This window comes from Myotis daubentonii, chromosome 5 (assembly GCF_963259705.1).
Source record: "Myotis daubentonii chromosome 5, mMyoDau2.1, whole genome shotgun sequence".
NCBI lineage: Eukaryota > Metazoa > Chordata > Mammalia > Chiroptera > Vespertilionidae > Myotis > Myotis daubentonii.
The window spans coordinates 6,621,524-6,849,936 of record NC_081844.1 but is presented as its reverse complement, the minus strand read 5'-3'; the positions used below and the strand labels follow the sequence as shown (position 1 = coordinate 6,849,936).

At 46.2% G+C, this 228,413-nt stretch overlaps 1 protein-coding gene across 4 annotated transcripts; it reads right to left on the bottom strand.

The window, feature by feature from the left end:
- Nucleotides 1-43,574: 43,574 nt before the first annotated feature.
- On the bottom strand, nucleotides 43,575-206,167 carry INSR (insulin receptor). Of its 4 annotated transcripts, none has more exons than XM_059695739.1 (22): nucleotides 205,609-206,167; nucleotides 191,997-192,548; nucleotides 107,004-107,388; nucleotides 102,477-102,625; nucleotides 101,281-101,425; nucleotides 98,316-98,530; nucleotides 97,257-97,383; nucleotides 90,838-91,088; nucleotides 90,350-90,517; nucleotides 85,857-86,058; nucleotides 84,352-84,387; nucleotides 77,711-77,982; nucleotides 76,697-76,836; nucleotides 70,007-70,166; nucleotides 66,511-66,613; nucleotides 64,695-64,762; nucleotides 62,906-63,150; nucleotides 61,540-61,650; nucleotides 61,296-61,455; nucleotides 59,318-59,447; nucleotides 50,948-51,082; nucleotides 43,575-48,367 (listed from the first exon to the last, which is right to left on the bottom strand). In XM_059695739.1, exons 1-22 carry the CDS (start codon nucleotides 205,706-205,708, stop codon nucleotides 48,025-48,027), a joined length of 4,197 nt encoding a protein of 1,398 aa, XP_059551722.1. In that variant the 5' UTR covers nucleotides 205,709-206,167; the 3' UTR covers nucleotides 43,575-48,024. The 4 variants fall into 4 exon arrangements, with proteins under 4 accessions (XP_059551722.1, XP_059551723.1, XP_059551725.1 ...); XM_059695740.1 differs by having other exon boundaries at nucleotides 107,004-107,325; nucleotides 205,609-206,166; XM_059695742.1 differs by lacking the exon at nucleotides 84,352-84,387 and having other exon boundaries at nucleotides 66,511-66,610; nucleotides 107,004-107,325; nucleotides 205,609-206,166.
- Between the last annotated feature and the right edge of the window lie 22,246 nt (nucleotides 206,168-228,413).

Below are 228,413 nucleotides of genomic sequence, written 5' to 3'. Positions count from 1 at the left end.
GTCGCCAAACTTTTGGACCTCATGGACCCCTAAATTCATAATTTTAAATCCTGCGGACCACTAATCTGATTTTTGTTAAAAAAGATAAATACATTTGTAAAATAATGATCAGAGAATTTCCATTTTATTAATACGAAATGAACCTGTTTAATATAGCATTATAAATACTTATTTAATCATAACAAAATCTTCAAAGGTTGTTTAATTGTAACAAATTTATTAAAGTAAGCTTAATTTTTACAAATAATTAAAACTTATTTAAGTATCACACATTTTTAGGGTGTGATATTTGTTGACGTTTGCTTGAAATAAGTTTATGGATTTTTGGCTCCAATGACCTTACCGCAAGACGGAGAGCTGTATTTAATTCAAGCCGAGACTGGTACTGAGTTGTAATTGCTGGGACAGATGAAAACGTTCTTTTGCACAAATATGTCGTTGAAAATTGAATCAAAGTGTTCATTGCTTTTTCACTCGGCAATGGGTAGTCACTTTTAATCGGGATCCCAAATGGGGCCTTGATAAGGATGACTGGAATTTCGCTTTGAGATTGTCGTCGGATGGTGGATCAACGAGGCCTTTTCCATTTGAGCCTAAATTGCTATCTTCAATGTTTGCTGCAAATGGATCTATTATCCACGTATTGCCAGGTCTGGGGTCTTCTTTCTTTGGGTAAAAAAGAGTCTGTGAGTGACTGTAGGTGCTGTTGAATAATGGTTACCACCTGCCGGCTGACACCCTTCTCTCTCACATATTCATCAAAGTTTGAAAACGTTTGCAGATCTTCGTCAGCCAACCGTGTTGCCACAATAATATTTTCTTTCGAAAAGCATCCATTTTACCTTGTAGTGTGAACACGTCCTTACGTTGTCCTTGCAAGGATATGTTTAGTTCGTTTATTTATTTTAAATATATTTTTATTGATTTCAGAGAGGAAAGAAGAGGGAGAGAGAGATGGAAACATCAATGATGAGAGAGAATCATTGATCGGCTGCCTCACGCACGACCCCTACTGGGTATCGAGCCCACAACCCAGGCATGTGCCCTTGACCAGAATCGAACCTCGGACCTCCCAGTCTGCAGACTGATGCTCTATTCACTGAACCAAACCGGCTAGGACTGTTTAGTTCATTTAATAGTGAAAAAAAAAAAATATTTGCCAGGTATGCAAGCTTGGCTACCCACTCATCGTCAGAGAAGAGTTCTTGTAATTTCGGATTACTTTGCCGCTGGAAAAATATTTTGACTTCTTTGCGCAGGGCGAACAGTCGGGTTAGAATCGTGCCCCTCGACAGCCGTCTCGCCTCAGCGTGAAGAAGGTGAGTAGACCGGGAAGCCATTTCTTTGCAAAGCGCCTCAAATATTCGAGAATCGAGCGCTTTGTGTCGAGTTTCACTTATAATTTTAATAGCATCTGATAATAGTTTGTGTAGTTCCGGGCCATTTTTTTTTTTTTGCCACAAGTTGCTCCGATGTATAATGGATGTATATGCGGCGTGTAGTCAAAATGTCTGGGTGACCAACACTTCTCACCTTTGCAGCATTTCCTGAAAGATGTCGGGCATGTCTGCGGCGCCGTCTGTACATGTCCCAGGACATTTCCCACTCAGTCCCGTGTTCCAGGACATGACTATGAAGTGCTTCAAAAGTCCCAGAGTAGCTGTTCCACCGGCAAGCTGAGCAGTTCTTCCCGCACACTCAGCCCTCACGGGGCAAAGCAGTGCCTTGTTACTTATGTCCGTTGATTCGTCAAGTTGAATGGAATAAAATGGTGGATTTTTCACCATTTTTATAACTTGATTTTCAATATCTTCAGCCATGTCTTCAATTCTGCATTGGACAGTGTTAGCGGGCATAGGAATTGCTTGCAGTTTCTGGACAGCCTGCCTTCCCCAAACCTCTTCCCAGACTTGTAACATGCAAGGCCGAATTAATTCTTCTCCAATCGTAGACGGCTTTTTATTTTTTGAGATCTGAAGTGCTATCAGGTAAGAAGCCTTTAATAAAGATTTATCTCCAACAGTCATTTTTGTTAGAGCAATTACTTGCTTTTGCATATTTTCACGCATTCTTTGAAAATATTCAAGTGGTTTTTTAGCTAAATCCAGGTGTTTTGATTGCCAGTGTCTTTCGAGTTTCAGAGGTTTCATGGCATCATTGGATAAACTCTCAGAACACACAACACACAGCAGCCGTGGATTCAGCGCACGACCAGGCTCCTGAACAAATCCAAACTTCAAGTAGTTCGAATCATATTTTCTTGATACTTTGAGTTTTTCCTCCTCCCCCGCGCCCCCCCCTCCCCGCCCCAGTTCGAATGTTCTTCCTAATGGTGCCTGATGAGGACTGTGGAGACTGATTCATTGATCAGCTCACGGTTAAGTGAAGTACACATATTATTGTTACTATTATCATTAGTTACATTATCTTTTGTATTACTAAAGAAATGCAAATTATTCCTTTGTTTTTTTCCCTACTCATTATGGGACTATTTCATTCAAATCTAAAACCAAACAAGAAATGGTAGTTATTAAAGGCAAACTATTTGATGCCATTAAATATAACAGTTAAAGAAAATACAGTTACATACAATACACAAATAAAATAAAGCAATCGGACGAGAATCGGTAATCGTGGAGCGGGTGGCTGCAACGGCCGAAACAATACTGAAGCCGCCTGCACCACTGGTTTCCCCCTCTCTAGTTACTAGAAAGGGAAGTTCATGAAATGTACTGGACTCTAGTACATTTCGTGAATTTAGTGCAATTAAAGGTGAAAATTGTCCTTCAGTCAGGATATAAGAATTTCTTAGAATATTTTTTGTTTTATTATTATTTACTAGGGGCCCGGTGCACGAAATTCGTGCACTGGGTGTGTGTGTGGGGGGGGGGGGGGAGTTTCCCTCAGCCCAGCCTGCCCCCTCTCACATACTGGGAGCCCTCAGGCGTTGACCCCCATCACCCTCCAATCGCAGGATCGGCCCCTTGCCCAGGCCTGACACCTCTGACAGAGGTGTCAGGCCTGGGCAGGGGACCCTCATTTCCCCCCATCACTGGTTCTGCCCCCAGCCCAGGCCTGATGCCTCTGGCCCAGGCATCAGGCCTGGGCAGGGGACCCCCAGACCCCTCCGATTGCTGGCTCTGCCCCTTGCCCAGGCCTGATGCCTCGGCCAGAGGCGTACACCCCCATCACCCTCTGATCACCTGATCGGCCCCTTGCCCAGGCATGACGCCTCCGCCAGAGGTGTCAGGCTTGGACAGGGGACCCCCATCTCCCCCCGATCACTGGTTCTGGCCCCCGCCCAGGCCTGAGGCCTCTGGTCCAGGAATCATGCCTGGGCAGGGGACCCCCATCTCCCTCTGATCGCTTGCTCCACCCCCCGCCCAAGCCTGACGCCTCTGACCCAGGCTTCAGGCCTGGGCAAGGGGACCATCATATCCCCCCAATCCCCGGCTCAGCCCCCCTCCCAGGCCTGATGCCTCGGCCAGAGGAGTTGACCCTCATCACCCTCCGATCACCAATCACCGGATTGGCCCCTTGACCAGGCCTGAGGCCTCCGGCAGAGGTGTCAGGCCTGGGCAGGGGACCCCCAGCTCCCCGTGGTTGCAGGCTCCGCCCCTGCCCAGGCCTAACGCCTCTGGCTGAGGCATCCGGCAGGGACCCGCAGCTGCAGCGGCCCCGTGATCGTGGGCTCCGCTTTAGGCCCAGGCAAGGGACCCCTAGCTCCCGGGACTGCCAGCTTCGACCGTGCTCAGCTCCCATCGCTGGCTCCACCCCTACTTCCTGCTATCACTGGCCAGGGCGGCAAAGGCGCCTGATTCTCCGATCATGGCTGGGGGGCAGGGCAAAGGCGGCCCCAGGGCCACCTTTGCCCTGCCCCCCAGCTCCTAGCTCCCCCCTGGGTTTCCAATCACTGTCAGTGGCAGGGGGCTTCTTCCTGCTTTCCCTTTTGCCTCCCTGCATTGTGCCTACATATGCAAATTAACTGCCATCTTGTTGGCAGTTAACTGCCAATCTTAGTTGGCAGTTAACTGCCAATCATAGTTGGCAGTTAATTTGCATATAGCCCTGATTAGCCAATGAAAAGGGTATCGTCGTACGCCAATTACCATTTTTCTCTTTTGTTAGTGTAGATTAGGATTAATAAAACATAAAAAATGCAAATAATGTCCAAATTTTTCTATGGGCCACCAAAATTTTCTCACAGACCACCAGTGGTCGGCGGACCACCGGTTGGCGACTGCTGATATATATCACATATTTCCATGTCTTTAAGTATGTTTTTTAGAGATTTTTCATTTTCTTTCTGTGCTGCCATACTGCCTTGTTTATTCATTATATTTGACGAATTCCTTCTCTGTCTAGACATCTATGTATCAGTTGCACTTGTCTTGCAGATGAATATGAAGAATTTTTTCTCTTATTTTCCAGTAGGTGGCACTTAATCACTACTTTTTTAGCCCTGTGATAGTCCAGTGCTGCCCCCCCTCCCCGTGCCCCCTCCCCCCAGCAGCCGGATGCTGCCATCAGTGTAGCCCCCGATGTGTGTGGGTGGGGTTGGCTCCGGTGGGCTTCTTTGTCTTTTTGCCCACCCAGTAATGGCGATGTCGGACCTCTATGGGGTCCTCTTTGCACCCCAATCCTGGTACCAATCACAGAGTGCACCCTTTGCTCAGGGAAGGGAGTGATTCTTTAGTAACAGTTCTCAGGTTTGCAGATAATGGGCTCTGCGACCCGACACCAAGGGCAAAGGGAGGCGAGCTCTGGGAGGCACTTGGCAGCAGGGCGCCCTGGCTTTGTTTCTCTGCCTGAAAGCGCACTGCCCGCAGCTGCACCCGCTTGCTGTGTGCTCCCCAGGTTCCTGGGCTCAGCTGCACCCCCTGGCTGTGTGCTCCCCGGGTCTCTGGGCTCAGCTGCGCCCCCTGGCTGTGTGCTCCCCGGGTCTCTGGGCTCAGCTGCGCCCCCTGGCTGTGTGCTCCCCGGGTCTCTGGGCTCAGCTGCGCCCCCTGGCTGTGTGCTCCCCGGGTCTCTGGGCTCAGCTGCGCCCCCTGGCTGTGTGCTCCCCGGGTCTCTGGGCTCAGCTGCGCCCCCTGGCTGTGTGCTCCCCGGGTCTCTGGGCTCAGCTGCGCCCCCTGGCTGTGTGCTCCCCAGGTCTCTGGGCTCAGCTGCACACCCTGGCTGTGTGCTCCCCAGGTCCCTGGGCTCAGCTGCGCCCCCTGGCTGTGTGCTCCCCAGGTCTCTGGGCTCAGCTGCAGCTGATATTACTTGCTTTTGTAGGAGTGACCACTGTTTGGACTGTAGGGCAGTACAGTCCTTAACGGCCATTTGTAAGCTTCCTGCCACAGGAGAACAAAAGACCAGGGAAAACTCGATGGACACCAGGAGTCAGACCACACAAGGAATGAAAACTGTCCTGAAGGCACCTGATCGCACACCTGCATTCCATTCACATTCCAAGCCCAGCTCAGCCCCCAGACCCACCCACAGCAAAAGTTTCCCGCCAGTGACTGCATGTAAGGATGGAACTCCAGGTCCTGGGGGCTGCCAGCATGGACGCCATGGCCCCTCGGCGCTGTGCTATGCAGCCCTTCCCTCCCCCATCCCCTTTCCCTAAACAAACTGAATTTTCTTTAATCTATTTAGCCTACCCTCATGCACCATCCACTGTGTTCACCTTTCACTTCTTTTACTATTATTATTATTATTATTATTATTAATTTTTAAATCCTCACCCGAGGATATTTTTCCATTGATTTTTAGAGAGCGTGGAAGAGAGAAGGAAAGACAGAGAGAATGTGAGACAGACACATTGGTTGGTTGCCTCCTGGGGCCTGAGCGGAATCAAACCTGGGACCCTTTGGTCCTCAGGTCAACACTCTATCCACCAAGCCAAACCGGCGAGGGCCACCTTCCACTTCTTAAACTTTTACTCCAAGCCTGTCAAACTCAAAGGCTAACGCGGGCGAAATAAACAAGGTTTAAGTTTATGTGGGCCACAAAGAAAGCTTCAATTTTCATAGAAACATAGGTTTATTTTGATAGAGTCATGCTGAAATAAATGAGTAATTGTTAACATAAAATAATAGAACATTTTAATAAAAATTCATATTTTTTTCTTGAACATTAACTTACTAGACACCGAATAACTGCACAAATTAATAAGCATAACGCAAATAAACCTATTTTTCTTGTTCTTCGAAAGCGAAATATTTCCTGTTGCACACACCAAACAAGTCAGTACTAGACTAATGTCGTGGCAATCACTGCTGAAATATTCGCTGCTAGTATTAGTGGAGAGAAATGGTGCGCCTGTGCGTAAGGCGCGTAAGGGAAATGAATGCAACACGATTATAGTCATCAGTCATTAGCAAAAGTTGGAGTTTGTTATTAATAATTATGTATAACAGGAAATTGTAAAAATTAAGTTATGAACTTTTTATTAAAACATTTCTTACATACCGTTATATTCGCTGGGCCGCAAGATATTCGTTGTGGGCCACATACAGCCCGTGGGCCGTGAGTTTGACATGCTTGTTTTACAGCGTCTCTTTGCCTGGTTCCTTCCGGCATGGATCTGACACCCACCATATCTCGTTGCTCCTTCTGGCCAGAGGGAGCACCAGCCAGAACTGGATTCCTTCTCTCTCTGGCCTGAGCTCCACCATGAACTTCAGGCTGCAGGGTTGTGTCTGTGGCTCCTGTAAGCCTTCTCCCTTCCGGCCTCCCCCTTTTGTTCCCACATGCCCACCTTTAGATGTTTGAATGCACAGCTCTCTCAGGCCTGCTTGTATGTTGAGTTATAGCTGTTCAAATTGTTGAAACTTTATGAGGAGAGACTAAGGGGATCTCTCACACCACCATTCCTCTGACATCACTAAGTCGTTGTGTTTTTATTTTCATTTGTTGTAAGATATCTTTGGATTTTTCCCTTTGATCTCATTGTTAACCCATTCATCCTATCCAATATAATAAAGAGCTAATATGCAAATGGTCATCACGCCCTCATGTCATCACATCCTCATGCCTTCACGCTATAACTGCTCAGACACTCAACATTGGGGAGAGGAAAATGGGGACCAGCCAGGCACAAATGAGCTCGCAAGAGAGGAATGGGGACCAGCGAGGCTGCGCCCAGGAGAAGGACAAGCTGCTGGCCCCGCGGTCCCAGGTGCCAGCATCTGCGCCTGCGCCTGCGCCTGCAGCCCCGGGAGAGAGAGGGACAAACCGCCTGTCCCATGGTCCTGGGCGCCTGCGGCTGTGGCCGGCCCGGGTCCTGGGTGCCTGCGTTTGGCCAGAGGGAGGGAGTCCTGGGTCCCGGGGTGCAGGGCAAGGCAGAGGAGTTAGGGGCGATCAGGCAGGCGAGCGGTTAGGAGCCAGCGGTCTCCGATTGCAAGAGGCAGTCTGACATCCCCTGAGGGCTCCCGATTGGAGAGGATGCAGGCTGGGCTGAGGGACGCATCAGGGCTCTAGTTATTTAATAAAACGTTATTTAGCCTCTATGTGTTTGTACGTTGTTTGTTTGTTTGTTTTTTCTTGTAAATGAATTCTAGTTTTATATCATTGTGCTCAGAGAAGACGCTTGATGTGATTTCAATCTTCATAAGTTAATTGAGACTTCTTTGTCTTTTAACATGTGGTCTATCCTAGAAAGTATTCCAAGTTCACTTGAAAAGACTGTATATTTGCTGCTTTGTGGTGAAATGCTCTGAAAATATCAAAACCTGCTGCTCTAGTGTGTTATTCGTGGCCTTGTTGATTTTCTCTTAGGAAGATCTATCCATTTATGTAAATGGTGAGTTAAAGTTTTTCGACTGTATTACTGTTGCTATTTCTCTTTATGTCCCTCAATATTTGTTTTATATACTTATCTGCTCTTATGTTGGGTGCAAAAAAGGGTGGTATCCTCTTTTGAGATTTATTTCTTTGTCTCTTATTCTAACCTTTGTTTCATTAGCCTCTGCTTTAAAATCTATTTTGTCTGATACAAGTATCACTTTCCCAGCTTGCTTTTTCATTTCCATTTGCATGAAATGTCTTTTTCCATCACTTTACTTTCAGTCTGCTTGTATCTTTCATCTCAGGTCAGTCTAGCATATATATCAGTCTTCTTTAAAAAAATCTATTGTGTTACCCATGTCTTTCGTTTGGAGCATTTAAAGTGATTATTGAAGGTACATATTGATTGTCATTTTGTTTATACCTATGCTTTTTCTGTCTTCCTCTTAAAGAAGCCCTGTTACCATTTCATATGACACTGGCTTGGTATCATATTGAACTCCTTTGGCTGTTTCTTTCTTGGGAAGCTCGTGATTTCTCCTTCAATTTTAAGTGATAGTTTGCTGGGTAGAGTAGTCGTGGTTGTAACTTATTGCTTTATGTCTACTTGAATATTTTTCATGCCTATCCCTTCTGGCCTAAAATGTTTGTGTTGAGAAATCAGCTGTCTCATGGGAACTTTCTTATAGGGTAACTAATTGTCTTTCTCTAGCTGCTTTAGCATTCTCTTTTTATGTTTTACCTTTGCCATTTTAATTATAACATGTTTTGGTGTGGGCCTCTTTGGGTTCCACTTGTTTGGGAACCTAGACTTGTGTGTCATTTTTCTTCAATAGGTTAGAGAAGTTTTCACTTTTTATTTCTTTTAAAATATATATTTTTATTGATTTCAGAGAGGAAGGAAGAGGGAGAGCTAGAAACCTCAATGATGAGAGAGAATCATTGATTGGCTGCCTCCTGCACACCCCCTACTGGGGATCGAGCCTGCAACCTGGGCATGTGCCCTTGATCAGAATCAAATCCGGTACCCTTCAGTCCACAGGTTGACGCTCTAACCACTGAGCAACCATCTAAGGCTTCACTCTTTATTTCTTTAAATAGGTCCTCAATTTCTTGCTGTCTGTCTTCTCTTCCAGGTATCTCTGTGAAGTGGGTGTTGTTAGCTTGATGTTGTCCCAAAGGTCCCTTAGACTAGACTCATTAAAATTTTTTTCTTTTTGTTACTCTGCTTGGGCGTTTTCTGGTACTTTGCCTTCCAAATCACTAATTTAATCCTCTGCCTCATCCAACCTGATGTTGATTTCTTGTAGGGTACTCTTCTTTTCAGATATTGTATTATTTATTTCTGACTGATTTTTTTGGTATGGTTTGTATATCCTTTTCTATGTCTAATATCTCTTTAATTTTTTTTTTTACTGAGTTCATATATTCTTTTCCTAAGTTTTTTGAGCATCTTTGTAACTATTGTTTTCAACTTGTGTCTGGTAGACTTGTTGCCTCCATTTCATGTAGTTCTTTTTTTTTTTTTTTGGCGATTTCTCTTGTTGTTTCATTTGTGGAATGTTTTCTCCTCCATTTTGACTGCTTCTCTGTAATTGTTATGTCTAGAAGGTATATCTTCCATTCGTCCTGGTCTTGGTATGGTGCCCTCATGTAATAGGTGTCTGTGGGACTCCGTGGTCCAGTCTCCCTGGTCACCAGCACTAGTTTCTCCAGGAATGTCCTTTTTGGGGGTTATGTGAACCCTCTTGTAGTTATGTCTTTTATATATATATATATATATATATATATATATATATATATATATATATATATATTTTATTGATTTTTTACAGAGAGGAAGGGAGAGAGATAGAGAGTCAGAAACATCGATGAGAGAGAAACATCGACCAGCCGCCTCCTGCACATCCCCCAACTGGGGATGTGCCCGCAACCCAGGTACATGCCCTTGACCGGAACCGAACCTGGGACCCTTCAGTCCGCAGGCCGATGCTCTATCCACTGAGCCAAACCGGTTTTGGCTTCTTGTAGTTATGTCTTGATTGCTGTTGGCTTGCCAGTGGATGGGATTGGCTCTTGGGCTAGCTGCCTATGTGAATAGACCCTGACCATAGCTGCTATGCGGATTTATGCCAGCAGGGTCTGGTGTCTTCTGAGATTTCTCTTTGGATGCGCTGCTTATGGAACCAACTGGGTCATGCTGTGCTGTGCTCTGAATTCTTCTACCAGATGTGTTGGCTTTGGGACCTCTTGGGAGGGACTCTGGTGCAGGTCAGTGTCAGGCGCTGCCTACGACCAGCTCTGGGCTACTGGCTTAGAACTACAAAGCAATCCGCAACGTTTGGCTGTCTCTGCAGTGCTTGGGTGTGCATGGGGCGGGCCAAGTTGTGCAGCAAGGTCGGCTTCCACCAGCACCGAGCCCGGGGACAGGTCAGCATAAGGCCCAAGGCACCTTGAGATCTGCCTCCACCTGCCGGCTGCTATTAGACTCAGTCACTAAAAGAGCCCCTGGTGGCGCGCAAGGTGTGTTAGTAGGTTCTCAGGGAGTCACCAGGTGTGTCACCAGGGCCAATAGTGTTCAACAGATTGGTACAGATTCAGACCTGGCGCCAGTGCTGGGACGAGCTGCCTCAGCAAATGTGCCATGGTGCCTCCAGACCTCTGCAGGGGGTGGGGTTTCAGGGAGTTAGCAGGGTGAGGGCAGCAGAGTTCATCAGGCCCCAACAACCCAAAATTTGTCCTTGTGAAGGGATGCCTCTGCACAGGGACAGCAGTGCCAGTCTGGCTTGTGAGGGGGAAATCGCCCCCGCCACAGGGCCACATGACAGCCTCTTCCTCCTTCAGCGCCTCCCAGGAGAGCCTGCGCTGAGGGCCCAGGCTGGCCACAGCCAGCTGACCCCTCCGTATGGTGTGAGCTCGGCAAGGCAGCGTGACCGGAGTTGGAGGGTGGGGTTAGTGGGTCTCCTGTGTGGGCCGGCGCCGGTGAATTTGCACTTGAGGTTGTGGGACCTCTAGGAAGTGTGAATTGACTTCATGAACCTTCATGGTTAGAAAACTCTCCCCTCCCTCCTCCTTCTGCTCCTGGGAAGGTCACACCAGCACGTGGACTTGCAGGCCCTTTCTGCACGGTGATGCCATTCGTTGTTACGCCGCGTGCAGACTCCGCAGGAGCTCCATGCAGTCCTTCTCATTAGCCCTTTACGCAGGCCTGTCCCCAGTGTCCTCTAGTCTTCACGTTCAACGTCATCTTTAACATTAAAGCTCAGTGTCACTAGACCTCACGAGAGCTCCTCATGGTGAATGCCCATGAGCACTTTTCCCCATTGTTTCGTAGGAATTCTTTATATACATTTTGATTATGTCGAGACAGCTATTGCTTTGACTTTTTTCTCCGTGTTTTGTTATATTAATTACCTTTTTACTGCATCATAAATGTTTATCATCTCCCAGTTTCTGCCAGTTAAGAATCTGGGTGTGACTTAGCTGAGTCCCACTGGCTCTCTGGCTCTTGATGTTGCAGTGAAACTGTCAGTAGGGACGGTGTTCTTCTGGGGGCTGGACAGGGAGGGATCTGTTCCATGAACTGGTTCAGTTCATGGTGGGCTGCTGGACGGAGGGCTCAGTGCCCTCTGGCTCCTGGCCAGGGACCTCCCTCGGTTCCTCGCCCCACGGGCTTTTCCCGTGGAGAGCTGAGAACATTACAGCTAGCCTCCTGCGGAATCAGTGAATGAGAGAACGGGAGGATAGCGTGCACAGGATGGAAGTCCCAGGCTACTTGTAGCCTAATCTCAGGGCGCGAATGCATGGAGGTAGGGATCAGTGGGGGCACCTTAGAGACTGTGCACCACAGATTGCTGGCAGTTTGCTGTTACTAAATTTACCCATCTTCAAGTTTTTGGGTTTTCTATAAGACCCCATTCTATGGTCATTAATATATTTAAAAATTTAACAGTTTTGCTTATTCACAATTAGTTCTTAATACATCTGTGGCTTTACTGTATAATACAATAGTCAACAGTTAGCCACATATGAGTATTTAAGTTAAAATTACATTAAATTAAAAATTCCGTTTCTCAGTCACACTAGCCATATATTAAATATCTGATTAATAACCAGGCATGGCTCATACTTCCATACTGGACAGCGTGGATGCTGAACACTGCCCCCCCCCCCCTTTTCTTTTTACTGTGAGTTGTATTGGTAGAGCTGAATTAGAGCAGTAGTTGTCAATCAGGGCATATTTTGCCCCCAGGGGGCACTTGGCAATGCCTGGGAATTTTTTTCATTTTCACAGTTAGAGGGGTGAATGTTCTACTGCTATTTAGTGGACAGAAGCCTAGGAAGCTGTTAAACATCCCATAATACACAGAACAGCCTCCCTCAACAAGGACTCATCTCGCCCAAACTTCCAACATCTCTGGTGGTGGGGACCATACCGTAGCGTGTGCTTTGTGGTGATGTGTGAGGTGAGGGAGGTTGTTCTTCTTCTTTCTGACCAACCAACTAGGCACCATGTCCTGTGTATTCTCAGTCCATTTCCCTCTGGCTGGCCATGAACTCTAAGCTAGAGATATTTTCCCCTTAAGTGGTAGAGATCTTAATACTTTGTCAATTAAGGTACATTTTTTTTATTAAATATATTTTTATTGATTTCAGAGAGGAAGGGAGAGGGAGAGAGAGATAGAAACATCAATGATGAAAGAGAATCATTGATCAGCTGCCTCCTGCACATCCCCTACTGGGGATTGAACCCGCAACTTGGGCACGTGCCCTGACTGGGAATAGAACCGTGACCTCCTGGTTCATAGGTCGATGCTCAACCACTGAGCCACTCTGGCTGGGCTCATTTTTAAATATCAACTCCTGTTGTCCTGCAGATTCTTAGACTCTGCACTTAAAGACAAGCCCGTGTTCCCAGTTCACCATGGCTTCAGCTTCCAGGCAGGAGTGCTGTTTGATGGAAGACTTTATACAAGTAATTACCCCTCTGTTTTTGAAAGGCCAGACCCATAATGTTTTAGCCTTTCATCCTGCTGGCCTCACTAAGCACTTGGTGTCTAGGAAGCAAAAAGTAGGAAAAGCAAGGAGAGAAGAGAGAAAGAAGATTAGAGCAAAGAGGCAGACAAGGGAGTGTGTGTGGTACAGGTGCGGCTGTGTTGTTCCAATGTCCACACCTGATTGAAAAACGTAATTTACTTTTAAGACAGAAGATGGTTGCTCCTGGGCCCACCTCAGTCCCTGAAGCCTTTCCCACACCAAGAGTTAGAACAAACATGGGCAGAAGCTGTTTGAAGGCCTTGGGGGTGAGCTGCAGCTCAGTTACCGAGACAGGCAGAGACCCTGGTTGGGTAGGCCGGAATCTGTTCCTACAGACGGAGTGAGGCTGGAGAAGGCATGAAGATGGCTTCTGGCCCCTGAGAACTTGGCCCATGCAGTTCTTGAAGAATACTTTACTGCCCTGGAGGTCAGACCTCGTCCCTGCCTCCATCATGGGGGTTGGCAGAGTCAGTGTCTGAGAAGTGAGGCTGAACTCCAGGTCTACAGTGGAATAGTCTCTGTGGTAAAACTTGCACCCTCCCTCTGGGGCAGGCTCTTTCATGTACATATGGAGCTCAGGAAGGGGCACTGGGCAGCGGCAGTGCCCACCCTCCCCATCCAGTCTGTCCTCACAGCCGGAGCGATGCATCTGAGCCCTTACTACCCTGCTTCACCTCCTGTGACAGCGGAACACAACCAGCAGTCCTGAGCAGAACTCCGGGCTCCCAGCCAGCTCTGCACTGCTCTTCCTGCTCCCCCCCCCCCCACCTGCATCTGTAGCCTCACTGGCCTTTTTGCAAGTCTTAAGGCTCAGGACCTTGAGCCTGCAGTCCCTTCTCTCTGCTTGGGCGCCCTGTCCCCAGGTGTCTGCAAGGTGCACTTCCTCACGTTCAGGCTACCCTCCTGTGAGCCTTCACAAACCATCTGCCTAAAGTAGCACCCCCAGTCCTGCTCCTTTGCTGTTCTCTGTCCTTATCCAGAATGGCCCTCATCACCACCTGATGCCACTCAGTAGGGCTGCTTGCTGGTTGATCTGTCGTCTGTCTCCTCAAATTAGAGCAAGTCCTGAGCAGGTCAGGAGTTCTGTGTGCCCATTGCCTCTGGGCAGTGCCTGCCCATTACAGAGTGGCTTCTGCCTGCCAAGGGGGAGTTGGAGAACAGTGTTTCCATGTGTTCTAAACGTGTTGGGCTCTGCACTGCAGTGAGTGTGTAGTGAGATGTCTGGTATTGAGTAGCCATATGAAGATCTGTCTGAGTCTGTCCAGGTCCTAAGCTTGGGTAGTGAGAGTCCAAGTAGTGAGATTTTGAGAATTTGGGAAGTGAGGAAACTTGTATTTGCCAAATGAATAAAAAAAAGGGAAAAGCCACATAAGACAAGAGGATGAAGCATAGCTGCTGGGGCTGCTGAGTCAAGGGCCATGAGTGGGTGTCACTTCAGCTGTCCAGTGACTACTATTATCTGGGTGATGACTGTGACACCCGGACTCACTACTAGAGGGCACCCTTTACTCTGGACACCTTATTTAAGAAGGAAAGGAAGTCTGGAATGCCTCTTTAGAATGATTTCCATTATTAAAATACTTTTAATCTGAGTTTATATGGAAAATTCACTTACCTGACACCGTGCCTGGGGTGTCCATTTGAGATGCTATTTAAGTCCAGGTGCTGTGCAGTGGGAGTGACTGTCTCGGAGGCAGTGCAGTCTCAGGGTTTTCTGCTGAAACTCTATTTCTACATGGCCTCTCCCATTGTTTCCTGTCATTGCAGCGGCCTCGCTGCTGGGCGAGGTGCCAGCCCAAAGCTGAAGTGCATGAAGCTGCTCGAAGTTCTGGAAGAGGAGTCTGGCTGCATCCGGGAGGAAATCTTCAACTCCCTACCCACCCGACAGTGCCACAGGGGACTTCGCCGATGAGGACTCGGTGATGAAAATGGCTGGCAAGGTGCCCAGCTGCCCAGCAGTGTTCTGCATGCCTCTGTTGTGCCTGAGGACAATAGCATGGGTAGGAGGGAGGGAAGAGCTGCAGCAGCTGGCCATGAAGAAGCAGAGGGCAGTAGTGGAACCTCAACGAATTTGGGCCCAAAGAGATATGCGACCAGACTTCAGCCATTAGGTGGGGTGAGATCTTCCTATGGAAGGGTCTTAAAGCCAGGAACTGAGTCCTGTAGGCCTCTTCCAGTTGTTCTTTGATGAAGGAATGATTACTTTATTGGAGCTTGTATATTTTTTTAAAATCTTTATTGTTGAGAGCATTACAGAAGTCCCTCTTTCCCTCCTCTTCACCTGGTTCCCGCCCTGCCTTAGGCCTTCACTACCCTACTGTCTGTGCCCATAGGTAATGAATGTATGCATGTACGATCTTTTTAAAATCCCTTCCCCCCGCTCCCAGCCCATTCCCTCTGAGAATCATCATTTGGTTCCATTTTCATGCCTCTGATTCTATTTTATTCACCAGTTTATTTTGTTCATTAGATTTCTTATTTATTTATTTTGATTTAGATTCAATTGTTGATATATACATATTTATTGCCTTTTTATTGTTCATATTTTTTCTCTTTCTTCTTCCTCAAGAACACCCTTCAACATTTCATGTAATACTGGTTTGGTGGTGATGAACTCCTTTAGCTTTTTCTTGTCTGTGAAGCTCTTTATCTGACCTTCAATTCTAAATGAGAGCTTTACTGGATAGACTAATCTTGGTTGTAGGTCCTTGCTATTCATCACTTTGAATATTTCTTGCCACTTCTGGCCTGCAAAGTTTCTGTTGAGAAATCAGCTGACAGTCATATGGGAGCTCCCTTGTAAGCAACTAACTACTTTCCTCTTGCTGCTTTTAAGATTCTCTCTTTGTCTTTAACCCTTGGCATTTTAATTATGATGCATCTTGTTGTGGGCCTCTTTGGGTTTCTCTTGTTTGGGACTCTCTGTGCTTCCTGGACTTGTAAGTCTATTTCTTTCTCTAGGTAGGGGAAGTTTTCTGTCATTTTTTTCAAGTAGGTTTTCAATATCTTGTTCTCTCTCTCCTCCTTCTGGCACCTCCATAATGCAAATGTTGGTATGCTTGAAGTTATACCAGAGAGAGGCTCCTTACACTATCTTAATATTTTGGATTCTTTTTTCTTTTTGCTCTTCTGATTGGGTGTTTTTTGCTTACTCATATTCCAAATCCTTGATTTGATTATCGGAATCCTCTACTCCACTGTTGAATCCCTATATATTCTTCTTCTTCTTCTTCTTCTTCTTCTTCTTCTTCTTCTTCTTCTTCTTCTTCTTCTTCTTCTTCTTCTTTTTTTTTTAAGTCAGTGTATGCTTAATTTCTGACTGGCCCTTTTCCATTTTTTTGTCATTCTCACTAAGATCCTTGAATGTCTCACTAAATCCCTTGAAGGTCTTAAAAAGATTCTTGAGTAACCTTTTAACTGTGGTTTTGAACTCTATATCCAGTAGTTTGCTTTCTTCCATTTGTGACATGTTTCTTAGTCTCCGCATTTTAGCTGCTTCTGTGTTTGTTTTTATGTTTTGGGTAGAGCTGCTACGTCTCCTTGAGTTGTTAGAGTGGACTTGTTTAGTAGGTGTCCTATAGGGCCCAGTAGTTTAGTCTTCCCAGTCACCTGAGCTGGACACTCTAAGGTGCGCCCCTTTGTGGGCTGTGTGCACAGTCTTGTTGTAGTTGAGCTTTGATTGCTGTTGGTGTCAGTAGGAAGAATTGACCTCCAGGCCAAGTGGCTGTGAGGACCAGCTGCGACTACAGTGGAAGAGCTGCTGTACAGGAAACATCCCTATGGGGCAGGACTTGCTTCAGTGGGGCTTTGGCACTCACTGAGTCTGCCCCTTGAGTGTGTAACTCATAGATGTGTAGAGATGTAATCTGGGATGGTTTGATGCTGACCACTGGGTGCACTGGCTCTTGGGTCTCTAAGGAGGTGCAAAGTCAGCCACTGCCTGGGGCCACCTGGCAGGAGCTACAGAGAGATCTGCAGATTCCTCCTATTTGTATCTGGTTTGGAAGTGCCCAGATGAGGCCCAGCTGTGAAGCAAGGCAGGCTAGTGCTAGTGTTGGGTCTTGGGCCTTTTAATGATAGTTTTGGGGCTTCCTGACCCAGCTGCAGCTTGTTTGAGAGATTTTAGCAAAGTCTGAAGCCTGAGCAAGGACAGGCTGTTCATATGCAAAAGTCACTGCACACAGGTTAGGTGGGACTGCAAATTGAATGGGGCAGGGTCTCAGGGAATTACCAGGGTGGAGCATACAGAAATTGCTGCCAGTCAGCCCTGTGACCAAGAAGGTCCCAGCATAGGAACAATGACCCTTGTGAGCACCTCCATCTGGGAGAAAGTGGCCCCAATTCCTGCCCTGATGCCAGACAATCCAGTTCCTCCTCATATGTGTCTATGACCTCCAGAGCCTCGCCCTGGCACTGGAGTTCAGAGAAAGCAGGACCTTGTAAGTTCAGTTTGTGTGCTGGCCCTTTAAGAGGAACAGCTGGGTCTCCAGTAGCCTTCCTGTCACTGAGCCCCAATCCTCACTGGTTTTTATAGCCCATAGTTATGGGGAGTTCTCTTCCCAAGTCTGAAACCCTGGGCTGAGGGTCTGATGTGGGGCTGGGATTCCTTGCTCCTCCCAGGGGGCCTTTGCGAGACAATCTCCCTCCCAATTAAAAAAGCAGCACACATGGGTGCTTGTCCAGCCCATTCTGCACCTCCGCCCCTCCTACCAGTCTCAATGTGCTTTATTCATTACTTCTCTAGTTGTAGGACTTCCATTCTGCCAGCTTTCAGGTGGTTCTGGATGATTGTTGTTATGTATTTTAATTGTAATTTTTTTAAAATTAAATCTTTATTGTTCAGATTATTACATTTGTTCCTCTCCTCCCTCCCCCATAACTCCCCTCCTCCCAGTTCCCACCCCACCCTCCGCCCTCACTCCCCACCCACTGTCCTCATCCATAGGTGCACGATTGCTGGGGTCCAACCCCAGCAGGTCCAGGGGTCCCCAAAGGTGTGGATGGAGTCGGCGAAAAGGAATGACACGGAGACAGTGTTCAGTTGATCAGCAGCCTAGCCAGGATCTCTAGCCAAGTTTTGGTCAGGATCTCCAGCAAAGTTCTGGTTAGGATCTCCAGCCAGGTTCTGTGTCCATGTTCTCTTGCTAGGTTCTCCAGGTTCTCCAGCCAGGTTCTGTAGCCATGTTCCCTCGCTAGGTAGGTTCTCCAGCCAGGTTCAGTCACCAGGTTCTGGTCAGGTTCTCTTGCCATGTTCTATCCAGGTTCTGTAGCCAGGTTCTGTCTCTAGGTTCTTCAGCCAGGTTCTGTCTCTAGGTTCTGTGGCCAGTTTCTGTCCAGGATCTTTTGCCATGTTCTCTCGCTAGGGTCTGTCTCTAGGTTCTGTCTCCAGTTTCTGTCCAGGATCTTTTGCCATGTTCTCTCCAGTGAAGTTCTTCTGTCTCTAGGTTCTGTGTAGGTTCTGTGTCTAGGTTCTGTGTCTAGGTTCTGTCTAATTGTAATTTTGATGTGGTTGTGGGAGACGGCGAGTACAGGCATTTACCTATGCCACCATCTTGGTTCCTGTCTAGTCTTCTGCCCATTTTTAAAAATTTTTAAATCTTTATTGTTGAAAATATTATATATGTCCCTCTTTTTCCCCCATTGACCCCTTCTAGTCTGCCCTGCCCCACCCCAGGCCATCACCACCGTATTGTCTGTGTCCATGAGTTATATATATATATATATATATATATATATATATATATATATATATATATATACACACACACACACACACACTAGAGGCCCCGTGCACAAAAATTTGTGCACTTGGGGAGGGTCCCTCAGCCCGGCCTGTGCCCTCTTGCAGTCTGGGACCCCTCAGGGAATGACCACCTGCTGGCTTAGGCCCGCTCCATGGGGGATTGGGCCTAAGCTGGCAGTCAGACATCCCTCTGGCAGCCTGGGAGCCCTCAGGGGATGTCCACTTGCCAGTGGGGAGCAGGCCTAGCTGCAGTCGGACATCATTAGCACTGCTGAGGAGGCGGGAGAGGTTCCCACCACCACCACCGCTGTACTGGCAGCCATCAGCCTGGCTTGTGGCTGAGCAGAGCTCCCCCTGTGGGAGCACACTGACCACCGGGGGAAGCTCCTGAATTAGGCATCTGCCCCCTGGTGGCCAGTGTGTGTCATAGTGACCAGTGATTCCCAGTCACTCTGCTGTTAGGGTCAATTTGCATATTACCCTTTTATTATATAGGATACAGGCCTGGTGCATGGGCTGGGGCTGGCTGGTTTGTGCTGAAGGGTGTCCCGGATCAGGGTGGGGGTCCCGCTGGGGTGCCTGGCCAGACTGGGTGAGGGGCTGAGGCCGTTTTCAGACTGGCCACAGCCCCTTCAGGGTGGGGGTCCCCACTGGGGTGCCTGGCCAGCCTGGGTGAGGGGCTCATGGCTGTTTGCAGGCTGGCCACAGCCCCTTTAAGGTAGGGGTCCCTGCTAGGGTGCCTGGCCAGCCTGGGTGAGGGGCTGAGGGCCATTTTCAGGCTGGCCAAGCACCCCAGCGGGGACCCTTACCCCATGAGTGTGTGGCCATCCTGGGTGAGAGGCTGATGGCTGTTTGCAGGCTGGTCACAGCCCCTTCAGGGTGGGGGTCCCCACTGGGGTGCCTGGCCAGCCTGGGTGAGAGGCTAATGGCTGTTTGCAGGCTGGCCACAGCCCCTTTAAGGTAGGGGTCCCCGCTGGGGTGCCTGGCCAGCCTGGGTGAGGGGCTGAGGGCCATTTTCAGGCTGGCCACACCCCCTTCATGGTGGAGGGTCCTGCTGGGGTGCCTGACCAGCCTGGGTGAGGGGCTGATGGCTGTTTGCAGGCTGGCCAAGCTCCCCAGCAGGGACCCTCACCCCATGAGGGTATGGTCATCCTGGGTGAGGGGCTGATGGCTGTTTGCAGACTGGCCACAGCTGGTAGCCACCCAAGCTCCCAGTGGAGGCTGGCTGGAAGCAGGTATCTGGGATTTATTTGTCTTCTATAATTGAAACTTTGTTGCCTTTTGCAGAGGCCACAGTCAGCCAGGGCAGGCGGAAAGCTTGGCTTCCTCCATCACCCGGGCAACCAAGCCTCCTGCTTGCTCCAGCTCCGTGGCTGCCGGCCGCCATCTTGGTTGGGTTAATTTGCATATAGTCGCTCTGATTGGCTGGTGGCAGTGGCTTGGGTGTAGCAAAGGTATGGTCAATTAGCATCTTTGTCTTTTATTAGTGTAGATACACACACACACACACACACACACACACACACACACACACAAAGTTTTTGGTTGATCACTTCCCACCCACCCACCCTTTCTCACCTGCCCTCTGAGGTTCCACACTTTGTTCTATGCTTCTATGTCTCTGGATCTATTTTGTTCATTAGATTCCACATATGAGTGAGATCATGTGATATTTGTCTTTCTCTGACTGGCTTATCTCACTTAGCATAATACTTTCCAAGTCACTCCCAGCTGTCTCAAAGGGTAAGAGATCCTTCTTTTTTACTGCTGCATAGTATTCCACGGTGTAAATGTACCACAGCTTTTTTTATCCACACGTCTACTAATGGGCACTTGGGCTGTTTTCAGATCTTAGTTATTGTAAATGTCCTAAGAACATAGGGGTGCATACGTTCTTTATGATTGGTGTTTCAAATTTCTTAGGGTATATTCCTAAACGTGGGGTCACTGGGTCAAATGGTAGTTCTGTATTTGATGTTTTTGAGGAAACTCCATACTGTTTTCCATAATGGGTGCACCAGTCTTTATTCCCACCCGCAGTGTACTAGGGTTCCCTTTTGTCCACATTCTCACCAGCACTTGTCATTTGTTGATTTGTTGATGGTAGCCATTCTGAAATGTCTGATGTGATACCTCATTGTCGTTTTAATTTGCATCTCTCTGGTAATCAGTAACTTTGAACATTTTTTCATCTGTCTCTTGGCGATTTGTATGTCCCCTTTGGAGAAGTATCTATTTAGGTCCTTTGCCCATATTTTAATTGGATTGTTTGTCTTCCTTTTGTTAAGTTGTATGAGTTCTTTATATATTTTGGATAACACTTTATCAGATGTATCATTGGCAAATATGTTCTCACATACAGTGGGCTCCCCTTTCATTTTGTTGATGGTTTCTTCTGTAGTGCAGAAGCTTTTTATTTTGATGTAGTCCCACTAGTTTATTTTCTGTTTAGTTTCCTTTGCCCTGGGAGATGTATCTGTAAACATATTGCTATGAGAGATTTCTGAGATTTTGCTGCCTATGTCTTTTTCTAGGATTTTTATGATTTTGTGACTTAAATTTAAATATTTTATCCAATTTGAGTTTATTCTTGTTTATGGTATAAGTTGGTGGTATAGTTTCATTTTTTTGCATGTACCTGTTCAATTTTCCCAACACTATTTATTGAAGAGACTATCTTTTTTTTTAAAAAAAATATATTTTATTGATTTTTCACAGAGAGGAAGGAGAGAGATAGAAAGTTAGAAACATTGATGAGAGAGAAACATCGATCACCTGCCTCCTGCACATCTCCCACTGGGGATGTGCCCGCAACCCAGGTACATGCCCTTGACCGGAATCGAACCTGGGACCTTTCAGTCCGCAAGCCGACACTCTATCCACTGAGCCAAACCGGTTTCGGCTGAAGAGACTATCTTGACTCCATTGTATGTTCTTGTCTGCTTTGTCAAATATTAATTGAGCATAATAGCATGGGCCAATTTCTGGGTCTCTGTTCTGTTCCATTGATCTATATGCCTGCTCTTGTGCCAGTACCATGCTGTTTTGACTACAGTGGCTTTGTAGTATAACTTGATATCTGATATTGTGATTCATTCAGTTTTGTTCTTCTTCCTCACGTTTGCTGTGGCTATTCAGAGTCTTATTTGGTTTCATATAAATTTTTGGAATATTTGTTCTAGATCTGTGAAATATGCTGTTGGTATTTTAATAGGAATTGGATTGAATCTGTAGATTGCTTTGGGTATTATGGACATCTTAATGATGTCAATTCTACCAATCCATGAACACGGTATAGTCTTCCACTTGTTTATATCTTCCTCTATATCTTTTTCCAAAATCTTGCAATTTTCTGAGTACATGTCTTTTACCTCCTTGGTTAAGTTTATTCCTAGGTATCTTAATTTTTTTTGTTGCAATAGCAAATAGGATTGTTTTTTAGTTTCTCTTTCTGATAATTCATTATTGGTGTATAAAAAAGCCATCAATTTTTGGGTGTTAACTTTGTATCCTACTAATTGCCAAATTCATTTATTAAGTCTAGTAATTTTTTGGTGGAGACTTTAGGGTTTTCTATGTACAATATCATGTCATATACAAATAGTGAGAGTTTTACTTCCTTCTTTCCAATTTGGATGCCTTTTATTTCTTTTTCTTATCTGATCACTGTGGCTAGGACTTCCACTACTATATTGAATAAGCATGATGAAAGCGGGCATCCATGTCTTATTGCTGTTCTTAGGGGAAATGGTTTTAGTTTTTGCCCATAGAGTATGATGGTCACTGTAAGTTTGTCATGTTGAGATATGATTATGTTGAGATATGATCCCTCTATTCCCACTTTGCTGAGAGTTTTTTATCAAAAATGGGTGTTGGATTTTGTTGAATGCTTTTTCTGCATCTATTGTTATGATCATGTGATTTTTGTCTTTCAATTTGTTTATGTGATGCATGAAGTTTATTGACTTGTGAATATGGTACCAGCCTTACATCCCTAGAAAAATCCTACTTAGACATGTTATATGATCTTTCTAATATATTGCTGGATCCGATTTGCTAATATTTTGTCAAGGATTTTAGCATCTATGTTCATCAGGGATATTGGCCTGTAATTCTCTTTCTTTCTAGTGTGTTCATCTGGTTTTGGAATTAGGATAATGCTGGCCTCATAAAAAGAGCTTGGAAGTGTTCTTTCCTCTTGGAATTTTTGGAATAGTTCTTCTTTGAATGTTTGGTAAAACTTCCCTGTAAAGCCATCTGGACCCAGGCTTTTTTATTTTATTACTGCTTCTATTTCCTCAGTTGTGATTGGCCAATTCAGGTTTTCTGAATCTTCCTGATCCATTTTGGGAGACTGTATTTTTCTAGGAACTTGTCCATTTCCTCCATATTATTCAGCTTGTTGACTTATAGTTGTTCATAATATTTTCTTACAATCCTTTGTATTTCTGCGGTGTCACTTGTTACTTTACTTTTGTTTCTGATTTTATTTATTTGTGTCCTCTCTTTTTGTTTCTTGATGAATTTGGCTAATGGTTTATCAATGTTATTTATCTTTTCAAAGAACCAGCTCTTGATTTCATTAATTTTTTGTATTATTTTTAGTCTCTATGTAATTTATTTCTGCTCTAATATTTATTATTAACTTCCTTCTACTTACTCTGGGCTTTTCTTGTTCTCTTTCTAATTCTTTAAGGTGTAAGGTTAAATAATTTATTATTAATTTTTATTGTTTTTTGAGATAGGACTGTAGTGCTATAAACTTCCCTCTCAGGAATGCTTTTGCTGTGTTCCTGAGCTTTTGAGTTGTTGTGTGTTCATTTTCATTTATTTCCAGGAAATTTTTTATTTCTTTCATGATCTCATTGGTAACGCATTCATTGTTTAATAACATGCTATTTAGCTTCCATGTGTTTGAGTGTTTTTGAGTGTTTTTACTGTAGTTCATTTCTAATTTCATTCCCTTGTGATCTGAGAAGATGCTTGATATGATTTCAATCTTCTTGAACTTGTAGACTTGTTTTGTGTCCTAACATATGGTCTATCATTGTGAATAACCCATGTGCACTTGAGAAGAATGCATATTCTGAAGTTTTGGGATAAAATGTTCTATAAATGTCAATTAAATCTATCTGTTACTGTGTCATTTATTTTTTTCTTTTAAATATGTTTTTAAATTATTGATAATATTCCAGATATCTCCCATTTCTACTTCTTTTACCCCCCTGTTTATCCCCCTCCAACCAGACCCTACCCATCCCTCCAGGTCTTCACCACCCTATTGCCCATTTCCATGGGCTATGCATACAAGTATATAAGTTCTTTGATTTATCTCTTCTCATCCCCTCCCAATTCCACATCATGGCATGTCAGTCTGTTCCATGCCTCCATGCTTTGGGTCTGATTTTCTTGGTCAATTCATTTTGCTCATTAAAGTCCACAAATAAGGGAGACCATGTGAAATTTGTCTTTCTCAGATTGGCTTATTCCACTTAGCATAATACCAGTATGTCATTTAGAGTCACTGCTTCCTTGTTAAATTTTTGTATGGAAGACCTATCCAGTGAAGTCAGCAGGGTGTTAAAGTCCCCTACTATGACTGTATTGTTGTCAATCTCCACCTTAAAATCCTCTAGAAGTTTTAAAAAATATTTTTAGGTGCTCCTATATTGGGTGCTACATGTTTTCCAGGGTTATATCATCTTCTTGGATCAATAAATTAAATATTATGTAGTGACCTTTGTTGTCTCTTGTGATAGCCTTCATTTTGAAGTCTATTTTGTCAGATATGAGTATTGCTACCCTAGCTTTTTTTCATTTTCATTTGCATGGAGAATTTTTTCTGACCCTTCATTCTCATCCTGTGTGAATCTTGCTCTGAAGTTGGTCTTTCACAGATGGCATATAATTGGGTCATGCTTTTGTATCCATTCAGCTACCCTATGTCTTTTGATTAGTGCATTTAATCCGTTTACATTTAAGGTTATTATTTATTGTCATTTTTAATTATATATGCCTAAGTTTCCCTCTCTCTCTCTCTCTCTCTCTCTCTCTCTCTCTCTCTCTCTCTCTCTCTCCAGCAGTCCCTTTAGCATTTCTTGCAGTGTCAGTTTGGTGGTGAATAACTCCTTTAGCTTTTTTTTTTGTCTGAAAACTCTTTATTTCATCATCTATTTTGAATGAAGGCCTTGATGGATATAGTAGTCTTGGTTTCAGATACTTGCTTTTCATTACCTTGAATACTTCATGCCATTCTCTTCTGGCCTGTAGAGTTTCTGATGAGAAATCAGATGACAACTTTATGGGAGCTCCTTTGTAGGTAACAGTTTGTTTTTCTCTTGCTGCCTTTAAGAGTCTCTCTTTGTCTTTAATTTTTGGCCTTTTGATTATGATGTATCTGATCATGGACCTCTTTGGGCTCTTCTTGGTTGGGACTCTGTGCCTCCTGTACTTGTGTGACTTTTTCCTTCACCAGGTTAAGGAATTTTTCTGCCATTATTTCTTCAAACACATTCTCTATCCCTTGATCACTTTCCTCTCCTTCTGGCACACTTATTATGCAAATATTGTTACATTTCATGTTGTCCCATAGCTCCCTTAAGCTGTCCTCCTATTTTTCAATTATTTTTTTCTTTTGTTGTGTTGTTCTCTGATTGAGTGACTTTTTTTCCTACCATCTTCTAATTCACTGTTCAGATCCCTTGGCTTCCCTTAATCTGCTGTGGATTTCTTCCACTGTGTTATTTATTAGTTCTATGTCATTCTTCATAGTTACTATATCTTTTCTCATCATTGAGCATCTTTGCCACCATTATTCTGAACCCCATGTCTGCAAAATTTCTTAGCTCCATTTCATTTAGCTCTTTTTCTGGAGAATTTTCTTGTGCTTTCACTTGTGGGTTGCTGTTTTTATCTCCTATTTTGGCTGCCTGTTTGGGTCTGTGACTATGTATTAGGTAGATCTGCTACGACTTCCAATCTCTAATGCTGGACACTGTCATACACCATTTCTGACTAATTAGATCAGACAAAGCCTCAAAGCTTCCAGAGACCCACCTCTTCCTGCAGACCGATTGGATTCAGTTCTGACTAGCCTCAGGCAATCAGCCACAGCTGGAGTGAGAAGTTTTCCAACAGGGTGGGCAATTTCTTCTGCCTGGAGGCTATTTATTATTGTCAGTCTCTAAATGGGCCTTAGAAACTCCACAGGGTTGGACAAGGGATTTTCCAATAGGGTGGGGAAACTGTCTTTCCCCAAGGTAAAAACTGCTTGGATAGCAAAGGTCTGCCTGAGAAAGATGTCCTCTGCACCATAAGGGAATGGCTCAGAACCAGAAACCAGGATATCTCTCTTCTGAGCTCTAACACCAGAGGCCCAACCCTGACTTCTGCTCACATAGCTCTAGTCCACTCTGCCTTCCTTCTGCTGGGCCACATATCAAATTTTGTGTGTTGGCCCTTTAAGAGGGTGCCTGACTTTCCAGCCATCTCTCCCTAACAGATAGCACCGCTGCTGCTTTTCACAGCCAGATGTTATATGGGCACCTTTTTCAGTTCTGGTGCTCTCTGCTGGGAGGCCCAGATTTGGGTTTAGACTTGAGAGTCTCAGTGGCAACCCCCTACAGCTGAGATATCTCTCTGGAATTTCAGTTGCTGTCTGTGGGAGCCTGGCCAGCCCTTTTGCACCTCTGCACTTCCTACGAGTCTCTATGCAGTCTCCACTTTCCATCCTTGGTTATCAAGGTTCTTTCCAGATAGTCTTCAGTTTATTATCCTGGATGATTTTTTTTTGTATTTTAGTTATAACTTCATTTTGGACCTGGGAGCATGTCTGTGTAGCATCCACTTACTCCACCACTTGGTGCACGAAATTTGTGCATGGGGGATTCCCCTCAGACAGCCTGCACCCTCTCACAATCCGGGACCACTGGCTCCTAACTGCTCACCTGCCTGCCCGCCTGATCAGCCCTAACTGTCTCACCTGCCAGCCTGATCACCCTTAACTGCCTCTGCCTGCTGGCCTGATCACCCCTAACTCCCCCTCCTGCCGGCCTGGTCACCCCCAACTGCCCCCTGCCAGTCTGGTTGTTCTCAACTGCCCCCCCACTGGCCTGGTCACCCATTACTGTCCCCCCTGTCGGCCTAGTCACCCCCAATGGTCCCCCCTGCTGGTCTGGGTTGCCCCCAACTGCCTCCCCCACATTGGCCTGGTCGCCCCATGCAGCCTGCTGTTCAGTTGTTTGGCCGTCCCTCACTAACCCCCCTGTCGGCCTGGTCACCCCATGCAGCTTGCTGTTTGGTCATATGTCTGTTGTTTCGGTCATGACGGCCCCTTGCTTTTTATATATTAGGATGCCATTCCTCCCTTCTCTCACACACACATACTTTCTCCTCCTCCTCCTCCTCCTCCTCCTCCTCCTCCTCCTCCTCCTCCTCTTCCTCCTCCTCCTTCTTCTTCTCCTTCTCCTTTCTTCTTCTTCTTCTCCTTCTCCCTTCTTCTTCTTCTTCTTCTTCTTCTTCTTCTTCTTCTTCTTCTTCTTCTTCTTCTTCTTCTTCTTCTTCTTCTTCTTCTTCTTCTTCCAATAGTTCCTTTAGCATTTCTTGCAGTGCTGATTTGGTGGTAACAAGCTTTTTTTAACATTTTTTGTTGTTGTCTGTGAAGCTTTTTATTTCACTTCAATTTTGGATGATATCCTTGCTGGATAGAGTAGTCTTGGATTCATTCCCTTGCTTTTCATTAGTTTGTTTACTTCATGCCACTCCTTTCTGGCCTGTTGAGAAATCAACTGAGAGTCTAATAGGAGCAGGTAACTTTCATCTCTCTCTTTCAGCCTTTAAGATTCTTTCTGTTCTCCCCCCCCCCATTGATTTCTAGAGAGAGTTAAAGGGAGTTAGGAGGGGGGGGGGAGAGAGAAACATTGATGTGAGAGAGACACATCAATTGATCACCTCTCTCGTGTGCCCCAACTGGGGCCAGGGAACCTGCAACCGAGGTACATGCCCTTGACTGGGATTCGAACCTGTAACCCTTCGTTCCACAGGCTGATGCTCTAACCACTGAGATAAACAAGCTAGGGCTCTTTATTTGCCTTTAATGTTTGCCATTTTAATTTTGGTGTGTCTAGGTGTGGGTCCTTTTGGATTCATCTTGATTGAGACTCCCCGTGTTTCCTGAAATTGAGTGATTTTTTTCCTTAACCTGGGTTGGGAAGTTTTCTGTCATTATTTCTTCAAATAGGTTCTCTATTCCTTGCTCATATTCTTCTCCTTCTCCTTCTGGGACTCCTATTGTGCGGATGTTGTTATGTTTTATGTTGTCCCAAAACTCCCTTAAACTCTCCTGCTTTTTAATTTTTTCCCCAATAGCTGCTGTAATGGGTGTTCTTTTCCTACCTTGTCTTTTAATTCCTGATTTGGTCCTCTGCTTCTCCTAATCAACTGTTGATTCATTCCAGGGTATTTTTATTTCAGCTATGTAATTGCTCATTTCCACTTGATTCTCATTCATGGTTTCTATCTCTTTTTTTATGTTGGTGTAGTTCTCATTAAGTTACATAAACTTCTCATTAAGATGCGTATAGTTCTAAGGTTTTTGAGCACCCTTATAACCATTACTCTGAATTCTTTCTCTGACATATTGCTTGCCTCGATTTCATTCAGTCCTTTTCTTGCGATTCCTCCTTTTCTCTCACTTGGGTTTTTTTTGGTCTCCCCATTTTTGCTACCCCTTTGTATTTGTTTCTTGTATTGGATCGAACTTCTATGCCTCCCAGACTTTGTGGGTGGCCTTATATAGTAGGTGTTTTGTGGGACCCAGTGGTACAGTCTCTTAAATCTCCTGAGCTGGGTGCTCTAGGAATGCCCCTTGTTTGTGTTATTGGGTTCTCCCATGGTAATTGCATCTTGAATGTTGTTGCCCTATTTGTGGATAGATTCTCCTCTCAGGCTGGCTGACTATGAGACTCCCCCCAGACAATATCATGTGAGCTATTGTGGAGCTGCTGACAGAACAGAATGCAAAAACAAAACCACAATAAAACAAAAACATACACAAGACTCCTACCACATCAAAAGCAACTACAAAAGAAGAGAGGATTATGAAAAAGAATGGAGAGCAAGAATGATAGAAGAAAAAAATACGAGAAAAAAAGGGGGAAGTAAAAGGAATATGAAGGGAAGGAGATGTAATATAAAAATAAGGATAAAGAATAGGGGAAGAAAAATGGTATAAAAGGAAAGAAGAAGAAAATAATTTGAAAAGGAAAGTAGAGAAAAATCAGATAGAACAAAATAAGAAAAAAAAAGATGATAAAGCAGGAGAAAAAGGAAAAAATAGAGTAGGAGAAAAATTATATATATATATATATATATATATGAAACAATAGAAACTAAAATAATAACAAATCAGTAAAGCATACAGATAAATAAAATTTTTAAAAAGAGAAAAAAGTGCCGTGGCATTCATCTCAGTGGAGTTTAGTGCCTCCTGGGAGCTCTCTTTGGATCTTGCTCCTCTGATAACTGTGGCTGACCTGTCTGCAAATTCTGGGCTTCCCGGGAGGTACGTAGGTGCTAACCACTGTCATAAACTCATCCTTTGGTGTTCAGCAATCTGTTTGAAGCTCCAGACATTCCACAGTTCATATCCATCTCCACAGGAGTTAGCTGTGCATGGGTGAGGCCAAACTGCCCTCTAAGGCTGGGTTGTTAGCAGCATGGGCCAACAGCTGGGTCAGAAAACTTCCCCACGTTCCCCAGGCTCCACCTCTGCTGGCCTTCACCTGCCAGCCAGTTGTCAATCTTAATTGCTCCAGTCTGTTTCTGAAGGGGCTTTAGGCAGGATTCCAGTTTAGACCTTTGGCATTCCTGTGAGGGGGAGGTGCTGTTTAGATTTCAGGGAAAGTGGTGGGTGTGTTTCCCCATCCTAGAGCTACTCCTCTGAGAGTGTTCGAGAATATTACCCTGCCCTTGGCTTGGCAGATCCTTGTATGCAATCCAGAGGGGTCAACTGGATACCAGTAGTTTCTATCAGCTCTCCCGTGGGGAGAAGCACCAGTCAGGTTCCTGCGATGGGGGTGGATGGCTTCACCACCAATCCAGTCACTGATGCTTCCTAAGACTGTTCAAACCTATAGGCTTGGCCTCTGCTGCTCTCTCCTCTGCAAAGGTCAAGACACAGGGTATGGCAGTGAGGTTCCTGAGGGTGTGGTGGGCTGTATCACCTAGGGAAGGGTTTTTCCCTTTTCCCGAGCCATGGCTTCTTTGAGAGGCTAACTAGTGCCTCTCAGGAAAAATGGCCCTTTTGGTTTGGGGGAGGGTGGTGTGACTGAATGCAGGACTCTGGGTTGCTGCTTTTCCCCATATCCACCCCCTCCCCCAATGCTTCCTACCCTAGCTGCTCCTTAGGACCTGGAGTTGGCACACCCCTCTCTGGATCAAAGCCTTGGGTGAGTACCTGCTGACATAACTCCTGTGCCCTGGATTAAAAAACCTGTCTCCAGTCTACAGCTCGTCTCCCACGTCGCCAGAAGCCCTGCTGCCCTTCATGGCTAATGTTATGTGGGTCGCTGGTCTTGGCTCTGGTGTTCTGGCCTGTGGAGCTCAGCCTGGGTTCTAGCCCTCAGTCTTCTCAGGGAAACAACCTTCCCATAGTTGAGAGATCCTTCCTCGCACTCGGCCTGCTGCCCATGGGAGCTGGGTCAGCCTCTCTAGGGACCTCGCCCTCCCGACCAGTCTCCAGGTGTTTTCTATCCCTTCTTGGTATGTCTCCTAGCTGGACCTCAGTTGGTAATTCCGGGTGACTGTTCCTCAGTTTAGTTTTATTTCCAGTTTGGCCCTGGGAGGAGGTAAAAGGTCTACTATTTGGCTGCCATCTCTCCTCTCCTTAACCCATTTTAAAAGCTCAAACCCTCACCTCAGAGTTAACTCTCACCATAACACTGAACCAAAGAATAATTCTAAACTCAGTAAAAAAATTGCTCTAACCATAACCTTAACCATCATGCTTAAGCTACTCATTATGCAAATTTAGTGAAGTTTGAACACAATTGTAAATAATATAGACCAAATGGAAATTTTGAAACTGTTTTTACATATTGTACATCCAGTGACCAAAACTCGTGCTCATTAGGTAATAATTATAGTTAAGTGTATACTCTCGGAGGTAATAAAAACCTATTAACTAAAAACGCACTTGCAATGTGTTCAACACCATGAGTTTCAATGAATGGAACTTAGTAACGAATGTAGTAAATTGTTTTCATTAATTGTTATAGTGATATCTCTAAGATGATATTAGTACTCGAGAACACTATGTTCAGCATAGGATTTCCTAGTAAATGCAACACCTCCATTCTGTAATATATGTAGTGTGTGACCTGTTACTTATGTAACTGCTCAACTGCCTGCCACCACGGAAACCAAACTTTTGAGACAGATGCTGGTGAGAAAGGAAAGAGCTTTATTTGAGTGCTGGCATCTCCAGAACACGGGGGACTCTTGTCCAAAGCCTGTCTTAGCATCTCAGCGCAGTCAGGGGTTTGTATAGGGAGGGAGAGGGGAAGCAGGACCAAGCCATCAGGAGGAGGACTGTGAGCAGCAGGCAGTGTCCTTGCTGGTCCCGATGTGGATGTGGATGTAGCGTCAGCATCTGTAGCTGGTCAGTGCGAGCCAGATCCCTGCCACTAGGCAGCTGCATCAACCAAAGTCATGGCCGAGGCCGTCTTTTGCACAAGCGGCAACTGGAACTGCTGATGCCTGCAATGTGCTTGTAAGGCAACTGTCAGTACGTGAGTTCCTTCTATCCGTTTTGGGGTGGTTTTTTGGTACATTTTATTCTACTTCCATTTCATAGTTAGAGTAGTATAAAGTTTTATTCCCTGTTACAGTTATAAATATATTTTTTGACCACCTATTGCCACACTGATCTCGATATTGTGTTCTCTCAGTAAAAGGAAAACACAGAACATTTAGTGCTGAAATGGGGGAACTATTGCAATCAGTGTGGTATGAGATGTAGTAATGAAACTACTAAAACAACACTGTGCTGAACAGTTTGTCCATAGTTTGTTTTTTAATCCTCACCCGAGGACAGTTTTCCATTGATTTTTAGAGAGAGTGGAAAAGAGAGGGAAAGACAGAGAGAAATATTGATGTGAAAGAAACACATTGATCAGTTGCCTCCTGCAGAAGCCCCGACCAGGGCACAGGCCAGAGAGGAACCTGCGACCAAGGTACATGCCCTTGACCGGAATCGAACCCAGGACCCTCCAGTCTGCAGGTGACTCTATGCACTGTGCAAAACCGGCCAGGGCATCCATAGTTTGTCTTTGAAATGCACTGATTGTGTCTTACCATGTAACTAGTGAGCAAGCATGCTGGTAGCTTCTTTTCAACACATTGCTACACTACAGTTCCATTTAATGAGTAAACACTGTGATATGTACAAGTCGCAAGTAGCTGTTTAGAAAGGATTCATTACAACTCAGACCATAGGTTAATACATGCACTCACTGAGCAAGCACAGTGCTTCATAACCTGTGCCAGTAACGGCTTAAAACAATTAATTACCAGTCACGTCAAACATTTTACAATGACCAATACAGACTGTGTAATAAGTATTCATTATAAATGTTTGATAACGAGTGTGTAGAAAGCTTTATCATTAAAATATTGGTTTGAGTTCAGTTTACTAAAAGAACACAATTAGAAGTGTGCTAGGAGCTTATTGAAAAACCATTTTACAAGTCTGTACAAACACATTACTACATATGTCCTGGAATGTGTATGACTTTCATTCATTGAAAGCACACATTGTGTGTTTTATTTACTAAAACATCACTGTCCTATGGAGTTTGCATGTAGCTTTTAAAAATCAAGTCTTGCAAAATGTTTTACTACATTTATTACAGGAAATGTAGTATTACTTGCAAGTAGCATGTGGTGGGCTGAATATCTTTCAGTATCTTGTTAAACACAGAAATTACAAATCATTTTGAAACACAATACTGCATGCATTTCAGGTTTGGTTTTAGTACAGTTCACTAAAATAAAGATAATGCTGAATGTAGTATGCCACTATGCTGCTAGGCAAGTATCAGTGATGGTTATGTTAAGAATTATTGATTTCAATTTTTAAACACATTTTACTACATGCTTTGAAATATGTGTTTTAATTCAATTACAAAGAAGACAACATGCTGAGATAAGATTTGCTAGGTTTTGTTGAAATGACATTTATTACAAGTTTTGTGTAACACTATATTACATACCTTTTTAAGGTTATTGCTAAAAACATTTTTTTACAATCTTTGCCAAACGTTTCAGAATATGCACTGAAGGAACACTACCTAGACAAGCCATTTTCAAGAATTTTGTAAAAACTCACTTTATGGGGTTGGTTCTACACTTCTGCACACGTATTTAAAAGTAGGTATTAAAATTTATTCTTTAAAATAACACTAATAATACCACGTTCAGCTATCCTGTTAGAAATATTTTTAGAAACCTTTAAAAAATATTTTTCTTCATTCATTACAGACCCTGTATGCATCCCATTCACAGAGAGAACAAACACTATGAGAATTTTTCGAGTGTCTTATTAAATTTACCTTCATTACAAGCCTTGTGAAACATTTCAGTGCATGTACTTTTAAATGGGTACACAAGTTCCATTCACTGAAAGGACACTGTGAAAAAAACCCGAAACACCTGCTTTAAAGTATTTTGTTTCAACTTTGTGTAGCACAAGCCTTGCATATGGGTTCAATTAATTTGAGAGTATACTGTGTTTTAACACAATTTTTAATTTCTTCTTATAACAGTTTTCTCATAAACTGTTCAACACGCTGTTCTTTTAGTGAACAAAATGCTATACATCTGTGATGCCCGTAGAAAAGTGTTTTAGGAGACTTTGGGTTCTACATACTAGCAGCAAGCTCTGTTCAGCACCGTGTTGTTCTATTAACTAGAACTCATCCGGTGTGCCATTAATGAGTGAAACATACACATTCGAAAATATGTGTGGAGGGGGATCCAAGATGACGGCAGAGTAGGTAGATGTTACACTCACCTCCTCACAGGATCAAAATGGAATTACAACTAATATATAGAGCAGTGATGGCTAACCTTTTGAGCTCGGCATGTCAAACTTTTGAAAAACCTTAACTAACTCTGGTGCCGTGCCACATATAGAAATATCCATAATTTTTTTTTATATTTGCAACCATAGTAAAAAAAAGATTTATATTTTTGATATTTATTTTATATATTTAAATGCCATTTAACAAAGAAATATCAACCAAAAAATATGCATAAAATGAACAAAAACAGAAAAACAATGTACATTTAGGAAAAAATAATAATAAAAACAGTGATAATCAAATGGTACGAAAACTAGAAATTAGTAACTTTTTTGGTGCTGAAGTTTGTCTGCTAATTCTTCGATTGCAGGTTCATACTTGGTGCACTTCAAGGCCAAGCAAGCGCCATTAACTTCATCTGTTAGCTGGTTTCTTTTGTTCGTTTTAATATTATTTAATGCTGAGAACAAAGTCTCACAAAAATATATTGATGAAAAAATTGTTAGCAAAGCCATCGCTAGATTTTTTATGTCGCTAAAAGTGTCAGGTACTCTGTTCCAAGCACTCAAAATTTCTTGTTCGTAGTTGCACTCTTCTTCATTATTCAAACGATTTCGTTCCAGATTTTCAAGTTTCGACCTTAAGTCGACAAACACAGGAGTCCAAATGCTACCTTGAAAATCTGCAAGTTGCATCTCTAAATCGTCAATTTGCATCCATTGGAAATCTTTTAATTCCAAAGTACTGTAAACAACTACATCCGGATACTTAATTATTTTAATGGTCTGTTCTAGGCTTCTAAATTGGTCGAATCTTTCACTGAACTGTTCAAATAACGAGTTTACTATATTCTAGTACATAAGTATGGACTCCATTACACTCGTTGTAGTGGCCTTCTCGAAATACTTTTTTTTAAAAAAATATATTTTATTGATTTTTTACAGAGAGGAAGGGAGAGAGATAGAGAGTTAGAAACATCGATGAGAGAGAAACATCGATCAGCTGCCTCCTGCACATCTCCCATTGGGGATGTGCCCGCAACCCAGGTACATGCCCTTGACCGGAATCGAACCTGGGACCTTTCGGTCTGCAGGCCGACGCTCTATCCACTGAGCCAAACCGGTTTCGGCTCGAAATACTTTTTTATCCGAGGAAAATACTTAGAAGTTTTAGTTTCAATATCTCGCTTGAAAATTTTAAGTTTACTTTCAAAAGATTTGATGTATCCAAACATAGCATCAATACTTTTGCCAAAACCTTGTAATTTTAAGTTCAGTTCATTCATATGAACAGAGAGATCTGTAAAAAACATCAAATTGCTGACCCACTTATGATCATTGACCTGAGGAAAGTTTGCCAGATCCTTATTCTCAATAAATACCGTAATTTTTTCAAAGCACTCCACAAATTGCTCAAGTACTTTACCTCGACTCAGCCATCTCACATTATTGAACATCAGTAGTTCACTGTAGGTTGAATCAACTTCCTGTAAAAGTGCAGAAAATTCTCGCTTGTGAAGGGGTCGAGAAGCTATAAAATTCACAATTTTTGTTACAACTGACATTAAATCATTCAATTCTGAGAATCCCGATTTGGCACACAACACCTCCTGATGGATAATGCAATGAAAAGGTACAAGTGGATGTCTAATAGCTTCCATAAACACTTTCAGGAATCCCACATTTTTCCCACCATATTTGGTGCCCCATCTGTCGTGACTGACACAATTTTAGAGATATCAATGTTTAGGTCACTGAATGTTTTTATAACAACCTTACATATTTCGTTTCCTGATGTACTTATTGGCACTGATTCTAACTTTATCAACTCTTCTCTCATTGTGAGACCATCAGAATATCTAGCAATAATGGTCAACCGAGCATTTGATGTGACATCAGTAGTTTCATCAAGAGAAATCGAAAAATATTTACAACTATTTAAGTCTTTTTTTGTTTGTTTGTTTAAATATATTTTATTGATTTTTTACAGAGAGGAAGGGGGAGGGATAGAGAGTTAGAAACATCGATGAGGGAGAAACATCGATCAGCTGCCTCCTGCACACCCCCTATTGGGGATGTGCCCACAACCAAGGTACATGCCCTTGACCGGAATCGAACCTGGGACCCCTGAGTCTGCAGGCCGGCGCTCTATCCACTGAGACAAACTGGTTAGGGCTTTAAGTCTTTTTTTAATTGCTATTGTACGTTTTTGTTAAGATCTATTATTCTGTCTTTGATAGCATTTCTACTGAGTGGTAACTCAGAAATTCTTTTAATAATATCATCTTTATTTTTCATATCATGAAATAGAGTTGGTGCACATCTTAGAAATGTTTCCTTAATAAATTCTCCATCACTGAGGGCTTTTCCATGCTGAGCTATGGAGTGAGCAATACAATAACTTGCTGATGTTAAATTTGTAGAGCATCTTACAAATTTAATGATGGAATTTGATTGACTGTTATAGAGGTGTAGCTGCCTAGAAATGTATTCCTTCCTTTCATCAATACTATTTTTTCAAGAGCTGACAATGATTAGTTTCAAAATGTCTCTTTACATTCCACGTTCTGCTTACTACCGTTTCATTACACAGTATGCACAATGATCTGTTGTTTCCGTCGACAATCCTGTACATCTCGGTCCATATGTCTTGAAAGGGTTGGCTACTGCTACTTCCACTTCCTTTATTATTCAATCTTGCTTTTTTATTTTTTTGATTCTCCATCACAAGGCTGCAAAAATAAATAAATATAAATCACGGCATTTTTTACAAAAGGTTGATAGGTTTCTTACCTATTAACTTTTTGCAGTGTTGTTGCACTGACTCCTGGTGCAAAACAATTCAAAGATAGTATGTATAACCAACAAATATATGGTGTGTCCAACACGCGGAATGTCTTGTCGAGCACTGTTGCCCTGTATATCTTTTTTCTTCTAACCCTCCCACTCCTGTCTCCTAACGAACATGGCGATCAAGTGCGTCCATTTGCCAAATGCACCCGAACACACAGGAAGCTTACCCAAGGCACATGTTGACAATAACGAGGCCATTTCCAGAATTGGGCATTTTGTCACTCGAGTAAAAATAAAATGTCATGAGTAAAGATTAATCTCTTTATAGTGTAATTCTTAACCTTTTTATATTAATGTCAATATTGGAACAATGTATCTTGGATGTTTTCACTATGTATCTTTGCTACGCAACACCGATGTACATGTTTACATCCGGTTTTAGAATTGCATTATTGATCATGAGTAATAATATTACTCGAGTGATGCCCAACTCTGGCCGAGAGACAAATATTTGAATTATGCAATTTTTTGTCTCTGTCGATGCGTGTCACCCAAAATGAGTTCGCATGTCCCCTCTGACACGCGTGTCATAGGTTCGCCATCACTGATATAGAACAATCAACCTGAATAAGCAATGGAAGACCAGCTGAACAGAAGTCTTATAACCAAGGATTTACAGAAGAAGCCACATCAAGCCTGGTAGGATGGGCAGAGACATGCGAAGAGTTGGCCCTGCTCCCTCAGGCAGCAGCTGAGATTCTGAAGAGCTATCTCAGCTGCAAAGCTTCCATCCTGAGAAGCATGGAGTTTCAGCCTCACACCAGGTTCCCCAGCTAAGAGCACCAGACCTGGTAAATACATCACATCCAGCTGTGAAAATTAGCGGGATTCCTGTCCATCAGGGAGAGACAGGAGACTGCTAGATATTCAAAGGCCCTCTTAAAGGGCCAATGCACAACACCTCATTTGTAGCCACTCACCTTGGGCTCTGGTGGAGGGAGGGCAGAGAAAACCAAGGGATGTGTGAAGAGAAACTAGGGTTTGTAGCTCTGGAAGAAAGCTGAATATGCAGCCACCAGGATTCCTATGCTTCATCTCCCACACTGCATACTCCATCTTTCTTGGGTAGAGCATGCCCCTCCATTTGGCAAAAGCCTGGGGAAAGTTGTCCCATCCTCTGGAGTCCCTCCCACCCAAGCAGAGCTTGGGCCCTGCTGAGGAGTTAGCTGCCTGGGTCAGGGTGTAGAGTTCCAAGCAGGCACAAGGGGTGTAAGTGATTGAATTATGGGGCTTTCAGGTACAGGCCACTCCTCCCACTTTTCAGTGAACCTGACCAGTGGCACCTCCCCTAAATGGGAGGTCCGCTAGGCCCACCCTCTCAACTCCTGGTGGCTCCACCCTGCTGAGGTCTGGGCAGGATCTGGGACAAACTGAGTTGTGTGGCTCTTGAGTGGGGGCCACTCTCCCAACCTTCCCTTAAGCCTGACTGACACCTCCCTCTCTCCTAATACCCAGCATCCTCATCCTGCTGAGATTGGCTCCTGGCAGAACCTGGAACAGACCGAGTTGTGTAGCTCTAGTACAGGGGCCATTTTTCCCTTGCACACCCAACCAGAGAAGAACTCTCCCTTCACATACCCAAATCTTGGTCTGTCTGGGCCCAATAAACTCTGCTGACCTCATCCCAATGACGTCCTGAGACCTCGCCCAGCCAAAAATGTGTGCAAGCACCCGGGGTAGAAGGTGCACTCGGTATCCCCTGGGATATTTGCTGAGTGGCCTCAGACTCAGCACTGCCACTGAGTTTTAACCTGTATAGATCTCATGAACACCATTCGCCTTTACCCGGTGACTAACTGAGAGCATACCTCATGCAATTTGAGTACTGCCAGAGGGTCTTTCACTGAATGAGCCTAACAGGCAGCCAGGAGGAGGATGCAGGCAAAAGTGGATCTTGTGGTTCCTTGGAAATTTTTGCTGATCTGTTCTGGGGCCCAGTGCTGGGATAAGCCAGTCCTGGTGTGCAGCTTGATCTCCTGCCACACACCCAGGTCCAGCAGAGGCAGCCACAAACTGTGGATCACGTTCCAGCTCCAAAACAGGTTGCAAAAGACCATGCACAGCAGCATATGACATTGGCCTTAAACAGAGTCCCTCTCAAGAGACCCCAGAATCAAAACACCCAGTCAGCGTAAGACCTCAGAGCAGAATCCAATCACTTTTACAAGTGGCATATCGAAAGAAAGATCTCAGCAGGTGCCAGACCCTGCTGAGGTGAATTACACTCCATGTGGTCAGTACCTGCACAGCAGGTCATACACTGTGGTCAGGATTGTACCTCAAATACAGGCAGCCTGAGTGTTGACCTCACACATGAACAAGCAAAGAAGACTCAATTAGAAGAGGGGGGCCCACATAACCCACACAAGGGGCATTGCTGGAGAACCAGCTCAGGTGATCAAGGGGATTGTGCCACTGGTTACCATAGGACACCTATTACATAAGGCCACCCTACCAAGACTGGGAGTCATAGCAGATCTACCTAATACATAGAAATAAACATAAATAGGCAGCCAAAATGGGGAGACAAAGAAACATGTCCCAAATGAAAGAGCAAGAGAAATCTACAGAAGAAGAGCTAAGTGAAATGGAGGCAAGCATTATACCAGATACAAAGTTCAAAAGGAAATTAGTGAGAACTATAGTAGTATAAAAAGAAAATAGGAAACATAAAAACAACCAGGCCTGACCGGTTTGGCTCAGTGGATGGAGCATCGGCCTGCGGACTGAAGGGTCCCGGGTTCGATTCCGGTCAAGGGCATGTACCTTGGTTGCAGGCACATCCCCAGTGGGGAGTGTGCAGGAGGCAGCTGATCGATGTTTCTCTCTCATCGATGTTTCTAACTTTCTATCTCTCTCCCTTCCTCTCTGTAAAAAAACAATTAAAATATATTTAATAATAATAAAAAAGAATGTAAGTCTCTGTTTTTGAAAAATGATTTTCAGTTCTCCTAGCAGTTCAGTGGGCCATTGTTCTTCCGGTGCTTTTTTTTATTGTGGTGTGATGATCCAAAGTTTTATTCTTGCCAATTTCATTGCAGTTGGAATAGTGAGGAGTACCTCCCAAAGTCTGGTCCACTTTTCTTCTAGTTGGCTTTCTGGGGATCCTGTCTTCTGCGGGGGTGGGGGGCTGGGGGGGGGGCAGGACCTTATCTCCATGCTCAGAGGAATTTACTGAGTGTGTGAAAGAGAGGTCTCTAATACAAGCAAGGTTATTAAGTACAGCTAAGGTCTTACTTAAAAGTTGTACATACTTTTTTACCTTCACTTTTGTTTTTGCTAATCCTCACCCAAGGATATTTTTGCCATTGATTTTTAGAGAGAGTGGAAGGGAGGGAGGGGGAAGGAGAGAGAGAGAGAGAGAGAGAGAGAGAGAGAGAGAGAGAGAGAGAGAGACAGAGAGAGAGACATCAGTGTGAGAGAGACACATTGATTGGTTGCGTCCCACCGCACCTCAAGTGGAGCCGAGGATTGAACTTGTAACCCAGGTATATGCCCTTGACTGGGAATTGAACCTGTGACCCTTCAGTGTGCTGGCACTCTAACCATTGAGCACACCAGCCAGGCTACCTTCACTTTTTGTAAAAAATATATTTTTATTGATTTCAGAGAGGAAGGAAGGATAGAGATAGAAACATCAATGATGAGAGAATCATTGATCAGCTGCCTCCTGCACATCCCACACTGGGGACTGAGCCTGTAACCTGGGCATGGGCCCTGACCTGGAATCGAACTGTGTCTTCCTGGTTCATAAGTCGATGCTCAACCATTGAGCCATGGGCTACCTACACTTCTTGATTTACATACATATCTCCCACCCCAATCATATCCTGAAATGGTTGCCTGTAGGCAATTTCATAAGGACTCAATTGAATCCCACTTCAAGGGTTCTGAGCAGGGCAAGAGGTAAAACTTGATTCCAATGGAGATGAGTTTCTTGACATAGTTTAGCTATATTTTTCTTCAAGGTGTGATTCATCTTCTCTATCTCCCCAGAAGCCTGCGGTCTCCATGCTGTGTGGAGTCTCCACTTGACTCCTGAAAACTTACTAACCTGTGTGATTCCTGAAACAAAAGCAGGCCACTCGGGATGCTCCTGGGTAGGCCAAAGCAATGAATTATTTCCTTCAGTAAGCCTTTCACTACCTCTGAGGATGTCTCAGCTCAAGCAGGATAGGTTTCTACCCATCCTGAAAAAGTATCAACAGAGACTAACAAAGATTTCCACCCTCAGACCCTTGGCATCTGGGTAAAATCTATTTGCCAGTCCTCAAACGGGCATTGTTCTTGGTATTGTTTCCTTCTTTCTTTCTTTTTTTTAAAAAATATATTTTTATTGACTTCAGAGAGGAAGGTGGAGGAAGAGAGAGATAGAAACATCAATGATGAGAGGGAATCATTGACTGGCTGCCTCCTGCACGCCCCTTATTAGGGACTGAGGTATGTGCAACCCAGGCATGTGCCCTTGACCGGAATCGAACCCGGGACCCTTGAGTCCACAGGCTGACGCTCTAAACACTGAGCCAAACCAGCTAGGGCTCCCTTCTTTCTTTTTATGGGGATCTGTGTTGGGGTTGATCTGGCACACAACACACCTAGGTATTATTTTTCATATGACTGTGAGCCACGGTTTAATATAAGTAGCTATTTCCTGGTAATGGGAATTTCCATTTGAATTATGGCTTCTTTTCTGTTTCCAGTAAGACTGCTTTTGCCATGTTCAAGCAGGAACCTAAGAAACCTGCTTGTTGGCAAATCCGAGACTTCTGTGCTGAAACTTTATAGCCACAAGATGCCAGATGGTGCAAGGTAGCTATAGGATTAAACACTGCTGAAATGATGTCCCGGCAATTAAGAGGTCATTGACATACTGTATTGTAAACAGTTCCTCCTTCTAAGTTTAGGTCCTTTAAGTCCTTGGCTCAGAGTCTCCTCAAAAATCATGGGGGAGTTCTTGAACCCTTGTGGTAAGACTGCACAGCAGCACTGAGTCTTGACCCGAGATTCCAGGTCCTGCCATTCAAAAGCAAACAATGGTGGAGAGTCTTGTTCAACTAGATGCAAAAGAAGGCAGCCTCTAAGTCTGGTACTGAACGCCAGGGGCTGTCCCTGGGTGTACTGTTCACCGAAGTATAAGGATTCAGGGTAGTGGGGTGAATGTCCTGTACAATGTCATTTATGGTCCTAAATCTTGTACAAATTGATACTCATTTGAGTGGGGTCTCTTAACAGGCAATATGGGTGTATTGTGCGGGGAGCGGCAGGGCCAAGTCAGTCCATATTCCTGAAACCTCTGAACTATTGGGCATATTCCTTCTAGGCTCTCTTCCTGCAAGGATTACTGCCTCTTACTGGGAGCCCCTGTCCTTGGCTTGAGGTCAATTGCAACAGGCCTGTGTGCAGGCCTTACACAAACAAACCGTTGTATTTCCCACAACAGCCCTAAGATCGTTAACAGACAAGGAATTGGGACATAGGGAAATCCTTATGGCTCCTCATGGCAGAGATTCCAAGGCAGGCAGAGGGCTTCTGGAGTGGATGCCCGAAACACTAAGACGAATTCAGGTGGCAGGCAGGCAGGCAGGCAACCGAAGCTGAGCCAGCCACGTCCCCTGGGGGAGGAGGGCGGTTATTAAAAGGTGGGCCCAGGCCTTGCCCCATAGGTGCTCTGGGGCCTGGGTGTAGCCCAGGAGGGTACCTGTCTTGTTAACAGGTTGGGATGCTGACAAGCAGTTCCTCTGAGATCCAAGGCCCAGGATGAAGCTTCAGGACCCCATGGACAGACAGACACCTGCCGCTCCAGGCCAGGGCCCCAGGGACCCTGCTAAGCTGCACCTACATCACTTGACCAGGAGTTTGAGGAGCCTGCACGGCCCCTCTGGTCAAACAGACCATTCACCCACCTCATCCTGAGATTCAAGAATCCCTTGAGACTCCTCCCTGGGGAGAAAAACATTTTCCTTTTCCAAGACACTGCTACTGAATTTCACCCACCCGGGGAGGCAGAGTTGAGGCTACCGACACTTCCAATTAGCAGTGGCATCAATTTCTTAGAGAACAGGAAACTTGGAAAGGTTTTGGGATGTGGGAAGGACGTCCTGGGAGGAGCATGAATAAGCCTTCCCTCAATTGAACTTCACTACTGTCATGTGAAGTAGGGTCTACCATCTTCAATCCTAGATGGATAAAGGTGACTGTTGCAGGATTGACTCCCAGTTGGTTCACACCTTCCTGTATCCAACCCTCCTATGGCCCCTCCCCATTCTCACTCCATGTTGACTCAACCCTTTGGCAATGGGACAGTAGCAAACACTACACAAGCAAAACTTTGGAAAGTGCTTGCATATTTGGGGCTTGCTCTCTCATCCAGGGATACATTGCAACCCCCGCCGTATGAACAAGCCCCGGCTAGCTTCCTGGAATGTGAGCCATCCCACCTGCCCCAGGAGAGGCCTCAGACATAGCAGTGAAACTGTGCTGAGGGCTGCCTAACTAGCACACAGAGCTAAAAAATAAATGTGGTGTTTAAGCCACTAAGTTCCGGGACTGTTTGTTACACGGCAACAACACGAGAAATAATGTGACTTGTTCAAAGTCACACAGGCTGGTGAAGGCAGGGAGTCTGTCTCCTTGCCCACAGCACTCTTCAGCTCAAGAAAGGGTGTTGAATCTGCAGTGCCACACTGGCCACCACCCTGGGGACAGGGCATGCTCCCAGAATGACACTGAAAATATTTAACATGTAAGTCTCTAGCCTGTTGAAATGGAGCAAGATCCCAGAGGCCCCCTGGTATTCTTGGAATGAGTCCTAGTGCTGGGACCATGGCAGGCCCAGGGTTCTTGTGGAGCAGTTATATACCAACTGGTGTGGAAACAGTTCATGATTTAAGCCACCAACTCAGCTGTGCAGGCAGGTACCCGTGCATCGCAGGCCTGCTGGTGACCACACTTAACCTCCTGCTTCATTGCTTTGAAGACCCTATGGCTTTGTCCCACAACTTCCCGGATTTCCCTCAACACAGCCCACCCCACAGTCACACCACACAGCTCATAGGTCCTTGCTTGGACACCACACGAAAACAAGACTATTCTCAGATAATTTATTCAGAATTTTCATATAAACAAGTAATTACCCCATGTCTTACATGCAGAGCGATTTCAATACCCCCACCCCCCAAAGGCATATTCTATACATGGCATTACTTGGCTCTTATAGAAAAACATTGAAAATAATGATAATTGAGCTATTTGGTGTGTTTTGTGTTTCCAAGTTTTTTCCACGTAAGCCGAGGCACATTTGATCCTGTGAGGCTGAGGGTGGACAGAGGTGTCCCCTGCTGACACACGGCTGAGGCCAACCTCCCCAGACACACGAAGTGGGAACACGAAAGCCATTTGTCACACACTCGTCTTGGGGGCTACTCCTTCCTTCTCAAATGGAACGAAGAGCCTCAGGTTCATGATCTGTTTTTAACAGGGACTTACAGGGCGCGTGCCCAAATGAAAGTCTGGCTGGAGGCTGGTTCTGGACCTTCTCTGGAATCAGGTGACAGAACAGTCATTGTTTCCCTCTGTGGGGTGACCGTAAGGAAACATTCGCCTTCAGTTGCAGCCCCTGCAGCTTTTTCATGTGTTTGAGACGAACACATGCCGATCTTCTTTCCATCTCCAACCTCCCCTCCAGCGCAAATGAGAATTCTGAAAAACACTCTGGAAGGTTTTCTCAAAGGACACCATTCTACATGCACCCTTTATATACAACCAGTCTTTCCTCGTCCCCCACCTCCAACAAAACCATCATTTCTGAATCGCCTGAGGTGTCAAGGACTCGCCAGAAAAGCATCCAAAAGGTTTTAACACCAAACGTCCACCAAAGCAAAATGATTGTCGCTGAGACTACAGCACAGCCACTCACCCCGACGGCTGGCAGGGCCAAGCCACTGGCCAATGTTACACGGCTGCACGCAAACACCCTCCCGCCGAGCAGGCACCCTCCCGGCAGCCTGTCCACTCCTGCGGGAGACGCGACAGCTCTGTCCGTGCTGGCAGCAGTCTGCGTGGTCCTGGGTGGCATGCCCAGACCCTTGTGTCGGTTCCCGAATTTTCTCTCAGCAGCTCACCGTCTCTCCAAGACAACACAGCCTTCCTCCCTTCCTCCCGGCTGGAAAGAACGGGAGAGCACCCAGGACGGCTCCCCGACGTGTTGGGCGTCACCGGTCCAGGGAGAGAGTGATAGGTATTCTCTTTCCAAAAGAAACAATGTGGATTTCACCACGTGACTGAAAAGTTTTCATAATAGGGAGACATCTTTAAAAACAAACCAAAGTGTCAACCCAAGCTGGCGTTGCTGCTTTGTAAGCCGTTGCTGCAACCCCAGGACACCATGACTTTCTAGGATCAAAGTTCTGTTGTCAGAGTCAACCGTTTCGAAAGGAGGTTTGTGACCCCACAGCTGCTCTCACTGCAGCAACAGCGGCAGAGGCAGCTAAATAGCCTGTCAAACCCATTTGCAAGGGCCGCCCAGCACTCTGCCTGCCTCTCCGGGGCAAGCGGACAGTGAACCCGCAGGGGCGGTGCCTAGAGGCACTGCCAGGGCAGCAAGGCTTGGTGAATATGACAGTAGCCCGACAGGCCCGTCCAGACATCCACACGGGTTCTCAAAGCCCCACAAGGTCAAACGGCATCGGTTTGAAATCAAACTACAACAGGGGGCGCAAGGTTTCGTTGCTAAAATGTGTTCCGTATGCTGGTGGGTTTGGGGTTGAGATTCCTCAAATACCTCCTGGGAGGCAGTCACTGCGTGTTTGCATGTGAGGTGCCCATGAGTGTGACTGGGTCCACCCTCAAGTGGCATCTCAGCCAGAAAGGATAAGTCAGGGAGCACGTTGGCGCTCACTCCAAGGGGCTGCCAGCTCGGCACAGGCCTGCTCTGCCCTGGGGGAGACAGGCAACAGCTCCCTCCGCAGGTGGGCAGCTCAGGTCTGGGCACCCCGCACATCAGATACGTAACCATGGCCTCACATTTGGTTCCTGTTTGGGAAGCATGGTGTCAATGGAGATTAAAAAAAAAAAAAGGAAAATTAAAATCAGAGAAGATGATTACCTATTAGAAAAAAGGATCTGTGCTCACAAAAGGCCACACTTTATCCCAAACCCCTCCCTCAAATTTCTGACTGGTCCCTGGCATTCGGAATCAGCCGATACAGATTTTCCCTGATTCAGACTGGATCCTGGCAGAAATCTGAAGCCTCGAAAATGTCCATTCTTGAACCTCATCCTGACAATGCTGAGGTAGACTGTGCTGGAAAAGAATCACTGCCCCACATTCACCTGTTTATTTTTCTTTGATAAAAATGTATGTGCCCTCCATTTTTTTTTTTTTTTAGGAAAGTGATTTTTACAGTGATTTTATATATTAAAATAAATTATTTTCCCCCTAATGTAAGAAAACCTTTCTGAATTAGAAAAACGTGAAAATTGCTGCAAGTATAGTCTACAGCCACTATTAATTTACTATGAAAAGAACTAAATACCTAGGCCTACGTATTTGTTTGTTTTTTAATGTACGTACAGAGACCCTCTTCTATGTACAGAGTAAATTTGGTGTAAAGAATTTCTGTACTCTTGCGCCTTGTACCCAATCATGGAGGCTCCCAGAAATATTTCACGTGCTCTGATTTCGCAAATCGTCTCGATAAGAGAGCAATAGACAATGGGGATTTGTGTCGCCCTGTGTTCTGACCAGGAGTTGAGAAGTCTGGAGTTGCCACTGCATCTCTATCTGTTGTTAAGCCCACAGCTCTTAAGAGGAGAAGGAAGCCAGCGAAACTTGTGAGAAAATGCACCCAGGGATGACCCGGGTGATGATTCTGATGAACCAAAGCGACAGGTTCACCGTGCTCTTTATTTGAGCGGCTGTGGTTCTCCTCCCCGAAGGGAAGAAGCTGGCTCCTCCCTGGGCTGGAAGTTCTGGGGAGTGTCACAGTCCTTAGCGGTTTCTCCCCTGGGCTCTCCTTCCTTAAGGGACCGCAACATCGAGGGCAGCTGGGAGTTCTGCTCAGGCCCCACAGCCGGCCCAGCCGAGTTCTCAGCACAGAGCAGCGCCTGGAGGTCAGTTCTGAGGACAGCTGGGTGCCCTGAGGATGGAGGGGGCGGCCTGACAGGTGCCTGTCGCGTCGTACTGCTTAGTGTTCTCTATGCCCGTTTGTGCCATCACACTTCGGGGCCCGACCCTGTGTGTCTGCAGAACAGCTGGAGGGCGTGCACACCAGTGGGAAGAGCACAGGTGCACACAGGGAAGCAGGAGAGCCAGGAGCCACAGTGTGTTCGAAGGCAGGGCTCAGCACCAGGTGGCTTCCAGCTTCCCCAGCAGAAACCTGGCCATTCATCAAACCCGACTGCCCACCCCCTCAGCGTGGCCTCACAACACCCCAAAGGGTTAGCAGCGAATGTGGCTTTATGCCTTGAAGACCAAGCAAGGAGGCTCCTGGTGCTTCGCTCCTCAGGCCCAACAGGCAGACCGACACCACCCTCCCCCAACCAAGGAAACAGTCAATAACTTATGAGGCTGACTGGAGATTGTTAAAAAATTAAATATGTTATAAATATATTCTCAAAACTCTTTGTCATCTCGGGAGTTTTTTTTTTTTCCTTTTCCTTTTCTTTGTTATGTCCTGGCTTTGTTTGGTCTTGAAAAGACCCATTATCACTCCAGACCACTCCTCTGCCCCTAGAGAAACCTTTTCACCAAAGTTAAGGGAGAGAAGACTCCTGAGGCTAGACCAGGGCACATGAGAACCTGCGGGGCACAGCCTGCCAGTGAGGGCGGAGAGCGGAGGGGAGCCAGGATGCTCACACACGGAAAAGTGGAACCTTCAGGAGCCAATCCCCAAACTTCATCTCGGCGTGCGTGCTTTGCACGCACGTGCACACACACACACCCCAGCTGTGTCTACTCTGAATACACATGCACACACACCTGGGACTGCAGAATCTTATCAAAAGTACAAAAGCAGCAGCTATTGGTCAATTTGAGAAACTACTTTTGTGAAGGAAAAAAAAATGTTCAGCCTGGATGAGAAAAACCTTCCTAAAATCCACTTCATAAAGCTTTGAATTCTACTAGAACAGGGTTTGTATGTTTTTTTTCTTTCTTTCAAACTTTTGTTCCACAAACAAGTTACACCAGCCCCTGTCCGCAAAAATAAAATAAAATGAAAATAAAAAAGAAAAGAAAAAGCCTTTGTAAAAACAGGTGCTTTCTTTCAATTGACTAGAAAAAGAAGTCACACCCTGGCTTGAGCCCGCAGTTGCTGGAAAGGACCCCTTCTCGCTATGTTCACGGTTACATTCTCTGATCACTAGTCAGACTGGCGATCAAACATGTGTTCTAACTTGTACCATAAGCAGAAATGGAGAGTAATGATCTCTTAGCTCCACTGGACACTGGCAGAGCTGTGGGAAAATCCTGAGTTTTCTGGAGACCGTCAAACCAGAGGAGAGTGAAGTTGGGATTCCCTCCCCAAAACAGGTGCCGTTAGGAAGGACTGGGCCGTGGCAGAGTCAAGACGCGTCCGTTTTTCTTGCCCCCATTCATGTGGCTGTAGGACATGTGATCCTCGTAATTCCGCTTTAGGGCCAGCGAACATCCCCCATCCTCCTCCCTCTGACAGTGTGAGGACCGATCCAGGGGTACACTCTCCATGTCCTCAAACTCCATCTCCAACTCATCGTTCTCAGGTGCCTTGTTCTCCTCGCTGTAGAAGAAGGAAACTTCCGGAAAGCTGGGGTGCAGGTTGTCCTTAAGCAGGTCAACGACCTCCAGGAAGGTCGGCCTCATCTTGGGATTGAAATGCCAGCACATGCTCATTAATTCACTGCTGTGGGACAGAGAGAGATGCTGGGGGTGAGTCCAGGAGTCCAGCCAAGCAGTCCCGCAACCCCCAGTGGCTCACACCACAGATGACCTGCTCATTTCAGGCAGTGGCTACATGTGCAGGTAACCATCAAGCGGAAGCAAGTAAGTCTATTGGTGCTGAAAGGGGGTTTTAAAAAGAGGGCCCAAGAGGCTGCCCTATTCCAGAACCATTTCAAGAAGGGCCTCTCCAGCATGGCCAGCGTGGCTCAGTGGTTGAGCCTCAACCTATGAACCAGGAGGTCAAGGTTTGATTCCCAGTCAGGGCACATGCCTGGGTGTTGGCTTGATCCCCAGTGGGGGCGGGGGGGGGGCATGCAGGAGGCAGCCGATCAATGATTCTCTCTCATTGCTGATGTTTTTGTTTCTCTCTCCTCCCTATCTCTCTGAAATCGGTAAAAAAATATATATATTTTTAAAAGAAGGGCCTCTCCTGATGTTGCCACATGTTGAAGACCACAGTTCCTCATTTGATCATTTGATGTATCCTCACACCTGGCAGCTGTAGCTCTGTGGACTGAAGCCAGAGGGCCGTCCTGCAGGCCCAGCTGTCACTCTTTTGAGGATGGCCAGAAAGCATCACAACTTTACTCAGCCAACAGAAAACAGGACAGGTGCTGAGGCTTAGGATTTCCATTTCACCTCTTCCTTTCCCCACTTCTTCTAGGGCAAGGTTGCCAAACTTTAACCCCTGAACCAAACCTGGCTCCCTGAGTGTTTTTGTATATAAACTTTCATTGGCACACAACCACACACTGTGGCTGCCTTCCAGCTACAGTGGCAGCGTTGAGGAGCTACAACTGAGAAAAGCATGGACCACAAAGCAAAGATACTTAGAAATGGCCCTTTACAAAAAGTCTGCAGACTCCTGCCCTAGGGCCTCCTGAATCTCCCTGGTCCTGGAACCACAGCTGGCTGCTAACTGGCCTGACTAGCAAAGGATCTTCATGAGGCAAAGTTTCAAAACACTTTGCTCAGAGACTCTAAATGACTCTGCATCATACTTTGTTCCATACAAGGTCTCTTCAAACTAGATTTTTAAGTTGATGTCTTATTCTATTGGGATGGAGCAAAGAAATGGCCTCTGCCCATAAATTTTCAGGTCAAATTTTTTTCTTAAGAAACAATGATAACAGATTTTATATGTAATAGATGCTCATTCTATAAAGTTAAAAAACACCTCAAAATATAGGGGAAATGCAGCTCACACACAACTCTCCTTCAGATATAAGCTCTTGACTTTTCTACCTGGACATATTTGGAAATATAATACACGCACGCTTTTTTCACTTAATGTATTAATAGGTTTATCCACTGAGTTATAAAACATTTTTTAAAAAATATATCTTTATTGATTTCAGAGAGAAAGGGAGAGAGAGATAGAAACATCAATGATGAGAGAGAATCATTGATCAGCTGCCTCCTGCATGCCCCCCACTGGGGATAGAGCCCACAACCTGGGCATGTGCCCTGACTGGTAATCAAACTGTGACCTCCTGGCTCAGGTTGACCGTCAACCACTGAGCCACTCCATCCTGGCTTTAAAACATTTTATAAGCATCATTTGAAATTTCAACTGCTATAACATTATATTAATGTACAATTTACTTGGCAATTTTCATTTTGTTGATCAATTTTTAGATCATTTCAATTTTTTGAGACTTTAAATTGCTCCGAGTAGCTCTTATAATGGGGCAATAAGAATGGTTATCTAGCCATGCCATTGCTAATACTGAGTGTTAAGACTCACCCTGCTTTCCTTCCTCTCCCTCCCTCTCTCCATTCCTTCCTTCCTTTTTTTATTTGCTAATTAAGGAAGAGAGTATTTTCTTTATTTTATTTTATACTCATTGAACTATTAGTGGGGCTGAATAATTTTGCAAGTGTTTAATGGTATGTGTTGTCCATTTGGTCCCATAAGAAATATTTAAAACAAAATATTTTTTAATGTTTATGCTTACTGACTTATTTTTTCCAGTATTATTGAGATATAGTTGAATATAACATTGTGTTACATTCATGACAGAACTTTAAGTGTATAAAGAACAGAGAGTTAAACATAAGTCTCCTATCCCAGCTCCCCAGTTCCCTTCCCTTCCAAAGATATGACATGCAAACACAGGGGTCATACAAAGATAAAATATGTAGCTCACACACAATTCTCCTTCACAAGCATACATGTAGACATATGATATAGAATCATAAGTATGCATGTGAAGACACGATATGCAAATACCAACATGCATGTACATATATGTGCAAACACAGGCATGGATGTATACATACAATTACAAACACCAGCACTCATCCATGTAGACACATGATATGTAAACACAAGCACACATGTAGACATAAGACACAAAAACAAGCACACATGTAGACATGATATGCAAACACAAGCACACAGGCAGACATGATATACAAACACAAGAATGCATGTAGAATATGATACAAAAACATAAACGTTTATGTAGACATGACATGCAAAACAAACATGTGTGCAAAATGCAATGCCTTTTAAATGAACACCCCTTTCTATACTTACAGTCTCTCTGGACAATTGTCAGGGATATCCAGATACCCTCCATCCATAACGAATTTCAACACCTGCTCATTAGAGAGGCCTTGGTAAGGCTGTTCTGCCAAGCTGGTGATTTCCCAAAGGACCACACCGAAGGACCTGCCAACAATAGTTGAGAGGAGTAACAAGAAGCCATTAAAACACACACACATAATTGTCTTGGTTTACTAGAAACTGGCTGGCCAGTTAATTAAATAATTCAGATTCACTTCCTATCAAGATGGAGGAGTAGGTAAACTCTGCTCGTTTCTCCCATGACCATATGAAAATTACAACTAAACTGTAGAACAATCAACCTGGAGAATCATCTGTAGAATAACTGAACAGGATTATAACTAAGGATATAAAGAAGAAGCCATGTCACGACTGGAAGGAGGGGCAGAGATAGGGAACAGGCTGATCCCACACCCCTGTGTGGTGGTTGAGAATCAGAGGGACATCTCAGCTACAGAGGTCTCCCCGAGAAGCCAGGAGTCCTAGGCCTACACTAGACTCCCAAGCCCGGAGCGTCAATGCTGGGAAGAAGAGCCCACAGAACATCCGGCTGTGAAAATCAGTAAGGAGTCCATCCATCTAGGTGAGATGAAAGGCTGCTGGAAAACCCAGGCATTCTCTTAAAAGGCCCACGCACAGACAGCACCTGGGGAGCTGTGTGTGGGGGTGGGCAACAGAGACATACAGGGAGAAGCAAGTTGTGTGGCCTCAGGGCTAGGGTAGGGAGGGATAGCCGCCATTGTCCCTGAGTTGAGCCCTCTTCCTCGGCCAAATCTTAAACTGCATGACTCTGATGAACTTCACTTGCCAGAGCCTGACAACTCCCTGCGATTTGGCCTCACCCGACTCACCTACCCGCTGAGAATCTTGCAGCAGCTGAGCCACATGGGCAGCTGGTAGGCAGCTATAGGCCTTAGGATACCCTGCGCCTTTCGCTGAGCAGCCCAAAGTTCGGAACTGGTGGCAGGAGGCCTCGGTTCACAGCATGGCCCATCCCCTGCACCTCTAGACCCAGAACAGGAAGCTACCAACCACAGAACACTTTGTAGTTCTTACCAGGTAACCCCATGCCAGTCACAGGCAGTGGCTAACACAGACCTGCAACAGAGTCCCTCTAAACAGACCCCCAAAACAACATACCCAATGGCCGGCTTCAGACCACAACACCCCACCAGATAAGCTAAACAAGTGGCTTGCATCAGAGTCCACTCAGGCAATTCCCAATCTATGAGGTCAGCACCCACACAGAAGCTCATTCGCTGTGGTTGTGGCCAATCCTCATAACCAGTCAGCCTGAGGGTCAATCCCACCCACTGACATGACAACAGCAATCAAGACTCAATTATCACAGGAGGGCACTCCTGGAGCACTCAGCTTAGGTAATCAGAGAGAATGCACCACTGGGTGCCACAGGTGACCTACCACATAAGGCTACCCTTTCAAGACTAGGAGATGTAGCAGATCTACCTCATACCTAAAAGCAAACACAGAAATGCAGCCAAAATGGGGACACAAAGAAACATGTCCCAAATGAAAGAACATGAAAAAACTCTAGAAAAAGAACTAAACAAAATGGAGGCAAACAATCTACCAGATACAGAGTTGAAAACACTGGTTATAAGGATGTACAAGGAACTTAGGGGAAGAATAGATAAACTCAGTGAAAACTACAACAGATAGTAAGCATAAAAAAGGACATGGAAACCATAAACAAGAACCAGTCAGAAATAAAGAATACATTGGAATGAAGAATACACTAGGTGGAATCACAGCAGATTAGATGAAGCTCAGGATCAATTCAGCAATTTGGAAGACAAGACAGTAGAGAACACCCAATCAAAACAGGAAAAAAAATGACAAACAAATTATTAAGAATGAGGACAGTTTAAGGGACCTCTGGGACAACATCAAGCCTAACAACATTCACACCACAGGGAGACCAGGAGAAGAGAAAGACCAAGGGATTGAGAACCTATTTGAAGAAATGGAAAACTTCCCTAATCTGGCAAAGAAAATAGCCACTGAAGTTGAGGAATCGCAGAGAGTCCCAAAAATAAACCCAAAGAGGCCCACACCAAACCACATCATAATTAAAATGGCAAAGGTTAATGACAAAAAGAAAAGCTTAAAAGCAGAAAAGGAAAGAAAAACCAGTTACTTACCTAGAAGCAATCCTAATACTGCCAGCTGATTTCTCAACAGAAACTTCACAGGCCAGGAAGGATTGGCACAATATATTCAAAGAGATAAAAAGTAAGGAACTACAACCAAGACAACTTTACTCAGTAAGGCTATCATTTAAAAATTAAAGGAGAGGTAAAGAGCTTCCTAGACAAGAAAAAAGTTAAAGGAGTTCATTGCCACCAAAACAGTACAACAAGAAAGGTTGAAGGGACTTCATTAAGAAGAAAAATATTTTTAAAGATCATAACTATAGGATTCCAAGACAACTGCAGAGTAGCTGGAAATTCCATCTGCTTGCTCCCAACACTAGACTGGACTTGCGGCCAAACTGCAGAGCAAGCAGCTTGAAAAGCCAGCTAAAGTGTAGCTGATCTGAAATACTGAAAGCAGGGAATGTGGGGAAAGACAAGAGAAGATGCAGAGAGGGTGAGTCAACTTGTGCAGATGCACAGCTAGAAAGCTGGAGGATATGGCAGCAAAGCCCCCACCCTCTGGAAGTGTGGTCTCAGACCGACACAGGGATCCTCAATCCAGAACAACAGAGAGAGAAGCCGAGCCCACAAGTATCAGGTAGTGGGGATCAGTGGGGATTTTGTCCACCTGGGAGAGACAGACCACACCCATCCTAGGCAAAGAGCAACTTCTTTGTTTCAACACCAGCCTGGGAAGTGAACTTCAATCTGTGCATGCTGGAGGGGCCATGCAGCAGAGCTGGGGGGCAAGTGGAGGGGTCTGATTAGTACACCCAGCAATGATTCTGAGGGACCCTCTTTTCTCGGGAAGACCTTTGAGCAGAGAGCCAGACAGGGTCTGGTCTGTGTGAATTGGGAAAGAGGACCCGTCTTGCTGACCTCAAGCACACCAGTGGTGCCCTGACCCCTCACCTGCAAAACTACTAGGTCTGCCCCATGCTGCTCTGATCCAAGGCAAAGGGGAACGGCGTTGGGCTGGAAATGCTGCTCAGTTTGATGGTGCCACGGACTTGGATATTTGGCCCGGAGGGGAGGCTGGGCTGAGGCCCCACTTAGCAGGGGCTAGCCATGTGAAAAGATTAAAGTGCCAAGTGAGGATGAATTTTTTTAATCCCCTCCTACTTGGTGTGGTGGTGAGGGGGTGCCAGAAAGCCAGGCAACGCTGAAGTACTGCAACTGTGTCTTCTGGGTGGGCTTCTGTCCAGGAGACAGACAAGCACGGGCTGGGCTTTTCGGATGCATTACGGGAAGTAGACAGAGTTCCCTAGTAAGTTCAGCCAGCACAGCCCTGGAAAGGAGAGGAAGTACCCGCCACCCCTCCTACACGTTACAGACAACACTCCCAACACTGTCTGTTTAAACCACCCTGGCCAGATCCCGGATTCCTCCATGGAACACAGTTTCATGGGGTAAGGGAGAGCATCTCAGAGCAAGGACATTCAAGGCACAACCGGAGACAGACCCAGACCTGGGCTCTGGAGGCATTGCCACCGAACTACTTGGGGCTCCACCCTGACAAGCTTCAGACAGGTTGCTGAGTGCCGGGCAGGGATAGTGACTGACACTGGCCTGCACCAGAGAACCTCCAGAAGACCTGGAATCAGCACACCAAGTGGCCAATTCGAACAACATCAGAGCAAAATCCAGCAAGCTCCACAAAGAGCAGATCCATTCTATTTTTTTCATTCTCTTTACTTTCTTCTTTTTTTCATGTTTTTCTTTTCCTATTCTATTTTTCATTTTACATTACTATTTATTATTTTTCATTATTATTAATACTTCATTTATTTTCTTATTTTCATCTTTTGTCTTTCTTTTCCTTCAGATTCTCTTTTTTGGTTTCTATTTTCTTTCCTAATTTTTTGGTCTCATGTCTTTTAGTATCTTTTTTTTTCTTTTTTTATTCTATTATTTTATTGTTGTTGTTTCTGTTCTGATTGTTGTTTTGTTTTTTCTTCATGTTGGTTTCAGTTTGGGCTTATTTTGTCTTGTTTTGTTCTGTAAGCACCTGTATAACGGTTGGCAGATATGGTTGGGATTGAGCCTCACAGGACAGCCAGAGGGTTGAGCCTTCCCATGAGTGAGAAAATAGCAATCGAGACCCAAATACAATAGGAGGGCCAACATAACCCACACAAGGGACATTCATAGAGCACCCAGTTCAAAAGATCAAGGAGACTACACCACTGGATCCCACAAGACAACAACTACAGAAGGCCACCCCACCAAGACAGGTAGAAATAGCAGTTCTATGCAATACATCAAAACAAACACAAAGAAACAGCAAACATGGGAAAACAAAGAAACAGGTTCCAAATGTAAGAACAGGAGGAATCTCCAGAAAAAGAGCTAAATGAAATGGAGGCAAGCAAATTATCAGAAAACAGAGTACAAAGTAATGATTTTAAGAATGCTCATAGAAACCATGAAAAACAACCAACTGAATAACATATCTTAAATAGAGGAATAAACAGTAGGTTAAAAGAAGCAGAGAACCAAGTCACCAAATTAGAAGACAAAGTAGGAAAAAAATCACTCAATCAGAGCAGCAAAAATAGTAACAATAATAATTAAAAAGCATGAAGATAGTTTAAGGGAACTTTGGGACAACATGAAACATAACAATATCAGCATCATAGGGGTATCGCAGGGAGAAGAAAGTGACCAAGGGATAGAGAACCTGTTTGAAGTAATAATGACAGAAAACTTCCCTAAACTGGTAAAGGAAAAAGTCACACAAGTTCAGGGCACACAGAGAGTCACAATCAAGATGAACTCAAAAAGAACCACACCAAGGCACATCATAATTAAAATGGCAAACATTAAAGACAAAGAGAGAATCTCACGGGCAACAAGAGAGAGACAGGTTACCTATAAGAGAGTTCCAATAAGGTTGTCAGTTGATTTCTCAAAACAAACACTACAGGCAGATGGGAATTGCGTAGGCATTCAAACTTATGAAACGCAAAGATCTGAAACCAAGACTATTCTATCCAACATGGCTGTCATTTTAAATTTAAAGTGAAATAAAGTGCTTTCCAGACCAGGGGGGAAAAAAAAAGACTAAAGGAGTTTATTACCACTAAATTAGCACTGCAAGAAATGGTAAAGTGAGTGCTGTAAGAATAAGAAGAAATAGAGAGAGGAACATAGGCATAAATAATAAGAATGGTGATAAGTACCTATCAATAACAACCTTACACATAAATGGATTAAATGCTCCCATCAACAGGCATAGGGTAGCCAAATGTATAAGAAAACATGACCCATATGTATGCTATCCACAAGAGACCCACCTCAGAACAAAGACTCATACAGGATGAAAGTGAAGGGGTGGAAAAAATTTTCCTTGCAAAAGGAAACAAAAAATAAGCTGGAATAGCAATGCTTATATCTGACAAAATAGGCTTCAAAACAAAGACCATAACAAGAGCCAGTGAAGGTCACTACATGATGCTAAAAGGATCGGTCCAACAAGAGGATATAACCTTGTTGTGTAAACAAATAGGCACACAATATAGGAGGACCTAAGTATAGCAAAAACAAACCTCTTGAAGGACTTTAAGGGAGAGATCAACAGCCATACAATCATAGTACACAATGTTAACACCCAATGACATCACTGGATAGATCTTCCAGAGAAAAGAGCAACAAGAAAACAGTGACCTCAAACAACACTGAATCAGATGGATTTAATTGACATTTACAGAACATTTCAAACCAAAGCCGCAGAATATACATTCTTCTCAAATGCCTATGGAACATTCTCAAAGACAGATGAAATGTTAGGAAACAAAATGAGTCTTAACAAATTCAAGAAGATTGAAATCATACCAAGCATCTTCTCAAGTCACAATGGCATGAAACTAGAAATTAACAATCCTGAATCTATGGTACACAGAGAAAGCAATCCTGAGAGGGAAGTTCATAGCATTACAGGCCAACCTCAAGAAACAAGAAAAAGCTCAAATAAACAATCTAACTGTACAGCTTAAAGAACTAGAAAAAGAACAACAAGAAAACTCCAGAGTGAGTAGAAGGAAAAAATAATAAAGATCAGAGCAGAAATAAATAATATAAAAACAAACAAAAAAACCCCCCAAAAATCAATGAAACCAAGAGCTGGTTCTTTGAAAAGATAAACAAGATTCAGGAATGTTTAGCCAGATTCATCAAGAAAAAAGAGACAGGGCCCAAATAAATAAAATCAGAAATGAAAGAGGTGAAGCAACAACTGACATCACAAAAATACAATGGATTGTAAGACATTACTAAGAAAAACTATATGCCAATAAATTGGACAAGCTGAGTGAAATGGACAAAATCCTAGAAACATACAGTCTTCAAAAACTCAATCAGCAAGAATCAGAAAACCCAAATAGACTGATTAAAAATAATGAAATTGAAGCAGCAATAAAAAAAAAAACTCCTAGCAAATAAAAGTCCTCGTCCACACTTCACAGGCAAATTTTACCAGACATTCAAAGAACTAACACCTACCATCCTCAAACTATTCAAAGAATTCAAAAAAAGGGAAGACTTTCAAGCTCTTTTTACAAGGCCAGCATTACCCTAATTCAACAACCAGATAAAGATACTACAAAGAAAGAAAATAATAGGCCAATATCCCTGATGAACATAGATTCTGAAATCCTCAACGAAATATTAGCAAATAGAATCCAGCAAGACATTAAAAAGATCATACACTAAGTGGGATTTATTCCAGGGATGCAAGGTTGTTGCAATATTTGCAAATCAATAAATGTGATACATCACATAAACAAAATCAAGGACAAAAATTACATCGTATCAATAGACACAGTAAAGAATTTGACAAAATCCAATACCAGTTTATAAACAATCTCTCATGAACCTCTCAGCAAAGTGGAAATAGAGGAATCATATATCAACATAATAAAGGCCATATATGAAACACCTACAGCCAACATCACAACGGGCAAAAACTCCAAGAGTTTTCTTAAAGATAAGGAGTAAGACAGCAATGCCCTTTCATCACTTTTATTCATCATGGTACTGGAAGTCCTAGCCACAGCAATCAGAAAAGATATTGAGTTGGAAAGAAGAAAATAAACTCTCATTATTTGCATGTGACATAATATTGTACACAGAAAACCCTAAAGCTCCACCAAAAAACCTACTAAATTTAATAAATTAATTCAGCAAAGTATCAGGACACAAAATTAACATCCAGAAATTGATGGCATTTTTATACACGAAAAATGAACTCTCAGAAAGAGAAAAAAATCCAATTTACCATTGCAACAAAAAAAGGTACCTAGAAATAAACTTAACCAAGGAGGTAAAAGACCAATAGCATATTGAAACTATAGCATTTTGAAAAAACTATAGCATATTGAACGATAAAAAACTATAGCATATTGAACTATAAAAAACTATAGCATATTGAAAAAAAGAAAGTGAGGAAGATAAAAGTGCCCATTAATAGACAATTGGATAAAGATGTGGTACATACATGCAACGGGATATTACTCAGCCATTAAAAAGAACAAAATCTTACCCTTTGCAACAACATGGATGGCCTTAGTGGGTATTATGCCAAGTGAAATAAGGCAGACAGAGAAAGACAAATATATTGTGATTTACTTACATGTGAAATCTAAAAAACAAAATAAGCTAACAATCAAAACAAAAACAAACTCTAGATACAGAGAATAAACTGAGAGTTAACATGGGAGGGGGAGTTGGGGGTTTTGGATGGAAAGGTAAAGGAATTCAGAGGTACAAATTGATAGTTACAAAACAGTCACAGGACAGCATAGGGAATATAGTTCATAATACTGTAATAAGTATGTATGATGCACTAGACTTATGGGGGGATTGCTTCGTAAATATTACAGATGTCTAACCACTATGCTGTATTCCTGAAACTAACATAATATTGAATGTGAACTGTAATCGAAAAACAAATACATAAGTAAATAAAAATGAAAAAAAAGATTTATGCTGCCTTCAGAAATGCCTATAAAATTAGTCTCCACTGGAATGTAGCAGTAGCTGTGCAAGGGTCCTCAGACATGACCTTCCCTTCATTTTGTTGATGACCAGGAGGAAGGCAGGTGGTAACTGCCCCTTTTACTCAAACTAGAGGCACATCCTGGAATTCAAGCCCAGCGCTCTATCAGCCGGCCCACGCACAACTCACCACATGTCGGAAGAAGCGGTAAAGACCCCGTCCTTCAAAGACTCAGGTGCCATCCACCTCACAGGAAGCAGACCTTTGCCACCTTTCCGGTAATAATCCGTTTCATAGATGTCTCTGGTCATTCCAAAGTCTGACAAGAAACAGTTCACAAACTCTTACCCTTCAGCCTGTGGCTCAGGTGTCCGCCATCATCACAGCCCCACCCCTGGCTGAGCCCTCAGACAGGCTCACCTGCGGCCACCAAATCCCAGGAGAATGGATTCTGAGGGTGTTCACGGGACGTGGAGGAAGAGAAGGGCCACCATTTAAAGTAGCACAAAAGCGATGTTCTGGCCGGAGCTTGGGAATCCCTTTCTCAGAAACACTTCCTTCTCACCCATGACTCACATGTAACCCAAATCGAACTATTAACTCTCTGAAGCCAACCTACTTCCCCCCATTGGATATGGCCCCACCTAACAGCCAGTTGCCCCACCAGAAACCCAGAGTTGGGTCCTCTTTCAACCACCCCCTTTCCTCACAATGAGAAACAGTGGGGAGTCCTACCCACTCTCATTCCACACCCCTCTCTAACTATCTATTTCTCTCCATTGTCCCAGAACCGACCAGGCCTGACACCCTCGCTCACCTACAGGACCCTCCCTCCATCCTGGCTCTGACAGCCACTGACCAAGAGAAGCTACATACATAGAATGACATCACTTTGCCATTTCCTGCTTCCCTTGCTGATACAGGATAAGATCTTTGGGGATTATAAAGAGAATAACATCATTCCTTGCTTCCCACTGACTGCTAACGTAGGGGAATGTCTTTTTTTGGTTCATAAAGAGAATCACATCACTTCCGCTTTGCTCGGATGGCCTAGGATAACGTCTAGGTGACTTGCCGTGACTTGCAAGACCCTTCTGGGTCTGGCTCCTGCCTCTCTCCCTAACCGCAGAGCTCCTGCTGCTCTGTACCCTCCACATTCAGCCATCGCCCGGCCTTGTGGCCTTTGCATGTGCTGTAACGACCCCTGGGATGCTGCCACTCAGGTCAACTTCTAATCCTCTCAGTCTTGAAATGGTGCCTCTTTTCAGAGAGGAAGTCCATTTCCTTCCCCACCGTCTTTAGCTTGTCTGAGTGTGAACTATTGTATTGTTCACCTAGAACAGCTCTGTCCAGACTGCCTGTGGTGATGAACATGGTCTATACCAGCCGTGGGCAAACTACAGCCCGTGGGCCGGATCCGGCCCGTTTGAAATGAATAAAACTAAAAAAAAAAAAAAGACCGTACCCTTTTATGTAATGATGTTTACTTCGAATTTATATTAGTTCACACAAACACTCCATCCATGCTTTTGTTCCGGCCCTCCGGTCCAGTTTAAGAACCCATTGTGGCCCTCGAGTCAAAAAGTTTGCCCACCCCTGGTCTATGCCCGTCCCTGGTCTATACCCACACCGTCCAATATGGCAACCACTGGGCTCAAGGTGGCTACTGGACACCTGAAATGGCCCAGGAACCAGCAAGCTAAATTTTTAACTTTACTTAATGCAAGTTAACGTAAACGCAGGTGGGCACATGCGGCCAGTGGCTACTGTGCTAGACGGTGTGGGTGAGGACTGCAAGCTCATGAGGCCAGAAAAGCCAGGGGACTTGCTCAGTGGCTTGCACATACAGGGTACACTAACGTTATTTAAAGAAGTGAGTGAGTGAGTTAGTAAACAAATGCAATTAAATCACAGGGTGGAACTTTGTAAAGTATACGATTGTCAAAACTAATATGAATGTAAAATGCAATTAAAAAATAAAAAAATTTAAAATTTAGAGTAAAGAAAAAGAACTTTTGGGAAAAAAAATTACAGTGTAGGGATCAGGGGCCCATCCCAAGCCTTGCCCCTTTGCACTGGAAAAGCTTTAACAACCCATGACAGACAATTACTTCTGAAACGGAACGTGACCTGGGCCATACATTCCCAAGCAGAAAGGCAGACAAACCTCCAATTTTGACAGTAAAATCGTGGGCGACCATGCAGTTTCGAGCTGCGAGGTCCCGGTGCACAAACTTCTTGGCGTTCAGGTATGCCATCCCGTCAGCAATCTCTGCTGCCATCTGAAACATCTCTTGCAGGGTCGGGGGAGGCCGGCCGGGGTTATTCTAAAGTCAAAACAGGAGGCTGTGCTTAGCGACACGGGGTCAGGGCCAGGAGGGAGCGCCCTGTGGAGCACCCGGGCAGCTCACCTCAGCGTCAGGCCGCAGGGAACGCAGGTGGCTCTTCAGGTCTCCGTGAGTCATGAGCTCCATCACCACCAGCGTAGGCTGGCCTTTGGACACCACCCCGAGGAGGCGGACCTGCAGGGCAAGCATGTGGGGGGTCAGGGAGGTCTCGGGTGAGGGTCTATGGGAAGATTTCAACTCGCAGGGGCCTCCCTGTCTGGTCACACACAGCATCCTGCTCCCGGGTAAACCCTAGCCTGTCCGATCAAATGCCAGGGTCAACACCTGGGGAGGGAGAACAAGGAGGGGGAATTCAGAACTCCCAGTCTGGTGGGTGGCGCATTCCCACCGTCAGACCTCTGCACAGCTGTTCCCTCTGCCTGAGGCTCTGTGCCCTCACATGTCCACAGGGCTGTCCCTGTATCTTTTATTTCTTTGCTCAAATACACCTTCCCCACTCCCGAATTCCCAACCCCGCCCCCGCCCGGCCCTCCTTTGTGCCACAGCGGCACCTCCTAACAAGGGACCCAGTGGGGTTGGAGCGCCCGCACGGGCAGAAGCTGACTCGTCACAGACATGGGAACGGGGCTTGGCACAGCGGGAGCTCTGCGAGGGCGTGTGGGGCGGAGACGAAGGGACTTGAGGTTCATGGAGAAACGAGGCAACGTGGAAGCAGAAGGCAGGCAGAGTGTGTGCCGACCTGTGGGGGCGGGGCCGCGGGAAGGTGCACCAGTGTGTGTTTAAGGGTTAAAGAGGTGCTGAGAGGACGATGAGATGGAAGATTCCAGAAAGCACTCGGGCAAAAAGAGTTTGGTTCCAGGTGAGGTGGGACTGGAGAAGGGCTGGGGCGGGACAGGGTCCACACCCGCTGTCCTCAAGCTCTGTGCACAGGGGGGAGAGCAGCAGAGCGGAGTGGGAGAGGGAACCCACAGGCAAGTGATGATGGAAAGAAGCAAAAGAAAGGCGCATCCCTGGAAGGGTCGCTTGAGAGGGCTGCGCGGCCGAGGGAAGTGGTGCTTCTGCATGTCTCAGGCCTCCGTTCTTGGAGCTGCTCCTCGCTTGCTAACCCGCTGCTAAACTCAGCGCCAGGCCAGGTCATAAACATCCTGGAACAACACGGGCCAGTTTCCACCCCCCATGGCATCTGCAACTAACCAGCCTGGTGACCTGCCTCTGCCCTTGCGGGGAGAATTACACCAGCACTTTCTGCTTTTATAAATCCTGCCCTTCTTCCTTCTCTCTGGAGCGCAGTGTAGCTGTCACCTGAGTTTGGGTCTCTTGGGTTACAACTCTGCTCAAATCCCTGCCTTTTGTTCTCCATTACTGCCAGGACCTCCTCTCTAAGGAACAGAGGTGCCTCTGTCTGCCCCCAGGGCACCTCGGGACTCACCACGTGATGGCAGGCGAAGCCTTTCATGACGGAGGCCTCGTTGAGAAACTCGATCCGCTCCCGCATGCTGGCCGACTCGTTGACTGTCTTCACCGCCACTCGAGTCTCCGCCTCGCCCTTGATGATGTCCTTGGCGTTGCCCTCGTACACCATGCCGAAGGAGCCCTGCCCCAGCTCTCGCAGGAGGGTGATCTTCTCCCGCGGCACCTCCCACTCGTCCGGCACATACACAGAACATGGGAACACTGCTCCTCACTTATCTACACCGTGTCTTCGGGGGACCCCGCCACCGCCCACTTCAGACCCCACAAATGTTCATTAAGTGACTTCTGTGATCCAGGACCTCTGCCAGGCACACAGCCAAGAATAGGACCCAGCCAAGCATGGGTCCCTGCCCTCATGGAGGGCATGGCCGACACTCAGAGAGAAGACCCCAGCCTAGGGTCTCTCCCGGTAAGTGCCGAGCTGAGCCTGCATCCCACCCCATCTGTCTGATCCAGAGACCCACTGTCCACGGAGGCCACCTCCCACCTAAGGCTGCTGTTTCTGCAAAGTGCCAAGGGGCTGGGGACCACCAGCCTGTGAAACCCAGACACGGAAGTGAGCCCATCCAGGACCGCCGAGCGTCAGCGGGTCCACAGGCAGGTGCGGCCACGTGGGTGAAACCAGAACTGCCAGCCGAGCACAGCCCTGGGAGCAGACCCACCAAACTGTGAACTAACTAATGGCGGGTTTAAGCCACTGTTTGGGGGGTTGTTATACAGCAAACGAATGCAGACAAATGCACGAAGGCCGGGTAAGAAAAGCCCAATGGTCCCTGCCTTCCCCTGTGCCATCGCGGTGACGGGCTAACTGCGTCCCTCCCCAAACTCATAGGCTGAACCCCTAACTCTGGGACTCAGAACATGCCTATATTTGGAAATAAGGTATTTAAAGAGAAAATCAACGTGACGTGAGGTCACAGGGTGGGTGGGCCTTAGTCCGACATGACTGGTGTCCTTACAAGAAGGAGATTAGGATGCAGACACTCAGGGAAGACCATGTGTGGACACGGGGAGAGACAGCCATCGACACACCGAGGAGAGCAGACTCGGGAGAGGATAAGCACCTCCCTTCATGAGAGTCACCCGAGTCTGTACGTCTCATCAGAAAGGATGGAAACGAACCTGGGCACCTAAAACACCGCCCCGTCTCCCACGCCCGTGTCCTGCTGGGCAATGGTGCTCCTGCCTTGAAAGTCACTTTTTTACTTTTGCTGCATGAAGTAGTTTAGAAACTTGTCATGCAACAGGTGCCTTCCGCTGGGAAGGAACGGCCAGGCCTGCCTACAGCGGCCACTCACTGCCTTTGGGACAATCAGGGAAAGTATGGGTGTCAGACCTATGCTCCCTCCACCAGCATCACATCCATTCTCAGCAGCCAACAGTAGGTGTGTCCCTGGCACTCACACCGCCTCCAACCCACCCTCATGTCCCTGCTTCTTGTCCTCCTCACCCCATCCACAATCTCCCATTTTGGCTCCCAATTCCCACCTCCCAGCTTGGGCACCAGGTTCAGACACTGCGTTCTCGTTCTGACCCTGAGCAAGCTCTGGCACAGTCCCCAAGCTCCACCCCCCACAGCTGGGCACCAGGTTCTCGCCTCCCAGCCCAGCCCACAGGCCCAGGTGGCCCCCAGGGCTCGTCTCAGTCCCTTGGGGTGTCAACCCTTGACTTTCACCTGACACTGATGGCAAAGGAGACCGGACAGTAGGACTCTGGCCACCCACAGGGAGCAGGATGGCACTCACCATCGCTGGCACTGAGGTACTCAGGGTTTGAAGAAGCATAGAGTGGTCCCACCGGCCCGTCTGACTGCCTGGACGAGAAAAAAGGGAGGCGTCCCAGTTTGAGATTCTCACGCGACTTCATGGGTCACTACGGCTACAGGCCTCCCCCGTGTAAACAGCACCTTTATCAGCAGCATCTACCCACTAGTGCGGCTCTGTAGCCATCTCATCCCAGGTCACAAGAAACAACTGTCAATAAGTGCTGGCGGGCTGCTCAGTGGTTAGAGTGCTGGCCTGCACACCGAAGGGTCATGGGTTCGATTCCCGATCAAGGGCATGTACCTGGGCTGCAGGTTTGATGCCCAGCCCTAGTTGGGGCTCATGCAGGAGGCAGCCAATCGATGTGTCTCTCTCACATCCACGTGTCTCTTATATCGATGTTTCTCTCTCTCCCCTTCTCCCTGCCTCCTTTGCACTCTCTCCAAAAAATTAATGGGAAAAATATCCACGAGTGAGGATTAACTAATTAACCAACTAACTAAACAAACAAATAAAACAGGCTTACAATTAAATAAATCCTATTAAAAGCAAAGGTAATAATATTCAAAATTCACCACATCCTCATTATTATACTACATCTTACTATGATCAGTGCTCTTTTTAAAAAATACATATTTTTATTGATTTCAGAGAGGAAGAGAGAGATAGAAACATCAATGATGAGAGAGAATCATTGACTGGCCACCTCCTGCACACCCCTTACTGGGCATGTGCCCTTGACTGGAATCGAACCTGGGACCCTTCAGTCTGCAGACCTACGCTCTATCCACTGAGCCAAATTGGCTAGGGCTGATCAGGGCTCTTAAGGCCATCTACATCACCTCATTTATTTACATTACTAGAGGCCCGGTGCATGAAATTCATGCAGGGGGGGCGGGGGGACTCAGCCCGGCCTGCACCCTCTCCAATCCAGGACCCCTCAGGAGGTGTCCGACTACCGGTTTAGACCCGATCGCTGTGGGCCTAAACCGGCAGTCAGATATCCCTCTCACAATCCGGGACTGCTGGCTCCTAATTGCTCACCTGCCTGCCTGCCTGATTGCCCCTAACCACTCTGCTTGACTGCCTGATTGCCCCTAACTGCCTCTGCCTCGGACCCTGCCACCATGGCTTTGTCCGGAAGGAGAACTGGAAGGAGGACTGGACGACCAAAGATGTCTGGTCAACCTGGCCTAATTAGCATATTACCCTTTTATTAGTATAGATTCTATATGTATGGCAGAGATACTATACAATAGTGAGCAACTGCACATCCGTTCCCAACTCTGCACTCAGTGACATCATGTCTGTAGCTTGAAATTGAGAAAGTGACAGAAAAAAATGTTAATAATGCAGATTAAACTTAAATGTGTCATCTGTAGCCATGATGCCATAAATGGCACAAAATAGTGAGAAAATATTATTTAAAAATTATTATCTGATTCTGCAAAGTCACTCCTATTAACATATGTGTCTTGTCTCAATTTTATCCTACTTTTTAACATAAACAAAATATCAATCAACATTCATGAACACTTGTTTATCAATTGCAACCATAGGCTGGCTATAGATCCAAAGGTTCAGAAAAAACAATCAACGAAAACATTTGGTGAGGAATTTACGATAAACCCGCATTGTATATTGTATTATAGCCATTATCTGTAAATTGCAAGCTACACATCCTTGAGATCAGCAAAATTTATAACAAACTCATATACAGCTGTATCTATATCTATATCTATCTATCAGCTTAATTTTTCTGGAAAGCCGACTGTTCAGCATCCCCCACTGCACTAACCTCTTCCTCAGGAATAGGTAAATACTTCCAATCACAACACTGAAGAGGAAGACAAAGATGAGGGGGCCGATGATGATTTTTGCAATATTGGAGGGGACGTCTACTGAAATAGAGTAAGAAAACACATGTTTTGTATCAAAACGTGTTCACATCACAAATCACAATCACAAATGTAACAGTGGCCACACACACTTGTCCCCCATCTCTCTGTGTCCCTGAGCCTCTCTCTGCTGGTGTCCTAGGCCCCGTTTCCCAGCAGTCCTGAAACACCGCTCGGCTCCTTGGGGCTGGGCAGGGGGCTCAGAGGGCCGCGATCAGGAAGCACACCCGGCCGCCCGCTTATCTTCCCCGCCCAGGGCCAGCTTCCTCACCATGCCAGCCAGGCACCACCCAGGCCCACGCTCCGGAGGGCCATGCTCTGGGTTGAATATTCCATGGTCATCATCTTGAAAGTTTTAATTCTTAAACAAGAGTACTGCATTTTCATTTTGCACTGAGCCTCGCAAATTAAACAGCCTGTCCTGATTCCAAAGAGCTGCTCTGGCGGATGAAAAATCCACCAGGAAGTGTTCTCTGTGTGCTAGAGGGTCCTGCCCCGTCTCACTCGATGGCTGGCCCACGGACCTTGGTGGGTGACCTTGTTGCCAGGAAGAGCACCAGGCAGGATCAAGTGCATTTTCCCCAAAGAACCTCTTTTAAACTAGCTGAAGAAATGCCATGTGGCCTTTATTTTTTAAATTTGCATATAAGGCCAAGTTGTCAGAACTTGTAAACAGGCGCATTTATTCAGTCTCTTCCAAGCCAAGGAAAAAATGGGTTGGGAGAAGTCAGAGAAGGAATCTGGTCATTTGGGTCCTTCAGTAATAGCAGTTCACTGAACAGGCACTGTTTGAAGTCTGCGTGGTGACCGTATTTAATCGTCCCATACGGCAAGGTGGGAGGTGCTCTGACCGCCAGCTAACAGGCTGGCAAACAGGCTCAGGGAGGAGAGGGGCCTTGCCCAAAGCCCCAGAATTGGCCCACCGGGCAGCATGAGTTTGGCCCAGGCCATCGGAGTAAGCTCTGACCAACGTCCCATCCTGCCTTCGGTGGCCAGCTCCATCCTGAGATATCTCGCCCTCCCGCACCTCGCACCTCCGTAGCTGACAGCAAACTCAGTGCTGTGTGCGGTGGCTTCTGGCAGGCTGAGAGTCTCCACAGATGTTTGGGGATTGAATGTGACATGAGAAACAGAAATGGCCTGGTTCTGTGCAGTTGCCGTGCAGTTAAATATCCCTCCTCCCCTCCCTTTTTCCTAAGGAGCAGGAAAGCTGGAGGCTGACGAGGGGCTAGGACTCAGCCTGTCTCAGAGCAGAATCTGAGTCTGAAAGGAACTCTTGCTCTGGGTCGTGCAAGAGCCGGTCATCCCCTGAGCGTGAGCACCTACTTACATTTTGCATCCTGGTGCCTTGCTCTCTCCGTTATAGGATGTGAATTTCTTTAAAAAGTATAGTTGACCTTTGAACACGCGTTTGAACTGTGTGGTCGCACTTATACATACTTTTTTTCAATAAATACACACAGTATTGTAAATGTATTTCTCTTCCTTATGATTTTCTTAACATTTTCTTTTCTCTAGCTCACTTTATTATAAGAATACAGTATGTAATATATATATGGTTCAGTTTTGGGGGAGTTGAAAGTTATACAAGGATTTTCAATGGCACAGGAGGGTCCATACCCCTCACCTCTGTGTTATTCAAGGGTCGCCTGTAATCTAAGTGTAGCATTTAACGGTCCAGATGTTTGGCTATTGTAAGCAACGCGGTACGGAATTTCTGTGAACACGTGTCTGTCTTAGACAGCTGTTTCCTTCCTGTACGTTTCTAGGGCCCAAGCTGTGGGCTCAGAGAGTGAGATCTCTGCTAAGACTTCTCATGCACGTTATTTAAACATGTTAGTACTCACCACCCATAGAACAATTCCATGTGCCTGAGCTCCTAGACAACACCAATTATTGTAATTATAAAATAAAGAAACCAATAACAACTTTGCCAATTTGATAACTTGAAAATTACAACTTGTTGTAATTTGCATTTTTTCTTTTTTAGTGTGATTTTGACAGAATATGGACTTTTTTCTTATGTTTTCTATTTATTTTTAAATGGGATATCTATGCTCTTTATTTTTATGTTAGGACATCTATCTTTTCCTCACCCTTGAACAACACAAGGGTGAGGGGTGCCGACACCCCCTCCCACAGTTGAAAATCTGCATTCATCTTTTGACTCCCCCAAAACTCAAATACTAATAGCCTCCTTGCGAATAACATAAACAGATGAGTAACACATATTTTGTCAGTTATTGGTATTATATACTGTATTCTCACAATAAAATAAGCTAGAGAAGAGAAAATGTCATTAAGAAAAACATAAAGGATAATACACTTATTTATTTTTTAAAATTTGCATATATATGGACCCACGCTGTTCAAACCCATGGAGTCAACCATACATTCATTTTATATTAAGGACATTAACTCTGTCAATGATGCGACAAACATTTTTGCCGCTCGGGTATTTTCCTTTGCATTTTATTCGCTGGTGTCCCTGGTTCTTAAGAGGCAGATCAGATTCCAAATCATTGGCATCCCAAGGAGGAGAGTGTCGGTTACTGATGAGCCTCTCGGAACACACGGGAGCTTATGCTAAGAGGTGGGATGACTCAGGACGGGGCTGGTCACCAGAAGAGCAAGCCTGTGATGGGAGGGGGAGACCTTCAGCCCGCCTGACCTCGAGAGAGGAGGGAGGCTCGCGATTCGGTGCTTCGATCAATCACACCTTGATAATGAAACCCCAAGGAAAACTCCGACGGCAAAGCTCAGAGGATGAATACGTGGGTGTCGGGAGGGTGACATGACGTTTCCTACTCAATGAAGAGGACACGGCAGCCCTGTGTCCAGGACCCTGCCGGCCCTGGTCCTGGCTGTCTCTTCGTTTGGGTGTTCCTGACTTATCCTTCACTGTGTTTGTACTTACAGCACTTTCCTGAGTTCTGTGAGCCACTCTAGCAAAGGATCTAATAGGAAAGGGTCGGGAACCCCGAATTTGTGGCCAGTTCGTCAGAATGCCAGGTGGCCTGGAGAATCCCCAAACTTGCATCTGCCATCTAGGTGAGAGCAGTCTTGTTGAAAACTGTGCTCTTAACCTTGTGGGTTCTGTGCTAACTCCAGTGGCAGCGTCAGAATCACAGTGCAAGACACCCAGTTGGTGTCAAAAATCTCATCCTAGTCCTGACCCTGACCACAACCATCCCAGCAAGAATCACCCCACTTTCCATACTCCCACCACGCCAGGTACGCGAAATTCCAGCCAGCCAGGCAGAGGCCACACCCCACCCCTGCCCATCCAGGTCCCGCTCCCCCTGGTCTAGAATCTCCCGACCATTCCCAGAAATGTTCTGCTGTTCCCAGCAGCAAGCACAGCCCCAACTAGTCTAAGTCACCATGCAGACTCACAGTAGTTTGTCACATAGAAATAGGTGGGTTCTGTCCAGGAACCATTGCCCGCCAGGGAGGTGGCCCGCACTCTCACGCTGTAATTCCCGGGTGACAGCCCGCGCAGCCGGCAGCCTCGCTCCAGGGCGAAGTGCTTGCGGGACACACAGAGGTGCAGCTCCTGGAAGGCAGGAGGAGACAGTGTCGGGGCCGAGCTCCGTGCGCGCGGGAGCGCCCGGCCTGGGTGGGAATGTCATGGACAAGATCTGCTCAGGAATGACACACAAGGAGTTAAGGCCCAATCAGTGCAACATGCAAGAAACTTAGAGACTTCTGGAATTTTAGAACCTTAGCTCTACTGAAACACAGGTTATTGTGGTTGATAACAGCCAGTCTTCCTAAACCACAGCCAAACATTTGACCTAGATTATTTCACTTAATTCTTACAACAACCCCATGGCTTAGCTCTCCTTAGAGACGAGGAAAGTGAGGCTTAGGGGAAAGTCGGAACTTTTGCTGTAAAGGGCCAGAGAGTAAATATTTTCAGCTTCAACGGGGAAGATGGTCACAGCAGCCAGACAAATCCCAACCCTGCAGCTTCTGTAATCCAACAGTGGAGGCACCACACAATACTATTCTTCTGTCCATTTTATTACAACCAATAAGATGTGGAAGCATTTCCTAGCCCACAAATTGTACAAAACCAGGCATATAAAAATAGTTTGCCCACCGTGACTGAGGATGTGAAATGATTAGTCAAAGATCTTATAGCTGGTGAGTGGCAGGGCTGGCCTTTCAACCCTAAACTTTTTGGCTCCAAAACTTCTTGCTCCCACTCTGGGATAGTTTTTTTTTGTTGTTGTTTGTTTGTTTTATTTTTTGAGAAAATGCAGAATATAAAACCTTTATTGCTTAACTGAAATGTTAATTCTTCGTTACAACTATTCATATAACTGCTCCATGTAGGAATCACAGTAGTCAACATTAAGTACAAATTTATTACCATACTAGAGGCCCAGGGCACAAAATTCGTGCACTGGGGTGGGGGTGGGGTGAGGGGGTTGAGGGCGGGGAGTCCCCCTCAGCCCGGCCTGCACCCTCTCGCAGTCCAGGACCCCTCGTTCCTTACTGCCCGCCTGCTCACTGCTCCTTAGCGCTGCCGCAGAGGCAGGAGAGGCTCCTGCCACCGCTGCTGCGCTCGCCAGTCGTGAGCCCGGCTTCTGGCTGAGCGGTGCTCCTGTGTTTAGCGTCTGCCCCCTGGTGGTCAGTGCATGTCATAGTGACTGGTCATCCCACCGATCGTTCCTCCATTCGGTCGATTTGCATATTAGTCTTTTATTATATAGGATATTTCTTAAGATCATTCATGGTACATTGCCCCTTAATCCCTAAATATGCAGTTAAAGTGTTTTCAGAAATGACTATGAAACTGATAAGAAAGCTAAAATAATTTCTGAAGTCAAATAGCTATGAATCTGGGCCAGAGAGCTTCTTAATTTCTCATTTTCTATAAACAGCTTCACAAATCATTCAGAAAATCAGCCTAGATATAAACATAATAAACCACATTTCCTGTCCATTCTTGAAGTTGATATTTCTTAAGAAATGATCGAACAGCACCTGTCTTTGAAGATGGCAGTGAGGCCTGACCCTGACACTCAAGCTCTGGCTCTGGATCAGTTTTCTGCGTTGGACTGGTCAGGAGTCACTTCCTTCCGCATCTTCATCAGGGAACATAAGTGAGTGTGAGTTAATATTATCTTCTCTTTTAGCATTCCATTTTGTCACCGGAAAGGCAGAAGTGACCTTTCAATGCAGCCAGGGCAGCATGGGTAGAAAACAGATGGAAACCAATGGGAATCCCCCAGGAACTACAGAATAAAAGGTTTAAGTGCTGCCCTTGAGTAAACCTTCAACGCCAACAAGGAAGGAAGCTTCCAAAACCACATTATTGGTAACCCTGGAGAAGACGACGCCCGAGGGACCGGGCGAGGGGCACCGAGCTGGAGCACAGAGCTCAGTGTGGCACCACGTGCACCGGACACCACGCACACGCGGCCGGATGGCGGCTCCTCTGTCCCAGCCCCTCGGAGCCCAGCGGCGAGGACCCCTTCACCACCTCCGTGTCTCACTCCATGGAAGTCGTAGCGGAGGATCCGTCAATTGTCTTCGTGCCATGCCCACTGTGGGATGTTTTCACCGGACCTCCAGACGTCCCAGAGGGCAGGAAAGAAGGAACCCCTGTCCCCTAAATCACATTTCAAGCTCCCCACTGTGCCTCCTGGCCTCTGCCTCACCAGAACCAAACGGAAACATGGCTTGATGTCTTAACAAGTTTAAATTCTCCTCCCTTCCTGATCTTTCTTCTACTTCATTTAGAAAGGCGGGGATCTACCTAAATGTCTGATAAAAGAGAGAAGGTAAGCATATACACCCCAGGAGTAAACAGTCAACTAGAGTCTAACCCAGAGCTTATTAGGAAAGGCAGGAGGCTCATAGGGCCAAGTTTTGAAAACTTTCCAAACAACTCCGAGCTCACAGTGCGTGCAGAGAACTGGCCAGGAAAAGTTAGGAGAGCAAGAACTGAGAGCTCCTGTGCCCATCGTGTGACAACAGCAACCGGCAAACAAACCGCTGTAGGCGAGGCTGGGAGCTCTAGTCCAAAGGTTCTTACAAGGATGAGTCACCAAGTAGAAAGCGACAAACAAGTAAACACAGAAGCCAAAGGTAGCCACTATCCAGGACAAGGGGACATGCAACCTCCAACCTCAGTCATTTGCCCCAGATGCTTCAGGGGTGGGGACTGAGAAGGGAGCATGATGGAAGGAACTAGAACTTGATAGTCTCCCCACAGACACCATAAAAAAAAAAAAAAAAAAAAAGAAGCCGGTGAGAGTTTTGTAAGACTGGCAAAGCCATAGTGGTGCAAAACATTTTTAACCTTTTTTTTTAAAAAAATATATTTTATTGATTTTTTACAGAGAGGAAGGGAGAGAGATAGAGAGTTAGAAACATCGATGAGAGAGAAACATCGATCAGCTGCCTCCTGCACATCTCCTACTGGGGATGTGCCCGCAGCCCAGGTACATGCCCTTGACCGGAATCGAACCTGGGACCTTTCAGTCCGCAAGCCGACACTCCATCCACTGAGCCAAACCGGTTTCGGCACATTTTTAACTTTTATCAAAGCGATGCTAGACAAAAACTAAGATAGATTGTTGGAGGCCATCGACCAGTCGTGGCTATGAATAGGCTTTTTAAGAAGTTCCAGTAACCTCTCACTCTCTCCTAACCCCCGCACCCCGCACCCCCCGCCGCGCCCCCATCCCTCTGTTCCCCTACATGTTGAAAAGGGCTGGTCTGTCTGGGATCAGGGCCAGAGCAAAGGAGGATGGGGATTCATGATGGGGATCCCACTGCTGACCCATGGGCTTCAGGAACAGCAGAGGCAGGCCAGCCCACGGCAGCTGGAGGACACAGGAGTGGGTCCAGTGCCAACAGGGCAACCAGGGACTGAGGGGTTCCTAGGATGTAGGACTTCGTCTCGAGCCTGAAAAATTCCAGGCAGGTGGGGTAGAGTTGGTCATAGCAGCAGGAATAAAATCAGGACGGTCTGCAGTGTAAACACACGTCACTCACTGCATAGAATCCATATCCTCCTCCTGCTTCCAACAACACCTCAAACTTCCTCTGGTAGCTGTACCTCCCCTTGAGTGTCTCCTGCCTCCTACCTTCAACCCCACCCAGGCTCCAGGGCTCGAAGAGTCCCATTGGTTAGGGAAGGGCACAGAACTAGACCCAAATGAGCCATCACCGAAATGCAAATCAAGACCACAGTGAGGCAGCGCCTCACACCGACTGGCACGGCTCTAATAAGACAGACCAGGACAGGCCGGCAAGGACGCACAGAAATCACAGCCGCATACGCTGCTGGTGGGCACAGAAAAGGGTGCAGCTGCTTTGGGAGAGCCTGGCATTTCCTTCAACGTTAAATGTCGAGTTACCATGTGACCCAGGAATTCCACTCCGAGGCATGCACCCAAGAGAACTGAAACATATGCCCACACAAAAACGTGTACATGCGTGTTCATAGCAGCATGATTCCTAAGAGCCGAAAGGTGGAAATAACCCAAATGTCCATCAACAGATGAACGGATAAACAAAATGTGGCCTCTTTATACAATGGAATAGTTTCTAGTCATAACAAGGAATGAATTACTGATATAAGCTACAATGTAGATGAACTTTGAAGACATGATGCTAATGGAAAAGTCAGAGACAAAAGGCTATATATGATATGATCCATTCATATGACATGTCCAGGTCAGTCAGACTCACAGAGGCAGAGAGTGGACAAGTGGTTGTCAGGAACTGGAGAGAGAGGAGGTGGAGAAGGTTGAGGGTGATGGCTGGGGGAGGTTATGAACATATCCTGAAATCGGCTGTGGTCAGTGTTGTACGAGTCTGTACATGTGCTGAAAACCATTACATTGCACATGTTAATGGGTGTGTTTCATGGTAGGTGAACGTATCTTAATAGGCTGTTATTAAAAACCCCCATGGCCCGGCCCAGCGGGGGCACAGTTGGTTGGAGCACTGTTCTGTCCACCAATTCCCTGTATGTGCACTGAGGCTGCAGGTTCCATTCCAAGTTGGGGAGCATACAGGAGGTAACCTCTCTCTCTTTCTCTCACTCCCTCACCTCCTTTCTCTCTCTCTAAAAAAAAATAAAAATAAATATCAATAAACAGCTCCTCAGGTGAGGATTAAAAAATAATCCTCATCCCCATCAGCACACAGCACTCCCCTGGCCATGTGATTGGTCACTGGGTGTCATGTGGCTCAGCCTGGATGGGCATGCTGGGACACCAATGGTCTCGCTTCTGGTAGGCTTGGCGCTGAGCGGATATGAGACTCGATACCACAGAACCAAAGAAGGGCAGCTAAGAGCTGCGGGGCTCACTGCAAGGACATTTACAATGCAGCTGGTACAAAGGAATTCTGGATCCAGCCATGTCTGAACTCCTTAAACTGCTCGGTTAGGGAACGAATTAGCTTCCCTTCTGCCATAAGCTAGTTTGATGGTGGGGGGTGGGGGTGGGAGGGGCTGGAGTGGGGGAGCTCTTAACGCTGGTGGAAGCTGAGGATCTAACACCCAGAGCCTGTAATCTCAGCCTCTACATTATACTGAACAAAGGTCGTCCCAAACACCCTTACAAAAGGCTGCACATCCACCCACTTTAAGGACATGCCCTGGTTTATGTGTCCATTTCCAACAGACATCCGCCTCGTGCCTTGCACTTTTTGATGGTGATGAAAACATCATGAATAAAGTGTTACACTCCCCTCCAATTCCCAATTATTTCCTTAGGACACATGGGATTAACATATACAGAATAAGATAGTAATACATCTTACAATAATGACCCTCAATGAGTCATGCCTCCCTTTATGCAACCCTGAGAGGTCCCCTCCTGTGCTGAGGCTGGGCTGGCCATTGTACTCGCAGACATAAATTCTTCTTTGTTTCTTTTTACAACTCACTGCAGCCATAAGAACAGGCTCGGGCCAGATTTGGACCACAGGCCATCGCTTGCTGATTGCAATTTTAAATCACGGTCAGAGCTGAGTATTTGGGACCACATAGGGAGGCCCAGCTCACCTTTCTGGCTCGGGAAGCCATGCTGTGCCCACCTGGTTACAGGATCGCCAACGTTCCAAGACACTGGGCAGTTTTGTTATAACCTCTGTAAGGTGCTGGCAAACGAGGCCCACAGGCTAAATCTGACCCACTGCTTGTTTTTCTAAGTAAAGTTTTATTGGCACACACTACGCCCACTCATTTACATATCATGTATATGGTGGCTTTCTAGCTACAATGGCAGAGTTGAATATTTGCAACAGAGACTGTCTGGCTACAAAGCCAGGCACATTGACTACCTGGCCCTTTACAGAAAAAAGCTGCCCACCCCTGGATTAGAACACCAGGTAGGCTTGGGTTTGAATCCTGACTCTGTTCTTACTAGAATGACGTTGGACACAACTGAGATTCTGGAGCCTCCGTATGAAGCTCATTTTGTTATTCTGAGGATTTATTGCCTTTCATCGAACCCAAGAGGCATTTCATCTTCACATCTGACATTTCTGAAACCGGGACGCACCCTGGAGACCACAGTTGGGGGTGGCAGTGTCTTTCTGCTTCTTAGCGGCACCTAAAAATAACGGGGCCTCCGTGGCATCTTAGACGCAATAAATGAGATGCAGGCAAAGAGCTCAGCATGCGCAGGGCACACAGTGAGCCCTCGGGTAGCTTAGCTGCTTTTCAGTTCTCAGATCCCATGTCTTGTGCATCTTGGCGCTCACCCACCACCCTGCCGAGCGTCTGGTAGTAAAGACAGGCACCCAGCAAACAGTCACTTGTTAAAGTTTTCAGTTATCTGTTCCCAGAATCAGGTAACTCTCGCTAAAGTGAGACGAGTCTCCTGTCATGTCAGGAGGGACACAATGCGGCAGCCATCGTCCAACTTGTAGGCAGAGCTAAAAGGCAACATGAGAAGCTGCTGAACGCAGTCTGTGGACAGGCATCTCTGACCGTCTCCTGGAAAGGTATGTAGCAAAGCATCTAATGAGAGAAGCATTTGGGCCGGAATTTAAGAACAGGAAGGCGGCACCGACAGCCTTGCAGGTTCATGCCCAGGGCCCGGGTCTTACCTCATCTCCGTATCGCCGATAGCTCACTTCATACAGCACAATCAGACCGTTCGGGTGCTTTGGCTCCTGCCACATCAAATGAACGACGTTGTTCTCGAAGATTTCATGGGTCACGGGGCCAACAATGTCATCTGCCTTGGCTGTGAGGGGCAGTGGTTAGAGGCAGGGACCTGATCCCTGGATTGAATCCCACCTCCACCACTTACCAGCTATTGATTTTGAGCTGGTTACCTAACTTCCTAGGTTCCATTTCCCTCGCTGCGGAATGAACATGTAAAACTCACCTCAAAGAGCTGTCCACATATCTATGCCTGTCTGTCTGTCATTGGTTCTGTTACTCTGGAGAACCCAGACTAATTCTAGAAGCCTCAATACCATATGTATTTCTTAATTTTTTTCTCATGGTTTGTATTTTCTAATGTTGATATAATGGCTCTGCATGACTAGTGTAACTGAAAATAAGAAAGGCAACATGGATGGACCTTGCAGGCAGTAGGCTAAGAAATAGGTCAGACGGAAAGACAAGTACTGTATGACTGAAAAAGCAGAGCTCCTAGAAACAGAGTAGATTGGTGGCTACCAGGGGCTGGGCGAGGCGAAGTGGGGATGTTGGTCAAAGGGTACAAACATCCAGTTGTAAGATGAGTAATTCCTAGGTAGCTCATGTACAGCACGGTGACTGTAGTTAAACATACTGTGCTGCGTGCTTGAAAGTTGCTAAGAGAGAACTTCAATGTTCACCACCAAGAAGAGCTGAGAATAATGTGACGTGATGGAGGTGTTAGCTGACGGTAGGGGGCAGGTGCAGTGTAATCACAGTGCATATAGGACGGGGTCAAACCACCACCTTGTAACTGTGTTACAGGAACTTATGCGATGTTATATGCCAATCGTTTCTCAATACAGCTGGGAAAAGCTAAAAATAAATAAAAAGTTCTAAGGGCAGATCAGCTAAGAGGTGGGGCCCCTCCTTGGTCAGCGTGTGTATCCTGGCCCCACAGGGTGCCTGCCCACCTTCGGGCATGGTCCTGGCGCTGATGTAGGCGGCCACGCTGCACCTCTCCTCGGGGAAATCCTGGTTGCAAGCCTGCAGCTCGATGCGATAGCCAGTGAAGTGGCGCAGGCCGGAGATGACCAGCGACTCCTTGTTCACCACTTTCTCGAAGGGCCGCGGCTCCTCCGAGCTTGTGGGCACGATGGTTGAAGTGTTGGGGAAACCCGGAGCTGTGGGCACAGCCGTTGTCACGTTCCCTTCGTCACCGAGGGCCCTGCGTTTTCTCGACGACCTGTCGCGACATCAGGACACAAAGGGTCATCAATCACCATCTGTAAACAAATGCTGCTGGCGAGTAAGGGGCTTAGAATAAAGGACTGGAGCAGGGGATGTGAGGGAGCAGGTGAATGGCCAGGAATTACAACAGAGCCACTTGCAAGATGCCCTTCGAAGCCTCAGGAGGGGGCAGGCCCACGGAGAGGACGCGGGGGCCGGGGCCATCGCTGCAGACGTACCACGATGTTGCCCTCAACCTGCACGATTTCAGGTTTTCATTTTGCAGAGTAACAGACCACCCAGGGTGAGTGTTCAAAATACGATGCCAAAAGCCTGTAAGAATCAAGCGGACTGAAGGGTCCCAGGTTTGATTCTGGTCAAGGGCACATGCCCGGGCTGTGGGCTTGATCCCCAGTAGGGAGCGTGCAGAGGCAGCCAATCAGTGATTCTCTCTCATCATCGATGTTTCAATCTCTCCCTCCCTCTCTGAAATCAATAAAAGTATATTTTAAAAAACAAAACAAAAAAAACCAAAAAGGACATACTAACTAGAACAGAATTTACGTTTTTTCTTTTTCAATGTGAAACGAGGTTTTTCCTCATTACAACAGTAGCACATGCTCGTTGCAGAAAAGTTGGAAAACTAAAATATTCCAATTTATGCATGAGCTATAATTTACTTAACCATCCTCCTATATTTTTAAAATGAGTGTTTTTCCAATGCTTTTTTGGTATTACAAATATGGCTTTGACCATTGTCCCACTGTCTGATTGGATCCTAAAAGCAGATTCCTCGAGGAGAAATCAGGTTATGCTTCATACATTGGGCTAAATTCTATCTGGACCTTAGACTGACTGTGGTCTCACCGCGGCCCCGGAGGCCGATGTCCGCGTGGTTACTGGCTGCATTAGGTAACACTGAGTGAGGTCAGCGGGGCTGAGGTATCTCTTTGGAGCATCCCTCTACTGCTTTATTTGTATCTCTTCGTACTGCTGAGTGAGAACTTTTCTTTCCTTTATTGCTTCTTTTGTGTTTCTCTAGGGAACTGTCCCCCTTACCCTATTTTTCCACATCCTCGCTCCTGTGTTGTTCATTCACTTAAGATATTAATCTTTACACATTGTGTTGCATGACTTCTTGTTTGCCAGCAAACTTTTTTTAAATGACCTGAAATAGTCTTTCCCATTTAACTGTAAAATTTTGTATCTCAGCCAGTTTTTAAATTTTTTCTTTACAGTAACTGTACATGGGGTTACTTAGGTTTTATGGCAATTATGAAAGAGATCTTTCTCCTTGTTTTATATACTAACTAGGGGCCCGGTGCACGAAATTCGTGCACTGGGTGTGTGTGTGTGGGGGGAGTGTCCCTCAGCCCAGCCTGCCCCTCTCACATACTGGGAGCCCTCAGGCATTGACCCCCATCACCCTCCAATCGCAGGATCGGCCCCTTGCCCAGGCCTGACGCCTCTGACAGAGGCGTCAGGCCTGGGCAGGGGACCCTCATTTCCCCCCATCACTGGTTCTGCCCCCAGCCCAGGCCTGAGGCCTCTGGCCCAGGCATCAGGCCTGGGCAGGGGACCCCCAGACCCCTCCGATTGCTGGTTCTGCCCCCAGCCCAGGCCTGATGCCTCGGCCAGAGGCGTAGACCCCCATCACCCTCCGATCGCCTGATCGGCCCCTTGCCCAGGCCTGACGCCTCCACCAGAGGTGTCAGGCTTGGACAGGGGACTCCCATCTTCCCCTGATCACTGGCTCTGGCCCCCGTCCAGGCCTGAGGCCTCTGGCCCAGGAATCATGCCTGGGCAGGGGACCCCCATCTCCCTCTGATCGCTTGCTCCACCCCCCGCCCAAGCCTGATGCCTCTGACCCAGGCTTCAGGCCTGGGCAAGGGGACCATCATATCCGCCCAATCCCCGGCTCCGCCCCCCACCCAGGCCTGATGCCTCGGCCAGAGGAGTTGACCCTCATCACCCTCCGATCACCAATCACCGGATCAGCCCCTTGACCAGGCCTGAGGCCTCTGGCAGAGGTGTCAGGCCTGGGCAGGGGACCGCCAGCTCCCTGTGGTTGCAGGCTCCGCCCCTGCCCAGGCCTAACACCTCTGGCCTAGGCCTCCGGCCCGGGCAGCGGGGACCCGCAGCTGCAGCGGCCCCGCGATCGTGGGCTCCGCTTTAGGCCCAGGCAAGGGACCCCTAGCTCCCGGGACTGCCAGCTTCGACCGTGCCCAGCTCCCATCGCTGGCTCCACCCCTACTTCCTGCTATCACTGGCCAGGGTGGCAAAGGCACCTGATTCTCCGATCCTGGCCGGGGGGCAGGGCAAAGGCGGCCCCAGGGCCGCCTTTGCCCTGCCCCCCAGCTCTTAGCCCCCCCCTGGGTTTCCGATCACTGTCAGTGGCAGGGGGCTTCTTCCTGCTTTCCCTTTCGCCTCCCTGCATTGTGCCTACATATGCAAATTAACCGCCATCTTGTTGGCAGTTAACTGCCATCTTAGTTGGCAGTTAACTGCCAATCATAGTTGGCAGTTAACTGCCAATCATAGTTGGCAGTTAACTGCCAATCATAGTTGGCAGTTAACTTGCATATAGCCCTGATTAGCCAATGAAAAGGGTATCGTCGTACGCCAATTACCATTTTTCTCTTTTATTAGATAGGATTATTGCTAGTATAGCCACAGGCTTTAGTTTCTTTATATTGTCCCTACCTTCCCATCCTCTCGTGCTAAGAGTTTCATAGTTGATTTCCTTGGGTTTTCAAGGAACACACCAGTAAACAGGTCAGCATACTTTTATCGTAAGTGCTAGAGAGTGAATATTTTGGGCTTTGTGGGACATATGGCTTTTATCGCAACTACTCAACTTTCCATGGCCTTCAAGCCACTGTGGCTTGAAAGCAGCCATGGACACAATGAAAACGAATGGTTGTGGCTACATTCCTAATAAAACTTCTTCAACACACAGGTAGCTGGGTCCTGGGCCAGCATTTGTCCAGCCTTACACTAGAATATCTGCAAATATCCATTCTTTTAAATTCTAATTTCTGTTTTGTGTCTATCTGCACTAGCTAGATACTCAGAGAAATGTTAATTAGTAATCATGGCATTGGACGCCTCCTAATTCTAACAGGAACAGTTTTAAGAATGATGTTAGCTTGGTTATTGGTTACATCTAGGTAATATTTACCTTGTTGCCTTCCCCGCCTAAATTAAAGTATTTTTAACATTATCTAATGAATTATATGATATTCCTTACTGGGCCTCTTGGAACTAGATTACATTGTTCATATCTCTGGATCTTAAATCATCCTTGCACTTCTGAGACAAACAATATTGCCAACAGTGTTTTATTTAGGACATTTGGACCTAAAGTCCCATATTAGCTGGTCCTGGGGTTTTCTTTCAATGTAGCATCTTTGTCAGGTTCTGCTAAGAGGTATTATGTTAGTTTCAGAAAGTAAGTGGGGTAGGTTTCCATAGATTTCTATGCTCGGGAAAAGCTTCCATATTATAGGAAGTTGTTGCTCTTTCAAAGTCTCAAAGATCTTCTCTGTAACACTCTCTGGGCCCAAGGCCTGTTTTCTGTTGTGTGTGTTTTTTTTTTTTTAAACTTAATTGACACCTTTTCTTAGTCTTTTTCAGAGTTATTAGAATATTTAATTTTTCTACTTCTTGAATCAATTCAGATGAGTTAAAATTTCCCACCTCACTGAAAGCTTCAAATTTCATAACACAGGATTGTCAATGGAATGCAACATATTAAAATCTTCCTTAGGTCCTAGTTTTATGGCACCTTCTTTACTTCTAATTATTTTTGTGTTTTTCCCTATGATTTTATTTACAAGCTTAGCCATATTGATTTCCCCTCCCTCCCTAATACATTTATATTTTTACATTTTTATTTTGTACTTAATCTCTGAAACAATGTATGTCTGCTGACTGGCATCAAAGCCCAGCTTTGCAATATCCTACAAGCTCAGGTATGTGTTTCGCATTTCTGTATTTTTCAAATAGACTTTAGTGAAAGTTTCTATTTCTGCTTTGACACAATAGTTATCTAAGTAACTGACCTTTTTTTTTTTTTTTTTTTTTTTGAGAGAGAGAGAGAAGAGAAGAGAAGAGAAGTGAAGAGAAGAGAAGAGAACGGAGAGGGAGAGAGAGAAACATTGATGTGAGAGAGTAACACCGATCCAGTACAGGCCCGACCGAGGGATCAAATCCGTAACCGGTTATGTGCCCTGCCAGGAATTGAGTCTGTGACCTTTCTGTGCATGGGACGATGCTCCAACCAACTGAGCCAAACCAACCAGAGCTAAATAGTTGGTTTTTAATTACCAGGAAGTAGACTTTTCTGCTCAAACTTTTAGATTTTGTTACTGCACTGTGGTCACAAGATGTGTGGTCAGGAAACGAAACCCTACTTTAGGTTTACTCACTGTGATTTTCATTGTGGTCTTTTTGTCGGAAAAGACCAGTGGTTTCCTCAGATAGAAACCAAGGATATATTCATCTTAGCAAGATTCAAACCTTTCTGTATAGCTACAAGTGGGCCTGGAAAATAGTGCCAAGACGCTGAGGCCTCATGAATAATTGAGGAATTGATATCTCAACAACTGAGACCATAAGATGATCTCCTCAAAGAGGCAAAATATGTATATGCCCAAAGAATTATATCCAAAAAGACCACAAATTGGTCATGAAGGACTTCCATGATCAAACATCAATGATCCTTCCACTTCCTACATACACAGCATTTCATTATCCCACAGGCTCACATTAGACCTGGTTCTCAACCAGGGTGATTCTGCCCAGTCCCAGAACCAGGGGACACTGGGCCCATCTGAAGGCATTTTTGGTTATCACTATTTGGGGGACGGGTTGCGCTACTGGCATTAGTGAATGGAGACCAGGGCAGTCCCTACAAATGAGAACAATCTGGTCCCAAGTGCCAACAGTGCTGCGATCCAGAAACCCTGGTCTGGCCCAAAGCCTCAAAATTCTAGACCTTTCTTTTCTATAAGATTATATTCCAAATTGCCACTAGAGGGAAGATTGGGGCCACACAGATGCCTGAACATAAACAAACAAACAAACAAATACACACACACTCCGCTTAAAGAATAAAATCACCAGCGTGAGTGAACAAAGTGGGTGAAGTGGGTCAAAAGGTACAAACTTCCGGTTATAAAATAAATGCTGCCTGGGGTGTAAAGGCACAAAACGGTGACCACAGTTGTTAATGCCGTATTGCATATTTGGAAGCTGAGAGAGTAGATCTTAAAAGTTCTCATCATAAGAACTTTTGTGACTGAACTTTTTGTGACTAAAGAAATGTGTGACTAAGTGAGATGTTCAATAGACTTACTGTGATTACCATTTGGTAATATATGTAAATAGCAAATCATTATGCTGTACACCTGAACTAATACAATGTTGTATGTCAGTTATATCTCAATAAAATTAAATTAAAAACCCCACGGCATGGCCCCACCCTGCCTTTTCCAGTCTCGCCTCCTATTCCTCACAAGAGCCCTTAATTCGTCCCACCAGCTCGCCTTCCCCTCAGGTTCCGTCTGCCCATCCTCACCTCCTGGACGACACTGTATCTAAAAGAACAAAGGAAGTTCATTCAAAGGGAAGCATGCCTTACTGTCTTCAGTGGAATGCAGTGACATGGCACACGTGGCTCTCACCTACTGTCTCACACTTGTCACCCCAATAAAAATGTTCTGTTTCCAGCTCTATCTGGTTTGTCTCAGTGGACAGAGCATCAGCCCGTGGGCTGAAGGGTCCAGGTTTGATTCCCATTAAGAGCACATGCCCCGGTTGCAGGCTGCATCCCCAGCCTTAGTTGGGGCTCACATGGGAGGCAACCAACTGACGTGTCTCTCTCACATCGATGTTTCTCTCTCTGCGTCTCTCCTCCTCCCTTCTACTCTCTCTAAAAATCAGTGGGAAAATATCTCTGGGTGAGGATTAAAGAAGTAATAAAAAAATGTTCTGTTTCCAGGCCAGTCCTCCCCACTACCAGCCGCACGTGGACACCAGGCTCCGCTCTGCATACAGAGGATACAAGTTCCGTGAGTGGATGCGGGGGGAACATGTGGCATCTAGGAGGTGCCCAGGAAGAAGCCCCTTGTCCTAGGTTTTAGTAAGTGTGTTAGTAAAGATTTCCCCCACATTCTTGCCCAGATCCCGCTTCAGGGTGAAGGCGTTTGAGGTGTGAACCGGTGAAGTGCCCAGTCTTGGCAGAGTGGCCCTTCGCATGCACCAAGCCACAGAAGCCCTGGGCCGTGGAGGCGGCACAGCACGCTCTCCTCTCTGCCTCCTCCATGGGCCCTGCGCTGAGCGGCCGCCAGGGCCACCTGGACGTCCCACGGGTGAGTCGTACCTACTGTCCTCAGCACCAGGGCCTGAAGAGATTGTTCTGTGAAAACAAAACCAACCACTTTGAGTACAGACAGAACTTCTTCAGACAGACCTCCTGCTTCTAACACCCTGGAAGCCACATTCTGCCCGGGCAGCCCCAAGGTGCGGCCCCTCGGCCACTTCCCCGTCAGCTGCACCACATCTTCCCCCACAGACGTGGAGAACTCAGCATAAGGGAGAAAAAAGTCGGAGAAAACCCCTCGGCCCTGGCCTTCTGAGGTTCCCCTTGGATGCCATTTCCCCGAGTCTGGCAGCGTTTCGTGCTCAGTGGGCAAGACAGTAGCTGCCTCAATGCTTCTGTGCCATTTAGTGCTCTTTTGGCCTCAGGGTCATGGGAGGAAAATGCAAGACAACAAAAAGGAAGAAGAGTTACGTGCGGATGGGTCTGAGGAAACATCTAGCCTACTGGATGAGGAGTGATGGTGGGGGTTCAAGAAGACACGTGTTAGAAGCTTGTTTTATCCCAATGTAAGCCTTTTGGGGTTCGATCCACTTTAAAAATGGCCAATGGTGTCAGACGTTCTGGGCAGCTGGCTGCTGAAGTCTTTAAGGGTGAAGAGGCGAGGTCAAGGGTAAAAAGGCAGGAGGTGCCTCGACATCTGCTGGGGGAACTTGGGGCAAGTCCTCGTCGGCTCAGAAACGCAGGCTTTGGACCCATGTCCGGGAGGGGCACCTGCTTCAGGGGGTGACTGTGAAGAATAATGAACTAATAGGATGCAGACGGCGCTACAGGCCGCACGGGGGAGAGGCAGGGAGGCTGCTCCCCATGCTACAGCGCACAGGACGGCCCCACCACAAAGAATGATCTGGTCCCAAATGCCGAGAGTGCCAAGATGGAGACTCCCTGTGTGCCTCAGGCGTCTCCTGACCCTCACCGGTGGGAGCCTGCTATCTCCATTCTAGAGATGAGTAAACTGAGGCACTGACAGAGGTCTGCTTGTAGAGAAGTGAAGATGAAGAAAAGCCTAGTCATTTTTACTGCAAGCCCTCTCGGTAGATCAAATGTACACCAGCAAGTCCCTCCGCGTTCTAACGGAAAACACAGCATATTTAAATAGAAGTCTCCGGGTCTGAAGATGCTGTGCAAAGCCCCAGAAGGATAAGAAGCTGCAGAGGATTTTAAGAGAGAATGCTCTGAGCTTGAGAGTTGGTGATAAGCCAGGCCTGGCTGGCAGGCATTTCTTAGGATTGGCATCTATAACCTTACAAAGTTTGTCTCAGAACTCGGATGGGCAGGGGAGGCTGGATAAACAGCTCTGGAGATGTGGGGAGGCAGAGGATGGGCTTTTTAAACTTCCCCCCGCTTTGATGAATACTTGCTCTTCTTAGCAAGTTCCTGTTGAAATCACAAGATCTCTCCCTGCATCCGGGGAAGAGGCCCAGCGCGGACTGCGCCCTCTCGGGGTCCCCCCTTCATCTTATCCCCTAGGCCACGACCCCCAACCCCGAGCCAGTGAAGCCCCTGACCTGGGGACGAAGACCACATTGTGCAGGTAATTCTCAAACGTCTTCCTGAACGAGGACTCCTCCAGTTCCTTCTGAATCTGAGAGTCAGTCTTCGGGCAGGAGCAGCACTCGCCGGCAGCCTCGTCGTACTCGCTCTGGTTGTGCTTCTGGGAACCCTCCAACTCAGATGGTGGGGACCAGGTCCGGGAGGGCAACTTCAACCCTACAAAAGGCAGAGCAGGTGGACTCAAATCTACACACACACACACACACACACACACACACACACACACACACACACCCCAAAGAGGACCTGCTCTGAGCGGCTGGGCACACAGAGCTCAGGGCTGGGGTCTCCGTTCAAGTCCTACCGTGAAGAGTAAGACCTTTCTCGGGGGCTCAGCCGGTGCCAGCTGTGGAGACGCATGTCAACTGTTCCAGACACTGCCTGGTACCACATCCCCACGGGACTGGAATTGTAAGATAACCAGCTTGTCCTGCCCCCATGAAACTTCTGGTGCACAGAGCCTTCAGAATACACAATAAACTGATAATAAACGTGCCATGGCTCAGATGGCAGGGCCAAAAGAGAGGTGTCTGGGGGTGGTCTCAGAGACAGTGACTGCTGAGCAGTCCTGAATGAAGTACAGGAATGAGCCATCCACATATCTCTGTGTAAAGCAGTTCTGACTGAGCACAAAGCACGTGCAAAGGCCCAAAGCAGGAATTTCCTTGGCATGTCAAAAGACACTAGGGACACCATGTTGCGAGAAATGAGGTACGGGAGAATGGTGGGAGGTAGGATGAGAAAAGAACAGGGGAGCCAATTCTCCACTGAATGAATGAATGAATGAATGAATGAATGAATGAATCAATCAATCAATCAATCAATCAATCAACTGCATAAGTAGATAGACCAGAGGGCAGAGCAGAATTCTACCAGGATTCTGAGGGGTCGAGCTTAGAGACCCGATGATTACACTAAGCCATCAAGTTGTACAGCACAAATAAAAGGATCTACAGCTCATTCAGGAACCCAGGAGTGGGTTGGAGCAGTGGCTCTCACCCAGGGGTGATGCTGCACAACTGGACACTGGGCAAGGTCAGGAGCCATTTCTGGTTGTCAGGGCTGGTGGTGGGGAGGGGGGGACTCCTGGCCTCTAGAGGGCAGGGGGAAGGGGCATCCTAGAAAGCACAGGACAGCCTCACCCTAGAGAATTAACCGGCCCTAAAAGTCAACATGGCTGAGGTAGAGAAACCCTGGACTACAGACATGGGGGGAGATTACGCCCTCAAGAGATGGCTGCCTATGACCAGGCCGGCAGGGGCGTTAGTGAACGATGACCAAACGACTGAACAGCAGGCTGCCTGGGGTGACCAGGCTGGCGGGGGGACCATGAGGGGCAACCAGGCCAGCGGGGGGTGGGGGGGAGTTGGGGGCGACTAGGCCAGCAGGGGTGGCAGTTAGGGGAGACCAGGCCGGCAGGAGGGGGCAGTTAGAGGTGACCAGGCCAGCAGAGGGGTGCGGTTGGGGGCGACCAGGCTGGCAGGGGGGGCAGTTGGGGGTGATTAGGCTGACGGGGGGCAGTGAGGGGCAACTAGGCCGGCGGGGGTGGGGGTGAGGGGGACAGTTGGGGGCTACCAGGCCAGCAGCGGGGGACAGTTAGGAGTGACCAGACAGGCAGGCAGGTGAGCGATTAGGAGCCAGTGGTCCAGAATTATGAGACATCCCCTGAGGGCCACTGGATTGGAGAGGGTGGTGCAGGCTGGGCTGAGGGGACCCCCCCACCCCGTGCCCCCGTGCACGAATTTCATGCACCGGGCCTCTAGTTTTAAAATAAGCTTAGAAAAGGGAATGAAAAAAACAAAACAACTTCTCATTGGAGCAGTGTTAATAATACAAAGCTGTTTTCTGTCTTGACCCCCGAGTCCAATCGCACAGCCACACTCTGGTACAACCTTGAGAACGCACACTATTCCTTACGGGCAAAATTCAGGACAGTCCCTTTGAGTCCCCTTTCCTGCCACCAGCCTTCCATGCTGCTGGTGTCTACGGAGCAAAGGAAGCTCCATCCTTCCTCTCCGCTTCAATGCATCTCATGGACAATGAGCTCTCAGTACCTTTCTGTGAATGGTGAGTAGCCCAAGTACTCACACAGCTTTAAAACCTGCAGGGACTCTTAAAAATGCTTCTTATGTTTATTAATAGGCATGGAATAACCTGGCTGGGTAACTGTTAGAGGGCCAGCCATGGCACTATGGGCAGAAAAAACTGGGTTTCCTTAGTGATGGAGGTGGGGTGGGTTCCTGACCATTCTCTGGAGGGGCAGGAACGTTTGGTCAGGTGCAGGCTGACACCTGTTCCCTTTCCAGCACGCACCCATGACACGTGGTGTCCCATGGTTTTCCGTGACTGTAAAGCATAATGACACACCTAGGACAGCCCAATGTATAGAGACCGAGAGGAGAATGGGGAGCCAGGGGCTGGGGGGGACCGAGGAGTTCGTGTCTAACGGAGACAGTGTCCGTTCGGGAAGGTGAGGAAGTTCTGGAGATCGAGGGTGGCGACGGCTGCTCAACAGTGTGAATGCAGTTAATGCTACTGAACTGACATTTAAATGGTGAAGAGAGTAAGTTTTATGTTACGTGTATTTTACCACAATAAAAAGCCACACAGTTGATAAGACTGTGTTGTATAATTTAAATATGCTAAGAGAGTCAACATATGTTCTAAATGTTCTCACCAAAAAGAAAAAAAGATCAATGTGTGAGGTGATGGATGTTAATTAAGCAGATGGGAGGAGTCCTTTCACAATGTGTGTGTGTGTGTGTGTGTGTGTGTATCAAATCAACACAATGTACACTTAAAATATCATACAATTTAATTGTCAATTATACCTCAAAAAGCTAAAAAAAAACACTAGTGGTACTAATAGGAAGCTACTACTGGTTATGGTTAGTATATTTATTTATATTGTGTTAGTAAGTTTATATATTTGTGCTTGCATTGGGTTTTTAAAATTATGGTAAAATACACATAACGTAAAACTTACCATCTTAATCGTTTTTAAGAGTAGAGTTCAGCGGCATGAGTACATTCACATTATCATGTAATCACCACCACCCTCCATCTCCAGAACTTTCTCACCTTCCCCAACTGAAACTCTGTTTCCATTAAACACGAAGCCCCTCCCCTCCGGCTCCCCTGGCCCCTGGCTCCTGCACCTACTCTGTCTCTGTGGATCTGACTCCTCTAGGGACGTCCTACGAGTGGAATCGTACACTATCTGTCCTTAGAAAGTTCCTTTTAATTATATAAACTTTGGGATCATTAGAAATCAAACCCCATTTAAATAGTCACAATTGTAATGATATAGTTAGACTTCCAGAATAAAAGTAAAATGAATTAAATAAAGTTGTTGCTCTTAAAAAAAAAAAAGGAGAGTTTTGACTCCCTGCTGCCGGGTTCATCTGCTCGAATGCAGGGCCAACAGCTCGCAGCTGAGCCCACGGCTGCTTGCTCTCGAGTTATATAAAGCAGTCGAGGAGATAAATAACGTTTGCAACCCGTGGCTCAGGCAGGGAATGAGGTCACAGGCATACATATAGCCCATGACCCTACCCCTGGGACAGCTCCCAGAGACCATCTGGCCTTTTGCCCCTTCTCCCGAAAACACGGCAGCCGGTGACAAGCTCAGTGACTGGCCCCAGCCCACAGCAGGTCGGACGTCCAGCTAAGAGCCTGCCCAGAGCTCCTGGCCTCAGCCACGCCTCACCGGCAGCCCAAGGTCAAAGACCGAGGATGTCACTATCCCCCCAAATCTAAAGAAAAATAAATACAAACAAAACCAATTAAAGAAAAACATGACCTGTTTCTCCAGTTTGATAGGGTCTTTTAAAACTTACTTTTAAAATAACCTTAAACTAATTTATACAAACTAGTTTGAAGCTTCAAATATTTTTTTGTAGATAGATGGAAGCCCATTAAATAAATAAGATTAAAAACTAAAAAAAATCATCATCAGTATAAATGTCTAACAGAAAGTACAGGAGGAAGTAGATGGTTGCTCCTGCTGTCGCGGGTCTTTCAAACTTAAGGGTCTAAAGTTAAGGGCCAAAATCCTTCCCTGACTTTGTCAACCACCTCGCAGCTCACTCAACTGCTGTGCCCCAGCAGGGAAGTCTCCTGTGGTAACAGCTGCTCCCCCATTGGGACAGGGTGTGGGAAGGGAGGGGAAGAGTGGAAGAAGACGGGGAGAAGGAGGAGAGAATTCCAGAGGGAAGTGGTGCCAAGACATGGGAAATACCCGGTTTCCACAGGAGACCTCGGAGTGTGTACTCATGTCGTGATGTTTAGAAATGTGTGTGTTTCCGTATGAGGAACAGAGTGTGTGTGCAAGTCTGCTCTTGTGCACACACTGGGAAAGGAAGAGGAGAGGTATTTCCCTGGGCGTGGGAGAGAGTGGATCAGATGCGTGTGGAACCTGCCGCTCCCACACTCGGCCTGCACTCACCTTTGAGGCAATAATCCAGCTCATACAGCTCACTGTCTTCTGCCTGCCTCTCCCAGAAAACCAGGTAGTGTGTGATGTTCCCGTTGGGGTCGGAGGGAGGCTTCCACTTCAAGATAATCTGGGATGAAGAGTTAGAAACCGAGATGGGATCCAAGGGGACGGAAGGATCTGGAAAGGTGAAAGGACACAGGTTCACCGTGAGGAGGGTGCGAGCTGCAGGCTGGGTGTGAGGGGATCCACAGGTTAGACGAACCGTGAAGGTGTTTGCTGCGGTGCTATTTAACATCAGAGAAAACTGGAGACACGTGGCATGCTCACCCAGGACAGGAGGTACATGATCAGAGTCCGTCGCTACCACAGACCATGCACATCACGTGAGCATTCATCCATCCATTCACGCAGCGAACATGAACTTCATACAATGTCCTCATATTCAAGGCAAGACGCCCGACGCCCCCACAGATTCCTAAGTCACACAGTACACTTACTGGTGGCATTTGTCTGGATATAGATGATGTCGCTCTTGGCCCCGTACGTGCGGCGTTCATCAGAAAAGGTGACCAAAGTCTTCACGAAGACGGCGTACTGAGTCCAGGGCTTGAGGCTCCGCATCAGCCACCCAGGGTGGCTCTGTAACTTGGGGTCAGTGGGCCTCGGAGGCGGGTCAATGTCCACCACCGTCCAGCTGTTGGATCCACACGCATCCTGCCCATCAAACTCCGTCACATTCCGGTAAGGGCTGTCACGGTGGAAGAGAAGACGGTTACCATTTTCAACTCTCACTCTGAGGACCACAGAGATGCGGCCAGACTATAGGGTTGCATCCTCTTGACCAACACCCTCATGCACAAGGAGAAATGACACAGAAATGGCCCAAGAGAAAGCAGCCACCTCCCCTGATTTCTCAATAGTAATAGTATTTAATAATAGTGATAAATAATATTTAATATTTTATTTAATATTATACAATTACATGATACTATATTTAACTTTATTATATAGTATTATATAGTATGTGTAATATTACATATGTAATTATAGTAGTAAATATTAAATAATCTTTGATAATATTTAATAAATAGTAATTAATAGTTTCCTGATAACAATAGTGATAATACTCTCAGCAGCTCCTTCTCAGCTCACAAGATTATGCCACATAATCTTGAGAAATGAAGCCAATATTGATATTAACACTATCACCACTTCCATTATCTTTTTAAAATTTCAGCACAGCTGTATACTCGAAATTAGGTGTTGTTTACTGCGGACAGAATTTCAGTTTGGGAAGACAGAAAATTCTTGAGATGGATGGTTGCACATCATTAATGTACACAACGCCACTGAGCTGGATGCTTCAAATTAGTTTAAATGGTCAATATTATGTTAGGTACTTTCCCCGCATTTCCCCCCCTCTCTTCAATGGTTTTAATAAAGGTCAAACGCTTACGATTCAACAAGACCATGTAAAGACTGTCCTTCATTACCGCCCCCCCACCCCCAGTCTGTTCTCCCACCATGACTCACTTTCCTCCTTTTTACATCTGTCACTTCTTCAAACGTGAACCCCGCCCCCCCGACCCCCCCCCCCCCAGCCCCCGTCGAGTTCTTGCAGTTGCTACTCCTCTGGCCCTTCCCTCATATTTCAGTCCATCCCCACTGCCCTGGGGAAGCCCTTTCTGACCTATGTGTCAAGTCAATTGTCCGTGATCCTGTCCTCTGAAGCACTGTGACATTTTCATTTTATTTTTTATTGAGTTTATTGGGGTGACACTGGTTAATAAAGTTACATAGGTTTCAGATGTACAGTTCTATAATACATTATCTATATATTCTACTGTGTATTGACCACCCCAAGTCAAGTCTCCTTCCATCACCACTTATTCCCCATTTTCCCTCTTCAACCTCTCCCCAACGCCTTTTCCTCTGGTAATCACAACGCTGATGACTGTGTCTCCGCGTCTGGGGGGTTTTGCTTAATCCCTTCACTGCTTTCACCCATTTCCCCAACCCTCTCCCCGCTGACAGCTGTCAATCTGTCCTCTGTATCTATGAGTCTATTCCTATTTTGCCTGTTTGTTTATTTGTTCTTTGGGTTCCATATACAAGTGAAATCAATCATACGGTAGTTGCTTTTCTCTGGGTTATTTCACTTAGCACAATATTCTCCAAGTCCATCCATGATGGACCATTCTGACAGGTCTGAGGGGTTATTCCTTGTGGTCTTAATTTGCATTTCTCTGATGAGCACTTTTTCTATATATCTATAGGCCATCTGTATGCCCTCTCTGGAGAGGTGTCTATTCAGGTCCTTTGCCATTCCTAACTGTTTTCTGGTGTAAGTTCCACGAATTCTTTATAAGTGTTGGCTATTAACCCCTTATTAGATATATCATTAATGAATATGTTCTCCCATTCATGGGCTTTCTTTTCCTTTTGTTGGCTTGCTTTTCTGTGATGTAGTACCTTTTGTTTATTTTTTCTTTTCTTTCCCTTATCTGAGGAAATATATCAGAAAAAAAGATTCCTACAAGAACAGTCGTAGCTTTTAAGACCTGTGTTTTCTTCTAGGATTTTTATGGTTTTGTGACTTACATGTAAGTCTTTATTCCATTTTGAGTTTATTCTCATGTATGGTGTAAGAAGATGATCTAGTTTCATTTTTTTTGCAAGTATCTAATTTTCCCAAAACCATTTTTAGACTATCTTTACCTCACCTCCTTTGCAAAATATTCACTGATCAAAAAGGTGTAAATTTTTATTTCTGAGCTCTCTATTCTATTCCACTGACCTAAATGTCTGTTGTTATGCCAGTACCATGATGTTTTGATTACTATAGCCTTGTAGTATAGTTTGATATAAGGTAATTTGATGCCTCCAAATTTGTTCTTCTTTCTGAAGATTGCTGTGGCTATTTGGGGTCTTTTGTGGTTCCATTTAATTTTTGGAATATTTGTTCTGGTTCTATGAAATACAACATTGGTATCTTGACAGGAATTGCTATACATTGCTTTGCAGAGTATGGACATTTTAATGATGTTTATCCTTCCTACCCGAGCATGAGATATGCTTGTTTATTTGTGCCTTCTTTGATTTTTCAGTACAGTGTCTTATAATTTTCCAAGTACAGATCTACAGATCTATATGTGGTTAAATTTATTCCTAGGTATCTTATTTTTCTTGATGCAGTTGTAAATGGGATTGTTTTCTTAGCTTCCATTTCTGATAGTTCAATATTGGTATATAAAAATTTAACTCATTTCTGGATATTTTGTACCATCTACTTTACTGAATTCATTTATCAGTTCTAGTAGTTTTTTGGTGGAATATTTAGAGTTCTCCACATACAGTATTATGTCATCTGAAAATAATGAGTTTTACTTCTTTCCAATTTAGATGCCTTTTAATTTCCTCTTCTTGTCTGCCATGGATAGGACTTTCAGTACCATTATCAAACAAGAGTGGTAAAAGTGGACATCCCTGTCTTGTGGCGTTGGCTATGGGCCTGCCATATATGGCCTTTATAATGTTGTGGTATGTTCCATCTATTCCTACTTTGCTGAGAGTTTTCATCATAAACGAATGCTAGATTTTATCAAATGCTTTACCTGCATCTACTGATATGATCATGTGATTTATCTTCCCTTTTTTTCTGTAGTCATCACATTTATTCATTGGTGCATATTGTAACAACCTTGTATCTCTGAAATAAATACCACTCAAGCACGGTGCATGATCTTTTTATGCCAGTACCATGATGTTTTGATCTTTTTAATGTATAGCTGGGTTTGGTTTGCTAATATTTTGTTGGTGATTTTAGAATCTATGTTCATCAGGTATATTGGCCTATACGTTTATTTCTTTGTAGAGTATCTGGTTTTAAAATTAAGATACTGTCAACCTCATAAAATGAGCTTGGGAGACTTTCTCTTGAAATTTTTCCAATAGTTTGAGAAGGATAGGTGTTAGTTCTTATTTGAATGATTGGTAAAATTCTGAAACAAGTATACAAGATGAGTGTGGATGGGAGAGTTGGAAGGGGTCGACCTTAGCGAACGTACCTCAATCAGACTGAGGACGTTTTTAGCAAAGGCCAGCTTAGGAGTACCTTAATTAAGTTAATAACAATGTATCTACCTATATAGCTTAAGTTTAAAAAATTTGGCTCTCAAAAGAAATTTCAATCGTACTGTTGATATTTGGTTTTGTTGACTAATGAGTTTGCCGACCACTGCCTTAAACTATTCCCACTTTTTAAAATTCTTTTTTCATTTTGCCACTCTGGATGTTTTCTGCTACCTTGTCTACCAAATCGCTGATTTGATCCCCTACTTCATCCAACCTAATGTTTATTCCTTCTAGTGTATTCTTCATTTTGGATATTATATTCTTCATTTCTGACCAGATCTTTTTAATGGTTTCTATATTCCTTTGCTCTTATAATTCTAAGTTCCTTGAGCATCCTTATAACCATTCTTTGGAACTCTCTATGTCAATTGTTCGTCTCCACTTCATTTAGCTCTTTTTCTGAAGATTTCTCCTGTTCTTTCATTTGGGGCTTATTCTGCTGTTTTCCCATTGTAGCTGCCGCTTACTGTTGTTTCTGTGTATCAGGTGGATCTGTTCTAACTCCCAGTCTGGGTAGGGTGGACTTATGCAGTATATGTCCTGCAGGACTGCAATGTGCAGTCTCCTTGATCATCTGATCTGGGTGTTGCAGGAATGACTCCTGTGAGGGTTATGTGGGCCCTTCTCTTAAAATTGAGTCTTGACTGCTATTGGCCCGTTCACAGGTGGGGTCAGTCCTGAGACTGGCTGACTGTGAGGATCACTCCCAACCACAGTGTAGGAGCTTTGTGCAGGTGCTGACTACACAGAGCTGAATTCTCCTCTGCAGGGTCTGGTGCCTGCCAAGATCTTCCTTTGGATATGCAACCTGTGAAGCTTACTAGACCTTGCTCTGATGTTGCCTAAAGCTGGCCCGTGGGAGTGTTGGTTCTGGGGCCTCTAAGGAGGAACTCCGGCACAGTCCAATGTCAGATGCTGCCTTTGACTATCCCTGGGCAACCTGTTTGAAGCTTCAAAGTGATCTACAGTTGTGGCTGCCTCTGCTGAACCTGGCTGTGCACAGGTAGAAACAAGCTGTGCACTATGGCTGGTTTTTACAAGTTCCAGGCCCAGGAAAAGGTCCACAAAAGTCCCAACACACCCTGAGATCCACCTCTGCCTGTCAGCTGCCGGTTAGGCTCCGTCACTGAAAGAGCCACTGGCAGTACTCCAATTGGACAAGGCAGGTTCAATTGCCAGGTAGGCGTGACTGGTTTTTGCCAGATTGACACAGGTTCAAACTCAGTGCCAATGCTGGGTCTGAGGCCACTCAGCAAATGTCCCGGTGTGTAGAAAGTCTACCTGCCAGCCACTGGGTGCTCACACACATTTGTGATGGGGCGTGGTCAAGGGAGTCACCAGAGTGAGGCCAGCAGAGTTTATCAGGTCCAAAGAGAGCAAGATTTGGCCCTGTGAAGGGAGGGCTTTGCACCAGTTGAGCATGTAAAGAAAAATGGTCTCTGTGCTAAAGCTACACAACTCAGTCTGTCCCAGAATCCATCCAATCACAGCAGGAGGATGGGTCTAGTGGCTCTCCCACGAGGAGGAGCTGTCAGTCAGGCTTGGGGGAAGGTGGTGGGAGTGGCCCACACTGCAAGGCCATGCAACTCAATCTGTCCTGGACTCTGCCCACCAGAGTCAGGAGGGTGGGGCTAGTGGATCTCCCCTGCAGGGGAAGTGCCTCCAGTCAGGTTCACCAGAAAGTGGGTAGAATGACCTCCACTCCAAAGCTACACAGCTCAGTCACAGAAAGCCACTGAGTTTGCCTGGACTTCTACACCCAAGCCCAGGCAGCTACTCCTCAGCAGGACCCACGCTACACAGGGTGGGACAACTGGGAGTCCAGAGAGTGGTCTCATTGCATTCCCCCAGGGTAATACCATATGGAAGGGAATGCTCTCCCCAAGAAAGATGGCATCTGTGGTATGGGAGATGGACTCAGCATAGGAATCCTGGCAGTTGTCCCTTCATCTCTCTCTCCAGAGCCACAAACCCGTCTCTCCTTAGGAGATTCTAATCTGCTCCACGCTCCTTCCACTAGAGCACAGGGTAAGTGGCTGAGAACAAGATTTGTGCATTGGGCTTTTAAGAAGGTGCCTGTGTCTCTAGCAGACTCCCATCTCTCCCTGGCAGACAGATTCACTAATTTTCACAGCCATAAGTTATTTGGGCACCTCTTCCCAGCTGTAACACTCTGGCCCGGAGAGCCCAGATTGGGGTTGAGACCCCATGCTTTTATGGGGGATGTTAGCAGCTGAGATGTCCCCCCAAAATTTCAGCCACTGCCTAGGGGAGCAGGACCAGCCCTTTTTGTGTCTCTGCCCTTCCTACCAGTCTTGATGTGGCTTTTTCTAAAAATCCTTGGTTATAAGACTTTTCTTCAGCTAGTCTTCAGTGGATTATTGAGGCTGATTGCTCTATATTTTAGTTGTAATTCTAGTTTTTAGTCCAGGAGGGGGTAAGTGGAACACCCACCTACTCCACTGCCATCTTGGATTTCCCTCCCCCAACGTTTTAAATGATGGAGAAATACAAAATAGGTAAAAAAATAAAATTTAAAAAAACTATTAAGTACACTGAGTGACCTTTCACTGAAGGAAACTGGTGAGATGTACATATAAAGGGCAAATTAAAATAATTTCTATTAGAGATTGGCCAATCTGGACCCCAAATGAAACCTATCTGTTTCAGTTTCTGGCTTTTCCACAAGTTTATCCCACAAGTGGGAAGACGACACAGAGCAGCCTCAGAGGGGAACAATGAGCACATATGCAATATCCACAAGTTTTTACTTTATACTTACGCCTCTTTGTAGAAGAGCATGAACCCCAGGAGGTCTCGGAAGTCAGGGGGCCAGTACGGCTCCCATTTCAGCATGATCTTGTCAGAAGATGTCCGGATGTAAGAAAATTTAAGTAATTCATTTTCACCTAGAAAAGTTTATTTTTTTTAAAAAAAAAACCAGTATCAGTATTTCATCATTTGTTTCAGCATAAAGCGGTGATCCTACACTCCCAAAACTGTCCATGAAAAGGAGATGTCAACCTGCTGTTCCATGGACAGGTCTTGCTCCTACATGTGTCTCTCAGTATGTGAGGGCAAGAACTGGTCATGGCAGTTGGCCCATACTGCCAGCCAATTACCTGGCCAGATGCTCAACTGAAAAATAGCAGCTGGCGCCAATGTGAGAAGGAAAATTGGACAATAGTTAAGAGTCCTGACACAATTTTGACATACACATGGACTTTTAAGCCTGACATGTCAGAAGATGTAACTCTAGTGCAAATGAGCACATGCCAAGTGAGTTTAGATCACTATACCTTGGACAATTTCTTGACTCTCCAATATCTCGGAGAGAGTAATTTCCTTTGCTTGGAATGCAAGTCTTCCCTTAAGCTCCACCCTAACCTCACTCTTCATCCTCAGAATTCCCACAGTGTGGACCACATTCTTCTGTAAAGAATCAACTCCGCGTGACAGTATTACGGAAACTTGGCAGCTCAATGCTCAGATACTCCTTCAAGAGAGAACCTATCACAGGAGTGCAGTCAGCTGACAGTCTCCAGCTGTAGCAACTGCAGGGCCTGTAGTAACATTTGATCCAAGGCCATATAGAAGGAGGTATTCATTCATTCATTCATTCATTCATTCAATATTTATGTAACATCTTCCAGTGTCAGGCACTGTATCTGCTACAGAGACAACACCTGTCCTCAGTATTTCAGAAAGCCTATCGCACACAGAGTTGTGTAAGCTCACAGGAGAGGCAGTGCTAATCCCTGGGGGCCAGTGTGGTAGGTGAAGGGAAGGAAGCCACACTATCTGGTCCACAGGCTGGAAGTACCGGGCCATCACCACTTACAGGACGCCTGGTCCCCATTAGTCTTCAGGGCAATGTCGGTCCTCTCCTGGCGTCCCTTGGTTCCTGAAATTTCTTCCATCTTGTGAATTTCCGACAAGCAGAGCTTGGGATTATAGTGGAAGAAGAGTTTCCCCTGAGTTATGGTGAGGTTGTGTTTGCTCCAGTCCCATAGCTGCCTTAGGTTCTGGTTGTCCAAGGCATAGAAAGAGTAGTTCCTATGGAAACACACACACCTAGTCATTCATCGGCTTGTAATCTCCAACTACAAGATGGTGGGGCCATGGCTGGAGTTGATCTTGCCCAGCAGTACATACCCAGCCCTAACCATTTGCTTGGCACGTACTTAGTAAGTATAAAATGGGGGGTAGGAGGGCCACGGGAATTTGAGGAAGTGTTCATGGCCAGGAAGGTACCCGAACTCCATCTTGTGGGGAGGAGAGTAAGACTACCATGGATTGAGATATGGGTTTCACAGACGGGAAAGACTAAAAAGACAAGGCACCTGAGCTGGGCCCACAGAAGGGCAAAATAGCCTGCTCTGTCACTGGAGAGCTGCAGCAGGTCAAACCCTCTAGTGTCCTGGATGCCAAATCCAGGCCAAGATCATGTGACCTTATTGGGTTGGCAGAGAGGAGCCACTGAAGGTTTCATAACAACTCAGTAACTTGATTAGACCTGTGCCCATGGGCCACCTGCACATAATGAATGAGAGAACGAAAGCATCCAGGTCTGTGTTGTACGATACAGAAGACATTAGCCACCTCTGGCTACTGAGCACCTGAAGTGTGGCCATTTTGAACTGCACTGGGAGTAAAACACACATCTTGAAGACTTAGCATGCAAAATAAGAGAGTATAAAAGATCTTCTTTATAATATTTTATATTGGTTCCGAGTTGAAATGGCATTTTAGATGTAATGGATTAAGTAACATGCATTGTTAAAATTCATTTTACCTATTTCTTTTAACGTTTTTAAAATGTGGCTTCTAGAACACCTGAAGTCACATGTGACTTGCATTATATTTCTGTTGGACAGCACTGGTCTAGTTCTAGGATGCCCAGCTTAGGGTCATTGGAATAATCCAAATAAAGTTCTGACTTCAACAAAAAAGCAGTTGTATGGCAGAAAAAATCAACAGGAGCTGGTGAGTGATTCCAGAATGTAGTCTAACCAATTCTATGGATTGGTTTCTTGAAACCATTCACATCCCCCTCTTCCTGTGCCTTCCTCTACTATACAGAATGGAAAAGGTAAATATTCGCTTTCCCACTCCCTTGCAGCTAGAAGCAGCCACATGACTCAGTTCTGGCCAAGGAGATATAAACAGAATTCAATGTTGGGGGTGAGAATGTGGGAGGTTCCAGACAATGTTTTGAAAGAGACATTCTCAACTGTCACGTATCTTTGTCCCTTTCCCTTTTCCCTGTCAGTTCTACAGATGTAAGGCAGCATTCTGTGACCATGATCCATAAAGACAGAAGAGGCCTGGGTCCTATCCTTGATGACATTGTTGGATGGCCTTCCTCAGACTTCTTGTTCACAAGTCTATCTCAATCCGCATGAAACGTGGCTAGTCTGGATTTCTATTATTTTATTAACTGAAGAGGGGTCAGCGCAAACTCAAGGGTAGGAAATCCAGGAAATAAGGAAGAAAATCCAGGAGGCCAGCAGAATATCTTGGGGAGGTAGAATCCTATTGGCCAGAGGAGATAAGATTTCATTAAGGAACAGGTGAAATCAGTAGGAATGGGACCCGGACATGAGAAGGCCCCGGAGGCAGCAATTGAAGGGTCCTGGTCAGGCTTGCACGCCAACTCGCAGTGAAGCCCAGATGGCCAGGCACCGTGTCGCTGCAGGTGGCGCCCTGGGAGGGCACAATGTTAGGCTGTGCCCCTGTGACTTCCAAGAATGACTGTAGAATGGGCACCACTTTCCTGGGCTGGGTCTTCAGGCATGTTCACACACACTGCTCTCTCTCAGGGTTCTCCAGGCACTTTCTCCTAGTAGTTGTTTTTCTGGCTTTAAAACCCCCTAAGTTACAGTAGAGTGACTGCGGTTAGCAACACTGCATTGAATATTTGAAAGCTGCCAAATGAACAGATCTTAAAGGTTTTCATCACAAAGAAAAACACTTTTTTGTAGTTATGTATGGTGATGGATGGATGTGAAACAGACTTACTGTGGTGATCATTTCAGAATATACACAAATATTGAATCATTATGGTGTATACCTGAAACTAAGATAATGTATACGTCATTAAGTGCTCCTATTCTTCCCCCAGTTTTACTGAGATATAATTGACATCTAACATCAGTTTTAGGTGTATTTTATAATAATGTGACATTTACATGTTGCAAAATGATTATCACACTAAGTTTAGTTAACATCCATCACCTCACATAGTTAAGAAATATTTTTTTCTTGTGATGAGAACTTTTAAAATCCACTCTCTTAGCATCTTTCAAATATATAATACAGTATTGTTAGCTGCAGTCACTATGCTGCACATTAGATACCCAGGACTTAATTTGTAACTGGAAGTTCGTACCTTTTGCCCATCCTTCATCCATTTTGCCCATCCTCCCCCCAATGCCTCTGGCAACCACCAATCTGTTCTCTATAGCTATGATCTTGGGTTGTTGTTTTTGGTTTTTTAAGGTTCTATATATAAGTGAGATCATCCAGGATTTATCTTTCTCTGTCTGACTTACTTCGCTTAGCATAATGCCCTCTAGGTCCATCCCTGTTGTCACAAATGGCGGCATCTCATTCTTTTTTATGAATAATAGGACTGACTAATACTCCCTGTGCATGTAAATGCACAGACCACATTTTCTTTATTATTCATCTGTAGATAGATACTCAGGTTGTTCCCATGTCTTGGCAAAAACCCCTAACTGTTTATAACTCACACACTTCCCAGTTAGTGCTCAGGCCATAGACACAGAATCAGGCCCACATACCCAACTTCCAAGGTATTCCCCTGAATCAGACGTAACTTCCGGAAGAAGGAAAGTGACACTAGAGCGTAGGAACGGCGGATTTTCAGATACCCTGAAATTTCCTCAATGAGGCCGAGGTTGGCCTCCAGCTCAGCTGCCAGGTTGTCTAAGGAAAAGAGAAAATACCCAGTGAGTTTTATAGAAATCTTTTAATCTTCCTATAATATCTCATAGGAAGGAGTTAAATTACAACCTGAAAATGACTTTGACATATCCTGCTCAAAATGAATCGTACTTAATTAAAATACACTCCAACGTCCTTACTGCGGGGTCAGCAAATCCCTAAGTAAGTGCCTGCTGCTTTCTGTCTCATCTACCTTGCTCCCACTACTTCAGGCACCTGGGCCCCGCACCCTCCCATCAGCAGACCATGCACACGCGGCCTGGGTCTTTGCCTGGCTGCCTCCTTTGCCCAGAATGTCACTCTCCCATCTATTAGCTTGGTTCACGCTATTACCAACTCAAAGCATGGCTCCTCTGACCAGAAACTCTTCTAAAATAGCAACCTCTCATTCCGCCTCAGAGGTTTGCAAACTCCAGTCCACTGGCCAAACCCAGTCTGCTTTGTAAATAAAGTTTTATTGGCACAGAGCCACATCCATTTGTTCACATGTTCTCTACAAGGGCAGAGTTGAGGACTTGTAATAGATACCCTCTGGCCTGCCAAGCTGAATAAATTCATTATATGGCGCTTTATAAGAAAAGGTACCATCCCACTCCCTCCATTGCCACACTTTGCTTCCCCGCATAGTGGGACCACTGCCTGAGTTTATATCATAAACTGGTCTGCTTATTTGCAAGCCCCATCATGCACAGACTTTGCCCTGTTCACTAAATATTCCACAAATGTTTGCTGAACACGTAAACAAAGGAATGCCTTTTTGCCTGTGACAGTATTTCTGGAAACACAGTCCTCAGACCTGCAATAGGGAATGTTGCCGTTTGTTAAAAATGCAAATTCCTGATGTCCCAGCTAAATGTGGAAAATCAGAATCTCAGCAGGGAGAGTGGGACCAGATGAGCTTTGAATTACAGGTCTGGTAACAACTGACTCAAGATAGTCTTCAAACCGCCGGGGAAGCAGGAAGCAAAGTCTAGGCCATTTCCCTTCGCCACCGCCAGGGACCGCGGACCCCAGCGGGACGCCCCGCACTCACTGCCCCCGCGGATGTTGATGGTGAGGCTCCCGTTGATGACGGTGCACCCTCGAAGCTCCTGGGCGGCTGTCACTGAGTCGATGGTCTTCTCACCTTCCAGGATGTGACAGACCTTGGGGCAGGGGCCCAGACACGGAGTGCACATCAAGCTGGGTAAAAAGCAAAGGAAGAGGGTCAGGGCACACAGGACGCCCTCCACACGCAGACGCAGTTGCACAGGGTCCCAAGGGACACCCACAGCACTGCGAACAGCTGGGGCCCGAGAACCTCCATTGGGAGGCTGTCCTGAGCATCGGGGTGCCGAGCAGCATCCCTCAGCTTCACCCACTGACGCCCAATAGCACGCAACCAGGGACTGAAAGCCCTCATGTCTCCAGACACTGGCCCCTGAGGGAGGCGGCCAAACGGTCCCGGTAAAGCCGCTACCTACAAGGCAGGCTCGCCCCCTCCCTGCAGCAGCAGGTCCCAGCATTCCCAGGGGACTAAGGCTTCTCCCCCAAACGCAGGGCTCCCGCTGTGCTCCAGCCCAGAGGACTCGCTGAACCGCATGGAGACAGGATTCACTCTACCCTGTAGGGACAGGGGACTCCTGGAGTCACCAGACCTCCCCCTACCGGCACCCTGATGACAACGCTGTAACCACAGGTACAGGTAGGTATGCGCACATTAAGCTTTGATTGCTGAGGCATCCACTTCAGGGGACATCCATCTTGAATAAACACAACGCCAGCCTATGATACACTGAGCAGGAAAACCACCAGTGAGGGAATCAGGCTCCTTCCACCCGTGAAGGCCCTTCTTGCAGAAAGCCCTGGGTCACCAGATACCTGACTACCTGGGTGACTGTGCTTCCCCCTTCCTGGACCCTACCTCCTGTTCTTATGCTTTAAATTCAACAATAAAGAGAGAACCAGGGCCCTAACTGGTTTGGCTCAGTGGATAGAGCGTCAGCCTGCGGACTCAAGGGTCCCAGGTTTGATTCCGGTCAAGGGCATGTACCTTGGGTACGGGCACATCCCCAGTAGGGAGTGTGCAGGAGGCAGCCTGATCGATGTTTCTCTCTCATCGATGTTTCTAACTCTCTATCCCTCTCCCTTCCTCTCTGTAAAAAATCAATAAAATATATTTTTAAAGAGAGAGAGAGAGAGAGAGAAAGAGAGAGGGAGAGAGAACCAGGAAACGGCAGATGCTTCACCCTCAGAGTTATTATAGGCAGAGCCCCAGGTCCCACCCCCCTCGCTCTCTCTGCCACGTACCCTCCAGGACCTGTGAGTAACAGATCTGTTCCTCAAAGTCCCCTGGTGGTTCATTTTGAAGTGTGTCCTGTGATTACAATAAGAACCATGAGAGCCAGTCAGGCCATAAGCAGGGGCCCTGGTGGGAGGATGTCTACGGAGCTCCCTACAGGGAATGTGTGTGCAGTGCGTGTTGCTAAATGAGGAGGTACCATCAGTAGGCTCGGGGCCCACAATGTATTACAGCCGTGTTTTAGTTCTGTGAGATGTTAGAGCAAATTATTGAACCCAAAGGGTTTGTGGGAACCCCCAGATTTATAGCCAGTCGATCAGAAGTGAGGGTGGCCTAAGGACCCCGAAGCGTGGCTGGTGTCAGAAGCGAGGGCCTTCCTGTGGAGAACAGTCTTCAATCTGTGGTTTGATACGGACTCCAGTGGCCTAGTGTCAAACTGCAGTGCAGTGCACCCTGTGGTGTCCGCACAGCTGCAGTGGATGTAGAATTGTGACCAAAAGTTTGGTTCTTTTGTTGGTCCTACAACTACTCACTGAGCACTATGTGACAGGCGACACTCTAAGCTAGAGATCCACAAACTACAGCTGCATGATAAGTCCAGGGCCACCTGTTTTTTAGAGAACGTTCTACACGACCACACCCACTGGTTTATGGGTCATGCGTGGCTATCCTTACGCCATCATGTCAGAGTAGCCGCAGCAGAGACCATATGGCCTTCAGACTAAAAATATTTACACTCTGGGCCCTGCCAATGCCTGCTCCACGGCACAGGCACACGAGGTGAACAAAACAACCGACTTCCCTGGGGACATTATTAATGGCCACATGTTCTTTTCGGCCTCCCATCAAGTGGGGTCTATGTCCTCTTCCAGTGAATCTGGGCTTGGCCAGATGAATTGCTTTGGCCGATGGAACATGAGCAAATGCGATGTCAGCAGAGGCTTGAAAAGTACTTGCACATTGGAGCATGCCCTTCCTGGCTGCCAGGACGAGAAACCACACGGAGAGGGGCCCCGGCTGCCCATCTAGGATATGAGCGGCTGGCTATCTTCCGCCATCAGTCAGGGCTGACCCTGCCCACACCAGACAAACCTTCCATCAGCCATCAGAAACCGTGAGTGAGTGTGAGGTACTGAGTGTCGGGCTGCTCTCCAGGCAGCAGGAGCTAACGGATACCCTGGCACAGCTGTTGGTGGAGTTGAGGAAAATGAATAAATTGACAATTACAGTATCAGCCTGTGGTATAAGCCATGAAAAGAGTTAAACCTGAGTGATGTGCCAAAAAGGAGCTGGACAACTAATTCAGACAAAGTGGGCACACGGGGAAGGACTTCAGAGGAAGTGACTTACAAGCTGTGACCTGGACAAGAAGGGGGCCGTGCAAAGATCAAGGGGCAGAGCATTCGATGGGGAGGGAACAGGGACACAACATTCACCCCAAATACCGAGCCCTCCCCATCTCCGTGAGCACACACTGCTCTCGGCAGGCGTCTCCCCACGACTCCGCATGTACCCCCAGGCCTCTGCTCTGAAAACACCAAGAACTATTTCTGGATAAGCCACAAGAATGGAAGAACGCATATCTGGTCCTATTTGATATCAAACCACATTAGAAAATGTGATAGGACTAACGTATTTCCTAAGAACATCTTTTATTTTTAAAAGCTTCAGAAGAAAAAAAATATTCATTTTTTTCAAAACCTTCGAAGTAGAATTGTGCCATAAAGAGTCGTAATTAGCACCGCCTGCTTTGCCCTGTCTCACTCAGCGAAGGTCACAAGCATCGCGACACAGCGCCCACTTCCTGAGGCGTGGGCTCCAGGGGCCACCACACCATCAGGAGAACATCAGTGAAGGTTGCTGGGCTTCTCAGAGATAATTCCTTCTATTTAAAGCCAATGTCTTTTAAATAAACATCTTACTAGAAGATTCATTTAAAAAACAAACAAAAAGGAGTTAAAAGGAATAGGGTCATTTCCCCAACCTTACTGATGAATTGGCCCAAAAAAGAAAAAGATAAGGGTCTTTCTGCCATGCAAAGTGATTTATAATTGCCTATTTTTGGTCAACAAAGCCACGGAACAGGTTTTTGTAAAAAAAAACACTAATAAAACAAAACATGTTGTACTTGTAGGTTTCACAAACATTTGAAGAGAGCCTCATAAGAACTGAAATAAAGGTGTTTGGTTTTTTTTCGGGAAATAAAACTTCCCACCAGAACTCTCATCTGCTAATTCTTGAGTCTGAAGGGGAGATTTTCTAGGTGAGCAGGTCAGCTCACCCTTGGCGTGCGCCTGTTTCTGATCTGTTTTTGTATTGTTTTGTGGAGGGTTTTTTCAAACCCGCAACACAAAAACCAGAAAACAGATTTTTTAAGCTTGATTACAGCCCCAAGAAACCAAAATAGCATCTAAGAAGCTAACAAGATGAACAAATGTCTGCAATGTGCATAGGCCATCTGACTCACAACGAAGAAAGAAAACCGCTTCCCAGTACGAGAAAGGCCTGGGAATGACCGAGAATCAAGTCTCTTCCTTCTCGTGCTCGGGCTCATCTCAACACGCTGTCCAGCTCCGGATCAGAAGAAACACAAAAACCTGAGCTCCGCTTTGGGTGTAAGAGCCAGGAAGTCACAGCACGGGGACAGTCCCGCGAATGTGAAGGATGCGACGGGAAGCCAGGGACTGCTGCCTGTGTGCTTTCTGCTCCCGACACTCAGCACAGAAAGCTTTAAAAACCACGTGCAAGACGCCAAGGCACTTCCTCTCAGGCCCTTTACAGAGACGGTTTGTCGCCTCTGCTGCGAAGGCCAGGACCAAAACAGGAGGCAGACGTGGACCCACGGTTCCTAAGTACATGCCCTGGTCATCACAGCGCCCTCACCCATAGCAACGGATGCTGGTTTTTCACACGGGTTTTCTGTTTTGTTTATTAAAATTGTTTAATGTTGAAATTATTGCAACTGTCCCCGTTTTCCGCCCCCTGGGCCAACCTCCACCCACTCCCACCTCCCCTCCCTCGGCCGTCACCACACTATTGTCCATGTCCAGGGGCTGTGCATGTATGTTCTTTAGCTAATCCCGTCACCTTCCTTATCCAGTCACCTCAGGCACCAGCCCGTCTGCTCCACGTGCCCATGCTTCCGGTTCCATTCTGTTCGTTAGTTTATTTTGTTCATTAGATTTTAACAGGTAGCACCACCTCACCAGCCCCACGTTCCTTACCCGCCCCTCCGCCCTCCCCCCCACCCCCCACCGAGAACCCACCCCCGGGACTCACTTGGTGGAATTCATCGTGTACCCAGAGGGACACTCAGGAATGCACTTGTTGTTGTGAATGACATACTGATGGCAGCCCTGCCTCCGCGAGTTCTTGCATTTGTTGTGCAGGTCCAGGCAGAAGCTGAAGTTCACACAGCGCCAGTCCCGGAAGTGGTAGTACGGGGCTGGGCAGGTCTCCACGCACCTGCCGTCCAGGTAGAAGTGGCGGCAGGCCACGCACTTGGTGGGGTCGTCGGGCTCAGAGCAGCTGCCCAGGCACTCGGGGTGGCAGCAGAGGCCTTCAGCAGTGCAGCCGTGCGACTTGCAGCTGGTCGGGCAGACTGGGGAGAGAAAAACCGGCTGGTCAGTGGGTTGCCCAGGTCCTGTCCGCACGAACAGCAGTGCTAGATTAGGGAAAGCAAGCGAAACAAAATAATAACAGCCTCACTTCGACAGCACATGCTGGGCCCCACGCACAAAGCCATTAACGGAAGCACGAACTCATTAAGCCCCCAAACCAGTGGTGTGCCGTAAATGTTAACAACCACTTCAGAGAGAGGGGATAAGAGAGGATCTGACCTGTAGCATCTGCCAATTTCCACGGTGTAAATACCACCAACCTCAAGTTACTGAACATGGAGCTGGTGAGAGGTACATGGCACCACGGCGTAAACAGTACTTCCACCATATAGGCTGAATAGCAGCAAATAACCTCAAAAGCATAAATACAGCCGCCCTCCTTCACCTATGGGGGATTCATTCCGAGACCGCCAGTGGATGCCTGAGTCTTGAACAGTACCCAACTCTATAGATATGTGTTTTCCTGAACATACATATGATAAAGCTTAATTTATAAATTAGGCCCAATAAGAGATTAACAACAATAACTAATAAAATAGAGTAATTATAACAACAGACTGTAAGAAAAGCTATGTGAATGTGGCATTATGAAGTAAAATAGGGTCACTTATCAGATACCACGACAGTCAATCTGATAGTCGAGCCGGTACTAAATGACCTACGAGCAGGGAGCATATAAATGGTGGAGACACTGGACAACAGGATGAGTCGCGTCTCAGGAGGGACTGAGTGGGATGGCAAGAGGCTTCATGCTATCCAGAATGGCGCACAATTTACAACTTATGAATTGCTTAATTCTGGAATTTTCCATAATATTTTCAGACCACAGGTCACTGAAAATATGGAAAGAGAAACCATGGATAAGAAGGGACTACTTATAGAAAACTATAGCGAGGTCATTAGGATGCAGTGAATTTTGAGTATTTATTACCTTTGATTTTAACATAATTTAATTATAAGTTTATATTATTTAAATTGTAATAACAGCTTAACAAACAGTTCGCAAATTTCCTGAAAACTGAACAGTTGACTCTAGCAAGCCAGCTTCAGCGCACAACTGGTATCAACAGACACATTACTGTCTTCATTTCACAAAGGGGGAAACTGAGGCTCAAGAAGGTTAAGCAAATTGCACAACAGTCACATACTGCTTCAACAGACACGGGCTTACACTAATCTAGATACTGCAGCCACTGCAGGGCCATAGGCCCTGCCTTAGGGGGCGCACAGTCTCATGAAGAAGGCATCGTAGTTACTCAAACACACAAGCGTGTAACTGGATATGCAGCACGCACTGTGCCAGAGGTGACGAGAGGTAACGTTCCTGCGGCCTGAGCGAGGTGACGGGTGGCAGGAAAGAGGAGGCCCTGGGGACGGGCAGACGCCGTGCGTGGATTTCGTGGCTGGAAATGTTCGTGTTCAATGCAACTGAACTTGTCCGTGCGGGCCGGGCCCCTTCCTGGCTTCCTCCAGCAGCTCGTTACACAGCCCCTTCCTCCCAGGGTCTCACCGCTCACTGCTTCCCAATCACCCCTGGACTTCGGCCCCCGCATGTGGCCTGGACCCTGATGGCCAGCCCTCCCTTCCCAGACTGTCATGGACAAACGGCCTCCCTGTGGCTGGACAGACCTCGGCAGCGAGAGCCTGTGGCAGAGGGGCTGGCTTCACTCCCTCCCTGCATGCGTGAAACATGCCTTGGACACCCAGAGTGTTCTCCACTCCAAACCCTCAGGCTTCTTGCTGCAGCCAACGGCCCGAGTGGACCCGGGAGCCAGGGAGCGGAAGTGACCTCTGAAGCCCCGGGTACACACGAGCGGCACGACCTGGTGGAACATCCTGTGACGACAGAAACGTTCTCCATCTGTGTGCTGTCTGACATGGCAGCCACTTCTCCCCCGTGGCTGGTGACTGTGGTTAATGCCACGAGAAACCACATTTTTAAGTTGCTTCCACCTTTTGGCCATTGTCAATAATGCTACTGTAAACATGGGTGTGCAAATATCTCTTCGAGACCACTTTCAATTCTTTTAAGTCTACCCAAAAGTAGAATTGCTGAATCTTATGGTAATTCAATTTTTAAATTCCTGAGGAACCACCATGCTGTTTTCCACAGTGGCTGTACCATTCTACATTCCTGCCAAGAGTACACACAGCTTCCAATTTCTACTGAGAAACCAAACTTTCCATTGTATTTCCATTTCAATTTTTATGACCATTGGCTCTTGCATTGGACAGCAGAGGCTTAGAGAATAAAAATAAACTCCTTGTCAAGGCCAAGAGGGCTCATGTGGTCTCAGTGCCTGCCGGCCTGAGCCCTCCCAGCCCCAGGCAGCAGCCACCCGGGTCTCCTTTCTGCCCTCACATACCCAGGCTCAGTCCAACCTCAGGACCTTTGCATGTGCTGGCTAGAGCACCCTACTTATTACCCCCCCACTAGGGGTCCAGTGCACAAATTCGTGCACCTTGAAAGGAACTGTGAGCCACAAGGCTGCAATGGGCACAGGGGCGGGTCTCAGCCCATCCTCTGCACCCCTGCTCAGCCCCTTCAGCTGTGGCACCCAGTCCCCTGTCTACCGGCAGCCCGCTCCCACCGTCACTGCTCCCACACTCTGACAGCGCCGGCCGTGCTCGCACCTGCTGATGGCGCGGAGCGATTGGGGCTGGCGCCAGGAGTGGGTGTGAGCAGCGGCTGCTGCCCCGATCGCCCCTCAGGAGCAGGCGGAGGTGGAGTAGCCCTCAGGGGTTACTGGGGCCGGCAGCTGCCGCTCGCACCTGCCAACAGCACTGAGCTATCAGGACTGGCACCGGGTGCGAGCAGTGGCTCTAGCACCAGCAGCAGGTGTGAGCAGGACCACCACCAGCAGTAGGTGCAAGCTCCGGGCAGGACTGTGGCACTCGGGAGCAAAGAATTTTCAGTAACCACCAGAGGCTCACCATGATGACAGCGACTGGCGCCCCACCTTGGTCTGGCCCTCGCTCACCTGCTCCACCATCCCACCACAGACAACGCCCACCATGTTCCATGCTCTGCCGCCTGCTGCCCACACCCGCCATGTTCTGTGCTCCCCTTGATGTTCAGCGCACAACATAGCGACTGGTTCGGTTGTTCCACCGTTTGTTCTATTTGCATATTAGTCTTTTATTATATACAGTGACTGGCTCTTCTCATCCATCAGGTCTCAACACCTTAGAAAGACCTTCCCTGACCTCCCCAGTGGAAGTCACTCCTTCCTTCTCAAACCACACTCTGGCATATTATCTTGTGATGCTTTTCTTAAAGCACTTACCACTTTTGAAATTACCTTGGGTGCTTGTTGAGTGACTAGAGAGGCTCAGGGGGCAGGGCCATGCATGGACCATTCACTGTACTGCCTCTCCCCGCACCCAGAAGGAGCTCGGTAGACACATGTTCAATTATGACAGAGGAGGCAAAAGGAAGGACTTGGAACAGTTACAAGTCCCCAATTTTTAGCTGATGGCTCAAGAATTCCCAGTTGCAGGAACTCCACAAACACATGCAAAAATATGGAAAACCTATGCGTATGTGCATATTCTGATTTTCTTCATGGATCCAGAAAGAATTAAGAAGCTGTAACAGGAGCAGGATGGGGGTTAACCCACCACCTGTGTAGTCTTTTTAGGGTTCACATACCACCCATAGTCTCTTTACTTAACTCTAACAGAGACCCCAGCAGGGAGGGGATAAATAATATTATGTCTATTTCACAGATACAGCAGGGCCCAAACTGGAGCCTCACTCTTTTGGCTCTGCCTCTGATTTCCCGGGTCTAAACAATGGCAAAGTCAGCCCCAGGGTCCACGCAGTCCAGGGGGAAGAGTGATGAGAATTCAGCTTTAGTGACGTAGCACCTGCTGCCACACAGGAACACCAGGAAGGTTTCTTTAAAGAACCAACAGTAGGAGAAACCAAGATGGCGGCATAGGTTAACGCCGGAGATTGCTGCCTCGAACAACCACTTCAGAGGTATAACTAAAGGACAGAACAGACATCATCCAGAACCACAGGAAGGCTGGCTGAGTGGAAATTCTACAACTAGGAGGAAAGAGAATATCATACCCAGACTCAGAGGAGGCGCAGTGCTGAAGTGAAATACTCAGGTGCGGAGTGCGCGTGCGGAGCGGGCTGGCGGCGGAGGGCGCGGTTGTTGTTTTCAATCGGGAGGGAGTTTCAGACTCTGAGCTCCAGATCCGGGCGAGTCTCTGGGGACCCAGACTCAAACGGGAGAAGCGGGACTGTCTGGCTTCGGTCAGAACTCGAAGGCAGCTTTCTCTCCGAGGTTTGCAGCAGTTGCCGGGACTCTGAGAGGCAGAGCCCCTAGGGACGGAACTGAGAGCAGCCGTAACTGCTCGCTCTGGCCTTCCCTGTAGATCCCCGGGGACCCGCCCCGCCCAAGCCCGGCGCAGAACCATTTGCCGGATAGCCTCAGGCAAAGGCTAGATTAGCACCGCCCTAGAGATCCAGCACAGAAGCTCTCCCACTGCAGACACAGCTGACTTTCATAGCCAGTTAGCCTGGAGGTCAAATCACCCCTGGTATTACCGACAACAATCAAGGCTTAACTACAAGACTGCGCACAAAGACCACTAGGGGGTGCACCAAGAAAAGATAAAAAAATGCGGAGACAAAGAAACAGGACACAAATGTCAGAAATGGAAGATATAGAGCTCAAAACCACACTTTTAAGGTCTCTCAAGAATTGTCTAGAAGCTGCCGATAAACTTAGTAAGGCCCTCGAAAAGACTGGTGAGACCGCCGATAAATATAGTGAGATCCTCAAGAAATCTAATGAGACCCTCGATGTTGTGATAAAGAACCAACTAGAAATTAAGCATACACTGACTGAAATAAAGAATATTATACAGACACCCAACAGCAGACCAGAGGAGCGCAAGAATCAAGTCAAAGATTCAAAACGCGAAGAAGCAAAAAACACCCAACTGGAAAAGCAAAATGAAAAAAGAATCCGAAAATACGAAGATAGTGTAAGGAGCCTCTGGGACAGCTTCAAGCGTAACAACATCAGAATTATAGGGGTGCCAGAAGAAGAGAGAGAGCAAGATATTGAAAACCTATTTGAAGAAATAATGACAGAAAACTTCCCCCACCTGGTGAAAGAAATAGACTTACAGGTCCAGGAAGCGCAGAGAACCCCAAACAAAAGGAATCCAAAGAGGACCACACCAAGACACATCATAATTAAAATGCCAAGAGCAAAAGATAAAGAGAGAATCTTAAAAACAGCAAGAGAAAGAAACCGAGTTACCTACAAGGGAGTACCCATATGATTGTCAGCTGATTTCTCAACAGAAACTTTGCAGGCCAGAAGGGAGTGGCAAGAAATATTCAAAGTGATGAATACCAAGAACCTACAACCAAGATTACTTTATCCAGCAAAGCTACCATTCAGAACGGAAGGTCAGATAAAGAGCTTCACAGATAAGGAAAAGCTAAAGGAGTTCATCACCACCAAACCAGTATTATATGAAATGCTGAAAGGTATCCTTTAAGAAGAGGAAGAAGAAGAAAAAGGTAAAGATACAAATTATGAACAACAAACATGCATCTATCAACAAGTGAATCTAAGAATCAAGTGAATAAATAATCTGGTGATCATAATAGAATCAGGGACATAGAAAGGGAGTGGACTGACTATTCTTGGGGGGAAAAGGGGTGTGGGAGATGTGGGAAGAGACTGGACAAAAATCGTGCACCTATGGATGAGGACAGTGGGTGGGGAGTGAGGGCGGAGGGTGGGGCGGGAACTGGGAGGAGGGGAGTTATGGGGGGAAAAAAGAGGAACAAATGTAATAATCTGAACAATAAAGATTTAATTAAAAAAAATAAAATAAAATCTGAAAAAAAAAAAAAAAAGAACCAACAGTAGCCTTGGTTTTGTCTAGAAAAGTCCCTTGACTCCTTGTGACTAAGTGCGATGATACGGGTAAAGCGCTGCATTCTCTGACAGACACGCTGTAGGTGTGATATCAGTCAGCTATTGTGGTTATTACTGTTATTATCATCATCATCTTTCTTAATGATCTGTCTTATCTGCCAGGACACAGGGCTGAAACACAATGGCAGGAAGCAATAAATAGAAGGCAGACAACAATGATCTAGGGCAGCGGTCGTCAACCTTTCGGACCTCGCGGACCACCGGTTGGCGACTGCTGATCTAGGGCCCACAGGGACCCCACCCTCTGGGAGGTCATATGTGAGAGCAGGAAGGGCCTATTTCCTGAGCCGGGGCTGCATCTGAGGGCCAGTCCTTAACTTCGGAGGAGGCATCAGCAAAGACCTAACAAGAGCCTTCCAAACACAAGGCCTTCCAGACCAGACAACGCTAAGAAAACGATGCAACACCAGCAAACAGGCTGAAGGCTGCCACAGGACTTTCCCAAGTCACGCTGCAGCCTGACCAGAAGGCCCGGCTGAGACTTCCTTCGCTCTCCAGCACGGCAGCTGGAGAGCTGTTTCTGCAGAGGACCACAAAGCAAACATGCAGGCCCTTTGGTCTTTGTCGCAACTAGTCCGTTCTGTGGCTGCAGCATGAATGCAGCCCCACACCCACTGCGTCCAAGAACACTTTACTTACAAAAGCAGTTGCCAGCCCTTTACCCAGTAAGACGTACCTGTGGTTGATTTACTGCTTCTATTAGGCCTAGCCTCCGGGAAGGCAGATGTCAACCTACAGATGGATCTGCTGTAAATCGTTTTACCCAGGAGAAGAGATAACCTCCCCCAATGGCAGTGTTACTGTTCATATGACATTAAGCAGCCTGTATCTAACTTGCAATCCCCTTTCAGGGATCTCAAAGCTTTGGCTTTGCCATCTTGCTGACCCTTCACTAAAGGGTTAAAGAAATGCCAGGTGTGCCCTAGCTGGTTTGGCTCAGTGGATAGAGCAGTGATGGCGAACCTATGACACGCGTGTCACCTGACATGCGAACTCATTTTTTTTATTGACTTTTCTTTGTTAAATGGCATTTAAATATATAAAATAAATATCAAAAATATAAGTCTTCGTTTTACTATGGTTGCAAATATCAAAAAATTTCTATATGTGACACGGCACCAGAGTTAAGTTAGGGTTTTTCAAAATGCTGACACGTCGAGCTCAAAAGGTTCGCCATCACTGGGAGAGAGTGTCGGCCTGCAGACCAAAGGTCCCGGGTTCGATTTCAGTCAAGGGCATGTACCTTGGTTGCAGGCTCCTCCCCGGCCCTGGCCCAGGCCCCAGCCCCGGTGGGGGCTTGTGCAGGAGGCAACCAATTGATGTGTTTCTCTCACATCGATGTTTCTCTCTGTCTTTCCCTCTCTCTTCTACTCTCCCTAAAAATCAATGGAAAAATATCCTCGGGTGAGGATTAACAACAAAATGACAGGTATTCTTCCCCACTTCGGGTGCTGTGTGTTTTTGCCTGAATTCTGTTTTTAACTTTTGAAGAAAGTTAAACGTTGAAAATGATAAGCTCTCCCACTCTGTTTCCAAGTACTTTATCTTATTTAATAGAAATGCCACTCAGGGCGGCCTCTCAGACTGAATCAAGAAAAACACGCGTGATGCAAGCTGAAGAAAAGTCCCCACGAAGAGAGGGCTGGTTTTCTCTCCCCACGCTCCGAGCCGGGCGGCCTGTTCCAGACACCAGGTGAGTCCCAGTCCCAGTTTCTGTGAAATAGGATAGCCGCCTTTTCAAGAAAATGCCCAGCAATCCAGGAGCTGTCACCCCCCCATGGCCAGTGTGTGCTGTGTGCGGAGGGGAGATGTACCCAGCCCTCCCCTATATGGCAGGCACCAGCCCTTCCCCCCCAAGCACACCGGTTCCCCGTCAGTCCAGCCAGCCCCCCACCTCCGCCACCCCCAAGCTATCTTGGGCTGCTGGACCTAATTTCTTCTCATTTCGCCCCTAAAGTTTCCCAAACCCCTGGCCTCCATTTCCACGAGCAGGTGCAGCCACTGCCTTCCTGAGACTTTCACCTCAAGTGGCTTTTCCACTGCACCTTGCTGAGAAGATGGGTAACTGACCTCCAAATGAAGTGGTGACATGGGCAGAGGCTGCCGTCAGCACACTCCGGCTGGACCCTCTGGATGAAGTGCAAGGACCCCGCCCAGAGATGCTGTCCCTAACGAGTGATCTACAGACATGCCAAACTCTCGGCAAAGCGGGAATAGAGGGAACATACCTCAACGTAACAAAGGCCACATATGACAAACCCACAGCCAACATCACACTCAATGGAAAAAACTAAAAGTGTTTCCCTTAAGAACAGGAACAAGTCAGGGATGTCTGCTTCCACCACTCTTATTCAACATAGTACTGGAAGTGCTAGCCACAGCAACCAGACAAGAAGAAATAAAAGGCATCCAAATTGGAAAGGAGGAAGTAAAACTGTCATTATTTGCAGATGACATGATATTATATATAGAAAATCCTGGAGACTCCACCAAATAACTACTAGATTTAATAAACGAATTCAGCAGTGTAGCAGGACAGAACAACAACATCTAGAAATTGATGGCATTTTTATACACCATTAATGAGCTCTCAGAAAGAGAAACTTATTTATATGGAACTAAAAAGGACCCCAAATAGCCGCAGCAATCTTGAGAAAGAAGAACAAAGTTGGAGGGATCACAATACCAGATATCAAGCTATACTACAAAGCCACTGTAATCAAAACAGCCTGGTACTGGCACAAGAACAGACACACAGATCAATGGAACAGAACAGATTCTTCAGAAATGACCCAACCCATTATGCTCAACTAATGTTTGACAAAGGAGGCAAGAACATACAATGGAGTAAAGACAGTCTCTTCAATAAACGGTGCTGGGAGAACTGGACAGGCACATGCAAAAAAATGAAACTAGACCACCAACTGACACCACACATAAGAATAAACTCAAGATGGATAAAGGACTTAAATGTAACTCATGAAACCATAAAAATCCTGGAAGAAAACATACGCAGCAAAATCTCATGTACAGATACAGCAGATACATTGCCTAGAGCCAGGGGAACAAAGGAAAAAGTAAACTATTGGAGCCACCTCAAACTAAAAAGCTTCTGCTCAGCAGAAGAAACCAGCCTCAAAACGAAAAGGGAACCCACTGTATGGGAGAACATATCTGCCAATGCTACATCTGATAAGGGATTAATTACCAAAATATATAAAGAACTCATACAATTTAACAAAAGACAAACAATACAATTTTAAAATAGGCAAAGAACCTGAATAGACACTTCTTTAAAGAGGATATACAAATGGCCAAGAAACACAGGAAAAAATGCTCAACGTTACTAATCATCAGAGAGATGCAAATTGAAACTATCATGAGCTCACACTTGCCAGAATGGTTACCATCAAATCAACAAACAAGTGCTGGCAAGGATGTGGAGAAAAGGAACCCTGGTGCACTGCTGGTGGGAATGCAGATTGGAAAACAGTATGGAGTTTCCTCAAAAATTAAAAATGGAACTGCCATTTGACCCAGTGATCCCACTTCTAGGAAGTACTCTAAGAATCCAAAAATACCAACCAGAAAGAATATATGCACCCCTGTGTTCATAGTAGTGCAATTTACAATAGCCAAGATCTGGAAACAGCCCAAGTGCCCATCGGTGGATGAGTGGATAAAAAAGCTGTGGTACATTTACACAATGTAGTATTATGTAGCTGTAAAAATAAAAAAGATCTCTTACCCTTTGAGACTGCATGGAGAGACCCGGAGAATATCATGCTGAGTGAAATAAGCCAGTCAAAGAAAGACAAATATCACATGATCTCTCTTATATGTAGAATCTAATGAATAAAATAAACGGACGAACAAATAGGTCCAGAGGCACAGAAGCCTGGAACAGACTGACAGGTCTCAGGGGGAGGGAGGTGGGAAGACATTAACCAAAGAGCTTATATACACAAATGCATAGCCCAAGACAGACAATAGTGTGGTGAAGGCCTGGGGTGGGGCAGGACTGGGTGGAGGGGGACAGAGGGGAGAGAGGGGAATGGGGGACACCCATAATACTGACAACAACAACAAATATTTTTTAAAAAGAGAGATGCTTCAAGAAAAAGAGAGCAGTACTTCAAAGCAAAGGAGGCAAGTGCAATGTGACCCGATATTTCTACTTTGAGGAATTAACCTGCAGACAAGACAGCATATCTGCACACAGACTACTGGACAAGGATATTCTTCACACAACAGGACATTAGTCAGTTGGGTTTATAACAGCAAAAGACTGGGAACATCTAAAGGTCCACAGCAGGAGACTTGTAATAAAGTATTGCAGGTCAAGGAGGTGGCAGAGCACACAGCTATAAGAAAAACGAGAAGGCTCTATGCATCCTAGTGCTGGAGTCATTTCCAAGATAGCATTAAGTAAAAAAAACAAGTTCAGAGCAGTGTCTAAAGAACAACATTAGGCCCTGGCCAGTTTGGCTCAGCAGATAGATTGTTGGCCTGCGGACCAAAGGGTCCTAGGTTCGATTCCAGTCAAGGGCACGGACACCTGCAGGAGGCAACCAATCGATGTGTTTCTCTCACATCAATATTTCTCTCTGTCTTTCCCTTTCTCTTCCACTCTCTCTAAAAATCAATGGAAAGATACCCTCAGGTGAGGATTAAAAAAAAAAGGAAGAACATTAGTAGAAAAAGGAGAGAGACATACATAGTGAGAATACAAAATGGGAAGCTAGTTTAAAAAAACACTTTGATAATCCTATCTAATAAAGAGGTAATATGCAAATTGACCATCACTTCAACACACAAGATGGCCGCTCCCATGTGGACACAAGATGGCCATCAGGGAAGGGCAGTTGGGGGGGACCAGGCCAACAGGGGAGGGAAGTTGCGGGGGATATTAGTCAGTTGGGTTTATAACAGCAAAAGACTGGGAACATCTAAAGGTCCACAGCAGGAGACTTGTAATAAAGTATTGCAGATCAAGGAGGTGGCAGAGCACACAGCTATAAGAAAAACGAGAAGGCTCTATGCATCCTAGTGCTGGAGTCATTTCCAAGATAGCATTAAGTAAAAAAAAGCAAGTTCAGAGCAGTGAACTCCAACACACAAGATGGCCAACAGGGGAGGGAAGTTGGGGGGGAACAGGCCAACAGGGGAGGGCAGTTAGGAGTGACCAAGCTGGCAGGGGAGGGCAGTTAGGGCAATTGGGCCAGCAGGGGAGCAGTTAGGCATCGATCAGGCTGGCAGGGGAGTAGTTAGGGGGTGATCAGGCTGGCAGGCAGAAGCAGTTAGGGGCAATCAGGCAGGAAGACAGGCAAGCGGTTGGGTGCCAGCAGTCTTGGATTGTGAGAGGGATGTCCGACTGCCTGTTTAGGCCCGTTTAGGATCAGGCCTAAATGGGCAGTTGGACATCCCTCGAGGGGTCCCAGATTGGAGAGGGTGCAGGCTGGGCTGAGGGACACACACACACACACACACACACACACCCAGTGCACAAATTTCGTGCACCAGGCCTCTAGTCTATATAATACAAGCCTAAGCAACCGTTATGATGCAATGACCAGAACAACTGGTCGCTATGATGCGCACTGACCACCAGGGAGCAGATGCTCAATGCAGGAGCTGCCCCCTGGGGGTCAGTGTGCTACCACAGGGGGAGCGCTGCTTAGCCAGAAGAGGGCTCAGGGCCTGGCGAGTGCAGCGGGGGAGCCTTTCCCACCTCGACGGCAGCACTAAGGAGCAGCAAGCTGAGTGATAAGGAGCAGCGAGCAGGCGGGCAGTAAGGAGCAAGGGGTCCCAGACTGCAAGAGGAATGTCCAACTGCCGGCTGGCTGAGGGACCCCCCCCCCCACCATTGCACGAATTTCATGCACCAGGCCTCTTATTTCTTATAAAGTCAAGGATATACGTCCTATCCTTACCACACAACCTACAGGTTTACCCAGGTGAAATGAAAAACAAAACATATGTTCACACATATGGGAATGTTTACAGTGGCTACATTCACATCATTGTAAACTGGAAACAACCCAAGCGTCCCTCACTGGGGGAAGGACAAACGCTGTACCTCCACAATGCGCCTACTGAGCAATAAAAAAGAGAAAAAAGAAAAATAGAATGAAGTGCCGACATCCACACAACAATGTGGATGAGTTTCAAATACATAATATTGGGGTATGAAGCTGGTCTCTAAAACTCCACACTGTATGAGTCCATTTATATAACATCCTGGAAAAGGCAAAACTATAGGGACAGTGGACACACCCGTGGTGACCAGGGGCTAGAACCCAGGAGGCGCTGAGTGCAAAGGATTCACAGGGAAATTTCGGAGGATGACGGAACCACCACATCTTGACTATGATGGTGGTTACATGACTATACCGTTAAAACTTGCAGAACTTTACACCGAAAAGGGTGAATTCTGCTGTATGTAAATTATATCTTAAAGTGGGGGTGAGGAGGGAGAAAAACAATGGGATCTATGCCCCTCTGGAAGGGCCACAGGCTGTGCCCAAGGACTGCCCATGGACAGTGCAGCTGACTTTGATTTTGATGATGTATGTGTAGTATCCTTTTAAAACTGGCATACATTTGAAAATACATGTTCTAAAAGCCTCTGCTAGACAATTAATAAATGTTATTGATCAACCGATCAACTGTATAATTCTATCCTTGAATATTCCAGCCGTGATTGTGTTAAGAATAGCTGACAGGCACCGATGAGAGCTTTCACACGGGATCTCTTCGGATCATTTCTGCTTTGTTACAAAGCCAACCGTCAAGGCAACTAAACACCAAGTGTGACCCTAGACTGGAACCCAGACCAGGAAAATACATTATTGGTGATGGACAACAGGAATAGCAGGAGAGACGAACTTAGCGCCTAAAAAATACAGCCCCCTTTTTTTTCCTATGCCTTCTAAAGCTCAATCCGTTTGGTTTTTCTTAAGCTGTATGGTAAAAAGCAAAACAAAACAAAAAAACAAACTACTATTAATATTTCCATAGCTTGACATATGTTAATAACATGTTGTTACATTCCTTTCCAAAGCCTGGAGTTTAAAAAAAAAACCTCAAGATATATTATTCCCAAAATGATGGCTTTCCAGAAATTTCCGAACAGAACAGTTGCATGTGGGTCTGCAGACGCGTTTGCCAGAGTGCCAGAGCTCTCCCTCCAAGAGTGAATTTTACAAACTCCTGAAGATAATTTCCTTTGTCCGCATTCAAAGGGTTTTCTCTCCCACAGCAGCCTGGACACGGGCTGGCACGGGCAGCCCCTGGCAGCCGGGACGGTAAGGTGGGCAGGGAGGGGATGGGTGCACCTGTGACAGCTGGGTCATCAGCAGACGCCCTTTCAAGCCTGGGTGTCCACGTGGAAGCGCAGGAGCCAGGAAACCCCGTCTCCCCTCCGCCCCGCCCCGGGGAGGGCAGGCTGGCTTCCGAGGGCGTTTTGAATCGCGCAGCAGAATTCTTCGAAACACCGGGAGCGAAGGCCAGGAGCGGGGGGAGGGGGGGGGGTGCCGGGGCCGCCCCACCGAGGCAGCCTCGGGATTGGTCAGCTCCCGCGACGCTGTGTGCGCGTCCGCGGGGCGGGGCGGGGACCGGGGCCCGCGAGGCCGCGCCCCCCCTCCCCCCAGCCCGCCACGTGGGCGCCGCAGAGCCCAGCGCGCGCTCCGCTCCGGGGCTCGGGACTCCGGGCCGGGCGGGCGGAGGGGCGGCCGCAGCACCGCCCTCGGCTCAGCCAATAGGCGGGCGCGGTGACAGTCTGACAGTCGCCGGGCACCCGAGCGGGGCCGACAGTGCGGGGACGGCGCTTTGGCGGAGGTGGAAGGAAAGGAGAGCCCAGCGCGCAGGCGGCCCCAGGCCCCACGCAGCCACGGGGCGGACTGGGCCGGCGCGCGGAGCGTGGCTCACAGGAGATCGGGCGCCGCCGGCCACTGCCGGCTGGCAGCTCCCGGGAGGGGCGCCCTGGTCCCCGGCCTCATTCTGGAGGGTCCAGAAAGGAGTCACATGGCATTATCACCCAAATTAGGGGTAGTGAAGGTCCGCACTCCGGTACCCCACACCCAGTTTCCACCCGCCACTCCCCAGAACACCAAGGGCCATACTCATGAATCATATTCCCAAGAAAACTTACAGGATACTTTTTTGGGCTGCCCTCCAGGCCAGCCGATGTTTCCTGTGCATGTGAAGATGGCAAACCTGTGTGCTGCACGTGTGTTTGCAATTCCAGTAAACCGAGGCAGCGAACGAACGGGCATTATCTCTAACCCCCACACGCCCAAGGAATACACTTTGAAATGTGGATCCATTTGCATAATACAATGTTCAACACATGTCGGTTAATATGCTCTTATGAACTGTTATTCAAGTAACCATCCCCATTACTGATGTGGAAACGGAGGCAGCGAAGGGCTGTTTTGCTAATGTCAGGTCAGCTAGCAAGCGCCCCCCCCCCCCAAACCTGGACTGGGCGTGGCATCACGGAGTCAGACTGTGGGTTGGATTCACAGCCCCCCCCCCCCCCCCCGCCCACCTGGATCTGGTCCCTTCTAGGCACTGGGGTATAGAAATGGCTCTGCCCTCCCAGGAGGCACGAAAGAGACAGGTAAGCCCTATGAAGGGGAGGGCCTTGCCTCTCTTATTACCGCATCCCAAAGCAAGGCACACAGTAGGTGCACAATAAAGCTCCTTCAAAAGAAGAAAGAAAAGATGGGGGAATGGTGACTGGCTTTATCCCAGCAGGAGAGGGGCAGTCCGTGCAAATACGTGTCACCAGGGAACTCTGAGCACTTCAGAGCTGAAGAAGGGACAAGCCCAGGGGAGGCGAGTGGAGTGAGGGACCAGGACAGGCAAAAGGGAGGGAGCAGAGGGACCTGGACATTGCCTGCAGGAGGAACCGGGCCAGAAAAGATACCAGATCCACCTCGGGGCGATTTTCTGGTTCTCGGTGGAGGGCTGAGGGAGGCCAGGGAACAGGAGGAAGGGAGACTGGCTTCGGAAGCCCACGGGGAGGTGAGGTCATGGAGGCTTATCACCTGGGTGGCGCCCAAGCTGCCACCTTGAAACTACAGACAGGGAAGCGAGGAGCAGGCCTCCAGCACCCAGTTCGCTCGGCAAACCACTTGCTAAGGTGCATGGGTCCGTTTGTTTGTTGTGGACATTTTTAAAGTTTTTCTTCATTTGTGTACACAATACACACAAATTGTAGGCAATTAACTATAGCAGTAGTTTTTTCAAAGTTGTGGAGTGCCAGTCTGCTCAGGTTTTCTGCTTCGTGAGCCAATTTAAATTTTACAGGCTATTTAGAAATTAATGACGGCTAAGAGTGCACCTTATGATATGGAGACAGCTGTTTGCGGGAGGGAGCAAATTCAGAGCCATAATTTCTTGCAAAAGGAAATAATTAAATAAAATAAGTACTTAAACCAGTAAATAAAATTATCTAAATAAAATTATTTTAATATTTCCAAATGACATCAGAGCTATCTTTATCAATTTTTTATGAATTTTAAGTTACATCTCCATTTTCATCCTTAATTTTACTTACACACAATATTTGTTCTCCCCCTCCCTTTTCTCCCTTTTTCTTAGTTACTATATAGATACTTCCTGCTAAAACAGCACAGTCAAATAAACTTTCTGAATTGACAGAAAAGTTTTCTGTGTTGTCCAATTCAGCAGTCTCTAACCACAAGTAGCCACCAAGTGCTAAAAATCTGGGTAATGTGACTGAGAGATTGAATTTTCCTGTGGCTAGTGGCTACCTTATTGGGCACTAAAGTTCTAAAAGATCCAGCTCTTGAATTTGTCAGTTCTGTTTGTTTTCTAATTAGTCCCTGTTAATTCATTATTTCCTTCTTCCTGTATAGATTTCATTACTCATTGTGTCATTTGTCTATATACTCATTTAACACTCTCATTTGTCTCTGCAACCACATTTGCAGTTTTGAGATCCTCCTTGACCAAAGTTAAGAGTTATGTTTTGTTTTTAATTATCACATGGTAGGAGTTTGTCTTCCATGGTTGTTTGGTTCAGTTTTTAAAAACTAGCCCTAACCGGTTTGGCTCAATGGATAGAGCGTCGGCCTGCGGACTCAAGGGTCCCAGGTTTGATTCTGGTCAAGGGCATGTACCTTGGTTGCGGGCACATACCCAATAGGGAATGTGCAGGAGGCAGCTGATCGATGTTTCTCTTTCATCGATGTTTCTAACTCTCTATCCCTCTCCCTTCCTCTCTGTAAGAAATAAAATATATTTTATAAAAAAAAGTTTTTAAAAACTAATTTTCAGTTACATTTACTTGCTTTTTGGAATGTATTGCATTGGGTTGGGGTGGTTGGGTTTGGGGTGGTTGTGTTTTTTTTAGATTTAACAGATGATTAATTTTTCTAAATATTCCAAGAGCACTTTAAGGTGTGTATTGTTTGCAGAGTACAAAGTTCCATCCATATCTGTTACTACGATCTTATTTAACAACCTTATTATTCAAACTCCTTGTTCCCTAATTGAGGTTTATCTACCTCATCAAGGTTGTGTTTGAGTCCCCACTACTACCACCACAACCACCCCAACCCCAAACCCGCTTTCTCAATTTTCCTTGTATTTCCTACAATTTTTCTCTAAAGTTTGGTTGTATACTAGAGCTGAGCTGCATTAAGGATTGCCTCTTCGCACACTGCAACTGCTCTTTTCTCCTTAATGATGCCTTTTGCCTTAAATTGTTGGCATTCTTTCTCTGTTCATGTTTAAGCACAGATTTAAGTTTTCTGTGTCATTTTTGGAATTAGGTATAACCATTTTCTAGGGGGGGGGGGGGAGAGAGAGAGAGAGAGAGAGAGAGAGAGAGAGAGAGAGAGAGAGAGAGGCGCCTCTATGGTAACCATGAAGTGGGGATGGGAAATGTTGAGTTTGAAATCTGTTGCTGTGGAAGACCTGATTGAAAGGAGAGTTTCCCTGGGGATGATCTCAACGATCAGAAGATCCACTCACATGACCCATGGCAATGGCTGTTTAATAACAAGTAGTGGTGGCCTTCAGTGTGCACAGGTTGACAGAAGTCGGTTTCCCAGGAACAGCTACACCCACAAACTAACAGAGTTTCCGCACAGTGCCAGGGGCGGAGAAAACCCCTCACCTCATAAAGGACAAGAGCAAACACCAGAATGTACCAACTTTCTGCGGAGACACCATGAAACAGAACTGCGCGTCAGTGAAACTACACCCATTTCAAATTCCATGTGACCAAAGGGAGAGACCTTTTGGCTTATTTCCTTATTGAGTTCGTTCCTAAAGCCAGTCTGGCTGCTTTGTTTTCCATCTAGAAAAGAGGAAAACTCCATGTGTCCTCTCCAGGGCAGCAGCCTCCTGGCCGTTCCAGGACACTGCTATTCTATTCTGAAAGGATGGGGTTCTCTGGTTGGGGGAAACCCAGTTCCTGCCCATGTTTATTTTGACTAGAGAAAAGAATGCGTTTGCCCCTTGGCGGCTGGGTCCTCGGACGTCACTGGCTCTTCAGACCCCCTTTGCAGCCCTCCATCCACCTGAGCAAACCGCCAGGGAGTGCCCCCTGGAACTCCAGCTCCACCTCTCTCGAAGCTGCCCAGCCCCTGCACACACCTGGGGGAAATGTGTGAAGGAAAATAAAACTGCAAATGTTTCCCATCAGACTGGATGCTGGGCAGCACCTTAAAAGACGGGTAGCATTTCAACACCAAAGACAGCCAGCTGATGGGGAGAACGCTTATTGGCAAAAAGCCTCTTTTGCATACAGACAGGACCACAGAGGAATTGTGCTTCCTCACCAGAATCAACAATGCCCACACCCTCTCTCTCTGGCCAATGTTTACTCACAGGTGGATTGCTTTCTGCACCATGGAGATGCCCTAGAAACCTCTTCGACCTTTTCAGACCCGCTCCCTGACTGCAAACTCCCCCTTTTATGAAAAAGTTTACTAGGTAGTGAAATACATCTTGTCACAGTCCCATCACCGTCTTCCTGCCACAGCCCTGCGATCCCACGGAGGAGCAGGCACCATTCTAAGCTCGGACAAGAGCTGCTAAGAAGCACATCCAGTTCTACCACCTCCTGGGGAGACAGACAGACATCCGCTCACCAGCACAGGGACATTCAGTACAAACTGCTGATACGCCGTGACAAGCCTAGGCTGTTCGTGTCCTCAGAAGCTGTTCTGTAAAAGCTAAAGTGTTTCTTTCTTGCACTGAATACCCAGAGCCAAGTGACATCTTCCGGCTGAGCCCTCGCCAGTCTTAGTCCCCAGCTTCCCTTTCCGTCTCTGCCATGCAGTGAGGCTCAGAGGCAGAGGGACAGTTGGCACACACCCCAGTCCTTCAGCCTCCAGGACTGAGATGGGGACCGCATGATGGGCTCAGAGAAACTGGACTGTCCAAATCTATTCTCTCAAGGCCCTCCCATCAGACCTGCCATACACAGTTCAAATCGCGCAAGTGTGCAGGGCAAAGAATTATGGCGTCAGGCAGATCACCTCCTGATTGCATTACTCTCTGTGCCTCAGTTTCCCCATGCGTGCAGGGGGACAGTAAGAGTACCTTGGTCTGTCCAGAGGAACAGGTGGAATGATGCCCAAACAAGCTCAGCACAGCACCTGGCCCCTAGCAGAACCCAAGAAGGATTTTTCAGGAGTGTCAACACCAGCAGCTATTTCAGGCACCTCATCCCTCTGCTTTGGACTCCATAAAACAGCAGTAACTAACTCCTGCATGCCATGGGGGTGGGGTGGGGGAGGGTTTAAACTACCAAATTTAAACCATGCCCCAAGAAATGTTCGTTTCTTCCCCCTTGAGGGGTTCTTGGGAAAACGGTTCATCCCACTTTTATGTGTGACTCCTCGAATCTGACAGGTTTTGGGGGGAGGATGAGTGAGTCTGTATCGCTGGTGACCAGGGACTGGTGGCTGGTCCTGGAGATCCAGCCCATTGCTTTGCTCCATTCAATCAACAAATGCAAGCCAGCGTCTGCTCTGCACCAGGCAGGCCAGGCACGGAGGCTGACGCAACTGGAGCTGTCCCTGCTCTCCAGGAGCCCCGGTCCGACACAGAAAGGTCCTAGCAGACACTTGTGCACGCCCATTTCTATCTGAATCCAAAATCTCTCTGTTCCCATCAACCCCACACTCACATCCTCCCCCAAAGGAAACAGCCGGCAAGAACTTTCCAGGGCACTGTTAAATAAAACTCATGATGTGCTCTAAAGCCCAACTACTTTGTAAAATAACCACACTTCCCAATGGCACCTTTGGAACCACTGGGACGTTTCTAGAAGCGCTGACCCACCAAAGCAGAACGCTGCAGGCTGAAAGGGAAAACACAAGATGCCCAATTTTCCTCTCAGAAATCCAGATTTAATAGGCTCCTCGGGAAACCATAATTGGAGGGCTATTGGGCGCATTCCTCCCTGAGGCCTGTGATTATGCAACTCCGAAAAAGGTTGGGATTTGGGGCCTTGAACAATGTTGGGCTCAAACTAAAATGAGTGAAAAAAGCAAGAGGTGTAGCTAAATCCCACCACACACACAGACATGGGAGGGAGCTGGATGGGGCACAAATAGGTTGGGGGGAAAATCTCCACGAACAGAAAGAAAGCTCTCAAGTAAAACATGATCCACCCTGTTACATCTCCCGCCCTGGCTGAGGAAGGGAGAGGTGCAAGGAGCGTGGCCTCGGACATGTAAAAGATTTATGATGAAGACCTGCCCCCCTCCCTCCATTCCGGCTCTTGTGCCCCAAAAACATCTCATGTTTGGCTCATAAACTTCTGCTTCTTGTTCCTGCTCTACAGCAAAGACAGCAAAGCCCTCTGAGCTGTCCCTGATCCTGTGCCATGTGACCCTGTGTGGCCTCCAAGAGCAACTGCAAGGTTGGCCTCCCTGGGTAGATTCCTAATTCCTGCTCCCACCTCACCTTAGGTTCCCCACTTTGAAATCTGAAGATCAAAGATACGTCTTGGTTCTCAAAAACTTCCCCCTGAACTTCCTTCCTGTGTCCTTGGCAATTCTCATTCCCAGCTGCCCGTTACTCACAGAGTTCCACAGGGTGCGAAGATAAAATGCAATGCATTTTCCTTAGCAACAACCACCACAAAAAAAGAAAACTTTTGGAAAATTAAACACTGGGTAGCTAAATAGAAACTTTGCGTTAGAAAAATGGGGTCTGACACACACTAGCGTCATAACCTTGACCAACTTCAGAGATCAAGTATCATGAATGTGAGAAACCAACAGCTGGAGCATGGAACCACGGAGATAGGGCTGGGTGAGCTGTGAAGATAAGCACAGGCCCACTGGTGCTGGAGCCAGCACCCCTCCAAGAGAGGTGAGGAGGAGGCTGCGGGAGGGGGCCTAACAGAGGGGTATGAGGCAGTGCTGTCCTGACACCCCACTTGGTTTCCTATTTAGCGAAGAGTGTGCCAGTGTTTAGAAACTAAGGCAGAGAATAATATCCAAGGTGGAACCTGCCACTCCCAGACTCTGAGCTCTTGGGCAGGTATCAGCTTCCCCAACCTTCCATTTCCCCTTCTGTAGAATGGAAGGTCATCAGGCCACCTACTTTGTAGAGATGCCGTGAGGTTCATTCCATGGCTCAGTAGCAGCAGCTCAGAACAGCCGGCACTAAAACCTGTTTCTGAAAAATCACTAGGTCCGCTCAGGGCTTTGCACGTACAGGTCTGGCCACCTAGAATTCACTCTGCCCCAAGCGCCTCCCACAGCGGCTTCTCCTTTAGTCCTCTGGTCTCGGTTCAAATGTCAGCCTCGGAGGGGCTCCCCCAATCTCCCTGTGTTTAAGGAGACCCCTCCATACTCCTCATCTTGTTACCCTGACTTAATTCCTTCATAGGACTTACACCACCTGAAATTATCCTTCCATCGGAACGCTGACCTGCTGACTGAGTGCCAGGAGATAAGGCCCCTTGTGATTTTCATTCCCCATCAGACCCCAGAGCCCAAGAGCTGTACAAACTGTAGCTACTACTTTTAAAAATGTCCTCACGTGGGCTAAACCTTCTGCCGGCTCCCAGTAAGCTTGGGAGAGGTCACCGAGGCTGAAGGTGACAAAACCGATGGGCTGGGTTGCAGGGCTGCGCCCGGTCTCAGCTCCCTGTTACTATCTGGGAAGTATAGCCCGTTCTGTTACGTAAGCATTCCTAAAAATCACCACATGTGTGGGGAAACAGGGTTAGGTCACAGCACTCAAACACGTCAACAGTGACACATAATGAAATAAAATGGGAATCTAATAAATAAGAGTAACACTGTTGTTCTGCACATGCCAAACGGTTACGCAACACACAGCCACAAATCGGAGGCCCATGACCCTGCAGAGGCCTGAAGCTTGCTTGTGTGGAAGTGGGTGTCGGAGGGTGGCCGCTGTGAGGGCTGGTGACAGGGCGCTCTAAAATGGATGTGAGTCCGGATGCCAGGTGCGGTGTTGGGCACTCATAACCCCTGCAGGGTCCGAGAGAGGGTGTATGTTTCAGATGTGAGCATGCTTTTCGCCTACAGGACTTGGTTCAGCGGTGGCAGCTTGCTGAGCTCAGTTCACCCACTTTTCTCTGAGACAAGACGGCCAGAAGCAAAGGTGAAATTTACAACATGTTTAAACTTGGCCTTAGCACCACCATCAAGTTGGAACAAACTCAAGTCTTCAAATCCAGCATTTGTACAAAATCGGAAACAGGTCAGAGCAAGTAGGAGCATTGAGGATCACGACCCACAACTGGAGTTTGGTCGCATCACCTTCCTGAGGCCCCTGTGGGTCTCAGCAGGAGCCCGGCCTCACCTTGATAATGAAGGCTTAATCCCTCCCAGCACACTTTGCAGAGAGCAACCCATGCATCACGCACACCTCGCCTCAGCAGCCTGCACCAGCCAGACATTTATTTGTGATCTCCAGCTTCTGCTCTCCATGTATGCAAATGTTGAGATCAACACTGTAAAAGTCGTGTGTTTTACTCCATAGAAGATCCATGTGGTTTGAGGATAAAAATACAGTAAGACCTTGATATAACAGACTAGTTAGGGCAAAGGTGTCCATTAAAACTGCAAATCTGTTATATAGTAGGTTTTCTGAATAGGTATGTTAAAAAAATTGACAAATTAGTTATCTGTTTTTACTTATGTAGATGCATTTGTGTAATTAAAATTAAATATGCATGAAAAGTTTAATCTCACAGAAAAGTCTTCTATATGTAGTGCAGTACTTTCAAATTTATACTGAATAGGTCTAGTAAATGCGGGCATTCACCAGTCACCACGAGTAAACAAATGCACATGCTGGGCATGGCTTCCCGCAGTCAGAACATCCGCCCCACTCGTTAAAACAGCTGCAGAAAGTCACACCACCCAACAACAGAACCAATCCCAAATGTGGTGTGGTGTGATCGCATGCTAATCATTCGCCAAACATCGTTACCAGCAGTGAGTCTTGGATTTAAATATGAAACTATAGTTGAAGATATGTAATATTTATTTTGTTGGTGAAATTATTAGTGTTTTTCCCCCCAACATATGGCCTATTCACTAAAATTTGTTAAAAATAATGAATTAATAATAAAAAATAACCTGTTAAATATAAGCAAATCTTGGTTAAAAGCATCTTAAAATTAACAGGGTGTTAATTTTCATATATCACATATGGACTGGAAATTTTGTCTATTAAATCGAAGTCTGTTAAATTGATGTCTGAAAAATTGAGGGTTTACTGTAATGTGTGAATAATTTACAGAGTAAAATGTAGAACGTCCTGACCTACCCCCATCTTTTAATACTACTTTCTCTACCTACTCTAGTTCAAGCGCAAAGTCTAGGGTGTTCTCAGCACTCAGGGAGAGAACCCCCACAAAAAATTCTGTGCGTGTCAAGTATAAGAACAGACAACTGCTTCACCATCCTATATAATAAAACCCTAATATGCAAATTGACCGAACAGAGGAACAACCAGTTGCTATGATGTGCATTGACCACCATGGGGCAGATGCTCAATGCAAGAGCTGCCGTGACACGCACTGGCCAGGTACAGAGAAATGGCACCGCGGACCTGGCGCCCACAAAGCAACACTGGGCTTCCTCCAAGTGGGACACAGGCCCCACCACCACCCCGGAGCGACAGCCCACCAAATCGCAGCTGACGCTGCTGAGACCCCCTGGTGCAAAATGCGGCCCCCAGCCCAGCCCAGCCCGGAAACGGTCGCTGTGGGCCCCGGGTAATGATGCCACACAGCAATGCCCGGCTTCCTCTCCCTAACAACAAATAGCCTCCTTGCAGTTTCTTCAGCCCAGGAACCCGATTTGCTTTATAGCAATGTGCAAACTTTTCACACTTTAACCAAATGTCTGTGAAGCGTTTTCCTGTGCCTCATCTCATTTGATCCTCACGTAAGTCCTGGTGTAGGTAGATAAGATACTTGGTGGAATCCTATTTTCTTTTCATTAGCTGGAAAATGGAGATTTAGAAAGCTTAGAAACTTGACCCGACTGAAAAGAAGTAAGAAATGCTGGACCTTGAAAATGACTTCAAATTTTCTCGCTGCGCAGAATATAGTCAAACACTGCTGCATATTTTACCCTTTGTTCTCCCTACGTGATCTACAATAATCTGCTTCGTGTTGATATTTACTGCTGTGTTGCTGACAATTACCTGAAAGAGAAGTTTGGGTGCTTCACTAGGCTGGAAAAAGTTTAGCTAAATCAGAAAGCAGGTCTAATTAAGCAAGTTTATCTATATACTAGAGGCCTGATGCATGAAATTCGTGCAAGAGTAGGCCTTCCTTCCCCCAGCTGCCGGCACTGGCTTCCCTCTGGCACCCGGGACCCAGGCTTCCCTCCAGCTGCCAGCAGGCACCCAGGACCCAGGTTTCCCTCGCTGCCCCAGCTTCGTCCAGAAACATATTACGCTTTTATTATTATAGATATAAAGCTCTCACTGGCGCCAATCACATGTGTGTGTTTCGATCTGTCACTGTCAATTGTGAATTTGGTTGACATTTGTATTTAGAGAAAGGGTGAATAGCAATATTAAAATATTTCTTCTAATTAATTTCCTTTCAATGTGCACAAATTCGTGCACTGGGCCACTAGTTATAATAAAGAGCTGGAGATGTCCACAGACTGAGGATTGGAGAAAGACATTACAAATGAATGTGGCCACAAGAGAAAAAGATCCAGACAGCTTCCAAGGAATGTTATTAAGGGAGAAAGCCAAGACGCAGGCAGCAAGGAAAATATTTGTGCTGAAGGGGGACAGGCAGGTGTGTGTGGCATCCACACACACATACATAGAATTCTCTCTGGGTGAACAGACATCTGGGGAGAGGGCAGACATGGAAAGGTCTTAAGCCTCTTTATAATGGTTTTAACCATTGTATGTATAATAACCTTTAAAAATAGGTTGAATGGATAAACAAAATGAGATAGGTAGATATACAGATAAATAAATGGATGGATAGAGACACACACACACATATCCAATCAATGTATTATTCATCAGCTTTAAACAAAAAGGACATTCTGACACCTACTACAGCATGAATGGAAGAAGCCAGACACAAAAAGGCAAATACTATGCGATTCCATTTATAAGAGGTCCCTAGAGGAGTCAGATCAATAGAGACGGAAAGTAGATGGTGGATGCCAGGGGCTGGGGAGTTAATGTTCAATGGAGACAGTTTCAGTTTGGGAAGATGAGAAAATTCTGGAGGTGGATGTTGGCGACAGTTGCACAGCAATCCGAATGTACTTGGTCCCAGTGAACTGTGCACTTAAAAATGGTGAAGATCGTAAATGTTATGCTATGTGTATTTTACCACAATAAACATCTTCATTAAAAGTGAAGAGTGGAGCGGGAGGCAAGATGGCTGCAGCCAGGGAAGTTCGGCCGCTTCCTCCCAGCGCCGTAATGGGGCTTGCGCTCCACTACAGAACATTTGACTTGAAAAACCAGCTGAAAAGTAGCTGGTCTGAAACACGGCGGGCGGGAGCAGGAGAGGAGACAGGAGATGTGGAGGGGGTGAGCCAACCTGAGCAGCTGCACAGCGAGGCTGGGGCCAGAGGGCACCCCCTGGAGCGCAGGGATCCCCAACTCAGAGCAACAGAGACGGGAAGAGGAGCCCCCGTACCACCAGGAAGTGGGAATCCGTGGCGACTGGGTCCATCGGGAGACTCGGGCGGCACCATCCCAGGCAAAAGGCAACTGCTTAGTTACACAGCCTGGGCCGTTCTCCCCATCCGTCCGCAGTCACGCGCAGCCTTCCCGGTGGGTGGAGGGTGGAGGGTGGAGGGTGGAGGCTGGGCCCGGTGCCGGCAGTAAATCTGAAGGTCCAGTTACTCTCTGAAGTCACTTTTGGGGGAGAGCGGGACGTGGGCTGGACAGAGTGCCCTGGGCAAGGGAAGCGACCCTCCCCGCCTCAAGCAAAGAGGAGTGGCCTCTGCCCCCACCTATGGAACAGCTCGGGGCGGACACCTGCGCCCCTGGGGCTGGCCTGGCAGCACCCTGTCCAGCGAGGGCCGGCCGTGCTGGAAGATTAGAGCGCCGAGCGGGGCTGGTTTGTTTGTTTTGTGTGTTTTTTTTTTGGGGGGGGGGGTGTTGTTGTTGTTGTTTTGTGTGCTGTGTTTTTTAACATCCCCTCCTGCTTGGGTGGCAACAAGGTGGTGACAGTAACCCCAGCTCAGGCCCCACCCCCATCAAATCTGTTTAAACCATCTGACCAGGACCCGCTACCCCACATGGCCCACTTCCACGGGGGGAAGGGAGAGCAGCTCAGAACAGGAATGTTCAAGGTGTAAGCCCCAGGCAGACCCAGCCTCTAGGCTACCGAGGCCCTACATGGGGATCTGCCCTGCCCAGGCCAGGCCAGGACAGTGACTCACGCCGGCTGGGCCAGGAGGCCGGACTGACAGACACACCAAGGGGCCAGACTCAATAACATCAGAGCAACACCCAGCAAGCTCCACACAAGCAAATCCAAAGGGTTTTTTTATTTGTTGGTTTTTGTTTTGCTTTGCTTTGCTTTCTCTTCCCTCTTTTTCTATCATATTCTGTTATTTCTATCTTAGTCTCTTCTTTTTTTTCTTTATATTTCAATTTTTTCTTTATTTTTCTTTAATCTTTTCTTTTTCTTTCTTTTCCTATTCTGTATTTTATATTATTCATTATTATTACTTTAAAAATTATATCATTTATTTCTTTTCTTTATTTTCTTTTTATACTTATTCTATTTTTTTGTCTCTTTCTACATTTCTTTCATAGTCTCTTTTTTCCTCCTCTACTTCTTTTTGGTGTGTCTTTTGCTATTTTTTTTAAAATCTTTAATTGTGGTGGTGGTTGTTTTTATTATTGTTTTTCATGCTGTTTTTGAGATGATCTGGTTTGTCTTGTTTTGTTCTGTCAGCACCTGTGTAACAGCACAACATGGTCAGGGTTGAAACTCACAGTCAGCAAGCCTGAGGGCCAACCCGAAATAATCTTTGGATTCAATACAATCCCTATTAAAATACCAATGGCATACTTCTACGATCTAGAACAAATATTCCAAAACTTTATATGGAACTAAAAAAGACCCTAAAAAGCTGCAGCAATCTTGAGAAGAACAAAGTTGGAGGGATCATAATACCAGATATCAAAATATACTACAAAGGCATTGTAATCATAACAGCCTGGTACTGGCACAAGAACAGGCATACAGATCAATGGAACAGAACTGAGACACCATATATCAACCCACACCATATGGTCAATTAATATTTGACAAAGGAAGCAGGAACATACAATGGAGAAAGACAGTCTCTTTAATAAATGGTGGTGGGAAATTTGGACACGTACACCCCCCCTTCCCCCCAAAATGAAGCTAGACCACCAACTTACACCATACACAAGAATAAACTCAAATTGTATAAAATACTTAAATGTAAGTCCCAAAACCATAAAAAATCCTAGAAGAAAACATAGGTAGCAAAATATCAGACATCTCACATAGCGGAATTTTACCCATGCATCACCTAGGGCAAGAAAAACAAACGAAAAAAATAAACAAATGGAACTCCATCAAACTAAAAACCCTCTGCACAGCAAAAGAAACCAACAAAATGAAAAGGGAAACCACTGTATTGGAGAACATATTTGCCAGTGATACATCTAATAAGGGGTTAATTTCCCAAATACACAAAGAACTCATACAGTTTAACAAAAGTAAGACAAACAATAGAATTAAAAAATGGGCAAATGACCTGAATAGACATTTCTTCAAAGAGCACATACATCCTGAAACATCAATCAGATAGAATGTATGCGCCCTTATGTTCACAGCAGCACTATTTACAATAGCTAAGATCTGGAAACAGCCCAAGTGCCCATCAGTAGATGAGTGGATAAAAAAGCTGTGGTACATTTACACCATGGAATACTATGCAGCAGTAAAAAAGAAGGATCTCTTATCCTTTGAGACAGCATGGAGGGACCTGGAGAGCATCATGCTAAGTGAAATCAATCAAAGACAAGTATCACATGATCGCACTCAGACGTGGAATCTAAGTAACAAAATAACCTGATGGACGGAGTGGATCCAGAGACATAGAAGCATGAACAGAGTAACAGATATCAGAGGGAAGAGAGTTGGGGGAAGGCGAGATTAACCAAAAAACTTATATGCATATAACAATAGTGCAGTGAAGGCCTGGGGTGGGGAGGAAGCTAGGTGAAGTGGGGCAAAGGAGGAAAAATGGGAGACATCTATAATACTCTCAACAATAAAAATAAATTTAAAAATAGAAAATAAAACGCAAGTAACACCATCAAGGGGTGACAGATAAAAACAATATGGTCCATCCACACAATGGACAGAATATTAAAAAAAGAAGGAAATCCTTGGAGACATTATGCTCAGTGAGAGCAGCCAGACACAGAAGGGCAAATACTGCGTGATTCCACTCACATGAGGCCCCAAGAAGAGTCCGATTCATAGAGACAGAAAGTAGATGGTGGGAGCCAGGGGCTGGGGATGAGTGTTCAATGGGAGTGAGTTTCAGTTTGGGAAGATGAGAAAGTTCTAGAGGTGGATGGTGGTGATGGTTGCATCACAATGTGAATGTACTTAATGCCACTGAATTGTGCAATTTTAAAAATTGTTAAAATTGATAAATGTCACGTTCTGTATATTTTGCCACAATAAAAAGAAATAATAAAAGACGCAACAATGGAAGCCAACCCCTCGCCAGTGGTGTACCAGGGGATCTCACCCCCTGCTAACCACAGCAGGTACAAAATCATCCTCTTTTTGTAAATGAGGAAACAGGAGGTCAGTAATTTGCTCAAGGTCACACACTGAGGATGTGGGGGATGGAGCCCAGATCTGAACCCAGGCTGTCTGCTCCAGAGTCAGAACTTTTAATCCCCACGTTGTAGAATACTCAAACTCAGGCTTCCTCGTGGCAGTCTCTGCCAATACCCCCTACCAGCCAGGAAATTCCTCCCCTTCCTGTGTGAATCTCCAGCCACGACTGCCTCTCTGTGTGTGACCTCTACTAGTAAGACACACATGGGAATTGTACAATTACAGGACACGCCCCCCTCACCCACCACCTCCAACCCACCACACACACTCCTCTAGCTCGCTGGCCCGAGCCAAGAGGCTCAAGGGGCTCCCAGCCCAGTGGGGAGCAGTACAGACCTGACACTCAGCTAGAGTTCAGCTCAGCTGAGTCAGGCAGACCCCGTTCAATGACCAACTCTGCCCTTACGTGAAATGGGCAAGTGAGTCAACATCCCTGGCCCTCAGTTTCCCGTCTGTAAGACAGGGGTGATGAACAACAATACGGTTTTTAAAGGAAACAATGCCTAATACATAGGATAAAGGCACTTGAGCTTCCTAAGACCCAGGGTGGACGATGAACAGCGAGGCCGAACACTGTCCGGATCAGCTCCTGATGAAGGTGTTTTCTGTCATTAAATTACATCTCATCCAAAGGGGAAGTTCAGGGTGAGAAGCAAACAAGGGCCCATGGCCCGGAGGCCTGGTCGGTTGGAGTGTCGTCCCATAACCCCAAGAGGTTGCGGATTCGATTCCAGCTCAGGGCACGTACCTAGGTTTGGGGTTCAATCCCCAATGGGGGTGCATACAGGAGGCAACCAACAGATCAATGTTTCTCACATCAATGTTTCTCCCTCTCTCTCTTCCCCTCCCTCCCTCCCTCCCTCTCCCTTTCTCTCCCTAAAATCAATTTTTAAAAGTATCTCGGGTGAGGATTTTTTTTTTTAAGCAAACCAGGTGTGAGAGGAAACATTTTCCATGGAGGGAGGCAGTGACCTCATTCCCTCCACCGGCCCTGAGCCTACTCCTTCCAATGCCTTTTCATTTCCTTGCATGTCCGTCAGTGCCTGAGAGAGCAGGCCTGGGTCCTATTTCCCGTGTCTGCTCTCCAAAAATGTGGACCGAACAAATAAACCAGAGGGTTTGGAGGCAACAGAAACCCCAAGATGCCCGAGTCGCCTGTCAGCCAAGGGAACCAGTTTTCAGCACTCTAAAAGCTAAAAGCTAAAAGCTGTGCCCTGGCCAGTGTGGCTCACTTGGTTGGAGTGTCATCCAGCACACCAAATCGCTCGCTGCAGGTTCGATTCCCAGTCAGGGCACATAACCCAGTCGCAGGTCAGGGTACATAAGGGAGACAACCAATCAATCTCTCTCTGTCTCTCTCTCTCTCTCAAAAAATAAAAAATTAAATTTAAATTAAATTTTTAAATAAATCAACAAATAAAATGGCACATTCTCTTAAAAAAAAAAAAAGTTAAAAGCTTTCCCAAGGCCATGGAGCCGGGTCTTTAACCTGGCCTGAGGGCTTTGTCCCTCTCTACTATGCTCACCCAGGGCAGAACTGACCTTGCAGATAGCCAAAAGTTTGGGGGTCTTAGGCCTCCTGTAGTGAGAGCCCATGGAGAAATAACGAAGGCCAGCTCCATGCAGGCACTGGGTTGCAAAATCCGTCTCATGTAAATCCACTCAAAGACAGTGTGGGGCGGATCAGATCATTTATTCCAATATTTATTTTTAAATAGAAGAGGAAACAGAGGTGTTAAGTATGGCCAAAGGTCAAACAGCAAGAAAGTGGGGAAATCAGCATTTGAACCCAGGACTACAGGCTCCCCTCTGCTTGTGTTAATGTGAACACTGGTCAGCTCAGGCCACCCAGGCTTCCAGAGTGCCGATGAGTCCAGGGAGGTCATGTGTGTCCTGTGTCATTGTCTAAATCTGGAGGAAAGAATCACGACTGAAACGCCACGATGATCTTCCATACTCTGGATCCAGACAGAGCAGCCGCTGCTGCCCCAGCTCCCCACATCTACGCACACGGTACGTCCTTCCCGTTCCACTCGGCTGTGACGCGAAAGCCTCCCAGTGCAGTGCTTTACATGAGTGGCCAGCAGGCCTCCTTTGCTCAGCTGAGAGCAGAATGAGAAAGGAAAAGTGGCACCAGAGCTTGTGGGCAGAAGGGACCAACCTCTGGCCCAGCTTGACCCTTGGGCTGCAGCCTGCACGCAAATCCCTGGTCTCTGACGACCTTGAGCTGCCTTGGCCTGAATCCTAACCCTGAATGTTTCCTATTTACTCCACCAAGGCCTAACACTTGACACCTGACACCCGGCAGCACCAGTAAGTACCCATGTGCTTCCCTAATTGATGGGGATTATGTTCACCCACAGTTCTTTGGGGCCAACAGCTATGTCCTTGGGGAGGGCCGGGCTGGACTAATTATGCGGCTACAGGAAAGCCTGCCCACGCCAGGGTCGGAGTGCCAGCTCCCACACAGAGAGGGTGAAGAGGGATAAAACTCAAGGGGTTAGCGGGGGTCAGGTGTTTTGCTTAGTTTGTCACAAGCATGAATTACCTCATTTAATTCTCACCCAAACCAAGAAATGGGAGAGTCTAGAACAGGGGTGTGGAACATCTAGCCCTCAGACCTTATAAGACCCACAAAATCATTTGGTCTGGCCCTGCCAAGGCATTAGGGTAAGTTAAGTAAAGGTTTGACCAAATATAGCAGGCTAATTTTTAAGTTGATAATTTTATATGGCCCGTGAATGATGTTATAAATATCCACATAGCCCTTGGCAGAGAAAAGGTTCCCCACCCCTGGTCTACAGCAGAAACCAAGCATGAAGATTCAAGGGGGCATTTGGATGACCACTAGGAGGGATGAGTAAAAGAGAAGTCCGCAGGCCTCCAGGCTGTGGTGTCAAATTCTGCCGCTGGGTGAAACCTAGGATTCCCAACTTCCCTGGTTATCCTGGGACTGATGGTTTCTCCATGAAGCAGGGCTCTTAATCCTAAAACTAAGAAAGTCCTGGGAAAACCAGAACACATCGGTCACCCTAGTAGCCTAATTCTGGTCTCCAAATATTGGCCACAAACTCCTATTTGCCCTTCAAAACCCAATACAAAAGCCCCCCTTCCTCTGTAAGGCAGAATATAGCAGGAAAAACTGAGTATCTGGGTTTAAACTCTAGATTTAAATCCTAGCTCTATGAGGAGGTCTTATCAGGGCCACGTTCCTGGTAGATGGTTCTTATTAGAAAGTATCTTATAGATCAGTGGTTCTCCACCTTGGCTGCACATTAGAATCACCTGGGAATCTTTTGAAAATCCTGATTGCTGGGCCTCATCCTCCGGAAATTCTGTTTCTTTGTTACTAATGTTGTGGCCCCACCCCATCACAAAGAAACAGAATTTCCAGAGGATGAGGCCCAGCAATCAGGATTTTCAAAAGATCCCCAGGTGATTCTAACGTGCAGCCAAGGTGGAGAACCACTGTTACAGATGTTCCCCGGGACTTCAGAGCCCCTAGTCCGCTATATCTGTTACCTGTCCGTGTCTTCCTTTAGACCCCATCTGCCCTCCCCTGAACCACCTGAACAGACTAGCAAACAAATTGAAAAATAAAAAATAAGGAGAACCAAGATGGCGGCATAGGTTAACGCCGGAGTTTGCTGCTTTGAACAACTACTTCAAAAGTGAAACCAAAAAACGGAAGGGACATCACCCAGAACCACAGGAACGCTGGCTGAGTGGAAGTCCTACAACTAGGAGGAAAGAGAAATGCATACGGACACTCAGAGGAGGCGCAGTGCTGAAGTCAAATTCCGAGGTGCGGAGTGCGCGGAGCGGGCTGGCGGCGGAGGGCTCGGTTGTTGTTTTCAATCGGGAGGGAGTCGCAGACTCTGAGCACCAGATACAGGCGAGTCTTTAGGGACCCAGACTCAAACGGGAGAAGCGGGACTGTCTGGCTTCGGTCGGAACTCGAAGGCAGCTTTCTCTCCGAGCTTTGCAGCGGGTGCTGGGACTCAGAGAGGCAGAGCCCCTGGGGACAGGACTGAGAGCCACCATAACTGCTCTCTCCGGCCCACCCTGTTGATCCTGTGCGACCCGCCCCGCCCAAGCCCTGCACAGAGGCATTTGCCGGATAGCCTCAGGCAAAGGCTAGATTAGCACCTCCCTAGAGGACAGAAGTTCTCTCACTGCTGACACAGCTGATTCTCATAGCCACTTGGCCTGGAGGTCAAACCCTCCCTGGAATTAGCTACAACAATCAAGATTTATCTATAAGACTGTGAACAAAGACCACTAGGGGGTGCACCAAGGAAGCATAACAAAATGCGGAGACAAAGAAACAGGACAAAATTGTCAATGGAAGAAATAGAGTTCAGAACCACACTTTTAAGGTCTCTCAAGAACTGTTTAGAAGCTGCCGATAAACTTAATGAGATCTACACGAAAACTAATAAGACCCTCGATCTTATATTGGGGAACCAACTAGAAATTAAGCACACACAGACTGAAATAACGAATATTATACAGACGCCCGACAGCAGACCAGAGGAGCGCAAGAATCAAGTCAATGATTTCAAATGCGAGGAAGCAAAAAACATCCAACCGGGAAAGCAAAATGAAAAAAGAATCCAAAAATGCGAGGATAGTGTAAGGAGCCTCTGGGACAGCTTCAAGCGTACCAACATCAGAATTATAGGGGTGCCAGAAGAAGAGAGAGAGCAAGATATTGAAAACCTATTTGAAGAAATAATGACAGAAAACTTCCCCCACCTGGTGAAAGAAATGGACTTACAGGTCCAAGAAGCTCGGAGAACCCCAAACAAAAGGAATCCAAAGAGGACCACACCAAGACACATCATAATTAAAATGCCAAGAGCAAAAGATAATGAGAGAATCTTAAAAACAGCAAGAGAAAGAAACTCAGTTACCTACAAGGGAATACCCATACGACTGTCAGCTGATTTCTCAACAGAAACTTTGCAGGCCAGAAGGGAGTGGCAAGAAATATTCAAAGTGATGAATACCAAGAACCTACAACCAAGATTACTTTATCCAGCAAAGCTATCATTCAGAATTGAAGGTCAGATAAAGAGCTTCACAGATAATCTAAAACCAGGTAAAACTGTTAATACTGATCGCTGCCAACAACAAATAATCAGTTTGAACCACGCTTTAATCGTGAAACGACCAGAATGTTCCAGAAGACACGGCAAAGTAATTTTGCTTCATGATGACGCACCAGCACACACTTCAGAACCAGTTACAGACACGTTAAATGGTCTTGCCTGGGAAGTATGAACCCACCCACCATATTCACCAGCCCTCGCTCCTTCAGATGACCACTCGATCGGATCGATGGCCCACGGGCTTTCTGAGCAGCACTTCAACACGTGTGAAGAAGTGGACAGTAGGGTCTGTGAATGGTCTGCCCCAAAACAAGAGAAGTTCTATTGGGACGGTCTCCACAAGTTACTTGAAAGATGGGGAAATGTGTAGCCAGCGATGGACATGACTTTGAATAAAGCACTTTTGATGTTTCTCTAAAAAAAAAAAAAAAAAAAAGAGCTTCACAGATAAGGAAAAGCTAAAGGAGTTCATCACCATCAAACCAGGATTATATGAAATGCTGAAAGGTATCCTTTAAGAAGAGGAAGAGGAAGAAAAAGGTAAAGATACAAATTATGAACAACAAATATGCATCTATCAACAAGTGAATCTAAGAATCAAGTGAATAAATAATCTGATGAACAGAATGAACTGGTGATTATAATAGAATCAGGGACATAGAAAGGGAATGGACTGACTATTCTTGGGGGGGAAAGGGGTGTGGGGGATTCGGGAAGAGACTGGACAAAAATCATGCACCTATGGATGAGGACAGTGGGTGGGGAGTGAGGGCGGAGGGTGGGGCGGGAACTGAGAGGAGGGGAGTTATGGGGGGAAAAAAAAAAGAGGAACAAATGTAATAATCTGAACAATAAAGATTTAATTAAAAAAAAAAAGAAAAATAAAAAATAAGATAAAATCTCGTAACATGCAACCCAATGAACACTGATCTTCACTTCAGTCTTTCTCCATTACCCTCGTCCTGACACCAAGCAGAACCGTTTTCCACTTGGCTTTTCCTCTCCCAGTGATTGCGCAAGAACCCACAGGGAGGCGTGCAGCGAAGTAAACAGAGACGCTTTAAAAACCTTTTCACAGGCAGCTCAAAGGTGTCAGGCAGCTCAGTTGTGTGGCCGAGACGTCAGCCCCAGAGACAAGGAGCCTCCGTGAAGCCGAGACTTGCCGACGGCCCCAGGAAACCACGCCACAGCTCGGCCAAAGGAACCGGAATGCACAAAGGCAGACACTGTCGCTGCTGGAGGACAACGGTCCTGGGCGGGACACACTGCAAGGGGCAAGGGAGCCCTGAGACTGGCGTCCCAAGCGAAGGGAGTTCTCATGAAGGGAGTCCACCTCTGAAGTGGAGGCGGGCCTGGCTACCCAAAAGCGGGTGGTTTCTGCACAAAGAAACCAGGGCCTTTGTCACCGAGACGTGGGGGCTGGGCAGAGGACTCGAAAGCCCGTTACATGTCCAGGTGATGCTTGTCTCCAGTTGGCTAGCTGAGGGAGGCCTCACTGTACCAGTGGAGAGGGGAGAGGAGAAGTGGTGGAAGTGGGGGGCTGGGGCGGGGCAGAGAGGTCGCAGCCCACCAAGGAAAGGAAAGAGGACAGTGGAGTGAGAGAGAGGCGAGCAGTTCCATCGAGGCAGCAGCAGAGAGGACAGTCTGTCGCCACAGCCTGGCAGACACTCAGGGTTTCCTGCGTGCCAAGCGCTGTTCCAATTATTAACCGTCTACTTCTCCCGACAACCTTATCCCCATTTTATGGATGAGAAAACTGAGGCACAGGGAGGTTAACCTGCCCGTGATTACTTAACCTACTAGCGAGTAGCCAAGCCACAGAGACAATCCATGTGGCCATGGGCAAGTCGCCATCCTGGGTATCAGATGATCGATTCCTTTTCATTCCGCACCCTCCCCGCCGTGTGTGAAGCACTAGAGGGAAAATGCTGACTTCCTCCAGATCAGCTCAGGGGCACTCGAGCTCCCAGCCCCTACCCACCTAATAAATCAGAGTACGCCCTGTGCTTTCCTCGTCTACAGTGCCGCTCATCAGGTGTTTCAAGGGCAACATCCAAGAGGGCGGGCCCGTCTGCTCGCTCCCCGCTACTGTCTCCCCACCCCCCAGCCAGGCACCTAGAAAACCTCTGACCTCACCTGCCTTGGACCGTGATCACATTTCCTGAGATTCTTCAGTGCCCCAAGTGTGGCAATGTGGTTTCTGTCAGGAGGCAGCACTGGAGTGCCAAACCACTGATCTGCACACACATGGCTGACAGCTGGCTCCTGTTTTCCATTTTGCCATGAAAAGGAGCAGAGAACTGAGCGCCCATCCTTCCCCAGACTCAGTCATCTTGTTCCAGTGGCTCTCAAAAGGAGATAATTGTGCCACCCAAGAGCCAGTGGCAATGTCTGGAGACATTTGTGGTTGACACAACTATGGGGAGGGGTGCTCCCGCATGGAGTAGCAGAGGCCAGGGATGCTGCTCAACACCCCAACATGCCCAGGGCAGCCCCACCGTGGAGCGCTATCCACTGCGAGTCACAGGCGGCACGGCAGAGGACCTCTTTCCCCGAGTGAGAAGATGCCCCTCTCTACGGCACCAGAGCCAAGATCACGGCATCTCCAACTTTGACCTGAGCTGAGGGGGAAAGTCTTATCTTTCAAACGACTGGCTGCAAAACGGAACAATAAACTAAAAGCCCAACAGAGGAGGTAAATTCTTAGAAACCATTCCAATTCCATTCCCACTCCAAACAGGTTTCCAAATGGCAAAAAACGCTGGTTAAATCCCTTACACCTGGCAGAATGCCCCCTCCCTGCTCCCGGGCAACACCTCAGCACTCCACTTGGACGCTGGGAACCTATGCCAGGAGACAGCACACTCACTCCCTGTAGGGACCGTTCAAATCTGACTGCTGAAATCATGAAACAAGGAAAGCCAGCCACAGGGTGTGTGGAATCCTTTCCTCCCCATGCTAAGCCTCAGACTTTCTGTAACTTTTGCTGGAAGTGGCAAACATGGATGTTTCTAGAACAGCGTGAGTTCTCCAGCATAAATACTTTCCGTTTATTTTCAATAGGCTTGGTGTGAAAGATTAGGTGACCAGGAAATAGAAGCTACAAAGATTAGACAATGACTGCATTCACGACTGGCTGCTCGACAGCCTCTCCGGGCTGGAGTGCGTGAAGTCGCTGCTGCTTAACGGAGGGGACCTTTGCATTCTCACCTAAAGATCACGTCATTTCAGAGGCATGTTGGGGTTTTGTATCCGTCAGGGCGGCTCCGAACACTTCCCGACATCGGCCTCCCCTTCGCCAAGAGGGAGGGCCAGCAGCTACCACGCAGCACCTTGCCAGTTACACAGCAGCTTGCCCATCGCCCCGCACAGGGCTATGGCCTGGAAAGCCGCCTCCGCCTCCGTGCGAACCACAGCATAGGTGTAATTCATCTGTCAGTGTCGTCTGGCTACTGTGAACAACGCTGCTATGAACACGGGTGTGCACACATCGCCCCAAGTCGCTGCTTTCGCTTCTCTGGGTACACAGTCAGAAGTGGAGGGCTGGATCACATGGTAGCTCCATGTTTAACTTTTTAGGAACCACAGTGGCTGTGCCATCTTACATTCCCACCAGCACTGCACACGGGTTGCACTTTTCACCAACACTGTTTATTTTCTGTTTTTCTGGTGGGTGTGGAAGTGGCACCTCCTTGGCCTCCAGCTCATTAAGGGCATTAATGACTACCCTTCCCCTGATGATATGCCAGCCTCACAAGGGCAGGAACCCTGGTCTCTACTGTTCTCCGCCACGTCCGGAGAGCCTAGGACAGCACCTGGCACTCACTAAGGGAACTGAGCAGCCTGGGGAGGGAAGATGGATTTGAAGGCCGGTTAAGGAATTAAAGAGAAAGGCCTCAGTGACTGACGGGGTAGCTGGGTGAGGGAGAGATACGTTTCCAGCACTGGGCCCAGATCAGTCTGTGAGGGAGAAGCAAAAGCTACAGCCCATCTTGGTAGCAGCTGGGTCCCTGTAGCGTAGTCCTGATTTTTCTGTAAGCCTCAAGTTCTTCCTTCGTGACATGGGAGTGGATACAATGGTGTCCGCCCGAGGAGTCCGTGAGCTAATTCACGCGGCGTCTGGCTTGCAGCACGGCACACCGCCCTCCGTGAATGTTAGCTCACAGCCTCCTCGAGGAGAGCTTGATAAGGCTGCTCCTCACGCAGAAAGGCCCTGCAGCAGAAGCCTGGAGGTCTGTGCAGAGGAAAAACTATCTAGGGAATGTGTTTTCAACAAAGCAAATGCCAAAGGAACACGTGTCTATACTCAGAGCCGTGGCCTTTAAAAGCTTCCAGCTTCCCCGCCTGGCTCAGGGCACAGAGAAACTTACTCCCCTGGCTGGCCCAGACCTTGGGCGGCCTCGGCAGCCCCGCTGGGAGCGGGGAGAGCGGCACCAGCTGCTGAGTCGCAGAAACTCAGAATGCCCCTTCGTCCGCACGGCCCGCACCGAGGAACCGGGAAGGAGGGGGTCCTCGCGCCACAGTCTACCGCTCTCAACCTCGACTGGCTTCTGCAAACATTGGTTCCAACGCTTCTGCAGTCTGGATGAAGTCCAGAGTCACTGGTGTCCAGGCTGAGCATCGGCCACGCATCCTTCTCTCCTCAGCCACAGGCTCGTCCCCGAGTTCTCATGGCTGTGGTACCGAACCTCATCTATACAAATGCCAACATCTCTTCAATTTCCAACAAAACTTTTAGGCCATGTCTCAGGCTTCTCGTGTACTTTGTGCATGGAAAGTGTGACAAGGCTGGAGTGCCAAGGATGCCCAGGTGGCCAGCTGCCCCATTATTTACACACTCCTTCTCCACTCTTCTCTTCAAAACATAAACTGAACAATAAAATAACGATAATAATGTAGTAACACTGCATGCCCAGAGGCTGGGGGGTTCATTGGAAAGGAGCACTAAAGAACTCCTGGGTTCATGGTCTGTTCCCTATCTTGGTTTTGGTCGTGGTTATACAAGTGTATGCACTTGTCAAATTCACTGAACTGAACACTTAAGACCTGTGCATTTATTATATACTAGAGCAGTGATGGCGAACCTTTTGAGCTCGGCGTGTCAGCATTTTGAAAAACCCTAAGTTAACTCTGGTGCCATGTCACATATAGAAATTTTTTGATCTTTGCAACCATAGTAAAACAAAGACTTATATTTTTGATATTTATTTTATATATTTAAATGCCATTTAACAAAGAAAAATCAACCAAAAAAATGAGTTTGTGTGTCACCTCTGACACGTGTGTCATAGGTTCGCCATCACTGTACTAGAGCCTTGTTGCATGAAATTCATTCACGGGTAGGGTCCCTAGGCCTGGCCCAGCGATCACGGCTGATGGGGGCCTTCGGGCTGCTGGCCAGGGCCTTCCCTCCAGCTGCAAATCAGGGCCTCCCTTCGTTCTGTGCCACCCCCTGGTGGTCAGCACACGTCATAGCAAGAGCGATCAAATTCCCAGTCTCCAAGTCGAATTCCTGAGGGGACACTTTGCATATTAGGCTTTTATATATATACTAGGGGCCCGGTGCACGAAATTCGTGCACTGGGTGTGTGTGTGGGGGGGGGGGAGTGTCCCTCAGCCCAGCCTGCCCCCTCTCACATACTGGGAGCCCTCAGGCGTTGACCCCCATCACCCTCCAATCACAGGATCGGCCCCTTGCCCAGGCCTGACGCCTCTGACAGAGGCGTCAGGCCTGGGCAGGGGACCCTCATTTCCCCCCATCACTGGTTCTGCCCCCAGCCCAGGCATGATGCCTCTGGCCCAGGCGTCAGGCCTGGGCAAGGCACCCCCAGACCCCTCCGATTGCTGGCTCTGCCCCTTGCCCAGGCCTGATGCCTCAGCCAGAGGCATAGACCCCCATCACCCTCTGATCACCCGATCGGCCCCTTGCCCAGGCCTGACGCCTCCGCCAGAGGTGTCAGGCTTGGACAGGGGACCCCCATCTCCCTCTGATCGCTTGCTCCACCCCCCGCCCAAGCCTGATGCCTCTGACCCAGGCTTCAGGCCTGGGCAAGGGGACCATCATATCCCCCCAATCCCCAGCTCAGCCCCCCGCCCAGGCCTGATGCCTCGGCCAGAGGAGTTGACCCTCATCACCCTCCGATCACCAATCACCGGATCGGCCCCTTGACCAGGCCTGAGGCCTCCGGCAGAGGTGTCAGGCCTGGGCAGGGGACCCCCAGCTCCCCGCGGTTGCAGGCTCCGCCCCTGCCCAGGCCTAACACCTCTGGCTGAGGCATCTGGCTTGGGCAGCAGGGACCCACAGCTGCAGCGGCCCTGCGATCATGGGCTCCACTTTAGGCCCAGGCAAGGGACCCCTGGCTCCCGGGACTGCCAGCTTCGACCATGCCCAGCTCCCATCGCTGGCTCCACCCCTACTTCCTGCTATCACTGGCCAGGGCGGGAAAGGAGCCTGATTCTCCAATCATGGCTGGTGGGCAGGGCGAAGGCGGCCCCAGGGCCACCTTTGCCCTGCCCCCCAGCTCTTAGCTCCCCACTGGGTTTCCGATCACTGTCAGTGGCAGGGGGCTTCTTCCTGCTTTCCCTTTCACCTCCCTGCATTGTGCCTACATATGCAAATTAACCGCCATCTTGTTGGCAGTTAACTGCCAATCTTAGTTGGCAGTTAATCTGCATATAGCCCTGATTAGCCAATGAAAAGGGTATCGTCGTACGCCAATTACCATTTTTCTCTTTTATTAGTGTAGATAGAGAGATAGATTAAATGTCTTGGTTGTTAAAATTAACTAAAAAGAATAACACAACAGCAACAATATGACTACAATCATCCCCCCTTATCGACAGGGGATTCGCGCCAAGACCCCAGCAGACATCTGAAACTGCAGATAGAACCCAACCCTATACATACTGTAATTTTTCCTATACATACATACCTATGATAAAGTTTAATTTATAAATCAGGTACAGTAAGAGGTTAACAAGAATCTATAATAATGAAAGGTTAATATGCTAATTAGACCGGATGTCCTTCCTAATGAAGCCGGGCCGGAGGGAAGGCCCACTCTTGCACGAATTTTCGTGCATCAGGCCTCTAGTAACTAATAATAAAAGAGAACAATTATAACAATAAACTGAAATAAAAGTTATGTGAATGTGGTCTCTCTCACTCTCAAAATACCTTACTGCACTGTCCTCATCTTTTCACTTGAAGGAAGCACTACGGCTCCTCTGGCATAGCTAAGCTCCGGCATCACTGCTCCTGGGCTTTGGGCCCCTCTGGCGTAAAGTGAGGGTCACCTGAGCATCAGCAGTGCGGATACCATGACGGTCGATATGATACCTGAGGGGGCTACTGAGTGACTACGTACATATCGTGGAGACTGGACAAAGGGATGAGTCCGTCAGGGCCTGCATTATCTCATTTGATCTTTACAAACTTGTGACAGGGTCCTCTTCCCATTTTACAGCTCAGGCTCCTGAGGGACCCAGGAGAATTCCAGGAACCTGCTCAGGTCCCACAGTAAGTTGCAGTGCCGGTTACAATCACAATCCCCGTGTGCCCTGGCATAGACGATGCAGGAAGGACAACAAATAAAACGTGACGGCAGCTTTTCAAGAAATGTCTGCACTGTAGCTCTAAAACCAAGTGCTGTGAGCCACCACCATGGACAGAAACTCACACACACGCACGCACACACAGCCCACTGAACCTCCCTACCATCCTGGATATCCAACTCTTTCATATTCAGAATGTCAGGTCCTTGCAACTCTGAGCAGCCCAGGAAAGCTATCTTTTTTTTTTTTTAATATATTTTATTGATTTTTCACAGAGAGGAAGGGAGAGAGATAGAAAGTTAGAAACATCGATGAGAGAGAAACATCGATCAGCTGCCTCCTGCACATCTCCCACTGGAGATGTGCCCGCAACCCAGGCACATGCCCCCGACCGGAATCGAACCTGGGACCTTTCAGTCCGCAGGCCGACGCTCTATCCACTGAGCCAAACCGGTTTCCGCCTATCTTTTTTTTTTTAATCCTCACCTGAGGAGAGAGGAAATTTTTCCCATTGATTTTTTTCTGTTTTTAGAGAAAGAATGGAAGGGAGGGAAGAAAGATAGAGGAGAGAGAGAGAGAAATATCAATGAGAGAAACACAAATCAACTGGTTGCCTCCCACATGCACCCTGACCAGGGGTGGGGATTAAACCTGTGACCCTCTGGTGTGCAGGCCAATGCTCTAACCACTGAACCCACCGGCCAGGGCCAGGAAAGCTATCTTTTATTTTTTTTCCTCCTAACTAGTAAATGATCTGTTTATTATGACTCTTTTTTAAATTATCTTTTATTTATTTATTTTTTAATATATTTTATTGATTTTTTACAGAGAGGAAGGGAGAGGGATAGAGAGTTAGAAACATCGATGAGAGAGAAACATAGATCAGCTGCCTCCTGCACACTCCCTACTGGGTATGTGCCTGCAAAGACCGGAATCGAACTTGGGACCCTTGAGTCCGCAGGCCGACACTATATTCATTGAGCCAAACCGGTTAGGGCCTTTTATTTATTTTTTAAACATATTCTTATTGATTTCAGAGAGGAAGGGAGAGGGAGAGATAGAAACATCAATGATGAGAATCACTGATCGGCTGCCTCCCACACGCCCCCACACTGGGGATTGAGCTGCAACCCGGGCATGTGCCCTTGGCCGGAATCGAACCCGGGACCCTTCAGTCCGCAGGCCAATGCTCTATCCACTGAGCCAAACTGGCTAGGGCTATTATGACCCTTTACAAAGTTCTTTAGCAATCCAAAGCTGCAGACCATACATTTGTGTGTGTGTGTGTGCGCGTGTGTACGTAAGTGTGTGCGTGCATGTGTGTGTGTGTGTGTGTGTGTATGCATGTGTACATGATGTTTTGTTCTTAACAAAAAAATTTAGAAAACTAATTTGAGGTTTTTTTGTGGCTTAAAACAACATTTAATTTCTCACAGTTTCCGTGGGTCGACAATTTAATTGGATCCTCTGGCTCAGGTTTCTCATGAGCTACCACCAAGGTGCTGCAGGCATCTCTGGGCTCCATAGCGGGGAGTCGCTTCCGAGTACATCGGTGGGTGTTGGCAGGATTCAGTTCTTCCTGGACTGTTGGGCGGAGGCTTCAGTGCCCTCCTGGCATCAGCTGGAGGCTGCCCTCCGTTCTTTGTCATGTGGGCCTCTCCATCGGGCAACTCACCAGGAAAGCTCAATATGGAGTGAGGCAACGAGAACAGCAAGATCCGAGGGGCATGGATCCCCGCGGGCGGCTCACGGGGGACCACCTCCCGGAGGCTGCCTGCCCAGAGCTGTACTGCCTGTGAGGAAAGGTCTGTACTTTAAGTAGTGGTACTTCAACTTTTTAAAGGTTTGTATGTGCCAATCATCTTGTTATTTCTTTATTTTTTGTTTTTTCTTTATTTAAATCATTTTTATTTTTCAATGACAGTATTGAGATACAGTATTACATTAGTTTTAGGTGTACACCCCAGTACTTGGACATTATATAACTTACTAAGCGATCATCCTGGTAAATCTCGCACCCACCTGATACCATAAAAAGTTAACACAACACTGCTGACTCTATTCCCTATGCTCAAATCTACATCTCCCTGACTATGCTGTACCTGCCGACTTACACTTCTTAATCCCTCCACCTTTATCACCATCCCCCACCCCTACATGGCAAGCATCAAATGTTCTCTGTCTCTGAGTCTGCTTCTGTTCTGCTTCTTCATTTATTTTGTTTATTAGATTCAATCACTGGATAGGTATTTATTGCCATTTTATTGTTCATGTGTTTTACCTTTCTTTTTCTTCTTCTTCTTATTATTATCATTATTATTATTATTATTATTATTATTACTAGAGGCCTGGTGCACGAAATTCGTGCGTGGGTACGGTCCCTATGCCTAGCGTGCGATCAGGGTCATCGTCCCCAGCTGCCAGCAGCCAGTCTTGCCACCCCGCAACCCCTGTTCCCCATTCGCCATTGGTGATCAGAGCCTGACAGCCAGGGGAGGGACTGAGAGGTTGGCCGTTCCCACCCACTCGCCGGCCCCACCCCTGCCGCAGGTTGCCCTCTGTGTGTGGGACAACTGGCGGGGCAGGAGCCTTGGCCTGGCACCATCTGCAGCCCCCACCACCCACCCCCGCGTCCCGGTTCGCCATTGGGTGATCGGAGCCTGCCGGTCAGGGAAAGGGACCGAGAGGTGGTCAGTGCAACTCATAGTGACTGGTGTTCTGCCGTTATGGTTGCGTCACTGGGCTTTTATTATATCAGAGTATTATTATTATTAAAAAAGACCTTTTAACATTTCATGTAATACTGGTTTGGTGCTAATGAACTCTAGCTTTTTCTTTTAATTTATCTTTATTGTTGAAAGTATTACAGATGTCCCCCTTTTTTCCCTATTGTCCCCCTCCACCCACACCTGCCCCCCCAGGCCTTCTCCACACTATTGACAGTGTCCATGGGTTATGCATGTAAGTTCTTTGGCTAATTTCTCTCCACCCACCATCCCTATGAGAGTTATCAGTCTGTTCCATGTTTCCATGTCTCTGGATCTATCTTGTTCATTGGTTTATTTTGTTACATAGATTCCACATATGAGTGAGATCATGTAATACTTGTGTTTCTCTGACTGGCTTACTTCACTGAGCATGATACTCTTCAGGTCCCTCCATGCTGTCTCAAAGGATAAGAGGTCCTTCTTTTTTACAGCTTTAACTTTTTCTTGTCTGGGAAGCTCTTTATATGTCCTTTGATTCTAAATGATAGCTTTGCTGGGTAGAATAATCTTGGTTGTAGGTCCTTGTTTTTCATCACTTTAAATATTTCTTGCCACTCCGTTCTGGCCTGCAAAGTTTCTGTTGAGAAATCAGCTGACAGTCTTATGGGAGCTCCCTTGTAGGCAACTAACGGCTTTTCTCTTGCTGCTTTTAAGATACTCTCTTTGTCTTCAACTTTTTGCATTTTAATTATGATTTGTCTTGATGTGGGCCTGTCTGGGTTCATCTTGTTTGGGACTCTCAGAGCTTCCTGGACCTGTAAGTCTATTTCCTTTACCCAGTTAGGGAAGTTTTCTGTCATTTTTTTTCAAATGGGTTTCCAATTTCTTTCTCCTCCTCCCCCTCCCCCTCCTCTTCCTCTTCTTCCTCCTCCTCCTCCCCCTCCTCCTTCTGGCACCCCCATAATGCAAATGTTGGCACACTTCAAGTTGTCTCAGGGGCTCCTTACACTATCTTTGTCTTTTTGGATTCTTTTTGTCTGTCTGCTGTTCTGATTGGGTGTTTTTTGCTTCCTTGTATTCCAAATTGATGATTTGATTCTCTGCTTCATCTACTCTACAGTTGATTCCCTGTAAATTATTTTTCATTTCAGTTAGTGTAGCCTTCATTTCTGACTGGTTCTTTTTTATGGTTTTCATGTCAAAGTTTATTGCTCATTCTTATAACTAGTGTTATGAACTCTGCATCTAGTAGATTGCTTTTCTCTATTTTGTTTAGTTCTTTTTCTAGAGTTTTGTTCTGTTCTTTCATTTGGGACATGGTAATTTGTTTCCTCATTTTGGCAGCATCCCTGTGTTTGTTTCTATGAATTAGATAGAGCTGCTATATCTCCCAGTCTTGGTAGAGTGGCCTTATGCAGAAGGTGATCTGTAGGGGCCAGTGGTACAGCATCCCTGATCACCCAAGCTGGGCACTCAGGTGCAATTTCCCCCTCCCATGTAGGCTGTGTACACCCTGTTGTTGTAGTTGAGCCTTGGTTGCTGATGGCACATCTATGGGAGGGATGTACACCCAGGTCGATTGGCTGCAAGTACTGGCTGTGACCACCAACCGCCCTAGAGAATCAGCTGTGCAGAGGCCCACCCCACACAGCAGGACGTACTTGAATGGGGCTCTGTGCTTGTTGAGTCTGCCCCTTGAGTGTGTCCCTTGTGGAGGCGATCGGGTGGTTCTTTGATGTGGTCTGAAGCTGTCCCCCAGGTGCACAGGCTCTGGGGCTTTCCAGATGGTATAGGCCAAGGTCACCACCACCTGTGTTCTGTCGAGGGCCAGCCTGCATGAGCTACAAAGCGATCAGCAGATGGCAACTACTTGTGCTGGGCTTGGAGGCGCCCAGGCAAAGCCAAGCTGTGAACCAAGGCTGGCTGCTGCTAGTGCCAGGCCTGGGGCCCCTTAGTGAGAGGTACAGGGCTTGCTGAGGCCCTATGTTGCTTATTTGAGAGATTTTAGGAAAGTCTGGAGCATGAGCCAAGACAAGCCAATGGTATGGGAAAGCCACTGAAACAGCCTACATGGGTCCACAAGTTGGGTAGGGTGGGATCTCAGGGAATCACCAGGCAGGGCAAACAGTATGAGCCAGGTTGATGGAGACTCAGATATGGTGCCTGCCTGCTAGCTTTGTTGGGGGAGGACTCAGAAAAGGAACAATAGCTTCTGCCAGCACTTCTAACTGGGATAAGGCTGCTCCCCCAGCTCTCGCCCTGATGCCAGACAATTCGGTTCCTCCTCATATGTCCTGGTGCCTTCTGAACTACTGCCCCAACCCTGGAGCTCAGTGGGAGTGAGTCCGAGTAAGTCCATGCATGGGCCCTCTAAGAGGAACTGCCTGGCACTCCAGCAGCCCTCCGTCTCCCTCTGCCACAATCCCCACTGGTTTTTACAGCCAGAATTATGGGGACTTTTCTTCCTGGCACTGGCACCCTGGGCTGGGGGAGCCTGGTGTGGGTCTAGGATCCCTTGCTACTTAGGGGGGACCCTGACAGCCTAGATATCCATTCCAATTTTTATCTATCACACATGGCTGTGAGATCAGCCCATTCCATGCCCCTCAGTCACAATGTGGCTTCTTCTTCTCAGAAGTTTCTGAATGATGGCTGTTCTGTAGTTTAGATGTAATGCTGATGTGGTTGTGGGAAGATGTGAGTACATTACCATGCCACCATCTTGACTGGAAGTCCCTAACTTGCTGTTAACATGGTTGATGCAGACTGCTTTCTCCTTCACTCTCCTTACCCTGAACCGTTCTGCCCTGGCTCTAAACGACTACTCACTACGTGCTAACTGTCTCATGTGCATTATCTACAACTCCAGGAGGAAGCCTGGATTATATTTCCCATTTACAGCTGGGACAGCAGAGGCCCCAAAAGGATAAACAACCTGCCCACAGTTGTTGTTGATTAACAGTGGGTTGAGAGTTAAACTCATGTAAGCCCTTAATCACGATGACAAAGTGTTTCCTCGAACATGGTTGCCAAGTTGTTTTGCTTTTAATCTTTAATTTTGGTGATTTGATGTTTGTGAACACAACCCAGTTAGTGAAAACTTCTGAACAACCTGTAACAATACAGCTGTGTATTCTTAATGCATCAGCCCCTTTATGTATCAGGCTTACTGCTTCACATCTTTGCCCCAGAGATCCCTAGGACTTAGCACAACATACCCTTTGGACATGCATCCATGCTTTGTGTTTGAAATGTGATATTAAGTCACTGTCAAATGGGACCCTTGTGGAGACCCAAATGCCTGATATACAAAAGAACAAACTCAGCAAAATTCACCTGACTGGGCTATAAGGTGTTGAAGAGTTAGAATGTTGAACCATTCAAAATGGATGCAGCCCTGTTTGGAGGTCGACACTTAGTTGTTAAAAAATATAGTTTTGGTGCCCACTTAAAAAATACAGGTATCCTCCATATACATATTCAAATACCTGATAAGGGAGCCAAGAGCACTAATGGGGAAAGGACAGTTTCTGCAACAAATGGTGTTGGGAAAAATGGGTAACCACATGCAGAAAAATGAAATTGGAACCCTATCTTATACCACTCACAAAAATTAACTCAAAGTCAAAGATTTAAACATAAGATTAGAAATCATAAAACTCCTAGGAAAAAAGATCCTCTGCATTGGTGTTGGTAAAAACTTTTTAAATATGACACCAAAAGCACAAAAACACAAAAGAAAAATTCAACAAGTGTGAGTACATCAAACTTAAAAGCATTTGCAATGCAAAAGAAACAACCAAAATGAAAACGCAACCCATGGAACTGAAGAAAATATTTGCAAACCATGTATCTCATAAGGGGTTAATATCCAAAACTGATAAAGAACTTATTTAACTCAATAACAAAAAAAAGACTCTAAACAATCCAATTAAAAAACCAGGCGAGGACTAAATTGCCATTTTTCCAAAGAAAACATCCACATCGTCAATAACTACATGAAAAGGGGCTCAATTTCACAAATCACCAGGGAAATGAAATCAAATCCACAGTGAACTGTCTCACCTCCCACCTGTTACAATGGCTATCACCAAGAAAACAAAAAATACCAAGTGTCGGTGAGGATGTGGAGGAAAGGGAGCCTGTACACTGTGGGCGGGAAGGCAAACTGGTTCAGCCCCTATGGGGACCAGTATGGAGGTTTCCCAAAAAATAAAAAACAGAACTACCACACAATCCAGCAAACCCATTTCTGGGTATACATCCAAAGGAAATCAAAACAGGGCACTGAAGAGATGTGTGCACTCCCATGCTTATTGCAGCCTTATCCACAAGAGCCAAGATATGTTCATTAATGGATGAGTAGATAGAAAACATGTGATATATATGTCCAATGGAATACTATTCAATAATAAGAGAAAATCCTGCAATTTGCAACAATGTAGATGGAACATAAAGGCATTGTGCTAAGTGAGACAAGTTAGACAGAGAAAGACAAATATGTATCTCTTATATGTGTAATCTAAATAAAGTTGAGCTTGCAAACACAAAAACAAAAAATAGTTATCTCTGGGGAGATGAAGGGAGTTCTGATTTAAAAGTGACATGCATGGGGTTGTCTAAGGAGTCCAGAATGTTCCAACACTTGGCCCGAGTCCAACTCTTTACAATTACTTGCAAAATTGTAGAAATGTTCTTCACACTGCCCTTAGGCATGTCTCACAATAGAACACAGTCAGGAGGCAAAGAACTGAGAAAACTGACAATTCAGAGAGTAAGTTTTTATCAAGATTTCAAAATACTCATATTCATATGTTCAAATCATGAAAAAAATGGTTTGTTTGGGTGTTTCTGTTTTACTACCTTCTTTAGCATATTTCTGGAAATAGATTTTCACAGATGTTCATGAGAGCACGTGCTAGAACCAGATCAGTCTTGGTCAGTGAGCCCTAACTCGCCTCAGCCCTCACTCGCTGAACTTTAAGCCCAGTCAACAGTGTGAAAACAAGGCAAGGTTCAACTGCCAGCTTTTCAAGACACCCTGCAAAGACGCTGATCATTCCACCACTAAATGTTCCCTCTCTTCAAAGACAGTGGTAAACTACTTAAATTCTGAGTCCTTGCACTGACGGATGAAAGTCCACCCTTAAATCTTTGCTCTAAACTCTCTCATACATGAAAGAGAATTTCTACTACTCTACAGAATAAAATTCTGGGAGTTTTCTCAAAAAATTAAAAACAGAACTATCATATGATCCAGCAATTCCACTTCAGGGTATTTATCTGAAGGAAACAAAAACACTACTCAAAAAATATATGAATAGCCAAGACATGGAAACAACCTAAATGCCCATCAATGGATGAATGGATAAATACAATGCAATGTATATATAGATATATACGCATAAATAGAGAGATGTAAATGATGGAGTACTATTCAGCCATAAAAAGGGAAGGAAATCCTGTCATTTGCAAAAACATGGCTGGCCTTGAGGGTATTATTATAAGTGAAATAAGTTAGAGAAAGACAAAGATCATATGATTTCACTTGTATGTAGAATCTAAAAAAACTCACCAAACTCATAGATACAGAGAACAGGTGGGTGGGAAAGAGCGCAAAATGAGTGAAGAGAATCAAAAGATACAAACTTCCAATTATAAAACAGATAAGCCCTGGAGATGTAACATATGTAATGCACAGCATGTTAACTATAGTTAATAACAATGTATTGTATATTTGAAAGTTGTAGACCTGAAACTAATATAACGTTACATGTCAATTATATCTCAATTTAACTAAAGAATAAAGTTGTGGAAAGAGGGAGGAATGATCAGGTGGGCACAGGTAATGATGGTTATTATGATGGTAGATATGTGCCATTACACACTCGTCAGCACCCAGAGCATGTACAACTCAGGCAGTGAATCCTAATGTAAACTACCGATTGTGGTTCATAATACTGTGTCAATATTGGCTCATCAATTATAACAGACTACACTCATAAATATTTTAATTACCACACTAATAAAGGTGTTACTAATAAGGGAAACTGTTAGGGAGAATGAGGGACTATATCGAAGTATTTTTTAACTTTCTGCTCAATTTTTCTGTAAACCCTAAACTGTTTTAAAAAATAAAATCTATTAATAAACAAAAAAGAAAAAGAATAAAATTCCACAAACGTCTGTGTGTCTGGGGCTAGAGCTTCTGGAAAATTCTCAGAGCCACAACTTGGAGCTAATTAAATTAATAACCTCACCGTGTCAAAAGCTGGCTGCTCTTCAAAAGACGGTTAAGGTGGAAGAGGGTCAAGGGGATAAACGGTGATGGAAGGAGCCCTGACTTGGGCTGGTGAACACACAATACAACATACAGATGATGTGTCGTAAAATTTTACGCCTGAAACCTACATAATTTCATTAGCCAATGTCGCCCCACTAAATTCAATTTAACACCAAAAAGTCAGTTAAGAACAATGAAAGGGTCAAACCACTAGCTGGGAGAAAATAGCAGAATACCTCTTCAGACAACATTCTTTATTCCAAAGTATATCAACAATGAGACAAAAACCCAAAAGAGAAAAAGGGAAACGGGAAAGATTTTAATATTCACTCCACAAAACATATACAAACCCCAATACACACATCAAAGGTGTGCAACATCGCTAGTCATCAAATGCACCCATTCACACCTACCAGAATGGCTAATACTAAAAGACTGACAGTACAAGCGCTACTGAAGACGGGGAGCAAGCAGCAGGCGCGCACATTGCCGCGGGGGGGGGGGGGGTGGGGGTGGGGGGGGGCGGGGTGCCACGCGTGGGCACCCAGGGAAACGGGTGGTTTCTGAAACGTCCATGCCATTCCTCAACATGTATCCAAGAGAAAAGAGCGCGTGCGTCCTCACAGAGGCTCCTGCACAAATGGTCCCAGCAGGTCGGTGCACAACAGCCCAAACACTGAAAACAACCCAAATGTCCGTCAACAGGTAAACACAACTTTCTGTATGTCCACACAATAAGTGCTCCTCAGCAATTTTTAAAAGGTTATGCTCTTGATAAATACAGTACTGTGCATGAGACTCAGAACATGATGCTGAACAAAAAAGCCAGACAGGAGAGTACACAGGGTGACGCAAAAGTAGGGTGACTGTTGTGAGTACAAGAAACAGAGTTTACTCTTGTCTTATCATTTATGAATTACTTGAGGCCCAGCGCACGGAATTCGTGCGAGGGTATGTCCCTAGGCCCGGCCTGCTCTCAGGGCCATCTTTCCCAGCTGCCCACAGCCAGCTCCACCCTTGCCGCCACCCACCCCTGGTTCCTCATTCGCCATCGGACCATTGGAGCCTGATGGCCGGGGGAAGAGACCAAGAGGTCGGCCATTCCCGCCCGCTCATCACGGGTTGCCCTCTGTGAGTGGGGCGACCAGCAGGGCAGGGGACCTGGCCTGGCGCCGCCCGCGTCCCCCACCACCCACCCCCAGTTCCCTGTTCACCATCGGTGATTAGAGCCTGCTGGCTGGGGAAAGGGACTGAGAGGTGGTCAGTGCACCTCATAGTGACTGGTCGAGTGGTCGTTCCGCTCTTAGGGTCAATTTGCATATCACCCTTTTATTATATAGGATTGTATTATTCTCCATACAAACCACTGTAAGCTTGCCTTTGCCCCGCCCTGTGTTTCATTCGCATGGAGCTCGAAAAGGCAAAGCGAACCTATCGTGACAGAAAGCAGAGAAGCCACTGCCTCGCGGGAGTGCAAGGGGGACTGGCTGCCAGAGGCAGGAGGGGACTCTGGAGGGTGACGGAATGTTCTGTCCTGGTCGTGGTGGCAGTTACCTGCGTGGGCACTTTTGCCAAAACTCATCCAACTGTACACTTTAAAATAGGTACATTTTTAAACTGTGGTGAAATACAAACATAAAATTTACCATCTGAACCATTTTTAAGCACACAGCCCAGTGGCATTAAGCACATTCGCACTGTTGTGCAACATCCCCATCCTCCATCTCCAGAACCTCCTCATCTTCCCAAACTGACTCTGTCCCCGTTAAACACCGGCTCTCCCTCCCCTTCCCCAGCCCCGGCACCCCGCACCTACTTCCCGCCTCTAGGACTCTGACTCCTCGAGGGGCCTCCTAGGAGTGGACCTCACAGCTCTTGGCCTTCTGTGACTCATTTATTTCACTGAGAATAATGCCCCTAAGGTTCATCCATGTTGTCACAGGTGTCAGCATGTCCTTCCTTTTTAAGGCCGAATCCTATCCCACCGTATGGTGGACCACATTCTGTTTATCCATCATCCATCGATGGACACTTGGGCTGCTCCCACGGGGCTTCTTCTGGACTTTGGCATCAAGCCCCTGTCCAATGAGACTGTCACCTGAAATATTATGGGCTGGATGTTCAAAATGCGTATGCTGAAGCCCGTTGGGGGGCGCACCCTAATGTGATGGCCTTTGGGAGGTAAACAGGTTTAGGAGAGATCATGAGGATGGGACTGTGATGATGGCATTAGCGCCCTTAGAAAGGGAGGGAGAGCGCGAGAGCGAGAGAGAGAGAGAGAGAGAGAGAGAGAGAGATAGAGAGAGAGAGAGAGAGGTCTCCAAGAGCAGGCACAAAGGAAAGGCCACGTGAGGCACAGTGACAAAGCGGCCCATGTATAAGCCAGGAAGCTGGCCCTCACCAGGGACCGATCTGCTGGGACCCTGACCTGGGACTTCCCAGCCCCCAGAACGCTGAGCAGTGTCTGTCGTTAAGCCCCTCGGTCCACGGTATTTTGTTACAGCAGCGGCATCTGACTGAGACACCTCTCCAAGGCCAGCAGACACTGGCTCCACCTTCCTGGCTCTGCTGCTCTGGTTTTCTCGAGAAGGAGCCCTGGGCTTGGGGAGCAAGGCAGACACGTGCTGGGTAACATTACCCAGCCGAGGGCGTGGAGAATCACCCTGGAGAGCCCCAGCAGATGGTAATCAGAATAACTGGGCCCCCTCTCCACGTGACATCCAGACCCGATGATGAGGGCCCTGCAGCAGGGACCCGCCCAATCCGCTCCGTGCAGGACACAGGCCCAGCGTGCCAGGGCAAGCTTCACCTCCCTACAGAGCGGCAGAGCCCTGACACCCACTCTCACAGCTGACAGGACAGCCTCACACTCCGCCTCACAGTGGAGTCCAGCAGCCACACCGCCGGTCTGGCAGCGAGACGGCCTTGTGCCGCGGCCCAGCCGATGGGAACACGGAGGACAGCACTCGCTGGCACTCACGGTGGGTGACGTTGCCACCAGGCGCTGCACGTGGTAGGTACGCGCCTCATGGCATAGAGTGGTCCAGAGCTGTGATTTGGGGCGGGATGCCCTCGTCTGTAAGGTAGGGAGACTAAAATCTTTTCCCTCAGAAGGTTGCCATGAGGATCGGCCTGCCTCGAGCACACTGGAAGGACCAAATGCCGGTCACACTTTGAATCCTGGGCTGTGTTTCTTCCTTCTGACTTCAAACCCTGTAAATCCTTCACATCCCCAAAGCACTAATAAGCACACAAGTACAGTCTTATAAACCAGGAGGAAATAAAGTTAACCCACTAAGTTCATTCCAACACGCACGGGTGCCGCTGGAATGCCCAGCTCCAAATGGCTTGGGGGAAGGGGCTGCAAGGAGAAACGAGCCAGTCCCCAGCTCAACTGTCTAAAGAGGAAGACCACTGGGAATGGCCACTGGATATATAATTTAGGGGGAAATCGATACTAAAAGTGGAAACGCTCAGGTACAGCGTATTGGAGATCTGGGGCCACAACCGAATGGGGGCTGGTGGGACACGAAGCTTTCAGTGGCGAGATTCCGTAAGTCAGGGAGCACAGGGTTAGAACTAACTGCTGGCACCACCACATTACCACTGACCTTAGCAATAGCCAATGGAGGTGCTGCTATCCCATTTTACAGGCAGGGAAACCGAGGCTCATGGGTATTTGGCTACTCACTCATGCAAGATCTCAGAAGTGTTAGAACCAGGAGAGCACAGAGGTTAGAAGGAAGACTCCATGTATTACGTGTGATCCTGAGAAAGCTACATGGTCTCTCTGTGCTGTTTCTCCATCTCTAGAATGGGAGTAACAGTAGCACCTACTTCTTTGGGTTGTTGAGAAGATGAAATGTATCAACGCATACAGAGCTCTAGGAATAGTGTCAGGCCCTGGCCAGTATGACTTGGTTGATTGGAGTGTTGTCCTATAAACTGAAAGGTTGCGCATTCGATTCCCAGTCAGGGCACATACCCAGGCTGTGGGTTCTATCCTCACTCAGGGGACGTATAGAGGCAACCAATTGATGTTTCTCTCTCATCTCCTCCCTCCCTTCCTCCCTCCTTCCTTCCCTCCCTCCCTCCCTCCCTCCTTCCCCTAAGATCAATTAAAATTTTTTAAAAACCAAAAAAAAGGAATAGTGTCTATCATAGAGTGAGCACTCAGGAAACAAGGCAGATTTTGTATCTAGATCTGATTCCATCCAGAAGAAAATGAAAGTCTCAGAAGACCTATGAGAAGGGGCCAACATGATGTGCAATGTATGTGGGAAGGATCTGAGGGAGAAAGTGGGGGTTCCAGTGAGTGATGAGGAGCATTGATGTAACACAGGGAGTGGTTTAGAAAAAGCCGAGTGTGCCCTGGGGGAGGGGAATGTTGTAGGTGACACCAGAGTACTTTCAGGGTTGATGGAAAGTATATCTTAATTGGGGCAATAGTTATAGGCATGTATACTTTTGTCTTCAAACCGTACATTTCAAATGTATTTTATGGTTTTTAAACTATAAATCAATAAAGCTGGATAAGACAGAAGTGGAAAAACAATCAGAGCAGTGAACAGCCCTGGCTAGTGTGGCACAGTTGGTTGGAGTGTAGTTTCATACACCGAAAGGTTGTGGATTCAATTTCCAGTCAGGACACGTACAAGAAAAGAAGGCAGCTGATCCACGTTTCTCACATCCATGTCCTCGGGTGAGGATTATAAAAAATGTGAACAAAAATAAATATATAAATTTTTGTCACAGCAGTCTTTCATGTCAATGACAAATTAGAAACAACCTCAAAATGTCCACCAATAATGAAATTAAAAGATGGAAGGAGACTTGACTTGGGTAGTGAACACACAATACAATATATAGATGATGTATTGTAGAATTGTACACCTGAAACCTATATAATTTTATTAACCAATGTCGCCCCAATAAAGTCAATTAAAAAACATAAATAAATAGCCCTGGCTGGTGTTCTCAATGGCTAGAGTGTCCACCTGCGCACTGAAGGGTCTCAGGTTCGATTTCCAGTCAAGGGCAGGTACCTGGGTTGCAGTTCACTCCCCACCCCTGGTAGGGCTCGAGCAGGAGGCAACCAGTCGATGGGTGTTTCTCACATCAATGTTTCTCTCTCTCCCCACTTTCCTCCCTCCCTTTCACTCTCTCTGAAAAAGTGATGGAAGACATTTCCTTAGGAAAGGCTTAAATAAATAAATACCCCCCCCAAAAGAAATTAAAAGTGTGATACAGATTCATATTTGCATAGTCTTAGTAGATCTAAAATAAAAAATTAGATTGCAACCTAGATATCATTTGGCATTGTAAAACCTCATGATTTTCTTTAATGCATAATAGGATTTCAATTGACATGTTTGCAAGAATAATAATGGAAGATTTCATATAAAAATCAAGAAGTCAAGGCTCTGGGAGTGTGAATTTTAGGATGATCTGATATATTTCCTCTTATCTATATGTTCCTGAAATAAACATGGATAACTTACAAAGATAAAGAATATTTGCATTTTTTGTTGTCATTTTGTTGTTTTTAATATTTTATTTTTCTTAATATGTTTTTTTAATCCTCACCCAAGGATATATTTATTGATGAGAGAGAGAGAAAGAGAGAGGAAGAGAGAGAGAAATATCAATGTGAGAAAGAAACATTGATCGGTTGCCTCGTATACATGCCCCAACTGGAGATGGAACCCACAACCTTTCAGTTTATAGGATGATGCTCCACCAACTGAGCCACACTGGCCAGGGCATTAATTTTTTTATTTTTCAATTACAGTTGAAATACAATACTATGTTAGTTTCAGGTGTAAAACATAGTGACTAGACATTCATACACCTTACAACGTGATCATCTGGGTAAGTCTGGTGCCCATCTGACACCATACGTAGTTATTACAGTATTACTGACTCTATGCCCTATGCTCTAATTTACAGCTCTGTGGCTATTTTGTACTTCTTAATCCTTTTCCCTTTTCACGCAACCCCCAACTCTCCCCCAATCTGGCAACCATCAAAATGTTCTCTGTATCTATGAGTTTGTTTCTATTTTGTTTGTTCAAATTTGTTTGTTTTTTAGATTCCACATACAGGAACCTAAAAACAACAGGTATCTGTATTGAAATCATATGGCATTTGTCCTTCTCTGACTTATTTCACTAGCACGAAACCCTCTACGCCCATCCATGCTGTTGCAGACGGCAAAATTTCATTCTTTTTTATGACTAAGTCTATTCCATTGTACATATGCATCACTTCCTGGTCCATTCATCCACTGACGGACACTTAGGTTGCTTCCAAATCTTGCTATTGCAAATGCTGCTGCAATGAACACGGGTGCATGCGTCTTTTCCAATTAGTGTCTTGGGTTTCTTTGGATAAATACCCAGAAGTGGAACTGCCGGGTCCTTCCTTCTTCGTCTCTTCTTATAACCTTTGTTTTAGTCTGTTTTGTTTGGGATGAGTATTGCTGCCCCAGCTTTGTTTCTGTTCTGCTTCCGTTTTTCATGTTCATGAGATATCTTTTGCCATTCCTTTACTTTGTCTGTGTGTCTTTCTATCTGAAGTGAGTCTTTTTTATTGTTGACACTATTACAGATGTCTTCATTTTCCCCTCCTTTGGCCACCTCCACCAGCCCCGCCCCCTCCCCTGGCCTTCACCACACTATTGTCTGTTTTCATGGCTTATGCATATATGTTCTTTGGCTAATCTCTTCTCCTTCTTTTGTCCAGTCACCCACAACACCCTCCCCTCTGAGATCTATCAGACTGTTCCATGGATTCATACCTCTAGTTCTATTTTGTCAGCTTATTTTGTTCATTAGATTCCATATATAAATGAGATCATATGGTACTTGTCTTTCTATGACTGGCTTATTTCGCCTAGCATAATACTCTCCAGGTCACAAAGGGTAAGAGTTCCTTCTTTTTCACAATCATGTACTATTCCATCGTGTGAATGTACCACAGCTTTTTTATCCATTTATCTACTGATGGGCACTTGAGCTGTTTCCAGATCCTGGCTATTGTAAATAATGCTGCTATGAGCATAGGGGTGCATATATTCTTTCTGGTGTTTCGGGATTCTTAGAATGTATCCCCCACATGGGATGGGCAGGTCAAAGGCAGTTCCATTTTTAATTTCATAAGATAACTCCATATTGCTCTTGTAGGCAGCATATGTATGGGTCTTGTTTTCTTATCCCTTCAGCCACCCTAAGTCTTTTGATTAGAGCATTTAATCCATATACATTTTTAAAAATTGTTGATAGATATGTAGTTATTGCTATTTTATTACTCATATTTTCTTCTTCTTCTTAAAGAAGACCCTTTAACATTTCATGTAATACTGGTTTGGTGGTGATGGACTCCTTTAGCTTTTTCCTTGTCTGGAAAGCTCTTTATCTCTCCTTCAATTCTAAATTATAATCTTGATTGTAGGTTCTTTTTCTTCATCATTTTCAATATTTTGTGTCAATCCCTTCTGGCCTGCAAAATTTCTGTTTAGAAATCAGCTGACAATCTTAGGAGATCTCCCTTGTAGGTAACTACCTGCTTTTCTGTTGCTGCTCTTAAGATTCTCTTTGTCTTTAACTTTTTGCATTTTAATGATATGTGTTTTGGTGTGGGCCTCTTTGGGTTCATCTTGTTTGGAACTCTCTGCACTTCCTGGACTTGTATGTCCACTTCCTTCACCAGGTTAGTCATTACTTCAAATAGATTTTCAATTCCTTGCTGTCTCTTTTCTCCTTCTGGTACCCCTATGATGTGAATGCTGGTATGCTTCAGGTCCCTTAAACCAGTGATGGCGAACCTTTTGAGCTCGGTGTGTCAGCATTTTGAAAAACCCTAACTTAACTCTGGTGCCGTGTCATATATAGATATTTTTTTGATATTTGCAACCATAGTAAAACAAAGATTTATATATTTTTTGTTGTTTATTTATTTTTTTTTAATTAAATCTTTATTGTTCAGATTATTACATTTGTTCCTCTTTTTTCCCCCCCCATAACTCCCCTCCTCCCAGTTCCTGCCCCACCCTCCGCCCTCATCCATAGGTGCACGATTTTTGTCCAGTCTCTTCCCGCATCTCCCACACCCCTTTCCCCCCCAAGAATAGTCAGTCCATTCCCTTTCTATGTCCCTGATTCTATTATAATCACCAGTTCATTCTGTTCATCAGATTATTTATTCACTTGATTCTTAGATTCACTTGTTGATAGATGCATATTTGTTGTTCATAATTTGTATCTTTACCTTTTTCTTCCTCTTCCTCTTCTTAAAGGATACCTTTCAGCATTTCATATAATCCTGGTTTGGTGGTGATGAACTCCTTTAGCTTTTCCTTATCTGTGAAGCTCTATATCTGACCTTCAATTCTGAATGATAGCTTTGCTGGATAAAGTAATCTTGGTTGTAGTTTCTTGGTATTCATTACTTTGAATATTTCTTGCCATTCCCTTCTGGCCTGCAAAGTTTCTGTTGAGAAATCAGCTGACAGTTGTATGGGTATTCCCTTGTAGGTAACTGAGTTTCTTTCTCTTGCTGTTTTTAAGATTCTCTCTTTATCTTTTGCTCTTGGCATTTTAATTATGATGTGTCTTGGTGTGGTCCTCTTTGGATTCCTTTTGTTTGGGCTTCTCCGCGCTTCTTGGACCTGTAAGTCCATTTCTTTCACCAGGTGGGGGAAGTTTTCTGTCATTATTTCTTCAAATAGGTTTTCAATATCTTGCTCTCTCTCATCTTCTGGCACCCCTATAATTCTGATGTTGGTACGCTTGAAGCTGTCCCAGAGGCTCCTTACTCTATCCTCGCATTTTTGGATTCTTTTTTCATTTTGCTTTTCCGGGTGGGTGTTTTTTGCTTCCTCGCATTTCAAATCTTTGACTTGATTCTTGCGCTCCTCTGGTCTGCTGTCGGGAGTCTGTATAATATTCATTATTTCAGTTCATGTATGCTTAATTTCTAGTTGGTTCCCCAATATAACATCGAGGGTCTCATTAGTTTTCTTGTAGATCTCATTAAGTTTATCGGCGGCTTCTAAACAGTTCTTGAGAGACCTTAAAAGTGTGGTTCTGAACTCTATATCTTCCATTGACAATTTTGTCCTGTTTCTTTGTCTCCGCATTTTGTTATGCTTCCTTGGTGCACCCCCTAGTGGTCTTTGTTCGCAGTCTTATAGTTAAACCTTGATTGTTGTAGCTAATACCAGGGAGGGTTTGACCTCCAGGCCAAGTGGCTATGAGAATCAGCTGTGTCAGCAGTGAGAGAACTTCTGTCCTCTAGGGAGGTGCTAATCTAGCCTTTGCCTGAGGCTATCCGGCAAATGCCTCTGTGCAGGGCTTGGGCGGTGCGGGTCGCACAGGATCAACAGGGTGGGCCGGAGAGAGCAGTTATGGCGGCTCTCAGTCCTGTCCCCAGGGGCTCTGCCTCTCTGAGTCCCAGCAACTGCTGCACACCTCGGAGAGAAAGCTGCACTCGCTCTGACCGAAGCCAGACAGTCCCGCTTCTCCCATTTGAGCCTGGGTCCCTAAAGACTCGCCTGTATCTGGAGCTCAGAGTCTGCGACTCCCTCCAGATTGAAAACAACAACCGAGCCCTCCGCCGCCAGCCCGCTCCGCGCACTCCGCACCTCAGAATTTGACTTCAGCACTGCGCCTCCTCTGAGTGTCCGTATGCATTTCTCTTTCCTCCTAGTTGTAGGACTTCCACTCAGCCAGCGTTCCTGTGGTTCTGGGTGATGTCCGTTCCGTCTTTTAGTTTCACTTTTGAAGTAGTTGTTCAAAGCAGCAAACTCCGGCGTTAACCTATGCCACCATCTTGGTTCTCCTCAGTAACAGAAGTCAGATTTATATTTTTGATGTTTCTTTTATATATCTAAATGCCATTTAACAAAGAAAAATCAACCAAAAAAATGAGTTCGCGTGTCACCTCTGACACGCGTGTCATAGGTTTGCCATCACTGCCTTAAACTATTCTCATTTTTTAAAATTCTTTTTGCTGTTTTGACTGGGTGTTTTCTGCTATTTTATCTTCCAAATCACTGATGTGATCCTGCTTCATCTAATCTACTGTTGATTCCCTGTAATGTAGTCTTCATTTCAGTTATTGTATTCTTCATTTCTGACTCTTCTTTTTATGTTTTCTATCTCTTTAAGTTCTCTCTGAGACAATTAAACATCCTCAGGTTAGTGTTTTGAACTCAGCATCTAGTAGTTTGCTTGTCTCCATTTTGTTTAGTTCGTTTTCTGGAGCTCTGTTCTGTTCTCTCACTTGGTACATGTTTCTTTGTCTCCTCACTTTGGCAGTTTCCCTGTGTTTGTTATCATGAATTAGGTAAAATGCCACATCTCCCAGTCTTGGTAGAGTGGACTTACGTAGCAGGTCCTGTGGGGGCCAGTGGCATAGTCTACCCGGTCACCTGAGCCAGGTGCTACAGGTGTGTCCCTTGTGTGGGCTGTGTGCCCTCCTGTTGTATTTGAGCCTTGATTTCTGTTCACACATCAATAGGCTGATCAGCTGTGAGTACAGTGGAGGGGTTGCTATGCAGAGGCTGACTCCATAGAGCAGGATCCACTTCAGCGAAGCTTTGGTGCCCACTGAGTCTGCCCTTTGAGTGTGTCGCTGGTTGAGATGGGGGGCAGGGGGGACGTACCCTGGTGAAGTCTGAAGCTGGCCACTGGGTGTGTTAGTTCTGGGGCCTCCTGGGACATATAGGCCAAGGTTAGCCACTGCCTACACCTCTCCCACTTGGTATAAGCCACAAAGCAATCTGCAGCTGGTTCCCACTTGTGCTAGGCTTGCAGGTGACCAGGAGAGGCCAAGCTGCGAACGGAGGCCAGCTGCGCTACTGCACGGCTCGAGGGGCTTAGCGAGAAGTTCCGGGCATGCAGAGACCAGATACGGCCTGTTGGGGTTTGTGGACCTTTGAGAGATTTTAGGAAAATCCATAGCAAGAGCCAAGATGGGCAGTTTGTATGGAAAAATCAGTGGAAGCAGCGTGGGTGGGGTGGGGTCTCAGAGAATCACCAGTGGGATGAACAGTGTTAACCAGGTTGATGGCTACTCAGATATGACGGCTGCCTGCGCCTGCAGGGGGAGGGCTGGGCAAAGAAACAAGGGCTTCTGCCAGCACATCTGTCAAGCCAGACAATTCAGTTCTTCATGTATGTCCCTGGAGCCTTACAAGTGCTGCCCCAAGCCTGGAGCTCAGGATGAGTGAGTCCAAGAGAGTCCGTGTGTGGGCCCTTTAAGAGGAAAGCCTGGTCTCCAGGAGCCTCCATGTCACTCAGCCACAATCCCGACTGGTTTTCACAGCCAGAGTTACAGGGACTTCTTCTCCCAGCAATGGGACCCTGGGCTGGGGCCTGGGAACCCTTGCTCCTTAGGGGTGACCTGTAACTGAGCTATCCCTCCCAATCCTAACCGCCACACGTGGGTATGGGGCCATCCCTTTCCTCATCTCCACCCTCCCTACGTGGCTTCTATCCTAAGTTACAGGGTTTTTGTTCAGCTAGATCTTAGGCAGTTCTCCATGATGGTTGTTCTATAATCCACTTGTAATTTTTATGTGGTTGTGGGAAGAGCAGGTATACTGTTTACCTACTCCACCACCTTGACTAGAAGCCAAGAAAATGCATTTTTCTAAAGACACAAATGTTTTTTGTTTTTGTTTTAAATATTTTTATTGATTTCAGAGAGGGAGGGAGAGAGGGAGAGAGAGATAGAAACATCAATGATGAGAGAGAATCATTGATCAGCTGCCTCCTGCGCACCCCCTACTGGGGACCGAGCCCACAACCCAGGCATGTGCCCTTGACTGGAATCGAACCTGGGACCCTTCAGTCCCCAGGCCGACACTCTATCCACTGAGCCAAACCAGCGAGGGCGACACAAATGTTTTTTAAATGAGCAAGATTAAGCCATGTGTCTTTGTTGATGTTTTTATGAACATGTGTTTGTCTATGTGTTTATGAACAAAGTATGCAACTTTGTTCATAAAACTATACAGAAAAGCAAGGTGGTAATCACTATAAAAGTCAGGACAGTGGTTAACGTGGGGCGAGTGGTAGGCACTCAGACCAGACAAGGCCATTGGATGGACGTAAGTGAGAACTGGCAAAGGTAATGAGGGTGTTCACCCTAGAACAGTAGTTCTCAACCAGGGGACTTCTGGCAATGATGTCTGGAGACATTTGTGGTTGTCACAAGTTGGGGGTGCTACTGGCATGTAGAGCATGAGGCCAGGGTGCTGCTCAACATCCAACAGTACACGGGCTGGCCCCAGGACAAAGAATGATTCAGCCCAAATATCAGTAGTGTTGTGGTTGAGAAACACTGCACAAAGTAATTACATTTTAAAAAGACAACATGAATGGTCAATAACCACATTTAAAAGATGACCAACTTTGTTAGTAATCAAGACAATGCATGTTAAGGCCACAATGATAACCATCCACACCCACCACTCTCACCCAAACTAAAAAGTCTGACATTATTAACTGGGAGGAGAGGTGTGGAAGAAATGCTGACTTTCATTCCCTACCAATGCAAGTAAAAATTAATGTTTTCATTATTGATAACTTTAGAAAAATTGTCATCCTCCATTTTGTTCTTTCTGTGTTCAATATTTAATTTTTTTAAAATATATTTTATTGATTTTTTACAGAGAGGAAGGGAGAGGGATAGAGAGTTAGAAACATCGATGAGAGAGAAACATCGATTAGCTGCCTCCTGCACACCCCCTACTGGGGATGTGCCTGCAACCAAGGTACATGCCCTTGACCGGAATCAAACCTGGGACCCTTCAGTCTGCAGGCCGACGCTCTATCCACTGAGCCAAACCGGTCAGGGCTAATTTTTTTTTTTTAAGAATAGTTTATCACCCTAGCCCGTTTGGCTCAGTGGATAGAGCGTTGGCCTGCGGACTGAAGAGTCTGGGGTTCAATTCCACTCAAAGGCATATGCTGGGGTTTCGGGCTCAATCCCCAGTGGGGGCCGTCCAGGAGGCAGCCGATCAATGATTCTTTCTCATCATTGATGTTTCCATCTCTCTCTCCCACTTCCTCTCTGAACTCAATAAAAATATATATTAAAAATAAATAAATAAATAAATAAGAATAGTTTATTAATTTTTAGAGAGAGAGGAAGCAAGGGGGGGGGGAGAGAGAGAGAGAGAGAGAAATTGACACGAGAGTGCAACATCAATCGGCTGCCTCCTGCACAACAACCGTCGGGGATTAAGCCCACACCCAGGCATGTGCCCTTGCCCAGGAACTGAACTGGCAACCTCCTGGTGCATGGGATGACACCCAACCCACCGAGCCACACCATCCAGGGCTCAATATTAATTTAAAAAATGTCTTTAAACCTGCCTATGATTCTATATTAAATAAGACAAAATGTACGACATAAAATTGTAACTCTGGAAACATTTGCATGTTGTGTATCTCTGAAGCTATTAAAAAGAAAAGGTTTGGGTCTAAAGAAAGAAAGGAAAAGAAAAGAAATCCAGGGCAGGACCCCTTAGGACCAGCACCCTGCTCTCTGTCTCCCCTCACAGCCAAGACAGAGAAAATGAGGTTTGGGGTAATGGAACCAGTCTTCCGGGCGGGTGTTAACATTATAGCCAAACGCATTTCCCAGCCCTCCACCCAACACCACTCTTAGTCATGAACAATAAAAAAGTGTAAGGAACACAGACTCCAGGTGGCAGATTAAAACCTTTACTAGATTTCAACCGAAAACTCCTCCTGTAAAACTGCTGCTAACGTGATACTAAAGATGAATCACAGCCCAATTTAAGGGAAAGGTTTGATCACTTTAAGTCACAACAAGTCACACTGGCTTGCAGCAAGTCCTGCTGAAAGCGAGACCCTGAAATAGAACCAAAGGCTGAAAGGCAGGTCAGCCCACAGTCAGTCCTACCCGGCCCGGCCCTCAATCTAATGAGCCGGCTTCACAAAACCACACGCACACGATGACGGACAGAAAGAGAACGTGTGTTTGGAAAACAGCTCCAGCTCTTAGGAGGCAGGGCCGCTGGATAACAGAGCGAGTGTGGAGTGAGAACTCCCCAGAAACAATTCGTAACTCTGCTGGGGCAACACTTTGCCAGCACAGTTAAGCCTTTATTTCCACACTCCACGTGCACGTGGGTCCAGGGGAAGTTCTCCTTGTGCAGCTGCAGATTCTGAGCTCTGGCTCCGAATCTGCCAGCTCTTCCCGCCTCCATCAGCATGCACAGAAGATGATGAAACAGTCACTCAGCTAACAAGAAGCCGCAAGCCAGTCTAATACGCAGAACCTCTACAGGCCACAAGTTAATTATTTTTCAACCCCATCAACTTGGAGAGTACAATAACTCATTAAAATGAACAGTTAATTTTTTTAAACCCTAACAACTAGTGATTAAAATTCACTCAACTGGAAAGGCAGTGTAACACAGTCAAAGAAGCACATGGTTTAGAATCAAAACAGAGCGTGGGCTAACTCCACTCCTACCCTTGCCCCCACCCCATTATCTGTGTGACCTTGAGCAAGTCACTTAACTTCTCCTGAAGCTCAGTTTCTTCTGCTGTTAAAAGTCTGTTAAACAAGAATAATTCCTAGGGTTGCTATGAAGATTAGATTAGAAAATTAATATAAAGTGATTGAAACATCATAGGCACTCAATGGCAGATTTCATGATAATGACTATCAAAAATAACAAAATCCAAATTATTTTTACAAACTCTTTAAAAAACAAGGACAACAAAAATGTTATACAATATGGCCAAAATCTGTGGGGGTAGCCAAAGCCATGTTCAGATTGAAGTCACGGTCTTAAAAGCTCTCATTGTATTAAAAGAATGGTATTAAATTCTTCATTCATTCATTTTCCAATTTCTTCCAAAAAAGATTTAAGTGTATGATGAATCATCTAAACACTTCACATGGGGGGGTGGGGAGAGTTAAGAATAATCTCAAAATGGGAAGAATTAAGATTATAATAGTAACTAGTAAATTGTGGGATTGGGTGGGGGGGGGATTGATAAATAAATCCAAGATCTGCTTTTCTGGAAAAAAAGAAAAAGCAAAGCTGGCAAATCTAAATAGATGTAAAGGAGAATATACCGACAAGATGAACAGCATGCTAGTAAATCTGGAAATCTCTATGAAATGATGCCTAAGAAAATATAAATCACAAAAGGTGAATTGGAAGGACCCAGAAATTCCACCTCTGGGTATTTATCCAAAGATACGCAAAACACGCATTTGAAAAGATATATGCATCCACAGGTCCACTGCAGCATTATGTGCAGCAGCCGCGATAGGGAAGCGACCTCAGTGCCCACCAATGGATGAATGGACAAAGAAAAGCGGTGCCTGTGTACAACGGAACAGACTCAGTCATTAGAACCAAACAAAACAAACAAACTCATAAAGAGAACATTTTGATGAGTGCCAGATGGTAAACAATATTTCATGCAAATAAAATCAAAAAAATGCTGTGATAGCAATACTTGTATCTGACTTTAAAACAAAGGCTATGGTAAGACACAAAGAACACTACATAATGACAAAGGGAGCAATCCAACAAGAGGGTATGTATAACCCTTGTAAACATTTATGCACCCAGATCAAATGGATTTCACTGATATCTTCAGAGCATTCCACCCTAAAGCAGCAGAATATAAATTCTTTACAAGCACAAAAGGAATGTTTTCTAGGATAGACCACATGTTAGAACACAAAACAAGTCTCAATAAATTTGAGAAGACTGAATCATATGAAGCATTTTGTCTGACCAAAATGCTATGAGACATGAAATCAATCACAAGAAGAAAACAGAAAAAGCACGCTGACGTGGACACTAAGCAGCATGCTACTAAACAACGAAGGGCTGGCCCGGCCAGCAGGCTCGGCACGGCCCGTGGGTGAGCACGGACCACGAACCAGGAGGTCCCGCTCCGATTCCCGGTCAGGGCACATGCTGGTTGTGGGCTGGATCCCCAGTGTGGGTCGTGCAGGAGGCAGATGATCAGTGATCAATGATTCTCATCATTGACGTTTCCATCTCTCTCCCTCTCTTTCCCTCTCTTTGAAATCAATAAAAGTATATTTAAAAAACAACAACAATGAATGACTTAACAATAAGAACAAGGAAGAAATCAAAAGATACCCTCAAACAAAAGAAAATGAAAACACAACCCAAAATACTAAGAGGGAATGCAATCCTAAGAGGAAAAGTCATAGCATTACAGGCCTATCTCAAGAAACAAGAAAAAGCTCAAATAAACACTCTCACTTTACACTTAAAGGAACTTGAAAAAGAATAACAAACAAAGCCCAGAGTGAGTAAAAAAAGAAATGAAATAATAAAAGTCAGAGCAGAAATAAATGAAACAGAGTAAAATAAATAAAGAAATAAATAGGTCAATGAAACCAAAAGCTGGTTCTTTGAAAAGATAAACAAGATTGACAAACCTTTAACCAGACTCAACAGGAAGGAACAAAAGGCATCCAAATTGGATAGGAAGAAGTCAAAATGTCATTATTTGCAGATGATAAGATATTATAGAGAGAGAATCCAAAGATCCCACCAAAAAACTCTGAGAGGTGGTAAATGAATTCAATTAAGTAGCAGGATACAAAATAAATGTCCAGAAATCAGTTGCATTTTTATACACCAATAATGAACTATCAGAAAGGAAAACTAAGAAAACAATCACACTCACAATTGCTTCAGAAAGAATAAAATGACTAAAAATAGACTTACCCAACAATATCGAAGACCTGTGCTTGGAAAATTATAAGACACGGAAGAAAGAAACTGAGGGAGATACAAACAAGTGGGAGCAGATACCGTGCTCATGGACAGGAAGAATTAGCATCATTAAAATGGCCATACCACCCAAAGCAATCTACAGGTTCAACGCAATGCCTATGAAGACACCAATAGCGTATTTCACAGAACTAGAACAGTGTTTCCAAAATTTACATGGAACCATAAAAGTCCTCGAATCGCAACAGCAATCTTGAGAAAGAAGAACAAAGTTGGAGGAATCAAGCTACCTGATATCAAACTATATTACAAGGCCGTAGTAATCAAAACAGCATGGTACTGGCATGAAAACAAACATACATCAATAGAACAGAATAGAGAGCCCAGAAATCCATGCCTTTATAGTCAATTGTTATTTGACAAAGGAAGCAAAAACATACAATGAACTAAAGATAAGTCTATTCAAAAAATGGTGCTGGGAAAATTGGACAGATAGGTATTTTTAAAAAATGAAACTAGACCACCTTCTTACACTGCACACAAAAATAAACTCAAAATGGATTAAAGATCTAAATGTTAGACTCAAAACCGTAAAAACCCTACAAGAAAACATAGGCAGTAAAATCTCAAACATTTTTCATAGCAATATTTTTTTCTGATATATCTCCTTGGGCAAGGGAAACCAAAGAAAAAAATGGGACTACATCAAACTAATGGGTTTTTGCAGAGCAAAGGAAACCATTAACGTAAAGACAATCCCCTAAATGGGAGAACATATTTGCCAATGATATACGTGACAAGGGGGTAATATCACAAATTTATAAAAAACTTATAAAACTCAACACCAAAAAAACAAACAATCCAATTTAAAAATAGGCAACAGACCTGAATAGACCCTTCTCCAAAGAGGACATACTGATGAACAATAGACATGAAAAGATGCTCAACATCACTAATCATCAGGGAAATGCAAATTAAAACCACAATGAGATATCACCTCAAACCTGTCAGGATGGCTATCATCAATAAAGAAATCAACAAACAAGTGCTGGCGAGGATGTGGAGAAAAGAGAACATGTGCCCTGCTGGTGGGAATGCAGATGGGTGCAGCCACTGTGGGAAGCAGTATGGAGCGTCCTCAAGAAATTAAAAAAGAAACTTCCTTATGACTCAGCAATTCCACTCTGGGAACTTATCCGAAGAAATTCAAAACACTAATTGGAAAGAATATATGCACCCCTATGTTCATTTCAGCCAAGATTTGGAAGCAGCCCAAGTGTCCATAAGGAGATTAAGCGGATAAAAAAGCTATGGTACAGTTACACAACGGAATACTACTTTACCCTCTTGGTAACATGGATGAATCTGGAGAACATTATGCTAACATGAATAAGCCAGTCAGGGAAAGACAAGCACCATATGATTTCACTCACATGTGGAAGTTAATGAACAAACTCAAGTACCAAGCAAAATAGAGACCGACTAATAGGCAGCAGGTAGACAGCTCGAGAGGGCAAAGAGGGTGGGGTACTGAGGTGGGGGTAGAGGAATTGAGCAAAAAATTAAACAAAAAAGAGAGAGAGAACTCCTAGACACGGACAACAGTGAGGTGACTTCAAGGGATAAAGGTGGAAGAGGGTACAGAGGGGATAAATGATGGGAAAAAAAGAAAAGAAATATACACACTTGGAAAAAGTGTAACAGGAAAAGAATTGATCAACCACAATAAAATATCTTCTAAATCTATAGTAATTAAATCAGTGTCATAATGGGATAATAGATACAGGTGAGTGAAATAGAATTGATATCCCAGAAACAGACCATGATTTTTGGTTGAATTTAATAAATGATAAATCAAAAGTCACTGGGAAAGGATCTGATTATTCAATAACTGGCATTCAGAAGGTTAAGTAACTACTTGGGAAACTCATTTAGGGTTCTCAGTTACACCGTACACAGATCTAAGTCCTGGTTAAAATGTTTCATGAGTCCCATTGTGTTCCCCACACTGGGGTCTAGGGTAGATGGCAAAAACAGCCTAAATGCTTCCTTTTTGGATGGTGAGAAAGATACCTCCCAAGCAGGGCTCCTGGTAGGAGAGCCTCGCCCTGGCTGGTCTGTCTCGGTGGTTAGAATGCTGGCCCACGGACCAAAGGGTTCAATTCCCCGTCAAGGGCACATGCCTCGGTTGCAGGTTTGATCCTCCCAGCCCCAGTCTGGGCACAAGAGGAATGCAACCAATCGATGTAAGAGACACAATGATGTTTCTCTCTCTCTCTCTCTTCCCCTCCCCTTCTTTCCATTCTCTCTAAGAAAAAACAAAATCAATGGAAAAATATCATTGGGTGAGGATTTAAAAAAAAAGCAGAGCCTAACAGCCATTTCTAAGCTGGGGCCTCTCACCCAAAACACAATTAGGAAAAAGCCTGAACTACGCTGCCTTCCCACACTGTGTTCCTGGCATCTGAGCTGCCTTTATAAAGAAGTTCCTGAAATATTATTTCAACCAATAAGATTGAGGCACTGCCCATCTAAACTAAGCTTTGCACCTATACATATTCCTATCAAAATCTTCACCAACCACTCAGAGGGACTCCATTCTGACCAATCAGGACAGTGGTTTTTGGACCAATCAGACTGCAAGGATTTGAAGTCCTCATATGCATGAGGACTGACCAATCAGGGAACAGGGGCAAGACTTCTGTCTATATAAATCATCCCTCCTCTAGCTCAGGAAGCCTTAACTTTTCCTTTCCACCAAACACTGCAGACGGCACTTACCTGGCTGGAGCAGAAACACCAAAGATGAGGCAGGAAAGATGTCTCACTGGACCCGCATGGAGAAGAGCAGGCAGAGCAGAGCAGGGCGGACCACACCAGAGCGGAGCAGAGCTGTCTACTCCAGGGGCCTGGCCCCAGGGCCTCCTCACAGCCACGCGGCTTCATAGCTGAGCTGAAACGCTAACTGAGCTGTTTTCACTGAACAGTTGCCCTCACGGTACTCCAGATTGGGGATGCCTGTTGGTGTTGTATTGATGCCACAGACCACCAGCTGACACTCTCCAATCCGTAGATGGAGTCTGTATCCTCCCTCTTCCTTCAAGCTTGCCTTAGCCATGTGACTTGCTCTGACCAGTGGAACATTAGAACACCTGATACAGAGAAAAGCGCTTGTGCACTAAGGATTCATCTCTTGCTCTTGGAACCTCAAAACTACCATGAGATCCAAATACAAGCCAGCCTACTGCAGGATGAGCGGCCACGGGGAGAAAAACCGAAATGTACCAGCTGACAGCCAGCACCAACCGCCAGCCTTCCGAGTGTGGCCATGCTACCTCATCTAGCCACCAGCCATCTCACCAGCTTAGCCCAGACCCAGGAGAGAGCCAAGCCTGTGTCTGTGGTCAGCCTGTGGTCCAGCCCAGAAAACCTCCCCAGCTAATCCAGAGAATTGTGAGCAAAATAAGTAACAATTGTGTAAAGCCATTATGCCTAGGAACGGTCTGTTACACGGCGAAAGGCAGCTGATACAAGTTCCAAGAGAAAGCCCTATGTCCTCCCAATGAATGGCCGCCCGCCGTGGGTTAAGCTGTCTGAGCAGCTGCCTATTACCCGCAATCACCATGGTGACTGAGATGCTCAATGCTAAGCCTGGAAGACAAACTCAGGCTGAGGTTCCCTCCCTCAGTTTCTTGCCCATCTTGACTCTACTTCCTCTCAACTCAGCCATTCATTCTACTTACACTGAGAAGCGCTCTGTTGCTATTGCCGGGTGAGAGGGGAGAAGCTAGGAAGGAGTTGACACATTCCTCATTCTTGGTCACCCACACACACGATAACACTCTCAGCCCCAGTCAACACACCTACCCCTTCCTTGTTCCTCTTCTCGCTCAAATGTACCTATAATAGCCTCTTTGTTTTATCCAACTGTCCCAAGACACTTCTTTGTCTATTTCAGGACTCTCAAATGGGTACAGAGGTTGGGAAGAAAACATTCATTTAAGGGGTAAAATCAAAGTAAAGAAGGGGGGTGGATCTTTATTTTCATCAAAAGAGAGAATATCAGTTAAAGTTGAGAAAAAAAACATTGAGACTGAGTCTCCTACAATTTCCTCATTATCGATGAGGAAACAGACTGAGAAAAGCTAGGCACCTTGTCCAAGGTCACACATTTACAGGATTCAAATCCAGGTCCATCTGACTGCAGAGCTATCTTTTACCATGAAATGAAACGTCCTAGGGCAGTGCTGCCCAACAGAACTTTCTGGAATGATGGAAATGTTCCACATCTGCATTGTCTAAATGCGGTTAGTGCAACTGAGGACCAAATGTTTGATTTTATTTCATTGTAATACATGCAAACTTAGCTACATGTGCAGCTCTAGAATGTCATCCAGTTGGTTCTACAATCTACACTGCCATCAAAGGTGGGCCCCTCAACATCCTTACCCTCCTAAACCCCACTCACCCACCCAGAAGCAGGAATTGAAAGAAGATCTCAAGGGGAAAATAGCATGAGGGAAGCAGGGTTGCTACAAAGCCTAGGGAAGCCCTCTATAAATATTCTAACGTCACCTAAAATAAAATAAAGCGACAGCCCATGCCATCTTACACTCGTTCAGTTAGCAACAGCAGGTCCTGAAGAACTGGTTCCTACTGACCATTCCGGGCTGGCCAGACCTTCCTCAAGATGGCCTGTGCGGAGTTAGGGAAACTTAGAAATGCTCGCCTCAGTGCAGGCAACATTCGCACTTTGGGTCAAGGCGGAGACAGCTGAGGGCATTTTCTGACTTCTTTGATTCTGAATCTGTAACTCTCGACCCGGGTCTACTTGAGCCACCCTTATCCCTCCTCCCAAGAACTCAGGGCCAGCGTGGCCACATGGCCTTCACTGTCTCTCAGGCCCCAACGCCCATGTGTCATTCTACCAAATGCCCACTGTTGTCACTTGCAATCCCCATCAGGAATCACTTGTAAATATAACATTTTCAACTGCAAGAAGTTTCCAAATCAAGTCACGCGGTGCTGTGGACCTCTTTCAAAAGCATCCTTTCCAAACTGGGAAGACAGTCTGTGAAGCATTATGCCCTCCTTTGGACTACATGAGCATCTTGTTTTGTTGTTGATATTCACCGGAAGATATTTTTCCCACAGATTTTTTTAGAGAGTGGAAGGCAGGAAGGGAGGGGGAGAGGAGGAAGAGGAGGGAGAGGAAGAGAGAGATACATTGATGTGACAGAAACACATTGATTGGTTGCCTCCCCCAACGTGCTGGGGATCAAACCTGCAAACCAGGCGCATGCCCTTGACCAGGAATCAAACCCACAACCCTTTGGTGTGTGGGCCAATGCTCTAACCCAGGGGTTCTCAACCTGTGGGTCGCGAACCCTTTGGGGGTCGAACGACCCTTTCACAGGGATCACCTAAGACCATTGGAAAACACATATATAATTACATATTGTTTTTGTGATTAATCACTATGCTTTAATTATGTTCAATTTCTAACAATGAAATTGGGGGTCACCACAACATGAGGAGCTGTACTAAAGGGTCGCAGCATTAGGAAGGTTGAGAACCACTGCTCTAACCAGTAAGCTCAACAGCCAGGGCACTATATGAGCATCATTAAGACAACTTTCCAACTTCTTTCTTCATCAAACTCAACCTCACACGACACATATTTCCTTTGCCAGATCTATTGTTTTCCTTCCGTCATGTGTCTTGAGGTTGGCTGCCCACTCTGTCTTACTTATAACCACCAACCCTAAGATGAACGTGTGTGTTTTCTTGACCTTGTAAAATTCCTTCGCAATCACCGTCAGACCTTGTGCCTATATAAAACATAATTTTCTCAGCAAAATTGCCTTTGTGAAGAAGACAGTTTCATAATGATGTCCAATCTGTGCCTTGTTCATTAAAAAACTGAGAAAGGGAGGTCCATGACTACCACTAGGCTGAATAAGAAAATTTGCAGATTTAAAAAAAGGAAAACTAGCCAGAGTGCACACCACCACCCACAACCATGCTCAAGGGAAGGCGCAAAAGAATCACCTCTGAAAATGGCTGACTGCAGAGCGCTGGGGTGGGGCAGCCAATGACAGGCCTGGGTCTGACCCTGCCTCTGGGTCCAGAGGACGAGGGCCATGAGCGTACAGCCAGCAGCACTCACTGCGGGCGAGTGCAGAGGAAACCAGCAGACCAGAGCTTCTCGAACCAGGGCTAGGAGCCCGGTCAGGCCTGGGGGAAGGAATTTCTCTGCGCTGGAGCGTGCTGAGCGGCAGCTCTGGCCCCCACTCAGCGCCAGAAGCTCACCCTCCCAAGTTGAAACAACCAAAAATGTCTTTAGACATTGCCGAATGTCCCCTGGGAGGCAAGATCACCTCCCTCCTCACCCCCACCCCCCCCCACCCCCACCCCCCGTTGAGACTCACTGCTGTACATCCGAAGGGACATACCAAATATTTCAATGGGCAAGACTAAACTATACTGTCTAGAGCAGTGGTTCTCAACCTTCCTAATGCCGCGACCCTTTAATACAGGTCCTCGTGTTGTGGTGACCCCCAACCATAAAATTATTTTCGTTGCTACTTCATAACTGTAATTTTGCTACTGTAAACAATATGTAATTACATATGTGTTTTCCGATGGTCTTAGGCGACCCCTGTGAAAGGGTCGTTCGACCCCCAAAGGGGTCACGACCCACAGGTTGAGAACCGCTGGTCTAGAGATTCACCACTTGAGTAGTGAAACTACAGAAAGAAGTGACATAGAAGAGACAGAACAGTGACCACTCTGGGGAGGGAGGAGGGGCTGTGACTGGGATGGAGCCTGCGAAGGGCCTGGGGGGGGAGGTGGGGAGAGGGAGGCAATTGCTGCTGGCAAAGTGTTATTTCTCAACCACGTGGGAGTTATAAGGCTGTTCCCCTTAGGGCAGTGGTTCTCAACCTTGGCTGCACATTAGAATCACCTGGGAATCTTTTTAAAATCCTGATTTCTGGGCCTCATCTCAGGAAATTCTGTTTCTTTGTTATGAAGTAAGGCCACAACACTAGTAACAAAGAAACAGAATTTCTGGATGATGAGGCCCAGAATCAGGATTTTAACATGATTCTAATGTGCAGCCGAGGTTGAGAACCACTGCCTTAGAGCAATTCATTGGCTACATTTGTTTGTGGTTTTCTGCATCTGTGGTTTGTTTGACAATAAAATGGTGTTTTTAAAATTAAAACCAAAAGGAAAAAAAAAGGAAAGGAACCTTGACTCAATACTTATACACAGAATTACCAAATGACTCAGCAATGCCACTCCTAGATATATTCCCCCTCTCTCTCTCTCTCTCTCTCTCTCTCTCTCTCTCTCCTCGCCCCCACACCTCTTCCACTCTCTCTAAAATCAATGGAAGAAATATCCTCAGGCAAGGATTAACAACAACAACAAAAGTCACACAAGGTACGATTCTATTTGTAGGAAACCCAGAAGAAGTGAATCACAGAGAAGGAAAGTAGGTCCTGGTTGACAGGGGCCCTGACAGGGGCTGGAGGGCGGGGGGAGTGGAGCGATGCTCCTGGGCAGAGTTTCCTTGTGAGGGGATGATGACACCCTTGTAATTAGCCGAGTTATTAATAACAGGAAAGGAGCAAAGGAAATGCCAATTATTACAGACATTCATTCAGGCAGCTTCGCCAGGAGGCTACAGCATTCCACTCCCCAAGGAGCCACGGGTCTAGTCCCCGCAGGTCCGTGGGGGAAGGGACTGGACGGGGGAGGAGACACATGCCCAGGAAATTTGGGGGGACTAGCAAAGTACCTGCTGTCAGTCACACCTGGTCAGAGTAGGCGTGGCCACTCCAAGCAGGAAGGTTTGAGATGTTTAATCCCCTAAACAAAGGAGTTCGCTCTCTTGGCTCTCGCACTCGTGGCTCCTGGTTCCTCTCGGCTGACTCCGGGCTTGCGGGGCTCTCATGCTCCTGCTCCCCGGCATTCGCCCACACGCCATGGGCTGATGGCCTGTGACGGCCTGATGCTGAACTGGACCCGGCTGCGACATGCACGGCGCCTCCCGACACTGGCTTCGCTTTAGCTCCACTGAGTATCCCAACCGCGCTTCTTCCAGGACGGGACTAAGGAACAGGGGACTTTGGAAACTCAGAGATGTCGTTCCACACAAATAAAAAGCACTCATCCTCCCATGAGAGTCTCAGAAAATTCTTTTTCTCGAGCTATCATAAAAACACCACCCCAATCATCCACTGGGGAAAGGGATGCTCCACACATCCACTGACAACAAGGAATGTTCTGGAGCCAGTGGCAATGGTGGTACAGCACTGCAAATGTGCTAAATGTCACTCAATAAAGCTTATGGGCATTTTACAACAACAAAAAAGAAAAAAAATACATTGTCTTTTACAGAAATCTTGAATGCTCCAGGTCCGATTTGTCTTGTTCTGCATATTTCCTGCTATATCCAATTGCTTTGCCAATGTGAAAACCCTTAACCTCATCACCATGAGTGAGGTAGCCCGTGACAGGAATCCCATCTGTGCACGGACAAGCCAAGCGTGGCGAGTGGTCAATGATCACCATCAGGCTGCTCACTCGCTGTGCCACTGTGACTAAATAGCAGGTCTTGGAACCTGTTCTTATCGGATCTTCTAATGAGAACAGTTCCATTCATAGATGACCACTTGGAAGCATTCCACAGTTAAAGCCCCCCAAGCAAACCCTCTTTCTAGACTGCAGCTATCTTAAAGACCAAACACCCGCCCTGAGGGACAAAACCAGAAGCAAAGAAGCTTCCATCATAAAAGGTCAAATAACCCTTTACCCAAACCCTCCAGCCGCTCGAGGGTTCTGGGCTTTATCGCTTATCGCCGGCCCCAATCTGATGGCTATGCTCCATCCCTGCTTCAATGTCCTGTGGCTTGAGGCTGGGTTGGGAGATCTCACTCCACTTCCTAAACCTGGAACTGGAGGAAAGTCGCCCAATGGTATGGCCCCACCCACAGTGGACAACGTGGCCAAAGGGAAAGCAACTCTCTTGTCAGTTTCCCACTGTCAACATTATTTATTTCTAAGCATATGCAGACATTTAACCTAAAGAGAGGGAAAGAGCGGGAAGGGGGAGGGGGGAGAGGAGATGAGGGATAGGATTTGGAAACCATAGCACCTCACCAGTTCTCTTTATTGGGAAAGAGAACATTGTATCAGGTGCAGGTGAGTGGAGCTAGAAGGCAGGACCACAGAGAGCACCTGGGCTGAGGGCCAGGGACCTCCCGAGGCATTTCAGGCGATCAGTCAGTCACAAAGCACAGATTTTAATTCTGACAAAGGGTCTGGTGACACAGTAGGAAATGTCAATGAATTCTGTCAAGTGTGTGGGAGAAGAAAAACTCGTCAGACCAGTTACCAAGTCTCCAGACGGCCACCTTTCCACAAGGAGGGTTTAACTCTATGCCACCTCTGCCAACGGAAGGACTGGGCCAATTTAGTTCTCTAAGCAAAAAGTTAGCTAAATTGGTATCCCTGAGCCCCTCCAAGAAGCTGGGCCCCTGCTAAAACGGAAAGTCTGGGTCTTCACTACTAAAGATTTGGACAGTACTGTCCCCAGAAGTCCACGTGGCCAACTGGTCTACCAGTCTTCAGCGCGCCCTTGAGCCTACTGAAAGCCTTCATGCCTCCCTGGCTTATAACCTTACAGTTACTTCTTTGACTTTCTCCCCCACCCAACAAGGACTTTGGGGTCCTAGCAACATCCTGGCTCAGCACATATCAGGATCAGTGGAAACAGCCCATCCTGAACCAGCCCTGGGATAACCTGCATGATTTTCCCATCATACCTACAGGAAGATGCCTGCCACTCAGCACACAAAACGGTCCAAGCCTCTCCTCACATGAGGCAGCCTCCTTACGCTAGCCCAGTGGTCGGCAAACTCATTAGTCAACAGAGCCAAATATCAACAGGACAACGAGTGAAATTTCTTTTGAGAGCCAAATTTTTTAAAATTAAACTATATAGGTAGGTACACTGTTATTAACTTAATTAGGGTCCTCCTAAGCTGGCCTTTGCTAAAAACGTCCTCAATCTGATTGAGGTCCGTTCGCTGAGGTCGACCCCTTCCAACTCTCTCATCCACACTCCTCTTGTATACTTGTTTCGTCTATCTCCTTTCCGAAAACCGACTTCTGCGCGTGGGCCACGAAGTTTCAATCGCACTGTACGTGCGCGCCCGCATGTAGTATTTTGTGGAAGAGCCACACTCAAGGGGCCAAAGAGCCGCATGTGGCTCGAGAGCTGCGGTTTGCCGACCACGGCTCTAGTGCACAATAGACCTCTGCTTTTGTCACTGCCTTCCCACCCACCTGACACCCTTCCCTCTTACTCTCTGTGGGAGCATTACTGCCATCCAAACCACATTTTTATAGCCACTCCCATCCGGACCAACCTCCTTCCACATATCCCAACGGCATTTTATTTATCATCAGTCCTGGGAGGGGGGGAGAAGGGAGGAAGGCTCAGAAACATTCACACTAGCACTACTTTCCCACTATCAAAATCCAATCATCTCCAAAACTAAAAGTCACTTTAAACATTCCAATCATCTTAAGGATAAAGAAATCACAATGGCCACAGAATATTTGCAGTACAGTGCTTTTAATTCTGATCTAGATTCTTAAAAAGATCTGTAACAATAAAAAAAGGAATATAAATTTACAAAACTCACATGGCCCATCATGCTACACAATCTACTGTCCTTTTAAAATTTACTATTACCATTCAGTATCCATGTGCACATGCTAGAGATTTCTATTTTCGGCAGGACTACAGTGGCACACCCACGAAGGAATTTAATTTACCAACATTCTGCAGCGTTGTCTAGAGAATATCATGATTCCCAGGTGTGCCAGCTCTAAGGTATCTGGACCCACCAGCCAGATGACTCCCTTAGAGGGAAAAGGGGGCCTGCCTTGTCTTGCGACATCTCCTGCTGGCTACCTGCCTTGAATGGTTAATTTGCTCCCGCCTTCTGACTCCCCAGCTAAATCAAGAGCTCCTGAGGGTCACGGATGTCCTCCCACGGTCGGTAGCCCCTTGGGGCCAGAAAGGGGCAGGCGGACTTTGTTGGCCTAACGCTGTGATGCTCCCAACTTCCTCTGAAAACAGCGTCCACCCCGTAAGGGCCCCTCATCTTGATAAGGTACATGACCAAGAGCAGGGGTCACCAAGTTTTTCTGTAAAGGGCCGCACAGCCTCGCTTGCAACTTCCCAACTCTCTCCTCAGGGCCCTGAAGCAGCCACACGTAAATGAATAAATGAACCACGGAAACGTGATTGAGGGACCCTAAAATGCTTATTTCATATCATTTTCACCTCTCACAAAATATTATCCTTTAGATTTTCCCCCCAAAACTTTTAAAAATATAAATAACATTCTTAGCTCACAGGCATACAAAACCGGCCAGCAGGCTGGATCTGGACCAAGCATAGCAGTTTGCTGACCTTTGTCAAGGGCACCAGATAACCAAGGGTCAACCAATTACCCAGCAAGCTCTGCTAGAGAAATTAATTCCTCTTCAAGCCTCAGTGTTCTTTTTATAAAAATGGGAGTAACATCCTCTCATAGGCTGCGGTGAGGATTCCGTGAGTTCCTAGTACATAGTAAAGCTCAGTAATATTAGTCATGGATGGTCAGGATGTCTTCATGGCAGGTGCGGGGTCACAATAAACGCCAGTCCCTATATTTCAGGGAACTCAGCCTGAAGGGGAAGCAGCCAACTGCAGACAGAATGAGAGGGCTCTTCAGAGGAGGCAGCCAGAAGGCTGGCAGCGGCACATTCTAGGGGACTGCCTACCCCCAGCTTCTCTGCTCTCTGCTGAAGAGCTCAGATTCTCAGCCAGAATATCCAGGTTTCAAGTTCAAATCCCATCTCTAGTACTTAGGAGGGATATGGCCCGGAGCACGCAGCCTAATTCCTCAGGGCCTTGGTGGCCTCACCAGTGACAGGAATTGCTGGCAGGACTGAATGCAGTATCATAAGCAAAGCACTTACACCAGTGTCCTGCACAAAGTAAGCATTTGTTGCCAAAGAGATTCTAAGGCAGAACTAAAACATAAATGAAGGAATAAAAAGTTTCAACATGAAGCTGAAACTTCTGACTAAAAGCAAATCCTTCAAGAACAGGCATGCGTTTAAATATTTAACGTTCAGCCCTGGCCAGTGTTCTCGGTGGATAGAGTGTCAGCCTGCGCACCGAAGGGTCCCAGGTTCGATTCCTAGTCAAGGGCACATACCTGAGTTGCAGGTTCTATCCCCAGCCTTGTGGGGGTGTCGTGTGGAGGCAAGCCATCGTGTCTCTCTCTTATCGATGTTTCTCGCTCACTCTCTCCCTCCCTCCCACTCTTTCCCTCCTTCTACATTAAAAATCAATAGAAAAAGAAGCCTTGGGTGAGGATTAACAAAAAAGAAAAAAAGAAATATTTACTGTTCAGTGTAAATAGAGCCCCCAACTTTCAGAGGATCTGAAACACAAATGGAAATGCAAACTCAGGAAGCAGAGACCTGCCCTGTGCCTCCGCTTCTGCCCTCTTGCTGTCTGTATGTGGCATTGCCAGCCATCTTCCTGGCACCCAGCATGCCCCAGCCTGACCCACCCTCTGACTGGCAGCACCAGCTGGGGTGGCCTCCCAGGGGGGAAATGCCAGTGAGTTTGGCGAGAGCAGCTGGTCCGGCCAGCCCTGTGGTTTCTAGTTCCCCCAAAAGCTCAGTGTGGGGTCTGCAGAGCTTTGGAAGCTGGGGCGCCAGGCGAGCAGAGCGGAGCAGGTAGGCCCAGCACCCAGCCCTCATCATGTGGTGGGCGCTCCTTTGCTACCCCCAGACCAAAGCCAGAAACGCAGCCAAGGCTTGGCAGGTATTCACTGACTCAGTGGTTTGAGTGGCCAGAAAGAGTGGTGGACCAATGGCACTAAGGAGAAGCTTCCAGAACACTCACAGAGGTACTGGGCTAAGTGCACCTCCTGCACCATCTCATTCAACCCCAGCAGGTCCAGGGGTTCCCAAAGGTGTAGACGGAGTCGGCGAAGAAGGAATGACACAGAGACAGCGTTCAGTTGATCAGCAGCCTAGCCAGCATCTCTAGCCAAGTTCTGGTCAGGATCTCCGGCAAAGTTCTGGTGAGGATCTCCAGCCAGGTTCTGTGTCCATGTTCTGTCCAAGATCTTTTGCCATGTTCTCTCACTAGGTTCTGTCTCTAGGTTCTGTTGCCAGTTTCTGTCCAGGATCTTTTGCCATGTTCTCTCACTAGGTTCTGTCTCTAGGTTGTGTGGCCAGTTTCTGTCTCCAGGATCTTTTGCCATGTTCTCTCCAGCGAAGTTCTTCTGTCTCTAGGTTCTGTGTCTAGTTGTCTTGTTACATCTGTATTTATACCAGTTGATTCCAATCCTATCAATCTCTATTCCAAAGGTTAGGGCGTTTCTTATCTCCATTCCAGGGAGTAAAGATTATGTAGCTTAAGCATGATTGTTCGTAGTTAAAGTGATTAATTACCAGCCTGGCACTTAGTTAAGGGGTTTTACTCCCTCCCTAACTTCAAGGGAAAATCCCTACCTGGGGATTCAACCTTTCTCAGAGAGGTGACCTTGGTTAAAACACATAGTGCCAAGAAGGTGAGCAAACATATTAAGAACAGTATGCCATATATGCCAGGTCCCTTGAAACAACAAGGATGGACCGGCTCCCGGCAAATCCCGTAAATCATTCCCATTTTTCAAATGACAAACCTGAGGCTTGATCCAGATCATGACCAGTTCATGGCTGACAGGACTCCAAGGCAATTCTGCCAGACCCACACATCATGTGACCACTCTGGAAGAAACCAGTGAGGCCAACTTCAGGGCCTTCCTGACACGCCAATTCTGTGACCCCAAAGATGAGTTTAAGGCTTCAATCACGCCATCACCCCAGAGACAGCACTGTCGTAACTCTCCCCACAAGGTACTCAATCACGCACGCAGCGTATTTGCCACCAGAAGATCCTCTCCAAGGAGGCAGGGGCTGGCCCTCCTGCGACCCCAAGCTCCCTCCCCCCTCAATGCCTAGCACACAGTCAGCTCTCGATGAGCGTGTTTCCGGATTGGGCTTCTCCTCCTGCACATGCAGGGCTCCTTGTATTTGGCCTCTCTTGGCATCTTCAGCCGAAATCTATAGACAGTGATGGAGAAGAATGTGGAGCCACACCCCAGTGACTTTCTCTTTTTAATTCCCCTGACCCTCCTGTGCTCTCCCGCCTAAAGCGTTCTCGTTTCAGGGCCGGGCGGAAGAAGGGTCACTGCAGAGGAAGGCCGAACACCTTCATCCCACAGGCACACGGGCCCAGGAGCTCCCAGAGCCTTGCCAGCCTGAGAAAAGGACAATGGAAGCTCGAGGACGTGTCTGGGAGGATTCTCTGGGAGGATTCTCGGGCGAGAGGAGCTGTCAGTTTTCTCAGGTCTGCATCTGTCTCCTGAGACGGGGGTGTCTCCTGAGGGCTCGTTTCAGTCTGCTCTGCATTCAGAAACGCCGCGAAATGTTAACCGTAACTTCTGAAGCCACAGCAGCATTTAAAAAGCTGGAGACATATACCATGTTCACAGCAGCATTCATCACAATAGCTAAAACGGGCAGTCGCCCAAGAGCCGATCCGTGAATGAATGAAGAAACAAAATGTGGTCCAGCCATACCCTGGAATATCACTCAGCCGTAGAAAGGGAAGAAATGCCGGACCTACTATAACATGGGTGAGCCTTGAGGACATTATGCTCAGTGAAATGAGCAGTTACAAAGGACAAATGCTGTAGCACTCAACTCGCAGGACGTTCCTAAAGGAGTTAGATCCACAGGCACAGAAGGCAGAAGGCGCGAGCCAGGGGCTGGGCGAGGGGAAGGCGGAGTGTTTAGTGGGGACAGAATTTTAGTCTGGGAAGATGAGAACGCCTGTAGCTGGATCGTGAAGATGGATGCACAACAGTGTGAACGTACTCAGTGCCACTGAACTGAGCACCTGGAATAGTTAAAATTGCAAATTTTATATTATGTGTATTTTACTACAATAAATTGTACTCACCATACAGGGCACCAGTTCAAAGCACAATCACTTGTTGACATCTGTCCCAGGACAGGGCAATGCGTCACCCACGGGACCCTACCACCGATTATGAACCAGGACCAACTGCTCGGTCCCCAGATGCCAGGAGCTCAGAACCCTCACAGGTGTCAGTCACAGCAATGCAACCCCCAGTGCTGAAAAGCAAGCTTTGTTCTCAAACGCAAAAGAGTTAAAAAATTAAAAAATAAAAAGCCTGCTGAAAATATCAGGGCATTTGCTGATAATGCGGTCCTGGATATTTTGACTAAAATGGATACAAAAATAAACCCACAGAAGCATGCCTCCAATTATATCCCAAGACATATGAGCCCTGGGCATTTTAAACAAGCTCCTAAATTTGGAGAACTCAGCCTTGGGGTAAAAGTGTTCACTGTTCTCCCTGCTTCCCCCGCCCCATCCAGAAGTAGTTTCTGAACAAAGGGGTCACACAAAAACATACATGCTTTTTTGTGTCTGAGTTGGTGCAAACCCCAGCGGTCTTTTATTAGCTGTGTGGCCTTAGGCAAGTTAAGTAACCTCACTGGTCTCTAAATCAAGGATAACAGAGCTCCCCTTGCAGCTGTAGTTTAGCTTCTCTCTGTCCCTGACCTACCAACATTCTCAAGATTTTTCCACAATATATTAACCATCATATCATCCCTTCCTCCAACCACAAACTTCCAGAGTCTCTTTCCCTTCGCTGCCCGACCTCTCCTCAGAAGAGGTGCGGCGGTCCCACTCTCTCACCATCTCACAGATGTTTCCTACCACCCAACATCTGTGCGGTGGAAAGGCTCCTCCCTGGGCTCCGGTGGAGTCCTCACTGAGAATTCCAGATTCTACTCAGGACTCGCCTTGTAGGGCTTCGCGGTAGCTTTGGGCTCAGGTGAGAAGACCCTGATGTGGGAAGCCGCCCACTGTCTTCTCTAGCGGAGAGGTGTGGACAAGGAGCCGGGAGGCTGGTGACCCTTGAGCCCTGGCAAAGGTCAGGGCTATGCACCCACTGTTTAGTCCAGACAATGGTAGCTGAAGCAACTTCCCCACCAGATAGATAGTCATGTAAATCCTCACTGATAAGATAGTCTGTCTGTTACTGGAACTTGCCTGCCTAAGGGCTATACGTGGATCCCAAACTGAATAAAAGGATGGCAAGGCCTGAGCACAAGCGGAGTCCATTCCATCCTTTTAGAATGGGCTCTCGCCTGGCCCCCCAGTTTCCAAATTATTATTTCTTGTCTTGTCTCTTTCATTTGCGTGCGGCCCCTCTTCCAGAGCCTGAACCCTGAACCACGCGGGACGTGGGTCACATTCACACCCTCCCTTTTCCCTTTCCTTATCTCTTATGATACAACCCATAAGCCTTCCACTCACTTTCTTCCACCTCAATCCCATGTTCACTAATTCTTCCCAGGGAATTTCAGTGTAGTAAGGGGTAGAGGAGACAATAAACAAGTAGCAAGTGTGTTTATTGGAACTTCCCACCCTGGGTATCAATACATTATAAAACCACAGGGATCAGAACAGTACGGCCCTGGTGCAAGGAAAGACCGATGTATGTATGACTACCTAGAATCAGACCCCAGATCAACGAAGAAGGGGTACATTTCTGCAATAAACAGCATTAAGACCCTCCCCCAACTTGTTATTTTGGGGACAATGGACATCCTTTCAAATCATACACACAAACAGACCCCAAATGTCCAAGGTGATTTTTTTAACGATGATACGGAAATAGAAAATTTGAGGAAAAAACATTTATTTTATGGCTAGAAAGAACGCTCTAAGCATAAAGTAACGTAAGAGGCATGTGCAAATCCAGCTCTGAACTCAATCAACCCTGTAAGTTTCTCTGTCAACAGACATCTAGAGCATTTGAACAAAATGCCTAAAAACACAATTGGTAAAGGGTTAATAGCCTGCATCAATGAAAACTGCACACAGATGAATATTTCAAACACCACCAAGGTCCTAAAAGACAGACGGACAAAAGACATGAACAGGAAGAGAAAACCCACAGGACAAACATGTTTTAAAAGGTTCAACCCTGATAACAATCAAAGAAATGCAAATAGAATGGCTCCTCCCTCCAGTGAATTATGAAAGATTCTCTCAAACAACACTCAGAGCTGGCCAAGGTGTCCCTCCACACCAATGCTGAGAGGAGCTCCGCTGGTACAGCGTTTCCGGAAAGCAATTTGGCAATCAGGATCAAGAACCTTTGACCCAGAAATGTCACTTCTGGAAAAGCAAGGCTTAAAGGAACAAATTCCCCATTAAGCTTTGTTCATCCCTCTCTCTGTGAACATTGGAAAGAATCCTCACCCGAGGATATTTTTCCATTTGATTTTTAGAGAGAGTGGAAGGGAGAGGGACCGACGGAGAGAGAGAAGCATCAATGTGGGAGAGACACATCGACTGGGTGCCTCCCCGCACGATCCCTCCCCCCTCCCTCCAGGGCCTGGGATCGAGCCTGCAACCAATGTACATGCCCTTGACTGGAATTGAACCCAGAACCCTTCAGTCCACAGGCGGACACTCTATCCACTGAGCAAAACCAGCTAGGGCTGTAAATAAAGTTATTCACCCACAGCCATGTACACTCATTTATGTACAGTCTGCAAAGTCTAAAGCATTTCATATCTGAGCCTTTGCAGAAAAGGGCTGCCACTCCTGGTCCAGGTAACGCCTCCAGCTTCTCTAACAAACAAGGCACGAGCAAAGCGTAGACCCCTGCACACCCCGGCGTACCTTTCTGGCAATGGCTGTGAGTCCAACACCGTTCGACAAACTGCCCGTTGATGACGGTGGCAGGGCAGCTGGTCTTGCCCTTCGCAGTGCCTGGACAGACGTCCCCACACTCTTCATTGTCGTCTTTGTTCAGCACGATGTAATTATCCTCCACCGAGTCCAGGATGCGCGACCAGTCGATGGTCGCCAGGTAACAGAGATCATTGTTCTTCTCAATGCGGACAGACCCCCGGGTGATGTTCATCAGGCTGTAGAGGCCCAGCTCCTTCAGGTGGACCATCTCGAAGATGACCAGCGCGTAGTTGAAGAAGAGGCGGGAGCCCCGGATGACCGTGAGGTTGGGGAATAGGTCCTTCAGGCTCTCCAGCCCATACACCCGAAACAGCAGCAAGTAATCAGTGATCATGATGAGTTTAGGGAAACTGAGGTCTCGGAAATCCTCGGGCCTTGTTCTAAACATCAACAGTATCTGCAAATGTCCTTCGATGATCGAGCAGTTGGCCAGCTCATGCAGCCTCGTGAAGTTGTTCCGGATATCCATGCTGGGACACACTAGAGTAAAAATATGCAGAAAGTGTGACAGGTGAGCTAACACACAATGGTGGGTTTTAAGAATTAGTGGCAGGGCACTGCTCAGAGGGTCCTGCCCTTGGCTAAATCCCCTTTCATACATCTTAAAATCCTTACATCATTCTGCACTGAGACCTACAAACGCCCTAGCCAACCCTGATTGGTAGTGTTCCCTGCAGTGTCTGTGTCTAAGGTACCTGTTAGAAGCCTTACTGTCATCACGTGGAATATGACATAATGGAGACACTGGGAGGGATTACAGGGGATTATGTAACGCACAAGAGGAGTGGGGAGCCGTCTCCACTGAGTCGAAGTGAAGATATTCAGGAAACGGATTTACGGGGATCAGGTGCTCACAGGAGAGCTGACTCTGTCACTTTCCCACCTCACTGACTCCCCTCACCCTGCCTTCCTTCCAGGCAGGAAGCCATGGCCTCGTCACCTTTTACCTGGGAGTGCAAGGGCTTCCAGCAAGTCTGATCTCTCCGTCACAAACACCCAGTGTGCCCGTTCTCCTGCAGGTGGTCCCCCCGGCTCTGACACCCTCCACAGCTGCCCATGACCCTGTACTTTCCTCCTACAGCCTTCAAGATTTCGTCCCTCCCTCCCCTGCACCACGCTAAACAGACCGGCCCGCCACTCTCACGATTCCAAGGCTGTGTCCAACGTGTGAGTAAAATAATGCAGGAAGGCCCACAAGCAGTGCCTGGCACACAGTAGGTGCTTATTGATGTCAGCTATTTCGTTATTGTTTATTTCTCCCAAGTATTATCAGCCATCTCTAGACATTGTGTCTTCATTCCCCTAACCCAGGCCTGGGCAGACGTTTTCTATGAAGGCTCAGACAATAAATATTTTCAGCTTCGCAGTCAGTCTGCATTTAGACTCCTCCACTCTGCCATTACAGCCCGGAAGCAGCAGAGATGATATGTGAATGAATGAAATTGGCTGTTCCAATAAAACTTTATTTACAAAAACAGGCAGCAGGCCGGAGTTGTGAACCCTCTGGCTGTAGTTTGGCGCTCCAGCCCTGGTCCAGTGCTGTCCAACAACTTTCGGCGGTAATGGAAATGTCCTGTCTCTGTACTCTCCACTCTGGGAGACACTGGCCATCTGTGGCTCTCAAGCTCTTGAAATGTGGTAAGACTGAGGAAGTGAGCATTTCATTTTACTTTAGCTAATAAATGTAAATAGACACATTAGGCTAGTGGCTACTGCACTGGACAGGGAAGACCTTGCCTGTTGGCTATCAACGTCCTTTTCTTGTGCCCCTTATGCTAGAGTTAACATTCACCAGAATCAAACTCTTTAGATAGCTTCTCCTTGCCAACACACACACACACACACACACACACACACACACACACACAGCCCTCAGCATCTGGACTACTGTAAGGCTCAGAACATAACCTGTACTTACTGTATTCCAAGACACTAACCCTTCCCTTCCTATCTCTGAGGCAAACAGATTGTTCTAGAGAAGAGTAGAAATCCTTTTGCAAATGCACCCTGAGAAGGACGACAAAAGCAGCACAAATTAGAAAGCAAACAGCCGAGCAAAAATCTGAGGAAAACAAAGCAAGAATGTTCCTGGGTCACATTCCGAACAGATTAGGCTGGATCAAGAAAAAACACATACTCGCTGGCTCCCTCCCTCATTAGGAAGCTGGAGGCACCTCGCAGAGGACAAGGACACCAGTTCCAGCCCCACACTCACACCACCCAAGCCCGGGACAGCATGCACACACAGACCTCTGCGGGCACTGAGTAACTGACACCTCTCTACAAGCCCCATCCCCACCCCGACGGAAAACCGGACCTCCAAGGAACAAAGCCAATCACCCACAGGCACACAGTCCACCAGTGACAGGCACGGTTGCCAGATCTGGCCAATAAAAATGCAAGATACCCAGTTAGATTTGAATTTCAGATAAAACAATGAGTAATTGTTTAGGATAAGTATAATCCAAACATTGCATGGGATATAAGGTACTTAGGTCCTAAAAAAGTACTCATTGATTATATGACATTCAAATTTAATTGAACTGGTGAATGAATTAACAAAATGTGATCCATCCACACAGTGGAAGATTATTCAGCCACAACGAGGAATGAAGCAGGCACTCACTTCAACACGGATGAACCTTGAAAACATGATGCTCAGTGCAAGAATCCACTCACACAGACCACAATGGGGTGTGAGTCCACTTACATGAAATGTTCAGAACAGGCAATCCAGACAGACAGAAACAGAGGAGTGGTTCGAGGGGCTGAGGAGTGAGAGCTAGAGGATAGTATTTCTTCTGGAAAAGGTGAAAATGTTCTAAAATTGATTGTAGTGATGGTTGCACAACTCTGTGAATGTACTTAGAACCCCTGAATTGTAAACTTGAAATGGGTAAATTGTATGCTATTGAATTATATATAGCTCAGTAAACTTATTTTAAAAGGTTAAATGACTATAATTGTAGGGGACAATAAAGACTTGACTTTTTGTAAATTTCCAATAACTCTAACTCAATTCATTAAAGCCATATGTGTCCCTATTAGTCTAAAACAATAGACAAACTTATTGCTGGGACAGACATTACCCAGAGGATGTCAGAAATGGTGCCAGAAGTACATACACGTAGGGCCTTTGCTGGCTTTTAATGCCTCAGTTGGAAACCAAGGATGCTTCAAGTTTTTAATAAGTGGCAGCTAATACCTCACACACAGGTAGGGAGGACGATAAGCAGCAGGAGGCGGCAGGGGACCCTGGTGACAGCGAGTATTTTCTGAGCACCTTCTCCGTGCACTCGGCCCATGCCCTGGAGCACATGTTCTCTCGTTGAATTCTAAAAATCATCTCCAGAGGAGGTGCCTGTTTCACAGACTCACACAGGCTGGTTGAGATGGTGCCACTAGGATTGCAATCCTGCAATCAAATGCTAAGTCTGTGCTGAAACTGCTATGTTAGTTTTACCATTATTGTTTTTTCAAAAATATGCCTAATGAAGAAGCATGTGGATTGGATTTAAGGAAACAATGAAATAGTTGTCATGTAATGACAACCTGGAGAAAGACAGTTAAAGAGAATTTCCTTCAATCACTCCTTCAGCAAAAATCTGCTGAGGACCTGTTCCATGCCAGATGCTACTCCAGGTACTGGAAGTTCTACAGGGAATAGGACAGATGCTGCCCTGGATCTCACAGACTTGGAGTCACTATTAACTACCCAAAACAACTTAAAATATAACTGAGAAGGACGCCATCGAGGAGAGTTCCACGGGCTAGAAGAGTTCATAAAAATGAGCTATTTGCAACAAACAACAAGTGCTGGCAAGGATGCGGAGAAAAAGGAACCCTCGTGCACTGCTGGTGGGAATGCAGACTGGCGCAGCCACTGTGGAGAACAGTATTGAGTTTCCTCAAAAAGTTAAAAATGGAACTCCCATTTAACCGACCCAGTAATCCCACTTCTAGGAATGTATCCCAAGAAACCAGAAACACCAATCAGAAAGAGTATATGCACCCCTATGTTCATAGCAGCACAATTCACCATAGCTAAGATCTGGAAACAGCCTAAGTGCCCATCAGCAGATGAGTGGATTAGAAAACTGTGGTACATCTACACAATGGAATACTACACTGCTATAAAAAAGAAGGAACTTTTACCAATTGTAACAGCATGGATGGAACTGGAGAGCATTATGCTAAGCGAAATAAGCCAGTGGGAGAAAGATAAATACCACATGATCTCACTCATTTGTGGACTATAATAAACAACATAAACTGATGAACAAAAATAGATCCAGAGACAAGGTCACACTGAACAGACTGTCCAACCAACTTTCATGTTTCAAAGAGAAACATGAAAGTCAATGTATTTTACTTACTCCAGTGTATAAAAAACTTCACTTCAACATGTAAGCAATACTAAAAAAAAGAGAAGGCAGGAGAGGGGGCGGTTAGAGATCAACCAAAGGACTTGTATGCATGCATATTAGCATAATCAATGGACACAGACACTGGGGCGGAGGGGCCTTTCCTGGGGGGTGGCAGTGGCGGGAGACGGGGGTCAATCAGGGAATAAGGAGACATATGTAATACTTTAAACAATAAAAAAAGAAAAGAAAAAAAATGAGCTATTTGACTGGGTCTGAGACAATCAAGGAGGAGGTGATGCCAGGACTGAAACCTAAACAAACAATGCAGTAAGAAGTATTCAGTTCTGCCTACTTCACTGGAAGGTCAAGGGCGATGGCAAGTTATAGCTCATCATGCTGGATGACCAGGGTGTGTAGGATCTACAGCAGCAACATCTGACAGAAATATGTGAGCTACACATGGCGTTTTAAATTTTCTCTAAAACTGTAAAAAGAAACATGAAAGTCAGTGTATTTTACTTACTCCGGTATATTACAAAACTTCACTTCAACATGTAAGCAATGCTAAAAAAAATATTAATGAGATCCTCTCCAGGATTTTTACCACACTATGCCTCTGAAGTGCCACTGTTCTCTACACGTGCAGCTTGTCTCAATTCAGATGCTAAAATTTAATCAGAAATGCTTGCTCTACAGAGGTGGGTTTCACAAAGTGACTCACTGAAAATGTAGGTTCACAACCTCAAGTTATTCCAAACATACAAAAGAGTTTTCCAATAACAGAATCAAGTATTGATTTTTTTAAAATTTAAATAAGCTAAGTTAAATAAAACTTTACATTTGCCTTTAAATGAGCTAAATAAAAGTAAAAATTCAGCCAGGCGCTGGCCACAGTTTCAAGAGCCCGAGTGTGGACAGGGGCGCCGTCCTGGACAGCGCAGCCACCGAACATGCCCACCAATGCCGAACGTGCTGGGCTCCCGTTCCCCCGCGGCCTCTGGAATCTGAGACTTTTCCAGAGAAGAAGACTGACATGACAGCTGTCTTGGAAAATGTCCCCTCTCCCCTGGTTTTCTCTCCAGCATGAAAGCAGCAAAGGAAAAGTGTAAGGGGCACAAAAGAAGGCATCTAGAAAGTTCTGAAAATCCTTCACAATGCTAAGAGTTTTACACTTTCTGTTTTCAATCACAAATGCACTCATTCCTTAGAATCGGCATTCTTAATATGTGCCCCAGTGACCTACTCTGGCTCACGTGCTCCTCTCTGCATTCTTTCCAGTCTTAACCCTGCTCTCTCCAAAATCCAGGGGTCCTGCACCAATAAGCCTGGGTTCAGGGGCCAGGCCACCACCCGTACCAGCTTTGGGGCACAGCAGAAACCCAACAGATCTGGCTTCCCACGCCAGCACTGACACCTGCCAGCCTGTAAGCCTGGGCCACATCCTCAATTGCCGTCAACGACGACAAGAGCACAGTCAAAGCTATGAGGAGTAGAAGAGAAGTGAGCTTCGTTGTCCCCTTGGAGCTACATGGAACCAATTCCCAGATTTATCGTCTTTAGAAATTAAAACTCGGGCACACCGCATTATCAGAGACCCTTCAGGTTCTCTGCCTGCCTGAAAGACCGGCTCTTAAAACTGACTTCCGCAAAGGAGGCGGTTCCGGAACTGCAAGTGAGCCACGTGGAAATCGTCCTTTATCCGCTCAACAAATGTGTACTGGGCATCGTGCTGGGCACGGAGGCTGTCAAAATAGATAAGGTGAGAGCCTTACAGTCCCCAAAGATTCCTGTTCTGGCAATCCGCTGCAGGCAGGGACGCAATATGGGCCTTGTGCCGGGTCATCCAACCCAGCACAGTCCATCCGGCCAAAGATGGAAACAACATCGCTGTCCATCAAAGGGGGGCGGGTTAAATCAATGATGATCCGTCCACGTGATGCAGTCGTTCTCAAAGCAGGGTCCTGGGACCAGCAGCATTCGCTCCATCTGACAACCTGTTAGACATGCAAATTCGCAGGCCCACTCCAGACCTGCTCCATCAGAAACTCCAGGGGCGCGGGGCCCAGGGATCTGCATTTCACCACACCCTCCAGGTGACCTGGAAGCGTGCTCAGGTGCAAGAACCAGTGACAGAATGCAGGGGTCAGCAAACTTTTCCTGTAAAGGGCCAGAGAGCAAATCTTTTTGGTTTTGTGGGACACACCATCTAGGTCACTACTCAACTTTGTCCTTGTAGCGCTTAACCATGACAACACGTGGCATGCTTGTGCTCCAATTAAACTTTATATGAGACCATGAAATTCAAATTTCATATAATTTACACGTGTCACAAAATCACAGTTGGAGTTTTTATCCAACCACTTAAAAATGTGGACACCTGTACAAAAGCGGGTGGTGCACCACATGTGGCCCACGGGCTCTGCCAGCCTCTGATGAGACGGAATACCACACAGCCGTAAAAAAGAGCAAGGAGGCTCCTTACGGCGATGCAGAAAGATCTCCAGAATGTGATCTTAATGGGAAAGAACAAGATGATCAATCTGTGTGATAGGCTATTACTTATATGGAAATAGACACATCAGCTTATACGTGCAAACACTCGTCCCTAGAGAGGTAAACATGTACCAAAACAGAAAATTGCAAACGGACTGTCCTTGGGGAGAGGAAATGAGGGGCCAGTGACCAGAAGGGCTCTAGGACACATCTTCCATGAGCAGACCAATGTTTCCGGGGGCCCAGAGAGGTACTCCCAGTCTGTGCTGAAAGGGAATGAGAAGGGTGGATAAGGAAGCCAGGTAAGAATGGAAGGAGACCTCTGACAGCTTCTGTAGGAAGAAGCAGGTGACTGTGGGCGCAAAGGAAGAAAGATGTGTGGAGCACAAAAACTCAAGTGAAGACAGGAAGGACAGGGAGCCCAGGAACTGCAGCCATGTGCTTCGGGAAGTGAGACTGCACGCAGCTGGGGCCAGACGCAGATGCCAAGGGAAGGGATCTGACTGGAAGCTATGGAAGGAACCAAGGAGACAGTAGAAAAATCACGGTGGCAGCCGAGTGGAGAAGGAATGAAAGGGGCACACTGGAACCACCACTCTGTCTGGCCTGGCCTAGGTGGTCTATCTTAGGAGGTGGGTCCAGGAAAAGGAGCAAGACTGTGGCGAGGCTGGGGAACTAGAATCAACGGGACTTGGTCCTCAGAGAGGTGGAAGAGAGGAAGGAGAAGGGAAGTCACCAATGAACCCGAAGAGGCTGATACAGGGCCAGTTTTGGGGGGCAAGGACAAGAGGCTCGGTTTGGGGGCATGTTGAGTGTGTGAGGGCTTTGGGGTGCTCGGTTGCTGGGAAGGTGTGGGTCTGGAGCCTGGGGAAAGGGGCAAGTGAGTGCTGGTGGAAGTGGTGACAATAGGTGATATAACCAGGAGGAGATGGAACAACTGAGAGAGAGGAAAAAAGGTTGAGAGGTGGGGGTTGGGGGAGCACAATATTTAAGGACAGGGAACTAGAGAGGGGACCAAAGACCTGTAGTCACCCTGACACCAACACCTTCTATATCTGGAAACTCTGGAAAACCTAGGAACACCCAAGGCAACTCCTGCAGTCAGTACCACAGTTTTGTAACCCTAAGGACATCACACATCAAACCTCAGGCCCCACCCATCTTCAGGAGTCCCGTTCACACGTGGGGACGGAGCCAGCGGCCTGCTTCCACACAGCGGCCTGAGTACAGCTAGAAAGGGACATCTCCAAGCACATCCCTTCTCTGACCTTCTGCAAGGTGGACTCATCTCTGAAAACAACTGGCAACAAAGAATCATGGAAAGGCCTCAGAAAACAGTGGCCCCACTGTCTTCATCCCTTTGTGTCCAACCACTATCTTCCCCACAATGTTAAAGGACGCAGTTTGGGGAAAGTACCCGTTTTCCACATGCTCGCAGAGGCATGGGAGAGAAGCAAGCATCTCCTGGGAATACAAAACAGGTGACTGTGCAACTGTGACATGACAACACACCCTTATGGAGTTGCAAGAAAAACCCAGATTTGAAATTGCATTTTAATCCTCACAAGCCTGCCTTCAACTCAAATTGGAACTCATACCCTGCTGACGTTTGGCAACACAAAACAGAAAAGCTCATTGTTGGAAATAAAATGTTTCTAAAATCCCAAAAGCCACTGGGGCACCCCCGCCCCCCAATAAAAGACCAGGGTCTAGGGAACAAAGGGAGCCCCTCCATGAAACACCTTATTTCACAGACGTTATTGATTCAGCACGAAGCACTATAGCTCACCTGAGCAAAGCCTACCCAACACACGAGTTTCTCTGTGAGGTACCCCGCAGCCTTCTCACGCTTATGAACACTAGACAGCACCTCCGTACTGTGCATGGGGGCCACATAAAACAACACAATCACCAACAAAAAGCACAAAAATGAGGAAACCATAGCACTCAATATATCACAAGAAGGGCACTTGTCTGAATTCTTGAGGACTGTGTGAATCACGCGAGGAGAGCTGAAACAGGAGAGCAGAGCCGCCGTGGCTGACCTCGGCTACTACTGTCAAGTCAAACTCCACAGCTCTGGGTGTCTGGGAGTGACCACACAGGTGCTCTGGACGTTGACTATAGAGTTACAAATAAATTCCAGCAAGTAGGCGAATTCACAAATATGAAATCCGGGAGTAATGAGGATCTTATGAGTACTTAAATTAAAATTTACAATTTTAGGAATATTAACCAATTATACGATATTTTTTAAAGTCTGGAGAAAACTAGGGATGAACAGATCAGTGTTGGCGGGGATGAGGTGGAGGGATGAGGGGTGGGGACAGTGTAATGACAAAGGGTGGCCCAAGGGAGTTTAGGCAGTGATGGAAGAGATTGTTGTGGATCCTGACTGCGGGGACCACCACGCAACACTAGGCATCGTTTACAATTAAAAGCTGTGCACCAAAAAAAGAGTCAATTTTACTGTATGAAATTGTTTTAAAAATATATTTTATTGGTTTTTTACAGAGAGGAGGGGAGAGGGATAGAGAGTCAGAAACATCGATGAGAGAGAAACATCGATCAGCTGCCTCCTGCACGCCCCCCACTGGGGATGTGCCCGCAACCAAGGTACATGCCCCTGACCAGAATAGAACCTGGGACCCTTGAGTCCGCAGGCCAACGCTCTATCCGTTGAGCCAAACCGGTCAGGGCACTGTATGAAATTTTTAAAAATTTAGAAAGATACATGCAAAACGAATAACTTGTTTTTTCCCCTCTCTATACTTTTTTTATTTTTGCAATGAGAATGCATTACTTGTCATTATTCTAATTCTAAAACACATAAGTTCAGTCTGATTGCAAAACATAAACTAACCACCCCTGACTTATTCTTAATAGAAATGAACACAAAGGCTCTTGAAAGAAAACCTCATAGCAGACACCACTTTCTTTTGGGCTCTGGAGACAGAGCTGATGGTGCAGAATCCTCTTTCAATGCCAAGATGACTTGAAATAAATAAATCCTAAGATCACACACACTCAGCTAATGAGGGGACATCACTGTTATTTTCTCACCATCGGAACCCATATTTTCAGCACAGCAAATACATAAATTTCTTTAATAGGGCTTCTGTAAAGAAAAACCACAGCACTCCTGGATGCTTCATTTAACTTGATTCATTCAAGCTGTACCAAAGACCATAGGAGCTATTAGGCATGTCATCCTGATCCTCAAGGAATTTGTCCCAAATCAAGGGTTAGCAAACTTTCTCTGTAAAAGGCCAAAGTGTAAATATTTTTGCAGGCCATGCGATCACAAAATCCTCTGCGTTGGAAAACAAAAGCAGCCATAGGTAATGTATAAATGAATGAGTGTGGCTCCTATCGATAAAACTTTATTTGCAAAAGCATGGTGGCAGGATTCGGCCCTCTGGTTTCAGTTTGCTGGCTCCTGTTCTAGATGAAAGAGTTTGACCATATATAAATGTAAAAAGAGGATCAGAGTAGGGGATTGGCCCGCTATGGAGAGAGCGCTGACGTCATCTTAGCCCAAGAAGAGAACAGGGGAGGGGAAGAGAAAGGACCAGGAGAGCCCATAGCAGGTGAAAATCTGCCAGGAATCAGTGCTTTCCAGGAGGGAATGGGCAGTGGCAAAGAGAGAGGTCGACTGGGGTGAGGCTGCAGGAAACAAAATTAGGGCGAGGCATTACCATCTCTAGAGCCATCAGCAGAGCAATGGAGACACAAGCCAGATGCAGTGGGTAGAGCATTGGGTTAAAGGCTAGACAGCGATTGGGGGTAGTGGAGAGAGATGGCAGGGCAAAGCCAGAGGTGGGTGGTGGGTAATGGGGTTCAGGGGAAAGAGTAAGGCTCCCAGGCAGATGGAAATCCCTGAACAAACAGGGGAGACGGAAGGGACCCAGGTGGGCCAGGGCACTAGGTGAGAAAAAAGTTATCTCCCCAATGCAGTGGCTTTCTATTGGAGACAACGTCTGGAGACACATGGCTGGTTGGCAGGACTGGGAGTGGAGAGGTGCTACTGTCATCTAGTGGGTGGAGACCAGGACGCTGCTCAACATCTCACACCGCACAGGACAGCCCCACAAGCAAGACTATCCAAACCCAACGGCAAAACCGCCGAGACTGAGGGGATGTGTCTAATCAAATAAGGATGGAAGTCAATGATGGGGTAGGGGGGGACCCCAGGGGCTCACCCCAATGACCTCTATGAGTGAGCTGGCGGGAACAAGGGGCAGGTCTCCAGGAGAGAAGCAAAGGTTAGGAAGAGCCCCAGGGAGGTGATGAGCAGGAGGTCGTTCTGTTCTCAGGTCCTGGAGTGCACGAGAGAAGACACACCAGAAACATCTCATGCTGCCGTGAAAAATTAGGGGATCTGGAAGCAAGGGTCTCCCACCTCGATGAGCACTGGACCCCCGCAAAGCTCTGTAGGTTTTTATTGTGCTTCATCCCACATTACCTTCCCTTTCTGACTGGGCGATGGCCGCGGGTATTGTTGGGCCAGAGCCAGCTAACCCAAGGAGAAACAGAAGCCACTGCCAGTTCAGAAAAGCCACAAGGGATTCCACAGAAGATGAACTGGGGTGACAACTTTGAGAAAGAGCCCCTCATTCCTTAATACTCACAATGATCTCCCTCCGCCCTCACCCTAGCCAGGATGCCCCACTGGTTGACATTAGAGATGAGTGATCTGTAGAGTTTCTCCCTGTCCCCAGCCTGCAGGGGTATGCTCTTGTTCATCCATTAGGCTTTTGTTCACCATTACTGCAGGGCTGGGGTGCAGAGGCCCAGACCCCAAAGAACTGCTTTGTAGGAAACCAGTGCTCTGGCCCTGGACGGGTGGCTCAGTTGGTTGAAGTGTCCCCCTATACACCAAAAGGTTGCAGGCTCACTCCCCGGTTTGGGGCACGTACAGGAGACAACCAATCGATGTTTCTTTCTCACATCTATATTTCTCTCTCTCTCTCTCTCTCTCTCTCTCTCTCTCTCTCTCTCTCTCTCTCTCTCTCCCCCCTGCCCCCTTCCTCTCTCTCTAAATATCAATTAAAACAAAAACATATCCTCAGCTGAGGATTAAAAAAAGAAGAAAGAAACCATTGCTCTGAAGACAGACTAGCTGGGGTTCTAATCCCAACTCTGCTACCTGCTGGCTCTGTAACCTAATCCATTTCCTCACCTTCTGGGAAATGAATAATAAACTCTATCTCATAGGGTTGTGATGAGGGTTGACTAAATTATATATGCAAAGCAACTATCACAGCACCCACCAAGTATTTGCTATTACTGTTAGTTCAGTATTGTCTGGAGATAAAGGAGTACCCATGGGAGCATAAGGACAGGAGCTAAATCAAGAACAAACATTTACCGGACAGTTAAGGCACTGTTCTAGGCTCTGGACATGCTGCCGTGGACGGCAGGAACGTAAAGCTCTGCCTTGTGGAAACTAACCCGGTAACAAAGTGATCTGCCATCTGCTGACCCCTGGAAGCCCAGGCACAAATCCACAATTAATCACCAAACCGGGGGGACCAGAGGGCAGGGAACCGCACAGGAACGTGTGCACACAGACACAGAACCCGGGAGGTCGAAGAATGCGTCTTGTGCTTTCTTAGCAGGAACCCTTGTTTGAATGGCTCCTGTATACCAGGCGCCGAGGGCTTTGAGACATTGCGTGATTGGCAGAGGTGCCCGGCAAGCCCACTTTGTCAACTCCAGAGCCTGTGTGCTCCTCATACTCCTCATTCGCCACTCCGGAGCTCAGGAGCTTCCGCCCCCACAGCCAGAAAGTCCAGCTCTCACGCCCCAAGGAGGGTGCTGAGGACGGGTTTGCCTCAGTCTACTGACAGCACAGGGAGCCAGGAGGGCGCAGGTGGTATGAGAGGGTCACCCGAGGTTAGAGACCTCCTGGGGCGCTGTAGGGGGAAGGTTATCAGGGAGAAATGGGACACGGGCAGCACACAGAGAGGTTCAAGTCCTCTCTCTGGCACTGACTTTGGGGCAATAAGTTGTCTCCTCCCTGAGCTGTCTACTCCTCTATGAAATGCGTGAACAACAGTATCTGCCTCCAGAAGAATTCAAAGAAATAAGATGGGCCGCCCGGTGGTATTGGGAGAGATGCTAATTATAATAAGCATGGCAACAGCCGCCACTGCGTCTGCCAGGACAACTGTGCTGTTGCCACGGCGCTAGAGTTTGCCTCCGGACATCTGGAAACACGAAAGCGAGCCAAAAGGGTAAACATGGACCCGAAGTCCCAGGTGGCCGAGGGCCTAGAGCTCAAGAAGAGGGGGGAGGTCACCATTTCCCAACCCTGGCAGCGTCACCCACCAGGGGGGACCCCAAAGGACCACCCAGTGTGTGTGCCGCGGGACCTGGGTTCTCACAGGCCGCCCGGACCCAGGGACCCCACTTCTCCAAGGCGACCCGCAGAGGACTGGGCACGGGCGGGAGGCGCGCGGAGAGAGGGGCCCGCGGCGGGGCAGGCACTGGGGGAAGGTTCCTCCCGCCTGGGGCCCGCGCAGGGGGCGCGCAGCCGCGAGCCCAGGCGGGCAGCGGCCAAGGTCAGCCTTCCCGCCCCCCACCGAGAAGGGCTGAGTCCCGGAGGCCGCTCCGATTGACCAGGAGTCCCCTCCCCACCGCGCGGCTCCCCACCCGGCCCCGGGCCCCAGACTCACCCTCTCCGGGGTACAGGTGGCCCGCGGCGCCCACCAGCAGCGCGGTCAGCGCCACCAGCAGCGGCGCGGCCGCGGCCCCCCGCCCGCGCCCAGGGCCCATGGCAGCGGGAGCGCGGTCCGGGTCTCAGAGCGCGCCGCGCCGGGCCGCCGGGCTCATGCTCCGGGGCGGCCGCCCGGGGGCACCGCGCGTTCCCCTCCTCCGCCGCCGCCGGGGAGGGTCCCCGCTCCAGCCCCGGAGCGGCGCGCGGCCTCGGCCGCTGGAAATCCGGCGGCGCGGCCCGGGCCGCGGCCGTGAGCGCAGGGCCTGGGTCCCCGCGCTGCGCCCCGGACTTCTCGCTCTCGGCCCGAAACGCTCCGGACCACGGTCAGCGGGCGCCCGGACTAACGGACAGGCGGACGGAGAGACGGGTGGACTGGCGGGCGGGCACCTGGGCCGGCGGGCGGGCGGCGGGAGAGAGGACTGCTCGGCCCGTAAACAACGCCGCGCGTCAACTGGGCCCCGTCAGGCGGCGAGAAAAGACGGCGCGGATCCAAACTCGGAAGGGACTGGGCGCCCGCGGAGAGGCCTTCGAAGGGGAGAGGGAGGCCGGGCCGAGGGAGGTGCCGCCCCTCCCTCCCTCCCTCCCTCCCCGCTCCCGCCCTCCTGGCTCTCCTCGGCTCCGCGCCCCAGGCTCCGGGCACGCCCGGCGCAGGGCGCCCCCATCCCTGCCCAACCTGAGCGGCTCGGCTCAGAGGTTGCGCGCCCCAAAGGCCCAACTCGGGGAGACAGAGCCCGTGTTTAATATGTTGCTATATTGTTCTTCGTGGCCTTTGGGGCATTGCTTTTCATTTTTTATATATTGCATTAAAATCTATTTATCCTGGTTACTTGGATTTTTGATCCTCTTAAATGTCCTCCCAGCCCAGCCAGCGAGTCTGGACCCAGCGCCCCTACCGCACCCCAGAGGTCCCGCCCCGCGAGTGCTCCGGCTCAGCGCCAGGCCCCTGAGGACAGCCACGTGCGCCCCTGCGCTCAACGTGTTCCTGGCCTGGGCCCCTCTGGGCGGCCTGTGGTTCAAGTTGGAAAAATGACAGCTGGGAGAATGTGCAGGCCTCGCCAAAGTGCAAACCAGGCTACACATCCTGGGTACCCGGCACACCCCTCGCTACCAGCGTGACCTCGAACCACGGACTTCACTCTCTGTGAGTTGGCCCCTCCTGCATGATGGATGTGACAGTTACCTGCCAGTCAGAGTCGGTGAGCTGCAGGAGGAACAGAGCATGAGAAGCCACCCAGCACAGCGCTAGACCCAAGGCATGCCTTTTCGGTTTGCCAGGAACTTGGCCTGCTGTTCCTCGCAGCGGTTCTCAACCTGTGGGTCGTGAACAATGAAAATACCTCCTGCATATCAGATATTTACATGACAATTCATAACAGTAGCAACATTACAGTTATGAAGTAGCAACGAAAATAATTTTATACATGAGGAGCTGTATTAAAGGGTCGCGGCATTAGGAAGGTTGAGAACCACTGGGCGCGAAACCTGTTCCTGTCTCCGGGCCTTTGCCCTGAGGTCCCCCCTGCCTGGCTCCACCTCTGTTGCAGTGAGCCTTCCCTGACCACACTAGATAAATGCCCCTCCCCAATCCCTTTGTTCCCATCCCTGTTATTTACATCACACCTGGATCTCTACCTAAAATTTTTATTTGTTTTGTGTGTATCTTCCCCTCTCCCCGTGCAGGCAGAAATCTTGTCCACCTTGTTCACTATTTTATACCCAGTGCCTGACACCTCTGTTCTTAACAAATATTTGTTGAATAAAAGCATTAACATGCAATAAGTAATGGGGATTTACAGTAAGCAAGATAACACAATCCATTTCCTTGTAGATTCACATGGTGGGAAGAGGGCCATTAATTAAAGAATCATTTGAGGGGAGATGTTTCTCCAAGGAAGTGATTTTGAACTGAAATCTGAAAAGGAGGAGTAACCAGCCAATGGAAGCATCAGAGAAGGGTTCCAGGTAGAAGGAACAGCATGTGCAAAGGCCCAAGGAGGACAAACAGGTGTTCTTGCAACTGAACTAGGCACTGTAGCTGGAGCACAGAAGGGAGGAAGCTGACCTCATGGGCACTCTCTCTGAGTTGGCCTCTCCTGCATGATGACAAGAAGGGGCAGAACCTCAGATGCACCATGTTAAAATCCATGCCACCCTTATCCTAAAAGCAACGGGTAGGCATTAGACGGTTTACACAAAAGGGTTAACATAATCAGCTTTTTGCCCACCATCTGCTATAGGGCAAGAATGGACCAATGGAGGAGAAATAAAGGCTGACACAGTGTCAGAGTGCCAGGACGTATGCATTTGATAACGCTGTGCCCCTCCTCTTGTGCAGACCTGTCCAGAGCTGTGGGCTTCCCTCTGACCCCCGGGAGCCCCCAAAGCCACCACAACGCCAGGCAGGCAGCGTGTGCTGAAAAAGACCTGCAGGGACCATGCTGTCCTCTGGAAAGCCTTCATGACACGGGACTTCCCTGTCGGGTATAAAGTCAAAGAGTCCTTTCAGTTCTGACTTGCTGGGAGAAAATTAAGACACCTCTTCCCAGAACCACTCATTGTTCCTATTGTATGCCTCCCTCCACTCCTCAAAAAAAAACAAGCATCCAGAAATGGAAAGTCAACCTCTGCCTTTTATTAAAATCACTGGAATAGAAAAATCGCCATTTGGCAATCTCCAAAATAATTGATTGAGGCAAGAACCATCAATGAATGCTAAAACTAGTGGTTGGAAGTTTAAGAAGTAACAGAATATTTCCATGGTCTTCAAGTAACCCTCTGAAAAATATTTGTCAATAATAAAAGAAAGAAAAATGGTAGCTTCATGGAGGAGAAAGCTGGCAGATACCCTTAAATAAGGGATCAAAGTTAGTACTGAATTCTTTTTTTAATAACAGACATTGAGGGGACAGTTGAAGACTAAAACGGTGTTGTGTCAATATTATCTTTGATTATTGTACTGAGGTGTCAGGGGATGTCCCTGGCTTTAGGAGATATACATGAACGGAGTATGCAAGGGACAGGGGGCATAATGTCAGCAACTTACCCCCAAATGTTTCAGGGGAAAAAAGAGACAGAGAGAGGGGACAACGCAGATGATAAAAGTGATGAGACCGGCGAATGGAGAAGAGGGTGCCCGTGGGCTCACTGTACTGTTTGTGCAGCTTCCTGGAGTCATCATGTCAACATTAAAAACTTAAAAAGTTTAGAAAAACCGTTTGGGACTTTTTGTTTTGTTTGTTTTTCTTCTATTGCCTTTGGTTTGAGAGTTAAACACATTGAGCTCTGATGTATGATCTAGAGAGAGAGATCGTTTTGTTGCCAGTGGAAATGGGTCCTTTCACAGAGCCACGAGAAACGCATTTCTGGGGACCCATGCATAGGAAGCTGCGGTGTAGTGGGAAGATTTATTGGGATAGAAATAGAAGCTGACCCCAGGTTCTCAATGTCCATCTCAATCCATCCCGCTGTGGGAAAAAGCCCAGCCTTGTCTTCGTCAGGCCTAGAACACAGGCCAGTGTCCTGCGCCATGACAAAGCTTAGCTTCTGTCCTTGTCCTTGTCTGGTCTCTTCCCAGCTGCACTCCAGCTGGCACTGCAGCGGCACAGAGCCTGCGCTTCGAGTCACGCAGCTGCTGGTGTAGCCTGCTAGGGCTGCATGGATGCTATGGCAAGAAAACATGTGAACAAATGGGCAAGCGTATGTTATGGGGAGGGAGGGAGGGGGGGGAGAGAGAGAGAGAGAGAGAGAGAGAGAGAGAGAGAGAGAGAGAGAGAGACTGTGTAACGCTTGGATTATCTTGGGCTTGAGAAGGACTAGGTGGTTTTTCAAACTAACTGATTAATTTCCCAATCCTTCTCGGTTAGGTTTTGGTCCTCCCCACAATCAACCCATTTCCTAGTTTTCAGGGGTTCTGTGTTCCTATCCAGTCCCATCCTTTTTCCAGGCTAAGTTCGGCCCCGCTTTATGGTGCCATCTTGGTCCTACTGCACATGCCTCGTAGTAGAAGCACTCCCCCTGTGCCATCTTGGCTTCTATTGGGCATGTGCCCAGCACAGCAACTTCCCTCTTATTCCTTCCCCCCACCCCCATCGTCTGGGCAAGTGGACCAGTTGTATATTGGGGAGATTAAAAAACTGGCTCTTCCCCTCCATGGGGGGAAGGGAGGACACTAAGCCCTTGAATCCATGGGTGGGGCGCCCCTGGATGCTGCGGTTGCCTAGTGAAGCAGGCTTACTATCAGTTCAGCTCCTAGTTGGTTGGGGACGGCCATGTCTGATTCTCTGTGCTCCCTTTCTGTAGTAATAGTCAGCTACCCATGCTAACAATTTCATGTTCATGAACATCAACACCTACTACTCTGCTTTTGTTTCTCCCCATCAAGGAGAGCTTGGGGAGGCCTCCACCACCACCTTGCTGGGGTCTTGCTTTAGCATGTCCCTTCGGCACAATGTCCCTTCATCCAGCTGCCTTGCATTTCATTAAAGCAGGGAATTTAATGTAAATCCTAACTCCTGTGTTGTCAGGGAACCCTGTTTTAATACATTACATGTGAATAATAGTGTAAAAACCCACTGTCAAGAATTTACAACAACCCTAGCTGGTTTGGCTCAATGGATTGAGCGTCAGCCTGAGGACTGAAGGGTCCCAGGTTCGATTCCGGTCAAGGGCACATGCCCGGGTGGCGGGCTCAATCCCCAGTGGGGGACATGCAGGAGGCAGCTGATCAATGATTCTCTCTCATCATTGATGTTTCTATCTCTCCCTCGCCTCTCCTCTCCTCTATAAATCAATAAAAATAAATTTTTTTAAAAAGAAGAATACAACACAGCTCAGACCAGGAGGACAAAGATGGCTCAATGCTAGGAAGTCTAGTCATTGAGATCCCTGGACTAATAGGTCAAAGGACTGAAGGAGGGGCATGTTGCTACTACGAAAAATTTATCTGATGGCCCTGGCTGGGTGGTTCAGCTGGCTGGGACATTGTCCCATACACCAAAACATAAGAATAAAAAAGGTTGCAGGTTTGATTCCTGGTCAAGGCATGGGTTCATTCCCCTGTCAGGGCACATATGGGAGACAACTGGTCAATGTTTCTCTCACATTGATGTCTCTCTCTCTCCCTCACTCTTCCTCTCTCTAAAATCAATAAACATATCCTTGGGTGAGGATTTTAAAAAAATAAAAATAAATAAAAATGGATTTGATGAATTTTGTCACTATTCAGAACTGCAACCATAAGATTCTACATTGTGGAAATTTTGTCTTATAATTTCAAAGTAGGGAATATCTCTTTAAGCAAAACACAAATTCAAGTCTAAAAACACTTGACTATGTAAACATTAAGATTATATCAATAGAAAAAAATTGCACAAAAGTCAAAAGTTTTTTTTTGGTTTTTTTTTGGCTTTTTCCTTTTTTTTATATATATATATATTTTTTATTGTTCAGATTATTACATTTGTTCCTCTTTTTTTTTCCCCCCATAACTCCCCTCCTCCCAGTTCCCGCCCCACCCTCCGCCCTCACTCCCCACCCACTGTCCTCATCCATAGGTGCACGATCTCTGTCCAGTCTCTTCCCACATCTCCCACACCCCTTTCCCCCCCCAAGAATAGTCAGTCCATTCCCTTTCTATGTCCCTGATTCTATTATAATCAACAGTTCATTCTGTTCATCAGATTATTTATTCACTTGATTCTTAGATTCACTTGTTGATAGATGCATATTTGTTGTTCATAATTTGTATCTTTACCTTTTTCTTCCTCCTCCTCTTCTTAAAGGATACCTTTCAGCATTTCATATAATCCTGGTTTGGTGGTGATGAACTCCTTTAGCTTTTCCTTATCTGTGAAGCTCTATATCTGACCTTCAATTCTGAATGATAGCTTTGCTGGATAAAGTAATCTTGGTTGTAGGTTCTTGGTATTCATCACTTTGAATATTTCTTGCCACTCCCTTCTGGCCTGCAAAGTTTCTGTTGAGAAATCAGCTGACAGTCGTATGGGTATTCCCTTGTAGGTAACTGAGTTTCTTTCTCTTGCTGTTTTTAAGATTCTCTCTTTATCTTTTGCTCTTGGCATTTCAATTATGATGTGTCTTGGTGTGGTCCTCTTTGGATTCCTTTTGTTTGGGGTTCTCCGCGCTTCCTGGACCTGTAAGTCCATTTCTTTCACCAGGTGGGGGGAGTTTTCTGTCATTATTTCTTCAAATAGGTTTTCAATATCTTGCTCTCTCTCATCTTCTGGCACCCCTATAATTCTGATGTTGGTACGCTTGAAGCTGTCCCAGAGGCTCTTTACACCATCCTCGCATTTCTGGATTCTTTTTTCACCTTGCTTTTCCGGTTGGATGCCTTTTGCTTCCTCGCATTTCAAATCATTGACTTGATTCTTGCGCTCCTCTGGTCTGCTGTCGGGCGTCTGTATAATATTCGTTGTTTCAGTCTCTGTGTGCTTAATTTCTAGTTGGTTCCCCAATATGAGATCGAGGGTCTTATTAGTTTTCGTGTAGATCTCATTAAGTTTATCGGCAGCTTCTAAACAGTTCTTGAGAGACCTTAAAAGTGTGGTTCTGAACTCTATATCTTCCTTTGACAATTTTGTCCTGTTTCTTTGTCTCCGCATTTTGTTATGCTTCCTTGGTGCACCCCCTAGTGGTCTTTGTTCCCAGTCTTATAGTTAAATCTTGATTGTTGTAGCTAATTCCAGGGAGGATTTGACCTCCAGGCCAAGTGGCTATGAGAATCAGCTGTGTCAGCAGTGAGAGAACTTCTGTCCTCTAGGGAGGTGCTAATCTAGCCTTTGCCTGAGGCTATCCGGCAAATGCCTCTGTGCAGGGCTTGGGCGGGGCGGGTCGCACAGGATCAACAGGGTGGGCCAGAGAGAGCAGTTATGGCGGCTCTCAGTCCTGTCCCCAGGGGCTCTGCCTCTCTGAGTCCCAGCACCCGCTGCAAAGCTCAGAGAGAAAGCTGCACTCGCTCTGACCGAAGCCAGACAGTCCCGCTTCTCCCGTTTGAGTCTGGGTCCCTAAAGACTCGCCCGGATCTGGTGCTCAGAGTCTGTGACTCCCTCCAGATTGAAAACAACAACCGAGCCCTCCGCCGCCAGCCCGCTCCGCGCACTCCGCACCTCAGAATTTGACTTCAGCACTGTGCCTCCTCTGAGTGTCCGTGTGCGTTTCTCTTTCCTCCTAGTTGTAGGACTTCCACTCAGCCAGCGTTCCTGTGGTTCTGGGTGATGTCCCTTCCGTTTTTTGGTTTCACTTTTGAAGTAGTTGTTCAAAGCAGCAAACTCCGGCGTTAACCTATGCCGCCATCTTGGTTCTCCCTGGCTTTTTCCTTGGCGGTCAAAAGTCAAAAGTTATTTTTAAAGTGAGAAAAAATATGCAACTTAACAGATAAAAGGTATGTATTACGTTATTATTCATAATCTATACTAATAAAAGAGAAAAATGGTAATTGGCGTATGGCGCTACCCTTTTCATTGGCTAATCAGGGCTATATGCAAATTAACTGCCAACTAAGATTGGCAGTTAATTTGTATATGTAGGCACAATGCAGGGTGGTGTAAGGGAAAGCAGGAAGAAGCCCCCTGCCACTGACAGTGATCAGAAACCCAGGGGGGAGCTAAGAGCTGGGGGGCAGGGCGAAGGCAGCCCTGGGGCCACCTTCGCCCTGCCACCCCAGCCATGATCGGAGAATCAGGTGCCTTTGCCGCCCTGGCCAGTGATAGCAGGAAGTAGGGGTGGAGCCAGCGATGGGAGCTGGGCACGGTCGAAGCTGGCAGTCCCAGGAGCTAGGCGTCCCTTGCCTGGGCCTAAAGCGAAGCCCACAATCATGGGGCCACTGCAGCTGTGGGTCCCCGCTGCCCGGGCCGGACGCCTCAGCCAGAGGCGTCCTGCAGGGGCAGGGGCGGAGCCCGCGCGATCGCGGAGCCCCCCGCTGCCACTGCAGGTCCCCGCTGCCCGGGCCAGATGCCTAGGCCAGAGGCGTCAGGCCTGGGCAAGGGGCCGATCCTGCGATTGGAGGGTGATGGGGGTCAACGCCTGAGGGCTCCCAGTATGTGAGAGGGGGCAGGCTGGGCTGAAGGACACTCCCCCCCCCACACACACACCCAGTGCACGAATTTCGTGCACCGGGCCCCTAGTATATATATAAAAGCCTAAGTGACTGTTACGACCGGTCAACCAAACAACCAGTTGCTATGACTTGCACTGACCACCAGGGGGCAGATGCTCAAAGCAGGAGCTGCTCCCCGGTGGTCAGTGCACTCCCACAGCCAACTTCCCACAGCTGGCCAACCTCCCACAGTCCCTCCCCCTGGCTGGCTGGGCACCCTCCTACCCCCTGATCGGCCCCGATCCCTGGCCAGGCTGAGGAACCCCACCTGTGCACGAATTCGTGCACTGGGCCTCTAGTATAATACATAATATTAATTTTTCCCAGTGAGAAAAATAATTAGTTTTCCAAAATTTTAATGGCAAAAGATATGAAAAGACAGCTCAAAGAAACCGACCACTGGAAAAAAAAAAAAAAGAGAGAGAAGAAATACAAAGGTATTTAAACATAGAAAAGACTATTTAGCCTTCCCTGTGTCACTGAGTTTGCCAACACTCAGGAAAACAGGCAACACCATGCGAGGTCTGTGAGGAAACAGACACTCTTGGCATCACTGGTGTAACAATTCGGCAATTGACTTTCAACGTTTAATCGCGTTGACCTTCTTTCCCACTTGTCTCACCTCTAGCGATTTATATGCGGCACAGATACAATCCCATGAGTGTGTAAAGAAGCATGTGCCTGGCTGGTGTGGCTCAGTGGTTGAGTGCCAACCTATGAACCAAGAGGTCTCAGTTCAACTCCTGGTCAGGGCACATGCCGGGGTTGCAGGCTCCATCCCTGATTGATGGTTCTCTCTCGTCATTGATGTTTCTATCTCTCTCTCCCTCTTCCTTCCTCTCTGAAATCAATAAAAAAAATATTTTTAAAGAAGTATTCACAAGGATATTCAATATAAATAACTTTTTTCCCAAGAAACAGGGAAACCTATACATTCGCCTCAAAAACTACCTAATCAATTCAAATATTTCAAATTTTGCTTGTTCTTTCCCTCTTTCTTCTCTGATACCCCTCACCTATGATGTGTATAGTCTTATAGTAATGGGCAATATTTTCATATTTTTCATGGATTTTTTTCCATTTTTGAAATTTTGAAAATACAAAGCCAGGCTGTGAAATTGATATAAGAAAATGGACATCTTGAACTTGTAAAAATAGCAGAATGGTGTTTACCAGAGGTTGAGGGTGGAATTGGGGAGACAGTGTTGAAGATCACAACTTCTAATTAGTAGATAAATCCAGAGACCTAATGAACCATTAGGATTATAACCATTGTGATGATAGTCCTTAATACTACGGTATCAACTTTAAAGTTGCTCAGAGACTACATCTTAACTGTTCTCAACACATACAAAAAGAAATGATAAATAAGTGACATGAGTGTGGTGTTAGCTAACACTGCTGTAGTCATCTGCAATATATGAATGTATCAAACCAACAGACTGTAAATCTTAAAGGTGCACAGTGCTATATGTCCATTACATCACAATTTTTTTAAAAGAAAAAATACAGGCATCTTATACTTACACAGCTGGATGTCTGTCCACCCTCCTCCCCACAGGGCTATATTTCAACACTTCCATGGAGCTTTGTTACTCTTAAAATATACACTTCAGCCCTGCTGGCGTGGCTCAGTGGTTGAGTGTCGACCTATGAACCAGGAGATCACAGTTTGATTCCCAGTCAGGGCATATGTCCAGTTGCAGGTTAGATCCTCAGCGTGGGGCGCGTGTAGGAGGCCGCCAATCAAGGATTCTCTCTCATCATTGATTTTTCTATCTCCCTTCCTCTCTGAAATCTAATAAAAATATTTTAAAAATAAAATATCCATTTCTGACCCTTATTCAAATACTTTGGGTTATTGTTGTTTGATTATTTTTATTGTAGTAAAATACATATAATATAGAATTTGCCATTTTAAAGTGTGCAATTCAGTGACATTCAACACACGACGTTGTGCAACTATTACCATGGTCTAGTTCCAAAATTTTTTCATCGCCCCAAATGGAAACTCCATTCCCATTAAGCAAACACTCCTCATTCCCCCTCCCCTCAACCCCTGGCAACTACTAACCTACTTTCTATCTTGATGGACTTGCCTATTCTAGATGTTTCCTGTAAATTGAATCATACAATGTGGTGCCCTTTGTGACTGGCTGGTTTCACTCCTCAGCATAACGTTTTCAAGGTCCAGCCATAGTCTGTAGGTGGATTAGTACTTCATTCTTTTTTATGGCGGAATGACATTCCATTATCCATTTGGACTTTGGATTATCAGAGCTGTACCTGTCTCCTATCCTGAACCCACACTTTCTTTTTTTTATTTTATTAAATATATTTTTATTGATTTCAGAGAGAAAGGGAGAGGAAGATAGAAATATCAATGATGAGAGAAAGTGAGAATCATTGATCGGCTGCCTCCTGCATGTCCCCCACTGGGGATCAAGCCCGCAACCCGGGCATGTGCGCTTGACCAGAAGCAAATCTGGGACCCCTCAGTCCACAGACGCACACTCTATCCACTGAGCCCAACTGGCTAGGGCTGGAACCCACACTTTCTGAAGCCTGCAGGGTGGCTGAGGTGCAGCCCAGGGGGCTGGGGTGATGGGTTTCTTCTGTTTTCTGATGCTGCTGAGGCCACTGTCAAAACTGAGGCTTCGTCATAAGTTTCAGATAATTTAGATAGCAACTAAACTCATCGGATAAAAATAGTTCTGTTGAGAACTATTTATTTGTACCTGAATAGGACAAAAATATTAAGGAAGTACCACCAACTTATCAGAAGATACAACTATTATAGTTTGCCTCTATTTCTGCCTACTCACCGTCCCCATCGCCCTAACCCTGGCCCAGTATAGTTTTCAAGAAAGATAGAAGATGTAATGAAGCCCTTGAAAACATTTTCTATTTCTCCAAAGCATTTCTTTTCTTAGTAACAATGTACAGGACCCTTTCCTACTGGCTGAGAGTAACAGATACCCAAATCTAGGTAGAAAAGTATTATGTAAAAATGTATAATTAAAGGAAAACTGTTTTCTTCTTCTTTTTTATTACATTTATTGGGGTGACATTGATCAACATGATCATATAGGTTTCAGGTGTGGGTTTCTATGTTACAAGATCTGTATATTGTACCCTGTGCCCGCCACCCAAAGTCAAATCTCTCCTGTCAGCATATATTAGGACCTCCTTCTCCCCCACCCCTTCTCTCTGGTTATCCCACTGCTGTCTGTTCACGAGTTTCAGTTTTATATCCCACATGTGAATGAACTCATATGGTTCTTAGCTTTTTCTGACTGACTTATTCCACTTAGCATAATGCTCTCAAGGTCCATCCCTGTTGTTGCAAATGGCTCTATTTCATCCTTTCTTATAGCTGAGCAGTATTCCATTGTGTGTATGGACCACATCTTTATCCAGTCCTCTATCGCGGGACACTTTGGTTGTCTCCATGTCTTGGCCACACGAATAATGCTGCAATGAACATAGGGGCGTATATATCTTTGCAAATACATGATTTCGAGTTTTTTGGATATATACCCAGGAGTGGGGTTGCTGGGTCATATGGTAGCTCTATTCTTAATTGTTTGAGGAATCGCCAGATTGCTTTCCATAGTGGTTGTACCAGTCTACATTCCCACCAGTAGTGAATGAGGGCTCCCTTTTCCCACAACCTCTCCAACACTTGTGATTGCTTGTATTGTCGATAATGGCCACTCTAACAGGTGTGAGGTGGTAGCTCATTGTAGTTTTGATTTGCATTTCCCTAATTGCCAGGAGGTTGAACATGTCTTCAGGTATCTATAGGCTGTTCATATGTCTTCTTGGGAGAGGTCCTCTGCCCACTTTTTGATTGGGTTGTTTATTTGTTTGGTGTTGAGTTTTATGAGTTATTTATATGTTCTGGAAACTGAACCTTTGTGGGAGCTACTGTTTGCCAATACCATATCCCATCTGGTTGGCTGCCTATTTGTTTTGTTGTCAGTTCCTGTTGCTGTGCAGAAGCTTTTTAGTTTAATATAGCCCCGTTCATTTATTTTTGCCTTTACGTGCTTTGGGGTCAAGTTCATAAAATGTTCTCTATGACTAAGGTCCATAACTTTGATAACTATATTTTCTTTTATGTCACTTATTGTTTCAAGTCATCTATTTAGGTCTTTGATGCATTTTGAATTAATTTTTGTACATGGGGACAAACTGTAATCCAGTTTCACTCGTTTTCATGTGGTTTTCCAGTTTTCCCAGCACCGTTTGGTGAAGAGACTATCTTCACTTCATTGTGTATTTCTGACTCATTTGTCAAAAATTATCTGTCCACATACATGTAATTTTATAGCTGGGTCTCTATTCTGTTCCATTGATCTGTGTGTCCATTTCTCTGCCAATACCATGCTGTTTTAATTATCATAGCTCTGTAGTATAATTTGAAGTCAGGCAGCGAGATACCTCCAGCTTTGTTCTTTTCTCTCAGGATTGCTTTGGCTATTTGGGGTCTTTTGCGGTTCCATACAAATCTGATGTTTCTTGTTCTATTTATTTTAAAAATGACTTTGGGATTTTGATGGGGATTGCATTAAATCTGTATATTGCTTTGGGTAATATGGCCATTTTAACTATGTTGATTCTTCCAATCCATGAACATGGGATATTTTTCCATTTTGTTGTGTCTTTTTCAATCTCTGTTAATAATGCTTTGTAAATTTCAGTATATAGGTCTTTCACATTCTTTGTTAGGTTTATTCCTAGATTTTATTCTTTTGGATGCAATTGCAAAAGGAATTGCTTTTTTCATTCCTTTTTCTGAAGTTTTGTTGTTAGTATACAGGAAGGCAATAGAATTTTGCACATTGATTTTGTATTCTGCAACTTGACTGTATTTGTTTACTGTCTCTAATAGTTTTTTGGTGGAGTCTTTAGGCTTTTCTATGTACAGAATCATGTCGTCTGCAAAAAGTGGCAGTTTTCCTTCTTCCTTCCCTATTTGGATGCCTTTTATTTCTTTCTCTTGCCTTATTGCTCTGGCTAGGACTTCCAGCTCTGTGTGGAATAGGAGTGGTGAGAGTGGGCATCCTTGTCTTGTTCCTGATCTTAGAGGAGAAGCTTTCAGTTTTTCACCATTAAGTATGATATTATCTGAGGGTTTATCATATATAGCTTTTATTGTGTTGAGGTACTTACCTTTTATTCCTATTTTATTGAGTATTTTAATCATAAATGGATGTTGTATCTTGTCAAATGCTTAGAAAAAGGAAATATGATCTATTGACAAGATCATATGATTTTTATCCTTTCTTTTTAAAATATTTTTAAATGTATTTTTATTGATTTCAGAGAGGAAGGGAAAGGGAGAGAGAGTTAGAAACATCAATGATGAGAGAGAATCATTGATTGGCTGCCTCTTGCACGCCCCCTACTAGGGATTGAGTCTGCAACCCAAGCATGTGCCCTTGACTGTGATTGAACCCGGGACCCTTGAGCCCAAAGGCCGAGGCTCTATCCAGTGAGCTAGACCAGCTAGGGCTTTATCCTTTCTTTTGTTAATTGATTGATCTGTACATTGATTGATTTGCATATGTTGAATGATCCTTGTGCCGCTGGAATGAACCCCATTTGATCATGATGTATTATTTTTTGATGTACTGTTGTATTTGATTTGCTAGTATTTTGTTTAGGATTTTTGCATCTGTACTCATCAGAGATATTGGTCTGTAGTTTTCTTTCTTTGTGTTATCTTTGTCAGGTTTTGGTATCAGGATTATATTGGCCTCATAGAATGTGTTAGGAAGTTTTGCCTCTTCTTCAATTTTTTGGAAGAGTTTGAGAAGGACAGGTTTTAAATCTTCTTTGAACATTTAGTAGAATTCGCTGGTGAAGCCATCTGGTCCTGGACTTTTATTTTTTGGGAGGTTTTGATGGTTATTTCAATCCCCTCACTACTGATCGGTCTATTTCGATTTTCCAGTTCTTCATGATTTAGTCTAGGAAGGCTATATGTTTCTAGGAACTTATCCATTTCTTCTAGGTTATTGAATTTGGTGGCATATAGTCTTTCATAATATTCTAGTATGATCCTTTGTATATCTGTGATGTCTGTGGTGACTTCTCCTCTCTCGCTTCTGATTTTGTTTATATGGGTCTTTCCCTTTTTTCCTTAGTGAGTTTAGCCAGGATTTTGTCAATTTTCTTAATCTTTTCAAAGAACCAGATCTTTGTTTTATGAATCTTTTGTATAGCCTTTTTGTTCTCTATATCATTCAATTCTTCTCTAATTTTTATTATTTCCTTTCTTCTGCTGACTTTGGGTTGCCTTTGTTCTTCTTTTCTAGTTCTTTAAGATGTGATGTTAGTTTGCTTACTTGGGATTTCTCTTGTTTCTTGAGATAAACGTGTAATGACATAAACTTCCCTCTTATTACTGCTTTCACTGCATCCCAGAAGTTTTGATACGTTGTGTAGTCATTCTCATTTGTCTCTATATATTTTTATCTTATCTTTTATTTCTTCTTTGACCCGGTCATTTTTTAGTAGTGTATTGTTTAACCTCCACATATTTGTGAGTGGCTTTACTTCCTTTTTGCAGCTGATTTCTAATTTCACGGCATCATGGTCAGATGTAATTTCAATCTTCTTGAATTTGTTGAGCCTAGTTTTGTGACCCAACATATGATCTATCCCTGAGAATGTTCCATGTGTACTGGAGAAGAATGTATAATCTGGTATTCTGTGATGAAAGGTTCTGTAAATGTCAATTATGTCCATTTGGTCTAGTGCCATGGTCGTCAAACTGCGGCTCGCGAGCCACATGCGGCTTTTTGGCCCCTTGAGTGTGGCTCTTCCTAAGCCTTAGGAGTATCCTAATTAAGTTAATAACAGTGTACCTACCTATATAGTTTAAGTTTAAAAAATTTGGCTCTCAAAAGAAATTTCAATCGTTGTACTGTTGATATTTGTCTCTGTTGACTAATGGGTTTGCCGACCACTGGTCTAGTGTTTCATTTAAGGCAGATATTTCTTTGTTGATTTTCTGTTTGGTTGATCTGTCTAGAGCTGTCAATGGAATATTAAGGTTCCCAACTATGACTGTGTTTTGTTCTGTTTCTCCCTTTAGTTCTGTGAGTAGTTGTTTTATATATTTCAGTGCTTCTGGTTGGGTGCATATATATTAAAAAGTGTTATGTTTTCTTGATGTACTGCTCCCTTTATCATTATAAAGTGTCCATCTTTGTCTCTTGTTATCTTGACATCTATTTTGTCAGATATAAGTATGGCTACACCTGCTTTTCTGTGGGTGTTATTTGCTTGGAAATCATTTTCCATCCTTTTACTTTGAATCTACCTTTGTCTTTGCAGTTCAGATGTGTCTCGTGTAGGCAGCATACTAGTATGCTGGCTTTTGTTTTTTGATCCACTCTGCTATTCTGTGCCTCTTTGTTGGTAAAAATCAGACCATTTACATGTAGGGTAATTATTATATATGAGGATTTCCATAGCCATTTTATCTTTTGTTTTCTGGTAGCTCTGTGTCTTCATTCATTCTTTTCCTTTGTGTTTCTGTCTGTTATTTTTGTTGGGTGGTATTCCATACTTCTTTCCTCTGTGTCCCCTTTTTTTAAGCTATGTATCCTGGTTTGGGGATTATGTGTGTGGTTACCATTAGGTTTATCTACACTAATAAAAGACAAAGATGCTAATTGATCGTACCTTCGCTACACCTTAAGTCATGCCCACCAGCCAATCAGAGCGACTATATGCAAATTAACCCAAACAAGATGGCGGCCAGCAGCCACGGAGCTGGAGCAAGCAGGAGGCTTGGTTGCCCAGGCAATGGAGGAAGCCAAGCTTCCCACCAGCCCTGAGCCGGCTGTGGCCTCTGCTAAAGGCAACAAAGTTTCAATTATAGAGGATAAATAAATCCCAGATACCTGCTTCCAGCCAGCCTCTCCACTGGGAGCTTGGGTGGCTGGGGGCTGTGGCCAGCCTGCAAACAGCCATCAGCGCCTCACCCAGGCTGACCAAGCACTCCTAGATAATAAAAGGATAATATGCAAATTGACCCTAACAGCAGAACGACTGGGAATGACTGGTCACTATGACACACAATGACCACCAGGGGGCAGATGCTCAATGCAGGAGATGCCCCCTGGTGGTCAGTGCGCTCCCACAGGAGGAGCTCTGCTCAGCCACAAGCCAGGCTGACGGCTGCCAGTACAGCAGTGGTGGTGAGAGCCTCTCCTGCCTCCTCAGCAGCACTAAGGATGTCCGACTGCAGCTAAGGCCTGCTCCCCGCTGGCAAGTGGACATCCCCTGATGGCTCCTGGGCTGCCAGAGGGATGTCTGACTGCCAGCTTAGGCCCAATCACCCCAAGGAGCGGGCCTAAGCCAGCAGGTGGTCATCCTCCGAGGGGTCCCAGACTGCGAGAGGGCACAGGCTGGGCTGAGGGACCCCTCCCCCCCCCGAGTGCACAAATTTTTGTGCACCAGGCCTCTAGTCTATATATAAAAGTCTAATATGCAAATTGCCCCCTCAGGAGTTCAACTAGGAGACCAGGAGTTCAATTGCTCGCTATGACATGTGCTGACCACCAGGGGTCAGCACGGTATGAAGGAAGGCCCCAGCCGGCATCCGGCGGCCAGGGAAGGGAGGCCCTATCTGGCAGCTAGAAGGAAGGCTCCACCTGGCAGCCAGAAGGCTCCGATTGGCCGCAATCACCGGCCAGGCCTCGGGACCCTACCTGTGCACAAATTTTGTGCACCAGGCCTCTAGTAAAAAATAAAGTTGCATATATACAGTAGTGTGTTTTTTCTTTTGAGTACATCTGATCTTCATCCTCCTTTGCCAGTTCAAACCTTCCTCCCCAGCCCACCCCGCCTGTTTTTGTTGTCACAAATTATCCCTGTTTATGCTCTAAGTTTTTTGGTGATCTTACTCTTCATGTTGTGACCTTATGTTCTTTGTTTCAAGTAGAATAATTCCCTGACAATGGAGGTTTTCTGATGATAAAATCCCTTACCTTCTATATGTCCAGGAATGTCTTCATTGCTCTTTCATAGATAAAGGATAATTTTGCTGGATATATTATTCATAGCTGGCAATTTCTCTCTTTCTGACATTTGAATATTTGGTTCCATTCTCTTCTGGCTTGTAGAGTTTCTACCGAGAAGTCAGATGAAATCTGGTGGGTTTTCCTTTGTAGATCACTCCCTTCTTTTCCCTGGCAGTTTTGAGAATTTTTTCTTTCTCATTATTTTTTGACAGTTTTAATAACCAATGCCTTGGAGAGGGCCTCTTTGGATTGAGGTAACTAAGGATCCTGTTTGCTTCTTGGATTTGAGGATCTAGTTCTTTCCATAGGTTTGAGAAGTTCTCATCCACTATTTGCTTGAATAGACTCTCTGTTCCCTGCTCCCTCTCTTTCTCTTCCAGAATGCTTATAATTCTAATATTGCTTCTAAATAAGCATCAAGCCCTAACTGGTTTGGCTCAGTGGATGGAGCGTCGGCCTGCAGACTGAAGGGTCCCAGGTTCAATTCCAGTCAAGGGCATGTACCTTGGTTGTGGGCACATCCCCAATAGGAGGTGTGTAGGAGGCAGCTGATCGATGTTTCTCTCTCATTGATGTTTCTAACTCTCTATATCTCTCCCTTCCTCTCTGTAAAAAAATCAATAAAATATATATTTTTTAAAATAAGCATCAAGAAAAGTGATCTGGAAAAGAAGGGTAATTGGGAAAGGCAATAACATTCCCAGATATAAAAATATTTAAATCTTGTAAAGCTAAAATAAATGTAAATAGGCACAAGGATAGGCAGGTGAAACAGTATATCAGTAATATACCCCAGTTTTTAGTAATTTATTTTTTTAAGTATGTGGAGCTTAATTGAATTTATTGGCTAATAAAATGATATAGGTTTGACGTGTACAATTCTATAATACATCATCTGTATATAGTGTTGTGCTCACCACCCAAAGTCAAGTCTTCTTCCATCACCAATTATCCCCTCCTTACCCTCTCCCACCTCCCTCCACCCGTTTCCTTCGGGGAATCACCATGCTGTGTGTCTATGAGAAGTTTGTTGTTTGTTTTTTGCTTACTCCTTTCACCTTTTTCACCAGCACAACAACGCCCATCCCATCTGACAACTGTCAGTCTCTTCTCTGTATCTACGAGTCTATTTCTATAATGCTTGTTAGTTTATTTTGTTCATTGCATTGCACATGTAAGTGAAATTCTATGGCACTTGTCTTTCTCTGACTGGCTTATTTAACTTAGCATAATACTCTCCAGATCCATTCATGCTATTGCAAAAGGTAAGATTTTCTTCTTTTGTACAACGGAGTAGTAGTCCATTGCATAAATGTACTATAGCATTTTTATCCACTCATCTCCTGATGGGCACTTGGGCTGCTTCCAAACCTTAGCTATCTATAATAATAAAAGCGTAATATGCTAATTATACCAGACGTCCTTCTAGACATCCTTCCGGATGAAGCTGGGGCTGCAAGGGCCAAGGCGGTTGCCATGGCAGGTGGGGGCCAAGGCAGCTGCAGCAGCGGGGGCTGAGCCCCTTGCATGAATTTTGTGTATCTGGCCTGTAGTCTATATATATAAAAGCCTAAGCAACTGTTCAAACATTTGACCCGTGTCTATGATGCACACTGGGGGAGGAGGGAGGGCAGGAAGAGATTAACCAAAGATCTTATATGCATACTAGAGGGTGAAGTCCCTCAGCCTGGCCTGCGGGGATCGGGCCGAAACTGGCAGTCCGACATTCCCCAAGGGGTCCCAGATGGCAAGAGGGCTCAGGCCAGGCCGAGGGACCCCACCAGTGCATGAATTCGTGCACCAGGCCTCTAGTTGTAAATAAAGCTGCTATGAACATAGGAGTACATATATTCTTTTGAATTGTGTTTTGGGTTTATTCAGATATATTCCTAAAAGTGGAATTGCCGGGTCATAAAGCAGTTCAATTTTTAAGTTTTTGAGATAATTTCATACTGCTTTCCATAGTGGCTACACCAATCTGCATTCCCTCCAGCAGTGCACAAAGATTTCCTTTACTCTACATTTTAACCAACACTTGTTGTTTGTTGATTTAATGATAGCCATTCTGGCCGGTGTGAGTGGATATCTCATTGTGGTTTTAACTTGCATTTATCTAATAATTAGTGACCTTGAGCATTTTTTCATATGTCTATTGACCATCTGTATGCCCTATTTAGAGAAGTGTCTATTCAAATCCTTTGCCCATTTTTTAATTGGATTGCTTGGATTTTTTGGTGTTGAGTTTTATAAGTTCTTTATACAATTTGGTTATTAATCCCTTATCAGATGTATCATTGGCAAATATGTTCTCCCGTTCAGTGGATTGTCTTTTCATTTTCAAAGTGGGTTGGCTTCCTTTGCTGTGAAAAAATTTTAGTTTGATGTAGTCCTATTTGTTTATTTTTTTGTTTTGTTTTCATTGCCTGAGGAAATGTATCAGAAAAAATATGGTTACAAATATCCTAGATTTTACTGCCTATGTTTTCTTCTAGGATTTCTATGATTCCAAATCTAACATTTGAGTCTTCAATCCATTGTGAGTTAATTCTTATAAGAAGGTGGTCTAGTTTCACCTTTTTTTGCACATATCTGTCTAAATTTTCCAACACCATTTATTGAATAGACTATCTTTACTCCATTGTATGTTCTTGCCTCCTTTGTCAAATACTAATTGACTGTAAAGGCATGGGTTTATTTATGAGCTCTCTATTCTGTTCCATTGATCTATATGTTGGTTTTTATGCCAGTATCATACTGTTTTGGTTACTATGGTCTTGCAGTATAGTTTGATATCAGATCGCATGATTCCTCCAACTTTGTTCTTCTTTCTCAAGATTGCTGTAGCTATTCGGGGTCTTTGTGGTTCCATATAAATTTTTGGAATATTTGTTCTAGTTCTGTGAAATCAACATTGGAATCTTGATAGATAGTGCTTTGAATCTATAGGATGCTTTGGGTAGTATGGGCATTTTAATTATTGTAATTCTTCCTATTGATGAACATTAATTTTCTTCGATTTTGTTATATAGTGTCATATAATTTTTTCCAAGTACATGTCTATTACATCCTTGGTTAAATTTATTCCTAAGTACTTTATTTTTCTTGATGCAACTGTTTTCTTAGTTTCCCATTCTGATACTTTATTATTGGTGTATGAAAGTGCAACTGGTTTCTGGATATTTATTTTGTATCCTGCTGCTTTGCTGAATTCATTTATCAGTTCTAGAAGTTTTTGAGTGAAATCATTAGGTCTCTCCATATATAGTATCATGCCATATGCAAATAATGAGTTGTACTTCTTCCTTTCCAATTTAGATGCCTTCTATTTCCTCTTCTTGGCTAGGACTTCCAGTACTATGCTGAATAAGAGTGGCAAAAGGGGACATCCCCGTCTTGCTCCCAATCTTAAGAAAACACTTTTAGTTTTTGCCTATAGAGTATGATGCTGGTTGTGGGTTTGTCATACATGGCCTTTATTATGTTGAGGTATGTTGCCTCTATTTCCACTTTTCTGAGAGTTTTTTATCATAAATCAATGCTGGATTTTATAAAATGAGTTTACTAGATCTATTGATATTATCATGTGGTTAATATTCTTCCTTTTGTTTCTGGGGTTTATCACATTTATTGATTTCAGAATATTGTAACAAACTTGCATCTCTGGAATAAATTCCACTTAAACATGGTGTGTGATCTTTTTAATGTATTGCTGGATTCAGTTTGTTAATATTTTGTTGGGGATATTAGCATCTATGTTTATTAGGGATATTAACCTATAAATTTCATTCTTTGCAGAATCTTTATCTGGTTTTTAAATTAGCATAATGCTGACCTTGTAAAATGAGCATGGGAGTCTTCCCTCCTCTTCAAATTTTTTGGAATAGTTTGAGAAGGATAATTGTTAGTTCTTTGAAAGTTTGGTAACATTGTTCTGTGAAGTCATCCAATCCAGAACTTTTGTTTGTTGCTAGTTCTTTAAAATTATTACTTTAATTTCATTAGTTGTAATCTGTCCATTCTGATTTTCTGATTCTTCTTGATTCAGTTTTGGAAGATTGTATGTTTCTAGGAATTTATCCATTTCTTCCAGATTGTCCAGTTCATTGGCATATAGTTGTTTGTAACAGTTCCTTACAATCTTTTGTATTTCTGTACTGTCAGTTCTTACTTCTCCCCTTTTATTTCTGATTGTATCTATTTTGGGTCCTCTCTTTTCCTTGATGAATCTGGTTAAAGGTCTGTCCATCTTGTTTATCTTTTCAAAAAAAGAGACCTCAATTTCATTGATTTTTATATTGTTTGTTAGACTGTTTAGTTTTTTCTGCTCTGATCTTCATTATTTCCTTTCTTCTACTTACGTTGGGCTTGTTTGCTGTCCCTTTTCTGGTTCCTTTAAGTGTAAGGTTAGACTGTATCTGAGATTTTTCTTTTCTCTTGAGGTAGGCCTGTAATGGTATCAATTTCCCTCTTAGAACTGCTTTTGCTCTGTCCCATAGATTTGGGATTGTTGTGTTCTCATTTTCATTTGTTTCAAAGTATCTTTTGATTTCTTCCCTGATCCCATTGCTAACCCTTTTATTGTTTAGTAACATGTTATTTGGCCTCCATGTCTTTGTGTGTTTTTCAGCTTTTCTCTTCTTGTGATTGACTTCTAGTTTCATAGCATTATGGTCAGAGATGCTTGACATGATTTCAATCTTCTTAAATTTATTGAGACTTGTTTTGTGTCCTTGCATGTGGTCTATCCTAGAAAATGTTCCGTGTGCACTTGTAAAGAATGTATATTCTGCTGCTTTGAGGGTAAAATGTTCTGAAGATATCAATCAAATGCAACTGATCTAGTGTGTCATTTATGGCCGCTGTTTCATTGTTGACTTTCTGTCTGGAACTTCTATCCATGGTAGTCAATGAATGTTAAAATACCCTACTATGACTACATTACTGTCAATTCTCCCTTTATGCCCATCAAGATTTAATTTATATATTTAGGAGCTCCTAGGTTGGGTGCATAAATGTTTACAGGGGTTATACCCTCTTGTTGGATTGCCTCCTTTATCATTATGTAGTATTCTTCTTTGCCTCTTACTATAGCCTTTGTTTTAAAGTCCTTTTTGTCAGAGGTAAGTATTGTTATCACAGTATTTTTCTTTCCATTTCATTTGCATGAAATATTGTTTACCACCCCTTTACTTTTAGTCTGTGTGTACCTTTCATTCTGAGATGGGTCTCTTGAAGACGGCATATTCATGGGTCTTGTTTTCTTGTCCATTCAGTTACCTATGGGGCATTTATGCCATTTACATTTAAAGTGATTATTGATAGGTACGTATTTATTGCCACTATATTCTTTTAACTATGTTCCTTCTCCTCCTCCTCCTCCTCCTCCTTCTTCCTTTTCTTCCTCTTCTTCTTCAATCCTTTAACATTTCTTATAACACTGTTGGGGGTTTTTTTGGTAAGAAACTTCTTTAGTTTTTTCTTATGTGGGAAGCTCTTCTTCAGTTTTTTGTTATTGTTATTAATCATCACCTGCAGATATTTTTACATTGATTTCTAAAGATTGGAAGGGAGGGGGGGGATATAAAGAAAGAGAGAGAAACGTTG

Excerpts from the sequence above, each read along its gene's own strand:
- INSR (XM_059695739.1), bottom strand. The coding sequence starts at position 205,708 with ATGGGCCCTGGGCGCGGGCGGGGGGCCGCGGCCGCGCCGCTGCTGGTG. Across the intron at positions 98,531-101,280 it reads GGGAATACCTTGGAAGTTGG|GAACTACTCTTTCTATGCCT; the intron begins GTATGTGGGCCT and ends GTGTTTCCATAG. Across the intron at positions 84,388-85,856 it reads AATGTGGTCTTCGTCCCCAG|AACAATCTCTTCAGGCCCTG; the intron begins GTCAGGGGCTTC and ends TTGTTTTCACAG.